Source organism: Gallinula chloropus (genome assembly GCF_964237585.1).
Source record: "Gallinula chloropus genome assembly, chromosome: 1".
NCBI classification, from domain to species: Eukaryota; Metazoa; Chordata; class Aves; order Gruiformes; family Rallidae; genus Gallinula; species Gallinula chloropus.
The window spans coordinates 50,092,842-50,381,199 of NC_140085.1; the positions used below are offsets into that span (position 1 = coordinate 50,092,842).

Here is a 288,358-nt window from a genome sequence, read left to right on the forward strand (position 1 = left end):
ACGAAGCATGCTTCACACGTGGCTGCTCCATTGGCATGGTCCAGCAGAGAAGTTGCCAGCCACTCCCAGCCCTTCTGTTGAGGACACTTTCATCCAAACTCATGTCCTCCATTTGTACTATTGGAAGAGGATGAGGATTTAGGGAGTCCTTGTGTCTTTTACAACCCAGCTCCACCTTTGAGTGTAACTTAAATTCAGAACTCTCCCTGGTTTATTGTTTATTATGTCAAGAAGAAATATTTCTACCTCCTTACACAAACCCATCACAACCACTTGTCACAACCACTTTTCCAAGCTGAAGTGTGGCTCTCAGCTGCCCGTTGCTGATCAGAAGCAACAATAAAGTGTTAAATTATCATAAGGACTTTTCCAGGGATGTTATGCAAAAGCAGGAATAAACTTTTTCATATGTAAACTCCAAGCTCTGCATATACATCCAGCCTGTTTATCATATTTAATAGGATGTCACAACCAGACTGATAGATGCCATTTATTACCAACAGCAAGTTTAGATAGATAGGATGGTTACCACTTCTGAGATGACAGGGAGATGAATTTGGGGATCCTCATATTTTCCTATCTCCTACAAGCCTGACTTTAGGAGTTGACTCTGAAGACAATCAATGGATCTTTTATAGGCAACTGGAAATGCTTTGGTTTGAAAACCAGATGCTTTCACATTGCTGGAATGAAACATTGTGATATTTCAGTGGGACATTTTCACTTGAGTTGTTTGTCACTATTCTGAAAACAGCTTTTCAAAATATCTAAAAGATGATAAGAGGATAGCAATTAAATTTCCTGGACTGAAAGCAGGCACTCAAAGGTTGGGTTTTCTAGGAAGCACCTTTCAAACCATGCACAGGTGTAAGTGATGCAGCTAACTCAAGGCATGGAAGACAAAATATGTGTAGCCCAGCTGTCTCAAGTAGTTGAGAGAAGAAAAACTTCCAGTCATCCACACTGGGAAATTATGTATTTGCTTTTCACAAGGTAGAGACAGCTGCATTGTTTGCTACAGGAAAAAAGAAAAAGGAAAAAAAATATATTTACAGACTTTAGGTGAAATAATGTACTTTAATTCAAGAAATTTGGAAGAGCTGACTTACTTTTTAAATAGCATTCTCTGTTGCCTGAAAGATTTTGCTGCAGAGCAGCACAGAAGTAAATGCAGTCTGTCTCCAGCCCCTGAAAGCTAAAGTGGCAGTGCTGACATACGAAATAGTGAATAATACAATGAAAGTAGTCTGCTCTTCTTCTAATATGAGCTTGGAAATGTCGGTGCTGGTACTCTTCAGAGTAATAACATTGTGCATTATTAAAGACAAGATCTCAACAGCTGCTTAATGTTAATATAAGACCCCTGAACATATTCTGAGAGGCTCCATGTCAGTCCAATATAGGCACTGCAATTTTAACTTACAGTATAATCACCACCTTCCCTTATGCTTTGAGAGTTTGTTTCCTGTTTTGTCAGGCAATCATTAATCTCTTCTTCTTCTTTTTTTTTTTAAAATGAGTGTTCAGAAATAACTCCTAAAAGCTCCCTACAGCTCTCCACATCTTTATTTGAAGAAAAAGAAAGTTATTTTAGAGTCAGCTGAATCTCTGTCCCTTTCCAGGGCTTTTGGCATTCATACCCCTAGTCTTCACTCTCTTCCTTGAGTACAGTTCTGCTGATCCCGTTTTCCAGGGCTGAAAAATACTGGCAACAGCTGTGAGTAGATCCATGAAGAGCCTCATGCAGGATCTGAGTTCATATTCTAGCTGTTCATACACTGTGTGCTAGCATATGTTTATAAGCAACTATAAATTGTGTACAGATGTGTGCTGGAATTCCAGTGTGTAGACAAGATAACAACACTGAATAACATCTAGTATGCTTTGTAATTATACATAATGAATGTGCCGTCATAGAAGAGGGTCCATGTGTGTGGCAGGTTTTATCCACTGACTTTGGAAGCAAGGATTAAGAATTAGCATGTGAGTTTTTAAATGAGATTAATAATACAAGTTATGCAAACCAAAGAAAGAAGACTGATAGCTGGGGAGCAGCTCCTATAAGGGGAGTCTGTTTAAATGAACACATGAGCCAAGACTTGAAAAAGATTTGTTTAGAACAAGTTTTTAAAGTCTAAAGGCAAAACATTTATATATATATAAGCAAAAAGAGAAAGAATGCAAACATTGTCCTAGTTGGGAAAGCAAAGTGCCAACAAGCAGCAAATAGAGGTAGCAGGGAGCAGGGGGTGAAAGGCCTCTTCAAAGACCAGGAAGAGCAGGGTGAAGAGGATGAGTATCCTTAAAGTAGTACCTTGTAAATAATCTCTGCTGTCCTCTTGTGCAAAACTGATGATTTTCATTGAGTGAAGATCAGTACAATGTTCTCTGTAGAGCAGAGTATGAAGAATAAATGCTGTGAATATTGGCTGCCTTCATTTTCTGCTGTGTGAAGAGGGCAGCTCTGCATTGCCCACGTAGTGGCCCTGCAGCTTCTGTGGCTTCAACAGAACAGCAGCACTGCTTCTCTTCTGACTAGTGGCAAACACCAAGCAGATAAAGAGAGCCTGCCTGAAAGAAGCAACACTTTTCTATAAGCTGTGTGAACAAAGCAGTAGAGGGGAAAGCAAGGAAAAGGCCCAAACACACTCTCAAAATGCGAGCATAGGCTCGCTAGCAGCTGGCAGAAGATCAGATGTCAGTGGCGCCTCTCACTCTGAGCCCTCAGGAGAGGGCTCTCAGCATGTGTTTTAAGTTAATCTAAATCAAGGTTGCTCTGGTTCCACCATCCTGCCCATTTCCAGCTTTTTAGGCCCTTCTCTGCGAGGAGTGCAGCCACTCATTTGATTGCATAGTTCAGTGTTTCAGGGAGCTGGAAAAACTGATAACTTACCATGAAATAAAATAATTAGCTTTCAGCCAGGTCAATTCCCTGAACAGGATCCGCATGAAGTCAGAGAGATGCCAGGGCTAATGCAAGAGAGGAGATGGAGGCGTGCAGCCTTGGTCCACGGGGAAAACGCAGGTTACAGTTATCTAGTCCTAGATTGCCTTAAGTTGCCGTGGAAGCACACCACGATGCCTCTCAGCAGGTATCACAAGCTGCTTTGCCACCCCATAGATACACGTTTGCCCCTTTTCCATAATAGAGAGAGAGAGACCTTTTTCTATAAACTAAGATGTTTTGTGTTTCCTCTTCCCCGGGTTGCCATCCCGATCGAAAGAGGACTTGTAGGCTTAATGAGAGTGCTCTCCAATACAGTAGCAGCAAATCATTAGTGAACAGCATCAGCTCTGACAGAGTTACAGCTTTCAAGATTCCTCCTGCATTTGAAGGTGATACGCTACTTCAAAGATGAGAAAATATATTAATAAGAGGGGGAAAAAAAATCCATTACAGTTTGATTGTGTCTCGCATTTTTGTTGCTGAGCTTCCCTTCTGGTACAGATCTTCTGCTTGTATTACACATTCCAGTGCACTCCTGCATACACATAGCATATTTGCATCATTTGGCAGAGAGCATGCAAACCCAAATGCCGATCAGCCTTTCCAGACTGTGCCAGAAAGGGTCTGTTAGCAGGAAACACATGCAGTAAAATCACATCATACTAAATCAGCAACATTTTCGTAACCCTGAAGCACAGAATCTTATTATTTATTGACTGCTTATTCTTGACTCTTTGGACTCCTTGTATCTCCCGAGGCTGATTAGCTACATATCTGATGGTTGTTTTCTCCTCTCTTAACATTCTTGCCTTAATCTCTGCAGGTCATTTTGCTTGACCCACTTTGTCCAAACTTGTGATACTGCTCAGTAGCCTCAGAGTCTACCTTACAACACTGATACAGCTTAACGCTGGCTGGTCTCCAGCCTTTCTCTGACGCAAACAAAAAGCTGAACGCTCCCATCCCTTATCTGGGAGGGACAGCTGCAGCTGTACTTCCCAGCTCAAATTTAACTGTGTATTTCTGAAAGATTAAGTGTTATATACAAATTCAAAGTGAATCTTTTGGAAAAAAAAATATTCTATGGAAAGCATGTAAAAGCACAGAACTAACACTAGGATGGGCTCTGGCTCAACAAGCCCAGGTAACCCTGGCTTGTCTGGCTACAGGCTGTACCTGTCAATGAGCAACACAGTTTTCTGCTTTTTTATTGTCCCACTGCCTTATTTTTTTGAGTTGGATGCTACACTATTTCTTTGAGACTTTGAGACTATAAGGCAGACTATATTTGATCGCTTTATGTAGCAATGTTTCCTGAATCTCTGGAAGAACTGGTCTGAATGACTTGATATTATGCTATATAATGGCCGTAGGAGGGAGCAAACCCTGCTGCCACTTTAGTTTCTAGGCTGGGATAAACTACAGCAGAGGAAGAGAACTCAGTGACAAGTTATAATGGGAGGAGTGTTTTTAAGGGACGGTCCTTCAACTGAGTGTCTTAAAATTCACCTTAGTAGAGTGCAGTTTGGATGGGGAATTGAGGAAATCAGCAGTAGTGTGCAGGAACTCACAAATAGCCTGTCACCAGCTCTCAGCCCAGAGTCATTATGGCAGACCTGCTATCAAGTACCCCCTATACAGGGTAATTTTGTCAAGAAAGTAAAATATGAAGGCAGAGTGTATACATACAGAATAATCCTGGCCTCAATGACAATAAAATCAGCTATTATTACTGGTTCTGGCCATTTTAATATTTTTTTGATAAAAATAAGATAAGAGAAGCCCACTCCATCCCAAAGGACATGTGCTGCTACACCAAAGCATGACTAACTATACTGTTAGGACTTCAGCTGTAAGACTTACCATGCTCCACTGCATTCCCAATTGGCATTCTCCACTTAACAGATAAGGAATTAGTTTGGTGATTAAATTATTTCCATCAAATGCTACCCTCTTTCAGCTATGCTGGTTGTCCTTTTGTTGTTTTATTGACCTCCATTTTCCAGGCCATTGCATTTCCAAACAGCAGTCTTCAGAACCATTATCCCATTAAAGAAACAATTAGTTGGCAGATTTTAACATATCTGGGGCCTTACTTGTATCTGGTTGCATTTCTTCATCTGCCAGTTTGTTTCAGGAGGTTTTACATGCCCTTGCTGCCATTTTAATTGTTTGCTCTGGTTTATTAGAAGTACTGCAGTAGCTGCAGGTAGTAGACCACATTGTGTTGATAATGTGATCATTCAGCTCCGGAGCTCCCCAGATTTCAGAGGCTGTGAGAGCCTCTTGGAAACTTTTGCTATGGGAGGTGATTGTCTTTCCAAAGAAAATGTGAGCTGAAACTGCAAAAAGGTGACATAAGCTCTATGGTTGAACTTTTAGGGGTTGGTCGTGTCTCTGTAAGCACTGTGGCATCATGTCCCCACTGCAGCAGGGGGACAGTGTCGCCTTGTGCAAAAAATGAGGCAGGAGCATCATGACTTTGCTTTTCTCCTTTGTGACACCCATTGGCCAGCATCTGCCTTTGTAACCAAGAAACCACAGAAACTTTAATTAGGATTCATCCCTACACCGTGCATGTGATCTTTTTGTCTCCTTCCGTTTCAATATTGAACCAAGTTGCAGAGACGAAATCTGGCCCCGTGGTATTACTCAAGGTGAACAGCTGAAGGATTCAGATAGTCACTCTCTGAATGAGCTTGCAGAGGCTAAGTAGCTAGATTAGGAGAGTACAGGTGGGAAAGCGATAAATCCCGCAATCAGAGGCATTTACAACCAGCTATGAGACTCTGCTTTGTGCTGTTTGTTGCTTTAGGCTGGGATTTTTAAATCCCAGTCTTTGTTGTTTTCCCAGCTTTGTTTGCTCAAGGCAAAGTGATTGTCGAATACCTCACACAGAGGCCCCTAATTCTGACTGGGACATCCGGTAATATACAGCTTAAACAAGACGCAGAACCAGGATGCAGCATCATCTCACTCTGGCCTTGCTGCCGCTGTTATTTCACTGATTTTACCATATGGTGGGTGTTTTCAGGACATTCTTTTCCCATACAGAGTTCCAGTCCGTATGCCAAAGCACAGCACGAGGTACACTAAAGGCCACATTTTGCCAGCTTAGCTCCCTTGCAGTTGTGTCCTCTCAGACCTGGCCAGTCCCCAAACAGCAACAGGAATGATGCTGCATTTTTCCGGGATCTGAAAACAGCATCATGGCAGGTGAAACACTTCTGACTGGCGCTGAGACTGAAGGCAAGCAAGCAATTTCTGAAGGCTGGCTGGCAATGTAAGCTTCCCTCTAGGGCGTAAGGCTTTTGGACCCTGTTGGGTTTTTTTTACCATAACTTATGTTATAGCTGGAGACTCGGTTGCTAAAGTCTTCTTTTGTATGCTCAGAGCACAGGGTTACTGCTCAGGAGCCGAGCGCTGAGAGCGCGGCTCCAGGCTCCTTGCAATTGTAGGATAGATGCGCCCTCCCGTGTACCAGCTCCGAAGTGTTTTCACAGACGTGGCATTTGGAGACCAGGGGCACCCCTCCGGAGATTGGTTTATTTTGACTAAATTTGATCGAAAAGCAACGCTGCAAAAATTCTCTTTCGATCATCCAGAATTTATCGATACGAATTTTATTCTGGAAGAAATGGAGAAGCTTAAGACTTGACAAACATGTAAGCAACAAAAAACGGTGGGGCTGGCTCCCCCCTCCCCTCCCCTGGCTTTTCTGCTCATGCAGTGAACCTGTGTCAGAAGGAATGGGTTAGTTCGCTCCCCAGGAATGTTTGCTACCCCAAAGGCTGGTCTGATCAGGTTTTGTACATCCACCTTTCACAAAAGCAGCAAAATTCCTGTCAAATAGAGCAGGGTAAAGAAAGAAATGTTTCAAGGCAACGCTCATTTGGCATAAACTTCTTTGATGGAGCGTAGCACCAGATGTACATTTCGATTCTGGGGAACCCCTGGTTTATCCAGAACTGCTTTAGACGTATTTTGGTTTCAACATCATCATCCCTGCACGAACCCCCCACAAAGCATTGAATCAAAAAACCTGGCCATTGGTTTCTATGTCCAACAGTGTAAATGGTGGCATTTTTCAAATGTCCGTTTTCCTCCCTGGAATATGAGAGCACACCAGTGGGTTACACAGCTGTAACATGGGAGTTCCTGAGTGACCAAGGGAGTGGCTTTGTTGACAAGGAAAAGAGGCAGGAAATAATTCTAGTTCAGAAGAGAGAAGAGTTATGCTATTTATCCCTTTACATTTCCCCACAGAAATGGCAGGGAGCAGGAGGGGGAGGTATTCCTTTTGCCCATTTTCATGTTGCTGACCAGTCTGTCTCAGCTTTTAGCGGGGCTCTTCCCCAGAGTGACTGGGGAGCAGGATGTAGGTTAGAGGCTGTCAGCTGTCTCCCTATGGAAGCAACCTAAAGAGGTCAGCTCAGTAATGTAGACAGCAAGAAAGCTGCTTAAAATTGGTTATTGTGAGTAATACCTTTTCAGTTGAAAACATAGCGGCCTCAAAATATGCTTTCCTTCCCTCTTTTTTGCACTGCTCTCCAAGGGTGATACAAATGATGCTAGTATCTTTATTTGGCTAGAGATGTATTGGACTGCTTTCCTTTCCATGGATTATCCAGTCAGATTAATTTCTATCTTTTCTTCTTCTCCTTTTTTCTTCTTCTTTTTCTTCAAAAAAAAAAAAAAAAAAAAGAGTAGCATTTTTCTTTTTGGATGTTTTTCAGGCTATTTCTCTTCATCTCCTATTTTAGGATGGGAAATTCCCAATTTATTTTGTTACCATTGATCTATTTTGCCTAGTCACCATAAATTTCAATCTTCTTCCTCTGCTGCATTTATTCCATCAGTTGTCTTAACTGACAGTTTCTTTAATAGTCCTTGTTCACGTATGAGATTTTCATAGCTTTGAGCTACTTCATTCCTCTAGAGAGGAAATTAATTTGCACTTTAAACATAAGCAACACTTAGTCTCCATTCAGACACTGGCAGCTCTTACGCTGTGGGCTGCCTCAGATCTATCAGTATTATCTTTTTTTTTTCTTACCCCAATTTGTTTCTTTCCTTTAATAAAAAAGAATATCAGCACTGGAACCTGATTTCAGATGCTGAAATTACACTTCCTCTCACTCAGGCCAACCAAGAAAGAAACCTACCAATTACTTCTGAAGTTAAAATCACTCGCTTTTCAATCAGCCAGAAGCTGATTCTATAACACTTCCTCGTTCTGCAGCTCCTGTTAGCAAGCCTTAAAAGCCAGAAGGGGGAAAAAAAGGGCAAGAAAAAAGCTTATACAGAAGACTATGAAAGTGGAGATTGAAGCCTGTGCTATTACTAAATGTTCAAATATATTTACTGTGTACAACAGAAAGTTACCACGTGATATGACAGACTAGGAAGATGCTTTCACAGTTCTAACACTTCAGGTCCAAAATTTGATTTGACAAAAAAAAAAAAAAAAATAATCCAGAAGTATACACAAATGTTTCCCAGTGTTGGTTTTGTTGGTTTGTTTTTTTTTAACTGAGCTTAAAATGTAGCTGGTAGTTGTTTATTAGTCAAAAAGAGGTTGTCCAAGATACATATTCCCATACATTCTGGGCATCAAGATCTCTAAACTATGCTGTATGGAACCGAACTTCTCATTATCGGTGTATATTCCATTGTGATTTGATACCAGCTATATACCCTGGATGAGTTCCAATTACGGTGCCTGTTCCTTCTAACCATCATTTTCACTCTAACCATTTTCTGCAGCTGCCCTGCCTATTGGCAAGGAGTCTAACAGGGTCTACATGAAGAGCTCAGAGCACTTTAATGAACTGAAAGCAATAATTCAGAATGAGGAGATGCATCTTTGCAATATTCAGGCTCAATAAATCTTGATGTAGTTTTCCCTAGATCTACTTGATAATTTGAAACTGAGAGCACCACTGCTGTCTTACAGAAACTTTTTGCGTAAATACTTCACAAGAAAGTCGTATAAAATACAATCAGTATAGGCAAGTAGCAAGACAAAAGATTAATGTTGTTAATTTAGTTGAGGAACAATGATTTAAAGTCATCTAGTCGGGCTCTTTCATACAGAGATGGGTCTAGCTAACTACAGAGAGGACAACATGGGAGACTTGGCATTTCTGAAGCCTTAAGCTCCAAAGCTTGCCTTTTCTCCAGACATGGGAAAACAACACAATCCCATGCATAAAGACGAATGCAAGGCTTAAAAAAAAAAATCTTTCAAGAACCAGTTTAAGCTCTGGTATGCAAACACTGTGTGTCACCTCCTATCATATGCAAGTACATTTCAGGCAGCTGTTGATAAACGTAGGCAATCGCCTCCAATTTTTAATTTCCCAACACTGTTTCTTGATACCTGTATTCCTCAACAAATGGTTTGGTTTCCTCACAGTGAAGTTAATTTGTTTATCCCATGGATTGATAATATGCTACTGGTGGGTTACTAGCTTGGGAGGGGTGGGGACATTGTTTGTTGGATTGGTTTTTTTTTAAGAACACATTCAGTCAGGACACAATCTGGCCTTTTGGTTGATGATGTAGTTTCTGTGCTCCTAAACAATATATAGGTAGATGAAGCAAACACAGTTTCACAATAATTTGTGTTTTGGGAGTCTGACCAGACAAGCAGGACCTCCTTTGGTCATTTCTCAAGTTCTCAATTCCTGTCAGATACCACCACCCCAGGCACTCCTTGCCTGTAGTGGTTTGCCAAACGCACTGTCCATTCTGTGAGGTAGGAGCTTTATCTTCCTCATTGTCTGGAAAACAGATGACATAGTTTGGATATTACTTAAATAGGAAGACTAAGCCCTACCATTACTATTACTTTTTGGTTAGACAGAGCAGGAAATTGTGCCCTATACATTGCACTTAGCAGCCTGTAGTATTTATTTACGTAACAAGTAGCAGGGAGAAGATCCTAGTGCAAAGATCCCGTTTGAAAATGAAGCAATTTGTCAACACTTCTTTTTGCACTCATTTCAATTTGAACGCAAGGCTACTACATTTTATCTCTGGCTGTGCTGCAGGGCTACAGTTTATTCACAGCAGGAAAGACAACAAATATAAACAGCAAGCTAATGGGCTGAGCAGCTATCTAGCCGGAGCTAAAGCGCGACTAAGTAAGGCTGACGTTACGCCACAAGTAGCTGCAGCAAAAGCACGTCCTTCAGATCACAGCTTATTTGGGCCGGAGTTTGAACTTCAAGCATGCATTTTAGAAGTACATCTGAGAGAATTTATGGTGCTTTCTAATGTATGTACAGTGGAGTTTATGGTGCTTTCTAATGTATGTACAGTGGAGTTGCAAATTAAAATGGCTGGCAGCCACTTCAAAATATGACGACAACCATTCTGACATCCAGCTAGGGGCTTGTCCCCTGGGCTCCTTCAGTGCCAGTGCAGCGGCAGAGAAACTTTTCAGGTGCTGCTCACTTGGCACAGTTCAGAGTTACACTCAGGGGCATGTCCCCTGGAAGGATCTGCTCCTCCCCATCAACTGCAAAAGCAGTGTGTGCCCCGAGCAGATGTAGATCTCTGCATTTCTGGCATACTGTAGAACAACTTGCGTAAGTATGACTAAGTGACTACTTCACCAACACTCTAATCTTGCAGCCAGACGTCCCCTAGTCAAGCCAACTTTTTGTGCTTACTACTTTTCTCATGGAGTGCTTGTTGGATTTGGGTGTTCTCTGCTGGCTACAACTGCTTTTAGCTTGAATTGATCTGACAGCATCTTCAATATTACTGTCAGAGTATCTCCATAATGAATACAGCTTTCCACAAATGATCAGGTATCCTGGAGAAAGATGGACTTTTTCTTACTCTTCATTGGATAACAGAAATACTGTTAGCCAGCGTGACTGCAACTATCACAACTTTTACATCACAGAGGAGGACTGCACAGGCTGGCCCTCACCATTGAAACATTCATGCAAAGTCTCTGGAGAAGGCTTCTGTACTGAGAATGCAGAGGCAGCTTCACCTGAACGTGAGGATGTTTGCCTCACAGTACTTTGATGACAGTGATGGAAAGAAATCCACTAATTTTTCAAACTTACTTCAAATTTTCCACAGATGCAACCATGGTAAAATATCAGAGAAGAAATAAAACAACAAACCCTTTTCTTTACTGATGTGCCAACTTCATTCATTCCTGCATGCAAAAGCAGAGTTACTGATTTGCACAAGATAATCTGTTCTATAGGGTTGCAACAAATACTCGTTGATGCCTTCAGGTACATTTTTACTTGATCAGGTAGGTACAGGACTATATTTTTTTTCTTCCAGATGCATAGCCTATGGTTAACTACAGCCTGAAAGTGTTTCTACAAGCTCAGCTTTGAGCTGAAGTCGCTGACTTATATTTAGACCAAAAGTGGTGAACAATTGCCCAGTCTGTTAGGTTGCCTAAGTTGTTAAAATGACATTTTATGAGTGCAATAGCCATCTAGCTACTGGTAAACCTGTGCATCCTGTTACCTCCTGTGAACTGTCATGGCACCTATGTATTTTGTATTTCTGATGCTGCGAAGAGTGAACAGAATTGATCAAATGGGCTGGTAGCAGGAACTGTTCACTGGAAATCTGTTCTTTCTGGAGGAAGATGGAAATGCATGAAAATAACTAGCGTGTGTGTGTGCCAGAGTCTGCATTCTGAGTTTGAGGATGAAGTTGTCTGAGTACCCCAAGAGGTGCATTTTCTCATCTTTTCTGGAAATCAGACATTAATGGGAAGAAAATTCACCCATTCTCCCTATTTGTTTTTTCTTCTGTTGCTCAGGAATATGGAATGGTCATCTTCCCGTGACAACATGTAGGCATAAGTGGCTGGATAAGAAGTTTCTGGGATAAAGTGGATTTGGCCACAAAAGCCAGATGTCACAGAAATGAAATCTCAGTTGTGGAGGATTCACAACAGGAAAAGCAAAGCCAGCATGTACACTAAATCTTGATTTATCTAATGACAAAGTCAGTCCAACAGACATTGCAGTAGACTTCTGCTAGAAATTTCTGCCCTTCCTGGCTTACACATCTAAATTATTCCATATTAGGAGCAAAAGGAATACCTGTGCTGCAGTTGACTTTTAAGCTGGTGCCTGGAGTGTAAGTTTCTGAGGATCTCCATACATACTGGTGGCAAATTCAGACTTTATTTTTCTGTTGAGGAAGCTTGGTCACAAGCCTAAATGTGGAAGTCCAATTAAGACAAGAATGCTTTACTGACTCTTTTGGCCAAAACCCCACCAATGTTTCAGAGCACCTGTCTCTGAGAAGCTTTCTGTAAGATCACATCTCTCAGTCTCGTTTCTGGCAGGTATCTTGACTCAAATGTGGGATATGTACAGAAGACTTTGAAGTGTTAAAAGGTGCTTTGACATGGTGACATAGCAATTTAATTATTTACTCCAGTGCTGCCTCAGCTACACTAAGCTTAAGGAATTAGACGGGATGCAAGTTTTTAGCTTTACCTTATAAAAATGCAAATGATCTGGAATGAAATAGCTCAGGAACTTCATTCTCCATGATACAGTGATTAGAAGTACTTGTGCTGGAGTCCCTTCCCATGGCACAGCATCCTGCCTGAGTGATTGCTGGACTGGGAGCTTTTCCACCTTGCCACTTTTTCCCACCTACAAAGAATTTAAAGCACTACAAAGCACTTACCTTCTTCTCCACTCCGTTTTCAAGGAGGAAGCAACCTGAACTGTGGGTATGATTTCTGGAAAGTCCTTTCTGTTGCATTTCACATTTATATTTGTGGGGTATCTACCCAGGACATAAGATAGACACCCAGGACTGCTTTTGTACAAAAAAAAAAAATCAGCAAATAGTTTTCAGCTACGTTTTCCAGCACATTTATTGTGGGACCTCTGGACCTTTACTCCACCTTCTTGATCTCTTCTGCTTTCAAAAAGTAATTTGAAAAATCTCTCCTTGCTGATTTTCTGCAGGATCTTCAGAAGATTATAGCAGATGTAGAAACACAAATTTCATTCAAGGTGAGAAACCAGCATGATTACAATTCATCATCACTCAAGCACATAACAAAAAGATTGCCCATTGCATCCCTATGACTCTTTTTCCCTGAATGCTGAGTGGAGTTTTAAACAGAGAAGTTATTAACTTTGCCTTCCATTTAACCAGGCTTGTCTATTTTTCTCACCCCACTCACCTGGGTTATTGATGTCTCCTGGTAGCTTCCTTGATACAAGGGACTCAATTTTCCTCTATGTACAGGACATCTCTCCTTGCATGCTAATCTTCTTAAGTCATCTCTAAATATCCAGCTCTTAATGACAGTGTATTTCACGTCCCCAAAATGAAGCTTCCTCTCCTTCTTCACCTCCAGAGACATACCAAATTCTGTACCTCCTTTGTGTGCTTTGCCCTGACTTACTCCATGAACCACCCACCCCCAGGTTTAATTCTGCTGTGGTGTCAAATTTGTCTTCTGCTTTGTGCAGAAAATGCTCAGTACTTTGTAAGAACATGGTACAGATGGAGACATACGTAGCCTTTTGGAAGCTGTCTGTCGTGAACTCACACAGTGCATGAGATACCAGGGCAGGGAGCTGCAGAATGGCAACTGAGAACAGAGGTTTTGCTACTGCATTTGCTCTTGTGGTACAAAGTTTTGAGACCATAGAACGTGAACACACCAAAACGACCCTTTGAGGTAGTATGCAATGCCCTTGATGAAAACCAGAAAAAAAGCTTTCCACTCTATGGAGCACTTCATAAATACGCATTTATTTCCTCATCTTTCATCAGTTTTACAGTTTAACCAGTGCCTCAGTGTTAATATTTATCAGAAGCATACAGTGGAACTTCAGATACTTCCGTAGTTCTGAAGTTACAACAAATTCATGGGCCTTTCCATAACGAACTGAGCCAAAAAATAATGAAAGTAATTTCTTATAACATATTACAGAGTTACAGAAGATTTCAACTTACATTTCTATCCTACTCCATGTACTGTATTTACACCGTTAACTAATTTATTATTTACATTTTGCAAATACTGTAGTCATAAATCTTTTTATATTGTACATTCTTGTTTAAATTTTTATTACAGAAATTCTTTCACACGCATTTTAGAGACTACAATTTTAATATTTCACATGAGTTCTGGGAAATTACTGCCTGGTTTCATTAGTGATGTGTCAAGATGCCTCCTTCATAAGAAAATACATATTACAAAGGAATTTTATAATATTCAGAATCTTGAATTTTGAAAATAATAAGTACACGGGATGCAGTAATGATAATGCTATTTCCATTTCTGTGTAATAGTTTGGAATGGCCTTTTACCTGAGATGTAGAATTGCTAAATACAAGGTGGTGGTTGTTTGATTTTTTTAATAAAATGAAGTATTTTATGTAAATATTAAGGTATTGAAAATTTGGAATTTTACATAAATGTTGGCCTTCTATTTACTGAAAACTATTCCTTTCTGTATAGATATATAAATGCTATTTATATATCTATATCTTATTTTCCAGAAAAGTCTATATCTACATAAATATTGTTATTATATTAGGAAACTTCCCACTATCCTTAAAAAGCAATGTGCTCAAGTACAATATTCAACTTCTGACACAGACACAATAGTAAATGTGACCTCGAATGGTAATACTTTCTTCCAAGGGAAGTAAGAGGTACCTGTTGAATTTGGAAGACGTGGCAGACAACTTACGTGGACCCGATGAAGGAAGTTTTATATATCCAGTCCCATAAATGTTATGCGGGAGCATCTGACACAGCAGACAACTGTGGGTCAACTTTCCATGTTACATGTAACTACCTAAATAACATCTAAATAGAAAAATGTTAATTATAGAAAACCCTTACAACATTGTACACTTAATGCTGTGTGTCTTCTCTAGTTACAATAAAATGCATTTCTATTAACAAATGATTGTAGATACTAAGTTTAAAGCAAATGGTCATAAATTTCAGGTTTCTTTTATTCTGTTACTGGTAGATATTCTGTTAGGCACAATATGACATTCTTTGTAAACATAAAGGATAAATTTTGATACATTAGACCATGAATTAAAGAAATGGTATACAGACATTTAGGAAACACGGATCCACTACACACTCCAGGCACAAATGCAGCCATCTAGGAGGCCTGCTCTTGTATCCATCGCAACTAAAAGCCCCAGGGGACACCAGTGGAACAGAAATGCATCAGAGTCTCCAAACACTCCTGCTTCTGAATGAATTCGGTTTTTTTTCTTCCATGAAAGTTTTCAAATAATTTTAAAGTACAGATCTCATAATCACCTTGGTAAAAATGTACTTTATTCTATTTACCCTGAAACAATTATTACAAAGTCAATATCAAGAACTAAGGCCCCTAAAACAAATAATGTAACTAACACATCTAGAAAGCTTCGTCCAAAATATGTATCGACATATTTTTAAGAACTTGAAAATAATCTTCCAATAACAAGTCATAAGAGAAAACCTCTTTAAGATCTTTTATTACCCAAACTTAAAAGTGCACTACACTTTTCGTGCAACACTGTGCAACTCAAGAACTGAATTGAGCAATAACAAATCTGAGCTTTCGGTATATTGCTTATTGCAACTCTCACCCTTAATAACCTGTATATGTAGGGTAGGCACAAATTAATATCAGCTATTTACATCCAATAGAGCAAGATCAGAATTCTTATCAGAAAAAAGTTTCTTGAAAATAAATAGTGCACTTAAATTATGCAAGTTTTAAGAAATGGTTCAGTATCCCATAATTATGTGAAGAAACCTTAACTTCATTCTATAAAGTCATGAGCAATTTTTGTTCTGCTAGTGACATGGGTGACCTGACTAGTTACTGCTATTGTTATTGGGAACTATCTTCTCACTTCCTCTGAAGAATCAAAAAACCAGTATTAAATTATTTAACAAATAAGCTTTGGAAAGATATATTGATTTTCCTTTTCTAACATGCTAGAAATGGAGAATAAGGCAACAACTGAGACAAAAATATATCTTGCCTTGTAAACCAAGCTTCTTAGTACATTTCTTAAAAGTGAACTTTCATGCTGAAAAATTGAAAGGCCTTGAAACAAAAGCTTTAATTACTGGAACAAGACAATGTCTTCTACTTCATTCCATATTTTAAAAACACTCCAAATATGTAGAGAGGGATTTATTTCAGTGTTATAGACAAGTCTTCGGCTTTAAGTAACTCCTTCATATGGCTAAAAAGCTTCTACAGCACCCTGCAAATCTGAGTAACGTTTAGAAAAATGCCACCAATTTCCATTACAACCTTCTAGATTCTGATATTATTGAAGTATTCTAACCTAATTCAATGGAAAAACAACAGATGGTATGCGAATATCAGTGTCTTTTGAGTTATAAACCAAACCTCAAAATGCAGGCGTTGCTGTCTCATATGGTCTTTATGACTATGGAAAGTTCTTTTTTTTTTCCCCCACTCAAAGTAAGTAACTTTTACTGGCCAAAACTGGCTGATAAAATCATGGCAGGTGACACTGAAGTAATGACAAAATCACTCCATAAGTAGTTTTAAGTCAACATAAAATAGACAGCCTGCCATTCTTCTAATTAGATAAGGGGGAAAAAGAAGAAAATTATGTGATAGATTTCTGAACTCACTTTTTGTGCTGAGCAAAAAAGTTCACTTTTAAGTTCATTCAGTGCTCGATATCCTGCTTTGTCCATTTCTTTGGTATTCTGTTCTTATCCTGCAAATTCTAACAGAATTTTAATGGTCATCTTAATTCAAATGAAAAAGCAATGAGCTGAAAGCACAACCAGAACAACAGATGCCATAATACTGCAGAACACGTTGGTCGTAATGATTTCTGTCTCTTTATATTCATTTCTTGTAATGATTGGGGGCATCCGCAAATGCAAACTTCAGTCTGTAGGCCTCTGCAAGGAGCACACTAATTTCTTCATTTCCCCAGTGTACTGTGGGCAAATTCTGTAAAAATATCAGCAATTCCTAGATGGAGGGAAAAACAGTAAGTTAGTTTGGTTGGTTGGTTGGTTTTTAAATGCCACTGTAATAGCAATGAAGTTCTTATACAGTCATTACTTATAAGCAAGGACTCATGTAGTACCTCTCGGTGTCCCAAACAAACATGAGAGAGCATTAGATTCAGTGATTTTCTTGTAACTTTTACAGAAACACTTTCAGTTCAGACAACAGCAAGTGCTGGGGGAAAAAAAAAATAATTAAGAAGTGTGTGAAATCACTTGCTCTGGAAATACTATGCTTGAAAGAAAGCGACACAGCCCAGGTGTGTAAATTCTATGTACCTGCACTTGCCCTTGTAAGGATATACCACCGCTGCTCTCCTTGATCATGGATGGAGACCCCTTGCTGTACTCAGAGAAGCAAGAACTCACACCCATTCTGTCAGAACCATTCCACTAGACTGTTAAGAGGTAAATAGGGTTAGTGTGTCCACTTTATACCTGGTAACAGAGATGCAATGCTTACAAGTACCAGTCATTAGAAGTTACTAGAACTTTAATTCTGAGCTCTGTAAGTCCAAAATAGTGTAACACAAGACCCAGTCTTCTTTTAGATTTGCCAGATTTCCTACATTATTTTAGCAGACAGATGTATCTTACGTACTTGCAATTCCAACCAAGCTCTAGACGTTTTCACATATTGTTTTGCATATATCCTTTAAAAATTCCACATACATCTTCCACATTTAAGATCTTCAATCTAATTTAGTTTGTAACACCTATAGTCCAGACCATCTCAATATCCCTGTGCTAGGTATGAACAGGAGAAATAGCTACAGTTCCTCTTTAAGGAGCTATATGGTATTCATTTAATGTTCAGTACCTTAAATGTTTCTCTAACCTCTTTATAGGCAGGTAAAAGGCAGACATCTACAGATAAAGTAAAGTTACAGACCACGCTGCAGAAGTGCTAAAATTCTCTGCCCTAATTAGTCTTTTCACATGCAAAGATAAACAATATCTGACCCCTTCTGGTGCTGCTGCTTTCTAGCTATGCCTTTCATGTAGCACAGAAAACAACAGTTCAATATCTGTCAACATAAATTACACAGAAATACAGACAAAATTAATCAATAGAAGTAATTTGAATGGCAATTTGAATTTAATTTGAAAAGGTCCTAAAATACGGACTCCTGCTTTGGTAGGGCATATGCTTTATTGTAGCACATACTTATGCATTACTTGTGGCAACACGGTATCCTCAAATACGCCCAACCTCCTGTCAGCCAAAACCCAGGGTTGTAGCTCCATGATGAACTGTGAGGCACACCATCAAATCCTACTGACTGCACTTCAAACAGGATCCTTCAAACATGGTTACTTGAAAAATGTTTGGTTCCTATCCCATCCCTGAATGGTCAAAAGGGCATTTAGATCTATCTGCGTTGTTGTTGCCTACCCAAAGTATTGTTGTGCTCCAGGGCACAGAGTTACATGGTTCAAAATTATGGTTGGTTACAAAGCACGGGACCTCTGACAAGAACTTCCTAGTCCCTTCAGATGTTTTCTTCTTCCCTGATATTCTGGGGAGATGTTCCTCTCACTGATGCAAAGATAAGCTGTTTTTATACATGAAAGATTATAAATCAAATTACTATTTCAGTCAGTTGCAGTCAACTCCCACCTCAATTCTTAGCCCTGTTTTCCCATTCTTTTCTTGTTTCTTGTCCTGAAATATTATACGGATCAGTTTTTCCTCTCTCTTGTATAAAGTTTTGGTAAAATTCATTTCCAAGCAGCCTAAGCCCAGGAACAGAGGGAACAAAGAGCTCACTGGGACAGTGCCTGTATGCCCCATTTTGTTGATGGCACCAAAATTCAGCAATACCTGCAGCAGCACAAAGCTTCCAATCCCCAGCTGCAGGCTGAAAATCGCCAGCCAAGAGAGGACTCTTTGGAAGATCAACTACCATAAATTCTCTCCTGAGTTCATACAGCTGACAGTTTTATAAGGCTCAAAACTTGGTAAGCTAGGGCTTTTTTTTTTTAAATAAATGGTGGTATAAAAGGTCACAAATCCTCAAACATGATGCAAAAGTCACCCCAGGCCAAATATGAAGCTAATGCTTTAAACTTTCCAAAATGATCACTTAGTGATCCCCTCTCTCATGCTTTTAATTATTCTGATAAAAAAACATTCCTTAAATTTTAAGCTGCGGCAAAGCAGCAAAAGATACTTTTTTGGATGAGTTACATCATAACAAACTGAATATGGAATTTTATGATGGGAGCTATAATGCAATCTTAGGAATAAGCAGTTATTAAGCCTTCTTGTTTCTTCTAGGTGCTCTTTTTTTTTCAGAAAAAAATGTAGATTATTTGTGTGCATTTGTATATGTGCATGTATTTGTGAGCATGTGCATATGTATATTTTTTGCATGAATTTGTTTATTAAGATCTATTCTGAAGAGCAGGAATAAGTAAGCAGGGATGCAATTGAAACTGCAACAATGATCTTGCAGTAAATCTGAATCCTGCAATTATACGATCTTACTGTCCTTGTCCCTCCTTCTCCTTCGTCTACACTTGCTTTCATGAAAGGTGGCTGTAAGACCCTTAGTGAGGATTCTGTGATTTCAGGAAAAGGAGAAGAGCAAAAATGAACATGAAACGATTAGGGGAGTGGAGGGTGGGTGAGAGAGAAAATTATTTTGGCTTCATCTATTTCATGGTCTTGCTATGGTGGTTCTTTTGAGTCATACTATATATTTAATTACAACTAATAAGTAGTAATACAAGCGAGTTAGCATGAAAATGTCCCTGATGCACTTGAAAGAACACATTCTTGATAAATTGTTATACAACTGCCAAAATCCCACGGTTTGAGGGGGGGTTTGGTTGTTTGTTGGTTGTCTTTTTTTTTTTTTAAATTCCTATATACTTACTTGACAGTTACGTTGATAACTGTAATTAATAAATTAGCAGAGCAGAGTAGGTTGTGTGGAGCGATGATAAATGCCTCCCTCCATTAAAGTAGTTTCTCTCTTTTGCTAATATAACTTTCAAATTGATACAGAATTGTTCTTGAGAGAAAAAAAAAATCCTATCACACGTGATTCAAAACGTATATCTAAAAGAAAACACCAGACTGCCAGATAAATGCCTCAAAAATATGATTTCCAATGCCCCTCAGCTTTCTCTAACATCAAAATGGCAAAGTCTGTTCCTTGTAAACTACATCAAAACTGAATACTAATAAAACTTCACAAAACACATTTTAAATAATTATTATTAAAGTTATTAGCCTCTTCCTCCTCACTAAGAATGTAACTCAATGAAATATCAGCCCATTAATACAACCTTAAAAAAACCCAAACAAAACCCAGAAGCAAAAGCAAGCAAATTTTATCATCATGTTTGGAAATCTGGTTCGTTATTAAGTATACTACAGTCCCCCTTGATCAATACAGAAGGTTTTGACAGAAGATCTGGTAATAACACTAGTTATTTGGTAATGGCTATCTATAGTTGTTATGCTAAACATTAAAACCAATTATATGAAAAATAACATGTTGATAATTAATAAGACATAAAAATGTTATTCTAATGAGTAGACCTCGAAGGCCTCTTCTGTGATCACAGCAATTTATTTACTTTGAAAACTCAGACCAGACTTTGTTGTTTGTCTGAATTATTGACAAAGTTCAAGTGCAGGGTTTTTTTAACAGAAGAAACTTAACAGAACATAAAAACCAGTAATAGAATAGTGTTCTTATTTCTAGTTAATATAAAAATGGCAATAACTAAAGTTGAAATCAAACTTGAACATACTGAGTAAATTAATAGAGTTAGTTTTCAATGTCAAAACTGAGAAGTGGTCTATTAATTTAACAAATAAAGGCAGTCCTAAAATACAGTGTATTTCTTTGAGAGCTGTTAATCCTTCCTGCTGCTAACTGCAATGTAATTATGGTCTGAGTACTTCTGGTCTACCACAGCTCTATTTTGTACTTATAGGCAGAACCTGCAATCTTAGGATATTTTATGATCATGAACTTTTCGATACTACATTTTAGGAGTGCCTATAACTAAATGGAAGGTAAATTAACTTTATATATAATCTTTCATTATTTAATAAGGAATTGCTAACAGCTGTATTTTGAACAAGAGCTGTATCTATTACACATTATGCACAGATATAAAACACTGCAAAATTTATGCTGGCAATTTGATTAAACGGCTTCTTTATGAGAGTTATTTGTACTTTCAAAAGTTGCATTTCAGATTTTAGAACACAGCACTTACTTTTAAAGAACTAATGAAGTGCAATACCACTAAAATTTATTTAGAGGAATTATTGAGACAAGCTAAGGAGGAAACTAATTATTGCCAGACAAAAATCTTCATATTTTTTTGCAGATAATGGAAAACAAGAAATAAACCACATGCACACATTCAAAATGCTCTTACAATTTCACAGGAAACATGGAGCAAGAAATAGCCAGAACTGGACGATTCAAATGGGTTTTTTCCAACTAGGTGTAACCACTACACAGGTAAAATAAGTACTTAATGTAGGAACGATTTAATTCCTATCTCCCTTAGAATATTCTTTTTCACTTGCTAATATTTGGGATTGCCTAGTGTGAAAGGAAGGGGTGGTATGGATGGCTAGTACCAAACAGGCATCCCGTCTGTGGACTCGGTCCCTCCCTCCCCTGTGTTGCACAGTGAAGCAGACAGACAGACAAACAGACAGACAGACAGACAGACGTGCCAGACCTTCGGCCTGGCTGAGACCCTGTAGTAGCTGCAGTGGCCAGGCTGGTAACATGCTGTGTAGTGCCAACCTCTAATCCTCTTCCCAGATACTTAGGATGAAGGATACCTGGGGCTTTGGGACTCGGCCAAGCTCAGTCCACATCTTCCTCCTTACGCCTGCTATCAAAGCAGGAACAAATGCACTGGCTGGTAACATGAAAGCCCAGGTCCAGCACAGACCGCAGAGCCCAGCTGACCTTGTTCAGTTGCCTTAGAGCTACTTTTCCTTTCTCTCTGCCCCTTGCTGCTGACACACAGTGCACCAAATAAAGAGGCCTCCAGCTCTGAGACAAGTTCTCTCTTCTTTCTCAAGTACTGTTTTTCCTCTTTCAATGCACTCAGCAATATTCCCTACAATGCTGCCACTTCTTATTTCTCCAGCTGTCCTAACCTGCTACATGGAGTTGCAAATAATGAACTGTATTTCTGGAGTGCTGTGAATCTTATTAATTACCTATGTCTCGGAGTCAGAGAAAACATTTCTTTCCTATTGGGCACAGCTGGAATTGAGAAAACTAAGATTTCAAAATCTAGCATTAAAGAGATAGTAGGAATAGGTCATCTACTGCAGCTTAAGAACTATTTGCTGCAGATACAGGTTAAGAGGCATAAGTGGACCTGGATCCATCAGTGGTACAGCTGAAGACCCATGCTGTTTCCTGAGCATGGAGAGCCATATGCCACAGGGCATGTACAGTGCAGGCAGCGACAGCTGAAGTAGCACAAAACAGTCCAATTTGGATACTGGATGCAGTAACGCCCTCCTTGGTCTTGTGATTTCAAAGATTATGGGTCAACCTAAACTTTCATGAGCAGAAGATGGGAAAATGCTGGTTTACCTATTCTAAGTGGTAGGAGCATTTACACCTGCACTGGACACAGTCTGAAGGACTTGAAGAGAGATGTTCTTGGCAAGTTGTAAATTGGTGTCACTCAGGAACTCCCACCTTGTGTGAGTTCATATAGAATCACAGGGGTTGGAAGGGACCTCAAGAGACCATCGGGTCCAACCCCCATCCCGTCCCATGACAGTTTACAGGAAAAACACCACCCCCACCACGACTTACTGAAATAGTGAACATTCAGTGCTGCAAATTCAATGCTAAAGTTGATTTTTTTCTCATACACTTCATTACTGCACATGACCTAAACCGTGCAGCTGGAGTTTCTTGAAAGGGTTATTAATTCTTTCCAACAAATTACCTACTAAACAAAAATTACTATTTATCTTAATTTTGACCTTTCTCATACACCATGATGTCTTAACCATTAGACCATAGCATACTTGGAACAGTATGAAACTAACTACAGAAAAAAGGTTATTCAGAGTTCTAACTAGACTTGTTGCATCTCAAAATGGATTTTTTTTTTTAAATCTAAATAGGTTAAAGGTTAATTTCTCCTGCTATCAGCTTACATTCAGAAACTCAAGTACATACTGATTCTCAAGTATGTATTTTTTATTCTTTTATTCAAATATGTAATATATATATTCTTTGATTCAAACATACATTTTTTATTCTTCATTTCAACTGAACAATCTCCTGCTAATCTTCTGAAAATATATAGAACTATGCTATTCTTATAATTAATTTCATATTCTTAACAAGAACTTCACGGAAACACACCTTAACAATCTGAAAATGAAAGCTTATGAAAAGCTAATGGTCTTATCATTTCTCTTTCATGTTTTTCTTTTCATGACTACTGAAAAAGATTCCTGGACTCAGCATATTAAAACCACTAAAACAGCAATTAAAGTCCTGTTTCATCCAGTATGGATCTCTCACACAAGTCATTAGCAACCTTAATTGCTAATCATAGGATATGTGGTTCTAAAGAACCGAGTTAGAGAAGCTGTGCTCACTTAGCTGAAGAGAGGATTTATATCTTAATTTACCCTGGTATTAAAATGTCTGAATTAATATGGTAAAAAAGTACAGTAAAGGATCACATCTTAGCTGATGCTGTAAGTAGCCTTATGACCTTGTTCTCAAATGAAAACAAAAAACAAACACACAAGTAACCCTCATTCCTAAATCTTAAAACAGGAGACAAATGTACATAAGATCATCTTCTTAAGAAACCAAACTTACTGTCTACATGTTACTATCTACAAGGTTGCAAGGGTTTAGACTTAAAAACCAAAGCACGCCTTGCCACAGAACCTAAAAGATGTTCAACTCCATAAACATCTTATTTTTGTAATATCTCCTTATTCTGAACTGCTTCAAAATGTTCCAAAATTACATGCACGTGAAATAAAAGAGGGCAAGGTTCTGATACAGAGTATTCAATATCCAAGAAAGGGAAGGAAGTTCTCAACCACAAACTCACATTTACAAATGTAAGTTTACATATGTAAATTTGTATTTAAATCAGTCTTATTTTCCCTTGCTTTAAACTAGAGAAAATAGAATGTCCATTTAAAAAATCTCATATAAAAACTGAATATACCAGGAAGAAAACCAGGAAGATTTCTCAGTATTGTTAATGCCACAGCACAGAATAGAATAGTCCTGAACTACTCTGATTATACTTTTTGCAGTATTAGTTTATGAAATATTGCTATATTCCTGGTATTTAGAGATATGTATAATCCTTACGTGACATATAAATCATAGCAAGCAAATAAAAGCCCAAGTATATTACTTGCCACTAGCTCCATGCCAAGAGCAGCAAATTAAGGAAAACAGATGCAAATATCCAGAGTATAAAAAGTCATGAAGATCAGCAGTCATTCTATTAAAAACAAATCCAAACAAAAGCCCTCCAAACATAGAACCTGCTGTACCAATTCAGACTGCAGCAATTATGGCTGAATTTAATTTCTGAAATGAATTGCCAGTGAGTAAGTTCCTACATTCTACCACTTTTTTCAGTAGTCAAGCAAGATCAAAATATTTGTACAGCAGATTCCAACAGAAAATTTACAATTCTGCCTCTCCATAAAGTCCATATGCTACCCACACTTCTTGGTTTGGTTTCCCTGACCATAATTTGGCAAGGCATTTTAAGCGGAAGAGTTTGTAGAGCGCCAAATTTACACATATTCCCCTCTCTACAATGGCTTTGATTTCAACACTGTACTATGGGTAGCTAAAAGCTCAGCAAAAATGGAGAAAGAAATATGGTAAAATATAATGACCATGGGGACAAGCATGTATCAAAATTTTATATGCTTCAGAATTCAAGCAATTAGTATGTTTTGACAAAAAGGTATTCCACATTGTAAATCATTCTGAGTAAAAATCTCATCTTGTTTTAGAGAAAACATATATTAAGCATTGCTGATGCAAAATTGCCTGTATATATAACTTAAGTAGCACTGTCTGAGATACATAATTTTTATATGCCGTAACTATGTCACAATGCAGCAGCTACTTACATTGGGATTTTTCTGGGAGAAAAAAAAAATATTCCCAAACATAATTCAAATAGAATATTGTCTGTATCTGAGGGATACAGGACTGCAAGAGGCCATTTCCATTACGCTGTTCACTCGCCCACACCACATGAAGCCATAGATAGGCTTTCGTTCTGAATGATAAATAAATGCTTCCGAACCGCCATGCCAAAGCTCACAAAGCACCTGTGCACCTCTAAGGGACTTAAGGACACTGATGCAGAGAACCAGGGACTCGGAGGTGGAAGAGGAGAACTGAACCACCTTCATGAAGATATCGCATTTAAAGGAAAGGGCAAATAAAGAACCTGCCCAAAGTCCTATGTCGCTACATTGGCAGGGCATCAGATAACTGGAAATTTCCAAGTTAACCTGAGCAGCCTCACAAAAATCAATAACTACTTATCCAAAAGTCCCTTCAACTCTGAGGAGAATACCACTGTTCACATTAAGAAACTGTTTAAGCTTCCTTGGTGAGGAAAACCTGCAGGCACAAGACGAGCAATCTTCGATGCTGCACAGGATCTCTCAACAAACAAAACCAGCAACAGGCTCCCCCAAATCTCTATCCATACCTTGATGCCTTGAGAGAAAAATATACATGAAATTGCATTTCATATGTACCTCTTAAAAGAAATGATGCTTCAATCGGACAGAGGTTCCAGAAATGCTTTCATACACAATCAGACTGAACCGTTAATTCAAATGTACACAATAAAATTCAATTGTACACTATAAGCTAAAGAATAAAAATATTCTAAACCAGCATAAAGACTATGCAAGGAACATGACCTACAGCTGTGCTCAAGACATTTTTTTCAAACTGCTTGGGGACAATAAGAAATCCAAACCAGGACTAATCTTACTGTATCACACAATAACATAAATGAATCAAGCATTGTCAGAAAACATACACTGCTATTTACCTCCTAATATTTTACATAGAAAGTACTTCACTTTATCTAATGATTTATAAATAAAAGTGGAACAATGTATATCCTTTTGATTTTTCACCCAAATTATGGTATGCTTTAAATCTTTACCCCAATTACAAAGCAATACAAATGCATTCTAGAAGATAATCATACTCCCTCTCAAGCTTCATAGCTTATTTAACCTTGTGAAATATTCTTTTAATACTCCCTGCTAGGGCCAGTTCTTAATTTCCCAGTCTACTGTTGTTAAACATAATTCTGATGAGATTACAGAAAACCCTAACACAGGATTCTCATGGAGGTCCCAGAGAGATGTCATTTTTCAAAAGCATATAGACAAAGGATATATTACTGGGATTGTGGAAAATAGTAATTCTAAAAGGAGTACATGAAAGCCCTAGGGTGTATACAAATATCCTAAGGCCCCGGGACTCTAAGATAATTAAAATACTAACACGGTTCATTTATATAACATTTAATTGCTTTTCTTACATAGCACTATACTGATAAAAATAGAAACCTATAACTTCAGCTTTGGCCAAGAAGAATTTGAGATCAAATTTCTATGTAAGGTGATGAATGCCTCAACTTCCATGGAAAATACAAGTCTGAAAACCAACAGCTGAATGCAGGATTTATTCTTTGTTTATCAACAAAAGAACAGCCTCCAGACACAAACATGAACTGAATGTCTTTTCAGTAAAGTGGGTGACAATGGGCTGGGTGAATTTTTTCCCCGACTGCTGATTTTTAAGATTTCCAAGATTAAAGTCCTGAAAGCGCTTAGGCTGTGAGTATCTCTTCTTGGTGATTCTAGTCCACACACGTAAGGAAATAATTAAGTTTACACCACAAAACTTCACCAAGATTGGCACATTGAAAGCAGTGGCCCTCATCATAGCATCAATACCCAATAGAGTGGTTCGACAGAGGAGCAATCTGACAGTTGCAAAGCAGCTCCAGACTGGTCATCAAAGGTTAAGTCAGTCAAAATCCTAAATTTTCCACTATGTAAAGGCAAATCTTAATAAACCATGGAAAAAATATGGAGAAAGAAATACTGTTATCATAAAAATTACTTTAGCACATGACAGATACTAGCATTACATAAACTACTCCTTAGGAGCTGGACTTGAAAATCCTTATGGGTCCCTTCCAACTCAGGATATTCTATGATTCTATTAATAATATTTCACAGTATTTCTCCTAGGTGTAGCATTCTCACATATGTGCTTTTGTAAAAATTCAGATTACATTAAGAAGAGGTTTGTAGCCTTGTGGCCTTCAGAGATTCCGAGAAAAGCCTTTGAAAAAAAAAAAATCTATCTGAAAGGATTACCTAAAGACTTAAAACTACACAGAAACCAAATAGGTTTTAAGGAAAAATGATAGCTAAATTGATTTTCTTTGGAGAACTGGGCTTCTGACAATATTATTTAATTTATAAAACCATACCTTGTGAACAAAACACCATTTTGTTTAAATAAATGAACATGACCAAAAGGTGTTTATGGGTTTGGCCAAAACTGTAATAACAATGCACCACTGAAGCATTTTTCCACTAGAAATAAGTGGTATAATGTAAGTGTTTGATGGGCTGGTTTGCCCACAGTGACTACATGTCTCATCATAGGCAGATGAGAGGAGGAATTCCTGTATTTATCACAATACTCTCCTAGAAAGGAAACTCTAACACAGCTAGGAAGATGTAGTCTTTTTTCACAGAAGAGAATCTACACGAAATATTCCTTTCAGAGGTATTTTACTGGTGGTAATTTCAGTTCCCTTTAATAGGCCTGCCTGCAAGCTGGCAGCTCCATGCTATCCTCATCTGTTCTCAGCGACAGCAATCTTTAAAAAAAGAACATGGCACAGAATAACAGTTCACAGGGATTGCAGATAACCCTGTTAAACCTGTTGGTCTATGCAGATCAGCACCTGAAATCAAGGGCGCGCGTTCGAATCATGATGAAAAAAGATGAACCCAAAGCTGCTGTGAATCAATTCCCCAGGACTGGATGCAACCACTGCTATTCACTCAGCTAACAGCAAGCAAATCCTACTGTGCCAAAAACAAATTAGGATAGGCTACATGGGAGCTCTTACTATATTTCCTAAGGGATGTCTAATGCAAAAAACCACTACAGAGAGCAAACAAGTTGTTGCATGTAAAGACCTCGCTCTTTATGGCAGCTGAAAGAGCTAACTAGGAGGCTACGATGGAAATAGTAAATCTGCTATAATGGCATTTTCTGGAAGAATTTTAAATCCAGTTTGTTTACAAGTAGATGACAAAACAATAGGCATTTTAATTCTTGTTATTTTTATTGTCTTGCAGTTGCAGTGAGACAATTTCGTTGTAAGACAGCAAAATCTACATGCACCAGCATTTAGGAAGCCATAGGAGAGAACAGAAGATTGAAAGAAAGAAAATTAATCCTCTTCCATCTGCTTGTCTCAAAGAAAGGCATATGTCACTTCATCCTATTATTCAGCTCATACTCCAAAAGCTTTTAGTTTCTCTTTGTTCTCTTATCAGCAGTTTTGATTGAGTTTGGTAGTCAAGTGTACAGGCTCCTGTGATTTTAGTCTTCTCCAGGGTTACACACTGATAAGGCCAATAATTGACATTGTTATGCTGCAGTTTCTGCTGAAGAAATAAACATGGAAAGAAAACAGTTTTCTTTGTAGAGAGATGTCTCCAGTGACAGCTGTGAATTACTAACTAAATGGAAGCCCTGCCAGTGCATTTAGTTTAGCAGGTCACTTAAATTGCTCAGGAAGAACAAGAGTTTTTTCTTTGTTCGTGAAAATCTTTTTTATATTGAAATGGAGAAAACATAGAGATCCCTTTGTTGTATTTACTGAAAATAAATAAAAACATTGATTGGTGAGAGAAAAATACCTTCTAGTAATCAAAAGTGCTTTTTTCTGGAAACTTACAGGCTAATAAAATCAGATTTTCATCGTGTGGAAGATTTGATTTACAACGTGGATGGTAACAGAATCTCTGCAGAATACAAACCATAAAGGCAGGCTCACAGGAAATCTTCCCAGCCTATACACACCCTGCACTAAACCCTTCCCTTCCTTTAGCAGGAGTCAGACCAAACGTAACACTTCACAACACATGCAGATGAGAGGAGACCCCAGTTTTGCAAGGTGTTCCTTCCGGCCTACAAAAACACATCCTGGGACCTCTATGTGCTTTGGTCTCAGCATCCTTAAAGCTGTAAAGCTCTGACCAGAAAGCATACATATATTTCCTGTCACTTCATACAAGCCTCCAAAATAAAAATGGGGAAAATGTACTGGCAGAACAAAATGAATTTATTTCTAGAGTTCAATTGTGTTATTCAACATGGTGACAAAAATTAAAATATAATAATGAAAAAGCAGTGATTTCTCAACTACTGTTGAAACCTTCTAAAACAAAACTGCTTTTTCTCTGCAACTAGGCTTTACAGAGATCCACAGTTTTAGACTTCTGTTTTACAATGGCAGTATGGCTCTAACACTGTGTGCACCTTAGAACAGACAACTAAGAATTACTAGATATGAAAATGTTTAAGAGGAAATTTTGTGAATGCAAAAACATATTTTAGAACTGACAACTGCCGTTTCAAAATTGTACTCCAAGGCCAATTCATTGTCTGATTGTTTCAACAACTGTCAGAACCTCAGATGTTTTCTGTATCTACACACAACAGCAACCACATACATCAGTTGGAGCACTATTTGTCTGATATACAACAGAAATTTTGGGCTGATTCCTACAGTCATAGATATTAAAGCCAGAAAAGATCATTACTTATCTTGGTCTGACCTCTTGTGTAGATAACAGGAACTAAACCTAAATCTGTTTTTCTTTCAGGAAAAATTACTTGAAATCCATAAGAGCTGAAGAAATTAATCACTTATTTGTTAATGCCTTAGGATTCCTTGCTATCGTATTTCTCACACATTAATCAATTCACCTATTGGTTTTCTTTTTGACAAACAAAATATTTTGAGCACTTCAGTCATCCTCTCTAGCCCTTTCTGTGTCTTTGTTTTCAGACATCAGAACTGGATACAGTGTTACAAAAAAACCAAATCAAAACAAAACATCCCAGAAATCAAAGGGCAAAAAAAAAGGTCTTACGTTCATTAATTTAAGGATCCAATTACTCTCATGTGCTACCACATCATTCTGGGAGTTCATGTTGAGATAGCTGTCAGCAATGCCCCCTAGGATCTCTTCAGAAGCCATGCATCCCAGGACTCAGTCTCTCACTCGAGACATGATGACCTATTCTACTTATCCTGTATTTGCAAAAAAATTTCATTTGACACTATCAAAAATACAGCTTGCCTGAAGAGGTCAGCTGAGTCAGTGATTCAAGATTGGTTTATGAAACTGATCTGTTCTTCTCACTTTGTCAGAATGTCATCCACAGACTTTAATTATCTGCTGTCTTATTAGTGGAAATGTTGAATAGCATCATGCTAATTACTGACTTCCACAGAAGCTCACTAGAAGTGATCCTCTGATATGACATAATAGTATGTTTTTGTTGGCACCGTGAAATGCAATTTAAAAGTAAAAAAACCCCAAACAAACAACAAAACAAACCCAAACCCCCCCACAGTATGAAATCATTACCTTGTGCATTCACATCTATCAACCAAATATCACTAAAGAATAAAATCTAGTTTCACTGTCTTGTCTGTTACCTAACTGAGGTTCACTTTTCAGGGATAAAGACAGATATGAAGCTGTTAGCAATGACAGGGGAAAAAAGTTTCATATGTTCTTCTTAACTGATAGTATGAAAATTGGATATGTAACTAGATAAATAATAGTTATTAGAAAAATGCTAGGTAAAGCTGATAGTACTTAACACTTATAATTAAACCAATATCTTTATTATCTTCATGAACATAACTGTACTATTGCCTTCCCACAGAGTCTTCTGAGGTAGATAAGAATTATCACACATACAGGAAGACCATATATATATTACAAGCCTGCCACTGAAATCCACAAAAGAAAAGAGTGATAAAGCTATTTTTGTAGACAATAACATTCTTCCTGTTAGCTGGACACAATGTGATGACTAGAAAACTGCAATGTCTTTACATTATTATCCACTGATAACTTAGAGCTTCCCTATTAGTGCCGGAGTGTGTCCAGAGAAGGGCAACAAGGCTGGTGAGGGCACTGGAAGACAAATATTATGAGGAGAGGCTGAGGGAACTGGGACCTTTTAGTCTGGGGAAGAGAAGGCTCAGGGGAGACCTTACTGCTCTCTACAACTACCTGACAGGAGACTATAGAGAAGTAAGGGCTGACTTCTTCCTAGTAACAAATGATGGGACAATGGCCTCAAGTTGTACCAGGGGAGATTTAGATTAAATGTTAGGAACAATTTCTTCACAGAGAGGGTTGCTAGGCATAGGAATAGGCTGCCCAGGGATGTGGTAAAGCCGCCATCTCTGGAGGTATTTAAAAAGTGGGTAGACGTGGTGCTTAGGGACCATATTTAGTGGTGGATCTGGCAGGTTGGGTTGATGGTTGGATTTGATCTGAAAGGTCCCTACCAACTAAGGCAATTCTATGATTCCTGAGAATTAGGAAAAGGCTTTGGAAAGCACTCTCAAGTGTACAATGCCTACCCGTGAAGAAAACAAACCCATCACTAAGAAGAGTTCTGATAAGCTGTACGTGGTGAATACATTAAGAAAAAGCAAAAGAATTCAAAAGCTTCATGGAAGCAAAGTATTTATATACACACAAGATAATCTAAATAGCTAAAAATCTTTCTGAAAAGTAAAGAAAACATAAATAAAGTTAATCAAATGTCAAATTCTTTCATCACAGTTTCACGTTCATGACCTACGCAGTATCTTCTATTGGTAAGTGATCATGCTGCCACAAGGGAAATGATAACACGCTCAGCAAGACTGAAATAGGACGAGACAGAATCCTTGCAGCCCCAGCGAACCATGAAGTCAGTCTACTTATGATGACTGGAACCACTCCAACCCTAATGCTACCTCATTTACTTTTTAACATTCTGTTGAGATAGCGAAGTTGCAGCACAGATTTGGAAAGCTGCAACAGTCCACTGCTGATTCATGCTGTTAAATCATGCTGTTATTACATTATATTTATGCTGCTATCACACTACTTTATGATGGGAGACTTCATTATGGTCTGAGCCAGAGCAGATGATGAACTACATGTCAAGAATAAACAACACTTGCTTGCCTGCATTAAAATACATAAAGTCTATACTTCAGGTGAAATTAATTTTAGTGATAAAGAAGCATTACAAGTTTCAGATACAGTCACACAGAACTCTATTTCAGTAATTACACAAACAGACAGGCATGTTTTGCCAAATGAAAGGTTTAGCTGTTAATCACATGGGGACAGCAGATAGGTTGAAACAGTAGGAGAGTCCTTTTCCTTTGATCCAAAGAGACTATCTTTAGCGGTGTCCTTTCTGTCTTAAGGAATGCCCTGGTTTGGATATTTTGTGGTGCTTCTTATGATGCACCTGCAGCAACTTGATTTAGCAACTCTAAAACAATGACTTTCAAAAGATTCCTAAGAACCTGAACAGTAGGAGAAGATAATCAATTGTTCCCTTCTAAAATTTCACCTTCTGGGCTACTGACAAATTTTACCTGAAAAGCCAAAACTTCAAAGCCTCTAGACTTTAATACCCAATCTGATGTCAAACAGGTGGCTCAGAACATTTCTAAAGAAAACAGTCATAGATGTCATCTATGTAAGATATAGATAATAGATCATCTAACTTGAAATACTAAAATAAATTGTTAAAAGTATAAACCATTTTGAAACTGGTAAATCTTAACATTCTGTTTAGATAGTGAAGTTGACTTCTAGAAAGCACCAAAATCCCTACCTTCCATGCTTTTAATTCAGAGTTAAAGAAAGAAGACATTAAATCTCATCACAGCATCAGGTACATCTTACCTATCTGCAGTTCAGACACGTAACGACATCAACTTCTAGCTAGATTTTATGTAAAACAGACTGTGACATGCATCCTTTAGGTATATATATGTGAAATTAATGCAAGCAGTGTAAATATTTTTTTTCCTTCCCCATAATTTTATCATTTCAGTTAATGGATGGGGCAGTTAGCTAGCAGGAAACTCTCTGACATTCACAATGTGAATGAATTTTAATAACCAACAGCAGATTAAAGCATATCCAATGAAAGCAAGCCCAAACATTCTGAATTGACTTTTCAAAAAAACTTTACAACCTTAGGTTTCATGGATATAAGCTAGTTAAGAGACAGAAGATGCACTGTGTTCAGTGAAGGATCTTACTAACATCTTTGGAGTCCCTTACACTCTTAAGTAGGTTTTTAATGGAGTAAGTGATATCAGCAATGAGAAAGCACAGAATTCAACTGAGTTCTTAGATACTTTGAGTCAGAGAGATGAACTTTTTACCTTCTTCTGTGAAAGTAAGGATTGCCTATAAAAATCATCTGACTAAAAAGGTATCAATAATATATGTAATCACCTTTCAGAACAGGACTGAAATTTGAGAGATTTAAAGATATTGTGAATTAGAATAAGGGCTCAGATCTCACTTTCCAGTCAGTCTTTATTCCAATCACTAAACAATACTGTGCACTGATCACCTAAAAAAACCTTCTATCCAAAAATTTATATTTTAATTTCTAATTTTGATCAAGTCTTCAAATAAATTCAGTAATTTTATTACAGAGTTGTATTGGATTTGTGTGGCAACGTTCTCATAAGCAGAGAGAGCTACAAGAATAACTTGTGTGAGAAGCTGCTAGAAGCTTCCTGGATGTTCAACAGAGCCAATGCCAGCCAGCTTCAAGACAGACCCAATGCTGGCCAAGGCTAAGACCATCAGCCACGATAGTGGTGACTCTGGGAGAACAGAGTTAAGAAGGGGGAGAAAAAACCTGTGCAACTGTAGCCAGAGAAGAGTGAGAGTATATGAGAAGAACAACTATGCAGACACCAAGGTCAGTGAAGGAGAGGAAGGAGGTGCTATAGGCACTGGGGCAGTGTTAGTCCTGCAGCCCATGGGTAAGATGAAGGGCTGTCCACCTGCAGCCCATGGAGGTTGACGGTGGAGCAGATACCCACCTGCAGCCCATGCAGCACACCACGCCAGAGCAGGTGGATGCATGCAAACCCCATGGAAAGTTCATGCCAGATCAAGGTCCTGTCAGGACACATAGAGAGAGGAGCCCACACTGAGCAGGTCTCCTGACAGGCAGGATTTGTGACTCCATGAGGAGTCTGAAGGTCTGCACCCAGTGGAAGGGACTCACACTGGAGAATTCAATTGAGGACTGTCTTCTGTGACAGGGACCCCATGCAAGAGCACAGAAAGGGTGAGTTTTTCTCTCCCTGAGGAGGAAGGAACAGCAGAGACAACATATGATGAACTGACTGTCCCATTCCCCGTCCCTGTGTGATACTGGGAAGAAGGGAGAGAAAATCACAAGTAAAGTTTTGCTCCGTAAAAAGGGAGGGATGGGGAGAAGGATATTTTAAGATTTGATTTTATTTCTCATTGCCTTATTCTGATTTTGATTGGTAAGATTAATTTCTCTAAGTTGAGTCTCATTTGTCTGTGATGGTAACTGGCCAATGATCTCTTTCTGTTCTTATGTAGAACCATGAGCCTTTCATTATGGTTTCCCTTCCCTGTCCATCTGGGGAGAGGAGTGATAGAGCAGCTCTGGTGGGTACCTGGTCTCCAGACAGGGTCAACCCACCACCAGACTATAATTCTGGGCACTGAATTTCTTTTGCTTAAAGAACTCTAGTTCCATTGCTCTGAAATAAAATGGGATATTTTCCAATCTGTTTAAATTTGTGATACCTATTGAAAGACTTGACATATTTTTCGATCATGTGATTTTCCCTTAAATTAAATTTATATTTATTCTATGTCTACTTCTCTCCCTATTAAATCTGCAGAAATGGACATTGTGTAATAAATGTTGAAACACCTTCCAATTTCATGTATCCAGCATTAGTCCTTTTCTCTTGGTCAACTTTCTCAATTCTGTTGGTATTCATCCCATAACTTTTAGCTGAATTAGTTTCAGTATAATTTGTTGACACACTGACAGTCTGGCATTGCTCTTCTTACAGTAAATGCCCTCTATTATGTAGATAATTTTATCCTAAGGCTCAAATTGTTAAGGCAGGCAACTTCACTGAAGACAAAATATGATAATTCTGCAATTAAGAAAAACTCAATGTTTACTCTGAGAAAGAAATGATTAAACTGTTCAAGATATAGCACGATTCTACTATAGCAAAAATTAAATCTGGACTGACAAGAACAGCCAAAGAAATGTGCAAGAATCAAAAATGCCCTCCAGTTCCAAGAAGAGTAGCGTTCTGTTAAACAGGTCATAATTCAAACGTCATGGAAAGTTACACTTTATGTGCTGTTTCAATACATAAATCACAGATGGAAAGTATAGAGATGAATACATTAAAAATGTATTCATTTTTGTTTTCTTTTTAACCAAAAAGATAGCATAGACAGCCTTTTCTGCTTCAGATGTTTTTCATTGGGTTTTGTTGCTGTTGTTTGAGGGTTTTTGAACATGAAGGGAGGCTCAATACCTTTGAAGTTTTGCCTGTTCTAATTTCCGATTGCAATTCCATTTTTTGCTGGCAGAAAGTCTCATTTGGTTTTGGTGCCCACTTAAGATCAGCTAAGAGCAGCATATCCAGAATGAAACAGCACTTTTTAAAAAACAAGGATGACACCAGAATATAGATGTGAAAACCTCAGTTCAGCTTTTTCATCTCATTTTCTGCCAGGATCTTATTATGCAGTATTAACAATGATATGCGTTAGTCTCGACTATAAAATGGAAAGAGTAAAACCTTCACATCTTGTTAAAATGCTTTGCAAATTATACTTGAATTGCTCTGCATATTTGCAAAACATTTTTGGTTTTGAAGCCTATTTATTGAACTTACATTTTATTGATTCCTAATGTGCCCAAGTGAATATGCTTTGAAAAGAAGTATGATTGTATTTATGTAACAGCAGCATGCCTCTGGATCCCTGAGGTCCTACTCAAAATATTCAAAAAGACTATGCCCTTTCTCTCTCCATGTACAATTTAACTCTTTAACAGTAGCATTTACTGAAACCAGTGAGTTGAATTTGTCAAATAACTCAAATGAAGTCAAAATGGAATAATTACTGTGATTCACTTGAAGCCATCCAAAGACCCAGAGGATTATCAAGGAACTACTTCATGGATAAGTGAATGAAAATCAGTCCTTATTCTTGCATCTTTTCCAAAGGCTTATTAAATAAACGATACTTTTCATACCCATTTTATCTTATGTATATAACTTTCATCTCACTCTTTTTTTTCTAGAATAAGTGGAATGGAATTCAATTTCAATTATGACATACAATGTGATTTTTAGATGCAATCATAACTACTTAACCATTCTAGCTTCTCACTCAAATGTAATTATAAAATTGTGCCAGAACTATAATTTTAAAAGTTTAGCAAAAGTTATTTAAGCAAACTCATTGAAACAATGACTAGACTTGTTAGAGACCATCAAAAGCCTGCTGTCCCTACCTATTAGATATATTGGGGGGGAGGATCACCACCCCTGTGTTATCCTGATAATCCAGAGAAACATAAAATACAGATAGGTGCCATAAGCTGTAACAATACATCTGTATTTCTGTTTAAAAACCCACAACCCACAAACCTCACATTAGAAACAGCAGTGTAAAATTATTTTCTGATCTCAAACAGCTGGATGACAATAAATTACTTGTGTGTCTATTCCACCGTTGTAAAATAACTAGTACGTCATTTCATCATACATTTTGTAATCACTTCTGAGACTAGTACTGAGAAGTATAATTCAGCATAGAATAAAATTAGATATAGTGACTAAACCAGAAACTTATAGAGCTTCCCACTATTAAATGCTAATAAAGCAACTGGAGACATCACTTTATTTGATTGCCATAGGTCCAGTGTGTGACACTTGTGTTATTTCTACTTTGTAGTTACTCCAACAACTACAGCTCAAAATCCAGCATCAACTAAGCATTTAGTCCTTTCCAGATTTTCAGAATATATAAAATTAGGAAAGAAAGGCCAAGTACTACACTTCAGGAAAATGTTGTTATCCAGCATTACATAGCTTATGCACGAATGCTTTTAGGAACTCATCAGAATACATGGAGCTGAAAACTAGTTTCTACAACACTGTTCATAAAGAAACCTTCTTTAAAACAACGATTACACTACATTCAGTCCAGGTCAGTCTCATTTACTCTGAAAGTTGCATTTGCTATTTATTTTTGTTGCTACATCTGAGGCTATTTATTGGGTGTCAGTTCATTCTACAAGGACAACCTTCAACAAAAACAATCAAGCAAAGGACACAAAGCCATATTAAACATTTTCGTGCAATTAAAACAACAATATTCATGAATACAATAGAGGAAAAAAGCACTCCATCTAGCACAAATTTCTCTAAGCAATTTCCATTAAAAATTGAGAATTAATTCCCGGGGCAAATAGGAAAAGCTGACCAATGGCACAGTAAGGTTAATGGGATCAATCTAATCACATTCAAAATATGCAATTTTCAGGGAGTATAATGAAATAAAGATTTTGGTAAACTGCAGAACTATGCAGATATGTAACAATAGGTAGTCAGCTTTACAAGATTAAAGTGTTACAATCTTACGGTACCCAGTGTCTGAGAAAGAAAATACTACTATGCTATTTTTACTGGAATGGTCTCAAGTTCTACTTGGGATAACTTTTCATATCCTCTGTTTCTTATAATCTTTTCTATTTCCTTGTTCAGGAAGCTCTGATTCTGAAAATACTATTATATAGTTAGAGACCAAGTGATATGTTGAAAATCTTTTTTAGCTTGTTCTCCTAACCAGTCACTATAGAAAATGGGTAGCACAGGATAGGTTTAAATTAATAAATTACATTAAATCAATTATTGGCAAGAGTATGCAGAACACATAGTATCATTTTTACAGAATGACTATAAATAAAATTAATATGCATTCTAGGGTTCACTCAGTTACAGTAAAAGGGTACAATTAATTACTAAATGTGTTAAATTATCATATTCAAAACTAGAAACTAGGCATCTCATTTGTACATTTGAAAATCATCTTCCTATAACTACCACATGAATGTGTTTTCCACCAAAACTGTACTTTATTCAAAGTTGTAATACTAATTCCCTTCCAGTGCAATAATAATAATAATAATAAAATAGATCTAGACAGAAGCGGGGAAGGTTCTTGTGGTCAAGTAACTCATTCCCAAAGAAGAATGAATGCATGCTAAAGAAACACTTAACTTTTGTTTCCCACAAAAACATCCAGAATTTAAAAGTATCTTTCAAGAAGTATGAACTGTATAAAAATCATGCTCTACAATTTTTCTTCATGCAACAGCAAGTTTTGCAGGTGGAATGGGGTTTGATAAAAGCAAGTGTAGAGTCTTGCACCTGGGAAGGAATAACCGCTTGTATCAGTACTGGCTGGGGGATGACCTGCTGGAGAAGAGCTCTGTGGAGAAGGACCTGGGGGTCCTGGTTGATGACGGGTTGGCCATGAGCCAGCAGTGTGCACTGGTGGCTAAGAGAGCCAATGGGATCCTGGGGTGCATCAGGAGGTGTGTGGCCAGTGGGTCGAAGGAGGTGATCCTCCCCCTCTACTCTGCCCTGGTCAGGCCCCACCTGGAGTACTGTGTTCAGTTCTGGGCTCCCTGCTATAAAAAAGACAGGGACCTCCTGGAGAGAGTCCAGAGAAGGGCTACGAAGATGATTAAGGGCCTGGAGCATCTCCCCTATGAGGAAAGGCTGAGTGAACTGGTGCTGTTCACCCTTCAGAAAAGAAGGCTGAGAGGGGATCTGATCAATGTTTATAAATATCTCAAGTGTGGGACACAGGGGGAAATGTCCAGCCTCTTTTCAGTGGTCTGTGGGGACAGGACAAGGGACAATGGCCTCAAATTGGAGCACAGGAAGTTCCACACCAATATGCAGAAGAACTTTTTCACAGTGAGGGTGACAGAGCCCTGGGACAGGCTGCCCAGAGGGGTTGTGGAGTCTCCTTCTCTGGAGATATTCAAGACCCGTCTGGACACCTACTTGTGTGATCTGTCCTAGGGAACCTGCTTTGGCAGGGGGGGTTGGACCCGATGATCTCTCGAGGTCCCTTCCAACTGCTACAATTCTGTGATTCTGTAATTATATTTAGTATCTCTTTCCCTCTATTCAGCAGTCTCCACTGGATTTGCTTCTGGATGCTTAAGGGCTTCCCTTGCTTCTCCTTACTGATGTCTCTAGCAACAGTATTAGGGCTTGCAAGGAAGTCTTCAAGTATCTTCAATATTCAGACAGGTAAATGAATATACTTAACAGATGCATTCTAATTTATGTCAATGCCATGATCCTTCCTAATTAATAGGAATGAGTGAAATAAATATTTGCAGAGGGTGGGGTGAGATCAGAAGTGACTGATTCACACTCACGTCTTTCTACTGGCTACAAATGTAATTTAAAGTGACTTTATTTCTAATTTAGACTTGGCTCACAGGATTGGCTTTATTTCATTAAACTTTAAGCCTAACTACATAATACAACTTGTTTTCAATCTAACTGGTCCCTGTAACATAAATCATATCTACATTTAATATTTGTACTGAATTATGCACCTGGGTAACATCTTTCTAATGTCACTTAAAAGATTAACATTTAAAAAAATAAGGAAGACCAATATTAGGTAATGTTGCATACAACTGATTTAGCAAATACAAAAGAGTGCTAATTTTGTCATACAGTCGCTTTGTTCTTTTTGAAGAACACAGAAAAACATTAGAGCTACAACTCGCTCATACTGATATATTGTACTACAACCTCAGCTGTCAAATATGCTAAATCTGTTGTCAAAGACTTTGTTCTGCATGAAAGAAGGGGTAGAATGAATCTCTGTGTATTGTACATGAAATCCAAGCATGAAACTGCACTTTCGGTGCTCACATTCGTACTTTTTAATTTGATGAATCATCTAAAATTGCAACATATTCCCTGACCCTGATAAAAGCAAACTATTCAAATGGTAACTTAATTTGGAACTAACTGCAGAAAAACCTTGCACTGGCTAAATGCAGTTATTCAAATGGCATGAACATTGACATGGACAAGGTCACTGGCAATCATAGGAAAAACATTCACTGTGCTGTTCTTAACTCTTACACAATTCTTCTAAAAACAATCACTGCAGCTTTTATGGTGACGTACCCTTTCAGATGTTCTAAACTAATGTGCTGGGGAAGAAGGCACTTATTACATCCCAGTGGATTGATTTTCAGATCTGTCAAACTCCTGAGTAATAAATGACATCGTAAAAGCCATGTGCCTTGAAATTACTTCAATAGATTAGGGTAAAAATGAAAATAAACTTATTAACACTCATAATAAAGACTACCATTACAAATCCCTATAAAACATGAAGAAAAATAAGAAAATGTATTTATTCTACTTATATCAATATAAAAACCTGAAGACCCTTGTCCTGTTTTTCATCAGTAAGGTTTCACTTTTCTATTTTGCATGGTGCATTCCTAATAAGTCCTATGGAAGTATTATGCCAGCCCTAAAGAGCTGCTAGTCTCCTTCACCAGGGATTTTGAAAATTTCTTTCTGCTTTATCAATCTTATTTCAGTATAAATGATTTAAAAAAAACCCCAACTATATTCTTTAGAGTAGAAGATGAGTCTGTTAAAAACTAGCCAGATCTCCCACTGTAAGTTGTGGCTGCAGTAATTAGATATTTATCTCTTTCCATAAGTAGCTAAAATCTACTACCCAAGGACTTCTATTTTTGCTCAATTGCTTTTGAGAGAGCAAGGCTTAGTTTTCACTGACTCCTGTGATTTACCTGACAATATTAGAGTAGTTCATAGCACAGAGTAACTTCTGAGTTTCAGCAGCAAATACATTTTTTTTTTCCCAAGCTACTTTCGATTCAGTATCATGGCCCTATAACTTGCAATTTTACTCCATACAACCATTCCAAATAATTTGAGAAGTAACTATAATTTCTGGGAGAGGGAGCTAGATATAGAGAGGACAACAGAAGCAGATTTCAAATTCAGACACAAACCCCAAAACTGATCTTTATTGCTGCAGATAAGCTAAATGTTATTTTTTTAAGAGTCAGATATGAGTTATGCATTACTGCTATGAACTCTTGCCCTATAAACTCAAGCAAAAGAATGAAAAAAGAGGTGAATATAGGTATAAAATATATGTATTGCTAGTTGAATAAAATATAAATCAAAAGTGGGGTTTGTTTTTTTTGTTTGTGAGGTTTTTAATGATATCTATTGTCAGCTTTGCACATTTAAAGCCAAGCTTTTGAGGAAAAACAATGTATAAAATAGGAAAAATAAGCCGGCAGTCTCATCAGAAGAAAAAGGATACAGAAAGCCACGCTGAAGCTTCATGGATAAGAAAAAGTAGTGTTAGGAGTTTCATTTCATTGTTCATGATCTTTAAACCCTTTTTAATGTACTATATAAACTGTTCAGAATCTTTCAGTAACTTTCTAGACAGAAGTCATGTCCTCCTCCTGGTAGAAGGCAAACATCTCTAGTTTAAGTTAAAAGAAGGAGAATGTGGAGTCTATTATTTATATTTCAGATTAATATTAAAGTTTGGAGATATAATTTCTATGTGGCCATACTTGTATTTCTAAGACAGTATGAAAGATCTCTGCATTTAATTTACAATATATTTGCACGTGGAGATCAAGTCAAAATATTCATGACAATCAAAAGATTCAGCAGCTTTTGACTACGTTGAGTAGACTTGCTAACAGAGCAGTTTAAATACTCTACCAGCTGAATTTGGGACCAATGGACACCTGATGATTCTTCCCCTACAAGACTGTATTTAGCTTTTACCACTCACCTCATTCTCAGCTGAATAAGCTCTGTGCATTCATAGAATCATAGAATCATAGAAAGCATTGAAAAATAACATCAGGAATTTTAGTACTGTAAGTTCGCTCTTCTGAATATAAATGATTTAACAGCACTAACTCCCAGTCGTCTACTACTGGCACTCAGAGATTAAGGAGCAACAGCTTTAGATTGCTAGCTATGATGTTCAAAGTCTAAACCAGCAGAGCTTCCAGTTTCTTGCAACACATGACAATATACTGAATGTCTTCCAAATGCACTCACAGCAGGGAATAAAAATCACAGCAATGTTAGCAGTCGGACTCTTTAAAGTCAAACAGATTTCCAGGTTCACAGTCTTTAACTCTTTACAGGTTTTGGTATGTTCACAGAAAAGACCTTGTTAGCTTTTGTATGTAGAAGAGTGAGGGCGCAGGATCCAGAACCACAACAACATCTAATCGTAGAACTTAGAGAAGGGTAAACACTCCTCTGCTCAGAAAGCTAATCAGTTCAGAAACATTACTCTTCTTTTTTTTTTTCTTTAATTGAGAAGCATTTATTTTTACTGCAGTAGCAATAGAAACTAAATTTCTAGCACAGTACACACAGAGAAACTAAATTATATTAATTAGTTATGCCACATAGCATAAGAAGTGAGAAGTCCTGTATTTTAATGCAGAAAAAAGAACTATTTAAGAACTTGCATCATAAACAAGAACACAAAAGATTCATGAATCCTGCATTACTGTAGTTGAGTATCAATAGATAGTATAAATTCATGTTTCTGATACACATCATGTTTCTATAGCACATATTTACTAGGAAGGATATTCATATCAAACGTTTTAAAACCTGTTACTCATGCCAACTGCGGTGTGAATTGAATTTGCCTTCAAAGCATCTTGTTACTCAGTCACCTCTGTAACCATCTACTAATCCCATTTTTAGGGTGCAAAGTTATATTGTTTAACTTATGTAACTGTAGCAAATGCTGTACAGAATTAGATATGTCTTTAAAACTTTCTTTTTAACCTACTTCAATAGAAAATTCAGTTCACATGAAAAGTGAAATAAAAGATAAACTCAATAAATTTAACAGTGTAAAATCTCATAAATGCAAGTTACAGACTCCTTTTTCATTGCATGTAATACTGCAGTGAAGAAATCTGGCACACAAGGCCAAGAAGGAGACAACATGCTGATCACCTACACGTTGTTTGAGAACATATCTAGGAAACAAGTATTTCCAGTTACACTATTTCAGACTTTCATGTTGGATATTAATTTCATTTAATGTAGGTATCAAATCCTCTGCAAGAAAGATAAATGGCTTTTTTTTTTCTTTTTTTAAATTTTACATTAAGCCTTTAGTGATACAAGCCAGCAACCTTTAGATGCCAAGGGTTTGCTCGTAAGAACAGAGTGTTATTCCTGTATTTCTGGGAATAACTTGATGTTTCGGGAACTCCAGAATCCAATAGGTAGAAAACAGACCACAGGTATAAACAAATGTGAGGAGGACTACTGAACCATCAAGCTCACATGCTAACTGAGACTTCCAAAACCAGTAGTGCATTCTTACCATAAATCAGAAGATACTAACCTGGACATTTTCTACACTTACGTGAAAGAAGGGGGCAAAATATTCAAGTGACCTGAGATTCAAGAACAGGGGTGAGTAGTAGCAACACTTCTAACCCTGCACTGATTGTAATTAAATGATTATTCAAAAGGGAAGGAAAGGCAAAGGTAACCAAAGGCATTTAGAGTGCAAACTTCACCACTAAGCTGAAGATGCACTTCAAAGTTACCCTGTGTCTGATTTTCATTCAAATGCAGGACATGTGAAATACTTCACTATCCTCTGAAACAGGGATCCATCTTAAAGCCAACACGCACAGAACCTAAGATTTAATCTAAGAATAAACCTGACAACAACTTCATAAAGCACAAACATTTACATAAGTAATAACAATAGCTTCAATTTCCTTAAAATTTTATTGATCATACAATATAGGAAGATGGTGGTTCACATTAACATCTTGACTGAGGTTAGCTTGTATTACTTCACCATAATGAAAAGTTTGAAAAAAAAATCACGACCACCTATCTAAATTTTAATAGGACAGACAATTGTGCACACACTCATTGTGGTCATTAGCCAGTAAGGCTTGCTCCCTAGTATTTATATAAAATAATGACTCGAGTACATAAATCAGAAGAAAAGAAAGTCACTGCCACGAGGATTTTACAGCTCAAGTATAAAAGAAGAGACAGGAAATTCATAGAAAAGTATAAAGAAGCAGCACAAAACTAGTCAATATGACTGGAAGTGCTATTAACAGTCTCAAGTCTACCTGTCAAATCTATTCCAGGTTTTACAGAAAAACAGAACTTACGTAAGGATTTAGAGGAAAGTAACTTGGGATCTGCATTAGGCACTCCATTTAAGACAGACAGACAACCTGGGAGATAGCACAGATACTTTCTTGCAAGCTCAGGTGCGTGATGAGGATGTCATCACTGGCTGATAAACTGGCAGACAGCATCTCAACACTGAATATGAGATGACATGTAAGGTGTCGGTACTAGTCTATTAAAGGCCTTGAAAGCGAAAGCATCTAAGTTTTCCTTGGTGCTATAAAGGAAAGGGAGCTAAAGGAGATGCAAAGCAAGAAAAAATGATGGACTGAAAAATGATCTTTGCAGCTTCTTTGCAGTCTGGGTGAATATAAATGAAGCAAAAATACATTTGTCAAAGCCAGAGAAAAGGACAATGCAGTAATAAAGATGTGGGTTGATGACAGCATGGGTGAAAAATTCTGTTAGACAGACAGAAAAGCCCATATCTTAGAATCATGAAGACGACAAAAATCTGCAAGACAGATTCCTTACCACAATGTACTGAATATATTCTTATAGCTCAGCTATGTCAACAAAATGATAACTTACTTAAACTGAAAATTTGGACTAAATCTAATACCTAACAGTCAAACAAGTATAAGTCCAACGCTTTTATTAGCTTATATTCAGTTTGACAGCTGCATCTAGTCACTGAAGTCCTGTTTCCTTACAAATCGTTCAGATATCCTGTACATGACAGCATTAAACTTAACAGCCATATTTTAAATTAATATTTTTAATTCTAAATATACTTAAAATCATGTTTTAATATTTTATCACAACATCAGCAGCCATTCACATCTCAGGTATTCAGGAGAATTTTGGAATTATGGCTGTAATTAGGAAAATTAATAAGTCAAAGTCTAAGACATGCTGATAAATAAAAAGCTCTTCGTTACTGGCATCTTTAATTACTTAAGCATAGATAGTAGAAATTTAATTTCAGATTTTGCATTCACATTTCTCACATTGAAAAAAAATCAATATTAAACTTAACACTGTTTTCTTTTTTTAATCTGATTCTAGTGTGGAACCAGTGAATTAATACAGAACATTTATACCATCACAGAAATATCATAAACCAAGAATGACCCATTCAATCCTATGAGACATCACATCAGTAAAAAAAGAAAATCTGAGCCAGGATTAAAAAGTTCTTCCATGTACCATCTGCCCATTGCATCCTCTGTTCCCTCGCGTGTGAAGTTAAAAGCATGAATTAGAGCAGTGGAGCTACCCTAACTAGCTTTCTGCACCTGGATTTATGCAGCACCCTATGTAGGTAAGGTGGATTCTCTAGACTGGGAACCATGAGAGAGAATGTTACTGTAACTAAACACGATCAATCTTCTCAGCAGTATTAACCTTTGTACTATATGTGCACGTGAAATGTTTAAAATTACTGTCCTAAAACAGCAGTTTTACTGCTATCAAAAGGTGACCCTCGGAAATTTCAAAGTTGTGTGTAAAAATTTTTGGCCTCATTATACAGCACTGCATCACATTGCTCATTACATTGCCCAGCATATTTCAAAATGGGATCAAGATTTACTGGAAAGGTTACTGAGTGAGCAGGACAGCATGTTACCAACTACAAACTCTTAGCAAAAAGAAAAAAAGGTCGACATTTTACCCCTCCTCAACTTTCTAAAATATTTTTTTTTTCTCTTGGGACACTACAGATTGAAATAGTCCTCCTTCAGTCACATTGTACTCTATTTTACAGTAGTCAGACAAGAATAATTGCTAAGGACATGGACACGTGACATGGAATTATCTGTGGAAGGTCAAATACTCTCGATTTACATATAAAGCATCATCCTCCTCACCTGTCTACTGCTAAAATTTATGCTAAGCTGTGAATCTCATGTTTCTGAGGAGGTCTACATTGATATCAAACTGGTGGCAGTAAGAACAATAACTTGTTCAAACACAACTTCAATCATGGCTCAATTATCCTCTTATAGTGAGAAAACTATTCTGTTAATTTCTTTCAAACGTGAAAAATATGGGACTAGCAGGAACACAGTTTTATATGCTTCTGTTACAAGTTTACATCTATGTGATTATTTACATACATATATATAGTATATACATTATTATTTGAACATCTGGAGACCTGAATTGGTTTCTTCTATTTCCCTCATCAAGATTTATTTTATTTGATGTAAAAATACTTAAATCTACAAATGTAAACCAAACATCAAGCAGTTTTTAGGTTTTATCACACAGTCCAGCCAGCCTGAGTCCTTTCATTACAAAAATCTTTCTCTGCTACACAATACAGAAAAAACCCAAACCAAGGGCCACACACACGCTATCTCTACTAAGGAACTATTATCACACACAGCTGAATATCTGGTATACAATCCAGTTAGTTTGTTCATATGAGGAAGAGTAAACACCACATACTTCTACTCACTGCTTAGGCTGCAACAAGACATACTTAAGAGAATAGAAATAAAGATCTTAAGAGCTAAAGTTATATCATTGTTCAGTCTGCAACATTACTAACAATATACCTCATCAAATAAGTAAAGAAGTATTGCAAAACTGAGTCCTGTAAAACTGAAGTTTCAAAACCCGCTTATTGTCTCAAATGGCATATCACCACTTCTGGGGAAATTATTCTGCCTTATAATTCCTGAAAGAAGTCAAACAGACATGTGAAAGAAAAGCGTGGGTATTCACAGCTAGTACAAAAGAACCAGACACTCCAATTAGGGGAGACTTGACTTATCGGTGTCACGTGCGTAGAAACAAATGCAATGTGCACTCCATGCAAGGGAAATGACTGGATGTATGTTTGAGGGTTCTTTCTTGATATAGGCTACAGAACACAAAATTTCAGTACAAAATATACTATGGCCATAATTGCTCAATAATGAGAATTCAACACAATAAAGAGTACTCCAACAACACACTGAACTTCCCAAATTTCCAAGGTATTTTAAAGGCCTATTACTTGAGCTACTGCTTTGAATACTAGGCAATGGTCTACAGTTATTATTAACAAAATAGACTTCATTCTTACCCGTGGGAGAGAAGTATTATTTGGAGAATTGATAACACTTTAGTTTAGTCATTTTAAAAGGTCACATTACACAATAGAGAAGGGCAAGCCTTTTAGTGATAACATATGATAGTGATAAAACTATCATTAGTCTACAGAGCCTCAAAATTACTAATAGCATTTCTATATGGTAAGCAACCTCAAGCAGTCTGATAAATGTGTTCCAGTGTGTTCCTGATTTATATACTTTATAGCCTAGCTAGTTGAGGCAATTAAACCATAAAGAAATACCTTAATTATTCATCTGAATATATGTAAAAACAAAAAACCAAATCTTCATAGTACCATATACATTGGGATTATTATTTACTTTAAACATAGTTGTAGTACATATGGTAGAGTAGAACATTTTTATGAGCTTGAGTGTGGGAAAACAACAGGAAAAAATTAGCAGGGAAGATTAACAGTGAACAGTTTTAGTTGAGAGGGACGGCTTCCAAAATTAAAGTTATTTTTGACAAAATACCATAAATTGAGAAAATCTGACAGCGTTAGCAGGTAGTATAAATTAAAGTTGTTATGTTGTGCCCTTAGGTATTTATTTATTGGAAAGATAGGCAACAACAGATAAGTTATCTGGATAAATCTTTTTATGAAGAAAGATGAAATAGATTGAAATGATACACAAAGTTACACAATGGTTCATTTGTACAGGGCAAGAGAGTTCAGTCAGCTGCAGAGAAAATAAGCTGGTAACGGGCCATTTCCCCAGGGCAGGCGATGGTGTGGGCTTTGCTGCATGGTTTGTTTACAGGCAGCCTGTAAACAGGACTTTAATGCCTTTCAGGCACTGCATGTGTATCATAGGGAAAAATTCAATATAAAATTTTCCTATGAAAGTGAACTGTCACCAGTTCAAAAACATAACTGAACTTCTACAAGGGTATGCAAATGATTCTCCTATTTACCATATTCAAATCCCATTCCAAACAGCTCCCTGATATGCTCTTTGCTGGAAAAATCTAAGGTTTTGAAATGCAGGGACCTGAAGTAAATACTCTGACAGACCTTTTACTTCCCACTGAAGCTCAGGCTCCTTATTTTAAAAGGCTGCTTGCCTAGCTTTTTTGAAAGAATGAACATCACCTTGTTATGAGTGTGCTGTTATATTATACAGATGAGAAATTATAAGTAACTCCAGTGATGCATATAAGATGAAAAAAAATCCAGTTACCTTTTCAGAAAATCTCTTTGTGAAATACCAAGGCTTTATTTGTAACAGCATCTCCAGAGATCATCTACTCAAAGTCTGCCTCAGTTAAAACAGTTGGTTTTTTTTTTTTTTCCCTCTCAGGGTGGACAGAGAAAATACATCTCCTACTGCTTATAGTCCATCACTTCACAACTAACAGTCTTGGAGCAACACTAACAGCCAGTCAGACACTGTCAGTCATGCTGCAACTGCAACTATTTTGTCATGAATTCATCTACAAGTAACACTAGGAAGCTAAATTTAATAAATACCACCCTGTGCTTGAAAAATTTCCTCTTCACTTACCTGAAAATCTTTCTCTTCCAGGATCTCTTTCCTCCACTTGACAAGGAAGGCAGCACAGACGTACAAGTGGAAGTGAGAGAAACCCTCTGGCTCAGACTAGAAAAAATAAAAATATATCGTCATTTCAATACACAAATGATACTTTTGATCACCAGATACACCAGGTGTATTTTTATGGCATTCACTACTAACTACAAATGTCAGCTAAATGTCTCTTCATAACACAAACACAGATGCATTTCATCTATGCCAAATTCATTTGATACTAGTAGCTTTTGAAATGATTAATTCTGCTACAGGAAAATACCAAGCATTTAAAAAATATACACTTTGGTCCATGTTAGACTAAATTAGAAGTTTTTATGAAAGGAAAATATCTACTCCTCGTAACACAAAGTATTTACAACTCAGATTTGTATTCATATCTGCAGCTTTCTGTTCTAGTTCTAGTCAGCAGATTCAGTCACTTTGCAGGAGTCCCCCAAGAAATTAAGATTGTAAGTATACCTAAGAGCTTAGAAAAATTTGTGATCCTACTTTTAAAAGACTTCACTAAGTTTTCTTGTATTACCAAATTAATCTTAGATTTTATTTTCTATACCACTGAGAAAATAATGACGATATTTAATTATCAATGTGATGACTGTGAACTACTGCTACTTAAAATCTCATTAAAAGAACATTTTAAAATAATAATTAGAAAATAAGCTACATAATCTGAAAAATATAGGGATACTTATATCCTGATATTTAAATAATTTATAAGATCTAATGTAGAACCTTAAAAGTATAGCAAATCTTCTTCATATTCTCTCCTGGTCCTTTCAAAACTGCAGTTTACTCTTTAGAAATACACAGTGCTCTGCTCAAGTAACATGAACTGACAGATCATCCTGTACACCAAATTAGTAAGCCAAGAAAAGAAGTAACGCTGATTATTTGTAGGGAAGTGATAAGTTAAAAAATGTAGCTGGAACTGAAATTAGGAGTTAGTTAATTTTGGAACCAGAAAACAAAGATTCTGATTATACCATGATGTGGTATATTTCCTACTTGAGAAAAACACTGTTCTTAAATAACATGACTTGAATAACATTGTAAAATCCCGAGGCAGCCAAAGCATATGGTGATTTCAACTAGACTTCTCTCTAGAGTTTGTCTTAATCAGAAAAATCAAAGTAAAGTCCAATTTACAAAATTAACGTTAGACTTCTACTGAATCATGTACTCACTACTGTCCTTCTGAAAAAAAATCCATGTCTTTTACTTTAGTGTTGGCATTTCTCTTGGGATGGAAAGTTAACATATAAAAGCACAATATGGTATCTCAGGAAGACATACTTGCAAGCAAGGTGCTGCTACCCATTATCATATCAGATAATCTGGCAGTATATAAATAATCAGAAACAACTCTCACAAAATGCAGAAAGCCAATTCTAAGAAAACAATCCTCTTCCTATTTTACTGTATAAATAAATTCACAGAAAATGCAGGGTTTTTTTTAATTCACCCTTTGTTAATCTTTTATAACATTTTGATCTCTACAATGAAAAAAAATATTTTACAAAAATTGAGTATAGAAACAGTACTTGTGATAGATTTTTTCTCAGCACTGAACTGCAACTTAATGAGATTTTTTAAAAAATGTCCTTTGAATCAGTATCCTTTAAACATACATGAAAAATTTCTACTCTTTTGGACTACAGAACATAAACTCATAAAAGTGACATTTCTTCAAATTTGGAAGGCAACCAGTAGTAATGCCCAATGAAAATAGACTGCATTTAAGTACATCAACATGTTTTCCAGAAGTCCACTCCGAAGTATGTGCTGTCACCAGTGAAGACATTCTGATGCTCTGAGAACCCTCTCAGTTCACCATTACCTCGTGAACTATGACCTATGTTTAAATCTACTTCAAGAACTGGTAACTGAAGATCACGGCACCAGCCTGAGCATTTGCAGTCAAACAGAAAAGCAAGGAAGGGGAAAAATTATGGTTACAGGATGGAGGAAAAAAATAAAGCTGGATTGAGATTGTTTACCAGATAAAGAAAATACAGAAATACTGCTGAGGGTAGACTAAGAAAGGGGAAGACTATTTTTGCAGATGAAGTAGGAAGACTGAGTAGTCTGCAGTCTGGAAACTTTCATTTAAAACAATAACTATTCATCATGATATTTTATGCATTAGATTATTTGTAATCCTACCTGAAAATAATAAAGGTTTCTATTTCTTTAATTACATGACATGAGTGAGAACGAGAGAACTGAAAGGAACTTGGTTTGGTATTAACATATAGTAATGTTCCTTTCTTCTCCCTACTCCTCCAACGTTATATAAGGGAAGAAGGGCGCAGGATTAAAGAAATCTGTATGAAAGCAGCATTTTAACTTTCAAAGTAAATTTGTAGTAGCTTTTGGAGAAATTGTTTATTTTGCTCTCTCTTGCATTGACTCACAAAATAAAATCTCAGAGAAAATAGGTGATTGGAGCATTCTTTTTTCTGATAATAACCTAAGATTCTGATTTTAAGCCAAATAATTCTTTCTATTATCACATTGTAAAGAAAATTCTCCATAGCCAGAAAGTCAAAATAGGTGGCTTAAAAAACAATTAGAAGTAAAAAAAACCCACAGAACTGCAATGCTGGTCACTGAAAACATTTTTGAGGAATTACAGAAAAAATATCTGCAAAGATATGAGAATCCGCAACTTTTTATTGAAGATTTTTCTGTTCACCTGTTGTTCCCCCAATACAATTTTCTTCAGCTCTTTTAAATGAAACCAAATAGGTTTAAATATGCAATTCATTAGAGAAAAAATGCATATCCCCCTATAGATTTAAAAATTCATCATGCTTCAGAAATAAGTCTAGCCTACAAAGTATTTCCAATGGATAGTTTTAGACAGTTTTGGAAATTGGGTAAAACAGCTAATGCATAATTGCCTTTTCTAACACCTGCTACCTATTATACTTTTTCATTTGTAGCTTTTGAAGTTACAAACAGTTTGATCTCTAAATGTACAGAAATCCAGGCTACCAGCTAAAAGCTATTTAAAACCAAATATAAACAATGACCTTGATTTAAATATTTTAGCAAAAGATCTCAAGACAGATGTACAACCTTCCAGAAGACTTATTCTGAACATATTACAGACGGCTCAGAGCACATTATCTAAGAACCATCTGTCATTATCAATAAAAATCATTTAGATTGTTAACATCACAAATATCCCATTGCCCTGCAAATGCTGGATCTCCTCTGCAGCTGAAATGAAAGACATTCTTTATAATGCACTTCCCAAACTTCTTGAATTAGACAGTCACTGAAAGAATGCAAATTTTGTTGTATGACTAGACTGATTATCGTCTAGTCAACAATTAGTCTAAACCTGCCTCCCATACCTGGCTACTTCAGCATTTAGGGAGGGTAATACCTCATGGTATTATATTTGCTGATAGAGTAACTACAAACCGTGATTATTTTTTAAGTACTCAGAATGATTAAATCTATGAAACTGTGCCAGGGTTAGGTATTAAACCACCACATTTCACAAGCAAATAATGGCTCAGACACAGACTTCCAAACACTACATGATTACAGATGAATAAACCAACCTTAGGCAACTCAGTTTTTACTATATTACAATGAAGCAGATAATTCAGTTGTAAGTAATTTTTCCAAAATATATCCAAGCAATCTGTGGCAGAAAAAGAGAAAGAAGCCAGTGCAGTGGAATATGCTGGCTGCTCCTCCAAGATTTGCCTCTCCCATCACCCAGAAGCCTCGACTTCCTAGGTATAGATTCAATCCACTGTCAAAATTAAGACTCAGAGTCACAGTCTGAGAAGCAATACAGCACAAACACACCATGGAGAGGTCCATCAGAGTAACTATGCTGCTACCAGGAATGACCAACTGCAGATGACTAGAAGTACCTCCCCCGAATATTTCTCCAACTTTCAGTGATTTCATTATCAGAGATGTCCTTACACAAGATGTAGAATATGCCCATTTGTTAGCTGCTAATGCAGTTGTCATGTATCACTTCTTACTCACTTTCTTCAGTCCCTTCACCTTTCTTCCTCTTTCACAGACTATACATTTTTGGTCTACTGAGCCATTCCTCATATACTAGTCCCACCACTATTTCTCAGCCTTCTTAAGCATACTTTCTTGTAATTTCTGGTTTTGAAACATATTTCAAACCATACATAGCATGTAAAATGCTGAGAGAACATAACATATAGCTATTTGTTCTCCTTTCCATTCTCAGTAATTCCTGGCCTTTGATTTTCTTTCTTTTTCTTTCTTGATTGCTACTGAGCTGATATTTTTCTCTGGTACTTGAGTGTAGAAAGCTGACTTGAAACCCATAGTTGTACAGGTAAAGTTAGGATTATTCCAAACACACATGCACGATACAACTTTCTATTTGCACACATGGAATTTCACCTGTTATTTACTGCCTGGTTGCTTACAGCAACACGAAGTCCTACTTTGAATAACACAGCATTGGCAACAAACTTTGTTATTTCACTCCTGTATCTAATCACTTCAGCAGCAAACAGCTAACGCCTCATCACAAAGAAGTGCATGTGAATTCCTTTAATTTCAAAACCTGCCTGCTTATATCTACCATCTGTTTTCTATCTTTCAGACAGTTGTTATACATACAAGGGCACTCCCTTTAGTTCCACAGTGCTAACTGTTAGTGAAGAACCTTTCTTCACTGTTTTCAGCAATATCAATAGGCTACATCATGCTTGTATATGTATTCTTGGCTCTTAAACCTTTGAAAGGTATCAGTTATCACTACAAACATCAAAACAACATGCCTAAAATGTCATATTTACTCATGGTAAAATAATAAGATTAAGTATAGAAAACACTATATTCAAGTCATAGAATCACAGGATGGTTTGGAAATTATCTCAAAGATCATCAAGTTCCAATCCCCTGCCATAGGCAGGGACACCCTCCACTAAAGCAGGTTGCCCACTGCCCCATCCAACCTGGCCTTGAACACTGTCATCTCCAACCTCTCTGGGCAACCTGTTACAGTACCTCACCACCCCCACAGGGAAGAATTTTCTCCTAATAGGGAATCTAAATATGCCCTCCTCTAGTTTAAAGACTTTACTTCTTGTCCTATCACTCCATGCCCTTGTAAACAGTCCTTCTCTAGCTTTCCTGTAGGCTTCCTTCGGGGACTGGGAGGTTGCCATAAGGTCTCCCCAGAGTCATCCCTTCTCCAGCCTGAGTCACCTAAATCTTGTCTTTCTACAAGAGACTGTAATAGTTCAAGTATTGCAACGATTTTTCTTGTACAGAGCAGCCTACCTATAGATGTAGGATCATAACCTTCCACCTGCCTGCCTGCTAGTTTTACAGTCAGATACATAACAAAATTTAAATTATTGTGGTGTTAAAAATTTAGATTTCATCTTGATACATTAAGAAGTATTTTACAGCTATACAGAAAAATACATATTAAAATCATTTATTTTTGTTGAGTTAGCATATTTTGTATTATATTTTACCATTGTTTTTGTTTCATCATGACTAATTCCAAGAGGATGATCCTAAAAGCGGTAAGTGACGAAAAACACTTGTCTAAACTGAGCCTAATCCGATAATAAACACAGCAACAAAGTGGGATCATTGGTGCTTAAAAAAACCCACCCTCAAAACAAAAAAACAAACTTACAGGTAATGTCTGTAAGCAACTGTTTCAAATGTAAACATCCATCAATTAATATGAAAATGTATGGGCTCGTTTGATCTTTGCATTAAAAATAAATCTGATGCAAATACATTTCATAGCACTTTAAAATCTGTAATGGAAACTAATTTTTTCAGGTCATAAACTAGAAGTAAGAAAGCTAGAAGTATCTGGCTCAGCAAAAACACCATGCAAAAATTAGTATTTCAACCCTTAGTGCTCGCTGTAAATCCTTTACAGAAGAGCTATTAAAAAAACCAAAAAGCCTTTAGAACTGTGTTTACATTTCTTATTTCTTCTAGATATGATAAAAAAATATTTATCTTACAATCTTCTATTAGGTTTGGCAGATTTATGTTGAAAACTAGGTGAAGATCAGTTTTCATAACAATTTAGTAGTTGGTCTCTGCTCTAGTCAACCAGAACTTGGCAAGAGTTCCGAAAAGATGACTTGCAATATAAATTTCTGCTGCAAAATCCCACCACAAGGAACACAGCCCACTGCTGGATTTTTTTGGATCAATGATTTGCCCTGTTAGAATGTTCCATATGGCCTGCAAAATTCATTGTAAGACTATTAATCAGTGTCACATGTATATGGAGGCTATTGATAATTACTATTTACTTGATTAATCCAGTACCCCATTAATCATTAAGTTTTAAGAAGCATCTTTCATATAACTTTCCACATCAGTTTGCGGAGTTTAAATTACTATCTTCTCCACTTGTTAATATGTCCAATTCAAACAGAATAAAAAATAGGTAACTTGAAGTGTGGGATTGACTTTTTTGTCCTAGATTTTCCACAATTAAACTGTGGTGAAAAAGCCTGTTTCTCATTTGGTTAATTTAAAAAAATTATCATGAAGTTTTTTAAGAGCTCATTGTGATTAGGAAGACAAGTGGATTCTCATTCAATGAGGTATCTTCAAATCTAATACCGAAATGTGTTTTTCTTTTGTAGCTATTTATCTCCTCGTGGGTGGTGGCGTGTTACCTGGATATAGAGAAAAGGTGCTAGATGTCAGCAAGGGAATAGAGCTTCCTGTGAAACTCCCATTAGTCCCTTCTTGATAAATTGGGTATTTACAGAAGGAAGTGGAATAAGGCGGCTTTCTTTGAGAATGCCTTCAATACAAATGCAAGGTGACACTGAACGCTACACAAGGAGAACAATTACATCTTACAACACTTATTTCCAACATTACTTTGAAAAGAACCTAGATATACAAGGGAAAATTATGCATAGCGAAACTATCAGAAAGTTTATTCATTCTTTTCACTGTGATTTCCCATGTTAATAAGCCTCTTCTCACTTGCATTTCATCATTTCCATTCATTGCACCTTTGAATTTCTACATAGCACAAGTCAAACAACTTCCATTTTACCTACTAGCCATGGCTAGGCAAAACATGGCCAGAACAGGGACGTGGCAATGTAGGTATGAATTCTACCAGTGATAATTCAATGCCATTTCAGCTAACAACAAACAATGTAATGGTGAGGGATAAGATACAAACACCCAATCCAATATACATATTTATGGTTCCTCTAGTAAAAAACTCAAACAAACAAACTTTCATCAAGTTTTTCTTCTGTGTAAGTATTTAAGATCAAAAACTGCTAGCTTGTTTGGAGGTGAGAACAGCAGAGCCGGCAGGAAGAACTAATGGAAATACTCCAGGCTGGATTCAGTGCATTAACAAATAACAACCACATAAAATTGCAAGTCTTCATCAACAACCATGGATAATTTACACTGTTTAGGTTTTAGAAAGTATTTGATTACTTACAGCTATATTTTCCTTTGTTCACCACAGTTAATGTATTAAAGAAGTATTACAGTTAGAGCCATTAATATGGTACCTAATTATCTTACCAAGCCATGGCACAATGTAATTTCTTTGAGTAGAGAATTTCTATGTAATTAACATGGAGCATCACTCTGCCCTTTACTTCCTTTAACAGCAGGAAACACAATTATGCAATGTATTTTGTTTCTTGTGTAAGTATAAAGCTGAAGTATACACTTCCCTACACCCCTTAGATACAACTGTTTTCTTCAGGGCTTAGGCAGTCATATCATGCAAGCTTTAAGAGGATATGAGAAGTCGATACCAGCAACAGGCTTTTCAAAAATGTATACATGCTTGAGAAGTCCAACCCTCTGGCTATTTCCCAGGAAATTCATTTTGCATCTTTAATTTACTAAGATGCCCCCCACTGTGACTTAAACCCCGTCTTGCATGAAAGCAGTTACCAAAGTACTAAGTTGTTATCAAAAGGCTGAGGAGCAGTAAGATAAGGATAAAAAACAAAAGCGACAGACTAGTTGGCCTCCCCCATACTCGTGAAGTTGAAGAAAATACTGGCTAAAAGCTGCAGGCTGTCTCTTTTGTAAAAGATTATATGACAGGTTTGAGGAAAAACCTCTAAACAAAAAGGCAAGCACATTTGGGATACAGAAATTTAAATCTCATCTTTGGTTCATCTACATTCAATGACAGTCAAAACATTTATTGCAAAGTCTCCTTTTATTTTAAGCTAGGCTTAAAGTTGGACTTCAATTATTCAGACATGATTCTCCAGCTGGAAAGAAATGTGTTTTGAAGCTTCCTTCTAATTAAGACCTTATTCATTATATCTGAAATCACTAATTTAATTTGAACTTAAACATTTAAATTCTTTCTCAAGTAGTGACTTGACACCAATTAGTTGGCCAATAACGTGATGGAAAAAATCCAAAGCTGTGTAATACCAAAACCAAAACTGCTTTTATCCACAGAATTCTCCTCAAAGATATGATTTCCCTTACAAAGTACACTCAAAATCATTAGTAAAAATATGCAGCAACTGATTTAATACTCATTAACTTTGCTGTAAGGCAAAATATTTTTACATAACTCTTAACTTGCCTTAAGCAGACCACTAATTTGAAAAAAGGACAGAGACCATTGATTAAAGAGGAATATGGCAACTGTTCCACCTGTGAGCGGAGCTTCAGCAGATCACGTACATCAAAACCAAAAGATACTTCCTCAATAACCTACTTTTAAAGGCAAATGAACACAGATAAGCAGCATTACTAAACTAATTCCTTATTTCACCTTTTGAATTTCTAAACTATTTACCTCATGTATCATTTTAATTCTTTTTGCAGTTCATTCCCAGAGAACCTTAATGCTTGGAAATTAATTAATGGACACAATAGAAGAACAGTCAGTATTGTTTAACTACAATTTCAGCACTGGCCTCATTTACATGTATCCCTTTATTCTAAACAATGGGATAGCTGAATGTTTTTTATTAAATTGTTAGTTCATTAAAAAGAGCACAATGATATCCTATTCTGCAGATACTCATCGGTTATCACATTTTGCTGCAATACATAATCTATGTTCAAGAAAACCACTAGAGCTCTTAGGCCTCGGATTTCAAAGTATTTCAATTTCAAAGATTTCGAAGTATTGAAATAGTTGTATAATTGTTTGATTAATTTGCTTTAGCTTTATTATATTATTAGCTTTAATAAAAGTTATTAATTATTCAAAGCAGACCTGTAGAAAGTGTTAGCTTCACAGTTGAAAAAGATAACTTGAATAACTGTAAAAACACATATCACACATTTATACTGAAAGACAAAACCAACATCTAAGTAACGGTATAAAAAAATATAGCTACTTATCTCAACTTCTCAGCAAATAACAAGAATATGCTTACTGATACACAACCAACATGGAATTCAAAGACATCCTCTCATTGAGTTCATTTCAGACCATGTATGTCAGTTCCAGATATGGAAGCTTAGTGCTTTTTTGGACAACAACTGGTATTTTGGTTGCAATGAACACTTAAATAAAATATTAGTACTTATCCAAATAAAGCTTATTAAGTAATTCAATAAAGATATTAGGAAATTCATGGCTAGTGAACAGAATTTCTACAATCCTCAAATTCCCACATATGTAAAATTAAGGTATAATTACATCAATGTAATATGTAAATGTTTTGTGAAGATTTCTTATTAGACTCTACACATTAAATGACATTTAATCCAAAACCTGTATGATACCTGTCTGTATCTAGTGATACAGAAACTAAAGCAGGCAGCTGCTGAATGCAGCAGCATGTTCACTAATTAAAGAGAAGAAAAATCACATCATCTGAAACATTAAATAGCTACTATTTAGCTAAGTCCAGCACACAGGCTCTATAGTTGTGATTCTGCAAAACGGTAGACTTTACAAAAGGTGTGATGTCAAAAGCAATTGAAAAGCCAACAACATTAGTTATTCCAAGTATCTGAAAATGGCTAGTCCTTCAATATCACAGCTGGAAATGTTAATAATGCATGTATTTTAATTAAATTCATTAGATACTTGATAGCTATTACCAGGAGCTTGGTCTTGTCTGGGTAAGATAAGCTGCTTCTTACCTAAACAGTTAATACAAAAGACTCACCAAGCTGATGAAAAAACACACTCTTCACTTTTATTTCCATCTACCAACTGGTTAGTACAGAAATAGAATAACAGTGATGATAGGGTGCAGTTTTTCTGAACTCTGATCAGAAGGAGAAACTACATCCACTAAATATAATTGACTTTATTAGCTTCAACAAAAACACTTCCTGTGAATAACATGGCTGTTCTGAAGATGCAACATGTCTCAATGGATGCCACAGCCTGCTCAGTACTTTAAGTATCTCTCAGGACATTAAATCAAGGTAAGCTCTTTGACTTCAATCTTCTCAAAATACTGAAAATCAAAACCTGGAGGACAGCAGAACTATAAAGTCAAAGTCTGCACTAATAATCAGTCTTCACACCGTAACACTGATTGAAGACAGCAGCATGAAACAAAAGACTTCTATGGGAATGGCAACACTGGTGGAGTTGTCACACTGCTAACCACATCAGGGTTCTCTGGAGGTTAACTCTGATGCTACTACTCTTATCTCTGAGAATTGAAAGATTTGTCTTGATCCTGAAGAGCACCGAGTAATTACAAGGCAGTAATACTCTGATACTTTTTCTCCAGTTCAAGTGCATACACTAATCACCAATGCTCTCTCCTACGTATATAGATTGCAACTGCTTTGTAGAGAAATTCTTCTATGCAAATACTCTATAGCAGTATAAAAGAAGAAAAAAGGGTCAGAGAGGCAAATTTTAAGGTACCACCACCTGCGTGCAATGTTACTGGTAATACTAGAATTCATAAAGCAGTTCGTTGCTTTTGGGTTTTGTTTTTTTTTCTGGACAATTTTACCTCATCACAGATACAGCACAGCTGAGTATCTTGAAAAGCCCTTGCTCTACAACAGGTTCTTCCACACTGATAGCCTGAGGTGACCAGTATAGCTTTATGTTTTTCCCATTTGACATAACATCACCAGAATTTATACTTTAAAGTTATTCAAGCTCTCAGTAAACTTGATGCTTTGGTGAGCATCTCTTTTGGTGAGCATCTCTCTGCTAATTCATGTTGACATTTAAAGGTCTGAGTCTTCAGTACCAGTATCTTGAGACAGTACCAACAGACCACCAAGCGAGCAAGAGTACCCTAATCACTACCTCAGAACCTTAAGCAGCTCAAAATGGGAGGTCAGCTTTGATCCAAATAAAAGCTTTCTGCCTGAACTTTTCAGCTAAATGCAAAATCTGCAGCTGAAATTCACAGTTAGCCTCTGGTATAGTACTTCTGCAAATTCCTTAATCAAGCACTATTGACCAAATATTCTGAGAGCACAATACTGCTCCTACTGAAACAACCTGGGCACTATACACTCCATCAAATTCCTAAACAACACTCCAAATTTTCAAAAGCGTTTTACAATTTATTTTATTCAAGCCTTCAAAAGAGTGCCTACTGAGGTTATAAATGACTTTTACTGGATTTGTTTTTTACTATTATAGAAGAAAAAAAATTATACTTCCATATAATTTTCTTCAAATCTCTTTTATTAAGCTGTAACAAGCAGCAATAAGACAATCGTAAAAAAAATCATGCTGCCAGGCTTCAGGACGAATTTTATCACAATGAATGTGAAAAGAACAAATATTTAGCAAATAACAATTCAGCCTCTAGAAAATTACAACAGAAGCCAAACAAAATATTATCTACCAAAGTTGTGAACTAAAATAATAGATCTATCATCAAAACGTATTTTTACCGCGTCTGTTCCTCAGTTTTATAATATTTTTCAAATTAAACAGATTTTTCTCCACACGATTTTGGTTATAGCAATGACGACTGAAGACTCTGAACTTTTAAGCTTTAAAAACCTGACTAGAATATAACCTGAAATGTTGGGAAGAAGTACCATACAATCATAGAATGGTCTGGGTTGGAAGGGACCCCAAGGATCATAGAGTTCCAACCTCCCTGCCACAGGCAGGGCCACCAACTTCCAGGCCTGGATCTACACAAGGTTGCTCAGGGCCCCATCCAACCTGGCCGTGAACACCTTCAGTGATGGGGCATCCACCACCTCTCTGGGCAGCCTATTCCTCACCACTCTCTCTGTAAAAAACTTCCCCCTAATATCTAATCTAAACCTTTCCTCCTTTGGTTTTAATCCATTCCCCCTTGTCCTGCTACTATCTACCCTTGTAAAAAGTTGATTCCCCTATGTATGATTCCCCTAGGCTGTCAAGCTGTGTGCTCAAAAATAAATTTAAGTCAATACCAATGTTTTAATATTTCAGGTATCATTTAAGCTGCAAATACACATTCATTTGGTACCTTGCTACAAGATTTTTGACACAATTTACTCCTCCCCAGTTATTTTGTGTACATTGGTATTCCTCGATTCCCAAACAGCTAAATTAATATCAAAATGGTAGAAAGTGTAGGATATTTAAATTTAAACACCCTAAAAATTTACTTATTATTCTATACTTAACAAAAAAAAAAAAGGCATGCAGAGATTTCATGATGGCCAATACTGATCATCTAATGCCACTATTGGAAAACCGTTTTATGTACTCATCATTTTTCAGGGTAGAATCAAAAACTGACCAAAAATCTGTGCTATCACAGAATGACTCTGCAGAGGGATGAAGCTTACCAGTCTGTAGCTCATTCCAGTGAAAATGGAGGGAGTACAGTGTTACTAACTGGAAGAAATGTGCTATAACCAACCAGTGTGTATTGCAAAATGAGCTGCAAAGGAATCAGCTCACCCAAAGATCTAATGAAGGTTTACACACCAAAGGGACTCCCAGAGCCATGCAGAAACCTGTTTGTCTAGACAGAGAGATAGAAACAGTTAATAACAGATAATTAACTGATTCCAGAAGTACTGCAATTCTTGGGACTAGCAATGAGCTACTGAAGATGGATCCTGGACACCTTTCAAGAATCGGTATTTGCCACATAACTGTGAGGCACCAAGGACTCTATCATGGACATTTCTAGGACTGTTTATTTTTTCATGTTACCTCAATAACGCATGACTAGTCTTAGAAGCCTCTGCATCATTGGGGTCTTAAAATATAAACCAAATTAATACTTATTTCTGAAAAACGACAAGGTGCTGCTACAATGGAGACAGCCAGGAAGCAAAGGTGGTCACGCACTGCTCATTGAGAGCCTACAGGGATCTAAACTACAGACTTCTGTTTCTATTAAGGGTACAGGACCAGAGACAAAGAGAATTTAAAATAATAATAAAAAAGTCATAGCCCAGTTAGAATAAACAAAACGAATAATGCATGTCTAATGAAATGGGACTCAATACCACAGGGGAAGGGAATTTACAAGTCAGAAAACAAAAAACCTCTTTACCACATCCCTAATTTATGTAGTAGGTATTCAGAGATGGTATCGATAATCACATTTAAAACTTAAAAAAAAAAAAACCAACCCAAAATATACTGCAATCATACAAACATTTAGTCTGCACTTAAATAGTTGACTTGAAAAATGATAAAGTATCATGCAACAAAATATATTTCAAATTACGGAAATTCAACAAAATCAAAGGTTTTCATTATGAAAATGTTTCATTAAAAAGCAGGTGTTGAGTAATTTCTAAATAAAACAACAGCACATCACTCCCATAAAAGTATTTTTTTCCTGAAATATTAAAATGAAGTTAATACATACCCAAGAGACAACTTTTCTCTATCTGTAATCCAAGCTTTAAAAAAGTATCATTAATGAAAGTTGTTTATACCTTTCAGAAGGACAGATTGATTTGTTTTCCCACTAACACACTGCTTTTCCTCAGGTTTGATAAATTACTACAAACAAAGAAAGAATCTAGTTAGAAAGAAGAAAAACCTGTTTATTAACAAACAGGAAGACTTAAGGCCTCGATCATGAAAATGCTACTGTTAATTCTGTGGAAAGGTATTTGAGAACAATGTATAAAAACCTTTTTCAGCTATGTGAGAAATTACTGAAGGATAATCAGAAGATACAGGCTTTGTTTGGCTGATCTGTACTTAGTTTATACAAAACTATTCTCCATTTATGGTAAGAAAATAGAGTAGCAGACAGCTGACGTTATCTGGAAATTTTCATCCCTAACATTTTGCAAGGGAGAAAAAAAAAAGAATCTGCAGTTTTTAAATGAAAAAGCAAGAAAGCACAGACATTTCAATCGTAATCTCTGTTGCACAATCTACTAGACCATGTTTCCCCTCCAAAATAAACTATTTATATCTGCCTAGAATGAAAAAAACCCTGCTGTATAGCTTTTTCTATTTAGCTTATTCAAGGTATTATTACTATTTCCTAAGCCACCACATAAAACTTGCATTTTCAGTACTATTTACTGTGTTTCATAAAAGTTCCATTAGAAGCAAATTCAGAACAAATATAAGTTGGAGGCATCATTTCCATTTATTACTTTTCATAATACCTTTTTCATTCAGAGGTATTAACACAATCTACAGAATTATTACCATTGTTCTCAAAGACAGATAAAGGACAAAAAAACCCACCCAACACAGTACAGTGTCTAATTATTGTCTATCTATCAAAACCAATGGAAGATATATTAAAATCTATACCAAAACGTGTACAGTAATCATACGGATAGTTAGGACGATCCAATTTAAGACTATTGTGGAAGATTGTCAGTTTGATATAGAAGTTTTCAGTTTGTGCATGTTATGTTCCTTTTCAGGTATCAGGAGGCCAGGATAATGTCTTTGGAGGAAAAGTGAGGCCCCTCAAGAGCTTCCCTTCAAAGCAACTGAGGACACCTAAGAAGGAAAGTTCCAATGACCACTATAAAGATTGTAAGAAAAATTACAGCAAAGAACTGGGGGCTTGCACCAACCAAAGATGGAAAGACTGATGAGAGGATCAGGAAGCAAACAGATTTTGATGAAAGAAACCTTGTAGAGGCTTGAGAAGTCTCCAAAGAGCTTGCTAGGACTCAGAAAGTCATTAAGGGCACAGCTCCTGCAGTGGTTCGGGTTGGTTTGGATTTTAAGCATTCTTTTGAAATACATTCATGTGTTGAATTATGGCTTGCATTGTGGAGTTTCTCTCCATGGATCCACTCCTACAGCACTGCACTATTTGCCAATGCAGACACTCAAAGTCTGAAATTAAATCTGGAAGCAAAGCTGCCCTACAAAGATGCAATAGGTGTAGACTTGCCTACAAATTCCTTATACTTTTGTGCTCTCATAAACAGAAATAATTCTGTAACTAGTAAAGAAACTAATTATTCTAACTTCTACTTAAAAAAACAGCCTTTAAACAAATCACAAAGCCTTTCTGGAATGTTTTCAAGTCAAAGAGAAGGAGGAGCTCCATTAACCTATGTTCAAGCTCAGGCCAGCCGGAGGTATTACTGAGTATCCAGGGTCCTGTCAGAGGCAGTACAGGTAGTTAAGAACTATCCTCTTGCACGTGGTAGACTTCCTGCAAAGTTTTCTTATCTTCTATTCTCATCATCACTTATAAGCATACCAGAAAAAAACAAAGTCAGACTGGGAATTTGACGTAATGTTTCCCCATATACTCTCTCTTTGCAGGAAAAGACAATCAGACAGAATGTATTCTAGTTTCAAAAATGTTCAAACTAAACTGCAGAAGACTCTGCGATTTTCTCTCAGCCATCTGCCTTGTTTATAAGCAAAGAATGTTCAATATACCGCAATAAATTCCCAGCCTTCAATCTGTCTCCTGTCACAAGAAAAATAAGAACATTGCAGTGTAAAAGATGGGAAAAAACTGTGAATTTCCATTAATTCCTGAAGTGGCCAAACACCTTTTGACTCCAGACTAAAATAGAGTATCATGCCCAATTTTCTGTATTCAGATATTCAGAACTATAGAAATAATACAGACACAGCTCCAATTGCTACTTAAAAGCCAAAGATTTCTCAGAACTTGGTAAATATTTTTCGCATAAGTCAAATGGACACCACCATCTTCCCTCTAGAAATGGTGGGCATAGCTAATTCATAATTATTAACACACCTGCTCTTTCATTACTCACTGTAAGAAAGCACGGACATGCACAATTGCTAGTCCAACCTCCAGCAGTAATGGTATTCATCAGTAATCTTCTTGTGAGCCTTTACAATGGCCCTACTACTTGACTTCAATCAGCTGTAAAGCTCCTTTATTCTGTTATCACATCAGTGTGAGGGAATGAATGCCAAGGATTGAATGCCCTCCTAAAGGAGCGCAGTCATGCTGTTAGAATAGCAATGAGCTTCATCTGACACTGCTCAACACACACTTTCACACTCCCTCACTCTTGCAGAGGAATGCATGCATGACAAAAATAAATAGCTGTTGAGCAGGAACGCTAAGAAAGGTATCTACAGAATATTATACTAAATAAAGCATGTAACAGTTTAATAGCAGGAGTTAGAAGGTGATATAAAGGATGCAATTAATCGACATAACTGGCAGCAGTTGTGTTCTATTTGTCAGAAGAAAGGGATGGGTGGAATAATTAGTCTACTAGTGAGAAAGATAATCAGAATTTCAGTACAGAACATCTATACTTAATTCTCCTTAAGCTCTTTTTTATTTTTGCTGATGCAAGGGCCTAGGAATAGATTTATTCTTGCTCACTATAATAAAGGGAAAAAACCCAAGAGAAACAGATCCAAAAGTGGATGACTAAATATTTTAAGTAGAATCCTTTAATAGCTGATAGACAATAGTCAACCCGCACTGTTGACTATTGTCCACATTGCTTTACCCAAAGCAAGGGTTTTAAGCCAATATGAAATCTTTACTAGTATGCCCCCAGAATCTAGACTACTGTATCAACAAAGTTATCAGAAAACCCAGGCACGAAACCCAACTGTCATTCATAATTTAATACTGTTTTTTAGGACTGACTCAAACAGAGGGTTTTTCGCCTCTTTCCTTTTTTTTGTTTTGTTCTTGTAATTTCAAACACATCATCAGAACTCCACAAAGTGTAACTTTTTATCTCAAGTATACAGGTGGATTTTCAGTAATAAATATAAAATAAATGTTTTACAAAAAAATTATATTTCAACAGTTATAGTAAACTTCACTCTCTGACCAGTGGTTTTTGTCTAGAAAGGTTATTTCTATTAAATATATTTAAAAGTTTTAAATCAAAATGTATTTTCATGATACTGAAAAATACACACAACATTGTGAATATAAGATAGAGTGGCTGCAATGAGGAAATACATCAGAAAGTTTGGAAAACAAAAAGCAGCAACTATCCCAAGAAAACTTTTTTTTTTAAGGATGTTCTCTTTTAAATCAACATTAGGCTGCAAGTCCATTCATTTTGTAAATCTCATACTCCATAATCTCAAAACCGATGTGTTTATGATCCTATTTCCTTACATTCACTAAAACATTCTGATTTTTTCCACTTCAGTCAAAATTTTTATATTAAAAAATAACCTTCCTTGCGTGCGAGCCTATTTGAATTCCTTGCTATTCATTAAGGATGAAGAAAAAGGATGGTGCCATAGACTGTGAAATGCCTTTCTGTTATTTGACCAGAAGCAGATTACTTCAATAGTGTGTTACACTCCACAGTCTATCTTAGAGCAAACAGGAATACAGTGAATCCTCTCTGCTGTGAAGTATCTGTCAGCAGCAACTCCTGCTTGGAGAACCTTTGTGCCCCTACTCAGGATTAAGGCATTGAAGTGGCAAGTGAATGAGGCTTCTGACCATGGTTTTGAAAACACGAACTGACATCTCAGCATACTGGAGATACATTAAAATTTAATGAGTGACTCAATTGATGACAGATTCTTGAGGAGCTACAATGATCCAGTGATATAAACAGCAACTTTTCCAGTTGGAATGTTTTAAATATTGTCTCCTGTATCGCTCAGTCATACCGGATGCAGGATGGAGCTCTTCAAAACACCTTCCCCAGGAAAAGTACATAGCTAAAATTTCATCTTCAGTGGTGCTAGACTTTGGTATATATATTTTGGTGATGCTATTTCCCAATAATGTAAGCAGCAATCTCTCAGTCAAGGAAGAGAAGGCATTGATAGAAACTGGTAAATAAGTTTTTTGGTTGTTTGGGCTTTTTTTAGTATAGGCCAGCAACAAAAACTTACTGTAACTGGTATACTATATAGTTACGGTCTAACAAATAGTTATCAGCACATACAGGCAGTAAAACTGAATCTCATCACATGTGGAAAGGGGCCAGAAATGATTGATTCTAATGATGCCAGACAGCCATCCCTTGCCTCCTCTCACAACAGCGTGATACGGAACTGCCCACCTCGCTTAAGCTTAATTATATCTAATAAACAATAAAGCTAAATTAGAACAGGATCCTCCTCGCAGTCATGGGCAGAAGGAAGGAAATGAATGGCAGCTGAATTACCACCAGTCCAAACCTCCCACTGACAGGAGAACACGAGGGCACCCACAGATCATACTTGGATTCAGTAAATAACATCACTGAAAAGAACTAGGCTGCGTCAAAGGTAGACTGCAAGAAGACACATGCTTGATAAGCTAAAGACCTCTCAAGGTTGTTAACATGCTGTTTTTACACAATATAATGAACTTCTGGACATCAGTTAAACTATTAAAAACAAGTTTCCGCTTGTAGCTAACACCATGTGCTTTAGTAAAGGCTTCTTCAGGAAGCCTACTTCCACATGTGCTCATCATCATGCTTCCAAGAACTCTTTCTAAATATGAAGACTTGTGAATCAGGATTTATTTGCATTCATTAAACCAATGAAGCAGAATATGGGCAACATTAAAAAAAAAAATTAAAAAAAATTAAAAGTTACTGCATTGGTAGAAAATTTAATGAAGATTTAACTCCACGAAGTCTACTTTTCTACTGATACTAGCAGAATTTTTGTAAATTACACTAGGAAAAACCATTTATACCAACAAGTTGATAAATCTGAAAAAAACCCCTAAGGTGATAAAAGACATAGAAAAGCTTAAATCATACAAATAAAAGTCCATATACACCTAAAAGAAAACAGATACCCATTACATTTTAATACTGAAATGAGTAATTGTTAAATTCCTCATTAAAAAGTCCTTTGCGGAACCTGAAATTTACTACAGTAAAGGCACCTGGAACATTACTGTTACTTTGCATAATTTCCTGTTAATGACCTAGGACTTAGCAATATGATGGAAAACCTAATAATGCAGTATTGAGTTTATATAAAGGAACAAGCTGGGGTAAAAATAAATTCAGAACGGTCTTAAATGTCTCAAAAGGATGAAAGAATTTCCTTAGTTTCCCATAATTTCACAATCAATTCCTTAAGGGACCCAAGCATGTTAATACAAGCATTTTATTTAGAAATGTTAAATACAAGACAATTCATTTCTACTACAGTTTGTTCTCCCAGCTCCCTTCCTGCTCCCCTGCTGAAGGAGATGTTTTGTCCGCAATGGAGAGCCATCATTTTTAAATGTAAGAAATGTTTCTTTCCAAATATATGTGCTCCTGGCATGTAAACCCATATAGGACTGATATTAGTATTTGTGAAAAATAAAACGCTTCCGAGATCTATCTTGTGAGACTATGGAACTAAGTAAGGCACAAACGAAGAAAAACTGGATTGCTGAAAACAGTGGAGGTCAAATCAGATGTTTACCAGAGACCAGGAAAAGGAAGCATTAAAGACAAGAGCAGATGAACAAAAACCAGGCCTTGTCTCTGTGAGCAATAAAGGAAACCACCTTGAGTTAGAGCTTATTCACACACTGAGGTCAACCAATCAAAATTCCATTGAAAAATAAAGTTTTGATTAATATTAATTTACCTAATTATAGACTTTATTGGCTTAATTTTTAAAAAATTGTAATGATTTTCATATAATATAAATCAGATTTTATGAAAAATACTGGTATTGATTTTTTTTTCTTAACACTCCACTTTGATTATTTATTTGTCAGCAAATCGAGCAACCTGCTGGACCAGACTGAATGAGATCAACAGTTCTTCTTGCATTTGGACACGAAACAAGAAAATTAACTTTCCCTACTGGGTTACACTGACAAATGCTGGAATAAAATCCACATGATTTTATTTACTGAGGTACCAGTATAGGTTGGGGACTGGCCTGTTGGAGCACAGTGTAGGCGAGAGGGACCTGAGGTCCTGGTAGACAGCAGGATGACCATGAGGCAGCAGTGTGCCCTTGTGGCTAAGAAGGCCAAAGGTATCCTGGGGTGTATTAGAAAGAGTGTGGTTAGTAGGTCAAGAGAGGTTTTCCTCCCCTTCCACTCTGCCCCGGTGAGACTGCACTTGAAATATTGTGTCCCAGTTCTGGGCCTCTTAGTTCAAGGAGGACACAGAACTCCTTGAAAGAGCCCAGCACAGGACCACCGAGATGACTAAGGGAGTGGAATGCCTTCCTTATGAGGACAGGCTGAGGGAGCCAGGCCTCTTTAGCTTGGAGAAGGGGAGACTGAGGGGTGACCTTATTAATGTATATATATATATATGTAAAGGGTGGGAGTCAGGAAGATAGAGCCAGGCTCTTCTCAGTGATGGCCAGCAACAGGACAAGGGGCAACGGGTGCAAGCTGGAGCACAGAAGTTCCATGTGAACATAAGAAGGAACTTTTTCACTGTGAGGGTGATGGAGCACTGGCAGTGCCAGTGCTGCCCAGATGAGGCTGCCCAGAGAGGTTGTGGAGTCTCCTTGTCTGGAGACGTTCAAACCCTGCCTGGATGAATTCCTGTGCAATTTAGTCAAGGTGATCCTGCTCTGGCAGTGGGGTTGGACTAGATGATCTTTAAAGGTCCCTTCCAACTCCTAATATTCTGTGATTATGTGAGTCTCTGATAGGAAGAGCAGGAGAAAAAAAAAAAAAAAGAAAAAGAAAGGATGACACATTTCAAGTACTGGTTTTAAAGAAAAATAATATTTACATGGAAAATGCAGGTGTAGATATCAAAACAATGCTACGGATATTGTTACTGAACTATAGTTATTTCCAGTTGATAACCAAACTCTCTCTTAAAAAAACAAAACCAAAACAAACACCTTGGCTTTAGTCAGCAGGAATAAAACACCAGCCTCAAACTAAAATTAGAAATGAGCCTCTTACAATGAACCTGTGTTTTTAAGTGTGACTTAATTTGCAGGCTGAAAGAGCATCACACATAAGAAGATAATGTGGACTTTGTGTGAATCACTGCTAATCACCTATCCCCAAAAAGAAAAGTATCTTTGATTGAAATCTCTGTAAGTTCTGGAAAATATATACTTTATATCTTTATAAAGGATCAGCTATAAGTTTATGAACTATATTTTAGTTATCGCTGATGAGCAACTGGCAAGATACAGAATTTTTTCTGTTCATTCCGCACAGCTACATATCAGCTAGCAAGTTAAACCTTTCAGAATATTCTCATTTCTAAATCCTTTTCCTTTTGACTGTGATCCATGATTATTTTCTGCTGAGGAAAAGGCATAAAGGGCTTATAAGTTCAAATGCTTAATGGGTTTATGAAAAAGGATATTGTAAGAAGGATTGCTTTGACAGTTAGATTAGATTAACACAATCAATCAGTTTCAACAACATACACCATCCTTAGAAATACCAGTACTGAGACTTTCTTAGTGGATGCTACTGCATTTAAATTGAAAAGTACCAATGTCACAGCTTTCCAATGCAAATTTTCATGGAAAATTAATGGAAAGACACTGAACAAGGATGATGGCATTTTTAAACATATTCCTCTCACTAGAGAAATAAATTAGCAAAAATGAAGCATAAGTACCTGTAAGCTCGTTTGTGAAGATGCATTTATATTTTAAAAATGTACACAGAATTTGTAACTAGCTTTCATGTAGGGAAAATAACATGGTGATTTCTGTAATTGCTGAGATATACAAGAAAAAAAATACTAAGTAAAAAAATCGGAATATTTACAACATAGTTTAAAAATAAAGTATGCTCTATATTTTATAGCCACATAGCACGCTGTACACAAAAATATATAATGCTATAGTTCTGTCTAGGAGAATTATCCCAAAAATACATAATATGAAAGAACTGACCAAGCATGTCTGGAAATTCTTAACAGGTCTGATTCAAAGAGTTGCAGAAAAAGAAATGACCAATTATAGTTTTGCCTTCTCGAATTTGTTGTTCTGGCAGTCATAATCTCATCTAAATATTGCTTCACTCCTCCCTCCAAGTGAGATTTACTAAATTTTAGAAGACGTATAATATTTCATTCATTAATAAAAATAATGTGCAATCCAGTACAGCTATAGCGCAAACCTCAGAGCAAATCTCACCTTGGCATAATGGAGATCATGGTAAGAGGTTAGTAGCAGGATAGATATCTCCTATGGTTCTTAAATTGCAATAACAACAGGTCATTATTTTTGACTCTGCAGCATATAAAAGACAGGTCCTTCTTGTTTTCAACTCTATTGCCAACATAATGGTTCTACACTGTAAGAAAAATTGAAAATTTTCTATATGGACATTACTTTCCATAGTAATGATAAATACAAGGGACTAAGGTTCTGCTTTATGTTTGCACAAATATGATGAATTTTGTCTTGCATAATGATACCCAGAGATTCTGTCATGACCCAGCAATGACAGCAAAATTAGATAATTGGAACTCTTGTTAACCAAGCAGAAATAGTTTGAAATGACTATACAGAAAATGTGAGCAACTTTAAAATCCTTTCAGTAGAAGTTGAAGATGCACAAAGTAACATTAGATACAAAGAGTCATCTGATAGACTGCAGCAATCTCCATATAACAGAACAATGCACTACTGGCCTTGAGATAATGCCTACTTAATCCAGGCCTATATAAATAGGATGGACCAAACAGGGTTATCTGAAAGTGCCTGCATTTACATTAGCAAGTAACTGAGGGCAGCAGAAGATGATGAGAAGAGCAGTGGATCATATAGTAAATGCAGTTTGGATTTGCATCTCACTTCACACTCAATTTAATCTTGGATTTTACTTCATAATAGATTTAGCCTTGAGCTCTCAGATAGAACGTTCCCACCATTCACAAGGTTCCAAGACATGTAAGTCATTGTCTTGAGACACGTATATCCCTGTTAGGGAAAATTAGCTGTTGGGGCCTTTTTGGTGCGTAGTTTAATAAGAGATTACTTTTAAATCTCCACATAAAGGAATTAACATTAGAAATATTCCATGAACCAAACAAACAGTATAATAAAACAATGCACTATTGTGAGGACAAAATGGGAGTTTGCTTCAGAACTTCATTTTTATTCTAGATCAAAATACAGACTTGCATCTGCTGCATGTATATGCAGACTTGCATCTAAATTTTGCTTCCAAGAGAATTTGGGGGAAAAAAAAGCACCTAAAAACCAGAGAATCCAAACAACCTAGAAAGTGCCAGCATATTAGAATGGGAATTGAAGAATTCATGAGTTAACCTTAATTATATAAATTAGCATATGTATCTCACATGCCTGCAGGGATACAGCCTGTAAGCAACTACAAGCACAAAGCTGCAAAACTAGCAGCATGCCTATTAACACAAGATTGTTCAAAAAAGTTGGAAGTTCTCATTTCTATGGCTGCAAAAATGTCTTTTAAACAACAGCTTAATAGTTCTAGAGAGAGAAAACACCTTTAATTTCAAGGGGGAAAGAAAAAAAAATAAAAAATATGAAGGCTGCAATTAAAGGACTTGGAAACAAAGAGAGAAAGGTTGGTGATTTGTCAGTGCTGATTAAGATAGTGGAGAAATAAAAGCTAGCCAAGGTGAAATTAAAGCATTGTGAACCTCTGCAACTGGAATGAAAAGAAATCTCAGTAATCAACTAAATACAAGTGTACTCTACTACTTTGCTAAAGTGGGCTGAAGTATCCTTAATGTAATGATATTCAACCATTCAAGATAATAGTAGCTAAATTCAGTATATAGTACTGTACATGTTGAAGAAAAGGGTATTGTTTAACTTTACAAATTGCCAGTTTTGAAGGCACTTTAATTTCAAAAGAAAAAAAAAAGTATTATTTTCTCAACTCATTTCATAAGTTACCTTTAAATGAAGTTCCCAAAAGCATTTTTGGCACTGTCTATCAGCATATATGAATGACAAACTTGTGCCATTGGCAACACAATTCAACTTTTATCTGATTGCATGAACTCTAGACTCAGTATTTCTCAAACATCAGTTAGTATGAACTGAGAAAGCTATATAGAGAATGCTATTCTTTCTTACAATAAACTTTCAAATAAATAGAAACAAAGCCCTATTTTTCCCTCTCTACTGTGGAAAAACAGATTTCCAGCATTTAACCCAAGTACCTCCAGCTTGAATTGAAATCTCTCCTCCTTCAATTACCAGCACATTCATAGCTTTCAAAAACTGCAAGAGCAGATGTGGAGTTGCCACCTGTGAATGATGTGTTTCCCACAATGGCTATTGTCATTTCATTTGTAAAGTCTTTCCTTGTTTATAAAGTCATGACAGTTTCGCAGCAAAGCCATGATGCCCAAGTTGTGATTCTAACATTATACTTAGCCTTGAGTGAGTACCAGAAAGATATTTAGACTGATTTTTAGCTTCATTAAAATATATTACAACCCTATGGAACATTGTTGAAAACTGATTTCTTCATTGACTTCTTCACTGACTCCTGTGAAGAAGTTTGCTAACTGCTTTATTAAACACACACTGAAAATGGAGTAGGATGTAGCCAAGAACGATGAACATAGAAATGACTGTTCTTTCACAGACACAGCATCCTGGTTCTGTCCAGGCCAGAGTTAACCTCCCCAAGCAGCAAGCACAGGTGAGCTGAATTAGCTCTGGCTGTTTTCCACACCACCTGACATCACTCCCCCATAAGAGGGTCGATTTGGTGTAGCTCTGGAACAAGAGTCCCAACTCAGAGTTCAAACTCACAACCCTACAATTAAGAGACCCATTCTCTACAGCTACCCCAGCCTTTTGAGCCCCAAGTTGCTCTACAGCTACCCCAGCCTTCTGAGCCCCAAGTTGGCCTAGCCAGAACGAGGACACACAGCTTTTAAACAGGAGAATAGACTAGGCAAAATTAAAAAAAAACCCAAACTTGAGAGAGTACTATTAATTCATTAATGTAAAATGTGCAGCAATAACTGACTTGTATATTTAATCAAACCTAATATTTCACAAACTGTTTGAGATTTGAATAATCAGGACAACTTTCTGAACCAGTGTCAAACTGAAAATTCCTATGCTAAAATACTTGGTTGTTTTGAAATGAATCTTAAAAGATAAAGGCAGCAAATGTTTAGCAGAATAACACCCATTAGAGTCCAAATTTAATTCGAAAACCACTGCCCATAACTGATGCCACATTAGGCATCACTTTAGAACCTCTTCATATTCACCTACATACTGCAGCATAAGTAGAATTATTTCAATTACACACTAAAAAGTAGTAACTCCAATTAAGCAGAGAATAGCCCAAATTTAGCACAGATTTATATACACTTTGAAATAGTTGGAGTTTTTTGATCAGCAATTCCTGAACTACTGCTGGGGGAAAGAAAAAAAAAATCACCCCAAATTAGGATAACCACAAGAATACTTACTGAGAAAGTGGCAAGAAAATGAAGGAACTGAATGATGGAAGATCTGAGTAATGACAGAAGCAGCAAATTACATATTCTATCTGATTTAAAGAGATTCATTTTATTCATATTAGTCAAAAAGTTCAAAACAAGAATAAGAAATGGGACTTTTTGAAATCCTGTGAAGGGAAAGTAGAGTACAGATACTCTGGAAAATGTAACAAAAAAAATGTTGAACAAAAATATCCTACGCAGGATCTACTGAAAAGGCAAAATAAGAGAACCAAGAGCTTTTGGGAGGAAAAGAAGAATTCTTCCTATAAGTAATTGTCATCAGCTATCTAGGGAGAACTGTCATACAGAGGTCTGAAATGCACATCTTAACTAAGGGAGTTAGGTCAGAGAAAAACCCCGTAGATATGCAAAACATTAGCATAAGCTGACAGTGAAGTTGTAGGAAAGCCTCAGATCACCCATGAATAGGATGGAGAAAGAAAAGGAAAAAAGGACCAAGAACCCCTGTGAGACTGGAAGAAAGGGCAGAATAGCTCTCAAAACAGACAGTCAAGGGCATCGCAAGTGGCAGAGCAAAGCACAAGACTGTCATGTATCAGGAAAACAAGAAAGGCTAGCATATTAAGGAAGAAGTGATCATTACTAGGAGCTGAAGCACTGGAGAGACAAAAGAAGATAAGGTTCTTAATATTTCATGTAGTTCTAATGATGTTGTGCATTCCAGAAATGAACTGTAATTATACAGATTTCATAATCCCTCTAAAAGTATCCACGCTAGTATAAAGAAGCTATTTTTACTGGGTTTTACTGAATTTGTTGAATACCAGCTTCTTCTCTCTTTTTCTGCCAGCATGTTGTGTTTGAATTTTGGTATAGTGCCTTACTCAGTGGAAAAGAGTTAAAAATTATTTTGAAGGCACAACTGATTCTCTGTGCAGGCTGCTTAAGAAGGTTTTTTTTCCCTGAAATGGTTTGTTTCGAAGCGAATCAGGTTAATCTATGCACTCAGAATATTCTGCAGTCCATCGATGAATTTTGTTATATGCACTGGTTATGTCACATAGGGCAGGGAAGCTGCCCTATATTGTAAAGTGGTATCGACTATAGACTTCTGAATTTTAAGTCTATTTTATGCTAAACAGGAGTAATGGAATTCCAGTTTTAAAACACTAAGCTAAACAAATTGAACTGGTAGTGTAGTCTTAAAAGACCCCTATGAGAAGCTCATCAAGGAAGAGCTCTGTGGGAAGATGGAGCAGCCCTATCCTGCATTGCACGGTGCTGTGCAAGGTTCCTGTGGTGCTCCAGCTCCTTCCCCTGGAAACTGTGAATTCTGCACTGACTCTGCATCACCAGCACACCACCTACACGGCAGACTTCCTGCATCTGTGACACAAACAGAAAGCAATAGTGAGGTTTCCACTAACTTTCATGTTTAAAGAACATTAGGAGTATGAGATGAAAAACCCTGTATCGGTTAACTCAAAGTTTCAGATAAGAATGCTTGTAATGGATTGTTTCCACTATTCCTTTTCTCATTTCTTTTTTTTTTTTTTTACTTAAATAGTACCTAAAGGCAGAAAAGGGGACGCGTAGAAGCATAACTTACACCAAATCAATTTTACCTGAAAAGCCTGCAAAGATAGGGACAATTATTTTGCTGCATTGCATAAAACGATGCCTTACAATGGGTTTGAAGTTTGTTTTTTTCCAAAAGCATTGAAGGTCTAACACTAACAATCTATTTCTAAAGTAATGAAGGAAGTTTACTCTCCTAATCTCCTTATTTGAAGTCAAATCCATGTGGCTGTAAAAACCACACAGCTGAGAGCAACCAATAGTTTGTATCCTTCTTTCGTCATACATCAAAGGTACTTTTTATCAACAGTGAACCAGCTTGTCAAGAACAAATGCACTGGAGACAAACTTGGGGTTATCTATTACTACGGCCATTATTTGGCTTCTAGAATTTTCACTGTAAGTAGCTAAAATTAAGAAGTCTCTTCGGCTTTCACATATTAATTTTAAATTGCTTTATTGTCATCTATAAAATGAAACTTAAAAACTTAAAAATAATATGTTACACAAATAATACAAAAATTTCATGGAGATAATCCAGAAATAACTGAACCAAACCAGGTTACAACACTTAACAATAATGTATGTAGAGAATGACCTACTTTTCAGCAGCACTGATTGTACTTATTTTAAGCATCTGACTTATGTGAATTGGTGTGACTCAAACTATGAAAATAACAGAATTAAATAATTACATTTTGACAATGTCATATCTTGGGGAGCTACCATAGGAATCACAGAATGCTTTGAGTTGGAAGGCACGTTAATGATCACCTAGTTCCAACACCCTGCCAAGAGCAGATACCCCCTCCACAAGAGCCGGTTGCCCAAAGTCCCACTTCCATCAGACCTAAGTAAATTGAAAGAATAACTTTCAATCAACAGAAACTGCAGAGTGCAGTTTTGAGAGAACAGCCATACACTCAATAGCAGTTACACAGTAGTGAAAGGAGATTAAAATCTGAAATATTTAAATAAGTAAGCCTACTTTACTGTGCATCTGGTATAGCAATAAAGCACATTAATAAAGCAAAAGTGCACCAGGGTTTTTTTAGGAAGATTTTGAGTATTTCTTTCTTTGGCCATGTATATTTCTCCCTTTTTCCATGACATTTTATTAACAGCAGAGCAAAAGTGTCAGTTAATCTAGAAACTGTTGGCCTATTCATGTAAGTATCAGTAACAAAGGTGTTTCCTCACTGAGGAACCATTAACACTTCTTTTAAAGAAACAGGAAAATAAATTTGTAAGTGTAACCTAATTACGAGTTTAGGGAATACCTACACTAATTTATTTGCTTTGTAATGGGAAATCATTTAATGACACATTGAACTCAATAAAATGCATTGTATTTGTACAGTGCCTGGTAAAACTTCACATCTACACAGGAACCCTGCTCTGACAATTAGTAGTTGTGCCCATATTGTGAGGCCTATGGGCTAAACAGTCTTGCTCACATCTCCACGTGAAGGAGATAGATATGGCTATATGCCTCCCCATGCAAGTAGACTTCCTATAGAGGGGAAAAAAAATGAAATCCATGTATGAAGACATCTGTATGACAAACTTCAGCAGTTCCACAGCTGCTTTAGGACAATGTAAACACAAGCTGTCGAAAACGTAGTTTCACCCTGCTCACCGCCTTGCACATAGTTCTGTAATTTCATTTATGCAAACATAAAGGGTTATACAGGCATGTACAGAGTCAGATCATTAGGCTGATCTAGGTGTACTGTTACCCCACAGAGAAAAGTCCTATCAGCTTAAAGCAACAGTGAAACCACAACAAGGATGGACAGTCAAGTGTGACAGGAAACCTCTAACAGCTCATTTACCAGAAAGACATGACTCTTGGCCATTCTAGATGATTCAGCTCATTGTGCGACAGGAAAGCATGAGATCAGTGTAAGGAAAGTTGCAATATGGACAACAACGGATGTGGAAGCAAAGGCAGAAATATCTGTTAGCGGCTGCTTCATGCAGGTATCTCAAGTAGCAGATGTGGACACACATCTTCCTATCACTTGCAAGGAAGCTCCCTTTTGAAAATCAGGTGTTAAATTCTCAGTTTCTAACTTCCCAATCTGTAGAGACGTAACATATATGAAGGCAGCTACTAGTAATGCACACTCATTTAAATTATGCCAAAGATGAATCACAGAATCATTTCAGTTGGAAAGGACCTCCCGAGGTTATCTAAGATCATGCAGTCTAACCAGCCTGCTAAAACAAGATCATCTAGACTGGGTTGTCTATGTCCATGTCCAGATGGTTTCTGAATATTTCAAGGATGCAGACCCCACAAATCTCTCTAGGCACCCCATGCCAGTGTTTGATGTCTCTCACAGGACAAAAACATTTTCTTCTGTTTAGATGGAATTCCATGTGTTTCAATGTGTGCCCATTACCCCTTGCCCTGTCACTGGGCACTGCTGAAAAAAAGTCTGTCTCCCTTATCTTCATTTCACACTCTTTATCCCCAGATGTTAGACTCTGAATTTCCCCTTGTTGAACTTCATGAGATTCCTTCTCTGCCCAGTTCTCCAGGCTGCCAAAAGATGCGCTACTATCCCTACAAACACTCATCTGGTGTACGAGCAATTCCTCACAGTTTTCTATCATCTGCAGACTTTCGTGTTGCTCTTCACACCCCTTGCAAGATTCAACTGCAGGTCGCACTTGGCTTTCCTATTCCTATCCCTACATGACACTCACACTGATTAAAAAAAAATTAAAAATGAATTATTTAAAGAGCTGTACAGAACCATGTAAATCAGCAGCCTGTATTTTCCAAAACGCTTCACACTCCAAAATCCTGACTTTTCATACATATGAAAGTAGAAATCTTTCAGCCTTAGCTGTTATTTTGTTCACAAAAGACATTTTAAGCTCTCTCCCAATAAAAGTTAATTTTTTACACTTGGGAAAAGGAACAGAATAAAAGTAGATGACTGGAGTTCTGTGCTGCTATATATAAGTCAATGAATTTGAAATAAAATTTGCTTTACAAACATTAGATACAATCAGAGGAAACACTCTAATACACAGAAGACTAGGTTGAGCCACAGAATACTGTGCAATTAATATTTATATGCAGCTATTTTCAGAATATGAGTTTTATATATTTTTACAAATATAAACACAACTTAGAGACCAAGCGTTTGTATAGAAAATAGAGATACTAATTTTAAAATTACCTTTTATATTACAGAAAAGTATTGTGAAATTCTGATGTGTACAGGATCCCAAAAGATGCACAAAATTAAAAAGCAAATACGTGTAAGGCAATTTTCCTTTTTCTTCGTGTATAGCACTGTGATTCTCTTTCAGACTTTGGACCTTAAGAACAATATTAATTTTAATAAAGCCTTCCTCTAGAAACAGGAAAACAAACTATTTTCTAGACTGTGCCTAACATTCGATTATCACCCTATAGAGTCATTCATCAAGATCCTGATCAATAAAGCACTTTAGAGTACATGCTTAATTAACTAAATTCTTGAGTTGTTCTATTGAAGTCAATGAGATTACTCACATTCTTTAAGTTAAGCATAAGAGAAAGTACTTTATCTCATTCTCTCCACACTCAAAATCAACTCCATTTACCCACAGAAAAATCTCTTTCCATAGCACTGGAAGCTGCCTTAAAATTTGAACCTAGGAAAACCTAAAAGCTACCCTACACATATCATCAAGTTTTCAGGTTTTGTTTTGTCTGTACAAATACCTTCCTCAAAAAATAGCATGTCTACACATCTTTTTCCATCTTTTATTTTCTACATTTCATTCTTGCTGATGTCAGTGAAAGCTATCAAGGGAAAATGGACAAAAATTGGCAATAGGCAAAAATATTTGCAATCCACACATATAAAAAAACCCCGGTTAATCTAGTGGACAATAATTTCACATGATAAAAAAGTCTATTGTGAAAGAAATCTTAACTTTTTGTCGAGATTCAGAGCTTCTGTTTTGAGATTCTGATTTCCCCATGAAAATATATTTAAGTTACACAGGTAATGAATATCTAGTCAGCAAGCTCAGTGGAGCTTAAAAGATTCAGCTGACCAGCCACTCTAAGGAGGTCACTCCCCTGACTTATTCACTAAGTCTCCATTAGCTGTTACAGATCCCTACACAGCAGTACACAAACCAACAGCAAGATACCTGTATTTTTGCATGTATATCTCAGAACGATCACTGCCTTCACTCTTCACAAGCAGAAAGCCCAGAGACTAGGAACCATGGAGTTCCAGGTCCAACAGACCTCTAAAGGCAGAAAGACCCATGCAGTGGTGAGTAATATGCAAACCCAAGGGCATACATTTGTGCTAGATGCTAACTTCAATTTTTATTGGAAGGCATATTTAAGCATCTCATACGGGCAGCTACTCTCGGTTTTATATTTGCTAGTGCAAATACATATTTTTTGGAGCTCAGGTAAACACCCCTATACAGACATTTACTCCCCCAAAGTAATCCAATACTCATCTCTCAGGGTCCCCAACCTGCATTGCTGCATCAAAGAATTTAAAGCAGAGATACAGAAAGTGCCAAGATTGATTCTTCCTGCAAGGCCAAGTGAGAATCCAAAAGGAAGGACACGGCTAAGAGATGAGATGTATTAAATTATGTGGCTAAGATTCGAATTAGAAGATGTAAGGGACTGGCACAGGTATAAAGCTGATTTCTTTTTTTAATTTCATAGAAGGAAAAAGTTAACTTTATTTTCCTAAATCCTAGTTGAGGCAAAACACACAAGACAGGATGGGGGAAAGTGAGGATATACAACTGCAGATCAAAATTTGGGATCTCAATGTGGATACTGTTCTGTGTAAGACTGTGGAGCAGCTCAAAATCAGGAGCAGCTTAGTCTGCTTTCACTGGGAATTTGGGAACACTGTTTCTCAATAAGAAACTTCAAAACAAATAAGAACAACTAACAAACTTGGTCTGGATGATCAACAAAAGAGCACCAATCATATATACACATTATAATTCTACAAATAAGATTTGGTGTTCTTCTCTGGGAGAAAATCTAAGAGCTTACTTAAATGTGAATGAGTGTATTTTAAGGTCACATTGAAAAGCTGAATTATTGTTTAAGAAACTTGTTTTTTTCTTCATTGTACACATAATCCTCATGCACATTAACAGCTATACATAAAGTTATATACACAGTTCAAGACAAAGCAGTCCAGTTTTTTTTTTTTTTTTGACTAACATTCTTACCTTCCTTTCTTGGAGTTTTCTCTTATTTCAGATTGCGGTTAGCACAAGATAAACAATACAAGGTCACTGACTTCACTCTATACCACTGAAATATAATTGCCTGCCACAATAAAGTCCTAATGAGCACAACTCTTGTCAATGGGAGGTTGCCTTGGCAACAAAGTTATCCCAGAAGATAACTATCCATGTGGTAGAAGGTGATGACAGTCAGTTGCCTGACAAAGATTTTAAAAGTATAAGAACTTTACTTTTGCTCAAGTTGAAGGGAAGCTTTTACTTATTATGTCAGTCTACTGACACAAGGGAAAATACTGACTTGCTGATCTAGAAACTTCCAAACAATGCAGTTAGATTAAGGGCATTTTGTTTTAACAGGAACATGTTTAAGCTGCCAGTCTTGTAAGTAAAAGTGCTTCTCTAATGTCTTGACATCTTCCTATGGTCTCCAAGAACTAAATTTTATTTCAATCATACTTTTAGATTTACTTTTAAACAAAATAACATGAAAAGGTGTTCTTAAATTATAGTGGAGATAGGTAAGATCAAGGCTGGATTCAGTAGGTAGCAGAACAGTGAACTCCAGCTCTCAGGCAAGATGCTAAATTAAATTCTCCCAAGAAAACAAGAGGTGGCAGAATCACAGGGAGAGGCATGACCTGAATGTAGTCTCCAGAGGCTTTTTAATCCAGGAGCAGGTTTCTCTGACGGTATGTTGCAGGTGGACAAGAAAATATCTTACAGACATGATCCTACCATTGTGTTAGTAATTGGATACTAAATATTCAGATGTCCAGACACTTCTAACAAGGTCACCAAGCAAGACTCTGAAACTAAGTTGTCAAACAAGAGAGAAAATTATCATGAATTTAAAGGACAAAAAAAATCCCAAACAAATAGGATCTGTGTTGCTCACTAAATTACTAAGTGGCCTTGAAAAAGAACAGTTTGGTAGGGATGGAAAATTATTCAGAATAGCGGTTACTAGTAAAAAATAAAGCTGGCTGCTAAAAGTTGCAGAAAGCTGTCGTGTCACTGAATAATAAAATGGCAAATGAAATTCAGTCTGGATATACATACAGTGGGGAAAAACACTGCAAAGCACACATAGTTCATGTTGTCTGTGACATTAGCCACTAAGACAGAAAAGGTGGATTAACTACAAAGTTCCCTGAAAAAACTCATATTCGACAGAAGAAAAGGCATGGGTAATTATAAATACAGAAGTAAAGAAACAGATAACAACTTCATCTCACACTGCAAATCTATGGTGTGCTCATCTCTCAAAGATATTTCCATTTTGTATAACCGAGAAATAAAACTTACAGTAAAACTAAAAAGACTACAGAGAAGAAAGATAATCGCAAGAAGTGCACGAAGTGGCTTCCAGGAGTACAGATATTTTCAGCTGAGTGAAAATGAGTGATTGCATACAGAGGTAGACAACCATTCTGAAACAGGTGATGGGGAAGTGAATAAAGAATTTGACACAATTTCTCATAATCAAAGAAGTAAGTGGAAGTGAATTCAAAAGAATCTTCTGTTAAATCAAAGGAGGAGAATTTATTCTCACACTACATAAACTGCAAAAAATCACTGCCACAGGGCATTTCAAGCAGTGTATTTTAAAACAATTAGATAAATATTTAATAGTACTCAATGGGCATTTTTTAAAAATATGTGTGAGAGAGAGATGCAATAAAACTTCCTAAAAGCACAAGATGGGAGGGTATGTACCTTCCCTGCTCTTTTGCTTTCACTCTACGTGTTTATTGTTGTAGTCCACTTAACCTAATGTTGTTCAAGGGCCTTTATGGTCCAAACCATACTTTGTATTAAAAAGAAAGAATAAAAGACCAGGCCACAGTGAGAGGTCTTATGTGCCTGCTGAAGAAAAGGATGACAACAATTGTCTCCCTAACATCATGGGCTCAATAAGAAAGACATTTTTCTTTTTTGGGCAGTTCTATTGTTAGCCATGAAAAATTAAATGTGCTTTCAGTAGATGTATTTTGAGTCTGTCTCAGGTGGCTTAAGGCTTTGATTGAGACCAGAGTAGTAATGATGTCTTTCTTATATAGATTGTCTAGTGTCTGTTGTGAAATGCACTCCTGTTTCAACTTAATTGATTTTATTTAAATAAATACTGATCACAAGACAACTCTACTGAAAATCAGACTTAAATAATTCTCATGTTCAGTAAATCAAAATCTCTGATTGAGCCTATGTAAAAAATGGAAACGCAGGAAAAAACTGTAACTACATTTTTGAATATTTCATAAACCTCAGGGTCTGACAGAAAATAACAAAATTACATGTAACCTTTTTTTCCTTCTCTTTTTTGTTGTTGTTGTTGTTTTGTTTTGCTTGTTTTGGGTTTTTTTGTTTCCTGTGGGAGGTGACTTTTGGATCCTCAGCACTTCTGGAAAATCATGCCAATGTTATTTATTAAAATATAACAGTAGGTTACTACTTCTACATAAATTATACCAATGAAAAACCAGGACAAAGACATCTCTTACCATATTGGCCAATAAAGTATATGAAGTCCCACATGAGATACATGGCAATAAAAATGAACAGTAAGTCAGAGAGGCAAAATACACTTCAAGTCTTCTTCAAGAAAGGAAGGATATAAATGGCTGGTAAAGTACACGTGATAATATTTAGTCTAATGAAGACAGACTTACATTTATCAGAAATAGTGTGGCCAGCAGGTCCAGGGAAATGACTGTGCCCCTGTACTCAGCATTGGTGAGGCCGCACCTCAAGTACTGTGTCCACTTTTGGGCCCCTCAGTAGAAGAAAGACATTGAGGTCCTGGAGTGTGTCCAGAGGAGGGCAACCAGGCTGGTGAAGGGGCTGGAGAGCAAACCTTACGAGGGACAGCTGAGAGAGCTGGGGGTGTTTAGCCTTCAGAAGAGAAGGCTGTGGGGGGAACTTATCACCACCTACAACTACCTGAAAGGAGGTTGTAGAGTTGAGTGTTGGTCTCTTCATCCAAGCGATGGATGATAGGATGAGGGGGAATGGCCTCAAGGTGCACCAGGGCACGTTCAGATTAGACTTCACAAAAAAACTCTTCACTAAAAGGGTTACTGAGCACTGGAACAAGCTGCTCAGGGAGGTGGTTGAGTCACTGACTCTGGATATATTTAAGACGGGTAGACGAGGTTCTCAGGGATATGATTTAGTAGAGGACAGATATGGTTGGACTCGATGATCTCAAAGGTCTTTTCCAACCTAGTGATTCTGTGAGTTTTTGAAAAAAATGAAATCATGTTTATTTTGAGGAAAAAAGCATCAGTCTCCTGGAAGAAGAAGAAAGATTAAAATTTCAAGAAGGAAAAAATACATTTTCCTGTACCCATCTGCATGACTTCAGGCTCCAACAGCAAGGAGTGCTCTCCCTTGAAGCTTGTATGCCACCTGAGAAATGTACTATCCACCAAGAAAGAAAATCTTTTTAAGAAAAGATGGCAATTAAGCTGAAAATGGACAAGGGATCATTCTAATTTAATACTGGGGTTCAAATCACAGGTTTTCTCTCTCATCCTCTTGCCCTTGCACTTGCTGTGATACTCACCAGCCCCCTCACTGGGCTAAACTGAAGCAAAGAAACATGCTGCCAAGGAGTGGGAGGTAACAGGAATGAAGGGAAAAACCTACTTCAGCTCTAATACAGTAAATCAACTCACCCGTACTGTCAAATTCCACCAGTGTTATTATTTGCTTTTCCCCATACCTTTTGTAACTCTTTGCAACTCTTTTGCATTTTACATGGTAGTATTATACACTTTAATTTCCATTTATTTTCCATTGTAAACCTTAAGATATCGTGGTAACACTAAAGCTTTTCTCACATAAGAACCGGGTAAAGCTTGAAGTAGGACAGCAGGGCACTGTAAACAGTACCTATCTCACCTGCCTGGTCTGTGGTGTATCCAGTGAGCCTGAGTGTCTGACTCATTTCAGCTACATCAGCCTACTGGAGAGTTGGCAATACAGTAGTCTGCTAAGTGGTATGAAACAAAAAGGCTTCCTGGCAGGGGAAAATATTAGGCTGTACACTTCTGATCTAAACATTCACATGGCACTTGCCACCATGTATTTAAAATTTAAAACCAATATGTGTTCTTTTTCTTTTTCCTCCTGAACAAGTTTTTAGCTATGGAAATAGTGTCAGTGTTTCTTCAGTGAATTATGTACTACCACAGAATTACTTAGAAAAATTACTGCACAAAAGACAATTTACGTAAGTCAAAGTCAATTTACACATGGACAACTAAGCAGAAGGAATGCACTGTAACAAGAAATACATGCACTCCATTCTACATGAGAAGTTAATAAAATGCAGTATATACATGCCAATAAATCTCTTCTCCTATCTAAGACAGCAGTCAGAATAACACCACATATCTTGCATCAGAATGATGTGATGGCCTTATTAAAAACTTCCTTCCAGCTCCAAACTGTCCAGAAATCAAATGCGGATTTGGACTCAGTATTTAAGTGAGACGTAAAACTAAACACTCTTCTGCTCTAAATATTGGTATGAAACCACCGATGTTCAAGACCTGTATTAATGGGTGCCATCACTGTAATGGCATCGCTTCCTGACGCCCAACAGAGACGTATACAGCTACATAAACACCATGGAGCTTAAAAGTGCCTTAAGGACAACACACATTTTAAGAAATAAAATAAATCGAAAGAAAAACTTGATGCAAACTTCAATAAAATGGCTTAAACTGAACCAAGGATACTTTCTGAGGTTGTGATGGTAAACATTTAAAATATTTATCTGGAACAGTGAGACATTGAGCATGGAGATATTCCAATCACTTCTAATGCAATATGTTGACTATTTTAAGTCAGAGTTAGAAGCCAACAAAAGTTAGTTTCAAATACACAAAGCAATCTTCAAATTAGTGACAAGATGCCCCCCAGCAAGGAACAAATATAAGACTAACTTGCATTTCATGCATCTATAGAAATATGTTAAACACTTACATATCCTGAATAATTCAGTTATCGTGCTATCTCATTTTACCAAACTTTTATGCCAAAAAAGATGACAAAATGTAAGATAAAAAAAAAACCCAAGAGACATAAAAGGATAAAACCAAGGTCTTATGTTACACTGCTTTGGCTTGTGGAATCTTTCATATACGACGAAGTCTATGAACATTCATAGTAATCAGTTTTACAGATTTAAAATTTGATTGTCTTAGGCATAACTTAAAAAGCAATTTCTATTTTGAAATAATTTACAAGGTATTTACAGCATTTATCTTAGAAAAAAAAAAAAGAACAAAAATCACCAACAAAGTCCACAGCAAGTAAAAAATATATAAAGTGAGATAATTCACTCATTAAAATGCAATTCATATTAAAGACCAGACCAAACTAAATATTTATGGCTAAGAAGCTCTCACAACACATCCTTTGTAAGCAAGATGCATAATGCTATTAATTTTTCTACTTTACAAAGTTCCTCTACAGAAGACAGTGATGTATTTTAGTGGATTTCATAGATACAGTTACAGAATACCAGAATATTTGCTTCAATGAGGATTTAGAAACCTTTCAAAATGTCTCTTCCCCTCAACTTTCTAGCCTGAGCCCAAGTATTCTGGATTACATGTTCAATGATGTACTTGACAAAGCCTAACAAATTACTGGTGAATCATATATTAATCTTTGTTACTTTCCAGACCAAGGTACCAGTAGACATCATGTGTCCCATTCTATGCTCATTGAAGTCAACAGAGAAAATGCAACACATTTTGAGAGACAGAATGCAGGTGTAAAAAATCCAGAAAATAGTTATCTATCACAGACTCCCTACCACACTAGAGAATATATATAACAGCTGACTGTTATATATATAAATGTGTTGTCATTCCCTAAAATAACCCCGTTGCACTTCATGCGAAAATGGAGCCTGCTCTGAGAATGACCAGTTTGGAATTTAGGCTGGAGACACTATAGTATTTGTCTTTCTACTGCAAACAGAGGAAAATGGGAAGCTCAGTGACACAAGCTTTATTTCAGCTTTGATGGGGAGAAGAGAAAGAGAAAGGAGACAAAACAATTTTTCTGTGAAGACATCATCAGCAGAATCCTCTCTTTCAAGAAAGACCACTGTTCTGTAAAACTTGGGAAACGAGGGAGGTCATCTGCCATCAGCCTGGATTTCTACAGCAAAGGGGAATCGGAATGCACCCCTGGTGCAGATATTGAAGAATCTGACACTTCCACCAGTCTTCTCATTCCTGCCACATGAAGGTATCCCAGTGTCCCACCTATCCTGACCCTCCTCTGGTACCACTCCCATGCAGCTCCAGAACTATGTTACATGCTACAGCTAGAGCTGCATGTGAACACGGCCTTGCACACCGTGCCATCTCTTCCCAAGAGCTGTAAGGTAGACAGAGTCTGAGCAGAAGCCCTCACATGCAGGGTAGAGATGCCCGTAGTTCACACTGAGGGTAACATTACATTGCAACACAAATAGTCCACCCTCCCTCTGAACTTACACTGTAGTTAAAGGCATTTCTCTTTATAGCAGCTTGAGAATATTAGGGAGGAAAAGTCAGTAATGCTGAGTAGCCACTAAAATAGTAGAAGACATAGGTGTGGAAATCTAAAGAGAATCCACATGTTTTCTTACATTTCATTTTTAGGACACAGGAGGTAGCAAAAGCAAGGCTGGTAACAGCATCATCAGCCTTTCAATACTGTGAGCAAAGCAGTTAAATGTCTATTCAGGGCCCTACAATTACAAGTAGGATTCATCCTTCCATTTGTAAAGCTGAATTTCTTTCAAAAATAATATCTCTTATTAAACTTTTGTCTTTATTATTTTTACGTCTCTCAAATCCAACATCAAAGGTCCATCCATAGCTAGACCCTCTGAAAAACTCTGACACTCTGGCCTATAGAAGGCTTTACAGTTAAAAATATGATGCAGAAGATAAAAAATAACCGACAGAATTCCATCTCTACAGTGTTTTCCATTTGGAAAGCAGCACAGTTGATAACAGTTGTAAATGATTAAGTTGGAAATCACATGCAATGGTATGTCTTACAGACAAGTTATTTGTGTAAAAATCTAAATGTTATTGCTTAATTCTTCAGCAAAAACTTTCCATAAACTTTACCAGCTCTTGTAAGTTTATTATACACGCTGTTGATCTTACTGGCATCACAGAGAAGTGCTGGGATGGCTCCTATGACTGGAGCATTGGGATGGAAGGATGCAGGCTCTTCAGGAAGGGCAGGAATGGCTGAAAAGGAGGCGGTGTCGCCCTGTATGTCAATGACCAGCTGGAATGCGTGGAGCTCTGCTTAGAGGTGGATGAGGAGTCCACTGAGAGCTTGTGGGTCAGGATTAAAGGAAGGGCAGGGACGGGACATTTTAGTGGGGGTCTGCTACAGGCCACCTGACCAGGAAGACGAAGGAAAAATGTTGCCCCCCTCCAGAATGAAACAGGAGACCTGTTTACCCAGGATATTGAGAAAGACGAGTTACTCAATGACCGTTTTTCCTCGGATTTCACAATCAACTGCTGTAGACACACTGCCCAAGACACAGAAGACAAAGTCAGGGACTGGAAGAATGAAGAGCCACCCATTGAAGGAAATCAGGATTGAGTCCATCTAAGGAGCCTGAAGGTGCACAAGTCCATGGAATCCAATGAAATGTATCTGTGGGTCCTGACGGAACTGTCAGATGAATTTGCTAAGCCACCATCCATCAGTTCTGGCTTTAGCCCAGATAGAATTAATTTTCTTCCTAGAAGCTGGTTAGCACTGGTGGCTGGAGGGTGGCACAGCTCACGAACTATGTGAATATCGACTTCAGGTGAGCAATTGTGCTGTGCATGACTTAATTTGTATCATGCGGTTTATTTAATTATGTCCAGCTCCAGTACAAGAAAGAAATCAAGCTGTTGGAGTGAGTCCAGAGGAGGGCCACAGAAATGATCAGAGGGCTCTGCTACAAAGATAGGCTGAGACAGTTGAGCTTGCTTAGCCTGGAAATGAGAAAGCTCTGGGGAGACCTTATTGCAGCTTTCCAGTACCTAAAGGGGCCTGCACAGGAAAGCTGGAGGAGGACTGGTTCATGGAGTGAAAGGACAAGGGATAATGGGTTTAAGCTGAAGGAAGGTAGATTTAGGTTAGATATTAGGAAAAAAAATGTTCCCTACGAGGATGGTGAGGCCCTGGCACAGGTTGCCCAGAGAGGTTGGAGCTGACCCCTCCCTGCCAGTATTCAAGGCCAGGTTGGATGGGGCTTTGGGTAATCTGGTTTAGTGGAGTGTGTCCCTGCCCATGGTGATTGGAACTAGATGATCTTTGAGGTTCCTTCCAACCCAAACTATTCTATGAATTCTTATCAAGTTGCTAAAATCCATATTATTGGTTTATAAAACATTTGGTATAAGCACAAATGAAAACTGCTAAGTAACTTGTGGAATTGATTGAGGCTGTTTCAATAAAGTGTTAGTTATATAGGTGACTCTTTGTCCCTATTTGTTATAAATACACTATTCACCAAGAGTTGCACGTGCAACTGTCTGTAAATAACCTAGAAAACAGTACAGATGTGCTGCACCTGCCATGTCAAAACACAGAATTACTGAGCATGTTTAATATACAGAAATAATCCCATTTATGTAATACAGTAGTACTTCTGTAATACAGCAGAATTTGCTCAAATTCTGAATTAAATAATCAGAACAACTTATTATGGTTAAAGATTCAATTGAAGTGTAACTTGACATATGGACTATCAATGAGAAATGTACTTCCAGCATGGCAACACTTAGTTTGAGAAATAACCACACGCTTGGTCTTCAAAAGAAATTTCTCAACATAAATGTAGAATCATAGCTTACAGATGAGCTCAAAGTGAAGTTTTGGGAAAAAATGGCTATTCCTTGGACACATATGGGTGGTTAGCTGGATTAAGGAAGAGCTTTTATATAATTTTTGGACATTGATGAGACTAACCATCAAGTACCAAATGCAGTGCTACAGTTAACATGGTAAAAAACCCCTAACCTTTAGGAGTTAGAAGTGCTGCAACAATAGCAACAAAAATTATTCTCAGAAGTATCTTATGAAAAATAAATATTTTCTACTGGAAGAAAATGCCAGATAATAACATATTAGAATGAGTAACAGATGTTATAATGAGACAAAGGAGGTGGAAGGACCACAGATGGAAGCAATAGCCAAATTAAATTCAGAAATTTGTTGAAAATGAACAACCAAATAAAACCTGTGAGACTATCACCATGTAGGACAAATTAACTGTAGGAGAGATAAGGCATTCACTTCTTAACATTTTCTCATCAGATTTGGATACTGTTCTGCAAAACACTTTTCACTGAAATAACTTACTGGACTGACTAAATGAATAGGAAGCAATTCTTAACCCTCTGTTGAAAGTGTGGATAGATGGTCTAAGTGGACATCCTGGCATTAAAATTTCTGAAACTAAATTTTGCTACTTAACAAGCGGATGGGAAGACACTGATATCTAAAGATGCTATGTCTTACTCCCATATTTACTGAACTAATTAAAATGAAAATTCTTATGGATATTTATTTGTCAGCTTCAACAACCAAGTAGGTAAGAGTATATTGTTGAAATACGTAGTTAAAAATTGCAACCAGAAGCTACTGGAACATCAAGAGCAAAGAAAAGGTTAACTTTTTCTCTGATATCAATTCCTTCACTTGACAGTGAAGCAAGAAATAATTGAGTAACAATAATTACCTCAACCAGAGGTCAGTAAGGTAAGATATTTTGTCTGGACAAACAATAAAATAGAAGACACAACAGAAGGATGAATGCTGAGAAGCTAGTATTGGATTGAGTAGCTAAACAGACAGGCAGTAAGAGGACTGGAACTCAGAATCGAAGGAGGGTATTGATTAAGCACAATTCATTGTTTTGCTTTTTCTCTGAAGAGACAGAAGGGAGTATTGGCATTAACCCATGCTTTGAGTGAGTGTTCATTTTAGTACTAAAAATTGTCATGACATCAAGTGCTTGTTTTTGAACAGCAAGAAGACTGAAGACGTTAAATGCTTCTAAGTGGTAATGATCACTGAAAACATCTTCTTTTATGGTGATTCTCAAATAGCACTAAAACAAAAGACACAACACACACACACACACAAACATAACAGCATGTCTAAAACACACTATGGGGGTTTAAGAAAGTACTTACTTGGTACGTGTCCCATAACCTGATGGTACACCGTAAAGGGACTTCTCTCATCAGCAAGTTATTCATCCAACGGAAAGCAAATTGCAAGTATTTCACTTCATGCTGATCCAAGTGCCTATGAACTTGTTCTGAAGACAAAACAAACAAATTTTACTGCAACTTTTCTGAAGTTAAGTATCAAATACAATATTTGAGAAAATAAAATACTCCTTTGATCCTAAACAAATAAAATGTGGTATTACATGTAAGTTCTTACAACTGAATGAAAATTCCCAAAATAGAAACAACTAGTTAAACATCACATGGGATTTATTTTTCTGCCTCTGGATGGATTAAATAACTGATCCTAGTTGTACTACCTTAAGAAAAGATTAAGGTCAGAGCTTTACAATATACCACAAAAATATACAAAGTTCTAAAGTGAAAAGATTAGATACATATATCCTGACTGATTTCTTGTGCTACAAACTATTTGGGGCAAGACTGCAAGAAACAAGGTTTGTAAATAAAAAAATGGCTTCCAAAAATAAATTGCTGGTAATAAAAAGGCACCAACATTATACTGACAAGGCAAAGAAATAAAAGGAAAGTACATGAATATGTATTAATGTATAGGAAATACAGTGAGTGAATTTAAATTAACAAATAAATACAAATAAAACACAATCATTGATTTCTAAAGCCGTACTTGCACAAACTGCTAATTGTAGCCTGTTTACTGTTGAAAGCTGTGATAATAACTTTCATGGGTTATTGCTAGAGCTAATAAAACTAATCTACAGCATGGCTTTTATATATTTAGCAGAATTTCGCCCAAAAAGGATGACAGGCAATCTGTTAATACGTTTTAGCTAACAGGCTCACACATGACATTGGCATGGTATCAATGACAACTACTCCAGAAATGCTAATGTCTTAAGGAATCTTTCTTAAAGCTTATGAAGACTGTCTTTATACAAATACATTCTTGGAAGATTTTGCAACCCACATCATCCATGTTCACAGAGGTGTATTATCAGGTAAGACAATGAGTCGATCTTACAAATTTCACATTACCCAGCAAGATCACAGAATCACAGAATGGCAGGGATTGGAGAGGACCTCTGCAAATCCTTCAGTCCAACCCCTCTGCTAAAGCAGGATCACCTACAGCAGGCTGTACAGGATAACATCCAGGAGGGTTCTGAATATTTCCAGAAAAGACGAATCCACAAACACTCTGGGCAGCCTGTTCCAGTGCTCTGATACTCAGAGTGGAATTTTTCCTTATGTTGACATGCATCTTCCTGTGTTCCAGTTTGTGTCCATTGCCCCTTGTCCTGTTGCTGGGAACCACTGAAGAGTCTGATCCTTTCCTCTAGACATACACCCTTTAGATATTTATGAAATCCCCTCTCAGTCTTCTTCAGATTAAACAGACCCAGCTCTTTCAGCCCTTCCAAATGTAAGAGATGGTCCAGTCCCCTAACTGTGCTTATAGCCCTCCCCTGGACTCTGTCCAGTAGTTTTGCGCCTTTCTTGAACTAGGGAGCACAAAACTGAAAACACTACTCTCAATGTGTCCTGACTAAGTCAGAGGGGGGAGGATAAACTCCTTTGAACAAGACCTAAAGAGGCGTTGAAGTAGTAAATGAACAAGAACAAAAAATATCTCAAGGGTATGACAGCACAGGTACAGGAAACATTACCTAAAGATTAAGGTAGCAGAAGTAAATTATACTAATTATAATATAAAGTTATTCAAATATTTTTTTCTCAAGATGTATTTTGTGGGTATATGAAAGTGTCAGCCAAACTGAACCAGTTGTTTCAATACGGAAGCAAGAAGTAGCGATTCTTTACATTTTAAAAACGATCAACACTAAGCTGTTTTTTAAAAATAAGACCAGTCACAACACATTACACCAAAGGTCCACCTATCACAACCTCCCCTCTCCAGTAGTGCCCAAGAAAAAAAAAAAATGCCCATGGAAATATATAAAGTACTGGTATTCTCCATGGTACTTCTCAGCCTCTATCAATCGGGTTTAAAGCACTCTTCAGCAGACCTGGTATCTATATTCCTAAAGCCACATTCTTCTGTTATACGATTACAGAAAAATATATAAAACTGTTTATATGCACAACTTAAAACTATCTGTAACTTCTCCTAGGAACTTTTTAAGCCACAGCTATATATAAAGATGTGTGAATCTTTAAATGATTCATTTCTATGTATAACACTAACTAGGTAATTGGATACTTCTGCTATACAATAAATTGAACTGCTACTATGGGATGTGAAAAGGTAGAGAATGAGGGTGGAGAGGTAATGATCTCATGCTTTTATAAAGTGATCTCATCAAGTACTGGAAAATCCTTCTTCTTAGTCATTATGTGTGGAGGAAAAGTACTACAGCATTACCACTGTATATCGTGCATACATTTTGTCAATATTTCTAAAATTACATGAGAACTTTTTTGATAACACACTCAGCCTTCCTGTCTCAAGGCTCTGTGACTAATGTTCTTCCTTCCTCTACAAACCAAATACCCTTTTATGACCTTCACACTTTCCTTCCCAAGCTTTCTGCAAAAATCATCATCTGCTTCAGCTGGGAGAGAGACAACATCCAGTATCAAGGCTAGTTCTGAGCTCTGCATAAAGTGTATAACCTGTCCAAGTGCAATGAATATCTCTCCAGCACTCTAAACACAACAGCTACCTACCTGTCAGGCTTACTCTGCAGCTCTTCCTCAGCAGTACTGCTAATCTGAGTCACTCTTCATTATTTTTTAAAACAATAAACAAATAAGCTTTATAAAAGTTGTGGAATTCTGCAGAGTGAAGACATTTCTCCCTTTGTAAAAAAGCTGATGAAGCAAGTCCTCAGCTTGAAACATTAGTGGAAGAAGAGAGGTGTAGAAACCTATGTCCTGCAACCTTAGAGAAATAGGTGTAAAAAAAGAAAGGCAGTTTATATGTAGAAGTCCACATTTTGATGACAGTATAACCTTCAGAAGCCTCTGTATCTTCATTTTCCACAGAAAGGTCTTGCATGCCTCTAACTTCTAAACAGATGGAATGGAATGGCATGGCATAGTTCTTTAGAAGGGCTAATCTGCAACAATCCTCTAGTTCAACTGCCTGACCAACAAAGGGATGACCAGAAGTTAAAGCCTATTATTAATGGCATTGTTCAAATGCCTCTTAAACACCAACACACTATGGGCATCAACCATCTCTCAAGGAAACCTGTTTCAGTCTTTTACCAACCTCTTTGTAAAGCAATGCTTCCTAACATCCAGTCTAAACTGCCCCTGGCACAGCTTTGAACCACTCCCATGCATCCTATCACTGGATACCACAGAGAAGAGTTCAGCATCTCCTTTTCCACGTCTCCTCATCTAAGGCTGTAGAGAGCCATGAGGTTGCCCCTGAACCTCCTTTCCTCCAAACTAGACAAGCCCAGAGTCTTCAGCTGCTCATCACAAGACCTTCCTTCCAACTCTTTCACCAGCGTTGTTGCTATCCTCTGGATGTATTTAAGGACCTTCACTTCTTTCTTAAATTGTGGGTCTTGGAAGTGCACACAGCACTCAAGGTGAGTACCCACTAATGCTTAAACACAGCAGGATAATCACCTCTTTGGATTGGCTAGTTAGACTACGTTTGATGCACCCTGGAACGTGTTTTGTTCTCTCGGCTGCCAGAGCATACTGGTGACTCCCATTGAGCTTGCTGTCAACCAGCATCCCCAGACACTTTTCTGCAGAGCTGGTGTCCAGTTACCCCTTTTCCAATCTGCACTTGTGCCTGGCATTACTCCATCCCAAGTGAAAAATCTAGCATTTCAACTTGCTAAATTTTCAAATGTTAATTTCTCAGTGCTCCAGTCTAGCCTCTGCAAGGCTTCTCATCCCTCAAGGGAGTCAAGAGCACCCCCCAGTTTGGTAACATCAGCATACTTGCTAAAGGTGCATTCAACTCCTGCATCCGGATCATTGATAAATATATTGAATAGAACTGGCCCTAAATTGAGCTCTGAGGAGCACTGTTGTTGACTGGTCACCAGGCAGATGTAGCCTTGTTCACCAAAATCCTTTGAGCCCTACCCTCAATCTAGTTCTGTGCTCAGCACGCTGCTATTCAGTTAGTTATTCAGGACAAGTACAGAATTACTACCATGTCCCTGCTTTTGCTCTAGGCAAATTTAACTGTAACTTAAATATACTGAACTGAGATACTATGCTGTTTTGTTTTCGTATTTTTTTTTTAAACATCACATTTAGATACCTATACTGCAGACTACTATAATTAGATAATCCACTACATCAAGCAGGATGCAAAAAAAAGTGAGTTTTATTTCTAAGTGAAGTTACTAACTTGCAAACCCTCTTGTTCTTCACAGAGCAGAAACAAATTAAGTTTGGTTGCTCACAGTCATTGAAAATAAGTAATGAAGAACAATACATTGTGCCAGTTGTGATATTTCAACTACAGTTGTTAAGAGGCATAATGAATTTCTTGAAATTTGCTTTCCAGTCTAAACAAGTTGAAAAATAGACTATTACTCTGTGTATTACATACAATTGATGTGAGGCTGGAATAGAAGATGCATTGACCAAAAAAGTTGATTCTTCCTATTTTGTAAGTATTCGTGAGCAAAGGCTATTTTGCTGATAAAGGTAATTTGGATAGCCATAATCTAAATTTAAATTTTCCATTTCAATGAAAATAAGTACGTGTGTGCAATGAACAAGGAAGACATATAATTACTGTCAGCTTTCACACTTCAAATATAAAAAAAATACCTTTAACTGCAGCTTCTGATAGTAAAAATACTTCAGAGTTTCAAAAAGATAGTCCTTTTGTCAAAATTCAAAAGAAAGAAGAATTACATTTAATAAGTTTCCCAATACTTTCTATAAATCTATATATAAAGTTTTGGAGGAGCAAGCCTTCTGATTAAAGAATAAAATACATTATACAGATGCATTCCAAAGTAGAAAAATGCCAGAAATATGAATTTTGTACATAAAAAGCATTTATAACTATTTATAATTTCATGAAAGCACTTACTGGATATATCGGTATAAATGACTGCACTTTAAACAGAGGCTTCTTATGGAAAAAGGACATATAAAATATTGTTAATGTTCAATGTGAGCTTCACATGCTGTTTTACTAATTTCAGAATTCAAGTTGTATGTGACTAACAAATCACAAACTAAAGCCATGGATAAGGAAAGAAATAAGCAAATTAAAGCATGATTTATCTGTTGTCCTGACTGGGGGACAGTCATAATGAATGCCTTGGGATATTTATATATAAGCAAAAGAGGCGTGATCAAATAATAGTAACATTATTCATGAATTGCCAAGTAACAGTGGTACAGTATAGTGCTACAGTATCCATGTATTTCTTCAGAATATTGGCCATTTGGTGTTGACCTTTATTTAAAAATTTCTAAAACCCCAGCAATCTTTTCCGATGTTTGACCTAATTTCTGCACAATTAAAAATTATTTAAAGGTCATTTTTTACTCATATTTTATACCGTGGGCACTTCCTTTTTAGCTCAGTTTTATAAATTCTTTACACATATTTCACTGTAAATATAAAAAACACTAATTGTTAAAAATTATCTGAAAGGCAGTTAAGAATCTCTGATAAATAGGCCTTTCAGTTCTACAACAGGAAGAAAAATGTGTATTTCTCATGAAAAGCCACACAATTCTTCTTGAAGACTATACACTAGCTACAAGAGTAACTCCTTTGGTACCAATCCAAAGTGAAGAGTAAATAATGACCCAGAGACTTATTGGCACTGCCATTTACACGCAGAGTAATGCTTGTGCATTGCTCCTTGGCATATGTACGAAAACATGCTATAGATACATGCTAGCACTCCTGTTTTCCTATGGCAGTCTAGCAGGATTGTCTTCTTTTGGGACCATGCCAGTAAAGGAAAGCTTTATAGACCAATCATTCAGAAACTAAAGTAATGGAAGACAAGACAAAGAAAGCAAACAGCTCTGACACACTTCAGAAAACAATTTCCAAGGCTACTACAGATGAGAACCTCCACTGACTAATTTTCTCAATTTTTTTAATTAGTCACCTTATTATTTTTAAACACAACTGACACTGAAAAGAAGTAAACATCATAATCTATAAAGTTAGAGATGATAACATAGGCACCTATAAGGAAAACATGACAATGAGAAGAACCATTGTTTCAAAACTTAAAACCCTTTCATTTTGAAATACATTAAGTCTCTCGCAGAATTAACATAGGAGCTTGTCTGTCTTTTAATTCTCTAATGACTCTTTTTGCAGGCTCCCTGAATGAGAATATGAATCACATAATGATATGAAGTTTTTGAAAACAAGACAAAATATTTCTTTGGCAGGAAAATAAACTTATGGAGGAATCTAGTGGAGACAGACTACTGTGGATAACTAGGAATTACTTCAGAGATACTTTTTTGTCACTACTTTATTCATTTTTTTCCTTCAATTAACTCTTGCTATTAAATATAACCAAATTTCTTTTCAGACACCTTGTAAAAAGCTACTTAATACACCAGCATGATCCAAATTTCTCCTCCTGTTTTCTGTCCAACAGTAAAAACGATAAAATCCAGCAAGTTTTCAGACACAGAATTGGATAGGAATTTGATAGGATTTTTTCTTTCCCTTAGGAATCAGTTTTGGGGAAAAAAAAACCCAACCAAAACAGTTCCATTTAAAATCCAAACATCATTCATCCCATGTTCAGTCGACTGTAGTAAGAAATTACTGTTTATGACTTAAGTCACTCAATATGACCGTGAGCAGTAATAATGAGGCTTCATAATATAGGTTATAACAAGTCTATAAATCCTACTTTTTTTTTCCAATGTCCTGTGAAGAATAGTCAAAATATTACAACATTTGGTATTTCATTACCTCATTGCTGATCAGATTCCTTCTATACACTATCGTGCAAACATTTATCTTTTACTAGACATAACAGTTAAATTTTGCCACTGATTATTGAAAGGATTTTTTTTAAAATGAAATCAAGAAGTTTCATCTCAAATTAATTTACAGGGTATGTGCTTGCATGCCTGGAATTTTTCTGACCATTAGATTAAAATCTGTACACTGCCACAATTTGTGTGATGTTGAGCAGGCAACAAGATAATGGTCTATGGTAATTTAGTCCACTAAACACACAGCTAGTAGCTATGACTGAGAGATATGTTCTTCATACCCAAAACATAGAGCTAATATTGCAATACCAAAAAGCCCAAGACACCGATCCCAAAATGAAAGAAGAAAATAGGGAAGGAGGCAAGGAGGAGAAGACCTGGTTGCCCCCAGGAATCAATGGCAAGTAACACATCTGTGGTATCTACTGGAAAAACAGAGGGAACTATAAAGAAACATGATAGTAACCAAGGAAGATTCACTATTATAGCTAAAAGTTAAAAGCACATTCTGTGTTTCCAGGTGGAACTCAAACTTAATATTCAAAGTGCAACAAACAGTGAGAAACATCTGTGATGAGACATTTATACTCCCAGGTGGCAATAGATTGACTTGTGCAGCCTGTTCTTCTAAAAGCTATCTATGTGCCTTCATAACTGGGTTTATGTCTAAGACTTTTAAAATTCCTCATCATGTTAAACTTTTTTTTTTAATGATTTGCCAGGGAAACAGTACATTTTGGCTATTTAAAAGTTACAGTGTTTACAGAGGTCAGGAATTTACAAATGATTTTACAGGCAGTCTCAACTCTTGCTAAGACCTCTGAACTCTGTAAGAGCATGAAAATTTGATTTAAAAGATACATTAAATAATTATAATGCCCAGTGAGCAGCATTTAGGAGTGGATTAAAATATAATACAGTAATTACAACCATAAAATCAGATAAAAAATAAGTACTGGTGAGCTAAATAATATGGCTTTGTTAAAAAAAAAAAAAAGCTTTACAGCACAAATTAATTAAAGCAATATTACATGCTTACAAGATTTTTAATCACTGCAGCACCCAGCTGACATATAAAAATGGACCAACAGAGAAAGTCCTTATTAATGACTAATTTTCAGCAGCAGCCGTAAAGTTTAAATAAATTCTATTTCCATTTCCAATTCAAAAATGTTTCTGCATGGCTACAGAATATCAGTTTTTCCAGCTATTACACTTTTTACAGGTTTTTCCCAGATACTTCAACACAATCCTAGTTAAAAATTATCAGTGTAAGTAAAATGCTTTACAATATAATTAAGCATGAACATAATTTTGCACATGCAATTAAGTATTCTTCAGCCACACTTTAAAAAAATCATTAGTATGACTGAATACATAACAAGGATTGATCAAACGTCACCTGTTACTACAGTTTCACCATCAGTTCATTGTATGAACACCAAAGATTCAAATTAAAAACCAAATTAGTTAATCTATATCTGTCACGGTATATTGAACAGATCATTTGTTCTGTGAGTTCTTATTAAACATCAGTAAGTTGTTTAATAAGAAAGCGTATTATACTTGGTTGATACTATAATTTTTTTGAGATTCAAATTTTCCTAAACAAAAAAAGCAAACCAATCTTTCTCTGCAGCTTAGAAAGTTCAATCAGCACAGAAACCGAACATCTTATAAAAACTAAGGAAGCATCAAAACTACTCAGTAGTTATCTCTAAGCATTTTTGGGCTTAACTCATCATATGAAATTAAGTTCTGAACAGAAACATTAAACTTTTGTTTAATAATTCAGTTTTACAGGATTAGGCATCTGCATCTCTTGGGATAAGAACCTGTTGAGCACCAAACACCAACACAATGTTCAAAGGAGTAACTATAGGAATTACAAGTCTGAACATTTAAAACTTTAGCAGCCTAGAAAGCATACACAACTCTTAGCTCAGAGGTTATAAAGTGTAACTCCACCAGCACTCATTCTAATGAAGGATGTTTTAGAAACATCTCCAATTAAATAATAAACCGTAACATGATACATAAGTACTAAGTATTCTATCAACCAACCTTTTAGGCACACCTACAGCAAATATTTCAAAGCATTAGAAGTACACAGAATGGTGCAATTAAATAAGCTCTCGAACTGTGGATAAAAAACAATACATAAAAAAATGAAAAAATTTTATTGACTTTTTTAATGAAAAACTTGACCTGCACATACATACACAGAACATTTACATACACAAGAGACTCATATTTTAAGTATGTGCATAAATAATGAAGGCATATGTAAAGTATAAATTTAAAGCCAGGACATCAAAGTACTTTATTACAAGTCTTTACCTGTAGCATTATTTACAGAACTGCAGATAACTGACCAAGACATTTTTAGCTAAAGACAGGAATAAGTAACTAAAGTGTGATTAGTGGAGCCAAGATTAATTTCTTCAAAACAACAAACCAAAACATATTATCTTGTTTATCTTTAATTTGAAGTGAATGAAACAAGCACATTCACAATATGGCATCAACAAAAAAAATAAGACTTGTAAAATCCTTAATATAACATGGTTTTAAAAGGTGAAAGAACATTTTAACTGTACATAGCCATAAGTAAAAACACTTTCCCAAACAGTACTATGTAATAGAAAAAAATATTTAAAATGATTCAAACAACTATAACTTCTTACTAAAGAAATATTCCTGTCTCAATTTTTTTTACAGTAGCAAAATGGAAATAAAAATAAATCTTGCCCAAATTAAAGAACCATAGGCAACAATCCCTATAGCAACTCTCCAAAACAGATGGCCACAACATGCGCTTACAGTGGACAGAGCAGAAATACTGAAATATTAATGAACCTTTGAAAAATGTAGCTGAATTCTAAATGAACTTCACAGAATCACAGAATGGTAGGGATTGGAAGAGACCACTGGAGATCATATAGTCCAACCCCTCTGCTAAAGCAGGATCACATACGGCAGGTTCCACAAGATTGCATCCAGGCAGGTTTTGAATATCTTCAAAGAAGCAGACTGCACAACATATCTGGGCAGCCTGTTCCTGTGCTCTGGCACCCTCAGAGTAAAGTAAGTTTTTCCCCATATTCAGGTGGAATTTCCTGTGTTTCAATTTGGATCCACTGTCTGTTGTCATGCCACTGGGTACCACTAATAAGAGTCTGGCCCCATCTTCTTGAGATAAACCCTTTAGCTATTTCTGTGTTGATAGGATCCCCTCTCAGTCTACTCCAGGCTAAACAGACCCAGCCCTCTCAGCCTTTCCTCATGAGGGATGCTCCAGGCCCTCAACCATCCTCATGGCTGGACTCTCTCCAGGAGTTCCTTGTCTGTCGTTAACTGGAGAGCCCAGAAGTGGACAAAATATGGGCTTTTCCTCATGCGAAATTAAAAATGCAGCACTCTTTTTATGCTTTTTAGGTATTACTTCATTACTTCCATTTTCAAAAGAAGGGAGAAAAATATATATAAGCAACAGCAAGAGCTTTTTTTTAAAAAAATATTTTTTCTACATTTCTATTTTTCCATTTCTTCTTACAAAGATTCAAGGTCCAATTCCACAAGAAGATTGGTGATTACCAGTACAAGAATCCAAAACACTAATAACACAGACTTTATTACACTACAAGAGAACATAAGCACAGATCAGGGTGTGCAGAAAACAGATGCAAACACCAGGAGTTTTTCTATTAAAGATGTAAAATAAATCTTCCCAAACTTACCTTCACTGAAGATGCAGAATGTTTATACTAAGTTGAGTCATCAATATTACTTTTATAGTTCATTGTAATGCTAATGAGAAGCTATCAATTTTTTTTCCTAGGATTGCCTTCTTGCTAATTTAGAGGGTATGCAATAGAAATATTTTTTTACCAATGTTTATGGAAATCTAAGAGTATTTTTATCTACACATGCTCAGCCTTCACCAAATGGCCACCTCAAACTCTAATGTTATTACCAGACGTCTTTTGGTAAACTGAAGAAGCAGAGGATTTCCCAAGCATGAAACCAGTCAAATGCTAAACATCAGCAAATTATGGATGTTAAACATCTTGTAAATTATAGACACAACTACTGTATTAGTTTTGACATTCCTATACCACATTTCTTTGCCTTCAAGCCTAAATGAAGCAAACGTGGGGAACAGTATGCCACGAGACTGACCTTTTATAAATCATGAGAGATGTTTCATGATTTACTGCAGAACAGCTCTACTAACATTACAGAAAACAGAAAAGATAATTAGTTATAGCAGATTCCTTATATTATTGAGCTGTCTATTGATCCTCCCTCTCAATAATTTTTTTTTATAATTCCTAGAACAATCTGAATGATTATGCATGGAGATAAATGAAATTAAACAATGTGTTATCTTCAGATTCCATCTGGTCTATAACAGCATTCTATTAACAAACTAAAAAAATCCATTAAACACATGATTCATCAAAATTATTTTCTGGAGTTTAAGAAGACTAAGATTATGATTAAATTAACAGAGTAGCTTGGCTGTTTGAAGTCGACTGAAATGTTCTGCAGTGTATGCAGAAGAACATTTACCCTGAGAGTTGTGATCCTTAAGATGCTCTTCACCATGTGGTTACCCAGCATCAAGAAAATAATGTGACACAGCCAGGGGAATATTATTTTCTTCCACAATAACCTTAATTAGCACTTTAAGAAATATATATATTACATATAGATCATGAGATTTCTTTTAAAAGAAAAAGTTAATGAATTCATATCAACCATACATTTCACTTTAACTACAGTATAGTAGACACAATGTAGACATAAAAAGACAAAAGTAAAAAGAAATTGAGATGAGTAAAGAACAGTAACATATAATTTAATCAAACTACATTGTGTATCAATCAAAGTGCCAACCAGGTCAGGATACCTTACCCGAGGCATCCAAAAGTTTATGAGATGACAGGAGGACACATCCACCATTACCTATCTAACCAATAAAGCTCTATTTTAATCTTACATGTACTTTGCTGCATTCTTCTGGCAAAAGAAATAACTGAGTGGAAAGACTTATAAAGAAAAAGAAACACACCTAAAAATACTGAAAATGGAGGCCTGCAGCCCAGAAATTCCATTATATCCTGGCTGCATCAGTTGAGGCATGACATCAAAGGAGATAATTCTCCCCCATCTACTCTGCTCTTCTAAGACCCCACAGGGAGTATGGTGTTCAGCTCTAGGGCCCCCACCATAAGAAAGACTTGGACTTGCTACACTGAGTCCAGAGGAGGGCCACAAAGACGATGAGAGGGCTACAAAGGTAATTAGAGGGCTGGAGCACCTCTGCTATAAAGACAGGCTGAGACAGTTGGTCTTGTTCAGCCTGGAGAAGAGAAGGCTCCAGGAAGACTTTACTGCAGCCTTCCAGTACACAAAGGGGCCTAACAGGAAAGACAGAGGGGGCTGTTTACAAGGGCATGGAGTGACAGGAGAAGAGGTAATGGGTTTAAGCTGAAGAAGAGTAGATTTAGGTTAGATATTAAAAATAAATTCTTCCCTGAGGGTGGTGAGGCCCTGGCACAGGCTGCCCAGAGAAGCTCTGGCTGCCCCATCCCTGGCAGTGTTCAAGGCCAGGTTGGATGGGGTTTTGGGCAATCTGATCTAGTCGAAGGTGTCCCGCCCATAGCACCGGAGTTGGAACTAGATGATCTCTGAGGTCCCTTCCAACCTAAACCATTCTGTGATTCTCTGAATATTTCTATGCAATTTTATGCTTACATCAAAAGTCACACTTCAAGCATTATTTTTGAATTACTAAACACATTACTTTACAAATATTTTTAATATCAGTATATTTCTACCCTACATAGAAAAGCATCCTCTTATATTTTTCATGGACATTTACATTTAAAACAAAAAAAACAACAATAAATTTTACATACATTTGCACTGATATTGTAATAATACATAAATAGCATTCTCCTGCCCTTAATTTTTGATCATTAGAAACACTGTAACATCCTAAAAGGGCACAAAGAGCATTATCAAATATTCAGAATGTAAATATGTGCAGACCAACCCAAAATCTGCTATGGTAAGCACTGGCACAAAAACCCCTCACAGTATTTGTAATGAAAAGATGGAATTAATCTTTCCAGGAAGATAATCAAACATTAAGCTACACAAGAAATATTTTTCTATCCCATCGCTGACAGGCTAGTGTCGCAAATATATGCCTGGTTCGGCTTGGTAACATTTTGTTAATACTCTGTTCATTAATTTAACAAACTATCAAGAGAGTATGTTTAGAATGGGCAAGCATTATCTCTTGCATTTCATTTAATTAAACTCTGTTCTAGCAATATGACAGTCAGCATTTCATGAAGGGAATTATTTTAAGGATGAAGGTAAGAAAATATTTCAAAGTGCCCTGCTAAAACATGAAAGCATAATCTAAAATTACCCCTGCACACACTGTAATTTATCTATAATATTAAAGATGTTATTTCCAGAGTTCATAATTAATTGGATTCCACAGAGAAATTTTTCAGGCATTCCAGATAGCAAAAATGATGCACAAAGGCACAAAACATAGTGCCGAAGGGCAACCATAAACAACCACTGTGACTTGCCCGAATTACAACAATCATTGAGCTTAATGTGAAATGAATACTGGCTGCCTTTCTGTATGTGGTCATTACTCTGCTGCAAAGAAATTGCCATTGAATTTTGATTATATTGCCTTAATAAAAAGTAATGAAAGTGGCTCATGCTCTAGTGGCTTTCTTTTAAATGATACACGACAGTGATCTTGCAAAGGCCAGTGTGCCACAAACTGATTGAGTATGACACCTCATCTGAGGAAGGCGATGTTACCTCACCACTGTAGGTAACCGCAGTGATGTTGGCTTGACTTCTTGCTAACATTTCAACTAAAGGCTTTCAGTGAAACACCAGTCAGAAATTAGGTTAGCTTTTAAGACTTACCATCAATCCGACTAACAAGATCTTCTAACATTCTTACTTTCTTTTGAATTCCTGGCTGTGCAAAGGTGTAGTTATCCTGAAGAAAAAACAATATACAAAAATAAGTTGGGGGATAAGGGGAAGAAAAAACCCCGAGTTTATTTTCCTTCAATAACGTATCTCAATCCATGTATTTTTCTACGTTTTCTTAAGGTGTTTGTGTTTTGGTTTTACATTTCTTAGGTCTGTTTCTCCAGTTACCTGTAAATCATCACAGTGTATAGTCCTGCTTCAAGTCCCTAACAGCACAACTACCTTACAGCTACTGCCGCATCAATTGCTCTCTACTTGCTAATCTGGTGTGCCTGGAGCTACAACTTCCTGCAGAAGTCCAAGTAGCTTTAAGAGGCTGTCATCTTAAATACCAAGTTGTGCCACATCAGAGACTTTTTAAAGTGATTTTTTTTTCCTCACAAATTTACAGTTTTAGCACAAATAACGAAGGAAATATGAAAAATTAGACCCTAATCAGTGACAGGATGAGAACTTGATCTTTAGAAGTTCAGAATAATACCTTCCAGCAGCACAAGAAATTGCAAATCTATTTCAATGGAGTCATGACTGTTCTGAACCCAAGGTTACAGTTAATATCATGAATCAAAATCTAACACACAAGCTGTATAGCTAAAATGGCAAGGTATTTGCAAGTATTGGATTGAATGAATTAACTCTAACTGGATTTTTGCTTTTTGGATTGCAGCTGAACATTATAGACTATAGTTTAAAATAACAAGAAATACTATCTCCAATTCAATGCCAAAGAGATCAGTTGTTTCAAATGAAGTCATTAAATACACAGCAATGTTTCCGAATATTTGATTGACAATCCCTCCACTCAACTAATTTTCCTATGGTTTGCAATACACAGACATTCAAGAAAAGACAATTATCAAAGAAAGTTATGTAAAACTGTTTAAATGTTGCCACTACATCAACAAGAAATTGGGGTAAAGTATTCTTTTGCCTCAACTGCTATTGTTTCAATAATCATTTTATGAAAACCAACTCGAAAGCTGAACAGCTGCTCCAAATAACATCCAAAAAAATTTTAATTGATGATGAAATATAAATTTTTCTTGACTTGATTTCAAATTTTAACTTGGCCTTAAAGGGAGGAGTATCCATTCATATCTACTTTTAAAAAGGTCATACTGACTTTCTGACTCTATTTACACAGCAGGTTTTTTTACTATTTTGATTTTTTACTGAAATAAAATTGAAATTTAATATTCAAATTCTATAAAACTGCCATAAAATATGAAACCTGAAAGTTCACAAGGGAAAATTACAGAAAATTCTAAACTAAAACTTTAGTTGATTAGAGTACATCAGTCAACTGACAGCATTAAGAGCCTGTTATGTGGTTTTTTCACTTGTAACTGACCATAGTAGCAATTTTAAAAATGATAGCAAAGTTCGCTACTGGCCTAATAGTAGCACTTTCATAGAAAATTACTGACTGTACCCCATGGAAGTGACCCACACTGGGGCAGTTAGTGAAGAGCTGAAGCCCCACGGGGAGGATTCTCTGTGATTCTCTGACTCACACTGGAGAAGTTGTGGAGGACTTTCTCCTGTGGGTGGGACCCCATGATGGAGCAGAGGAAGGGGTGAGGAATCCACCCCCTACTGAGAAGGAGAACTGACCGAAAGCCCCAGCCCCCGATTCCCTGCCCCTCTCCATGCCATGATGAGGGGGGGGCGGGAAGAAGGGGGCGGGAAGAAGGGACCAAAATTGTGACTAAAGTAACATCGGCTAAGAAGAGAGATGGGGGGAGGTGCTTTAAGACCTGGTCACGCTTCTCATTACCCGACTCTGGTGTCACTGGGTGTGCAGTGCAGTGTAATAAATCAGAGACTTTTCTCTCCTTTATTCTGCGCTGATTCTGTTTTGCCCGGGATGCTAATTGCAGACTGATCTCTCCCTGTCCTTATCTCGACTGCTGAGCCTCTCAGTATCTATTTTCTCCTGTATCCATCTGCAAAGCGGAGTGATAGAGCAGCTTTGGTGGGCGTCTGGCCTCCAGACAGGGTCAAACCACCACAGTAGTATTTCTAGAAGCAGTATTGTCCTCAAAGTACAGCAATGTGGTACTCAATTATTTAATCTATAACAGATTCTCTGTATAGGTATCTTCATGTATTTAACGCTGAATGCCAACACAGAGGTAAAACACTGCTACTTCAATCATTACTTTCACCCCAGTAGTGTAACTCCCAACTGTGATCTATGAATCTGAAACTGTTTTCTTCTGAAATCATCATTTACTCCTTACACACCTGGAAATGCAAGCTCAAATTGCCATCTTGGATTTGAAAACAGATAACTTTGCTCTTGACTATATTTGATCTTTTGCTATTCATTTATTTTTCTGTTCATTATTTCAGCTGCAAATGAACACAGCTGGGAGTCTCTCTTCGACTTGTGCTGACTCATCTAACTGGCAAGGTCATTGCTGGCTCCTCCAGTCCTCTCTTCTAATTAAACTACACTGTACTTATTCCCACCTATGACACTTGCAATTGACTTTATGGAGTTTGTGAAACAGAGAAGGACTTTATAAACATGAAAAGTAGTCTGTTATCTGTGTCATGGCTTTGCCTCAGCCATGAGCTGAGCACCATGCAGCCTCTCTCTCTAAGGGGGAGGCAACTTGGGGAAGGGCAGGGAAAAGAAAACCAAAAGCAAACCTCATGGGTTGGGATAAGCACAGTTTACCGGGACAGCAAAGGAGGGAGAAATAACACTAACGGGACTTTACAGCAAAGTATACAAAACCGGTGACACACAAATGCAGTTTTTCACCAAACCACGTAACTCAGGCCGTACAGCTCAGAGCCATCCCAAAGCTAGACCATCCCCAAACTGTGCATCCTGTAGCCATGTGCACTCCACCCTGCACCAGCCCCCCTTTATGCTGAGCATGACATAATCAGTATGGAATAGCCTCTTTGGCTAGTTTGGGTCACCTGTCATGGCTGTGTCCCCTCTCAGCTTCCAGGGTGCCCCCCTCCACCCCTCCTCATTAGCAGGGCAATATGACCAACTGAAAAGCCCCTGACTGCTTGGCAACAACTAAAAACATCCCTGTGTTACGAGCACTGCTCCCATCCTGACTCCCAAATACAGCACTGCACCAGCTGCTAACAAGAAAATTAACTCTATCCTAGCTGAACCCAGGACATCTATTATTCTTACTTCTTTTGTGATCAGAGGTGGTGCTAGCAACACATTTAATGAAAAAAACATGTCAAACATGAAATTTATGAATTATTCCTCAGGGCAGTATAGAAGCACAGTGGTTAAGATTTTAATTTCTCTATCATACAATTTAAGTGGTGATAACAGCTTCAAAATTTGACTTGACTTCAGTCTTCTTCCGCCTCCCTGTCAAGTGGCACAGGGAAATGGTGATGATGGTCAGGTCACAAAACTTCATCTATGCTGCTCCCCATGGGCCATAGGTCCTGCAGACTGCAGTTCTTCTCAAGAACCTGCTCCAGAATGGTGTCTCCACAGACAGCAGCTTCCATCAAGGCATCTCCACCTGCTTTGGCTTGAGGTCCTCCATGGGCTGCAAGTGGATATCTGCTTCACCATCAACCTCCGTGGGCTGCAGGCAGACAGCCTGCTTCACCACGGTCTTCTCCACTGTCCACAGGGGGGATCTCTGCTCAGTGTGTGGAGAGCCTCCTTCTGCAATGGCATGGGTGTTTGCAGGGCTGTTTCTCTCACTCCTCTCTCACAGGTGCTGCACAGTGTTTTATACCCTTTCCTAAATATGTTAGCACAGATGCACCACCAGCATTGTTGAGAAGCTCAGCTTTGACCAGTGACAAGTACATCTTGGAGCTGGCTGGAGCTGGCTCTGTCCAAAAAGAGGCCTCTTCTCACAGAAGACACCCCTGCAGCTCCCATGTAATTCTAATACAAACCTTTCCATGTAATTGTAATACAAGTTATTTCCTAACTTTTTCAGAAAAAAAGAATTCCAGTATCTAACTCTCCTGCCTATTGCCTCTATATCCTGGGTCCTCACAGGAATGTTTCATTACTCATCAGCAATTTTTTGTTACATTTCCTGGTTTATATCTTGTGTAACTTTGACCATCAATATTAACCAAAAGACAAACTACAAAAAAAAGTCGTAAGGAACTGAGAACAGGATTGTCTGGTGTCAACAGATGTTCAGCAGTTATCATAAAACACAATTCTAATTACTGTTCTTAACACTTTCTAATAAGTATTCACTTCCTCTGACTTGGCTGGTCTTGTGTAGAGCCAGGAATTGGACTTGATGATCCTTATGGGTCCCTTCCAACTGAGGATACTCTATGATTCTATGATAGAGCAAACTATGCATGAATACAATAGAATCTATGATAAACATAAAGAATTTATGCATTAGCATGCAATTCCTTTACGTTCTGCTCAGATAGCTTCTGACATACTTTCAGTGAACTATGCTAACCTTCTTCACAGCTGAGTAGTTATAATACCTAGTTCAGATTCCGACACATAATTAGTTTCACCTTATAATACAGGAGGTTAAAGCTTTATAATGTCACAAGGGCTAAAAACTTGCCTCAGCCTGAAATCTTTCTGTTAGTAGTCTGTTCTTACTCTGTAGAAGCTAGTATAGCCAACTCACTGCTTGGCAACTACAACTACAACTAGATCTGGCAGGACTTCTTAAAAATATCATTTAAATAAAATATTTCAATTATCTTTTTCATTAAACATGAAAATATGTATGAGGTAACTCCTTGTATTTTTTAAGGTATGGGGACCTCTGAATTTAAGAAACTTGATTAGAAAGTGAAAATAAAGAAAAAAATGCACTGAACAGATTTAATGTGGACTGCTATTGCCCATACTCACAACAAAATCCCAGACAGATCAGTTTCTAAAAGAATGATGAACCATGGGGTATCGAATCCCACCTGTAGTGCTATATCTGTTCTGAATGCTGACAGTAAGATATAACTCTGAAAGGTGTTTACTTGCAAAAGTACGTCTTAAAGTAACATTTTTTCTGTGGATGCACTGAGAAAGTTATATTGAGTAAACTAAAGATGTCTTTCTCACAGTCTTAATATCCTCCCAATATTGGAATACCTACACCATACACTGCTAGCATCACTTATGTGTCTACCAGGAACAAAAATTCTCTAAGTAGATTCTAGTATTTTCAACCACCCAAATCAATGAGATTCTTCTTAGCCATTCTGATGAACATTGTAACAGATACGATGTTTCTAATCACCATATTCAGCCACAATACTGACCACTGTCTGTTCAAAATATTACTAACTTTGGATGGAGTGCTAAAAATAACACAGGTGCTTTAGAAGTGCATGTTAAATGTACTCCCAAAGCAACTGTTCAGTAAGTTCAACATACATCCATATTATTTTAATTTTATAGCTTTTTCAATATATGAGTACTCCTTAACAATCTGTAACAAATCTGAAAATCTTTCTTTGTGACTTCTTAAATTATTTCAATTACACATGGAAAAAGGAATGCAAGTACAATTTGTGAGTGCCATCTGGTGTAAAAGTACAAAGGTAAGCATATACAGATGGAATCAAATACATGCCATTATGTATTAATATAGTAACATATGTATTATTATTAATATATAATTTGTAAGCACAAGAAATATCTACATATATATCCTTGTTTGTATATAAATATATATATACTCACTTTATTACTTATACACACCAAATGAAAACACACTGTATTACTTCCTAAGGAATGAACAGAAAAAGTATTTTCAAGTTCCAAAATGCAACTTTTTTATCTACACATCAGAAGGTTTTACATTGCATTACTTTGACCTTCCACACTGATTTACGTAATTTTAAAATATATAGAAGGAATTTCAGAGTATTAAAAATTGTTTTCCAGGATCAGAAAATGAAACTCCTTTGCAACTCTCTAAGCTAAGTACCTTGGGGAAACAATGTCCTCTGAATGATACAGAACCTTACTGTGCTACTAAATATTTTGTATGTATGACCTTAGCTACAGTTATCTTTATCTGGAATACTTCCTATTTTGAAAATTCAAATTTTGCGGGCTTTAGCTAAGCAAAGTGCCCCTTCTTTTTCTTTAAATAGGTAACGACATGATAATTTGAAGAGAGGAAAAAAGCTGAAGAGGAAAGTAAAAAACAACTTTTTATGTCATTGTGGAAGCAGAAATAAAGGCAGTCAAACTGCAAAGAAAACACTGTCAACTACTTGACAATAAAATGACTTCAACCAAGCACAAATACAGGCAGAGCACTTCTCATCTTTTCAGTTGACAAAAGATGTTCACCAACAACATACTGATGAAAATATCAGAATCATTTAGAGAAGCAAAAGTTTTGACACAAAGTCTTCACGTGTTCGCTAGCTTTTAATTACTCTCATCAGAGTTTTCAAATATAAAGGAAAAATTAAGCAAGACGTGTATGTGTCATGGTTTCACCCTAGCCTCTCTCTCAGGGAGGCTGGGGGAGAAGAGGGAGATGGGAAAAGAAAACCAAAAGCAAACCTCATGGGTTGGGATAAGGACACTTTACTGGGACAGCAAAGGGAGGGAAAAATACATTAGCAGTACTTTACAGCAAAATATACAAAACTTGTGACACACACATGCAATTTCTCACCAAACCAGACAATTCAGGCCATACAGCTCAGAGCCATGCCAAAGCCAGACCATCCCCAAATTGCATCCTGTAGCTGTGCACTCCTTTCCCCACCAGCCCCCCCTTTATGCTGAACATGACATAATTGGTATAGAATAGCCCTTTGGACATTTTGGGTCACCTGTCCTGGCTGTGTCCCCTCCTGGGTGCCCCCCACCTTCCTCTTAGCAGGGCAGTGTGAAGTTGAAGACTCCTTGACTGCTTGGTGACAACTAAAGCATCAGTGTGTTACCAGCACTGCTCCCATCCTAACTCCCAAACACAGCACCACACCAGCTACTAGAAAAGTAACTCTATCCTAGCCGAAACCAGGATGATATGGCATACCTAAAGCTCTATTTTCTCTACTGATTTATATTTAAGAATTCCTATACATAATTTAGGTATGGTCAAGTGTATTACCTCATGAACAAAAGATGACTAATAAGAAAGCTTTCTGACATTATATATTTTTCTCACTGTTTCAGTGTCATGGTTTCATCTGGATAGACCTTTTCTAGTAACCAGTATAATGCTGTATTTTGAGTTTAGGATGAGAATAATGTTGATAACACCCCGATGTTTTTAGCTGTAATGTCTACACTAGGTCAAGGACTTTTCAGCTTCTCAGGGTCTACCTGAGAAGTTGGGTGAGGATGAAACCGCTTCTCAGCACAAGAAGCTGAGAGAGCTCAGCCAGGACAGCTAACCCAAGCTGGCTCAAGGGATATTCCATAACATATAACATCATGCTCTGGATACACCAGGGAAGCTAGCTGGGAAGTAGGATCATTGGTCAGAAACAGACTGATCATCAGGGGTTTTTTTCACAGGTGGTGAGCTGCTGCATTTGCATATCACTTGTTTTACATGTGTACATGTTGTTGTTATTATCTTTCTTTGTTATCCTATTAAACTATCTTTATCTCAACTAATGAGTGCTCTTTCCATTTTCCTTCCCGTCCCCTTGCGAGGGGAGGGATGGGTGAGCAGCAGCATGGTGGTCTGTTACCAGCTGGGGTTAAACCACAATAGTCAGAAAGGCATCTTCTCAATTTTAATTTTTAAACTCATTCCAGTAGTTCATTCATTTATTTGTGAATCTTTTGAGAAAATTCCTATGAAAAAAACCTTGGTTCAGCTTGCTCCCAAAATTACTCAAAAAGGTCAGTGAAGCATGGCAGTTGCATGATGATAGCCAACATGTACATTAGTTCTATCAGTGGTAGGCATGTTTTTTCCAAAATGTTTCCTGAAACTGGAAATCAAAATTCAATCTTAAACACAGTCCAAGAGAGAGATAGTGCACATGCACAAGAACACAGACACACAACACACAAGTGTCCTGGAGCATGTCATTTACACATATTGCATACCATGCTGCACAATCACCCCAAGATACCACTTTTAAAAGAAAAGATCTTTCAACCTTGTAATATTTAAGCTTGTCTTTCAAAAACTTAAAATTTCCTAAGCTGTAAGAAATAGGATTTACAAAGCGTTGCAGTATAAAATGTTCTACACATAAAATTGTATCTTATTTTTTCCTACATTACAGGATGGAAAAAGCAATATCTTATTAAAAAGTAGGTGCTGATTCTTGTGTTATAATAGTATCCATAGTCTCAGAATCTGACTAAATCTTCTATTGGGCGATGTAATGAAACCTCAGTTTTACACAACTCAAGGTACTATAAATTACAAAAACCGTTAAAGTAGCAATAAAAAAGTGCTCAGGGTATATTTTTGGATTATGGTAGGCCAGACAACAGTTCAAATCTGGATAAGAGCTAGAAATCTTAAATACAGCCACTTACAATCCCAAAAGCTGATGCTGTAAATTTTAGGTAGAAGATAAAATATTTTTATTCTGAAACATACCGATAGCACCATGTATATCATCAAAAACACAGAAAACAATGCCTTTCATATAAGTATTCAGAACCAATTACTACTAGATGTGTTCTCTACCTGAAAATTTACTCTCGGTGACAGGTTAGGAAACCATTATTGACTTCCGAAGAGACAAAGGCTCCTTAAAAGCTTCTGAAGACACTTGTCCCAAAGAAAAACTTCAGCCCTCAGGATAAACCCTACTGAAGCCCTCAATTTTCTATGACCTGAAGTCCCAATACAGACTTGCTGTTACAAACCTAAAATTGGCTACTGGTCCAAATAAAACAACCACCTTGTGTTTTCCCTTTTAAGAGCAGTCAGCAGCAAATGACTACAGCAGACGATACTAGGAAAAAATTCTTCACTGAAAGAGTGGTGAAGCATTGAAACAGGCAGCCCAGGAAGGTGGTGGAATTTCTGTCATTGGAGCTGTTTAAAAAAAAAAGGTAGGCAAGGCACTTCAGGAGATGGTTTAAAGGTTATCGTGGTGTAGGGCTGACAGTTGGACTTGATGATCTCGAAGGTCTTTTCTAACCTTGATGATTCTGTGCTTTTCTAAGTGCAAAATAAGCCTGCAGTGATATGCTCGCAGCATTCTTTCAGTTGCCAGTACTGAGACTTCCCCAACTCCAGGTGGTATCTCGGTAATTAAAGTTGTTTCAAGATTTTTCTTCAATCAAACTTCAAACTGTTCAGCTTCTAAAAGCCATGTAAAATGCTTTTCATCCTTTGATAAGCAGCCTCACAGCTTAGTTACTCAACCACTCTTTTTAAAGCCTATCACTCAGCAGCATAACAAGATACTATCTAAGTCTTGCATCAGAAGAGACAGAAAACAACTACTCCCTATCCACCTTCTTCATGCAGCTCATCATTTTAAAGACTTCTATTACCTTTCTCCACTTAGTTAAGTCATCCAAGCTGAAGAACATAATCCATCACCCAGATACTCTTCTAGACGGTTGATCACACTTATCTTGCTCCATTATTTTTTTTTTAACTTTCAATATATCATTTCAAAATGGGATGGACAGAAGGGATTAGAACAGCATACAGCATACCAAGCACAAGGGCATTTTAGGTTTTAAAAGAAGCAGAGCGATGTTTTCTCTTTCAATGACTAGTTACATGTACCTTCCACCTTGCGGTAACAAGGAATGCTTCTACCGTGGATGCTTGGCTTCTTCATGAACTTCCAGTAAAGGACTTTATCAGAATGCATTTTGGAAATGCAATTAAATCATATAGTTGTCCACCGATTCCCTCCAAAGGCTGCCAGATTTGTGCTGCTTTACAGGGGTTATAGAAAATATTAAATAATATTGGTTTTATCCTTTAGCTATTAATTCTTTTTATTTTTACACTATATAAATTTTGCTGATGTGTGTGTCTACGTCTGTGCTCTCCTGAATTGCCTTGAAATAATTTGCAAAATCTGATGTCATATCCACTCCATTCCTCTCATACCAAAGCAGTTTCAGCATTGATTTTCTTGTTTACCTATCACAAGAGACCCTCATAGGAGGCACTCACATATATATTTCAAACTAAGCAGAGTTAGGAACTGCTTCTGAAATTCTTACTACACATCCTGATGCACAGTACCCTATTGATGCATTCAATTTTCTCAAAGTAATGGGAATGGAAGTCCTCCAGTGACCAAGAAAACCACTAGAAATTTCCAAAAGATCTCTTGTGGACAGGTGCTAGTCTAATCTCAGCAGTTTTCATGCAAAACTTATTGTTGTGATATAGTCCTACCATACAGTTCAATGAGTATCACAAAAAACGAATTGCAATTCTTCTAAATCAATGTACAATTTATACTTTGCAAAGTAGACACTGATGGTATCTGACTCAAGCTCCTTGCTGATGACCATCTCAGTGTAGATCAGTTCGAAGAACTGTTTATACAAAAAATCTTAAATGTTGACTTTTTAATCTCAGGTTTTGGCACATCAAGAGTTTCAGGTTGTACTTTAAAACAATGTGTCTGAGGTCAAAACATTGACAACCACGATACGGTCCTCAGCTGCTCAGACTAAATCTACCCAGAGCCATATAAGGTGACCATAGCAGATATGCTTTTTGTACATTTTGAACAGACTGTAGCAGACATGCTTTAATTACTATCACAACAAAAGTAGAGGACCAACATAACAATTGTGCTAATTACATTTCAGCAGCCCCTAGTTACAACTACTGTACTGCCTGAATTTGTTTATTAAATGCCTAGCATTGGTCAATAAAATATTGGGGGGGGGGCGTTCTTCAGGTACTAATAAAGCCTTCAAAGAATTCTATGAAGACCAGCTTCAAATAAGACTTTGAAGATCTGAAGGACCTTTGGAAAAGGATAAGTCACAGAGGATGACAAATACTGAATGTGTTCTGCCCTCAAAAGTCTGCCCTTAACAGTATACATTTTTAACAGTGGTTTAATATGCATTCTGTGTAAGAAAATTCTCTTGAGTTGAAAAAGGTAAAGCCTGCTTACAGAAAAATTTCTAGACTCCTGTTCTACTTTGAGTCTTCTTTTTCTTCACTCTAAGTTTAAAACACCATAAAATAGTATTTGCTCCAACAGATGTCAGAAAAACAGAAAGAGACATCTGAGTATGAATACAGAAAGGATTCTGCATAGAAGCAGTTCATGTGGCCATGCATATGTTTCAGAAGATCCGAATCTCACATATGTCATGCAGAGTGAGTAACAGGAAATCATTTGGTTAGTGATTACTAAAAACGTTGAAGTTGTCTATTTTTCATGAAAAGAAAAAACATTCTAGAATCCTGAACAGGCATAAATGCCTGGCCTAATTGCTGAACCTATTTCTCACAAAATTTCCAAACTTTCCAATTAATACCTAGATATAAGAAACTGAATATTTGCATTTAAAATTGTTCATCATTTAGAAATAGCTTTATGGAAGCCACTGATAACGAGAAGTATAAGAGTAATCCCAAACTGTTGTTCATTCATCAGAACAGAAGTCTCCATTCACCAATAAACTCATGTTCAGCAAGACAGTAATCTGTTTATAATCATCAGCAGTCATCCCTACAATTACATCTTATCAATCACAAAGTTTTACAATACAACTTACACTTTAATTCTAAAATAAAAACCTCTTGTTTTTATAAGTGTTATAAAGCACACTTGTGATCAAGCAATCCATTGGTTTTCTTTGGAATAGTCATAGCCTCTAGAAAAAAACCCACCACGTTTTCTCATGCTCAAGATTCGACCTGGACAGGACACTAGCACAAAATGAACAGTCTGGACTTCTGGAAATAACGGCACAGTTATTACCATATAGAAGTTCTATCTCACAGATGGAGTTGCAGTGATAGGATTTGCAGAAACAGACACAGAGCATGAATATGCAGATCAAATTTTGAGAGATAATAATAACTACGGCTAGCATTTCTGGTAATTCCTCACAGGACCTCCACACTTCTAAATCCTGTATCTCCAACTGGCATTAGGATCTGTTTATATAGAAATTGGGGTATGGCTGCAGTACTGTTTTGCAGTATTGGCTATATGATATAAGTGGAGACTCTGAAGACTGTTTGGGAGACAGCTATATATCACATTTTCCATGAACACACCATATAAGCAGTGCTATGTTCAGGTGGGGAAAGAAGAGGGAAGGAGGAAGAGGGAAAGGAAGACTAATTTGTCCATTTAGCTAAGCTGAGCAGAAGTGCTAGGGGCTGATACATGCCCAGAAATCTGAGAGAAACTATCCCTGCTTTGCACAGGTAGACCCTGCAGTACCTGTGATACAGAAACTTGACCCAACCGTGCCTGAAAAGCACATGCGCAATAGCTGCATGGTTCACGTGACAGGAGGCAGGTAACAGACAAGAATAAACACTTATTGTACATATTCCTTATATCCATCTTGGCTAACACATGCATATTCTAAGACATAAGATCTGCAATTTATCATAACCCTGAAATGGCTACCCAAATAAGCTGCAGACATAATCAAGGAACATTTTGTTGCAGAAGTTTAATTAGTAAGTACAACGCAAGCTCTCTTTGACCTATTTTTTCCTCAAAAATAAAACTTTGAAAGGTCCTGAGAAGAATTTTCAGAAAGCTAGTGTCAGTTATTTCTGTATGTACTTCTCATTATTTGAGCTGCATATTCATGCTATTTATCTGTTCCAGACCTCTGAAAGGCTTTCCAAGCAGCATTCCAGCCATCTATCCATCCATATATCATTCAGACCTGAGGCACATTTTAGCAACAACTTTCCCTAACTCAGGAGCAACAAAAAACTTCGCAGGATTCCCTCTGCAGATCATAAATCTTGCCATTTAATCAGTCATAGAAATTGCTAATACATACATCAGTATACTGCAGTCCCTCAAAATTAATTATCTCCCTTTTATTCTAAGAATTCCCAGGCCTTGATACGTAACTATATTAATATCTTATTGCTATTTTTAATACATCTGGTTATATCACTATGCAAGGCATGTATTTCCCCTTTGGTTATTTTATTACCATCATACTTGACCATAAAATGAAGAGTTATACTCTATTTTATACATGACCATTACGTTTTCAGGTGGCACAGATCAGCATGAACTTTTTATTTGAATGTTAACAGGACTCTGTTGAGTAAAGTGTTACAAAGAATGATTTAGTAATAAAAAAAAAAGCTAGTTATGATGGATATATGGCAATGTCTATTTAAATAAATGGGAAAAGTACTTAACCTAAACTTCTCATTTTCCCACATGCACAGGTATTATTCCTACAGAAGAAAATGCAAAAAATACTTATCCTTCATCTAAAGTTTAGATGCAATCTAAACACAGCCAGCTTTATTATGAGCACAGTGCATGGACAGTGGGAACACCTAATCTTTTGAATGTTCAATTTGAAAGACAACACAGTTTTGGAAATTTATTATCTATAGAATAAACCTAAAATAGGAATGCACCAAAACACTGTTGTACAGATTATAAATGTGAAATAGTCAGCTAATGTGTTGAAAATAATCAAGAACAGTGCCCTTATTTTGACATGTTTTGCACATGGCCACACAGCCCCTCAGAAACAGGTTCTTTTAACTCATCATTAGAGCGTATTGCAAGGACACAGGTTGGAGACAAACTGGCTGGAAAGGAGCTCTATAGAAAAGGACCCAGAAGTCTCAACAGACAGCAAGCTCAGGATGAGCCGGTGGTATGCCCTGGCACCAAAGGCAGCCAGCAGCCTCCTGGACCACTAGATGAAGGGAATGTTTATAATAGATCTGTTTTAACGCACTCTGGTCAGATCCACTGTTATCTCAACCCTTTGTGTCCCAGGTTGGGCTCCAATACTGCCAGGAGGCAGCTAAGCACTACACAGGTAAAATTCATGGGTTGAAATGCAGACAATTCAACAGGACAAAAAAAGGAAGGGAAAATAATAACGATGAAAAAATGTACAAGTGATGCACAGCACAATCGCTCACCACCAAACGACTGATTCTCAGCCAGTTCCCAAGCAGTGGCCATCTCGACTGCTTTACCACAAGTTTATACACTCAGTCTGACATCACAGGGTATGGGATACCCCTTTGTTCAGCTTGAGTCAGCTATCCTGACCACATATCCTCACAGCTTCTTGTGCATCCCCAGGCTACTTGCTGGTAGGCCAGTATGAGAAGCTGAAGTAGTCCTTGACTGCTTTGCAAAAACTAAAAAAAACAGTGTGTTATCAACATTATTCTCATCCTAAACTGAAAATATTGCACTATATCAACTGCTAGGAAGAAAACTAACTATATCCCAGAAAAAAACCAGGACAACTGGTGGAGTTTTTTAATTGTATTGTCAGGCAGTTCAGGTCTGTGAATCTGCTCACAACAGGTCGCCCTCAGCAAGGGACAGACAGGAATTAGCATCCTGGAGCAGTCAGGAGCATAATGTTACTAAAATTTTATTCCAATCAGCTTATGCAATTTGGGGTAGAATTTAATCTTAAATTTAATGATTCTAGGTCCTACCTCGCTCTTTCCCACCTAATTCTTGCTGTCCACTAATGGATCTAGCAACATGTATCCAGAATGCAAGTCAGTTAGAATCATATAATCATACAATGGTTTAGGTCAGAAGGCATCTTTGAAGGTTATCTAGTCCAATGCTCTCTTGTGGGCAGGAACAACTTCCATTAGATCATTAAAGCCACATCAAACCTGACCTTGAACGCTTCCAGGGATAGGGCATCCACAACTTCTCTGGGGTCCCTCATCATAAAAAAAACCCTATATGCCTGATCTAAATCATTCCTCTCTCACTTTAAAACCGTTATACCTTGTCCTGTCACAACAGGCCCTAGTAAAAAGTCTCCATCCATTTTTCTTCCAAGCCCCCTTTAAATACTGAAGGGTCACAAAAAGTTGTCACCAAAGCCTTCCCTCTTCCAGGCTAAGCAACCCCAACTCTTTCAGCCTTTCCTTATAGAAGAGATGCTCCAACCTTCTGATCATATTCACAGTGGTCATGTGGACCTGCTCTAATAGCTCCATGTCTTTCTTGTACTGGGGACCCCATAGCTGGATGTGGTACCCAAGGTGGAGTCTCACAACAGTAAAATAGACAATTTCTCCTTCAACCACTTCTCTTTTGATGCAGCCCAGGACACAACTGGCTCCCTGGCCCACAAGTGCACATTGGTTGTTAATGTCCAATTTTTCATCCAGCAATATCTCCAAGTCCTTGTCTGCAGGGCTGATCTCAATCCATTCATGCCTCAGTCTGTACTGATATTGGGGATTGCCCTGACCCATGTGCAGGACCTTGCACTTGGTCTTGTTGAACTTCATAGGCCCACTCCTCAAGGCTGTCAAGTTCTCTCTGAATGACATCCCTTCAGTAAAAAAATATTTGTTCTTTAGGGTTTTTTTTATTCCCTTCCTTTCAATAAGCTAATTTCCTGTTGGGTTACTTCTTCCAGTCAACTCAGCCTGCAACTGCACGACCCCTCTATCTGACAAGTAAAGTAGTATCAACACAGAAGGGAACCAGAACAGAGGAAAAGAGCCCAAGCAAATCCTTTCACTGAACAGCACTCTGCAGGTGCATTGAATTAACTGTAATCATCAGTCACACCACTAGCATCATCTTTTAAGCCTCCTTTTGGTAGATGAGAGCATCCTTGAATAAATCCAAGTGATACCCATTGCATTTATATTATACCTTAAATTTTCATAAATGAAGTTTAATTCCATTACAATTAGTTTCAATATTTTGTTGATCAGTACTTGAAAAATTTTGTATGAAAAATAGAATTTTAAGGAGAAATTATGTAACCTCTGAACTTCCTTTTCTAGAAAAAAAGCCCCCAACAGAGCAGCAGGCCTCTGAGAGAACATGCTCCACAAATAGGTAAAACAGTTGAAGGGCTTGTGTTTCATTATTTGGTTTTCTTCAAGTAGATTTCAAGTTCTCACTTTTTTTTCTTTAAAAATTCTCACATATTTTTGATATGTAGTCAAATATTTTAAATTGCAGTAGTCCTGAGAGACTCAAATATGCAAAGCAGCATTCTTTTACAGAATCCGCATGACGAAAAGACTACGCTTTTCAATGACAAAACATTGAGCATTGACCTTTAGCCAGGAGAAATACACATAAAATGCCAAAGTTAAAGTCTTCTGTTAATTGACTCAATTTATAACAACTTTTTCAAAAACTGTTACAAGTTTAAATTCACAATATGCTTTAACCAATGAAACATTCATATTAAAACATAAGTCACTCGTAAGAATATCTCAAACCACTTTTTAAAATAGTAATTGTAAGAAATATATTCCAAAAAATACCATCAAAGTAAGGAATCTGGAAAATACTTAGTTTCATTAACTACAGCTTAATCATTTTTATGGTTATTCACATTTTATGATGATTTAATGATTGGAAGGTAGGCATTTTCCACACACCTAAATTCAATCTCTGGGGTCCTTGCTACTTTAGAAGTAGGAGAAACAACTCTCTAACTTTCAAGCACTTGTGAAAGGCATTTCAGAATAAATAAAGCTACACAGGACCTATCAAAATGATTGAATCGACTAAGTACAGTAGGAACATATCTATCACCTCATGTTATATTAGGAACGCATCAACCAAAATTTTTCTATCCCTGTAATAATTTCTGTTGTCATTAAATACTGAAATAATTTCAGAGAAAAGTTCCTCTACACTATACAAATAGCTTATCTGAAAGCAGAGAATAATCAGAAAGAGAAGGTATGAACTTAAAAAAAAAACAGCAATGTGCTAAATATTTGTAACCTTAATTTATTCTCTAATCAGCTCACTGAAAGCAGCAAATGAACCCTAACTTCCAACATCTGCCTACCCAGCATCACTAAAAATGATTCTTTATTACGAGTGCAAAATATAAATTGTCACCTTTCAGAAACTTTCATATTTCTAGCAAAGGTCACTTTTGGAATTCACAATGACTATTATTTTGGTTTTTATTCTGACTTTACAATATCAGATCATCTTTCTAGCAAGAATCAAAATGTTTCTCTCAAATGACACAGATCTGAAAAAGAAGACATTGTTGAATTTGATGCAACACAAAGCCTATAAATTTGATTCAGGTAACTTCTTTGTAATCTCCAAAGTCCAAAGTTTCTACTTTAGTGTGTATCAGCATTGCAGCATAAAGTGCTTTAATATGCTAAACATCAAATACAAATGCTTGGACTCCCATTTAATCTATGGTAGATCATATGGGTTCCTCACTCACCTAAATGCAAGGTATCTAGCAACTTATTTACTGTTTCTTGTAGATCCATCTAATCTTTATAAACTTACATGCCAAGGAATGCAAACATGTACACACAGATCCACCAGTCTATAACTTACTGCATTCAACAGAAAATTGTGTCCTGATTTATAACTTCTCAATGTAGAAAAAAAATAAAAATAAAAAAAATCAGACAACACTCAGTGAAATAGCCAAAGAATCAAGTTTCAAATGGATGTTTTCAAAATAGGAAGATAATTCCAGGAGATACTGAGATGAAAATTTTTTACAGGTTGTTCCATTAATGACTTAAAAAATTAACAAAAAAGGTAGCACCACTTCAGTGAGACCATTTTATATTTGAAGACTTGACCAAACATTATCCACGCTTGGTGATGGAGGTGCACAACATGCCTCTAGAATGCAAGATTTAAGTCCTGCTCTAGAACATTATACCACAATGAAACACTTTGACATTTTGATGGAAAAGCAGCCACATTTTTTGCTTTCCCCCCCTCTCTTAATACTATGCCAAACTTGCAGCAGATTTCTCCAACAGGAAAATCTACTTCCCCTCCGTTTTTTATAGATGTACTCTCTCTCAACAACCTTAAAGTACTTCAAAGCCATGACATTAATTGGTTCTCTCCACTACTTACAGACAGGAAAAATCAATTTACCTGAATACCATCAAGCAACTTGCTCATGCACCAATAACTGTCAGCTTCTATGTTCTGCAGCACTTCTTCAGGCAGACTGGAAACATCAAAATTTTCCACTTCTTCTTCTGTTTCAGGAAAAGAGAGAGAGAAAGAAAGACAAGTCAATGAAGTAGAAAGAATAAATAAAGCAAGGATGAGGAAAATAATTGAAAATAAAGACAACCACCATTATCTTCTAGTCAGAAACTTCAACACACATTTACTTTAACAGGAACTAAATGAATCATTTATTGCTCAACTGTGTCATCTAATGGCTTTAAATGTTAATGAATACTTAATTTCCTGCAGACTGTGAAAATCTCAAATCATGCCTGGTTAACCAGAATTAATATGTAATAAATTACTTCATTCTAAACATTTAACACCTGAAAGAGGATCATCAGCACTATGAGAGCCCTCAAGCTATGTATGAACAATCTTTGCAGAACACGTCTATGTTTGCATCATACACAGCAAAATGTTGCCAGTCTTGACAGAGGAAAAAGCCCTGAAAAGTACTTTTGAAAAAACTAGTGAAATTTATTTAGAAATCTGACTACAGCTCTTCAAGGAGGATTTGATTTTCCAGCAACCATTTGGAATCAGAAGGAACTCAGACAAAAGGAAAAAGGCAATTAACACTCTACCCCAAAAAATCTCAATACCGGAAAAGCACAGAAACCCAATGATGTCTAATTCACAGAAACTGAGTCTTCCTCTTGTCACAGCACAAGTGTATATTAGAAGAAACTCACATTTCACTGTGAACTGAATTTTTAACACTTAAGCTTGGTTGTTTTATTTTTAAACCATGGCATCTGAATTAATCCATTTTAAAAAGAACACAGAACACGCTGCCTTAACAGCTAACTCCCAAAGCTCCCATACGGCCCCAGAAGAGAGTTTAACATGAGCTGGGAAAGCTCTGGGTAAATAGCTTCCTTCTTGCAATAGCTCACAGTGCCTTACTGTGCCAAGATGAGAATCAAAGGAGCCCCTTTCCCAGCTCTGGTTGCTTCTCAAGGAAGGGGAGGTACAGAAGAGAGGTGTTTGACTATTTAAAGAGCAAATAAATTACCAAAGAAGGAATTTCCTCCATTATAAAATTCCAAGGTAATATAAAATAAATAGTAAGAGAAACCCAAGAACATGCAATGTCTCAAAAGTCCTCTATTATCCATCTTGTAGTTTTGCACTATGTCATCAAGGAAGCCTAAGTACATCTTTAGGCTGGCACATTTGATTAGGCTTAATCAAAGGCTTAAAGCACTTATTTGTTAATTGGTAATAACCATGAGCATTACACCTATTGTAGGGCAATTTTCACATACCGGTGATTTTGCCACTACTAGCAGACACTGGTAGCAAGGTTTTACCAAAGCATTCTTGTTTGCACTGGCAGCTATTGCAGGTGTGCATCACATAAGGGATCACCATTTTTGAACTGTGAAATAGTAATAGTAGGACAAGATCACACTAATAAAATATTAGTTAAAGAGACTTCATAAAATAAAAGCACGTGACTGTCTCACAGGTGGCAGGACAGTAACCAATGCACCAGTAGTCACTGACTAGTTATTAAAGGAACGACATTTTTGCATCGATGAACAGTTTTAAAACCCCAGTTTCTAAAAAAAAAACCACCAACAAAAAAAACCCAAAACAACAAACCAAAAACCCACCAAGATCAAACAAGTATCCAACATGTTTTAAATAACCTACATAAGAAGATCAGTTATAGCACTGCCTTGCAACACCATGAAGAAAGGGTAACAGACTGCAACAGCAGATTTTTGTAATAGCAGATCCTTCCACAAGGAGGAAGACACTTCTTGCCCAAAGTCAGTAGCATTTCTCCCAGCAGAAAGGAAGACAGATCCCCCAAAAATCAGTATCATATACTTCTCTCAGCAACAGTCAGCAAATTCTCACAACACTCTCTGGAAAATGTGAGTAACAATGGCAGTAACTGGGAGGTAACACCCCCCAACAGTGTTCTGTTCAGTTCCCATCACTTTCTCTAATAGGCTCCCCTCATTAAAGACAGCTTCTATAAGAAACTTGGATTAATTTCACTCATTAAATCCAATCCTTTCACAAAAAACACGTTAAGAGAAAAGCTTAGCATAATAGAAAAAACATTTTCACTGTAAAGATGCTTGAATTCAATGGAGATAAGAAAGGATTTAATGCAAACTGACCAACGTCAAGAAAAGACCCAAGAAATCTAGCAACGAAGAAACCTCACTCAGATTAGACAAACAGCTAAGGTGATACACATTTTACAAAACTAATCCAAATCAAAATGCCAGCTCCAATCCTTAAAAAGAAGGTAACAGTCAGGTCTCCCAAAGTCCAGAAAAAGTATCAAACCGTTATTAATGTCAACATGTCCTTTACTAAGTCCACTAGCAGAAAAATTACTAACGAGTACTCATAAGACATACTCACAGATAGACAGAAAATTATTAGACATTAACATCGACCAAAAAGGTCATTTTAAGGTGACAAGTTTTATATGAACCTGAGAAAAATCAATATTAAGTATTTACCTAGCTACCTCCAACCTGATGTGTCTTGAGATTTTTAAAGCAAACAAGAAAAACCCACAGTTTTCAGCAGAGAAGCCCTTTTTAACAGTTCAGAAATTTAAATTAGGAATAACCATTCCTATTAATTTAGAAGACAAAGACTTTTCCAAGCAAAATAAAATGAACTACATATCCCCTACAGCAGGAACAATTATTTTGGTATATCCTATACATGTTAACTTGTAGAGGTGCAGTACGGTTATACAGGGCCACAACGGGGGGGGGGGGGGGGGGGGAAGTTAGGTAATATTTTAAATTTTCATTTTATTATTTTAAACAGTGAAAAAAGGAGTAACCCATTACTCACTCTGCCTCACAATGTCTACAGAAAAAAAAAAAAAACAAAAAGTGAACCAGAGTTCCTCATATTTCTATAAAACACAAACATAAGTTGATCTTCATTCCCCTTGAAAGCAGCAGTCTTCAGGCCCTCCTTCACTAAACACTTGCTGAAAGAATGAGATTATGACTACTTAGCTAGTGTGTTCCTTTGCAAATTTCCTGCCTTTGAGCACCTTTTCTTTTCATGATATTGCTATCACATTTCTGAACAAAAAGGAAGTTATAAACCACAGCACAACACAATAACTTCTACAGGTGGGCATGGGAAAAGATGACAAATGAAAAAAGACTTTTTATCTTCTCTTTCTCATCTTTCTTATCTTACCTCTTTTTTGCCCTTCTCTTTCAAAATCTACCATTTCACTGTGTATTCTCATACCAGGATTCAAGCAACAAAAAAGCCAAAAATACACCTAACCATCAAAGGTAGGTGTTTTCACCTCCCTTTACAGCCAACACAGAAAAGCAAGTAGTGATGTGGTATTAGCTGTCATTAGCTGTCTTGTTGTGAAGTAGAAACCTAAAATAAATCAGATGAATCATACACAAAGAAAATCCTGTTTCTCAATACCACCTATAACTTGAACTTAAAAGTAATGCCTCAGAATGCAGACCTCTACACTCTGGAAGTCTAAACATAGCTGAAACTTAACTTTAAACTCATAACAAAAGACTTCCACCCTGTGACCGAGCTACCTGCAACAAGTGAAAATGACAGCCTTGAAGAAAACAGCTACAGTTTGATAAATATGGCTGAAGCAACCTGGGACAGCAGACACCCCAGCATTAGATTCTTATTGTTCTAGTATGGAAGACTATCAAATTAGGGAGAGAAATTTTTAATTTTTCCCCAGAGAATAGAAGAAACATCTTCTAATTGTTCCAACTACTTTTCATCACAGGTATGTTCACCAACACAAAAGGGCTGTCAGGGCAGGTACTTCTGACAGGACATGAACTTACATCACATCTAATGTCTTTCATTTCAGCTGGGATAGAGTTAATTTTCTTCCTAGCTGCTGGTGTAGTGCTGTGTTTTGGATTTGAGATGAGAATCATGTTGATAACACAACTGGTGTTTTAGTTGTTGCTAGGCAATGTTTACACCAAGTCAAGGACTTTTCAGCTTCTTTTACTGCCAGCCAGGAGGCTGTGAGTGCACAAGCAGCTGGGAGGAGGCACACACAGTACAGGTGACCCCAACTGACCAAAGGGGTATTCCATACCACATAACATCATGCTCAGTACATATAAACTTGGGGGAAGGTGGCCAGATTTGGCACCAATCAGTTGGTGGGCAACTGCTTTTCATTTGCATCATTTTTCTTCCTTGAGTTTTATTTTTCTCTCTCTTTCTGGTCGTCTTCCTTTTCATTGCAATTTGTTACTATTATTATTTTATTTCAATTATGAAGCTGTCCTTATCTCAACCCACCAGTTTTGTCTTCTTTTATTCTTCTGATTCTCTCCCCCATCCCAGTAGAGGAGCGAGCCAGTGGCTGTGTGGCACTTAGCTGCGGTTAAACCATGACAATTCACTGTTTTAAGTAGAATTCTCATTATTCCACGGGGGGGGGGGGGGGGGGGGGGGAAGAAGAAGAAGAATAAATGGAAATGAAAAGGCAACTATTAATAAGTTCTTTCTGGTCTAATTTGGGTGGTCCTATAAATCAAAAGATGTAGGCAGTATTTAAGAACTATCCAAACAAAAGGATCCCTAGTCCCAAAATACAATGTCACAGAGCCACGAGCTGAATGATTACAGGATTTTTAGGAAGAACCCATCTAGCTTTCTTGTTGATTCAATGATAATGTAACAATGCTGAATAGATTGATATAGATGTAGCTTAAGAGATAATTCATTAGTATAGCTTTAATATAAGGCTTCGAGGCTTCACTGTACTCTCCCCCCCCTCTAGAATAGCCATCCAAAACCATTATGCTTTTTCTCTGGCATATACTGACTGATCTCTAGCATTTTCATAAGCCTCAAACATGAAATAAATATTCAGGATTCTTATGTAAGTTACTTCCACTATACTTTAATTTTCATTGTGCATCTTATGCACCACTACATCATTTCTTCTACTGTCACAGAGTAAAGGTTTTAAATAAAAAAATACCAATTAAATGTGTAAAGACAACTCAATTTTATTTCAATATTCGCTAGCAGTATTTAACCTTATGTAAAACTGTCTCAAGCTTTACCTTGAAAATCTACAACCAAATATTTCAAAAAGTAAATCTAATTACTTAGAGGATATATTAAAATACACTTTTCATTAGATGAGCTAAGTAGTAGATTTTTCCATATGTTATATTAACTGGTACTTTTTCATTTAAATGTAGTGCACGCTGAACAAAGAGCTATGCTGTAGAAGCCATCCAGACAATAAATCTAATAAAGACAACACAGCATCACAAAAGCCACCAAACAAGCAAATGCTCAGTGATGTGAAATGGTTTCTGCTTCACCAATTCACCTTAACATGCCAAACTTCACTGAGAAAGTTCAAAACAGAACCTGAGTATTTGAATGACCCTTTTCCATACTCCAGCTGAAATAAAAAAAAAAAGGCCATCCATTTTCGTGACAAGCTCCAATTAAGGAACATTTGACTGGCAGAATAATATGTAGAATAACAGTTTACATATTTAACATTTATTCAATTATTTGTGTAGGCATATTGTGCCAAGTGCTGCTTTTTCTACACAGTTTTAAGGGTAAAAGCAATCAAATTGCATGCTTGTCCCTTTTTTTTTTTGTCTTTTATTTGTATGAAGAAATACACTAGAGATATTTAGAAAAGAAAGAGAAGGAATTTCAGGACAAACAACAGAAGAAACAAAAATAACCATCTCAAAAGTTACATGAGAGATTATTTCAATTTAAGAATTGTGTTTGAAAACAGAATTACAAATTCTGATTTTAGATAGCTTTACATTTATTTTGAATGACTAAGACCATTAATAAATTATGAACTCTTTACATACACCCATTATACAGAACAATAATATAAACATTAGAATGGTTAATTCTCTGAACATTTTAAAATTATTCTTTTTGCAGCACTCATTTGTGTAAATTTATTTTCCATTTAATGCATTAAAATTAGTACCATATACTTAAAGTCCAAATTACATAGCTCTTGCAGAGGTACAAGGAAATCATTCCAACTCTACATGCACAGGTCTGTATAAAGTTTACTTACCTTAGCTGTATTTTCAGACAGACCTAACCTAAAAGTTGCCAGCTAAGTATACAACCTACAAAAACTATACACACACGATTGCATTCAGAGGTGCATAGTAATATTTCCACATCTAGAAGATCTTACACATTTCACGTAAAACTTGGTTTTCAAAAAGCTTTATGAAACAGTTATTCAGTCACTGCACTAAGGCAATGTTTTTCTAAGGAGATCAGGACATAATAGACCATTTAAATGTAAATTCTTTCAGTAACAATTATCTAATTAAATATGTACATAACCACATCAGTTCCTCTCACTGAAAAAAATCCTAATTATATATTTATCTGATAGAAATAGCTTTTGAGCTGTTACGGATTAATCACCAGAGTGAAAACCTTCCCTTTCTTTCTGATACTGCAGTCACAAAGGTAAAATTGAAAAGAAAGAAGAAAATTTAAAAAGAATTCAATCATCCCATCAATCCAGGCTTAAGTAAAGGTGATCTTACGGCATTTCAAATACTCCCCTACTAGCCATGTTCTCACACACACGTTGACCTGACTATTCAAACACTGTTGGTAATCATGCACTTGTCAGTTGATATACCATAATTTCCTTTAAGGCTCAACAATAAGCAAGATACATATATTTATACATCAGCATAAAAATTATGGTTTTAAACAACAATCATTTTACTTTATTAGCATCAATTCTCTAAATTTTACAGCACCTGAGGAATGTTATAATCTCCCTTCACCTGGAGAACAATGTAAATCATGAAGTCCAAAATCATTTTAAGTATGATTATCTTGACCTAAGCTTTATCCTCATCAAAATTAATGTATGACCCTGCAAGTACTCTCAATTTGTTGTATCACCAAAGAATAAATGCTTCACATACTTATTCTCTAATTGCAGGTTCTGCATAACAATAATCAGTAAATCACTGAGAGACTTCTTTTAGTGGGCCTACATGTTTGCCAGCAAGATGCTTCTACTCAGGCTTTTTCTAGATTAGACTTTAATAGCAAATTTTTTTCCCCACACCAAGTAGTCCAGAACTTTCCCTTAATTCCTGGTCATAAGTCACTGCACATATCAACACAGAAAAAAGCCCGTTTTTAGGAATTATAAGTTTATTTGAAAAACAGGGAAATTCTCAACTCACATTGCCAATTAAACAGAAGACATGGGTTCCTTTTGTGCTACAGACTGAGATTACTGCTCAACAATTCAGACAAGATATATTTACTACCTCAAGAAATCTGACACCAAAACACGGTACGAAAGAACGAAGTAAACTAGTAGCACCAACAGGTCTTTAACCCACAGAATATGCATAATGCCAAATGCAAGACTGGAAACCTCTTACATAAGTGAGAAATCTGGCCAGTTTACACTTAGAAAAAAAAAAGTACAAGCCACATCTGTAAGTATGACATTATTGTGAAACTGGAGTGTTCAGAGCTTGTAAGATGACAGCTCTTCTTAAAAATGTATTTTAACAACAATGAAGAACACAGCATTCAGCACAAATTCTTCTCAGAGTAATCACTTCAGTAAGTGTGCTGCTGTCAACCAAAACAGATTGCCACAGAGAAGTGGAGCATGCGATACCAAATTACGGGACTAGTAATTAGCATCCACTATGCACGATGAGCACAGGATGCTGATGAGCATTTTCTTAGAATGCCTGATAAGGGACTTTCCTGAGAAATCCAAAAGGTGCTTGGAGAATCGGAAAGGAAAGATTAAAGGGCGAACATGGCTCCCAAACCACATTTTTTAATTATCTAGTTTGTGCTTATCATTTAATTTTTTTAAGCATCGAGCCTGTGTGTGTGCAATCACACAAACCTGCATCACACAAAACGGCAAGAATGAGATAAACCACAGCGTGGTCAAACAAATCTCAAGCAAGATCCAGGAACACAGGACTTGCCTGGGTTAAAATATGGGATTAATTACAGGGCTATTTTAGAGACACGGTGCTAGAGTGACTATTTTTTTTAAATGGTAGAGCCTTCAAAAAGAATCTATAAATTAATGTAGATTTTAAACAGAATTATTTATTGGACAGGGAGGAAAAAAGTCAACTTCATTAAAAGCCAAAACATATTTCGAAGATTAAAAAAGTATATGCATGCAAGGGTGAATTCTAAAACTACTGAAAATTAATACGACTCACACCTGAAACTATAAAAAACCTGATTACTTAATATTAAAAAGTAAATAGAACTTATTTGACCAATCCCATAAAGAGTAACATGTTTAATACACTACCAAAATAACTTTAATCAGACTAAATGTTCAATTTTAACTTGCATAAATATAGAAGTAATGAAGGTTATTCACGGAATTTTATGTAAATATTAAAAAATGTATAAAATTGAGAAGTTTAATGTTTTCTCTGATCACAGACTGAAAACACTGCCACTGTCAAGTAAGCTCAGCAACCATTTACATATGACAATAACTCTATTTAAGCACAAATTCAACACCTCCTTAAAATTTTTATTTTTTTTTAACCTATTACTGTCATTGAACTGAACAACAAAATCCTTTCTTAAAGAAAAATGGATGTCAGGGGGAACAGCTGTTGTTCGGTGACATCATACACACAAGCCTGTGATTGTGGCAGTTCGCTGCAAATCCAAACTATGTGAGATTGGTCAAATTTCTTATTCAAAATGACATACCTCCTTATTTTGCAATCTCCAATGTCATTCACAGCTAATAAGAAAGAAATGCCCCTTACAAACTTCTTGCTTTATCTACAACACAAGTATCACCCATTATTTGCACTTTTTAGCACAAAGTGCATATACTGAATAGCTGCACTGGCAACACTACTTCTTATATTGCTTAATTGATGAGTGGATCCTGATCATATTTCATAAATTCCTTGATTTAAAATTTCCCAATTAAACATCTGTGGAAAAAAAACCACAAGACTTGCTTTGTTCGCAAGATTCAATCATACTTTACATACTGCATAGGTATTTATCATTATTGGTAAAGAAATAATCATACACAACATACAAAGCAGAGGAAAAAACACTGCTCAAAAATAGGAGTATGGTTTGTTTTTCTTCCCTTATGCTACTGTTAAGAAAGGTAATTTCTTTAACTTGCAATTGGACTTAAAGTTAACTTTTATCTCATAATTAACTAAAAATAGAACATGCATATCCATGCAGAAATGTCTTTGATGACAATACAGTAAGTCAGCTGTTGTGTTTTTTTAAAAGTGTCAGGATTTATTACAACTAATGTGTTATAAAAGCATTAACTCTGATAACTCTGTTCTAGTTAAAGGTGCCCCTGCTTGCTGCAGGGGAGTTGGATTAGGTGACCTTTAAAGGTCCCTTCCAAGGTACACATTCCATGATTCTGATAAATATTTTCTGTTTCTACAAGTAAGACACATATGGAAGAAAAATCGTTTAAAAAAAAAACCACTTGCTCACTTTTTCCTTTTTTTGGGTATTGTTTTTCAGTACTTAATTTTACATTTCTGCATTATAATTTCTTTTCCACAGCTTTAAGTAGAAATTAAAAATTGCAGATTTTCAAAATTAGAAACAAGCAAAAAATCCCCAGCTGACAGAGAGGCCCAATTGCTTTATGATTGCTATGATTAAAAAAGGTTTACAATTAAACTACAAGCAAAGCCTACACAAATTAAAAAGTTTCAGCATACAAACTGTATTTGAATTGTTTTGGAATCTGTAACTAACCATATATCTTAATTGAAAATAGGACAAAAAAGATGTTTATAAGTACATTAAAGCACTGATCCACCTAATTCAAAAAGCTTCTCTTAGATCGAGATACTACTGATCTATACAATAGTATTTGGATGTTAACACTCCTGACATTTGTATAGCATGTTATAGTTGCTTAAGTAACTCTCTTCTAGTTTCTCCTGCAAGTTACTTCATAATAAACACACAAAAGTTGTGATATTCAGATGCCAAAAGCCATTAAAGTAATTTCCCAGTCTGTTGGAAAACACGCTTGAGAAGATTTAGATCTGAAAGCGTAACCACCTCTGTGCTGCTTCACTATAGAAAGATGAACATTAATTATAACTGTACAGAAACCATGGGGGAAGAGTAAAACGAATGCATAAGCCAGAACTAAAATATGCGGCTCCCTCCGAATACACGTCTCTCCCATAGTTACATTAATCGTAATTAACATTCTCCCTCTTCATGATTCTTTCATTTTTACACCTGCAGAACTCTTTTGGTTTCCCTTCAATTTCATTTTACTGCTTCTACCATTATTCAAGATCTTGTTTTCCATTTATTCCCATGATGCAACATTTCCAGTTTGTAATTTCAAATAAAATACCTTTCACTAAGCTCTCATGACTTCCTCACAGTGCAAGTCTTAGTCTCTTAATTGCCTTCAAAAATGAGACAGCATAAACCACAAAAGGTAGTTCAAAGTTAACAGAAAGTTATTAAAGTAACATTCGTATTAGCAAATTCTTTTAATTTTTAAATTCTGGGAGCGTACATTAACCATCATGAACTAGCACATTCTCTGTAGACAGATGCATTTAAAGACTTAGAAATACACGTACAGACGAAAAAGAAACTTTAAAAATAAGATAATTAAAATCCACATGATTAATCATATTTCTATCCATAAATACATCATCCTATGCACTGAAATAGGAGTTCAGTTAACAGACATTCTGTTATATGCCCGGGAAATAAAGATCCTTTTTCATCCAGTGCTCTTCAGCAGACCTCATAGGAGAAAAAAAAACAAAACCCGAAGAACTAGAAGTAAATACTTAAACACCAGACTTTTTGTATTCAACGGATAAACCTGAGAGGTAGCCGAAAACCTCAATTACTTAAAATCAATAGAAAAGACTAGTTCTGATTTATTCTGAATAGTAATAACAAAAGTTTTGAGCTTGTTTTTTATTATGAAAATGTAACTTAATAAATAGTACAGTTAGATACATAACTGTAGGCCAGAAGAAAACCCATATTGAGCCTCCAAAATATCTGAGGCACTTGAAGTAGAACACAAGCAAAATCATGTATCTCCATATATAGAACAGTATAGAATCACAGACTGGTTTTGGTTGGAAGGGACCTCAAAAAACATCTAGTTCCAACTCCCTGCCATGGACAGGGACACACTCCACTAAATCAGGTTGCCCAAAGCCCCATCCAACCTGGCCTTGAACACTACCAGGGAGGGGGCAGCCGCAGCTTCTCTGGGCAACCTGTGCCAGGGCATCACCACCCCCACAGTGAACGCTTTAGGAAAAAAAATATTAAAAAAAAGAAAAGAAATCACAATACCCAAACCCCAAAACAAAACCAATAACAAAAAAATCCCATAGTCAATGGAGCAACTGTTATGACCTCCCAAGGCTTTCTTGGAGAGAATGGAGGTGCCTGGTAGTACATAAACAATATGTAATAAACTTTTAGGAAGAGCAAACAGCAGAGACAACCTGAGTTCTAAGAATAAATTCTGCTCACCAGTCAGCAGAAACAGGCATTAAACTAGTAAAAATAAGCTACCTCAGCATTTTTATAATTTGTGCATTTAATCACAATATAAAATCAAATTAATGAAACTTGAAGGTCTTGAAGAGTTCCTCTAGTAAAACACAGAAGGTAGCATGCTGAGCAGTTTGAACTGGATGAATCTCTCAATGACCTGAAACTGTACAGCCAGAAAAAAAAAAAGCATAATCAGTAATAAAAGCAAAGTAAGGTTGTGGGATGAAGATTGTACCTTGTCACATTAACTGATTCAGTATGGAGAACACAACTTTAGACCAAAATGCTACTTTAATGGTCTCTAAAGAGATATTGCCATGTTACAGAAATACAAATCTTACTGTGTCAGAAACCTTTGATTTACTCCATTTGAGCCTAGAAATTTCTTGTTAATTTAGAGATATGTTCCACACATCTCACAGAAAAAATATTAAAATATTTCTTTTGATTCTCTCCATAAGACAAGGTCTGGAAAAGTTCTTCTCAGGAAACATCCAAGCAAAGAATCCACTCAGCTACCTGGCTATGGGGTGATATTGCACAGGTTCCCTTCACATCTCTATCAGACTTTCTGATGCTTTGATAGGCTTCCTGGCACCAATACGATTGAAGAAATTTTTATTAGTCACTTTCAAGTCCCTACTTGGCTGTTCATCTAAAACGCAAAACCATGACAGTCATCTAAAAGGAGATTTAACTTCCCGGGATTATAAACCTCTTTCCTTTTTTCATATTTTGATTCTGCTTTTCACAACATTCTTCAAAACACAGCTTTACTACAAATCATAAGCGGAGGCCGGGCAATACATTCTAACATACTGATCACTATTCTCAACATAATCTTCTTTCATATGACACAGAAGCATGCAGACAAAGATTTAAAAACAAAACAATGTCAACCCAAAATCTCAACCCCCCACTAGCAGCTTTCTACACTAACAGATAACAGGAAGCTGTAAATTTAAGGCACTATAATCCATTTTTCTGTCCTAACAGTAATAAGAAATTGTTTACCAGAATAAGATATTATGTTAGTAAGATTAAGGTAATCGTATATCTACAACACAAACGATTCCAACAAGTTTATATGAAATGGCAATTGCCAATTTTTGTTACTATCTTATGCCAGCAAGGAAAAAGATCAAAAAATTACATTTAATTTTCTATTTAACAAGAAAGCTAGTCATATATAGCAGCATTTTTAAGATAAAAACAATTAATTCAGAGGCACCTGGGAGTAATTACTACCCATCGTCAGAAATTATTAAGCCTGATAAAATCTCTGTCCAACACTTACTATAATCTTTGAGACAGTAGGACTTTGCTGCTTCAATAGTTGGTTTTACAGCTTTTCTCCATGGCAGATCTTTCTTAATCCCTTTAGACTTTTTTTTTTTGAAGGCATGTCAGCCAAAGACAGATCAAAATAAAGCAACTCTTGCTTACTACACTTTCAATGAAAATATTGCAGTATGTTAATTAGATATATCACTGGTTTAAAATACTTATTTAGCTGGGTTAAAGAGACAGTTTGGGGACTACACACACCAACTTAATATGTAGATGCCACTCAAAAGAGCATTTTCTAACATAAGTCTGAATGACTCAGATGTTTTCCTCTAAACACATAAAAAGTTCTTTTCTTTTATTCAAAGTCCTACAAAAATGATGCTAACATTTAAAAAAAAGAAGATGGGATGCTTCTATTTTTAAAATACATGTTCTTTCCCTCTCTTCTCCAAAAGAAGGGGAAAAGCACCTTTTCCTATAAACACATTTTTCCTGTGAAGGTATATTCATGTGAAATAATTTACCTTTTAAAATATGAAATATCTGAGTAACATATAACACAATCTTAGACAAAATTGAAGGTGGTGGATTTGTACTAACTTTTCTTTTCCTCCTATTTAACAATATGATTTAACAAAAGTTAGGAGTAGCTTTTAAACCAGGTTAAAGGATCTTTCTTTTTACATATCTATTTATAAAAAATTGATCAAAGTACATCAGACAAATGAGGTAAAATACACCAAAGAACTGTTCTTAGACAAATATTAGAGTTTCGTTTAGGACATGAAATTAGTATAAGCGCAAAGAAATACTTTTCAAAGTAAAAAGAAAAACATTTTATGTGTCTCATAAAATAGAAGCTCACAAGAAAAAGTTTAAAACAAAGCATAATCTTAAAATATGTTATAAAATATAATTTGGCCACAAATGGATGTTGAGTATGTAACAGTTCAGAACTAAAAAACTCAGAGGAAGCATTATCTGAAAACTCTCTGAATAGTCAAAAAATACCATGAATATCTAGACAGTAGCAATTGAGTGATTGTATCAAGATCTAGTAAAGTCTTCTTTACTCATTTAAAAGAGAAAGCAAATTGTTTCAAATTAGATGCAAAAGGTGACAGATAAAGAAACTTCATAAAATTCCAGTAGATGAATACATCTGTGCCAGCTTTTCTTTCTCTTTTGTTATCCAAACTTGAATCTACATTGAGAACTGTAGTTTGAAAGACTAAATGCTACAGAGATGTTAATTTCATAATAAAACTGATTATTACTTTATTTTTCATCAGGTCATGAACTTTTGGGATTTTTCTTTCTGTATATTTTAAAACTTAAAACACACTCAGTGTTTTGGTTTCATGACCTGAGTTCTGGCAGTCAGGGTAACTCTACTAACACAGATAATCACACATATGGTCTGTTTTACTGTATCACTCTGTTAATAACTCCCCTCCACAAAGGCTTCCTTCATATATATTTGACATACTGAGAGCTTTTTCCATTCAATATTAACAGCCAAGAATATGTATTTTAGTTATGCAGATTACCCTTTCTTTGAAGACAACTTAATCTTTCAAAAGTTTAAAAGGCCAATATACCTTTAAATTTCAGGGTTTGGGTTTTTTTCTTTTGTTTTTCTTTTTGTAACAGAAACTTATAAGACACAACGAGCAATTAATACCATTAGTCAAAATATTAATTTCCTCTCAGAGAGAGAACTAAAAATAACAGGCAATTAAGCAGTTGGATATACTTAGTAGGATAATCTTAATGTCTCTTTTTCACTTCTGACAGTAATTGTTAACTGCAGCCAGAGAAATTTAACTTTAATTAGTCTTATTCCATTTCAAATAGATTGGAACCTTCTTCAAAAGTGTCCATGAAAAAGTGTTAGTTAAAATATTATTTTTTCCCTGACAGTGAAGCTGAGGGTACATCCTATCTCCTCAACTAACACATCCATATGAGTTAAATATCCAGCACTATTACTACTGTATACCCCTAATCAAACTAAAGATATTTTATTACAGCCCATGCTTTATTCAAACTTGAAATATGCGACATTTCATACGAATAAGATTTTGGATTTTCTAATTTATGTGGTTAACCAAATAGATTTTCAAGAACTTAATTTTGTGCCTACAGAAGTAATGAAGTTCACTAGTTACTTCCTACAGCCCATCAACACGATATGACATCTAACACTTCGGTTATAAAGATCTATGGAAATACTCAGAATTAAGATTATAGAAAATATGAGACAAGGAACATTAAAAATAATTCTACTTATAATAAGGAAAGAATGGTACCAAAGCTTAAGCTTTGCTGCCTTCCAAGGGAATTTTCAGGTGCACAAAAAAAGAAATTGATAATTATTTCTGTTGGCTTTGTTTAGTTTTGTTTTTTGGGGGGTTTTTTAAGTAGACTTGAAGTTGTAGCTGGCAACTAGAAAACTGACATTCACAATGCTTGGTTATCGTAATTGCCAGTAGAAGCCTGTTCAGTCAGTTTCAAATCTTTCTCCAAGAAGTCTACTGGATGCAACAACGCATCCAACCTTTCAGATGAACTGTTATAGTTCGCTTTGAAATCTGACAGTGTATTGAAGAGAGCAAAAGCAAAATTTTAAAAGATTTAGAGGAGTGATTTTGTAAAACAGTACAGTCTATTATACTCAATCACAGTCATTCAAGACAGTACCAGAAGTAATAACACTAGAAAAGTAGGTTGCCATACCCTATGCCTGTCCATTGTGACTTTTTATGAGTACCCTCTAACTTTAGTGAAAAAATAAGTAGAATTCATGAAGACTTATCAATAGCATGCAATTTAATAATAAAGCAGTTTAAGAGCTGCCATTACACCTGGCATTAAACAGAGATCTTTCTTCTCCTTTGTTCCCAAACATGCTCCCATCCCCTCTGAATCTGACAGACCTATAAAATGAAGCTTCTAAATAAAGTAAAACAGGTCAAATCCTAAGAAACAAACAAGATAAAACACAATTTAGCTTCACAAAGTCTATAACTGAATGGTAGGAAACACTTTCTTAGGACTCTTTCAGCATCTATCATTTCCAGCTGCTTCCCCACTACAGTCCAAATCCATGCTGCCACACAGCACAGAAGATTGGCAGAAAAGTACCAAATTCTCAGTCCTGTGGATGGGCACAACACACAAAACTTACTTGTGGGCTTTCTTCACCTTTTCTATGGTGCAAAGCAGGAATCATCATCATATAAAAACAAATACAAATGCTGTTTAGCTTATCATAGTCCTCCCTCTCTTCAGCCATTCTACACCACTTTCAAAATACTTTCACTGGAACATGAACTAGCACGTGAAATGGATTAAAGCGGGGCAAGATGCTCCTAGAAACTGAAAAATTGAATGGCAGTTATCTCAAAGCAAGCTAAACTAATGCTCAACAGTTTTTGTGTGTCATAATAGTTACATCTCTGTATGAGTGCATAGACTAAGAGTTAGATGTTGTTTGATAGCAGACAGTGCTTCAAAGAGAGCTGACAGGTAAGCCAAAAGTTTCAGATCACTGAGCAGCTCATGTATGTTGCAGATCTTTTACAGAGGAATGCCAATGCAGTCTTCTGGACTTATGTAGAAGATTAAGCTGGGTTTTAAGTATTTTCAAGACTTCAAGATTCAAAAGAGCATTACATAAGCATCTTCATTCTTGCCCACCCAAATCACACCGATAACAATATTCCATCCAATTATCAAAGAATATTTCAGATAATACTATTCATGTTTATGAGAATTTCAGTCAGCTTCAGTGATGCCCTGACTGTTACAATAAAAAGTAATGGAAATTATTAAGAAGCAGCACTGTAATATACATTTGTACGTGGAAACTGCATTACTGGTGATTTGCATTAAGGAGAGAAAATTTAATGTGATCAAATGGAACTTGTGGCATTGAATTTTCATATGTCAGAAGAGAGATTTTAATTATTTTGAATTGGTTTTCATGTAAGTTTTGCAATGGTTTGTTAAAAAAAAAAGAGGAAATGTTTTCTTAATACTTTTCCAACTTACGAGAAAATGTTAAAATGTCAGTTATGCTTCCTGTCAGGGTTTTTATGCAAATTTAATTTGTAAAAGTTTCATAAGTCATTTCAAACAAATGTGCAAATAAAACCATTTTAATACAGTATTATTCAAACCAATATGGTTTAAATAAACAACAAAAAGCATTAAAGCAAGAGACATTTGTTATAAAGTGTCATGCCAACATCATCAGAAAAGTTCAAAAGCAGGCATTTGCAAATAAAATATTTTAGTCTCTCAAACTAAAGAAATCCACAATATTCCTGAGTATTCTGTCCTAGGAGGTTTTCCAGTATTTCTTCCCTGGTAAACCAGAAAAAAGCAAGGTGATTCTGGCAGTCTCCAGCCACTTGAAGGGCCAGTGAGAGGGAGAAGCATTCAGTTAGTCCAGTTACAGTTCCTTGTTCAAATTACATTTTATCAAAACAATTTGTTATTTCTAAGTAGAGTAACTATAAATAATTACATCTTTTCCACCGTTATCTCCTCCAAACCCCAATGCATGAGCTCTATTTATAATTCTCTATGGACTACTGAATGGGTAGAACTGAGTAAGAACAGTCTAGGTGTTCAAATAACAGGAGTAATTCCCTCAGATTAATTCATATACTGCAGCAATCAAGACTTCAGCTTGGTCTTGTAAAGGAAACTGCACATTGAACAAAATGTTGCCTTCTAAGTTAAGCATGAGAAAAATCTTCTAGCAGCTCACTGCAGTCAGTGGGTTAATAATCTTTGGTCTCTGGCTTATTGCCTCATGATTTAGAAGTTCAGTTTTATGTGCATTCTAAACAGGTTGACTTATTGCATAAAAATTAAAATTCTGTTTCCTGGTAAATAAATCTCTGCTAAATTGATTTTTTTTCATATTTTATAAACAAACACTGAGTAATTACCTCAGGAACACCCATGATACAATGCCCTAAAACACTACTCTAATTATACTATGAAAATAATGATTTTAGATACATCATTTAATAAAATATGGAAAAAACAAAATGAATAGTTTTATATTTAATTATTCATAACAGATATGCTGAAAAGGAACAAAAGAGGCAATAACAAGTATGCAATCTCATTTTAAGGACAGGAAGAATTCCTGTGACATGAGCGGGAACAGCAAAAAAGTTAAGCGATCTGTAGACAGATGATGGCTTTTCCAGGACCAAAGAACCTTTACATTCTCATAGTAACACCACTCTGGGACTACATGCCAACCCAATTCCATTAGGATTTGGACCTGCATGGTAGTATTAATTTAAGAAACATTAGGTAAAAGTTACATTTAATACCTTCTAGAAAAGGATTCAAGATCACAAGAAAAATACTTACAAGCGTAAGACCCATCTTTCCAACATTTTCAGTTCATGAGTTCTTTAAAGCATCCTCAAAATGCCTCAAGCTCCTCTATCACAAGAAGATTTGAGACAACGTCTCAAATGGCTCACATCACCATTCCAGTCTTCTGCGGCTCATTCTTCTTGCCATTGTTTATCCAACAATAGCATTTGTTTTCTGCCCTTGACTTCCTACAAACTCCCAAGTTTCTCTTGATCCACAACACTGCTGTGGATCTCAAAGTTATTCACACAAACATTCCACTTAGCAGTGGCCTAACATGCACCCTTATTATAATGGTGTTTCTCTTGTGCATTCATCCCTCTGGATGGTGAGTAAACCCAGGCCTAGAGATTCACAGAAGGCCCAGTGAATTACTGAAATGCAAGCTGTAGTGAAATGTAGCTAACTCCATGAGCAAGAAACCACGAGCAACTGTGCAGCACAAATACTTGGAAGGAATATAGGTCAGAAGGACTCAGAGCAACAGAAAGGTGTACAGAGAGAGTGCAACATGTGTGGCAACTGGGAACAGGATTTGCAGCCCAGTGCAAAATTTCCTTGTCCACATTAAGTCAATGAACAGTAACATGGGATATCCTTATCTCATTAAAAAAACACTTCTGGCATTGTATCCACATAGATGAGATTCACTTCGACACAAACTAATACACCACAAAGACACAGAGCCTTCAGAAACACTGCCCTAACAGCAATTAGCATTTGTACTGACAACATATAACACTGCTATATCATGTAGGAGATTAGAAGTAAGCTCAAAATAGTTGTCCCATAACACTAGTGTTTGAATTTCCAAAGAAGCTGCTACACTATGACAGAATAAGCTCAGATCTGTAGCATTTTCGGGGGACAGCAGGGGAGGAAGTACTTTAAGTGACATACACAACGACGTGGCAGGAAAAACCTAAGCTTTCAATTCTTTCTCCTCCTAATTTAGAGCAGAAGTCCTAATCTAAATCTACTATATCCCAGCAGGGGCTGCTACCTACCCCCTCCAAGGTATTCTTTAATTGTGGTTATGTGTCTCGTGGCTTGGAGTTTTAGCTTGCTAAAAATGTTAAGAGTATTCTGCTTTTATCACAGAGTGGGGGACTAATGAGATATTACCAAATTACACTTCCATCATACTTACACTGCTGGAAAGGTTGAAAGAATGTTCTCAGTATTTAACTGCTCGATTCTTACCTTTAGTTACTTGACCCATACTAAACATGTGAATCTATGTGCTAAAATTAAGTACCTCAATCCATTCTAAACATCGACATAACTATGACTTCAATCCTTATAAAAAGACACAAATACCATTTTTTGTATCCAGATTTGAGTAATAAAAAAATATGTGACCAGGCAAGAAAATTATCACTTCCATATATGTCATCTGTATCTTCAAAAATTCTTTAATAACACTTTTCGAAATGGTTTTTGGATATCTCTAGCAGAGCAGAAAGACTCACATCACTATAATAAGACACAGATGTTACACAAGATTAAAGATTAAGGGTGCTTCCATTTGCATAAAGCTAAAATAACCATGGCTTTCCTACTCCCTAAATATTAAACATAAGTGCAACTGTGTGTAAAAATTATAGGATATATTGTCAGAAGATCTAATCATCACAGGCTTACTATTAATACCATTGCTAATAGTAATTTATCATTAATATTTAATAACCCTTTAGGATCTCTTTTTTAATTACCGAGGAGCCTAAAACAAAAGGCTTTCCTTTTTTACAATGGCACGAATTAGAGTGACTCAGAACTGCCACAAAGATACTGAAAAAAATACCAAAAGAAGTAGTTAAAAAAGCAATAAAGGAATTAAAGGTACAACCCAACAGTCACTCAAAGTCAGAGCAAGAACTCAAACATAAATAAATAACAATATTAATAGGTAAGAATAATATAAATAAGTAGAATATAGAATAAGAAAAACCTATGATACTATTACTACACTAAATATTAAATACACTAAAATCTTAAACATTTTTACTAGGAAATTTCCACAATTCTGAATTTATTTCTATGTAAATCATTAAAGCACAATTCACAGTCAAACTTTTGAATCCTTCTATAATTTTCCTATAAAACCTAAGGATTTTATGATTCCATGATTTAGTGGTGGTTGGCAGGTTTGGGTGATGGTTGGACTTAATCTAAAAGATCACCTCCTTTTATGTCCCCATTTCAAGTTTAAGTAAAATGCACACACATTCATTCTAAATGGAACACAGCGATCTGTTTAACTTTAACGTATTAGAAAGACTGCAGTTAAAAAGCCATATAAAGAGAAATCTTAGAAAGTTTGTGTATGCCAATGGGGGAAATAACTGCTGGTAGCACTTAGCTAGGACCACTACTACACCGTTCAGTATTTTTCTTACTAGATATTCGCTTTTAAATGATATTTTAGAAAAAAAATTCTTGAGTTTCATATATTTTCAGTGACAAAATGTTGTCACTTTTTGAGTTTTGTCTTTCTTCGCTGGACACGTACTGGAATAGTGATGCTCCCCAATACTGATATACTGACAAATTGGTAAATACATTAACAATCACCTGGGTCTCCAACTATAAATTGGTGGTAAAGACAAATTTATTTACCATATTAATTAAACGGTCTATTTAACATGGAATATCAACGCTCTAATCACATCTCATTTGAACTTCTTATTTCAATTAACAACCCTAAAGTCTACTGGAGACCCCACTGTTCTAGGATCATTAGGAACATTTTCATTATCTGTCAAATGAGGGAGTAAAAGGCAGAAACTGGAAGTACTCTCAGGAGTAAGACTCTACCCTACTTAAGAGATGATTAGGGAGAAAACAGCAGTAGCTCTCATTAGTTGCTTAGCAATTAAATGCCCCCATATGAAAAAAGAAACAAAGCAACAGAGGTGTTGCCATGCAAATGAATCAATGGATAGTATATCATCCACTCAAGGATAATCTGTCCTTCATTAAATCTAATCAATCCGGATTAAGACACCAATGGCTATCTTGCATAAAGATGGTAGGAAGAATCCACTGAAGTAGTCAGGCAAGGTGTTGCTCAAATCCACATGTATGCATTCCACATATTCAAAGCATGTGTGTATGACAAATAGAATTACAAGGAAAACAATTTTAATACAAACTAGATAAACATTGTCATTTTTACTGTTTAACCTTACCTTGTATATCCATACTTACAACCAAATTCTTAACAAGTTACGAGTATGGCTAATTATCGATAATGTTTATAAGGACTTAAATACTGATCTATGAATTTAACATATGAACGACGTTCCAGTAAGAGATGAACATTTAACCAATGTCAGAGTTGGCCAACTCAGTCTGCAAAATGTATACTCATATACAAGGCCAAACACTCAACAGAAATACAGCTGTTTAAACTACTGTTGTTAGTAGCATTGTGAGGCCTAGAAGATCAGAGCTCGTAACTTAAGTGATTTGATTATTGCTGACACCATTTTAAGATCCGAATTCCAGACTGCCATTCTTTCAGTTTAATAGGTTCCTTCTATTTTGATTTCACTGCCAGTCATTTAAAATGTTTCCTTGTTTCATGTTTTTTTTCTTGTTTTGGAATTTTTTTTTGCTGTTGTCTGGTTTGTTATTTTGTTGGTTTTAAACACTTGCTCCTTTCACACACACAATTTAAAGATTTCTCAAACTGTGAATTAGACAGACAAAAAGAGAATAAAACCAGCTCTGAGTAAAAAAAAAGCATCAGGAGTGGTAAATACTTCTTAACTAGAAACCAAGATAAAAGCAAATGCTATATTCTGCTTCTTTCCCCTCCTTTCAGATCTGAAAAACAAGAACAGTGTTTGCAATTTGTACAGAGGGGTTGGTTTGGTTGGGGTTTTTTTTTCCGGCAGGGGGTAGGTTGCTTGGAATAAAAACCTGAAAGATTTGTCAACTCCACTGACTACTTAGACAAAGCCTAATTGCTTCCCAGTATACATTTAAAGAGAACTATACAGATGTATAATTATAAAAAAAGTATTATAAAATTCATGTATCAAATAATGCTTTCATTATTTAGTCCAAGTAATTATTCAGATTAAAATTAAGATGCTGTTCCAAAACTAGTACCAATTCACAGATCGGTACTAAGACAAATCTTACCTATATATTCACAAACGAAGACTACAAAAAAAGGAGTAACAAGATCATTGATGCCCTGAACATATCCACTGGCTGGATGACGTATTGCCCAGATAAACAAGATTCGTTCAAAGATCTGAAAGAGAGTTAAAGAAACTATCAGAGAATTTATAGTGTGATGAGCACGTTTTAAATAAAACACCTGGAAACTATCCAAGGACAAATTTTATATCACAGAGTTACCAGTATAAAAACACGCATACACAAGAATAAATTACTCTGGTATTCATAATTAACTTTCAGTAGTGAGCTGCTCAGTTCTTCAAAAGGAAGCATTTTCAGGGGATTAGCACATGTTAAAACCAACCTAGTATATATTTCACTTACAGTAGTTCCAACAAAGTAGCACTTATTCACTGGAGCTTTTCCAGGAATATAAAATTCCTCTTTCCTCAAGAGACAGAAATATTAAATAATATTCCCATTTTTTTTTTACTGCTCTGAAAGAAGTATTTCATCAATAGTGTATCCAACTTACTCCTAAATAACATAAGTATTTCATATATCTTAGATAATTTTTTTTTATAATATTCCCCTAAAAAGATTCAAAATAATAAAGTTAATACTGCAGTGTGGGGTTTTAGACTTCAGAAGCATGTAGATTGCTTAATAAAAAAAAAAAATCAAAAAAAACCAAATCAGGAAATGTAGAAAAAAGGTAACTGCCCGTCATACCACATAACCTTGACCTCTCAACTCTGCAAACTATACCTTGCTGAGGATCTATGAAAGCTCCTAAGGCCACAACATATCTGATCATGGAAAGGATAGCATGAGAAAAGTATGGAGCAGGAAAACCACAGAATCATCTCTGACACAATTTAAATCTGTGACAAACTGTATTTCCTCTCATTTATTAGCTTCTGAATGTGCTACGTATCTTTAAAATGCTGCAAATAAGCAGCAGAGTGAAAGCAGCAATGAGCTTTGACCTGATTACAGGCACTCCATCAGGTATAATCTTCTGAAGCAAAAATACGTTTGCTCTTTCCCTGCAAAGGCTGCCCAAAAAGCCAGAATGCAGAGACAGGTAATTGGAGCAGAGAAAGGACAGCTCAAGCCAAAGAATCATAGAATTAGGTTGCTCTTAAGATCAGCCCTAATACTAATATCAATAATCAATACTAATAAAGCAGTAATTTGTAAGGACCCCAAGGAAACTGCATGGTTTGCTGCAACCCTGGAAGCTCAGGCTTCAAGTAAGCCCATAGAAAACCTGCCCTGAAGAGACAAAATAGGGAGAAAGAGTTTAGTTTATGAAGTCTTCATTGCTTTTATTCAACCTTGCTTTAAGTTTTTACTAAATAGTCCACTATTCTAACTCCATTTTAAATAAAATCTTATTCTTCAGTTTAAAAGCCCTTTTGCAGTCGTTTTCAAGTAAGGAAAGGTCTGAGGTATATATGCCTCAGATCCAGGTGCTTGTGAGTCCCATTATAAGCATCCACATGAGCTACCTGAAGCTGAAACAGATTTGTACTTTTTGCTTTGAAAACAAATCCCAAATATCAACATCTACCCTCTCCCACAAGCTTTCTTTTTAAAATGAACTTTCCTTAATCTCCAGATTTTATTTTTCCCTGGCATGCTGCAAGTCCACAGCACAAGGGAGACCATCAACAACAAGAAGTATGAAAACCTTTCGTGGGCACTAAAACAAAAGCCTTAATGCAGCTCACGTCTGATCCGTTACAGCTACAATTAATATTTTGGTTTTGCTCAGTGTGACCTCAGTTTTGGGGCAAAGATTATGCAGAAAGGGAGGTATTCATTTAGCAAGTTCTCTACAAAAGCCTCCTGCTTTCATTAGCCAAGATGCTTATTCCATTAGCTGTAAATTCTTCTTGGTTCTAGTTCCATCACCTCGTGATTTAATATGCACTGAGTATTAACCCGAAAAAAGCACCCACCTCTGCCCATCAAACAATAGCCAGTGGGGTTTCCTTGTTTATCAGCAACTGTATAAAGACCTTAAATTCTGCCATTTACTGCTTGTTTTTACATATTCCATAATTATGCCTTTATGAAATTACAGGGGTTTCTGTCATACTTCTACTATTATTGAAAAACTGCACATCTGTGTAGGTTAGTCAGCTCACAGCCACCTTTCCTGCTTCTGTTGGCACTTTCAGTTTCAGTAACATTAGGGTTTTTTACTATTATCAACGTTACCACTCTGTGTTTCACTTCAAATAAAGTCTAAATGTACTACAAATAACTTTCTTGAAGTCACCTGTATCTGACAGTTGCTTTCAAAAATGTATTTTAACAGCAATTGCTGAATGTAGAATAATGTGATGTACTATACTAAACAAAAAACTGTGGGTGCAAAAAGGGTTAGAAAATACACAGCATGCACACCAAGAAACAAGCAAAAAGAAAGAAACAAAACAAACGAAAAATCAGTAATTCAGTTAAGTAACAATTACCAAAATACTGACTGGAAGAACTATAAAACCTGTACCACCAACCTTTCCCTTCCTCAGAACCTGATAACATACATACTTTGCTCTGCAAATGGAGATGCCTGTGGATCTCAAAGCATTTTTAAAATCAAGTTATGAAAACTCTGATTTAGGGTGGGGTTGTGGTTTTTGTTTGAGGGTGGGGGGGGTTAAATATTATTGAGCAGAAAAGATCACTCAGCAATTGGCACACCAGATTTAATAGGCCCAAAGACATCTAATCAGAAATTCAACAAACACACACTGAAATAGCGTTTTCCATTTCCTACCAATTTTCATAAAGTTTCATTTACTGTTCTGAATTGAAAAAAAATGAGCATTGAATACCTGAAAGGTAGACTGATTTAAGTTTCTATACAGCACTCATCACTGCGCTCAAATAGGACTCATTAAAAAGGTCACTTTCCCAAAAGGTTTCCGCCTTGATTTCCAAACCAGCAAAAGAAACGGGAATTACTTTTCTACTATAAACCACTACCTCTCATGAGATGTCATTACCCATCAATTATTCTCCTTTGAATTTAACTTTCATTCATGATAACAGCAAGAACTATATTCATACACATAAAGAGAAGAATCCATTAGCTTAAATGTAGATTTTTAATTTCTTGTGGGTTTTGCCACCTCAGAGGAACTCCAAAACCCACAAAGCTTTAATCCTGAAAGCTTTCCAGAGTTTGCATTTTGTTTATCCAAGTAGCAAAAAAAAAAAAAATATATAGATGGGGGAAATTTTTCCACTCTTTTTAAATTGTGTTATTTGTTTGAAACTACTTCTCCCATGTAATACAAGCTTACACAGGAAACACACAGTCATGTGCTACTCATTGGATAATAATGATAAAGTTGATAATAAATTACAGACTACTCCACACAAACTCATCAGCCACTTAAAATCATCAGTCTTTAAAATAAACTTGACTAACTCCTTTCTTCTCCTCTTTGAGGAACACTGTTTATTTATTCCCAGTACTTTAAGTCTTTACAACAACATAACCTTCCCCTTCCATAACACAGACACACACACTAAACTGATTGTAAAAGGAACATATAATCATGAGTTATTCTCACACTTCAGACTCAAACAATTTTTTTCTAAAATGAAGCACTTTATTAGAGAAATTCCAACTTCAGATAAGAAATTAAAACAATTTTATTAATTCTAATGATAAGCCCTTTGGGAACAGACCACTAATATGAACAAAAAACATAAAATAGTAATACTTGTAAATTGAAGTCAGAAGACACTGTGAGGTGCATGTGTGTGTTGTATTACTGGTCTTTTGTCAACGCTAACTTTTTCAGCTCTGTCACCTACAATCTCTTCACCTCATTCTAAATAACATTCTATCCAGTAACAGCATCATTATTCAAAATCTCTACAGCATCAGAAATCAGATATCCTGATATCTACAATAACAGTCTTGCATATTATGACACCTTTTGAAACCTGCCTTTGACCCATCCTCCAACTCCTTTCTCTTCATAGCTGTTGCCATTTCACCTTGAGACAGGGGAAGTGACTGTTTTTCACCTGGACCCAACAACATCTTTCCCCTCTCTAGCAGGAAGTCAGCACTAGGAACAACATACTGAGCCCCTGGCAATAGGAAGAGATCCCTAGGAGGATAAGGGATCAGGCTGTGCTAGCATAGGGCTCCAAATCCCAGAAAGGGGGAGGAAGAAATAAGAGACAGGATGGTATGGCCCCTCCAGCATCATTTGCGCTAGTCTTTCCAAGGTGACATCAAGCAAGTTGGTCTTGCCTCTCCTGGATCAGACAAGAAGCAAAAGCAAAGACTTGCACAAGCCCACGATCCATGAAGCCCACACATCTCACCAGATCAGTGGAGCTCTAAAAACACGTAACACGTGATGACCCACAACTCTGTAAATTTCAGAACACAGACAGATCAGCAAAAATTAAATCAGGTCTCTATCACTCCTTTTTAACTTGAATGCTTCCCAGATTTCCCCTTATTCCACTGACCGCTGCTGTCCACCCTTTTCACTACCCACCCATTTCACATTGTTACATTTCTTTACCTCAAGATCCTTCACTCCCAACTAACAGACCTTTGGTTTACCCTTTTTTTAACCAGCTGTCACATCTTTCTCCTCCAAGCTTTCTAGCATTTTTCCATCTATTTCATTACTACTCACTAAGGAAGAAAAAAAGGCATTGAAGTAAGAAAGACGGATGGATGGGATACAGGCAAGGATTATTTGTGTAGGGGTGTGGGATCTTAACAGGAAAGAAAAAACAATCTAGCTGTATGATGCTTTGATTCCGTTAATGAGAGGTACGTCCACCTACTTCAGGCAGCTCAGTTACACTCGTTATGTGGTTCAAATTACTTAACATTCAAACTACAAAAACTTAAGTATGACCAGCAGGTTGGGATCTTAGGCTTTATGTAACAGACTGAATTAATTTAAGGAGTAATTCTGTCACTTGCAAGAGTAATCAGTTTCCAGAAAGTGTGGATTTAAAATATGTGTATTTCAAGGCATTGTTTAAGATGCACATATACAATGAAGTATTTGAAAAACATAGCTTTAGACAAGTTTAACAAATAACTAGAAATGTTTTTAAATGCTGATTTTATGTGAAAAAATATTTTTAATAAATATTTTTAATAAATATTTTTTCATAAAGTATCTTCTATGAAAAATATATCAGTAAAATCACATTAAATAACTGTGCTACCGGGACAATGGTATCTGCTGATAGACAATTGAAAGTGGAAAGTATCTAAATAATTTAATGTGGTTAATGATTCCACAAAATTAATCATAATTGCATTCCAGACCAAACTTTACTGAATAATACTTGCTACTGTAATTCTATTGACATACTGGATTTTACTTAGCAAGAAGATACTTAGAGACAGCATGTCTTTTTATTTTAACTTCTCCCAAGCAATGGTGTTTTATTCTGTGACCATCTACTAACTGTGAAGTTGACTTGTTAGCAATTTCACCCAATCAGCCTATTTTCAGATTAATTATAATTCAGCTATCAAAAAAAAAATCTCCTTTCAACTGTGACTGCATGTAAAAAATACTGCACTAATATCTTTTTCACATTAACATACTTTCCAAATTCAATGAAGCTATCCAGTAACTAATTATTTTCAATGTATTATTATTGGTTCTTTCTCCAATACACTAAATATTTAACAAAAACACACATTTTAGATTTTGGAAAACCTTGACCATCTCTTCTTTATTTATCAATATAAGATTATTCTAACAATTTTTGCTGTATTACAGGAAAAGCAGGTATCCATGGTAAATATGGATATACAAATTATTACCAAGTTTGCATGTACCCTAAAGAAATGATTAACCACCTCTTAAGAGCAACCATAAAAATATCTTCTCTCATGTATAATTAAACAAAAGACAAAAGACAAAACTAGTCCAAGACCCCAGAAGTTTGTATTTCTACCTAACAATCTAAATAAGACTTTAACATTTTCTCCAAAGACTCTCTTAGTATCATATCTATTAAGCTACTTGACTTCTCATCCAATTAATTTGGTTAAAAGAAAGGACCTTCAATTTATTCTACAGAAGATGTTTACCTGGAATTTCTGTTTTAAACTTCTTTTTACAGTTGCTCAGCTAATTAGAAATTAATACACTATCTAGAACCCATTTTGAAGAACTGTTTTGTACTTTGCAATCTTCCTATAAAAGCAAGACTATACATAGATTCTTAGACCAGAGAAGTTAAACAGCTGCTAATTTCTCCTTCCCTAAAACAAAGGTCACCGGGGGCAAGGGGGCTGGGGGGAAAACCAAACACATAATTTCAGGATATGTTCACCCAAACTAAGAGCTATAAAACCACGATCACTGTACAGCTGAACCACCATAATATTCCAATGATCTCCATCAAAACCTTAAGAACAGTTTAATCACACAATACAAGGGAGTAAAAAACACCCCACCACTTTATGCTGAACAGAAATACATATTTAGAAAGATTTAAGAGAATATCATTGTTCAATATACTGTTCAAGTATTTCTTTCCCTTTTATCTGAGCCACCTTCTTTCTGTACCCATTTTTTCCATAATATTCATCTTCGATTTCATTTACTGGCTCATTTCTAGCTACACCACTGACACAGATCTTGTTTCCTTTCTTGTCCATTTCTTTCCTAGAAAAGCCCAATTTAAACATCACAGTGCAGCAAACAGACAAAAAGCAGTATTTGTACATCACTTTCTTTCAAAGAACTCTAATAGCCTATTTCTTCAACCTAATTTCTCGAACACATATGGAGGAGCATTTGCATTAAGCAAATAACTGCAAGAGTGGGGAAAAAAATGAAAGCTAGTTCTGCAGTTAACTTACCGTAAAATCTAATGAACTATCAGGTAATATTCGTATCTATAACAATACTAATAGGACCTACATTTGAAGGAAGTACATTTGAAGGTCTGATTAGAAACACCAGAAAGTAGAATAAAGCAGGATCAAAAGAAATAATTTAAAAAGCATGATTCACACCACCTACATTATTTATGACCTGTGTATTTCACCAAAAAAAGGTCCCTATGGGATTCAAATGCCTAACAGTATAGATCAATTCGATTAACATATTTAACATTAATTGATGGATAGCTACTACGACAGTAAAATTATTTAAATAGTATACTCGACATATAAAACCTACAAAGAAGCAAAATCAAATAAGGAACACAAACCAGTTGTGCTACAAATTCACAAAAACTCAATTTCCCAAGTGGAAGGCTACAGTAAGAACTTCCAGAACTTGAACGATTTTGACAAATACATAGAACCATGGGAACTATGCTCTCGATTACTTCAAAACCAGGTTATTAACAAAATATATAAAAAGCAAAAAAAAAGGAAAAAACAACTCAGAGGAACAAGACCAATGAAAAAACCGACAGATTTGATGCAGGAGATTAATGAGATGCCTTTTCTTTTACTACTCATATTTACATGCTCATTCTAGCCTATACTTATTTTTTGGACCTTTCTAAGCTAGTTCTGAACTCAAAATAGTATGTGTTTTCACATTAATTGATGAACACCATTGTGAGATAATATTCATTAATAAAATTATTTCTAAAAGAGGATTGTTCAGATATCATTCTTACCTCTGTTACTTTGGGTTGAAGTCTTAAAACTTCAGGACTCATGCGTGGGATATCTATATGGATCTAATTAGACAGAAAAGAATAGTGTAAAATGAACCAACAGTACACTTTTTAAACAATACCATAGCTCAAGCAATCCTATCGCTTTGTAGTATTAGTTATATATGGAGTAACATGGATTTCTTATTTCAAAACATACAGCCAAATCTCTAAATCCCTGTTATTCTATGAATGAGGCAAACAAAAAAACATGTACTTGGCTTTCACATTTCAGGATCCTTATGACTAATCTATAATAAAAATGTGATATATCAGAAATACTCATTACCTCAGGATAATTATGAGTAAATGCATGCTACTACTCTGTCAAGTCATGATATTGACACTATCATAGATACTTCTTGCTACTAAGGATCAGGCTTGAAGCTGAAAAAGATCTCAGCTTCTTCTGTCCTAAGGAAGTAGGACTGCTTAATCTATACTTAGTGACACAGTCTAGCTATTTTAATACAAAACTTGAAGTTATCTGCTTATCTGATGGGCAAGGAATTTTGACACACCCATGTTTAGTGCACATCATATACAATTTCAACTTCCTAAGCAGAAGTAGGGAGCCAGTAACAGCCATTGTTATGCCTTCCCTGTACCATCCTCACTCATTTCAAAGATGATCTGAGCAGGAGATGAAAGATTTGAAAATGCCACTGGTTTTAAATAGAAAACTGTGGCAGCGTCACACAGCATGACTAGAAGTGGCATTAAAAGAAATCCACTATTTTAAATTTCATACCATAATATTTAATATTCTTGCTTCTGACATGTAGGAAAACAACTGATTAAAGAGCTATCCGTAAGATTAAAGAAATAAAACCAGAAGCAAACTCCAAACCCAAATTAGGTTCTCTAGCATACATCCTGTAGGTAGAAGTCACTTCAGTAGTTGTCCTACCTGTCTATAGGTATCTTGGTGATTTTCATCATTTCTGGAATCATAGTATTGTTCAACAAATGCAAAATACTCTTTGCGTTTTCTTTTTAAAGTGCTTTCTCTTCGGTCCACATTTGCAGGAAGATAGCCCTGAAAAAAAACAAAACAAACCCCACAAAAACGAACCACAGTGAAATAGAAAGGATATTACTCTTTGCCTTACAAAAAAACCCACCACCAGCACTTGATTACATATGACAGGAAAGTTAATAAACTGATGTAGTGCCATGCAGTACTACATGGATCCTAATGATCCTTTAGTAAATCAGCTTTCTAATCATACCAACTGATATAAAAGTTCAGATACAAACATCTTAATGGAATGAAAAAGCTAACTTTACTAAGAAAACAGTTTCAGCTTTTTCCACCTTAAAAATTATTTTCTCATCAAGAATTCTAAAATTATGATTACCTTTTCAAGAGGAAAGCTCAAATAAATAAGTTTAGGTAAATACAATGCTATACAAGATTATTAATTTATGCAGTCCTATATGACCATTATTGAAGCAATTTATTTAAATTTTTAAACAAAATGCCCATAATCTCAGTTGCCTTCAAGTAGGAATGATAGACATTCGCAAATGTACTTACATTATAGCTAAACTCTTAAATTAATACAAGGTTTAAAAACATTATAGCTACTTTATTTCACTTTTTCAGATGAGAAGAAGATAATTTCAAATTTTCAGTTAACTTCAACAGGTTCGTAAATGTTCCATAACAGAAAAGGGCTCAACAGCACCAGTTACTGGTCTCTCAGATGTAACACCACTAGCTATACCTTTCCTTCATTGTTTCCCAAGAGTTGTTTCCCAATATTTATAAATACTGGGAAAATACAAATATTATAGATATTACCTTATTTTCCATAAGGAATGGACCCGCTAAGGAAGTCATGTATCAGACATGCAAGATTATACATTGTTGCATTAAATACAAAACATATCTGAACAGTTCTTCACTGAACTCATTCATATATGTGTGTGTGTGTATTTATATCTGAACACACCAATCTTTAAAAAAAAAAAAAAAAACCAAGAAAAAAAAACCCCATCAAAATAAATCCATTCTCATTTTCTTCTTTTGTCCAGCTTGATCCCCATTTCTGGCATCTCAGCTTGCATTCCATTTTAATAAGCAGCTCAGGTTACTATTTAAACATTTTACAAAAAGTAGACCTACAGAAAAACTTATTCATGTAATTGGCTAACAAAAAGTTTCTTGAAGTAGGTAATGCTTTCTTGTAAGCAGCTCAACTTCAAATGATCAGGACCAATACATCATAGCACTGCAAGAAGAAAGCTAGTTCATACTTTACATATGTAGCAGTCCTGAAAAACTACTTTGTATAAGAATCATTCTACAGACACGTGACTTTGAGAGGGAACTGGACAGCCATGACAATACATATTTCTAAAAAAATCTAATAATCTTATTATTCACTAGTGAAATCAAATTAAAATATATCTTGCCAATATTAAAAATGCTCTCCTTCCATAATATCAGCTATCACCATACTAATGGCAATTAGTGAAACAGAAGAATCAAATATACACCGGATTTAAGCTTCCTTAAAAAATGTAATCCTCGTAAACATCAAAAAATCCTACACTAGATGTACAGCATATATTTGCACCTACACAATGAGCCACAGCCACTGCAAGCACTGTCTTCAACTAAACAACTTTAAGTCCTAAACACTGTAAGCAAAATAGAAGGGGTAAACCTAACATGCTAAAATGAGTAATTATCCAATAAAATTAAACACTAAGTATATAGGTTTTATTATTTCCCTGCAACAATTCAAATTCATAACCCATTTTTATAACTTCTGTTTTGCTCAGCTTTTACGGAAAAATGAAAAAATACAAAAAATATTTAAACTTTTTTTTTATTTCTCTACATTAAAACTATTTAAAATGCTTTTCCCATATATTTTAATTTCTTAGTTTAAGTTGACAACAGAGTAAGTACACACTGTATCACACTGCAGATACCTCAAGAGGTACTTGGCAAAGCCATCTTTTATGATGTACTGACTTACGTCTGGTTCCAGATACTTTAAATTGCACCAGCTTAACTTTTGCCTCAAGACTCAGTCTGACATTTAATATCCTGTCCCAGTGTTTTGTATGAAGTTAAATATTGAATTCTGCCTCCCATTTATTCTCAAGAGTTGGTGGGTTGTTTTTTTCCTGTAGGATATCTTAGTTCCATTAGAAAAGAATTCATTTGTGAGATCAAATGTGATTGTTCAAAGGATACCAATATTTTCTCAGCAAGTCTTTTTCCCGTTATTCAGTTTCAAAGACTGAAGTAATCTTTCAATTGGACATGTCTTGTTTCCTGTTCACTTTACAAATTAGGTTTTATTTTTAAAAGTTGGAAAGGCTTGAACATATCATCAGGGAATAAATTGGTGGAGACCTTAATCCGTTTATTCATTAGATTCCTCCAAAGGCTTTTTGCAACCATATCTTCAGTTTTGCTATATAAGAGAGAAGTGAGCCTGAAGAGTTCTTTGTTTAGGTATAGCATACCTAACCTCTTTCCTGTGTTTTGAAAATAAATAATGTAATTTTTTGTATTTGCTGTTACCAGCAGAGGTGAATAACATCAACAGCCCCTGAGCATTATATTGACTCCACATCCTTTCCACTTAAACTGCACTTGTCACACACGTTAACATCATTAGCCTTCTGAGTATGTAATAAATCTCAACTGTTCAATTTTTTAGTCATATTCAAAAAATTCCATCTTCAGTGCTGACTTTACAAACAAGACAATCACCTTCTGCCTCAGATACTACTAATTCTGCTCAGTTCTCAACATAGGTCCTACTCTGGGCTTTTTTAGTAGGACTTCTGAATAATTAAAAACAAAACACAAAAACCAACCACATTGAGCCTTAATTTAGCTCTCGATTATGCTTCGGATGCTTTGTTTCTCTGAGGTTTTTTTGTTTTGCAATTGTTCTTTAACCAAAACAGTTCTGCTTTCGTTCATTTATTTCCCCAATAGCTCCCACTGCACCTTACTGCACAGAGGATTGTCACATTACCCCCTCTTACCTGGGATGTACGTTAGCAGTAGGCAACGTGTTTAAACAACTAATGTGACTTTAAAATTAATTACCATTAGAAAAAAGCATCATGAAGTTTGACTGAAAATACTCAGAGCACTTTTTCTTCCCCACTTTAGAAAGAAGATGAAACAAGCTGCTGCCTTACAGTAAAGTAAGGATTACTAAATTATTCACTTCTGGGTTTCCAAAACGTGTTAACAGACGACCACTTAGTAGATAAGAAATCATGGTATGAATTACAAAAAAAAAAAAAAAAAAAGCTGAGATTTTCTTATCACCAAATAACATTATTTTGAACAAAAAAATACTCCACACAAAAATAGCCCCACTCTGAAGTCTCTTACACAAAACAAACAAACAAAAAAACTATTAAGTTTTATACTAAAACCAACCTGAAGACAGTTTATTTACAGAGGACAAAGATAAGAATTAAGCTGGAATGGATCCTGAACTGAAGTGGTTAAAACAACAGAACAAGGGAACTCTTCACTAACAAAGATTTTTCTAGATTGGGAATCTCAGGAATACACAACTAAAAATTAACTCATGGAATGAAGCCGCAGCTCACAGAAAGTCCATGCTTTTTCTTGCAGGTAGAAAGTGGCTGCAGTTAATTTTCCATAATTCCAATTCTCTAAACCTCAGTATCAGTCCTCAGATTCAGAAATTAAACTACCCTTATGCTTTAACTTACTGAGTTTCAAAATCAGTTTTCAGTTAGCCATTGGCCTTTGTATTTTTACTTGGAGTGTTTTAAAACAGGCATCCTAAACTTCAAGAGAAAGGAGCGGGGAGGGGGGGAAAGAAAAAGTTCTTTTCATTACCAAAGTCTCAGACAATAACTTGGGAAACAGAACTAAAATAAATTGTACACTGCATGTTTAATTTCAATTACAGCAGGATATTTGAATATCCACCATTAAGAAGCTGCATCTGCATTTAGCATTAGAAGGAACTAAGTTGCAAATTTAGTAGAACTCATCAGCAAGAGAGACTCTTTCAGTCACTGGAAATCAGTCTCAATCTGAAGTAAATACTTCGCATTCCCTGCTGAATTATTCTATAAAAAGCAAAGCTATTTAAGTCTACTCTCTGAAAAATTCAATAGTGTTAAACTGTTGTGTGTATAACTCAGAATTTTAAGCAGTTTTTAAATGCATGAAGATTTGCTGATAAAGTGTCTTTCACAGCCTCTGGAGAATAGACAGCACGAGATTTTTGCTTCTTTTTAATACAAACATCCTCACAAGCTCTTCTCCCAACCACAGGCAGGCAAACGACAGCTAAAATGCACAACCATTTGTCATCGCAAGTATTATAGCTGAAAAGATTGACATGAAAGATACTCCTATGAGGAATACATTGTATTTCTGCAGAACCTTTTTAAATATACAGCAAACAGAGACCAAAGAAACCCCATTCTGTAACACCAAACCCAGTGAATTCCAGATTCCCACAAGCTTGTGTCTGATACTCTTCTAAAACACCTCCATGCACTGTTACTTGGTATTTCAGCCAACCTACTCCCAAACCTCCGCCACTGCAAAATCCTCTGAACACCAAAGTACAGAGAGCTCAGCCGGCCAAAAATTCACACTACAAAAAAAGCAATTAGCTCCTTAATTAGCTTGTCTTCCTGAACTGCCTTACAGGACTGACATCAGGAGAGCCAACGCCACAACTGATCACACCAGTTCAGATTTGCTCGTCTTAACCAACTATAGGAAAATCGGGCAAAAAAGCCTGTAAGATCCTATCACAGCTTTTCCTCAGTACAGTGTTAATCCTTTCTTGTAGTTAATGTAACATGAAGTCAGAATGAAGCCTTTCATAGGACATCAACAGGCTTCGTTTCCTCCACTGTGTGCCTATTTTCAAGAAAACTGTAAGAATGTACTTGTCTGAACTCTCCACAGTTCCATCAAAACTGGTTGAAAGAGGCCACTGTTATCACATAAGCCTTTCTTTCATAGAAAGCCAGGCTGAAAAATAAAGATATACAGCTGACATGATTTACTACTGCTGCTCATTCCCCTCCTTTCAGTTTGACAAATTAATCTTGAAACTGAGTAAAAGAACAGAACTTTCATTACGATTCAGCAACAATACACAATGTTTTCAAGTATCACTGATGGATTACAACTCAAGCAAAATTATTTGCAATGCTTGAGAAAAAACCCTATTACTACTAAATGCAAAGGAAGAAGAAAAAAAACCACAACTTACTGAAAGAAGCTTCCATGCAATCGGACGAATATGTTTGGGAATGCCAGACCAACTCAATTTCCGTAATTCTTCTATTAAAAGAGAAATATTTCATGAGAAGTAAGGACATGGTTATCAATTAATATAAACAGATATATTCAAATCAGCACAAAGTTGTTTCCAACAATCATCACATGTTCTTATAACATCCAATGAAGTCAGGATTATATGCCAAGTCTAACAAATTAATAAAATACTGGATAATACCTACACGCTGATATATTCAGTCTTATTTTAGAATATGCTTATACAGGCCCCAGTTAAAACTGAGATTCACAATTGCAGAAAGAGAATGATATTTTACATCTGACTGCTGGAATTTAATGCCATATCCTCACTCTCCATGCTGTCCTTTCTCTTGAAAGCTGCCTGTCAGATACCATATCCAGCTAAACCAATTTGTGCTGACTGTGAAAACTGTTAATCATTTTTAAAAAACTATCAAAAAGTCATGGAAAATGTAAAGACAAAAATATGCTTAACAGTGTCCCTAAGAAACAGTATATTTATGAGATACCTAGCTGTATAGATTTCTTTCTGAGAAGAAAATATGGGTTAAAAGTGTACAAATTTAAATTATCAACCTGTTAGAGTACTCAGAACAACATTCTACATTTTACTTAGTATATACTTACTCCAATTATATATATTTTATATGTGTATATATATGTATATACATATTAATTAACTACATATATTCCATCAAATTGGGTCTTTTCTATCACATGCATACTATTTCCAAATCCTACACCTCAACAATGACTTTAGAAACTTTCTATCTACCTACAAGAAGGAAAAAAAAACACAGAACTAATTAGAATAAGAAATTTCTGAATGGATACCACAACTGACTGTGGGCATCTTATAGATGTATATTCTCTTTATTTTTTGTTAAGACAAGGATTCCTATTAGCAACATCTGTCTTCACCATCCCACCCTCATCTTCCTTCAACTACTCTTGAAAGTAATGAGATTCTACACCAAGAGATGGAAATTCCATATTAGGTTTGGTATGTTATTGGAGAGCAAATTATTTCGAAATATTTACAACTACTTTTGACTAGGAATGAAAACACAGCCCAGTGAAACCAGTACAATATTTTTTTTAAATATCATATATTCCAAGAAGCAGCGACCTGATTTAAAAACATGTACTGATCCTAACTTGTAAATGCAAAAATTTCTTTAATGGCAATTAAAGTTGCTCAAAGAAGGATCAACTAAAGCAACCAAAAAGGTCTAGTAACCTGGAGTTTGCAGTAAGAAGTTACCCAATCACTAAGGCTATTTTTATTTTAGAAATATGCTTGTAAAAATGATACTTACAAAATCTATTTTGTCTTAAAATGAGATGACAGCATTAATATGAAGTTAAATAAATCACAGGGTGGGGGTGGGGAGGAATCCAGCTAGATTAATTCAAACTTCCGTCTATTTTTCTTACAGAAAATAAATATAGAGAAAAAATAGCAGAAGGCAGTTTAGTCCTCTACTAAACCATATCCCTGACAACCTCATCTGCCCATCTTTTAAATACATCCAGGGTTAGTGACTCAACCACCTCCCTGGGCAGCCTGTTCTAATGTCCGATATACCCTTTTGGTGAAGATTTTTTTCCTGATGTCTAATCTGAACCTGCCCTGGCTTGAGTTCCTTCCCCCTCATCCTATCACCTGTTGCTTAGGTGAAGAGACCAACACCCACCTCTCTACAACCTCCTTTCAGGTAATTATAGGTGGTGATAAGGTCCCCCCCTCAGCCTTCTCCAGGCTCAACAACCCCTGCTCCCTCAGCTGCTCCTCGTAAGGTTTGCTTTACAGCCCCTTCACCAGCCTGGTTTTCCTTCTCTGGACACATTCCAAGACTTCAATGTCTTTCTTGTCGTGAGGACCCCAAAACTGAAGACAGTATTTGAGGTGCAGCCTCACCAACACTTTAATTGATCTTCTCTTTCCACCACCCTCCTACCTCCTTTTCTCAAGCTCAAATCAGCAAGCCACTCCAATTACTTCTTCCCTTTGTGATCCCAGTTTTGCTACAGCTATACCAAAATTTGATATTTCTGAAATGATTACCAAAGCACTGTTGGTCTTGTAACACCACACTTTCCAAAGCGGCCCCAGAGCTCCCCTCCATGCAATGGCACATTTCTCACACAATTCCCCCTTCACTACCTGCGAAATCCAGGCATCCCATAGGGTGCTATTTGTAACTTCTGTCAGCTTCACACGCTGTTGTTTGTTATGTTCAGCAATTTCTCATGTTGCCTCCAGTAGCTCCCTGCACCCCAGGGAGTTAGCACTGCCTCTGAACAGGGCGGCTGGCAGCTTAGATATTTGCCTGCAGCCCCCCCGCATCTGCAACAAGTTTCAATTTCACCCATGATTCAATGTCCTAAATCCCCAAGCTACCCACCACTAAATCATAGGTAATAGTATCACTGGTTATGTTCCTCTAAAAGCCATAAAAGGCAAGAACTGGTCAGAACAAGTAGAGGCAAAGTAAGCATATAACATGAACACCACTAGAAAAATGGCATTTACTATAGTTTACAAATAAATTTTTAAAAAGGAGAGAGAATATCTGCCTTAACTGAACACATCTACAAATCATATATCTATTTCTCCTCTACCCTGGAACATGGATTATAATAAAACTCCAGTGTTGAAACAGTAACAACAAAGGCGCCAGGTCTCCAAAAGCAAGTGATTTCCAACTGTGCACCATACTGCACAAGGACTATTGCAGCCCAATGTATGAACAAGTCTGCTTTACTGAGGACCTGTTCTGTTTGTGTTGCTGGTACTCTATCTGAAAGGAAACAGATCTACACTTTAGTTTATTACCTCCTTACACAATCATGCTGCGAAAGCCTCAAGTTTTGGCTACTGATATCAACAAGCACACCATTAACAAATGATGTAATAAGTATATATAGAAAATAGAAAATAAGTTGCAACTCAAAACCTACTTTTATTACTTTCAAGTAACATCCACTGCTCATTCTCAACTTTATATCCCATTGAACTCTAACCTTTCACCTCACTGGTTCTGTTGGTTAGGGGGTTTTTTTCTCCTCCATTAACTTGAGCCAATTTGGAATCTATGCACAAACATGGGTATCAACCTCTAAAAACAACCCATATAAAGAGGGGAAAGAAAAAAGAAAAAAACAAAAAAAAAAAAAGGAAAAGCTTAAAAGATTAAAAGATACAAAACTACTGCCAGAATCAGAAACATAGAGTATATGATTATATCAGTGGCAAATAATCCAGGACAAAAAAATCCACTGATTTTTAAGTAACTGACTTAGGGCCAAATATAGGAACTATGATAATCAAATGGAATGCAGCTTAATCTAGTAATACTTTATATCCTGAGATGCAGCTGAGTTTTCCTTCTACATTCAGGACCAAAGACAGTTTTGACAAAGAGAATTTAAATTACAGCATTATTTCAAATGAAACCTCTGCTTCTAGGCTAAATATAAACAACTCTGAACTAAGGAGTCATTCTTCGAAAATTAAAGAGAAAGGATGAATAATGCTTTATTTCATCAAGTTTCAAGAGGAATCAGTTTCCATTCCTGATGTTGTTCTGCAATAAACATACATTTCCTCTAATTAGGAATAGCTTAAGCTGTTTTGTAATTCCAAACAATAATGTACATATCCTGTGGGACTGGGTTTCAAAGGACTGCTCTTTCTAGAAGAAAACCTCAGCACTGGACATGGAAGTAAAAAGGTACACAAAGAAGAAAATATCTTTGTTTTACAGCATAACACTTAGTTAAAACAGGTCCTCCTGACTAATTCTCCATAACGTAGGATTTGCGAGTGAATACCTCCCTACATTCTTGAATGCTGAACACAAATTAAGTAGTTAGTTATGTTCCTCTGCCACAGCCTTATCTGCTCCGGGTGCTCTTTTTACATCTATATTGTCTGCTGGGCCTACAGAATCTTTGGCAATGCCCCTTGTTCTGATATATTTGATCAAAAGTATGAAAGACTAGTTTTTATACCTTTTACAAGCTGCTTCTCTCTTTTAACAGTGCTTCCACACATTTAGCCCAAGATTTAGATTCTGTTCTAGTCTCTTTGACACAGAACTTTACCTTTTGGATTGTATTTAAAAACCTCCTACTGTATTAAATAACCTTCTCTACTCTGTTGTCATGTCATACAGGATCCTTCTGAACTTTCTCAAGGCTTTTGTTTCTGCTTTTGCTTCCATAAGCAAAATTACAGTAATTACTTTCAGCATGGAAACTGTTAGATGATTGCACATCTGAGAGCTAAGTCAATTCCATCACAATGCATTAGCCCTGAGTATGTCATCATTCCCTTGATGCACCAACACTGACTCCAGAATTCCACGACCCCAGACTACTCCAAAGATCATATAAAATTCTGTTCCTAACTTCTCACTACAGTGAGCTCAACTAGCACTTTGCCAGTGACAAAGAGCACACGTTACAATTTAAAGAGACCATGCAAGAAGTCTTATCAGGCTTAGCTTTCATGATTATCACTCCAAAAGCACACAGTCTGATCCTTGCACACAGCTACTGTTAAAGCATCAACCCATGTTATGCTTTCCTCTGATGGTTCAACACCAAAACAAGAGGAAAGAAAACCAAGAACCCTACCCTTCCCAAGAACAACTACGGAAGTGGAAAAAAGAGTCACTCCTAGAAGACTTAGTCTAAATTTACTACAGCATAGAATAAAAAAAAAGTTTCTGATGACAAGCAAAGCAAAAGCAAATTAAAACATAAAGTACCATTTCAGTTATATTTAAAAGATTGTCAGTGAAGATGTTCTAATAGTACTATTAAATACATTAATTACAACTTCATTTTATTTGAAATAAAAGCGAAACTTTTACAGCAGTGTATCTACAACTGTTTTCAAGATGGCTTTATTCTTATAAATCACCCACCACATCACTTCATAAAAATCAAATGATAACATGTCAATGAAATACTTGCATTCGAGTTCTCAGGTTTCTTTAAGACACAGGAATCTTAATTAGAAAAAGGAGCTGAGGCATTAAATAACTCTGATGTTTTTATTTCAAAATTAAAATACTAATTTCTAGTCAGTAAATTGCGACAGTATCTCTATTTTTTTTAATCCAATATTCATTACCTTTTCTTGTAAACACCTGGTTCTTTTATTCCCACATTTCCTACTGAAAATTAAACTTTCCAGCAAAAAGAGCTAAGTGTATTCATATTCTATAGTACCTGGTAAAATAAAATACATTTAAGGCTGAATTTTCTCCATAGAACACGTGAGAAAAATTGTTTGATTTTGGTGTTTGTTTGTTTTTTTTTAAGTTCCATATTACATACATGTAATACATAGCATGCTTAAAGGAGACATTAATTTCTTCAGAATTTAAGAGTGCTACAAAAACATAATGCCTGAGATCAGAAGCATAGCTTAAGAGCAAATAAATCCACAACGATGTTGTGCAAAGGAAAAAAAAATAATTACACCTCTAAAAACAGCATCTTCCTTAAAAAAACAGAAGCAAGTGAGACACTTGAGAAAGCACTCTTAGAAAACAGGTAAGATATGCCTCTCTTACAGACAGCCTTGATATGATAAAAATCAGGACAATATGTCAGCTCATACAACATCCAATACAGAATCCTTCCTGGCATCCAAAAGAGAATTATTTTTAATAATTAAAGAAAAGGATGAATACAAAGTCCACTTTACTTAGTATTACTTCTGAGGGCAACATTGCTAGAGCACCTACCCAAATGCAACTACCGTTGGGAAAAACAAGAATTTTTGTCAACTACTGATGCCCTCTACAATGACTTCTACAACCAATTACAGAGCAACAGGAACTGCTAACATTTTACACCAAAAAGGGCTGAATCATTTTTTCAACACCACTCATCTGAACTTCATAGCTTCGTTATCCCGTTTCCATACCCCTGAACAATAGTTCTGAAGAAAAGGCTTGTACTATTAGAGTGCTGGTGCCTTTTTCTTTACTTGGGTTTTGGTTGGTTGGGGTTTTTTTAATATTCACAGCATTTCTATACCCACAATGCCATGGAAATGACTTTTTTGCCCCAATCAGTCCTTGACTATTAGAGTATTGTTAATGTTGGGTTTAGTAATACCAAACAGGAAAGAATGAAATTAGGGGCAAGGAAAGAACAGATTTAAAGCTATTACATTTCTGTTGTATACAATACAAATATACCACACAGTAAATTTATTCATTTTTATTACATATATCATAGCAGTATAGAAGTAAAAGCATAAAGGTTTCAAACTTGGAAGTTGTTGTCTTGTAAAAACCTATTTGACTATATACGTCTATCCCATAGTTTGCAATACTAAGTCAAGGCTTTAGAAGAAAGCCATCCTCAACCAAGACTTTGAGAGTGTCAAGGAAATGTACCTGCACTTAAAGTTAAAACTTGTCCTCTATTTAATATCTAATTAACCATTAAACTATTTGTCATTGGTTGAAATGTTACATTCTCCCTAGTCAAAGTATAATTTCAATTTATTCTCATTATACTAACTCTTTCCCCTTGTAGATTTCCCAAGGAATTAGATGTCCTAGTTATGAGCTAGAGAACATGCTCCCCTGCACAGGTTTTATACAAAGGAGTTTTAATGCCACCTACAAATCAGACACACAATTTCAGTCAAGATAGTACTGCAGAACTATCCTTGCTTCAACATAATTAGCATTTTCTTATAATTCCAAAACAATTATTTTGAAAAGGGTGCTTTACAATTGCTCATTATCACAGGCATGAGCACTTACTAAAAATGCAAGCACAAAATTAAGTTTAACCTACTGGTTCAGAGCTGAAATCAGCCAGATCCAAGAGCAGTATTTGCAAAGCAGTGTCTATAAACCCTGTCCCAGATCGAAATGATACATTCTGAAGCAACACTTTGAATCCCAATTGCTACTTTCAGTTGTCTTATTATTTTACATAATTCTGCAACCAATATGTATTAAAATATATACAAATCCCCATAGATTTTAGACAAAAAATATCTCCATTTGATAGCATTAGCCAAATGTCATTTCTGCTTAGGAAACACCATTTATTTTTTTGCAGAAACATTGTTGGGTTTGGATATCTTATTATGAAAGAATAATGTGGTATGTAAATGCTTCAAATTGATACAATTCATTTAATTTTGGGGAAAAAAATTACCTGGTTTATTACAATACAGTCTAATACAAGTTTCTTGTGTCTCAACAAGAAAAAGCTTAAAGCAATTATTCTAAAGGAATCTTAGGATGGTAGCCTTTTGCTGAAATAGATTTAAAGTTTCTTCACATTTTGTAAATATTTCATAGGGCATTCCACAAAGAAAACATGCACTAGTTTACCAGCTTTCTAACCCCACCGGCTATTACTAGAGCTATCACACATTACACCTATAACACACAGGGGGAAACAACCAAGTCTACAAGTGTTTTACATGGAATTACATGCTCATTGCTGTATCACTTACAAAGAAATAAAAAATATGTCAAGAAATATTAAAGGAGTTCAAAATTTCTCTGTATGCATTATTCATTTTTGATACAGCTGTTATTTCATTGAGATCACTGTAAATGTCCACATGAAGTGATAGCCTGCATGAACAACTCCAAGATAGATATGATAAACTAGATTTACATGTTTGATGCTGCTATAACAAAAATTCCTTGGATAATTTAACTATGCAAAGCTGGAAAATTCTTTCAAGAGAGTAGATTCATGGAACTGCAGCTCCCCCAACAGTATGTTACAATACAGGCAGTACATATAGAAAATAGCTTTAATAGAGGGCTTGTTATTACTATGGCAACCACTGCAACTGGTTTCCAAAATGAATAATAGCTCTGTTAGGCACTTCATTATTTTATTTTTTTTCCAAGCAAACACTGCCCCTAATCTTCTCAACAGAACAAAGAGTTACTCTGAATGCATGCAGAAAGCAGAAAATAAAGTCCAATCCGATGCTGTAAATACAGGGCAAGACCCTTTTTGGGACCCTTGCTGGGAAAGAGGAGGAGAGTACACCTCGTTTGCTATTGCACTTAGGAAGCTGGAGAAGCAGAAGGAGGTGAGGTTGGTGTTAAAAGGTTCCATACAGCAAGTGAACAGAAGACTAGGAGAACTACAACAAAAGGGAGACTAATAGAACCACTGAGAGAGAACTGCAACAAGTGAGGCCAACAATGTAAATTATTAAAATAATTGATAACAACTCTGCTAGCCAAAGATTTTAAATAGCATTATAGTCCTTCATAGCTCTCCTGCAACATTCAATTTCTGTGCTTCATCAACTGTTTTTATTTTTCCCTTAAAGCCAAACAAACAGTCTAACAAGCTTTCCAAGTAGAACTAAGGTATCTTTCTATACAGAAATAAAGAAAATAGGAAATACCACTTAGAAGACCAGTTAATGAAAGAAGACTGTTTCCCCACTTATTCAGAAATAACACAGTACTTATTTGGATGGCATTTTGCAGGCTATTGACCAATCACAAGAAAAACTCAGGTTTTGAGTGAACAGCCAAGTAACAATTCTTTACTTTTGGACAATGTCAGCTGTGTTCCATCCCCCCACACATTATTTTTTCAAAAATATTCATAAGAATTTGGAACAAATAACCAACGTATAAATTTAATTAGAATATTAAAGCTTCATGTTATTAAGAAAAGACTCCTACAAAACAGATTTTTTTTTTAAAAAAAAGCCCACTATTGCAATATATACATTTAAAAATGCAATCAGACACTGGTCTTTCATAGTGAAACTGTGGTACAAGAAAGGCACAAGTAAAATAATCAGGATTAATAGATACATGTCTAGATTACTGAGCCACAAAATTAATGCAATTATTCACAACAGCTAATTCTAGAGATCTTCCCTTATATAAAAAAAACCCCAACAACAAAACCAGTAAGTCTACCTGCAACGTATGTTTATTTACAGCATAAGAAAAGCAAAGACTTCCTTTCCTTTTATCATTTCTCTTGATATCTCTGGCTTCACGGGAAAGCTGCTGATAAACTCCATGATGTACAGAACAAAGAGGACCCTGATCAGGCAAAGAATTTCACATGGAATCCACCTAACAAGCTACAGTTCTGGATCACCTCCTCCATATGCATTCAATGTTGAACTTGGGCAAGTCAAAGAAAAAAAGCAGGCAATCCTGCAAAATTAATGAATTGACTTGGTCATCCAAAATAGTTTACAGATTGCTTTTCAACTACCAAATTTGGGTCTTTCAGTTCATGTTAACATAGCAAATTCTGTGTCACTTTCAAGCATCTGACACTTCAGTATTTCCTGCCTCTACAGAAACCTAATGTCTGCTGATCAATTGGAAGTGAGAAGGCTACCAGGACTGTAACGCATTCCTCCAATACGTTTCATGGATTTGGAAAGACAAGGCTGAATTTCAGTTTGTAGTCAAGCACTAAGGGAAATGAACCTATCTCACAGTTCACAAAAAATGAAAAACTGCTAATATGTACAATAAAAAATCCTTTTGCTCTTAATTGTCAGCATTAGCCAAGGACTAACACCTAGCTGTCAAAGAACCGCATCTATACCTAAACTAAGCATAACGTTTCCATTATAATCATTGGAATAAAGACTCATAATTGTAACAGTAAGAGACACAATTTTATTAAACATTCAGGATAAGATTTAAAAGCTTGTCCTTAATTTCCCACCTCTATTACATCAACTTCCTGTAAAAGGCTAGCCCATAAACTCTAATACACGTGGTTTTCTTTTAACTGTGAACATGGGTTGCATCTGCAGAGTAGATGTCCATTATAGTGAACATATGTGAGGGAAAATCAAACTAATAATCAGCATCAGAAAGGCAACACAACATCAACGTACACAATGAAATATGCTCCATTGTGAACATCTTCCCAGGCAGTAACTACTGTATATATATTTTAGCTCCAGACTTCCTTCTAAATATAAAATCAAGACTTAAAACTTCAGAAACCACTTCTCATTAAGATTTCTTCTATGCACTTGTCAAACAAACCACTACAATGGTTCCACTTGTAATTCACGGTGGCCTTTTCCAGCTTGACATAGCAAACATAACTATCTTAACAAGCATTAGGTTTTCATATTGAAAAAGCAGTACACATAGTAAAACATGTCCAATCTCATAGCCTTCTATGATCTCATCACCAGCTGGATGGATGGAGGGAGAGCAGTGGATGTCATCTACCTTGACTTTAGCAAGGCTTTTGACACTGTCTCCCACAACATTCTGATAGAAAAACTCAGAGAACAAGGAATAGATAAGTGGACAGTGAGGTGGGTTGAGAACTGGCTGTCGAACCGGGCTCAGAGGGTTGTGATCAGTGGAGTAGAATCTGAATGGAGGCCTGTGACTAGCTGTGTTCCCCAGGGCTCGGTGTTGGGTCCAGTCCTGTTTAATGTCTTCATTGACGACCTTGAGGAGGAAATAGCATCCACCCTCAGCAAGTACGCCGATGATACAAAGCTGGGAGGATTGGCTGACACGCAGGAACACTGCGCTGCCATCCAGAGAGACCTGGACAGGCTGGAGAGCTGGGCAGGGAGAAACCTAATGAAATTCAACAAGAGCAAGTGTAATGTCTTGCACCTGGGGAGGAATAACCCACTGTTATCAGTACAGGCTGGGAGATGACCTGCTGGAGAAGAGCTCTGTGGAGAAGGATCTGGGGGTCCTGGTAGATGACAGGTTGGCCATGAGCCAGCAGTGTGCACTGGTGGCTAAGAGAGCCAATGGGATCTTGGGGTGCATCCAGAGGAGTATCGCCAGCAGGTCAAAGGAGGTGATCCTCCCCCTCTACTCTGCCCTAGTCAGGCCCCACCTAGAGTATTGTGTCCAGTTCTGGGCTCCCTGCTATAAAAAAGACAGGGACCTCCTCGAGAGAGTCCAGAGAAGGGCTACGAAGATGATTAGGGGCCTGGAACATCTCCCATATGAGGACAGGCTGAGTGAACTGGGACTGTTTAGTCTCGAGAAAAGACGACTTAGGGAGGACCTAATTAGTTTTTATAAATATCTCAGGGGATGCAGGGGGAACTGGCCAGGCCCTTTTCAGTGGTCTGTGGGGACAGGACTAGGCGCAATGGCTGTCAACTGGAGCATAGGAAATTCCGCACCAACATGTAGAAGAACTTTTTCACAGTGAGGGTGACAGAGCCCTGGGACAGGCTGCCCAGGGAGGTGGTGGAGTCTCCTTCACTGGAGATAGTCAAGTCTCGTCTGGATGCCTATCTGAGTGATATGAGCTAGAGAGCTGCTTTGGCAGGGGGGTTGGACCCAATGATCTCTCGAGGTCCCTTCCAACCCCTACGATTCTGTGATTGTATCTGATTATTTTTCTAAAGGGATTCTTAAGTTACATCTTGCTATCATGAAAATAACAATTCTCTGTCTTCTCAGCATTTTCTAAATCTGAACTATTAAGTTATGATTTCAAAGCATGCTTCTTTAGAGTTATGTTTAAAGATGATGCACTTTATTGCAAAACAATTTCCATTTATACTGCATTTTAAAAAAATCAGATTATACTTCAAGTCACATGTGAAGAATGGTATCCTGCAAAGGAGACAGATTTAACAGACTGCAGTGATGTTTCAGAAAGTATTCGCAAGATCAGGGAATCTTATAAAAATTTCATACTATAATTTAGGTCCTGGCTCTTTTCAGCATCAAAAGAAGCTGAAATCAGAAGGACAAAGTATCAACCCATTTTCTGAATGTGACAGTTAATTCCTACAATAAAGCAAAGCATTTGCAGAAATATTAATATTCCAATTTCTCAACAGACACACAAATTCAAGTTTTTGCAAATGAAGTAACTAACTGTGAATAAATTTTCTGGGTTTTTTTAACAGTGGAAGACATGGTGGCAAGAAAACATGCAGGATGAATTATACCTCCTTGAGTTTTGCTAAACTGGCTTCCAAACTAATCATGATCTTCAAAAGCTTCAGGGCCTATAGAAAGTTCAAAGTTCTCTATAGCCTTGTTGGTGACATTCTTCATAAATTCTTTCCCTGCTGTGTCTCTGCACAATGCTGTAGGAAGCAGGCAAGGCTGCTCCCCCGGAGAGGCCACGACTACCACTGAACTTCTCACTCAAGTGTCTTTTACTATGATAAGGCAGATTACACACATTGTCTCCGTGTGTTCAGCTTTCACAATGCTATCAGCAAAGAAAGGGAAACAGAATATTGAAGAACAATAAATTAACTGCAACAATACTTCATCGTATAGTACCTTTTTATCCTCCACACTCAGGAGTGAAATATCCCTCTGAATTACATTGTTCACCATATAGCTCAGGCTGAAAAATTATTTTTGAACAGCTGATCAAAAATTAATACAACAAAGGGTATGTGACCTCCTATAAACTCTGGCAAACTTTATTCAACAAAAAACCCTCCAAATTTAAATTTTGCAATTTGAAGTAGAATGCTAATTTATTTTTTTTCCCCTTCCAATGATCAATTAGTGGAAACTGCCATGGCAATTTTGTGTCCATACAGGAATTTGAAGGATAATTGGGGGATTTTTCCTTTTTTTAAATGGTAATCCCTTAGCATCAGCTGTATGATCCCACTGTAATGCTCCACATTCAGACCCATGTGGAAACAGAATTAGCACAGAACTACCCATCTTGCTGAAAGGAACATACTGCCAAGAGTACAACATGGGAGTTTTAAAGATTGTACTATGAGCACATTTCTTTTTGAGCAATGTTCAGATCAACAGTTTTAACCTAGAATGCTCTCTGTGGACTTCAGGACAAAAAGAAACAGTTTTACTCTATGTCATGCTGCTGCAATTGCTATTAACAACAGCAAGAACTCTCAATTTACAGGCAAGTATTTCCTGAAAGAAGTCCAGAAGCTCGGAAACAGGGCTCTTCTGTGTAGTCCACAATGTCCCATATCCATTCATTGAGTCATACTTGAATACCAAAACTCCTGTACACAAAGATTTAGTGTACAGGCTCCTTTTTCAGAGCTGAGAAAAGGTGAAGATCGTATTGTTTGTTAACAGGATTTGCAGCTCTTCAAGCTTAGGGGGTTTTTTGGTTTGACTTTTTTTTTCCCCAGTAAAAGATTAATTAAATGATAGGTGGTATTTGGAAGTCCAAACAGGAATCTTTGCTCAAGTCAAAATTAACAAATCCTGTCTAAAAAAATACAAATCTACATTTTTTTTTTCTACTCAAAGGTATTGATTTCAACTACAGTTCTTCTGTAAGGCCTTTGCTACATTCTTGCCACTAAATTGTAGATATAGGGGTTTGATGGATGGACTGTTAGATGTATAAGGAAATACATAGATGGCCACTTCCAAAGCGCTACAGTCAATGCCTCAGTTCTGGGTGGAAACCAGTAACCAGTGATGTCCCTCAGGTCTCTGTACTGAGACCAGTACTGATTAGCATCTTCAGCAATAGCACAGATGGAGGGATTGAGTGCACCCTCAGCAGGTTTGCTGATGGCACCAAGCTGAGCAGTGCAATTAATTCACTAGAGGAAAGGAATGGCATCCAAAGGAACCTCAACAGGCTTGAGGAATGGGTCCAGGCAAACTGTGATGGTGGGACACCCCCCGCTCCCTTGAGCCATTCAGTATTAGGTGCAATCTCTCTCCCTTTTCCTGGGCCACATGCCAGACCAGGATGAGTTAGGTGCAGATTGTGTAAAACAACAGACCAGACTATTAGGACACCCCCTTAACCTACTCAGCTCTTGCTTCCCCTATTGCTTGGGAATGGTAACAACGATCAATCACATCCTGACAACGTGGCACATCTGTACTTGGGTCAAGACCCAAAAGGGAGAGGCATCAGAAAAGCTCTGAGTCTGCACAACTATAATACAAGAATATTCTGCCATCTGAGCTGGGCCAAAATGGAAAAGTACCTGACATAAGTCAATTATCTCAGATCTTATAAGTAGCAATTCTAAGTGAGACCCTTTGAACTCTCTTGGATGGCAGAGGACTGTGACCAGCATCTCCCCTGAGCTGAGACCCCTCTCAGGCACAAAATTCTCGAGAACCACCTGCCAATGGAAGACTAGGGTAAGGTCAGCCTTCTTCAGTCTCAACTATTGCTCACTGAGGAATGCCAATGCATTGTGTTCACTCTAAACTTGAAGAGGGAAATTTTAACTATGAACTGTCGGTCTTACAAGTGCCTGTGCCACTTCTTGAGGAATGCTAACGCATAGTGAGCTTTTACTCTAAGCCTGAAAAGAGAAATCTAAACTATGCACCAGCTTCCTTCATCCACCTTTCTACTTCTGTAAGTTACACATATTTGCCTTTACAAGTGTGGGTGGCATCACTGGGCCCTAATATTCCTGTTCGTTGTTCTGTATTTATCTCATATGTCATGTATATACATATATCTATCTACCCACCTATACAGCTTAATTTAAGATACCTTACAGTAAATTAGGGTGAATCTTGTCATCTTCAAATATGTACTTAAGTTACTATTTAATCAATATAAATATATTTTTACTGAATTACCTGTAAGTCTTCAACAGTAATCAATCACTAAGCGCTGCTACAACTTAACCTTTGATTTACCCTATACTATTAATAAATTCTGACTCAAACCATTCTATGATACTAATTGTTGACAATTCACTTCTAAGAAACTATTTCTTGTCTGAGTAGTTTGCATCAAGTAACTATAATCAAACCATAAATATTTAATACACCTGAAAGAATACCAGAACCGTATAACAACATCATGCAATTCAGTAGCAATTTCTCTTGGGACCAGATAAAGCTTACAATCCAAATGCATTAATCTCTATAGTGCCAGTCAAATGATATCTGATACTGTATGTTATATACTTTATGTATATTATAGTGTCTGCATTAAATTGTAGTCACGTTGGATACTGAAAAATTTATTTTTGCTTTTCTATTACCATATATTTTCTTGTCCAGCTGAACAAAAAATCGATTTACACAATCCTTGGTATTACTGGGAAAGCAAAAGAAAGTAAACTATAAAGCCTCTCACTACAATGAAAAACTGTTTAAAAGTCAAGGCACCTAAAATTTTACAACTATGTGTATGACACACACAAATGAGATTGATGAAGATACCTATTAGCGTTTTTCAGATCAAAAGGAAGAAGATAAGACTACCAGTTTTAAATATTATAAGGCAGATGTGTGCAGTTTCTCTATCTGCTCCAATGTATTCTAAAGTAAAAATGAAGTTAATTGGTTTGCCCTAGTTAGACTAGAATATTACATGGAGTAAAAAAAAATGAACTAATGCTCATTTTAAAGGAATATGGACTCTTTAAATATGATTAAAGTGATTGCTCCCCATTTCCCACTAGCCATGGGCATAAAAATTAAAATAACTGAAAAAGTGTAAAGATACAAATGATTCAAACTGAAAGTGTCCTAATAAAAAGGGTTTAATTCTGGTTTGTGTGGATAATCTTGTAGGTACAGTGGCAGGAAAAGAGTTAGAAATCCGTGTTACAATGACCCTGTACCATAACCAGTCTCCAATCACAGAATTCTTCTAACCTCCCATCATTTATTTTTGACAGATAATTTTAAGAAAAGTTTTCTAGCTATATGACCAGCATTAGCTTTTTAACTTTTGAAAACTAATTTTTCTTTTTTGTAATTAGAAAATAAAACTAATTCAATTTCTTAAAAAAAAAACCCAAACCCTAGAATTCTATTATACTGCAGAGTCAACCAGCTATTCTCACGAGAATATGACATCACTGTTATTTCTATAATAGTATTTCCTAGGTACTTTTTCCTTTGAAAATGTAGATTTAGAAAAAAAAAATAAAATACCTCACAACATTATCCGTTTTTCATGAGTTACAGTTCCAAACAAGTAAATAATTTTAACTTGTATTTTGAATACTAGGAAATAAGATAGGGGTATAAAGGAGGAATTGAAAAAATCCACACAAAAAAGAAACACAAGACACAGAAAACCTTAGATCAAAAAAGGTATGGAAGCTAGAGGAAAAACTATAAGAAAAGAGTTTATTAAAAAAAACCCTACAACTAAAAACTGGTCCAATACAGAGAAAAGTAGTTTAAAATGTCAACGCTTAGGTAATTCAACGACTATTACGTTGATCAAATATCTTTACAAAAGGAGAAAAATACACAAACTATGCAAAATCCTCTCAAAATTGTTTCATGAACCCATTATCACCTAGTTAATAAATTAATACCTTTAAATTGCAATATCCCACTAAAGCAGTAATCAGGATAAATCTGACTATAACGTGAAAACATGAGAACCAAACCATGAAAAATAGGAAGATAATAATCCTGAAAAAAATGCTATTGATATAAGGAATCATTACAGACACTTAGCACAGATTTTTTTCAGAAGTTTTTTAATTTTTGAAAAAAAACCAAACCAACCCATATTCTAAATCTTACTGACCTTTTTTACTAGCCAAAAAGGCAAGCATGTTTTGCAGATAACAATCTAAGTGGAGCAGAACAGGAATCAGGGAGGACACTTTTCAGTGATAATCGTTTGAAAAGAAACTATTAAAAGGAAAGCTGGAAAAGCGTTTTGCAAAGGAAAGCTATTTGCAAGGGCATGCAGTGACAGGACAAGGGGTAACGGGTTGAAGATATAAGAGGGTAGATTTAGATTAGGTATTAGGAAGAAAATATTCCCTGTGAGGGTGGTGCGGCACCGGCACAGGTTGCCCAGAGAAGCTGTGGCTGCCCCCTTCCTGGCAGCGTTCAAGGCCAGGTTGGATGGGGCTTTGGGCAGCCTGGGCTAGTGGAAGCTGTCCTGTCCCAGCCCATGGCAAGGGGGGTTTGGAAGTGGGTGATCTTTGAGGTCCCTTCCAACCCAAACAAGTCTGTGATTGTAAGATAGATATAACTAATGTTATGTCACATGGAGACATGTTGGTCTCTTTATATTACATATCAACAAACTGGAAGAAGAATAAGCATTAACACGATCAACTACAGGTAATTTAAAACTGCAGGTGGCAATAAAATTCTAAATTATATGGATGGAATAGAAGCATGAAGATAAATCACTATGCAGTTCAGCACAGATAAATTAATGAGGCTGGGAACAAAATTAATCAAGTTAATTTCAATTAATGCATTTTGTAAAGTTATTGAAACTTCAATAACATCAGTTTGACAAACAGTTTTAAAGGACTTAACAGATTGCTGTTAGAGATGACTAAATCTATGAACCATAAATAAAAGAAATATAATTGTTGTAAGGACAAACAGGGAAATCCTACTTTTCAAGTTTCTGCAATACTACAGATGACCGCTGTGGTGGGGAAAGAGAGACATATTTCTAATCAGTTTTCTTTCTAGATTTCATTTCTAGAGAATCACCCTAAAACTCTCTTATCACAGTACACGGAGGCAATCAGCTATTGTTATGGGATAATTTGAGATTATACTATTCATAATTTCTGTAAAATTACAGGATTAAATCTTGCCATCAGATTAATTAAAGGTTCACCTTTTATTTATACACTCTGGATGACTTCACAACATTGTTCTATAGGAAAGGACTAACTAAGAGACAGCACCCTGCTCAGCAGCTTGTGGGGCTCTCTGCAAAGGCTATCTTTTGGGAGAATTTTGTTAGGATGAGTAAGAGGTAAGTTTTTTTTAAAGTGCAAAGAAACAGTATGAAGGTGACTACAGAATACAGCAATACAGGCAAATTAAGACAGAAGTGCTTTCCCATTTTCACGCATACTTTACAGGACTGCTATTATTTTTACCAGCATAGTATGCTACTTCAGTATGTTATTACATTCCACTTGGAATAAATTTTGATTACGTAGAAAGAAATGTCACTTTCACATGTAGAAAAACTTTGTGTTCTAGGAAGTTAGCTATTTTTACTTCAAAAAATTGGATAGACATGTGCTATGTTGCATAACAGCAGCACTGAAATGTTATGAAGAGAACACAGTATAGCAAGCTTATTGTTGGTGGTTGGTTGATGTGTAAAAAAAATGTTCTGACATCCAGTTACATACTTATCAGCTATATACGTGCAAAAAAAAGCAAATCAGTTCATTTGAATGTAAAGAGGGAGTTAGGAGTTAGGAAGTGCTTTAATAAGCTATTCTTTAAATTGATATTACAAAATCCACATCATACATCTGACACGGTGAGGTTACTTGTTAGTTGTTATAAATCTGCCAGATTTTATCAGCATAGTTTGCTGACATTGTGTTTGCACAGTAAACAGCTACCTGAACTACTGTACAGGTCTGCTTGAAAACACAAAACTACAAATTTAACAGTTAAACTTAAATTGAAAACCAGACAGACATAGCAGTACTGTCCCTCTTAAATATGTAAACAGTGACCTGCTGGTGGAAAGAGAATTTTCTTCTCCCAGACACTCTCCCTATGCTGGTTTGTTAAACTCCCATCATCTCCCCTCCTCTTAAAGCAACCAATTATTTGCAAAAACTTCTGCAAGCCCAGAGCCAATCTTCATTCACTACCCAAGGTCCATTACAAGGAACGACAAGGCCTGAAATGAAGTAAATCTACATCAAATTGACTGCAAGGAAAGCATAAGCACGGGTTGATTGTACAAAACAGCTAGTGTAAAATGCTCTCTCTAAATAACCTGGCAGGCAGTACCAGGAGTGGGCGGCTATGCAGACACATAGTCTGCAGCTGTCTACTAATCACAGCTGTGCTGCTACCCCGTCCCACCCTGCTTCCTGAATTGGCACCCAGAATACCTCAAAAGGATCTAACTGATGGGAGGCAAAACTCAAGTCCCTCTCCAATCAAAACTGCTTCTTACAACAGGCTCCTACCAGCACACTTTTCTTGCTGTAACATGGTTCAGCTTGTTTAGCTTTTGTAATTTTAACTTTATGAGGTTATCTCCCCATTCTTTGCATTACACTACTACTTGAAGGCATATTGTCAAGGCTTTTGACTACTTCTCTCCTGCAGCACAAATCATATAGCTAGAAGTAACATTTCTATAGGAACCAGGATTTTCTTCATATAGCTAACTACTCTTGACATTCAATTCACATTACGCTTTCCCCATTTATATTAGAGGTAATAACAGCACAGCAATAGTCAAATAAAAAGTGCCAAATGGAAATAAGGCATATTATTTGCATCTGTTTATCATGCAAACAACAAACATGCCTGCAGGATAGAGAAGCAAAGTGTGTTAGGAGGGCTTAAGGGAAGACTCAGAACAACTGCAAGGGCAATTATAAATTACAAGAGTGTGTTGATTAGTTCAGCTCTACAAGACATTAAAAATGAGTTAAGGGTACTTTTGATCCATGCAAATAACTCTTTTTTATTAATAAGAGCCTAAGTAACCTAAAAGAATTGATTCTTTTATAATCTTAGAATCCTGGTGTTTATTTCTTCCATTCCTACTTTGTGTTCTCAGACTGTGCCTTGGTCTAGTAACTATTTGTGTATGTAAGCATCTGCTGAATAAAGCAGTACACACAAACTCTGAGAATGGCTGTCAGGTATTTATGTATTATTTACCAGCGGATTCATATCCCAATTGCAGACTATACCTGGCTTCTTGTTTTGCTTGGTGTAGAATTTGATGGGGTCAGTAGAACCTACTTATCTTCACAATTTCACAACTCATGTATGGACCCAACCCAGCTCCAAAATCTATTAATGGACTGCTATGGCTAAAAGAACCTTCGCTTCCAAATTTATACACATAATCAATATTTGAGAGTGTTCTTGTGAAAGAACACACTCTTTCCCAACCTCTACTTGACATACAAGACTAACATAGCATTTTACACTGCTTTTTCAGGATAATCATGACTCAAGTGTGACTGAAACGATTTCAAGGTCATTTGTATTACTTTGTGCATTACATAGTTTCAATTTCACAGACTAACTTGTTTTTATATTGCTTTGAAAGGACTTGTCACATAGTATCTCTCAACAATATGCTAAACTGTATCAAGAAAAGTCAACAGAAATACTTTACTTTTGCTACTAGCACTTCCCAGCAAAACCAACACTACATGCAAAAATGAACAAAAGTATTTGGTAAAATGTCTCCAAGACAGCTACCCACCAATTCAATTAATTAGAACAATCAAAACACAACTACCTGTGGACAAAGAGCCACACAAGAAAAATGAGCCAGCTGCAACAGAGTAGCTACTTGTCCCTTGATTGCTCACTACAAACCTTAGCTTGGAGCCTGTCACCTACCTCCACCATAGTGCATTTCAAAAACAACCACCATCCCACCACACACAAACCACAAGTTTCCAAGGTTACTACTGTCATCATAAATCAGGAATCCTTCTTAAACATAGTCTTCATTGTAGCATGAAACTAAATCAATTCTCTCCAAAAAATGCACACACAGATGCCCATACCAGATTCTGATGAACTATAAGAAGGATCATATGCATACATACATGTTTGTATATGCATACACACACATTCCTTGATATATACATCTAATGTAGTCCAAGCACCACTTTCACATATGATGTACTACTAATAGCTTCGTGATCAAGCACTTGAATGCTGTTAACCAGAAGTTTGTTCCTTTCACTAAGAAAAATCTCTGTTGGTTTGGGGTTGTTTGGGTTTTTTTTTACAAATTTATTAGGAAATACTACTGTATATATCCCAGATAAAAAAGTCAAAATATTTTTATCCAAAAAATCAAAACTTGACTTAAAATTTTAATTCACACAACTTCAAATTCTGGACTCATTACATTTACCACAACAAAAGAACAAGCTTCCTACAGAAACAGAAACGGAATTATTTAGTGATATCTACAAGAAAGAACACAGAGTTTGTTATCTAAAGAGCAACATTCAGATGTCATATTCCTGCATATATTTATGTGTGAGATTAGGGAAAAAAATAAACTCAATTAGTTTAAATAACAAACTCTGACAACACTCAGGGTGACAACACTCCCTAGTAAGAGTGGAAATTCTTTCACTCCCTTCCAAAGTATTTTATTTTAATCCCTAAATTTATTTCACTAGAAAAGATTCCCTTCTAATTAGACAGCAAAAGTGAAATGGGTAGGTTTAAATTAAACTTTGTCTTCCCTCTGACTTTGTAATCTCATGTAACAAAGTTTCCCACGATTGCACTATTCTTCAGTGTTATACAAGTCTTCATGTTAGTCACAATCACATCGCTCAAAACATCTGTTAGACCAAAGGCAGAAAAAGTGGCATCTGATTATCATTTTCAAGCTTATATAAAATACGTCAGTGGTTTTAACACATCAGAGTTTATTCACAGTTGCATTTTATAAGAGCGTCCTATAACTCATTTAAGTCTAAGTCTCATCTCGTTAGTACTGTTTCCATAGTTCTCCTTTGCTCAAACCTGTCTGACAGTAAGACACAGCCCAGAAAGGCGGGGAGAAGGGGAAGCTGCAGCTTGGACAATATGACACTGACGAAGTCTTGTGACAACTACAGGGCAGGAAAGTGTCAATTCAAGAACTGCAAACACACAGTTTCTACTTCCTTCCATAAGAGTTTCCAAAAGATATGTTCCAGAATGGTCTAACTCAAAGTCATTTTTGTTTATCAATTATTTTGACATAAACTCCCACTTCTAAGTGACCAGACAAGTTCTCCAAATGCAGTGTACTATTTCTACATCCTCCAGACTCTTTACTTGGGATACAAAGCCACTGATTCTGCGATACCCTCTCAACACTAGTATTTACTATTCAGCTTTTAAACCCCAGTGCACAAAGAGAACAGTCAAGTTATCTGACAATACATTTGTTCTCACATTAACATGTTGTCAGCATTTGCAGATGAGACACAGAACTACAGTATCAGTCTGTGAACATGAAGAATGCTCACTGAGTAGACAAGCAGTAACGCTTCCACACCTCATCGTTTCTCACGTTCATATTTCTAAGTGTGAGAATCATTCTTATACTGCATGCTGTTCCATTATTAGACATTAACACTAAATACAGTGAATTGTACTTTATTTTTTCCTACTAGACTAATCTCTGGAGAAAAAAAAACAAATGTGAGACAGTAAAGAACAAGAATCCATCTAACACCCTGTGCATTAGTAGGACACATGCAAATTGTATATTACAAGCATGAATACTACAAGCATTCAATTACATTCTGTCTTTCTTTTGCAAGATCAGTTCTAAATGCTGAAAGGATTAGATCCTAACCACCAGGCAGAACACTACATTTAACAAAAAAAAATTATACTTTAAAGAATAGTGTAGATATAATTCATAGTTCCTATGAGCAATACTCACCAAGATCTGTATTAGGGCCAGCAAGTAACTGCTTAAATTTGTCTAATCGGGATGCTTCTCTTTCAGTTAATGCAGGAGTAACTGAGGTATTATAGTCTGCCACTCCACTCACCAAGGGAGGTGTGGAAGTTTGTGGAAGGGACTGTGATCTCTGCATGGAAGAATTTTCACTAGCATTATCTGAAGGGGAAAAGAAGTACAGCAGTTAGCCTCAGCTAACGAGAAGGCTACTAATTACTTGAATCTGATTTTCAAATTTAAATTAGAACTGTGTTTTCGATAAATGAAAATTCAGGTATAGCACAAGTTTGGACTTCAAATGCCTTGGATTTAACAAGAGGAGCATTCGTCTTCCAAGTAGTATTCCACAATTAACACATATCAACCAGAGATCATTTAGATTTCTAAAATCCCCATGCTGTTTGTATCCCCCTCATTAAGGAAAAAAAAAAAAAGATAGAGAAAAGGACTGGGAAATTATTGTAACTGGTTACTTCAAAGTTTATACATAAAAACATGATTACATGAAGATGAACTTCCCAGTCCACAATCAGTTTTCTCCAGCTTTTCAGTATACTTGATACAGTAGTATTTTAAATACAATTTTTCACAACAGTAGGAATACTATTAATTGCACGGATCTTGGTGCAGTTAACTATTTAAATACATTCAATACTGTGACTTTCTTCCAAAACTGAGCATGCATTAAGGCTAAAAACATTTATTTTATAAATGTTTTTATAAAATTTATACATTAAACAAGTTCAATTATTCTTCTTTCATCCTTGTATTTCTCACACACATGCTGTATCTCTCTCAAATCAATACTGATTAATAATATTTTCCTATGTCATTAAGAAAAGGTTGGAAAAGGGCTAATGTTCTAAAAGGGGAAATATTATAGCTCCCCTCATTTGATTTTCACAATCTTTTTCATTTTTTAACATACCCGATGAACTTGATGCATGACCTTCACTGACTGATTTAACAAGCCTATTATCACCACATGCAATTGAAGTCAGCTCCGCAGATTCTACTTGTTTTTCTTCCTGTAGATGTTCTTCCTGAAATTTATGCTGTTCTTGTAGCTTGCTGTGATTCTGAATTACTTTGTGAGCTGTTTCCATGACCACTTCAGTATTTAAGTTTTCAGCAGCTATTGCTAAGAGTTCATCATCATCATCCCCAAGATCCCAAGCATCACTTGTGTTACTTTCAAATTCTTGGAAGGTGCTGACTTTCTTTAGTTTCACTGGAGTCGTAGGTGGCTTTGAACCTGGTTTTATCAAGCTGTTCAAAAACAAATAAACGATGTTTAGAGAAGTAGTAATGGAGTAAGCAAAATGCTATGGATCGAGCCAAACAGAAAGTGCATGCTTAACGTGATATATGGAGTAAATATTTTTTCCCCTCTACTCATCTTATTGCTACATCCACTCATGATAACATATAGCTAATTATGTCTGAGAATAAAGGCAGGTAAAAACCTAAACTCTTCTTGGCTTTGAGTAGAACAAAAAGAAATCATCCTTCCCTTGTCTTAGGAGAAAAAAAAAAAAAAGTGCCAATCAGACAAATTAAGAAGCCCAGCCCCAAAGTCAAATAAAAATAAAGCTACTGGAATAAGATAGACAGGACATACTGGTCTCTCTTGCTTCATGAGCATGTAGAGATTTATTTCAGACCTTTCAATGCAATTAATCACTACATAACAACACAAGAGCGGTAATCAAGTCATCAGGTCTACTCCCAAGTCATCATAAGCAATCACGTAATACAATCACAGCCGTAAACAAATCAAGTCTCACCTTAAAACTCATTAGATCTATCATTTCTCCTCATTCAGGCCCTCCAGCACAGATTGCCTTCAGAACTTTGCTCTTTTCATAGGCAGAGATATTTCCTCTAGTTACTAGTCTTAAGTGTACCCTGATCAGCTCCTAACCTTTTGTCCCTCTGTCAATACACTGTGTAAGAGGTGAACAAAGTATGCCTCCCTAGGTTGGCACTTGTTCTCACAGAAATACAGAGCAATCACATCTCTCTTCAGATTTCAGCTTAAATTGACATTAAGTTGAGAGAGGTTCCCAGACTGCTTCCACAAAAAAAAAGTTACTGCCATTAACTTAATTGCCCTTTCTGACCATCCCTGTCTTTCTGCCTATGCTGGTTTAACTTTTTTTCTGGTAAGACAAGGCAGCCAGAACTGTAAATCAAAAGAAACTCTCACACACAGCCCTCGTACAACATCAGCAATGTTTGTCATGTGTTACAAAGAGTATCTGTCCTAATAGGCACAACAACGCTAACACTTTCACCCAACTTGTCATCATTGTCGAAACCAGCAAGGTCTTTCTCTCCTTCTGTCATCATTTCAAGCAGTAAGTTTCTTGGGTTTGTTACTGGGTCTCTCCTTATTCCACATTTCCAACCAAGCCACCCTATCCCTTTTTCATCAGTCCTCAAGGTCACAACTGCCTTCAACTCTCTCATCTGAAAATTAACTAGCACATGTTTACTTCTTGTGCAGTTTCAAACCAGCCCTTGAAAAATAAAAAAAAATACACTACAAGTATGATCTTCTTCCAAGCCAATACTTTTCTTTCTAACACTATTTTTCTGTCTCTACTGCTTTAGGCTGTTCATTTAATTGGTCAGGCAATTTTCCCAAAACTCTCACATACACCGATGTTTTTAACAACATATCTGGTTTCAAATAAGCTCTGAAACCTACCAAACCAGAAACAACTTTGTCCTTGACAAAGCTTAACAAACTGTCTTTCCAAAAGAAATAAAGGGGGAAAAAAAAAAAGAAAAAATAAAAGAGACAAAGCAAACTATAAAAAGCAGAAGCTGTCAGAATGCAGCATTTAGCTAAACACTTCAGCCATAAGGAGATTCACTTGCATTTGTAGTGGATTATTAGCACAAAAATTACTTGGTTACTAATCATACACTCATTAAGGTTGGAAAACACCTCCAAGACCATCTAGTCCAACCATCCCACTACCACCTATATTAGGGGCATGGTTTAATAAGTACCTCATATAACCTTTCCTTAAACACTCTGAGGGACAGTGACTCCACCACCAACCTGGGCAACCCGTTCCAATGCCCAACCACTCTTTCTGATGTTTAACATAATGCTGCCACTTTCATGCACTGTTCTGATATCCAATAATTGACATCTAAGGCAATACACTCTTAAATCTCTGTAAAATCTATTCTGCCTACTGTCCTCTCACTCACAAGCAAAATGCCACCTTTGCCTCAGAATGATCCACACCACAACCTGACTCTTTTCTCTTACAGATAGATAAATAAAGGTCAAGAGGAAGACATGACAGGAAAGCCACTTACATCTGAGTTGCAAACTTCACCTGCTAACTTAAGGTAAAGTTTGCAACTTCAAGTTTGCAACAATATAATTGCCAATTGATAAGTCATTGCAAGCAGACAATAATAAAAGCTGGCAAGCTATGTTCGTTAGGAACTGAACAGCTGATTTGTTGCCACCAATAGGGTAAGCACCCAGAAGTCACAAAGGAGAATTTAAAACAGAGAAGTTAAGTTTATCACAAAAATTGAAGGAGGAAGATTCACAATCAGCTATATAGCCAACAGGGAAGAAAAGGAGGAGAGAAGATGGAGGAGATCCAAATTACCTGGAATATTTAAATATTAAGTTCACTTACGTTCCATGCAACAATGGATCAAAAGGTGGATGCTGAGCTCCATATACATGTTGAATACTAAAGAAAAAGAGAGAGTTATTACAAAAACAATAAAGCATTTGGGGTTTATTGTGTACTACATAAATACTCAAAAATAAACAGAATTTAAATTAAATGATCCAACAGTTCTCCATTTTTAATAATCCCATGTACTATTAAAAATTTAAATATATGCTAAAAAGTAACTTAACAAAAATCATAGATTTCCCAAACAGGAGCTCTTTTTGAGTCTTCATGAACTTCCACTGACTTACTTTTCTGACCAGGAAATAAAACAAGGAAAAAAAAAAATCTAACTGCTGTCTGCACTACTTCAAAATGATGTATCAGAAAAGATAAATAATTTACCTCTTTGTTCTGGGTTTGCGTGGCAAGGTGGGTTTTTTGGGGAGTGAAGGGAACTGCAGGGGTGGCTTCTGCAAGAAGCAGCTAGGAGCCTTCCCTAAGCTCCACAGAGTAAACACCAGTTGGGCTCAAGACTGGACCTGCTGCTGACCAAGGCCAAGCCCATCAGCGACAGTCAAAGCACCTCTGAGAGTCACATTTAGGAGGAAAAAACTTCAAGCAGATGCTTTTTTCACCCCCACAGAAGGGAGTGAGAAGATGTAAGGAACTGTACAGGCGCAAAGGCCAGTGAAGAAGGGGAGGAGGGGGCACTCCAGGCACCAGAGAGATTCCCCTGCAGCACATGGATGATGACGGGGAGCAGAGATCCTACCTGCAGTCCATGGAGACCCCACACTGGAGCAGGTGGAGACACACAAAAGACTCTGACTCAGCGGGAAGCCCACACTACAGCAAACTCCTGGCAAGACCTGCAGCCCATGGAGAGAGGGGCTTATGCTGGAACAGGATTGCTGGGGGGACTTGTGACCTCAAGGGGGACAAGGCTGGAGCAGCCTGATCCTGAAGGTCTGCACCACATGGAAGCCACACTGGGGCAGTTCATGAAGAACTGGAGCCCCATGAGAAAGGGCTCACTTTGGAGAAGTTTATGGAGGCCTGTGTCCTGTGAGAGGGACCCTGTGCTGGGGTAGGGGAAGAGCGTGATGACACATTCCCCCAAGAAGAAACAAGCAGCAGAGTCAACCTGTGATGAACTGACCGAAACCCCCCATCCCCATCTCCCCATGACACCTGGGTCAGAGGAAGGGACAGAAATCATTAAAGTTGAGCCCAGGAAGAAGGGGAGGTGTTTTAAGATTTGGTTTTATTTCTCTTTACCCTACTGTTTTCACTGGCTAATAAATTAGATGTACTCTATTCCATGTTGAGTCTGTTTTGCCCATGATGTTAACTGCTGGATGATCTCTTCCTGCCCTTATCTTGACCTGGAAGCCTGTTATTATATATTTTCTCCCTGCATAGCTGAGGAGGGGCAAAATAGAGCAGCTTTGGTGGGCATTTGGCATGCAGCCAGGGTCACCCTACCACAAAAAAACCCAAAACAAACAAAAAAAAAAAATCTTAAGCATTTGCAAAGATTGAATCATCTATGTAACCTGTCGCCCAAAACCCACCCAGACAATTCTTAGAACTCACTGAAATACAAGGCTGATTAAATTTAATGAAAAATGCAAAAGGTGGCAAGCTAGAGACTAAAAGCCACAGGAGTATTAAAAACAAATTGAAATTTATTGAAATAAATAAGCTTCCAAAGACAGATTTATTCACTGCAATCTCTAACATTCCAAAATGGCCTGTTACTGTGGGAATAAAACTCTACAAACTTTAGTTCATTTCCTCCCAGCTTTCATCTATTATTTTTTTTTCAGAAGAACACACCACAGAAGGCACGTCAAGATTCAGACGTGGCTCCATTATGGAAATTATTACTACAAAATACTCTGATTGCATAAGGAGCAAATCATATGAAACATTGACATCTAACTAAACCTGTACTGAAAGCCACATGAAGGGAGACAAACATGCCCTCCTGATAAATAAGAACTTTTCTCCAGACCATAAACAAATTCAACCGTATTAAACCTTATTATCAAGCCAAAAAGACTGGAGTTGTACCAAATTTTAAGAGAGGTTTAGAATTATACTACAGAGGCAGTATTAAGAGTAGTGAAATTAGTCCTAGAGATGACTGAGAGTGGTGGTTTATAAACTCTATCCATTTTAAGTGATTCCATGCAAATCAAAAAGTTAGTCTACTAAAAGTCTTTCGACACAACTCTATGCCATACAGCCCACGGTCAAGTCCCTGTGCTCTCCTGGTCTACCCTCACATTACAGTAAGGTGTAACTTTCCGTTTTGGCATACACACAGAATCTGATGTTTTCTTTCAGGTACTCTGAATGACCATGTTGGGAATCCACCCAGATATAAAGCAACAAGAATCCTCTCCAAATCATACACAAAAAAAGTATGTTCTCCAGCATCCTCCTTTTTCAATATGCCTGCAGTTGCCTGCAAATTAGCTAACTGCAAACATTTATAAATGCTGTGTAACCAAGGAAGGTCAAAAGTGTTTTACCCACAAAGGACTCAATAAACTTACAAAATAAGAAGCTCAGAGAGACAAAAATAGTTGGACTGAAAGAGTTTATAACTAGATAAATAAAATTACTACCAGTTAGTACTTAGGGGCAAATGAGAACGGAAGAAGTTAAACGATGAGCAGGATAATTTTGCTGAATTCAGGTAAGTCATATTAAGTACCGAGTTACTGTTATCTGACAACTAAGAACACACATAATTCTTCCAAAAACAACATAAGAAACTGAACTGCCTTTAGGACAAGTTTAGGGATGGGAGCAGAGAGTATTACTGTTAAATAATCATCTGAACTTGTGTTCCCAGTCTTAATTCGTGGTCAAAAGAGTTGATGAGACTTTGGGGACAAAATCATTGGAAAATTTTGAATGAAAGAATGTGCCTGTAGCTGTTATCAGTGATATGACTGGGTCTGCTGTTCACGCTTCAGAAAAAAGTTGTGAAATTGGTGATCTTATGAAACATGAAGCAGAAACTACAACACAGCTCCATTCCCACACAGTGCAGTTTCCTACTGACCATTTCCAAATACCGCAACTTGAACCAAGTAACAACAGTTTGTAACTTGACAAGAGCTACAAATACCTTCTCCCATTCAAAACTTTCCAGGGAACACATCCCCAGGGTCACATCGACTCATCTGACTGTGGCACCGTGCTGAGAACGCACGTTCAGACAGTTACTTAACAACTTCTCCTCACACAAGTCAGAACTAATGCTTATTGGCACCACCAGCGATCTTCAGTCATGTAACTGGAGGCGCCCGGCACGGCGAGACTCCGGTTACCCGAGGTAACGAGAGAACCGAGGGAGGGAGGAAGGGAGGGAGGGAGAGGCCCTGCGCCAACCGCCCAGCTCGAGCAGTGACCGGCCGGACCCGCTCCCCGCGGCGGGCACAGGACCGCCTGGGATCCGCTGAACTGGGGGGCAGGAACAGGGCGTTGGGAGTGACAACACGACGGGACGGGCCTGGCAGCGGCGGGGCCGGGCAGAACCGCTCCCCTCGGCCCAGCACCACCGAGCTGGAAGCTCACCCCGCCGCCCCGCGCTCCAGCTGGCGGCGGGACGGGCCCATGGCCGCCGCGGAGAGCCTCCTCCCGCCGGCCCCGACCTTCCTCTCACCTGCCCGGCACCTTTGCGCTGCTCCGCTTCCAGAACTGCTTCCTGCCCCCGTCGTTTGCCATGGCGGCCGTCACCTCATCCCCCTCCGCGCGGCGCGCAGCCCCGACCCGCTCCTTCAAGCTTCACTCCCCCCCATTCCCTTCCCCAGGAACGGTACTGAGCGCCGCCATCTTGGGACCAGGAAACAACCTTGCTTCTCATTCGCCTGCCTAAGCGGCCCAGAGCTTGCAGCCAACCTGAAGTGAGCGTGCTGCCGGGTGGGTCAGGCTGGGCCAATCGCAGCGAGGAAGCGTTGGCTGGCGGCTGGAGAGGGAGTTTGGGGCGGGTCGAGCTGCCACGGCAGCTTTTCCCGCGTCCTCTCTTCTCGTCATGGTAGGGCTGCGTCCGGTCTGGCTTGCCTGGCCAGGCCGTACCTGGGCAGAGAGGCGGTGAGAAAGTAGCTGCCAGCGGTGGCGCTTGGGCAGCCGGCGCCGGGAGCCTTGGCCGGGCCCTGTCGCCGCTGTGTAAGCCCAGGCGGGGCCGCCTCCCCCTCCCCGGCCTTGTGGTGTGCTAAGGAGCCAGCCTGTAACGGCACAGAGACCCGCCTTGGTTCCTGCCTGTGCTTAACTAAAGTATTCCTATAAAGGCCGTTTTGCTTCATGGTAGTACCAGGTACGATGTTTTCAGGCTTTAACTATTTTTCTAACCATAAAGAGTAATTTGAAGTGCTTTTTTAGGAGGAGATGCAGAACTTCCCGTGTGAATGGAAGATGTTAATTGCAGATAAGAGGACGGATGCTAATGACGTTAGATTTAACACTGTTTATAACAAAGCACATCAGATTGTTTACATTTTTTTTCCACAAATTATTTACCTAGTTATCTGGAGAGAGAGAGTCTTTAGTGGCTTTAAAATTCTCCTCAAGATGGGTTCATCCAATCATTGTATCCACTTCATCTGTTTGCCTTGAGATGATATAAGGTGGAGGGTCTTTGTATGTATCTTCAGAATTCTCAGCAATTCTGACCCAAGGATACATCACTTCTGCAAACAAAGTAGGTATGGGTTTATGTTACTCTTTGGAGTATGACTCCTGAGAAAACCATGCTGATTTACAGAGGCTTTTGCTGTGTCTTAATGCAAGACTAATTTAATATGTCCAAGATTGTTCAGAAGACATTCTGCATACTTAACTCAAAAACTGCCATGTAGTACAAAACCTAACCTGCAACACAGCATTTGTTCTTTAGTATGTATTTCATGTATAAGTTATTTATATTAACCTTTCTGTCTGCTTTGGGATTTACTTTATCAGTTACCTTCGAAGAACTGACACAGAGCTTGCTAGGTTACAGCCCATGAGTGAAAGTTCTATGTCCCAGTGATTTCAGTGCTAGTTGTAGATAAGTATGAATCATAGAATCTCATTCAACCACTTCCCTGGACAGCCTGCTCCAGCTTCTCATAAGACTTGATCTCTAGACCCTTCACCAGCTTTGTTGCCTCAATGTCTTTCTTGTAGCCAGGGGCCCAAACCTAGACACAGCACTTGTGGTGCAGCCTCATACAGCTCATACCAGCAGTATGGGGATGTGATCACTGCCCTAGTCCTACTGGCCACACTGTGTCTGATACGAGCCAGGATGCCATTGTCCTTCTTGGCCACCTGGGCACACTGCTGGCTTGTATTCAGCCAGCTGTTGACCAGCACCTCCAGGTCCATTTCCAACAGGCAGCTTCCCAGCCACTTTTGCCAAGCCTGTAATGTTGCACGGGCTTGTTGTGACTCAAGTGCAGGACCTGGCACTTGGCCTTGTTAAACCTCATACAATTGGCCTGGGCCCATCAATCCAGCCTGTCCAGATCCCTCTATACACCCTTCCTGCCCTCCAGCAGATCAGCATTCCTGCCCAACTTGGTGTCTTCTGCAGACTTACTGAGGGTGGGCTCAATCCCTTCATCCAGATCATTGATGAAGATATTGAAGAGAACTGACGCCAGTCCCAAGCCCTGGGGAATACAACTTGTGACCAGCCACCAACTGGATTTATGCACCTCAACTCCATGCACCACGATGTTTTGGGCCTGCCCATCCTGGTATTTTTTTACCCAGAGAAGTGTGTGCCCACCCAAGCCATGAGCAGCCAGTTTCTCCAGGAGAATGCTGTGAGAAACAGTGCCAAAGGCTTTACTAAAGTTCAGGTACACAACATTGGCAGCCTCTTTGTCATCAACTAAAGGGGTCACCTTGTCCTAGAAAGAGATCAGTTTGGTCAAGCAGGACCTGCCTTCCATAAATCCATGCTGATTGGACCTGATTGCCTGGTTGTCCTGTACATGTGTGATGGCACTCAAGATGATCTGCTCCATAACATTCCCCACCCCTGAGTTCAGACTGACAGGCCTGTAGTTCCCTGGATCCTTGTTCCAGCGATTCTTGTGCATGGGCGTCGCATTGGCTAACCTCCAGTCAACTGGGACCTCACTGGTTAGCCAGGAGTGATGATAAATGATGGAATGTGGCTTGATGAGCACTTCTACCAGCTCCTTCAGTTCTCTTGGATGGATCTCGTCCAGCCCTATGGACTCATGTGTCTAAATGGTGTAGCAGGTCACTAACCATTTCCCCTTGGATTATGGGGACTTCATTCTGCTCCCCATCCCTATCTTCCAGCTCAGGTGACTCAGTACCCAGAGAACAACTGGTCTTACTACTAAAGACTGAGGTGAAGAAGCCATTACGTACCTCAGCCTTTTCCTGATTCTTTGTCACTGCATTTCCCCTCACATCCAACACAGGATGCAGTTTCTCCTCAGCTCTCCTTTTCTTGCTAATGGAGTTACAGAAACATCTTTTTGCTGTCTTTTACAGCAGTAGCCAGATAAAGTTCTAGTTGGGCTTTGGCCCTTCTAATTTTCTCCCTGCATAGCCTATAATGACATCATTTTTGTCCCTCTTGAGTTGCCTGACCCTTCTTCCAAAGGCTCTCCTTTTCTTCCTGAGTTCCAACCAAAGCTCTCCTGGAGCCAGGCTGATCTTACCCTCCAGTTTCACTTTTGGCCCATGGGGATGGCCTGCTCCCACACCTTTCAGATTTCCCTCTTGAAGAGTGTCTAGCCTTCCTGGATTCCTTTGCCCTTCAGAACTGCTTCACAAGGGCATCTGTCAACCAGTCTCCCAAACAGCACAGAGTCTACTCAAAGTCCAAGGTGGCTGTTGTGCTGACACCCCTCTGTACTCCTTCAAGAATCAAAACCTCTCTCATTTCATGATCGCTGTGCCCAAGGTGACCTCCAACCTTCATACCACCCCAGCAGCAGGTCCAGCAGGGTGCCTTCCCTATCTGGCTCACTCACCAGCTGTGTCAGGAAGTACCTTGCACACACTCCAGGAACCTTCTGGACTGTTTACGTCTTATGGGTAGTACCTTCACTACTCGTGTCCTTTAAATGGGATCCCTTTTACAGAGTCTGGATGTTTTTGTGATGCATTCTGACCTCGAGTATCAGCAGTTTGAATAGAATACACAAGAAACATAATATAAACTCCATCTGTTAGCTAAAGTGAAAACGAAACCTGCAAAGTCATGAGTGGCACTTTGGTCTCAGTTAGATGAAGTTATACTCGAGATGTTGCGGTTGGAATGCAGAAGTGAGGTACTTCCTGTTGTGACAGTCAAAAATGTGATAAATACATGAAAGATACATTATATCACTAGCATTAATATAGATGTTGTAATTATGTTCTTTTTACTTGTCCATTGCTGATATTTGTCAAAAGGAATCTTAATCATCTTCAGCCTAAATAGCTGAAGCCATCGGTCATCCTTACAGAAGATGATCTGAATCCTGAAGCAACTTTTGTGAGTGTGGTGCAACCATGTGGAATGTCTGGTTCATTTTGGTTACAGAGGTTTTATTTAATTATATAATAAACTCAGTACAAAGTTAACTGCATTATTTAGTTTTCATTATATTCAATATAATTGTTGTTGTGCTTAAGTTTCTATTGTGGTGCAGAATTTTGTACTGGAAGCAAATAACTCTTGCATTGATTTTTTTTTTTTTTTTTTGGGTGAATAAGTCTGACCTGCTAATAGGGCTGCATGTGTATCAAGAGTTGAAAGTACAGAGTCACAGAACCCCTGTCAGTGTTACTGTGGGGAGTGGCTGCCAGGTTAGACCCTTGGACTGAATTCACCCAGAGCTGAACTGGGCTATCTCTGTTGTTTATTTTCAAGAAGGCAGGGACATTATTTTCATTCCATTTCCATTCACCTTTATACAGTTTTCCTTATTCTGTGTTTTAATTTATCCCTGACACAAACCTCTATTGCCAGTGTTCTGGAAGTGGAAGGAATTTGGAATGAGGAACCTTTCAAGACTCCATCAAGTAACTGAGGTCCAATTCTTTATATCCATCATTTACGGTGATCCACTCACAAAGAGGGTGTCCTTGAGAAGGACTTATAAAATGGTATTAATAGCCTGTCATAAGAAAGCAAGTTTACAGCTATACAGTACTTGCAGAGGGAGAAGGTGGTGTAAACATGCATTTTAGCAGTGTTCCTGTTTAAGTTTTTTGGTTACAGAAATGTAACGTGGGGTGCTGAGGGCGTATGAAGACTCAGCTGTCAACCTCTTCATTGTGTTTGAGAAGATCTGCCCGTGTTCATTCAGGTGTTATCATTCAAGGAGCATAACACCACTGCCCACTGCTGTCACCGCTGGCCTGCAGCCAATTCGCATAGTCTTCAAACACTCCCAGGAATCTCAGTAACACTGGGGACATCAGTTAATCTTGAGTTGTGCTTAGCTGCAGTTACACAGCCTCAAACATCCAAACTTGCGATTTCAAAGTCCATGCAGCTGTGTTAGCTGCTGGGATTGTAGTATAAACTTGCAGTATTAGTTCAGTTACCACTTGCTTGGGAATTTTTGTTACTTCAGAGCAAGAAGAAACATTCAAAGGCCTGGTCCAGTATTTGTTTTGCTTCATGCAAAGTTGTGTGCAAGAATATATAGTTAGGAAGAGGCTTGTTGCCAGCATGGGCAAATACTGTACTGAGCTAAAGAGAGGTCTGTGGGCTCTGGGCTTTTATTTTTCTTTTTCCATCGATTTTAATTTTCTTGGGTATTTTTCAAAATTGAGTCACTACATTCGGTTGGTAAATGTTATTGAGGATGCCTGGGAAGTTTCTGTATGTTCTGAAATGTAGAAGTGTAGCCATGGTCTTGGATGATGAAAATTAGTAGTGCTGTAGCTTGCACTAGCAATATTTTGAATGAAATACACACTGAAATGTTTATTTAGTGTTGTAGCTGGTGAGCTACACATGCCTGTGTTTCAGCAGACATTCAGTTGCACCAAATTATGGTTTGATGCTGAAAAAAGTTAACTAAGCTGACAACAGCACTCGCCTGCTACCTTAGCTACACTCACACCAGGAGGATTTACTGCTGAAGTTGTGTAAGCCAGTGAGTGTGCTTATCCTTACATTGCTGTGTCAGCAACACACTGCAATGTCGATGCAACAGTGAGGTGTGGTTTCAACTGACTTACTCTGCAAGCTAACAAGACCACATTTCTCTACATGCATATTTTTTTTGTTTGCTTCAATCAATAAGGAGAAAACCCCAACCAATTCAAACAAGCTGCTTTTGTGTTGAAGCATTGGTTTCTGCACATGTTTTCACTGCTTTAACAGACTGGTAGAAGTGCTTCTGCCACACAGGGCTTTCTACTGTGGCTAATCACTGTTTTGATTTGGTCTATGCACATGCCTTTCTATTGAGCCATTGTATCCATCTACTTTATTGTAGATATAATGGAAGAAGCAGTTCTTTAAAATAAAATGAGCAAAGGGAGTGAAGTTTCCAAGCAAGCAATCCCAAATCTGGCATTCTATGCAAAAAGAAAAGGGTATTAAAGACATAGAGTGCCACTTGTGCTCAGGAAGACAACATTCTCAGAAGGCAGAGAAGCTGGATTGAAAGAGGTTAGAAATGGTCTGTCATATCCCAGTCACACAACAGCTCTTTCAGTGCAGTGCAATTCTTCTCCACAAAGCTCAAGGGTTAAAAATGGGGGAAGGAATCAGCACGGGAGCATAATGGCCAGGAGGAGGCACCACTGCAGACAGTCAGCACAGCATTTGGTAACTTTTTATCTGTAAATGGCTTTCCCTGTTGCACATGAATTAAACTGTTGTTGACATATGGATGGACTTGCCAAAGCACACTTAGACTGGTAGCGCATGTCTGTGGAATTGTGCACACTCACACTCTGTATTCAGTCACAGTGAAAAAAGACTGTGAAACGGAAAACAGCATAAATAAATACGTGCTGTCTCTGAGTAAATGTGTTTGTCTCTTGTTTCTCCTTCTAGAAGGAGGGTAGCTTTCAAAAGCTGTCATTCACTAAAGTATTACTAACAGTGCTCATGTTTACATCTCATGCATTTTTAGGTGAAAGTTTTTAGTTTTATTTTTATCTGTCTCACAGCATCAACTGATAATCTGACACCGTCTGTTGGGCATAACCTGGAACAGCACTTTGTTTCTAAGGAGCACTTGCTCACTGGAAGCCCAGTGGATGAAACTGCTGTTTCCTGAAGTCTGATGCAATATGCACCGGAGGCTGAAATGACACAGAGGTGGAATCTTGGGTTGAAGGCTGAGAAGTTGGCAAAAGCAACAAGTCCTCTTTCCAACATATTTCTAGTTCCTTGAAATGCCACTTTATTATGTCTCCATACATGCATTACATAGAAACATGGCATTGCAGTATGACAGTACTTCAAACACGGAAAAATAAATCAATGCATATTTGACTCTAAGCCATGATGGGTTTCTTTTGTTCATTGCTGATATAAATTTCTTTAAATTTCATAATTCAAATGAGTTTCTAAACTTCAAATTTAACTTGTGCCCGGAACAAGGTGAAAAGCTAAATCATTGCGGCATTGGTTGGTATTTTCCCAAGGCTAAAAGATCTTCCTGAGTTACTGGGAGAGCTTTAGATGTGCCAGAAACCCTGCGTAGTACTGTGGCTTGATGAGGAAGTAGGCAATACCAGTTCTCAAAAATCAGTAAGAGTAGGTAATTCCATGGAACAGATACAGTACCAGTCTGTGGTTATGACTTTCCAAAGTTGTAACAAATAGCAAAACTGTCTACTACTGCTTTAATCTAAAAACTGGAGATGAAAGAAGAGAATGTAGAGGATGTGCCTCTGGAGTTTTTCTTCTGAATTTACAAATGGGCTTGCTTTTATATATATATATATATATATATACAAAATCAGATTTGGACATGTAATATGCAAGGAAGGCTCTCAGGTCCCTTAGGTTTCTTTTTAGACCAGGTACACTCATCTCACTAACTGGCCTCACTTTTTTTCTTCTTTTTAAGTTTGTATTACTCATCTTTTTGATAAAGTATCTGAAACAAGGTGTCTTGTAACTCTAAGAAGGAATTGAACAGCAAACTTTACCTCTAAGTTTTGCTCATTTTGGTTCTAATGGACAACTTTCAGGTTATCATAATATCATAGAATGCATTGGGTTGGAAAGGACCGTTGAAAGTCATCTAGTCCACCCCCCTTTGGGACAACTTTAACTAGATCAGGTTCCTCAGATCTTCATCAAGCCTGACCTTGAATGTTACCAGGGATGGGGCCTCCACCACCTCTCTGAGCAACCTGTTCCAGTGTTTCATCACCCTTGTAGCAAAGAACTTCTTCCTAATGTCTAATCTAAACCTACCCTCCTTCAGCTTAAAGCCATTACTCCTTTTTCTATCACTACATGCCCTTGTACACAACCCCTCTCCATCTTTCCTGTATGCCCCTCCAGGTGCTGGAAAGCTGCAGCAAGGTGTCCCCAGAGCCTTCTCTTCTCCAGGCTGAACAAGCCCATGTTTCTCAGCCTGTGTTCACAGGACAAGTGCTCCAGCCCTTTAATCATCTTCATAAATGCACCAGGTATGGAGAAAAGTATTTCTCAGCATTATTTATTTTTTTGTTATAGTGCTGCTGTAACTGTTGATACTGTGGTTTATAATAGCTCTGATGAATTTATACGTAGATCTTTGAGACTTCTTCAGTATTGGAAACAATAAAGGTCTATAAAAGGCACATTCCCGTTAGTTCATTCCCTGTCCAGTCTGTGTTTCTCCTCCTTTTTGATCCATTTTTCTAAACAAAGTTTAATAGCAGATGTATTCCGCATGGAGATATTGGATTTAGCATGCCAGTGGCATTAATCATGTCCTTGGCCCCTGCCAGTTTTTGTCAAAATAAAGTTCTTTAAAAGTGAACATTTAAGTCCTCCCATGTATGTAAGAAGAATGGAGTCATGATGCTACACAGAAATTTGGATGGATTGTCTTCAGCAAATATTATCAAATGTTGAACTCATCAAGCTCTGTTTTAACTGATATCTACAGTTTATCCTGAGAGCATAAATCTTTTCTCTGAAAATCTTAATGAGTGACTGCTGCAGGGTTTGGTGGGTTTGGGTTTTTTTCTTTTTTTTTCTCTAGTCTTTGACCACCCAGCTCCATCACCAGTGCTTTTTGAAATACCTTTTGCAGTTTCTCCTTGGATCACTATATGTTAAGTCTACCACTGACCTCTCTTTTCATGCCTCAAAACCACCATTAGTGCCTTTTTCATGTCATTGTGTCTGTGGAGGATTAGCTTTTGTTGGTGTTTCTTGAATATAGCAAAGTTTTTACCGTGCTATTCAACCCCATTTCTCTCTAAATTAATTTCTCTTTGATCCAAATGTATATCAGAAGGTAATTAAGTTTCACTGTTTGCTCTTTAATCCTTTTTTGAGTTCCTCTGCATAGCAGCTGAAATGTACACTTAAAGTGAGAACAGCCTTCTTCCCTTCTATTTTTAGTGTTCCACATATTTTCAGTATTGAAATCCTATTAATGCAATTTCTGTAGAAAAGGATTAGTGGTAGAGTGATTTCAGGTAGCATAAGGTGAATGACAAATACAAGACAGATTATAAATTCACACTGCCTTGCAGTGTGTTGCATAGATATAAATTCCAAAAATATCTTCAGTACAATGCTTTATAGTTTTAATTAGTGGGTCGTATCAAAAATAAGTTTTCTTAAAGAGTAATGGAATATGCTATTTCAGAGGTATACCTATATCAGGTCTCATTAGCTGTTCTTTATTTGTTTTCTGCATTGCTATTTTTGTGGTTTGTGTGTGCTCTTGTTTGAATCAAGCAGATGTATACACAAGTGAGGAGCATAATGAAGATATTGCAGTTTGAGTTCTAGTAACAGGGTCCTTCCAAAATGACTTTCAGCAGAAAAGAGTTACTGGGTGCTCCTGCAGTAATGCTGTTGGCTGAGCCACCCATGTCACTAGTGAGAGTGCTGGGAAGGTGTGTGATTTAGCAGTGGAGGGGTGAGAGATATAGGTTGAGATATAGGAAAAATTATATTGCAAAGAAAATGGGAGTAACTTCAGATATTTGGGTGAAAAGATATGATAAAGGTAACAAGGTGTTTTATATGTTTGCTTTTAATTGTCGCTGCTCCTTATCCACGAGATCTACTCTGTTAGTGGATTGGATTTATGAAGTATTTATTAGCTGAAGATGATAAACATTTTCCTAAATTTAAGAATTTTGGTGTAATTGGAAAAGAAAACCAGAACCTGCATAGTTTTGTTCTTTTTAGATCCTGTCACTGTTGAGAAAAGGTTAGGAAGAGTACAAGTTTTTCAGCTAATGGGAAAAAAAGAAAACTCGGGCTAAAAAGTGAGACTCAAGTATTTCGCTGTTCATATCACTTTATTGTATAATACAGCATGGAGCATCATCTTGTAAAGTAATAAAAGAAAGAACAGCTTAGCTTCTAAACCTTGAAATGAAAATTTGCAATTTCTCTTGAATGGTCTTGACAGTTGTTTCAGGATTGGCAATCTTAGTGCAAGAAATGAACTAAGAAAACTGACGTAAACCCACCAGAGTCCCTGGGTTTTGAAGAGGAAATGATAAGGCAATCACAGGCAGCTCCTCGGAAGTTAAGCCCATTTTAAATAGAAAGAGCTCAAAGGATTAATCTCTTCTACCGAAATGCTGAAGTATAGTGGTAATAATTCTAGTATGCATGGTCATTAAAATAAGATTTCACAAGTAGCCAGAGGAAATAAATACGTTATGCATCATTTTTCAAAAATCTCTCTAGCTCCGAAAAATCAGCCATGGGCTGCAGAACAGGAACAATATTGAAATACTAATGAAGCCTGAAAACTTTTGTGTTTTTTTCTTTTTCAGCTTTGTTTTGTGAGATGAAGATTTGTACAAGGAGATAGTATTTTATGATAGCCTGGCTATCATAGCCAGGGCAAGAATGGGTAGGTTTCTACCAGACAAACCTTTGCTTTTTTTTTTTTTTTTTTTTTTTTTTTACACCAAAAAACCCCAACCAATAATGTATTTGTTACTGAAAAAAACAAAGTTTGTAAGTACTGTGTAATAAAAAAATTAAAACTTTAGTTTATGTCGTACTTTATTCTTGCTCCCACATTAATGATAATACTAGAATTATCATACCATCTTTATTGCCCCATTTAAATGTATTTGTATGTGGTACCCTTCTGTTTGTATCAGTTCTCAGGAACTCTAGCCAGTATTCTTACTAATGCTCTAAAAATTCAAAATCACAGGTGCCATGCATTTCTAGGTGGCAAAATTAAGAGTTCCAAATAATGATAATGGCAATCACTGCTAAAGAACATACCAGAGTCATAGCATAATTTAATGGTTGGAAATTAATACTAGAAGTTACGGGGAAATACTATCTAAACAGTGATGGTAAGTCATTGCATCATTGGGTAGAAGATGTAGGAACTTATCCATAAATTTAGTTCTGTAAATCACAACAGAATGTGTTGCTGAAATATGTGCTGCACTTCAGCTACAACTCATTGGGTTGGATTGAGGTTTTTACTGTGTGAGAAATCTACGTTCTTTGTGCAGAAAGTAGGTGATCATAACAGTCCCCTGCGCTGTACAACTTATGAATTGCTCTCAAAGCTATTCCCTTCTGATTTTTTTCTTATTATTCATTTCTCTTTTGGCTTGTATTACTTAATACAAGAGAGAAACAGTTACATTACATGGTTTTAGAGATAGCATGTGTATATATATGAATGCACATTAGATACAGATGCTTGGCCTTACCTAGAAATCACATTAAAATATGGTTTTGTTGGAGTGTGGCCAGTAATAGTGGCGGTGGGTTTTTTGGTTTTGTTTTGGGTTGTTGTTTTTTTTTGTGAGAAGAGGAAATTTAATGGAACAAATTTATCTAAATCTGTGTCTGAAAAATGAGCTTTCCTGCGTATGTGTAGGTGAAGGAAGAGAGCCACCTCTGCATAGCATTTAGTCCAGCTACAATCTAAACTGCTGTCTGGAAACATACTCTGTGTCTCTTCACTGAGAAGTCTGCCTCCTTCTGTAACATGCCTCATGAGGGGGGAGGTGTCTGAATTTGTCCCTTTTCCCAAGGAAAAACTAACTTGGGGAATTTCTTCATACCTCTTAAATAATTAGCCAGTTGAAGTGTGAACATATGGGAGCAGTGAAGGAATAAATCACCACAGCAGCAGCAGCTATGTGAGTTCTTTATAGTGTTCCAATTTCCTGTCTGTTACATACTGCACAACTGAAGAAAATGTCCGCTTTATCTCACTGCTGAGAGTTGGCAGTATGGGCAAAACCAGTACAATTAATGAGAAAATTATTATGGTATGCAAATAGCAGTCAGTTCTAATCTAGTGCTTAGAAATGATGGATCTAGGATAAAACTGCCTTCAGTAGACTTTGGGTTGAGCATTTTACATAGCACCTTTGTTGTTCAGTAACCTTTCCATTTCTAATGGAGCTTAAGAAATCTTCTGTTCAGTTTTATAAGATGTGTTGAAGCCTGAAGCTTACTTGTTTTCACTTATCTGAAAATGTGAAAGAAGCATTTATATTAATAAATCCTTGTTTGCATTCAGGTTCTCCTTTCTTGAAGGCAAAGGACTATTCATCAGCACTCTGCATCTTGTTGCTCTTTTCAGTGTGCTCAAGTATGTCTGGAGAGGGGCTGAGGTGCCCTTGGCTCCACTGGAAACATTATGTCATCATCTCAACAAGATGTTGTAATGCCAGGAAAGGATCAATACTTTGATGAGGAGCTGCTGGCTCAAAACCACAGTACTGTTTGATAAAGGACTACTTGGAACACTTTGCAAAGCATTTCCCATGGCATGAAGCTCCAGGGACTTGATTTGTCTCTCTGCCTAGGAAACTGAGTTGATTCATCTGTAAATACATGTCTGCCAACCTCAGATAACAAGAAAAATTGCACCTTCTGCCCACGTTAGGCTTCAGCCTTCACAAAGGTACACTCTTTGTGAAGGAAGTACTTAGTGTATCAACAATTAATTCAGTGGGGAAGGGAGGAAACACTTTTAGCCTTTTCCCTGCTGCTAACACCAGCCATGTCTAACATTTAGTCTGTATGAGCCCTGGGAGCACTGTGTTGCACAGGATGTAAGGGGCTGGAAGCCCCACAGGAACTTGATGGCAGAAGTGTATTGTGCTGCAGTCTTTTCATCCACCCTCAGCCAGCTTCTCTGCCAGGTTGCAGTGCCAGAGCCGTCAACCCTGTCCCCCACAGGATCTCTGGCTGAGACAAACCAGGACAGCCACATGCCGCTGGGTCAGTGTGTTGTGAAAGGCAGGACAGATAGAGCTAAAGGGCTCTCTGTTGAAAACAAGCTCAGCTCTCAGCTGAGAAACAAGTCTCAGAAGAGATTAGGGTTGTTCAGGGTGCTAAACCAACATTGCTTTGGATAATATCACTAGTATAAAGCGATCAAGGATTATGCAACTGGTGAGTGAAATGGATCTGAAAAAAATGGGCTGGCCAAACTATTCAGACTGTTTGTATCCTCTTTACACAGTCAGAGATAGCTTTAGCAGAAAGGCTGTATGGAAGTCCTGTAGCTCTGTATGAACGGCCTGTTATCTGAGGGGAAAACCCTGCCTTCATAGATATTACAGCTTCGTGTAAGGCTGTTGGCTCAAGTCCTAAGCAACACAATTTGAGAATCTTTATGCCCAAAGACAATTACTTCTGAAGGTTGGGTTTTTTTTCTTTTTTTCATTGAAGAGGAAAATAATGTCTCAAATAATCTTAAGAAATAAGGAAGAAGATAAAGGGAGGAGTCAGCATCTTTTCACAATACGTACATGTAAATATATTTTGGTACATTAATTTTCTGTTTATAATCTAGTTGATAAAAACTCTGTACCTAGTGCAGTTTTGAACATTTTTTAATAGAAGCTGCTGATTTGTGTTATCATAGATTTTCAGATTGGTTTGGGTTGGAAAGGACCTCAAAGATCATCCAATTCCAAAACCCCTGCTGCTATGGCTGGGACACCCTCCAGTACATCAGGTTGCCCAAAGCCCCATCCAACCTGGCCTTGAAAACTGCTAGGGAGGGGGCAGTCACAGCTTCTCTAGGCAATCTGTAACAGTGCCTTACCACCCTCACAGGGAATAATTTCTTTCTAATATCTAATCTATATCTACCTTCCTTCAGCTTAAAGCCATTACCCTTTATCTTACCACTGCACACTCTTGCAAACAGTCTCTCACCATCTTTCCTGTAGGCCCCTTCAGATACTGGAAAGCTGCAAGTAAGGTGTCCCCAGAGCCTTCTCTTCTCCAGGCTGAAAAAGCCCAACTTTCTCAGCCCTCTGGTCATCTGTGTGGCCCTCCTCTGGACTTGCTCCAACAGCTTCATGTGCTTCTTGTATGATGCATCCCAGAGCTGGACACTCTACTCCAGTTGGAGTCTGCCAGAGCAAAGAGGGAGAATCACCTCCATTAACCTTCTGGTCACAATTTTTTTGATGCAGCCCAGGACACAGTTTGCATGTATACATTGCTGACATGTCAAACTTTTCATCAGTCAACACCACCAAGTCCTATTCCTCAGGGCTCCTCTCAATTGCTTCTCTGCCCAGCCTGTAGTTGTGCTTGGGATTGCACCAAACACTGTGAAGGATCTTGCATTTGTCCTTGTTGAACTTCATGCAGTTCGCACAGACCCACCTCTCAAGCCTGTCAAGGTCCCTTTGGAAGGCATCCCTTCCCTCCAGCATGTCAACTGCAGCACACAACTGAGTGTCATTGGCAAACTTTCAGAAGATACACTCTATGCCACTGTTCCTGTCACCAACAAAGATGTTAAACAATGCCAGTCCCGGTACCGACCCCTGCGGATCACCTCTCATCACTGGTCTCAATTTGAACATTGAGCCGTTGACCACAACTCTTTGAGTGCGACTCTCAAGACAGCTCCTTATCCACCACGTGGTCCATCCTTCAAATCCATGTCTCGTCAGTTTAGAAACAAAGATGTTGTTCAGGGGTGTCAAATGCTTTGTGTAAGTTCAGGTAGATGACATGTGTCACTCGTCCCTTATCCATCAGTGCTGTAACCCCATCATAGAATGCACAAAATTTGTTAGGTAGGATTTGCCCTTAATGAAGTCATGTTGGCTGACACCAGTCACATCCATATTTTCCATGTGCCTGAACATAGTTCCAGGAGGATCTATACCATGAGCTTGCCGGGCACAGAGGTGAGACTGACTGGTCTATAGTTACCCAGTTGTCTTTTTTACCCTTTTTAAAAATGAAGGTTATGTTTCCCCTTTTTATTCTGGTAAACAAGTATTTACCATGATAGAAGGGAAGTTTAATAATGTCAAATAATTTCTATTACCCTTGTTCCTGTCTAATTTGTTTTAAAATGCTCCCTGTTTTTTTCCTTCTGTCTTGGGTGCTGTATTTGTGAAGAATTAATGTTCATAATTTAGTTGTTCTGTGCCACTATCAAAATGTTGATTATAAAATATGGATTGTAAGAGCTTCAGAATTACTGACAAAACATTGCTTCATCTTATTTTCTTCAAGCTTAAACAATGCAGAACTTGCTTTTCATATGGAAACAATGGAATTCTTGACATGTGGAAGTCAGGAGCAGGATGAATACTTTTTTCATCTTAAAAGAATTGCTCAGTATTTATTTGCTATTTTGTTTCTTTCAACAGTGAAGCCGTAAGATCTTTTCCTCTGGCATAAGAAACAGGCAAACAACTTTGTCAGTGCTGTTTGAAAAGCCCTTCATAGCATCCCTCAGCTCCCACGAACTTCAGTGGGGTTGTTCATCTCTTTCATACCAAGGAAAAAGGATCAATATCCAAGAGATCTTTTGTAGGCCTAGGAGTCCTGAAGAAATCAGCCATCAATACGCTTCTCTGGTTCTCTGAATCTTTATTCTTCCAAGTAGATTTTTTTTTTCTGTCACCACCTGCTTATTGAACCTGCATTGCTATAGATTTCTCCCTGGTAGGTAGGCCTCAGTACACACATGTACAATGCCTGAGAGAAGCTGAACCTAGGTGGTAAGGCTTCGTGCTGCTCTGAGAAACACCACTGATTTTTATGAACACTCCAGATACAGATACTGTGCATTCTAAGGACTGTAACCTTGAAAAATGGCTTTTTTTTCCTTTCAAAATGTTCTGAGAACTTTTATATCAGCCCCCCCCCCCCCCCCCCAAAAAAAAAAGAACAGTCTTGCATGCTTTTGAGAGAGCAAGCGGCTTTGTGATTAATCTTTTGCTGTTGCAGTTAATCTACTTCATTTGTTCTCTGTTATGCAATAAAATTAACTCATTGTAGCATCACTGTGTAAGTGGCTCTCACTGTCATTTCCTCCAGGTCGATGCTTTTTCTCACCTAAACAGGCAAAACAAAAAAATTCCTCTTGCTCTCATATAAAAGCAACATCAGAGCCCACTGTCTCAGTTTGAGTTTTATGTTGACCAAGTACTGGGTTTCAATGTACAATTTTTCCTTTTGGTACAAAGATGATAGCACAGAAGTGTCTTCCCATCTGGAGAGGAGGAGACAAAGAGTTCCTTCCTTGTCACCAGCACTTCCGTCCAGTATATTGCAATAAATCGAGTTTTGCAGTTACTGATAATTCCTCTCCAAGAAATAACAAGCAGTTTCCTCTGAGGTGACTGTTAATACCTCATTATGAGATTATAAGAGGTCTCCCTGTAGTCTGCCAGCAAAACAGCTGTTGGAAATAGATGAGTTGGTACTGCTTAGTGGTTAATGTTTTGGTAATCCCATTCTTGAAGATCAAGTCAATTATAATTTGCAGCATTTCCAGGTGTCAGTCAACTGAAGACCAAAGACTTCTGTCATGACCTTTGAGCCTGGCATTTTTCATGCCAGCATGATCACTGGGCTGCTAATGTGAATCTGCATTTTTGGAACATCCTTACTTTGATAGCATCAGTAGTGTACTAGGAGGTAAAGTCTGTTTATTACACTAACTACAACATTGACAGCGTTAAGATTATCACTGAAAATGTTAATATAGGAAAGGAGAAAAAATAATCTTTGATGAAGTTTGAGAAGCACATCTAACACTATTTTGCACTCCAAAGGATTGCCCTTATATATAGATGGATGATTGGAGGAGAGATTGCTACTTGAGACAGGTAAAAAATTCTATATGATTGTTTTGTCTATATTTAAGGGGTTTTTTTGGTCAATTCACCTCTTCCCTATACATGGTTTCCAGAGATTTAGCCGAAGAATATTGAATTTAAAAAGGATTCTTCCTAATGCCAGTGCTATGATAGCTGTGCCCATCCAAACCCATACGAAAGCTGCTTGAGCCGCAGTGGTGAGACCTGTGCCAAATATATTCAGCTGCTTACTTTCAAGCTAAGCAGTGCTGCAGGGATCTTGGCATATGGCCCCCACTATTTGGAATCTGAGGAAATTCCCACTGGGCCTTAGACCAAACACTTTCTTGCAGCCATTTGGTGGGCTTTTACTACTGCAGTGTTTTAAAGGGCTGATGGTTAGTTGTCTCTCAGTGCTCAGGAATCCAGCTGAGCTGCTTCACAGCATGCTGTTCAGCTTGCCTTGGTTGCAAACACAATTCAGCCACTCCCAGCTGTGTTCTGCCCACTCACAGCAATGATTAATTTCTTCCCAAGACATCAATAGAAAAGTCATCTGCACTGAGCGATGTGCAATGCTTCTGTTCTTTGCTACATTTTTTAAATATCAAGGCTTTTCCACATCAGATTTTTCAGGAATATCATCTCCTACATTCCCAGTTTTATTCTAGTGGCCCTACAGAAGTGGGCTGAAAACAAATATGTAACTGAAAAAATTATTTTTAATGTAAGAAAGAGGTGGGTTATAATCTCTTTAACCAGCACATACTACATAATGATTAATACAGAATTAATACATATTAATAAAAAATATTTATAAAGTCCAAGTAAAAAAAAGCTTTCCTTATTATTAATTTTTCACCAGTTTGGTGTTTCTAATATGTGTTTATTCTAAAGCAGGCTCAAGGCATTATAGGAGTTAACATGTAATAATGCCAGTAAAGGGTAGAAAAGTTAATTGTAGACTGCAAAGTTGGTAGGTTCAGCACTTTCACACATTCTCAAAATAATTATGGATGCCAAAGGTAACATCCCCGTGACTTCTCACGGCAACCAAACTGCTGCAGTTCACATTAGTGCCCAACCATGTAGAGAGGTCAACTGCATTGCAGCCCAAGAAATTAAGTATAATCCTTAAAAAACATTCATGTTAAATGGCCTAGAATATTGTAATAAAGAAGGCTTCTGTAATTGAAACATGTTCCAACAAGCCATGAAACTATGCTTAAAGTTGCATCATTTTGCATCCAAGAGAAAAATCTTACAATCTGTTGAACATCCAGTGATTTGATGAAAGCTTTCAGCCACTCAGAAATGAGCTGGATTTTGAAGCGCGAGGGAAGGACCAGGCTGTCTGAGAGCTTCCCTCAGGCACTGTAAAGGTCAATGGAATTCCAAGCTAACCATTTCCCTGAAACAAATAGTAGCAAATAAGATTGCATTTTAGGGACTGCATTTTTTGTGCTATTTTGTGCCTTTGTGCTCGGTGGTGCCCTAAAACAATCATCAGCATTTACTCCTGAACTATTCCGAGCTACAAAAACTTATGTGGGATTTGATCATTCACAAGTAACCTGTTCTAACAAGATACTTAGTTTGCAGGCTGACTTTCTGCTTCTACTATTAGCTTTCAAATATTGATGACTCCAAGGAAAACAAAAGATTATGTACTGAAAAGGAAATTACATTATACCTTCCAAATTGATTGGTAGAAAGAAACTTTAAATTTGATGTGCTTATGCAGTGTAGCTACTGCATCAGCATGAAAATAGCTTCTTCACCAAATTAATGTGACACAGCACTTCTGTGTTTACCATGCTCCTGTATGAGTCAGAGATTTTGAATAGAAAATGCATCCATCCATGGATTTCTACTCATGAAAAACTGCCCTGAGAGGATTCCATGTAACTCGTCCTAATTAAATAATGTAATCCCTTTTTTGTTTTAGTCAGATTGGTTGAATGTTTATTGAGTCTTTATTAACAGTGTCCCATCAGCACTGGGCAATAGCTGTGGTTTGGATAGACTATGCATAAGTGATCAAGGAATTCCAATACAGTGAGCTAGAACACATGAAAAGGAGGATGGATGGCAAGATAATACTTCAAAGTTATCCAGAAGCACATTTAACTGAACACCCCATGCCAGCTAATACTTCTGGATTCCTAAATTAAAAAAGAAGAGGTTAAAATGGCTTGCAGGTATTAGTGTATTAACACCTACATCCTCATGGCATCAACATCTCTGAGACCAGGATTATCACTGAATTACATAATACTTTGGCTTGGAAGGGACTTCAGAGATCATCTAGTTCCAACCCCCTGCCATGGGCAGGGACACCCTCCACTACACCTGATTGCCCAAAGCCCCATACAACCTAGCCTTGAACACTTCCAAGGAGGGGGCAGCCACCATTTCTCTGGACAACCTGGTTGAACAAACCCAACCCTCCCAGCCTGTCTTCATCGGAGATAGGCTGCTCTGAATATTTTTGTGGCCCTCTTCTGGACTCGCTCCAACAGCTCCATGCCCTTCTTGTACTGGGTATCCCAGAACTGGACACACTACTCCAGGTAGGGTATCAGAAGAGGGGGCGAATCACCTCCCTGGACCTCCTGGTCATGATCCTTTTGATGCAGCCTAGGATATGGTTGCCTTTCTGGGCATTGCCAACTCATGTTGATCATCAACAATCAACAACACCAAGTCCTTCTCCTCAGGGCTGCTTTCAATCCTTTCTCTGCCCAGCCTGCAGCTGTGCTTGGGATTGCACTAATCCACATGCAGGACCTTGTACTTGGCCTTGTTGGACTTCATGAGGTTTGCACAGGCCCACCTCTCAAGCCTGTCTGGGTCCCTCTGGATGACATCCCTTCCCTCCAGGCTGTCAGCCAAACCACACAGTTTGGTGTCATCAGCAAACTTGCTGAAGATACACTGTATGCCACTGTCCCTGTCACTAGCAAAGATGTTAAACAGTGCAGGTCCCAGTACCAAACCCTGAGGAATGCCACTAATGACTAGTGCCAGCTTGAATACTGAGCTGTTGACTGCAAATCTTTCAGTGCAGACATCCATCAAGTCTCCTTCTCTAGAGATATTCAAAACCTGCCTGGATGTGTTGCTGTTTAACCTGCTGTAGGTGATCCTGCTTTAGCAGAGGGGTTGGATTATACGATCTCCAGAGGTCCCTTGCAATGCCTAACATTCTGTGATTCTATAATCCAGCCAAATTCTTATCCACCTAGTGGTCCCTCCATCAAATCCATGTCTCTCCAATTTAGAGACAAGAATGTCATGTGGAACAGTGTCAAATGCTCTGTACAAGTCCAGACAGGTGGCAACAGTTACTCTTCCTTTATCTACCAATGCTGTAACCCTGTCATAGATTGTCACCAGATTTGTCAGGCATGATTTGCCCTTTGTGAAGCCATGTTGGCTGTCAGCAATCACCTCATTATATTCCATGTGTCTGATCATAGTTCCTAGGAGGAACTGCTTAATCATCTTGCTGGGCACAAAGCTGAGACTGACCAGCCTCCAGTCCCCTGGGTATTTTTTTTCCCCTTTTTGAAATTGAGGGTTATGTTTCCCCTTTTCCAGTCAGTGAAAACCTCATTGGACTTTCACAGCTTCTTGAATATGACAGAGAGTCTCTTATCCACTTCATCTGCCAGCTCTGTCAGGACCCGTGGAGGCATCTCATCTGGTTCCACGGACTTGTGCATCCATCAAGTTCCTTAGATATTCTCGAACCTGGTATTCCTCTACAGTGGATGGTTATTCATTATTTCAGTCCCTGACTTTGCCTTCTGCAACTTGGGTGGTGTGACTAGAGCCCTTGCTGATGAAGACTGAGATAATGAATTCATTTGGTACATCATCCTTCTCCATAACTCAAGTATCCAGGTCTCCTGTTTCCTTCTGGAGGGGGGACACATGTTCCCTTGTGTTCCTTTTATCACTAACATACCTATAGAAATTTTTCATGTTGCCCGTGGTATCCCTGGTCAGATTTCTTTAAGAGCACTAGTTTTCCTTGTCTCCTCCTTTCCAGATGGGAAGACACTTCTGAGCTATTGGCTTTGTTCCAAGAGGAAAAATTGTACAATGAAATCCAATACTTGGTCAACAGAAAACTGAAAACAAGACAGGGCTTTAGCTTCCTTGTGTTCCTCTTATCAGTGGCATATTAAATATAAACTTTTATTGTTGCCCTTGATGTCCCTGGCCAGTTTCAATTCTATCAGGGCTTTAGCTTTCCTAACCTGAACCCTGGCTGCTCAGACAGTTTCTCTGTATTTCCTCTAAGCTACTTGCCCTTGCTTCAATTCTCTGGCAGCTCCTTTTTGTGATTGAGCTTGTCCAGGAGCTCCTTGTTCACCCATGCAGGCCTCCATGTGATTTTGCCTGACTTCTTTTCTGTTGGGATGCATCGCTCCTGAGCTTGGAGGAGGTGATTCTTGAATGCTAACCAGCCTTCTTGGGTCCCTCTTCCCTCTGGGTCTTTGTCCTGTGGTACTCTGCTAAGCAGACTTCTTGAAGAGGTCTCCTGCAGTCCCTGGTAGTGAGTTTGCTGTGCACCCTCCTCACTGCCCTGAGGATCTTGAACTCCACTCCACATTTCATGGTCACTGCAGCCAAGGCTGTCCTTGAGCTTCATATTCCTCACTGGCCCTCCTTGTTGGTGAGAACAAGGTCTATCAGAATGGTGACATGATTCTGGTTTCGAAGACCTGCCATTTCACTAGCTGTTCTTTGTGTCTTTAATAAAAAATAGATATGAAAGGAGTCGGAGATTCTATAGTGTTTATATAAGGTGCTGCAGAAGATCATGTGTCAAAGCAGAGAAATCATCAGTATCTGTTGTGTTCCTGGTAAATTGCAGAAGAATCAATCAAGATCAGTTACACAGCCAAATTCTGATGCTGTAGTAGGTTTCTATTTAGATTCCATCCCAGCTGGATGAAAACATGATTTACTGAGGCTTGAAAATAGTTTCACCATTGCGAAACTGTAAGAACCAGGATGTTTTAATTTGGTGGTTAACAAAACATTCCAACATTAACTACTGTCTCTTGAAGGGACTGAGGTATCTGCTTACGCTCATTGTGGGTTAACCAGCACTGTGCTTGGAACACGCTTGGGGTTTTGAATACTTGTACTGTAACAGTAACTTGAAACACAGTCATGAAACTATGAAAGGTCAGGTAGTGACTGTCAGCTTTGAGTTCCTGTAGCCCCTTGGATACAGAGGGGTTTGCCCATGGAGATTTGGAGCCTGGAAATTTCTCATGTGATATACAAAGGCAAAGAAATGCAGGAAAAGGGATTTTTTTTTTTTATTTTTTTCTTTTTTTTTAAGATAGAATGTTTTCTAAACCATGGAAGCTCTTTCACCAAGCCATGACGCTGGTAAAACTGTAAAAGTGTTCTTGCTAGTGGCCTGGTCCAAATCTAAGCTTTGAATGCACAGTGTAACACAGTCTACATTAGCAATTTAGTTCAGAGCTATAGTGCAGTTCTAAAGCAAATACCTTGATGGCCTCCATTTACTGTGTTCTGAGGACAACTGTAAAACCCAGGAAAGAGCTTCAGTTTGCAAGGAAATAAAATCAGAAACATTGTCAAGAAGTGCTACAGCACTCTTCAGCAATAATAGTTTTCTGATTTACTTGTGGCCTCTTATCACTGAAAGGTCTTCCATTTTATGACTATCACTTTTTCCTGAGCATTGAACCACCTACATAGTGGAGATATTTGACCCAGAAACTAGCAAGTATCTAAATCAGGGTGAGCCTCCTGAGCCTCCTATAATGGAGATGTAAAGAGCCTTAGCACCACTCACTTTGATTTGCTAATTGCACTTCTAGTAGGGGACAAAATGTGTCTAAATGGTTAGAAGTTCCCTTGTCTAAGACATTACTCCCATGATTTCGGTGAGGTCTGCCTGCTAGAGGGTGTCACACATGAGAAGTAACATTCCATTGCCCAGACCTAGGCATTCAGTGCTATTCTAGATCACAGAATTGTAGGGGTTAGAAGGGACCTCCAGAGATCATGGAGTCCAACCCTCCTGCCAAAGCAGGTTCCGTAGGACAGGTCACACAGGTTGGTGTCCAGAGGGGTCTTGAATATCTCCAGAGAAGGAGACTCCACAACCCCCTGGGCAGCCTGTCCCAGGGCTCTGTCACCCTCACTGTGAAAAAGTTCTTCCGCATCTTGGTGCTGAACGTCCTGTGCTCCAACTTGAGGCCATTGCCCCTTGTCCTGTCCCCACAGAGCACTGGAAAGGGGCTGGCCATTTCCCCCTGTGTCCCACACTTAAGTTAGTTAAGTAGTTGTAGGGTATCTACCCTAGCTACCAGATGCTGCCTCAGAGCATGTGAGTCTTTTCTGAGACCCTGTATCATATCTGCCAGCCCCAGCCAGATGTCTTAGTGACTCAAAGGCCTCTCAGTTGGCATTAGGCCCTTTAGTTTAGGCAGCTGGATTCAGCATCCAGGTGTGTCCTGAACAAAAATATCTGAAAAATACCCCAGAGTTTTGAACAATGAACTCCACCAGTCACTTCAGGTTAGAAATACAACAGTTTCCATGGCTTGGATCCAAACATGGGATTTTGGTATCTGTCCAGGAAGTGGGACAGGGATAGGCAGTGATTGTAAGGCCTTTCATTTTAAGTCTGCTTTACCCACAGGTGTTTATGCCTTTCTGAGCAGTAAACTACTTTTTCATACATTTGAAATGAATTTTAGGAAACAGCACTCTCATTAGGCTGTATCTCACTTTCTGTCATTAATTACTCTCATGTATCATACTCTCTGTACAGCTGAATAGATAACCAGAGAGAGGAACACGGGAAGAAGAAGCTTTCAAGAGTCTTAGGATTAGCAAATTCAGTTTCAAAGGTAAAGAAATCTAGCTGCATTATACTGGCATTACTCTGCAGTGTAAAGCAGAGTGAGGTGTTAACCTCATGATTGCCCACTCAGTTTGGAGGTTCAGGTAAGTGTTTTTTCACCTGCCTGTACATTCATACCTGCACACAGATCCATGTGCGTTGTAGCCATGATGTCTTCAGAGAGTGAGAGGAATTAATCTATTTCTGGAGGCTTATTTTGTTCTTACTCATGTTGTTTTTTATCCAATAGTCTTATCATTGGTTCAGTTCCATAGAAACAGTTTGTATGTTTTAAGCCAAGCTACATTACTGTCAACCTTGCTATGAGTGTTTCTCTGGTCAGCTGCATGCAACATTGCTTATCTTCTGCAACAGCATGCTGTGAGAACAGAGTTTTGTGCTGGTAAAAAAGGGAAGATGTAGGTCTTTACTCTTCCTGCTCTTAGAGCATTTGTAGCTGGGCACTGCCCAGCTTCTGGTAAGGCTATAGTTGCGTTTCTGTTTTTCACTGGGACAGTCCATGTCAGACTTCTCTATTTCCCTCTCCCCACTTCATGTTCTATCCCACAGTGTGTTTCAAAACGCATCCTTCCAAAACCAGAGAAATTTGTGATGTTGAGATTACCAAGCATATGGTATAGTGAGTCATTCACACATGCTTGCTCAGTAGCCAGTGGTTGCTGGCTGTGAAAGCCCCACATAGTGCTGCATTAGCTTTTGTCCTAAGAATTCTAATCATGGTCTCATCATTTGATAAAAAAGCAAGAGGAATTAAATGTTTTAGAGGTCTGCTTTAAACTGAGTATCTCTTTCAACTTAAATACGACTTCTCTGGTTTCTATTAGAGTTGCTGTTCTGGCCCTTCACAAGTTTATTTTATGCCCATCCTACTGTGACAGAGGAGAAAGTTTCTCACAGCTAAATCTAGGATGAATGTGTGATTAGGTCAAGTTTCATTACTGCATTTCTTTTTCTAACCAAGGCAAAAAAATCTGCTATTAAGTGTCATCTCTTGTCCTGTTAAGTTCATTTTACAGAGACAACCATAAAAGTGATTTGTTTGAATGGTTCCTTTGCACTCAGGTTCTTTTTTGAAACACTGATTACTCCTAATTGCCATTTCTGAGTCCCAGTGATGTTAAATTACGTCTTTCAGAGTCATGATTTTTGCAAAACTATTCACATTAAGCTGTCTGGAGATAGTTTTGAGGCAATTGATTTTTCAAAGCATTGCAGTGGTTTGATTCATAGTTCTGACTAAATGAGCTGGTTGACCAAAACCCTGTGCAATCTTTTAAAAATGTGTCACTTTGATCAAAATCTACTATTTCTATAAATTGTGTTTAGAATGACATGTAGACTAGGCAGCACTAAATATGTACCCAATGAAATGGTGTGCTCCAAATTAGTCAGTTATTTCCACCTGGTAAGACAAACAGAATACAAATGTTTATCAAGTTACTTCTCAGCTTTTGAATTTTCTTTTCAGTATATTCTGAACTATCTCCAGGATGACTGTCATCCCTTTGAACCATCACAAAATCAGCAAAGTTCCATGAATGCATTTATTTGCTAGAATTAAATATTTAACTTCATTTATGAACAGATCCTGTTTGTTCACCATTGCCCTCTTTTTTTGGGTAGCTGTGACTGATTTTATATTCTGTTCTTAGCCTTACATTTAATTTTTATACCAGAAAATCAAAAAGAGAGGACATCAAGTCAATATGTGTGCTGAGATGTCAAAAGGCATCATACAGAAATAGCTCTGCTTTCTGGATTTTATGCAAACTATTGGCATGTATTTGCATTCTAGTATCACTGATTCAGACAACTTCATACCAGCTGTCAGCATCTCTGACAGTAGTCAGCTGAAAAACAGTCAAAGTGAAAATGACTCTATTCAGATAAACTGCTTTAATCTGTCTTTCGTCTGATTATTCACAGTCTCAGTCCTTGAAAGAGACATTCACCTGCATTTCTAAGCACTTACTTTAGGTTTATATTGTATTTTAAAAATATTGTACTAACCACAGTACGTAACATTGTTAATTAAATCACATTAGTTAATTCAGCCAGTTTCAAAGAGACAATTCACTGGCAGTTAAAGACAAAAAAACCCACTCCTCCTTCTACCTTAAATCCACAAATGCAACTTTAGGAGACTCTACAACCAGGATCTTTGTATTTTCAAATGTAGATGTTATTAAAATACTAATTTGTGCACCCGTGAACTTTTCATTATACAATGCATTAATAACAAGACTGATCTTATCAGACCAAAGACTAATGTTTTATATTGCAAGAACAAAATTAATTCAGAAAATAGAAGAGGATATGAAATAATAACTTATAAAAGGTTTTCTTAATCTTATCCGTCTTTGGACTCAAGCACAACTACAGGCTGGGTGGAGAACAGATTGAGGGCAGCCTTGAAGAGAACTGGTATGTGTTGGTAGATGTAAAACTTAATATGAGCAGGCAGTGCACAACTGCAGCCCAGAAAGGCAACTGTGGCCTGGGCTGAATCAAAAAAAAAAGTGACCAGCTGATCAAGGGAGGGGATTCTCCCCCTCTGCTCCACTCATGAGAACCCACCTGCATCCAGCTCTGCAGTCCCCATTACAAGAAAGACCTGGAGCTGTTGGAGCAAGTCTAGAGGAGGGTCATGAAGATGATCAGAGGGCTGGAGCTATGAAGACAGGCTGAGAGAATTGGCCGTGTTCTGCCCAGAGAAGAGAAGGCTCTGGGGACACCTTATTGCACCTTTCCAGTATCTGAAGGGCCCTACAGGACTTTACCAGGGACTGTATTGGTGGGACAGGGTAGGATAGATTTAGATTGGACATAAAGAAGACATTTTTTACACATTTACAGTGGTGACACCCTGGCCCAGGTTGCCCAGAGAAGCTGTGGCTGCCCCCTCCCTGGCAGTGTTCAAGGCCAGGTTGGATGGGGCTTTGGGCAGCCTGGTTCAGTGGAGGGTGCCCCTACCCATGGCAGGGGGGTTGGAACTAGATGATCTTTGACCAACGCAAAACATTCTATCATTCTGTGATAAAGGTATTGTGTAGTTTTGCGTTTTTCTGCTGAAATTGAAATGCTGGCATAGTTTAAATGAAAACTATGAAACTATAAGCATCTATAAATATAAACTTGAGCATTAATCATTTTTTCAACATGAACTTTCCAGAAAGTCAAGTCTGTTATCTAATGCTACTTAACTTCAAATGGACAATATTTACAAGAAAGAGTTTAATGCATCAATTTATGTTTTTCTTTCAGTTTATATACTTTTAGTCATATACTTTCCCTTCTGAGCAGCCCTGTTCCTCATGTAGGAACTCCACTATCCTGTAAATAGTGTCTATATCTTGGTACTCCTCTTGGTCTTGTAAGGCGATGGACCTCAAGATTCATCTTTACGTGCAAATATCCATAGTCTTGGAGAGGTACTGAAAGTAGGATGAGCTTATGAATATCTTGTCTAAAGTAGGTGTATTCCAAGAAAACTGGTGTGAAATTTTGTGTTTTAGAGTACATTTTATGGGTCATAATTTCACAAGGACAAAAAATGATTCAAGTGTTGAAGAACAATGCGGGGGGAGCAGAAGGACTTTTTGGTAACTGGTGATTAGGCATTTCACTAGCTTCTGAGTGAGCTCAATCTACATGCAATCATGGACATGATTACCTTTTTAGAGCTAAGAAAAAATTAAAATTATTTAAAATAATATTATACATTAGGTTTATGTTTCATCTGACTCAGTGTGTGTCAGCTAGAGTTTTAACCCTGGCAGCTCTGCAGAGTCAACAGAGACGCTTCCATGGTTGTGTGCTAGGTACTTTGCCTGCTTTTAGGTACTAGATTAATTAGTGCAACTAAGCATGCCCTAGGTAATAGTTGGTCTGCAACGTCACAATAAATAATGAGGCTGTGCTTCTCATATGTGCTTATTTGCTTGTGTTACTAATCTGATTATTTGTATTTTATTACTTCCTGTGTTGTTACTCTGGAACTAAAGGAAGTAAATCGTATTTTTCAGTGTAATGGTTTCTATACTGAGATTGTTTCATTTTCAAATTATTTTATTAGTTGATTACTTTAAGTCTTATAAACATACTCTCCAGATTTCCCCCTTCTGTTTCAGAGAAACTTGCTTCTGGTTTGGTTTGCATTCTCTTTGGAAAGGGACTGTTTCTACTTCCTCTATAGCATGCTTGATTTATTTCTTTTCCCTGTGCTTTCCTATTCCTTTACCTGCAGTGTTGATTAGTAGTTTTACAGTGTGTTCTTTTAAAAGTAGCATAAAAATATGTCTCTCCATATAAAATGGAACAATACTCTCACTTTATGCTTTAGTTTATGAAGGCCACCCTGTATGGCGTAAGCTAGAACAGCCCTGACATGGATTAGAGCCCTATCTGCTGAAGAAGAGCATTTAGAGAAGCACCCTGGGAATAAGAGGTCCAGTTAAAATGGGTCAACTTGGAGATCTAAAAATGGGTTAGGAGAAAAAATGTTGCTTTGGTGATGGTATGAAACTTTATGATAACAATACTTCCATTCTGGAGGTCTTTAATTGCTCAGATCAGAGCCCACACTTGAAATCTGTCAGTAGTGTCACGCTGGTGGCACACACGTGCCCTGTAGTTGTGTAAAAAGCCATCCAGGCAGAGTTGTAAACCATCAAAAAATCTGACTGATCTTCTACTTGGTGATTGTAAGAGTTGGTATGTACAATGGAAGTTACTACTGAACATGACACATAGTTTTATAATAGTTTGATACCTGAACTATGAAAAATGGTCTGCCTGCCCAGTTACCATCTCCCGGAACTCTTCTTGAGAACTGGTCCAGATACGTGGCATTACATGAAGCAGCTGGGGGTGCTCCAGGCAAGGTTGGCGTGGGCCTGGCCAAGAGCATTTGTTCTGCAGCGTTGAGGGACTGGAAGTATCAGCATAGCTTGCAGAGAAAAGCATCCTCATTTATTAGAACATCTGAGGTAGTTGAGGGGTGGAGAGAAGAGAGAAACTCTTGGATGATACCAGCATTTTTCCATTTCTGTCTCTTCAGTTATCCCTGCCTACAAGCACTCTGGCAAAAGACCTACTCTACCTATTCAAGCATATCAGAGAAGAGCAAATATTTCTTACACAACCCCCTTAACACACCTTATGCCACACAAGGCCATCAAGAAGATGCCTAATCTCAGATTCCTGTATTGGTCTCTTAAAGAAAGAAGGAAGCTCAGTGGTTCCTGGCCTTTTCAATTAATTACAACAATTTCTCAACTTAAGACCAAAGTTGCAAACTGCCAGAGAACATTATCATTCTGTCAGACAGGAAACTTTTAATTTTACTGTTTCTTAAAAGGATGCAGTTGGATGAGAGGGAGGAGGTGTCTCAGAGCTCCTCAGGGACTCCAGCTGACACTCAATTAAAATAGGAACAAGGATCTAGACAAAAAAATATAAATCTCTGTATATCTGTAGGTGGGAGCCACAGCTATATAACAGCTTGAAACAAATCATATTTAGTATTTTTCATAGCAATAGGCAGTTTATGCAGAGAATATGGAGGTAGGTTGGAGCTTTGGAAGAAAAGAAGGATTCTATAAACTTCTATTGTTCAGGAACAGTATGCAACATTTCCCTGCACAAGAAAACAAAGTATCTTCTGGATCCATTCCCACACCCTCCAGTATGTCAACAACTTTCTCTCAATTACGTTTTGGCTCAAGAGAATAAAGGGCTGCAATCATCCTTTTTGACAAGCCTTTAAAACTGCTTTTTTCCAGATCATTTCCAATAATAACTGTAATTTAAACTTTTATGATAAAAGCATAGAAGTGCTTTAAAATAGTTCAGGTATTTTTCTGGAGAAGGTGATGTCATTCTTTCCATCAGCAGCAAGAATTTTCCACTCACGCTTTAGGCTTTGTTTGCTGATAAGTAGAAAAGGAATTACATTATTATCCAGTATTTTGATATTTTAAATGGATTATTTTCCTCTGTTCTATTACCTTTGTTAGTTACTTTCCATTTTCCAAAAGTATTTCAATTGCCAAATTTGGCCTTTGAGTGTATTTATACTCTTCTAATGGGACTTGCGTGTGTGTACTTGAGCACAGAATTTGATTCATGTGTAAGTACTTTGATTTGCCCTGTGATGCAATGAGATAAAATTTTTTGATAATCAAAGCAGCAGCTGTCTAAAAACTTCCTTGAGGCATTTTCTCTGTGGAAGAAAAAAAAAAAAATTGTAGTCATCAATAGGGAGCAAAAAATATGCAAAGCATAAAGTTTCTATAGATTTTTATTCCAGTTTTAAAGTCCTGCCATGGGCAGGGACAGGACACCCTCCATTACACCAGATTGCTCAAAGCCTGATCCAACCTGGCCTTGAACACTGCCAGGGAGGGAGCAGCCACAGTTTCTCTGTGGGCAACCTGTGCCAGGGTCTCACCGCTCTCATTGTAAAAAATGTCTTCCTTAAGACTAGTCTAAATCTACCCTCTTTTAGCTTAAAACCATTACCCCTTGTCCTATTGCTATAGGCCCTGCTAAAAAGTCTGTCCCCATTCTTATACCCATTCTTCAGTATCCTCAGGTACTGGAAGGCTACAATAAAGTCTCCCCAGACCCTTCTTTTCTCCAGGCTGAACAAGGCCAGCTCTCTCAGCTTGTCCTCATAGGATCGGTGCTCCAGCCATCTGATCATCTTTGTGACCTCCTCTGGACTCGCTTCAACTGCTCCATGCCCTTTTTGTACTGGGTATCCTGGAACTGGACACACTACTCCAGGTAGGGTCTCAGGAGAGTGGAGTAGGGAGGGAGAAACATCCCCCTTGACCTCCTGGTCACAATTCTTTTAATGCAGCCCAGCATTGCTGGGTCATGTTCAGTTGTTTATAAACCTACAAGTCCTTCACCTCAGAGGTGCTCTCAATTCTTCATCCCCCAGCCTGTACTGAGACTGGTGATTGCCCTGACCCATGTGCATGACCTTGTACCTGGCAGTGTTGAACCCTATGAATTTCTCATGGTCCCACTCCTCCAGCCCATCAGAGTTCCTCTGTACACCATCCTTGCCCTCAAGAGTACCAACTGCACTGTTTGGCTTGGTGTCATTTGAGATGACTGACCTACTACAAAGTAAGTCAGACACTGGGGAGAGAAAGTTGGCTTTAAAAGTTTTGTTGTTTGCATGGCAGATAATAAATGGGTCATAGAGATAAACCTTGTAAATTGTGTTACCTTCCTGCATTTGCCATTGTATTTGTTACGCAACATATTATTGTTCCTAGGTTTTAACTACAGTTGCAACCCATCCTGTGGCCTCTGTGGATCTGTGAACAAAGTGAGGTGTTTTACAGCCATGTCATTTCTCAGGGTGGAGCCCTGTGATTAGCTGTCTTTAGCACCAAGATTTTAGGCTATAAATCTTCAGTTTATTGGCTTTGCTCACCTGCAGTTCTGTCCCCTCAGTGGCAATAAAGGCATATGTAGTAAGCAGTAAACCAATAATTGACATGTGTCTGCTTTAGCCTACCAAGTCAGTCACCCTTTAGAAATTCTTTCTCTGTTAGAGTGAGGGAAGAAAATGATGAAGTGCTAAAGCTGACTGAAAAAAAGACCATGTCGGCTCAAATGTGACCTTTACTTTATAGGGACAAAAGCATGTGTTGGTATTCAAGGGACAACCAGAGAGTGCCAGAGCAGGCCAAAGACAGCACTGGTATGAATTCCTGCAAGACATTCTTGTAGAAGCATGGAGGATCCTGAATTACTGTCCAAAACACTGTTATGCTCAAATGGTGTGTAAGGAAGAAATAAACAGCTTCTCCTTATCTAAACAAATGAAACACAGATGGGGAATGCCATTCCCAGTAGTGGTGCTAGTACACCTTTGTAGGCTTCTAACAGAGTCATACACAGAGTCACAGAAGGACGGGGGTTGGAAGGGACCTCAAAAGATCATCTAGTCCAACCCCCAACAGACCAGAGAATATTTTATCAGTTGAAGGCTTTAGCCTTAGCCAAGCCAAAAAGAGTAGTCACATTAATATGAATAAAAGGAAATAATCCTAGGCAAGAACAGTATAAAGAGTGAACCTTTTACTTTTTCAGCTGGCATGGATCACAGAGTAAGAATATTGATTCAGGTAACTGTAGGCTGTAATAGCTTAGAACTAATTTGCCCAGCAGAGAAATGATAAATAAGGGCCTCTGTGCAGTATTTTTAAGAATACAGTTTTATATTCATGGTCTGTTAGCTCCTTGAGCATGTCTGAGGGGGTCAACTGTGAAAGCCCCTGTTGCATTGTGAGTATCAGCACTGGGATGTGGTTTCTGCAGCTGTTCTGGCTTGCAGAAGTGGTTACAGATAATGCAAATGTGTTAGATATGGCACAGTCCAAAACAAGAAAGAACGTTCCTGGCCCAGGCATCTTACCATGCAAGTGTAAGAGGGTTTGTAACAGACAAGGCAGCTGGCGAAACACAGAGAACCAGTGAGATGTTAATGACTGTTCAGCAGTGGATTGGGCAAACCTATGTTCACAACAGACTTTTGCAACAAACTAACTACTTTAAACATCAGCATAAAGAACTTTAGGGATATTTATGAAGTGGAGGGTTTGGAAATGTAGAGGGCAATACAACTCACAGAAACAGTGTTCCTTGAAATCGGGCACGTGGCATATCTAGGTATTCCCATCAATGAAGGTGGCAACATGATGTTTTCAGAGGCCAGAGGAAAGGATGTTGCAATGATCGACACAGGCGACAAGTATTCATGGCACAGGAAGACTACAGCAAACACGTAGCTGGGATAACAGTGCCCACCTAGCTCGTTTGTTTTCTGAAAATGAAATGTGAGCACGCTGCAAGGTTCAGAGCAGAGCTCCAGCGTAGAAGGTTTTTAGCCCAACGCTGGCTCTGAGCAAAACCCGCTGGAGTGTCCCTGTCACCCTCACGAAGCACACAGCTGGCCCCAGGCTGGGCTCACATAAGAACAGACCAGTGACATTTTTCTGTAGCCACTGTGGGAAACATTTAGAACCAGGTTTAGAGTGAGGACAGATCACCTGCATCTGTATTTTGGGAAGGATGCTGAAAAGTTCAGTAACAACATGGAGAACCTGAAAGGCAGCAGTTAAGAGTTTAATCTCAGTGAATTACTGTTACCATCGTTAAGGCAAAACCAATATTCTTTATTTTTTAATGGAAAAGCAGGCTAGGTTAGGTCAAGAGGTTTGTGGTCCTAGATGCTGTGGTGGATGTACCCATTACATTTCAGTGTCTGGGTACGGTCACTGCCATGGGCGCTCTGTCCTCCAGCAAGAAGCACGAAAACGATGCGCACAGGGTACGGTGCAAACGCGGGGTTCTCCGCGCGGAGCCGCGCCCGCGGGGCTGCATCCCCCGCGCCGCCGGTGCCCGGGCCGCCGCCGCGGGTCGCGGAGCACATGGCTCTGGACACAAAGCGACTGGAGGGGGGCGGGCGGGCGGGCCTACTGCCTCCCTTGCAGCCCGGAGCCCCGGGCAGCCTGCCCGATGGGAGAGGGGGGGCGGCAAGGGTGGTCGCCGCCGGGCCCTGCTGCCCCGAGCCGCCCGGGTCGCGTCGCGCCCCGCCCCGCGGAGACGGGTGCTGTGCCGGGGAGCCGCAGGCCCCGCCCCGGCGGCGATGGCGTAGTTGCTGACGCCGCGGCCCGCCCCGCCTGGGGGACAGGCTGGTTCGCAGCGGGCGAGGGGCGCCGTTAGCTGCCGGGCTCGCCCCGCGGTGCGTCCCCCCCGCTCTGCTGGGCCATGCGGTAGCGGGCTGCGGCGGGCCCGGGCTCTCGGCGGCCATGGAGCAGCTCCCGGGCGGCCGGCGGCCCCGGTTGGTTTCCTCGCTGGTGCTGGGGCACCGCTCCTGGGAGGTGACCTTAGACGAGGAGCGGGGGCGGCTGTCCTGGCGCGACCCCCACCCGCTGCGCCGCAGCGGCGGCGGTGAGTGGAGCGGCGAGGTGGGCCGGCTGCGGCGGGCAGGCGTTAGCGCACCTGCCGCGGCCTTTCGGCGGGCCGGGGGCCGCCTGAGGGGCCGCCTCTCCTCGGCGGCGGGGGAAGGGCGTTCGCTGCGGCCGTGGCGGCGTGGGGCAGCGCGCAGGGCGGCTTCGGGCACGGGTGTCCGCGGGGGCGGCCTGCGGCGACGTGCGGCTCGGGCCGGCTCGGGATCGCTGAGCGTTCGGTGTTCTGCCGGCGCTGAGTATTTCCTGTACTCGGGCGCCGTTTCGCCCCGCGAAGGAAGAGAGGCTGCCGGCGTCCGCGAACGCCTCTGGGGTTCGGAGTCCGCTGATTTAATCGCCTCCCCAGCGCCGGGCTACCAGGCGGGGAGAACAGAGCCGTGGCCGGAGTGTCACCGGCACGCAGCCGGCGGTGCTGAGCGTGTCGGCCGGGTACCCCCCTTGTGCGTCCTGAAACAAAGCAGAGAGCTGCCCGGGGAGAGCGGCGGGACCGCATGAGAGTGCAGCAAGCTCCGGGCTGGACAACTCGAGCATCTGTTCTGAGCGCCTGCCTTTGGTAACAAAGGGAGCCAACCTGTCCCTGCAGCCGGACGGGGAAAGCACAGATTTGCTGAGCTGAACCCCGCTCTTGCACTGCTAGTAGGTAGCAGCATGGAATTTGTAACGCTGTATTTAAATTCACCGTATCAGGACAGAATTGACTTGCAGAATTTTAAAACTGGGTGGATGGGGTGTGTGTTTGTTGGTTCCTTTTTTAGGGGGAGGGAGTGTTTTTTTTGTGGCTGCTTTTTGTTGTTCTATGAGTTAATTATGATTAAAAGTCACTTTTTCTGGTGATGCAGTGTTCCAGGCAACCGTGGTGTTCCTTAGCTCTTTCTAAAAGTCTCCACAGAAACTTCCAAGGAAAAGTTGAACTCTTGTGAGTTACAGTTTTGGAAGTATTTGATGTAGGATAATAGTTTGTAACGGGGTAACAAAGTTGGCTATAGTTACCCTCTAGTGTGATTAGAATAATGCCTACTTAAAACACTATGAAGTGGGAGAGGATACTAGTGAAAATACCTGACCAAGTTTCCTAACTTCTGAAAAAGTCTGTACACCCAGCATGTCAAGCTTCCTTCTACAGTTTGGGTGGTATTTGATCAGATTCTCTGACCTTGGTGGTTTTATACACTAATTATTCCCATTGTTGATACAGCCCTGTTAGCATGGTATGTGAACATCTGAAAATATGTAATGACCATCTTTTCACATCAGCTGCTTTAGAGTGAAGAGCTGCTGTCACTCACTTTAGAGGCTGGAGGAACTGAAACAGACAAAAACTAGTAATGGCAAGGTTGACTAGAAGTTTATCTGAGAAATAGAATGTACATCTGAATGTAAATTTCTATAGTCCCCGCCAAGTTCATAAACTTAAATAAGTTAAATCATTTTTCCCTTCTTACCATGAACCTTTCTTAAATGTTTTCCTAATTTTATCATATCTTACTGACCTGAGGCCTTTTGAAAAATCATGAGGGGGGAAAGGGAGAAGAAAGACTTTTAAAGTCTTGTAAGAGTTTGATGTTGTAGCTTTCACTAAAAATTGGTCAGGTTTTAACTGCATCTCTTCTCTTACTCCTGGTAACATAAAATCAGAGTTTGTTTTCCTTCCCTTGCTGTTGTGTGAATACAACTTGGCATAAGCCAGGTTTCATCAGCTGAAAAAAGTACTTGAAATTCCTGAACAAACTTCAGATGTGCAGCTAAATGAACTTAAGACTTTGAAGACAAAGTAGTTCTTTAATACTGCCTGGATTAATATAGTGGTGTGAAAAATAAGCTCTCTTCTCTAAACTAATTTTCTTTCCTTTTGAAAAGTATCATGATTATATTTAAAATACAAAGTTTCAAAGGTTTTTGTGACCGTTGTCCCTACTAGATAAATTAACCCCTGCTTTGGGAGGAATTTTGTTGCAGTGTATAAAATTCTTCTAAAATGCTTTTCCAAAGTTACCTCTGGACTGATCTGTGGGCTAGAGCAAGTAGGAGAGGAACTTCGTTCTACTATGTGGTTATTTCCTTTAGACCATGCAAGAGTTATACAAAATCACAGTAGCTCTTTTATTCACACTCTTCTTCAGTTTACAGCCACTTTCTTGACAGCTTCTGAAGTTGTAACTTTTCTCAACTTATTCCTGGTGGGCCAAACCAAGTATGAACCTGTCCTGAAGCCAGTTCCAAAGTGGATGTCAAAATGCTGGGTATGATGGAAGAAGAGGGGGATGTACTGAACGAGACTCATTTTGAGGCAGTTTCTCAAGTAGTGCCCAGTTGGAGATTCCATAGGAGGCAAGTCTGGTTACTGAGTGTGGCTGCTACTGCTGTAATGTACCGATTGCAAAATTTAGGGTAAGGTGACGAGGAAAAGGGCAGGTGGGAGCAGAAAAAGAAATGCTGAAGTGTCCTGGAAGCACAGGTACAATTTATGTAGTGAGCAATACAATAGATGATGATTAATTCATGTGTTTCCTGCACTTATGCTTTGATGCCATCATAGTTTTATGTTATTGCTGCCCTATTGTCCTTAAGATCTTTTAAGACCTGGGATGGCTCATCGTGTTCTCTGCAATTGTTTTGGAAAATGGGCAGCATACATGACAGAATGTAAGCAATCTTTAAAATATGGAAGATGGCTAGTTAGAAGCATATAATTTCAGAGGAGTTGCTTGACCAAGATTAGTATCTTTCTACCATTTAGCCTTTGGCTGCATGACTACTGTGCATTATGCCTAAATACAGACTTAATTATGCAGTAGAAAAGTGCTATATGTTTTGTTTGATAGGTAGCTATTACAGTGAAACAGTTGTCTTTAAACTGAAAAAGCTCAGTGAGGGCTGCTTATTTTCTGAGTATTTATTACTGTCTTGGATTTAGCTACAGAAGTACAAATGGTTTTGTATGTATTTTGTCATGATTTTCAGACTTTGGCAGGCAAGGAGCTACAGCTATAGTTGTGTATACTGTAGAAGTGTTGAAATATCTATCACTCCCTATTGTGTCTGAATTCAGGAACAGAGAGGAAATAATTAAGACTTTGCCCAGTTGTCCAGGAAAATACAGTTTTATGGAATATGGATAGATTCTTGTGTTTTCTCCTCTTTGTACAATAATATTAGTGTATATGTGTGTATATATAAACCCCATTTTGTCAAAGCACATTTTGTAAATAAAGAATTATTAATTCAGGAAAATGATTTTTAATGCTGTCATTGAGAACAGTAACAAAACCATAAAATGTTTATTCAGGTCTTGGAATGTTTTTAAAACCATAAATCCTAAACACTATCTACTTTCCTTTCTACTGTTAGACCTTGTTTAACAGCATCATAGGTTCAAGGTTTGTCCTCATTTCCTATTCTTTGGTTTGAATTTAGAGGGAAAAGTTTTATCTGAAACTTCTTGTGCTTCTCTGTTACTTTAAGCCATGCACCTTTTTGCCTGGACATGCCTCGATCTTCAAATATTCTGAAGAATGTTATTTTTCAACTTTGTATTGCTTCACCATGAGATGTAGTTGATCTGGAAAGGTGGACAGATCAGTTGTTTTACTGTTTTCTCATGCTGATGGCACAGTCAGTTCTTTCTCAAGTAAGACATGTTAAAACTATGTGCCAAATTTCATAGCAGATTACATACTGTGAATGTGTACTTACAGGTATTTCAGAAGCATTAGCTAAGATTCTGTTGGTGCCTAGTACTAAGGGATTATAAGCACAGAGTGAGATTATTCTGTTCTTTTAAATTGTGAAGTACAAGCATGAAGGGGGTGATCAGAATATGCACCAGACTGTATGTCTTCACTTACTGTGTGCGTGTTCTTTTACCCTTATTTCTTTCTTTAGAGTTATCCCTTGATGTGTCTTTTCCAGTTTTACCCCCCAAAATGATCACTTGAGGAAACCTCAGTCCTAGTGTTTACAAGACTGGTGCCCTTCCCATCCTGTGGATGCTACAGAATGCTGAGTTTGCTAAGTGTGGTACTGAGGCAGCAGAGGTGGGCTGGCTCGGAAGCACCCTCTGTCCAGCACCGGCGGTGTGTTGGCACATCCTTAGTCAGCATCCACTGACCTTCCCACATCTTTGGCAGTTCTGCTGACTACATTGAACTGGTAGGATGTGGGGAGTAATACTTTTAGAAGGCATTCTGTGACTTCTGGAGGATATGTTTTCAAATGTAGATATGTACTACACTAATAAATACGTGTTTATCAGCATACACCTACTCGATGGTTTGTTTTGTTCTCTTTTTCCCCTTGAGGTGAAGTGCATCTTATTTCTTGATTCACCATTGAAATATTCATAGATGATTTGAAAAGATTTCATTTGGAAATATTTTTTTTTTAAAAATCAGTGAGAAAACATTAAAAAGTACTATTTAAACATTCAAATTCATCCAAGTTCAAACTTCTGTGATTTGACTTAAATTCATATATGTGATGTGAAATAGCTCTGTGTCTGAGCATAGTAGAAACTGATCTTTTGTCTCTTGGTTTATCAAGTACTGGAAGATTTACTTTTAAATAAACAACAAAAAAAAACAGTTTCCTTATGTGTAGCTGTATATTGTGAGATCATGGTGAGGCTGTGGCCTTCAGATGTTTCTGTGACACTTCCACAGTTCTGAATTAAATTCTTTAGTCATCATGCTTCTTTCCACTTGTCACCACCCCCCTGTATGTGAATACTCTTTTTCTGCTCTATATACCTATCCATCATCTACTCTTACTTTGGTCTTTATGACACACAGCTTTCTGATAAATGTAATCCAGCATGCCTTCTGATAGGAAGCATTCTTGTTTTCTTCCTTTTAGGTGAAGGCAAAACTTAAGGCAAGATAACTTACTGTTCACATGGTCTGTAACAGTAAATCGGTTTTCAGAGTGACTGGAAAAAATACTGCACCTCAACTTTTGAGTTGTTAATTTGTACTCTTCTGATATAATAAAAAAGTTAATTCTGAGTGCTGCTGCATCCATGGGCCTGGGCTGTATTTGAAGAATAAACCAAACGCTGTGATCAGCAATACTTTTGTGCATTTTGCAGGTCTCTGTTGCTTTGAGCTAACACATTTCTGAGGGAGGAATTTGGTCTGTAGGATACATAGCTGGCAGTGATGAACGAATCTTGACTGGGGTTCATAGTGAGTTTGCTTGTAAACTTGGGAGGTGTTTTGTGAGAGTGGCAGGCAACGATATGCACCAAAAAGCCCGTCGTAACACAGGGAAACACACTTCATCTTGCCTTGGATGGGGTTGTTTTTTCCTCCCCCTTGCTTAATGTGGGGAAAAGTGGTATGTATCTAACAGTATTTTGCAGATTGGTTAGTTTGCACATTCAGAAAGGTGTCTGTTAAGACTGTAAGAGCACTGTGACCCAAAATGAGTGGTGACTAGCACAACCAATGTGCTGGGAAGAGTGTCGCTTGTACTTCATGTGTTTTGTTTGCTTTTGTAATTACCTTTTTTTGCCATGCCCCTTCATCCAGCAGCTCTGGATGACCAGGCTGTGGGGGTTGGGCTTGTTCAGCCTTGAGAAGAGAAGGCTTTGGGAAGACCTAACTGTGGCCTACTGGTACTTAGCGGTGTCTCCAGGAAAGTGGGAGAGGGACTATTCACCAGGGAGTGTAGTGATAGAGCCATTACCCCTTGGTAATGGCTTCAAGCTCAAAGGGGGTAGGTTTAGATTAGACATTAGGAAGAAATTATTTACTGTGAGGGTGGTGAGGCACTACAACAGGTTGCCCAGAGAGATGGTGGAAACCCCATCCCTGGCAGTGTTCAAGGCCAGGGTAGATAGGGCTTTGGGCAACCTGGTCTAGTGAGGGTGTCCCTGTCCATGGCAGGGAGGTTGGAAATAGATGATCTTTGAGGTCCCTTCCAACCCAAAGTATTCTATGATTCTAACTCAATGTTTTTGGTGTGTTATACATGATAGACATTGAACAAGGTGAGCCATGAAAACGTAAGCTTAAGAAAATGGATATGCAGTTCAGTATTTTTAAACTCAAAATTCAGTCTCTCGAATCTAGATTGTGTACATTGCAAAAGTCAGTATTTTGCCAGAAATTTTGTCTACGAACTGCTATATACCTCTCTGCTGAATATATCCTACCAAGCCAAATAAAACTTCGTTTGGTGTGTTCTGAGACCACAGTTTAACTTTTTTTATTAAAGTTTCTCTAGTAATACTGGTGTAAGTACCATTTATTTAATTTTTTTGTAAAGTAGCAGTAAGAAACTAAGGTGAAGGCCTTTATGAGTGAACACAGCTATTCACAGAATTCACAGAATTGTACGTGTTGGAAAGGACCTCAAGAGATCATCGGGTCCAACCCCCCTGCCAAAGCAGGTTCCCTAGGCCAGGTCACACAGGGAGGCATCCAGACGGGTCTTGAATATCTCCAGAGAAGGAGACCCCACACCCCCCTGGGCAGCCTGTCCCAGGGCTCTGTCACCCTCACTGTGAAAAAGTTATTACACATACTGGTGTGGAACTTCCAGTTCCGCTCCAACTTGAGGCCATTGCCCCTTGTCCTGTCCCACAGACCACTGAAAAGGGACTGTCCATTTCCCCGTGTCACACACTTCAGATATTTATAAACATTAATAATATCCCCTCTCAGTCTTTTCTCAAGGCTGAATAGTCCCAGCTCACTCCACCTTTCCTCACAGGTGAGAGGCTCCAGGCCTTTAATCATCTTTGTAGCCCTCCGCTGGACTCTTTCCAGGAGATGCCTGTCTCTTTTGTACTGCTAAAGCAATGAAAGAAATGGCTCCTTACACATGATAATAGGGTAAAAGCTAGAAAAGTATTTGGAGAAAAGTAGTCCTTTAATTAGTCCTTAATTAGTACGTATGTGAACCTGGTTAACCTTTCAAAAGAGGGCAGGATAGTCCTTCCTTTTGTTTTTATGGGACAGGTTTTGGTAATTAAATGGCAGACGAGGGCATTGGGTTTATAGGCTCAATATTGTGCTGCTTGTATTGAAGGTCTCTGGTTTCTTAACATTGGAATCTCCTCCCTCTGTGGAAAAAGGGGAATGGTGGAATTAAGTAGCTGATTTACTTGGGATTTCACCTAACCATGTACTGGATCTTGCACCTGTCCCTGCTGAATTTCATGCAGTTTGCACAGACCAACCTCTCCAGCCTGTCAAGAACCTGACATCCCTTCTCTCAACCAAACCACACAGCTTGGTGTCACTGGCAAGCTTGCTAAGGGTGCACTCTACACCACTGCCCCTGTCACCAACAAAGAGGTTACACAGTGCTGGTCCCAGTTCTGAGCCCCATGGAATGCCACTTGTGACTAGTCTCAGTTTGAACATTGAACCTTAACCACAACTCTGAGGGCAACTGTCTATCCAATTCCTTATCCACTGAGTGGGCCATCTGTCAAATCCATGTCTCTACAGTTTAAAGACAATGTCATGTGGAAAAGTGCCAAATTCTTTGCAGAAGTTCCAGGTAGATGACATATCTTGTTCTTCTCTAATCCACCAATGCTGTAATCGTACCATAGAAGGCCAATAAATTTGGTCGGCATGATTTACCCTTTGTGAAGCCATGTTGACTGTCACCAGTCACCTTTTGTGCCTGAGCAGTTTCCAGGAGGTTGTGTTTTTTGCCCGAGTTCCTTTCTGTTGGGATGCATTGCTCCTGAGCTTGGAGGAGGTGATCCTTGAATACTAACCAGCTTTCTTGGATCCCTCTTCCCTCCAGGGCTTTGTCTTGTGGTACTCTGCTAAGCAGGTCTTTGAAGAGGCCAAAGTCTGCTCTCCTGCAGTCCCTGGTAGTGAGTTTGCTGTGCCTCCTCCTTGCTTTCCCGGGGATCTTGAACTCCACCATTTCATGGTCACTGCAGCCAAGGCTGCCCTTGAGCTTCACATTCCTCACTGGCCCTCCTTGTTGGTGAGAACAAGGTCCAGCATAGCACCTCTCCTCATTGGCTTGTCTGGCACTTGGAGGAGAAGGATATCATTCAGGAACTTTCTGGATTGATTATGCCCTGCTCTGTTTTTCCTTGCTTGTATCAGGAATAATATGGCCAGCAGAACTAGGGAAGCTATTGTGCCCCTTTATTCAGCACTGATGCAGCCACAGCTCAAGTACTGTATTCAGTTTTGGCCCACTCATTACAAGGACATTCTGGTACTGGAGAAGGTCCAGAGGATGACAACAAAGTTGGTAAAGAGTTTGGACCACAAGTTATGAGGAGTGGCTGAGGGAACTGGGATTGTTTAGCCTGGAGAAGAGGAGGCTGAGGGGAAACCTAAATGGTCTCTACAACTACCTGAAAGGAGGTGGTTGTGAATTGAAGGTTGGTCTCTTCTCCCATGTAACTAGCAATATGAGAGGAAGTGGTCTCAGTCTGTGTCAGGGGAGGTTTAGATAGGAGATTAGGGAAAAAATCTTTACTGGAAGAGTGTTCAGGTATTGGAACAGGCTGCCCAGAGAGGCAGCAAAGTCACCATCCCTGGAAGCGTTCAAAAAATGTGTAGACATGGCACTCCAGGACATGGTTTAGTTGACATGGTGGTATTGAACTGACAGTTGGACTTGATGATCTTAGAGGCCTTTTCCAACCTTACGGATTCTACGATTCCTCCAACCAGAGTTTGTGAGTGTGAAGCTGCTCCTATCTGGCTATACACAGTGTAATTTGCTTTGTCTCCCCAGTCAGGTGGCCTGTAGCAGACCCCCACTATAATGTCCCCTGTCTCTGCCCTTCCTTTAGTCCTGACCCACAGGTTCTCAGTGGACTCCTCATCCATCTCTAAGCAGAGCTCCATGCATTCTAGCTGGCCATTGACATAGAGGGCAACACCCCTTCCTTGTCTGCCATTCCTGTCCTTTCTAAAGAGCCTGCATCCTTCCATCCCAATGCTCCAGTCATATGAGCCATCCCACCACTTCTCTGTGATACAAATAATGTTTATTCCCCCTGCTACATGTGTTTACATAGAGGCAAGTATTAAAACACCTGTAAAGGGGAAAAAAACCTTGTGTGCAATGTAGATATAAGAGTAGGTAACAACTTTGTTGACTAAAACGAACAGGACAAGTTAAAAATAAAATTGAACTAGTGGCAAAACTATTGTAGTCACTCTTGTGAAGAGCTCAGGGAATTTTTTTTTGCTTACTCTGCGTTCCTCACCACCACCATCATGATGGTTCTCCACAATAATGAGGAAGATGAAATACAGGATAAAATGCAGTAACAATATTAGTCTTTGTGTTTTAGGTGTTCAATATATCTTTACATCTCCATATCTCTATATGGATGAGAAACAAGTATATTGTAATAATACAATGATAAGTATAATAATATCTTATGTAATTAAATGGGTTTTGTGTGAGTATTTTTATACACATGAAATGTTAAACTGGAAAAGCATGCATTTCCAGTTTAACATTTTTTTGAGATAAGACAAAAGCAGGGAAATTTGAAATCAATAATGAAAATGAGACAAAAAGCCTCAATTTGACAGGGGTGTAGACAACACAGAAGGTGTTGAGGGACTATAAGAGAAAACAGACTGAGGGTGGAAGAAATTCTTTCATAGTGTAAGAGCATATGGCTTTTAAGTCAAAAAAAAAAAAACCCAATAGGCTTGAAGTTGATACAAGGAAATATATTTAACAGTACATAAAAATAACATCTAGAATTTGCTGCTTAGGAAATTCTGAAGTTTAAAAGCTTAATAGGATTTAAAGTCTTAAAAATTCATATGAATGCCCTTCTTTCATAAGCCACCTACTTACTCGAGAATAACAAATGACCTCTGTAGTCGCTCTGCACTAGATTTACTTGCACATGCTTTGGGATTGCTTGTGCTGTTCACCGTCCACTAGCTGGACTAAGTGTCATTGAAGGGGCAATTTTGTGTCTCTGAAATCAATGTTGCTGAACTTGGCTTCATGCAAAAATGGTTTTGTATTCAGAATACCTAATTTTCTGAGAAATCACAGACGTTTCAAATACTCGGGGTAGTTCAGGGGCGGTTATGGATTATGTGCTTTGACTAAAGGCAGCAGGAAATTGAAAGCGTTGAGCAAACTTCTTTTGGGTGTGATTATCGAGCAGCTACTCGAATTGTATGTCTGTATCATGTTTAGAAATAATCATTCTGGTGCAGTTTTATGATGTTAACATGTAAGATCTTGTGTTTGTACAGAGAACTGTTTTGTACCAATCGCTGAGATCATTGCTGTAGAAGAAACTGAACTTAACAAGAAACAACGTAATATTGGCAGATGGCAAAAAATGGCAAGGCCACATGCTTTCACAGGTAAGGCAAACATAGCCTCAGGCTGCTTGTGTTAATTCCTTGTTTGGAGGTATTTTATTATTAAAATGGAAATTATGTGTTTAAAAAAAAAATCAACAAAAAAACCAACCTCTCCCCGCCCTCAAAAAAGCCCCAACCAAAAACCTCATAGGAACAAATCCCCACCAAAAATCTGCAAATTTACATTTAAAGATCCTTATTTTGGAAAACAAAACCCTTTCTTTTTTGAACACTTTCAACTATTGTCTTGCTACTGAATGACTCTGCAGGAGGACACTTGCTTTTTACTGCTTGACAAGAAAAATTGAGAGAGAAGCTGGAAAAATGAGTCCTAAATATTTGGTTCAGATTAGTTTTGTTTTGTGTGGTGGTTGTTGTTTTGGGTTGGTTTGTTGTTTTTTTTTAGTTCTCCCTAACAATCAGGAAGTGTGCTTATAAAGGATATTTGTGTTTATTGAGTGCATTCCTAAGGTAAAGTGCCAGGAATACGTTTTTATTTCTTTTGGGGAAAGATGGGTGACCTTTGTGCTGTAAAGCTAGGGCAAACGTGATTGCTCCCATGCCAGAATTTTATGTTGTGGAGTGCTTTCTTCAGGTTTAGTCCTTCAGTAGCAATGTTTGGTGAGACTGTAGATGGAAAGGTAAGGGTGCTTCATGTCTCACCAGCCTGGTTCTTAATGCACAAGAAAACTCAAAATCTTTTTTCTCAAATGTCACTTTATAAAATTAAATTTACTCTGTCACTTGCATAGGAGCTAATGTGAGGGTTTGCCTTATCCTCTTAAGCTCATGGCATTTAATGCTATATAGATATTGCAGGCTTTAATATGGATTTAAAAATATATAAAAGTGAACTTTTGTGTAAGGATGTCAATAATCAGTTTATGGAAAAGGGATTGTATTTGCTTTAAACTAAGTTTATGTTTGGGTATCTGCTATAAGGTAATGAGCTAAAGGAAGTGTTTTCATTCATGTTTTCACCTTGACTTTTTACAGAGACCTAGTTCACACTGACTGAATGCTTCTGTCACTTGCTAAAGTGTGTAGTGAGGATTAATCACCACTTTTGTCCACAGATAGATATTTTGGGGATCTCTCTGAAATGTATCTGTCATTTCACAGCACTGTCTCATTGTGTCACTTAATTTACTTTTTATCTCTCTCTTTTTTTTCACATGTTAATAGTGTATTATGTGAAGAAATCCCGAAATCACCGCTGGCGGTGCAGCGATGTGACCTTTTGCTGTCTGGATGAGCACTTGTGTAATCAGTGGACAGGGGCACTGAAAGAATTACTTGAAAAGCAGAGTAAGTTTGACTAAAATGCTAACATTTGCAGCATCATTTTGCAGGAATGTATGTCAATATTATTTTAATTTTTTGTTTGTTTAACTCTCTAAGAGCAGCTTATATTCAAATGCTGAGGGAGTTGAGTGTGGAAGTGTCTCATTCTTATCACTACTTTTGTATCTTGCGTATTTGCTAAGTTGTACTGACTGTTCTACTCTAATCAGTCAGGACTATTGATAGGTGTCTTATAATTTTGCCCAGATATAAATTATTTTCACAAAATAAGGATACATTAGAATCTTAGCAGAGGCTTTAAATGACCATAGCTTTGAAGAAAATAAAGGGCAGATGTAAGCTGAGAGATTTGAGGTACTCTAGAGTCTGAGAACAAAGTTTATAGCAATGTAAGATTTATGGGTGGCTTTTTGTGAATCTGTCTCACCTCTCTTGTCTCTCTCATCAACAATGTGCCTTACGTAATAGGAGTTCCCATTAATAATTTCTAGGATTCCTGGACACATACTTACTTGGAAACCTAAAAGTAGTTTTGCAGAAGTTATTCCTGAAGGGAGATACCTTGAGAGAGAAGCCACGGAGCAGCAGGAGCAGAGCCTACTCCATGACAGAAGGGAGGTCAAGGATGACCATAGCACAGGCAGTGCCCTCACCAACCAGGATGCAGTCTCACTGTATCTGTGCAGGGACAGGGATAACAGCAGATTCCATTCATAGCCTATATGAGCTAAAGTAGTTGGGTCCATCCAAGGAGGCCAGACAGGAGCACAAGGAGATGGAAGTGGAGGCAGGACTGTAGGTAAGCAACCTACAGCGCGTGTAGGCCTGAGGTCCATCTGTGACACAGAGCTGGAGAAAGCACTGGGTACAAGTATACCTATTGGCAAGTAGTTAAGGCTCACAGAATAAAAAAAAAGTATGTAACAAAAAATCTTCAGAAGAGATATCTTACTAATGTTTTTGTTTTGTGTATGTTACATGAGGTGTCTGGCTTAAAATACAGTATTTTAAAAATATTGTTTAAAATGTTAAAATAATTTTATTAATTTTAATAATTTAATAATTTAAAATAAAAATTAATTTAAAAAAATTTGAATGGGCTTTGTGCATGCATTCACTGCACCTGTGGCAGATGTTGCCCAGGGAAGCCATCTCTGCACACAGGAGTTCATTCCATTGTGAACAGACTGTTTCAGAAAGGGTACCAGGTTCTCAGGGGGTGTGAATGGTGCTTTGCATCTGTGGCAGCTTTAAATGGTTCAAACAGTCTAGCTTGGCTGGGTGTGTTATGCAAGCGTGCTGATCTGACAGCTCTGTTTATTTCTTTTTCCTTTTAAAATAATCATTTAGAGTACCATCTGAAGAAGTGTGAATGTTACAACAGTTTGTTGTGTCCTATACAAAAAGAAAGGCTCTCTAGGTGCAGCAAGTGTTACCATTCCGTTTATCTATTAGTACAGATATATAATAGTTGTTCTCATTGCCACCACCCATGTAAATCTGTAACTACTTGAACAAGCTTGAGATAATAATATCAAAAGTGTTTTCTATGGGGAAGGGGTTACAAGCACTTGCTGTGCAGCCTGTAGTTCTGTGAAGTGTTCTGATTGTGTCTTTATCACAGACAGGAAACGTGTTTTACGTATGTTACCACAGCAGCAATGTTGTTTAAATAAATTAATGTAAAAGTAATTCTGTGTATGCTTCACTCCCAAGTTTCTTTCCTATTGCTGTCCTTGGTTTGTCTTTTGTCTTGTGTGCCTGTGATACTAATGTCGTCATGTGGGAAAGCACTGCAAGAATAATATGCATAAGAACGTGAGATATGGAGTCAGATGAAATTTCACCTGCTGTCTTATTACCCATTTGTTCAGTCCTGTCAGTATCCTCAGTGTCATAAAGAGGATAGATGGAAGCTGGGGTTTATAGCTCTTCGATAATGATTTGCGGAGTTATGAGAGTTAATAAAAAGTTATAAAAGGCTTGCATGCTGTGTTCACTTTGATGTTTACAGTTTGGGTTCTGTATTGCTTGTTGAATTTTTGTTTTGTTTCCAAAAACCGTGTACTGTATTTTTCCTTACTGCAGAGTCTAGGCCAAAGCAGCTGCTTGTGTATATTAATCCCTATGGAGGAAAACGACAAGGGAAGAGGATTTATGAACAGAAAGTTGCTCCACTCTTCAGTCTGGCTTCTATCTCCACTGACGTTGTTGGTGAGTAATGAATTTTATAATTTTTAAGAAATGCAATATGAACTCTTTAAAATATATCTGAGTAGTTTAAATTCTCTGTTACTTACCTTTTCTTACTAGGGAAATTAAGTGAAACTCAGTGGTAGAGAGGGAATTACAGGATAGGTAGACCTTATATCAATTTTCTGCTTACGAAATCAAAGCTTATGCAACTCCTGAGCTATTTGAGCTCTTAATTTACAAGATTCTGTCTTTCTCTTCTTTTTCAGTTCTACTGGTAAAACCAATTGTTCATTTGCATATTTTTTTTAGTGAAAGATTTTTCTGTATTTACCGCAGTTCATGTGGCTCAATTTTTTCTGTGGCATATAATCTTTTGAAACCAATCTTATGGGCAGACTGTTTTATGGTCACGTTGGTAATAGAATCACATTTATTAATAAATTAATAATTACACTTTTGTAGTTGTATATTATATACCATTTTATAATAGTAATTTTCATTGTGTTTATTTCTTCATAGTAACTGAACATGCTAATCATGCTAAGGACAATTTATTTGAAGTTAATATTAATAAATATGATGGGTAAGTATAACATCACTTGCTTTTTTTATTATTTTTATTTTTATTTTGAAGCAGATGTGTTCTGTAATGTGTCTGTTCTTGTCTCTAATATAAAATAGTAGCCTTCATTGCTGATGCATTTGTTGTACCAGCTGAAGGTTCTGGGACATGTTCCTTTCCGCAGATCTGTGTGTAAGAGTATCAAAGGAAAACTAAACTTTTGCAGTAAACTTGTTCAACACAGAATAAATTCAAGTGGAATCTAACAAGGTTTGCATGAGATTTGTGTTCAGAAGATGAATGCAAGATTAGTTCTGCTCATCCAGAAGTTGAGCGTTCTGGGATACCTTGAAAGCTACCCTGAAATGTTTTGTGGCATAAGGGATCTTGACACATGGATGAGTCTAGAATGCTATTGTCATCAGTAGCATTCAGCCTGGGTGTAATGAGCTATTTAGAAATGTTTCAGGTGGTTCTTCTTGCTGTGTAGGACTGTTCAAATAACAGCTATATCATTTGGCTTTATCTGTGTTTGTTCTGTTGTGGAATTACTATTTTAAAAGAAGAGCTAGCTGAATGGTGAAATCGCATTCTATTATTAAATCTGTAGAGGCAGAGAGTATTCATGAATGAGCCAGTTACTCCAGTTTCCAGTTCATGACATGAAACAGGTTTCACGACTGGAAAATAATGAATATGTATGCAGAACTTGTGCAAATAAAACCTCATAACTACAGCATTTAAAATAGTATCTTCTTGTGCTTGTAGACAAGTACATTTAAACGGGCAACTTGCAGAAATAAAACATTTTCTGTCTTTTCACAGTATTAGGGGAGCAGGTCTATGTGCATTGTATAAACTGAGGGCGGGCATGATGTTGACAAATTGTGATAGTGAAACAACATTCGTAAGCTGAAATGTGATTGTGACTCCAATTGCTATAAAATGAGTTGACTTGAAATAAGCAGTTTTGATTATACAGGGATTTTTCTTAATTTTGCTGAAGTGCAAGGAAAGAAAACTGAGATTGTGGAAAAAGTAGTTAGTTAAGATTTTTCCTTTTCATTTAAGTGATTTGAAATAGATAACACCAACAGTGAGATTTTGATATGGAGCAAAATAGGGAGGCAATTGAACCTATGTCCACTTCTAGCAAATTGGTTTTTACAAGTGGCACTAACCAATTGTAGTGGTGTGTGAGGTGGGTTTTGGCAGATTGAAATAGTCTCTTATGGTATAAAGTTGTTTTGTTTGCTTGATTGTTTTTTTTCTTGGGGGGGGGGGGGGTAGCGTGCTTCTCTCTAACATGACTGAGATAAACAGTTGGTCAGAGAACTGTATCTTTTTAGAATCTTGTGATTCTTCTATTCCCAGGCTTGGCCATAATTGCAGTTACCTTGAGAACTGCAACCTGTCTTTCTAAGCCTGATTTTTGTCCATCATGTACAAGTCTGTTTCTGTGGTGAACAGATGTTAGGGAGTTCTTGTATTAAAGCTATTTTTTAAATAAAAGATCCTGTGTATTTTTTTGTTTTGTTTCTTAAATGATAGAACTGCATAAATGCAAGATTTCTTTGGGTTTGGTTGACATCTCACATACTAGAAAAACTTCTTTGGATTCTAATTCTTCTAATTGTTATTCACCTGTCCTCTTAGATTGGTTAAGGACACAGATGGCTTTCGGGGCTGCATGGGTACATTGTTGCGTCATGTTGAGCTACTCACATACCAACACCCCCAGGTCATCCTCCTCAAGGCTGCTCTCATTCCCTTCTTCACTCAGCCTGTATTTGAGCTTGGGATAGCCCCAACCCATGTGCAAGACCTTGCACTTGGCCTTGGTGAACTTCGTGCAGTTCACACACACCTGTCAAGGCTCCTCTGGATGGCATCCCTTACCTCCAATGTGTCAACTATGCCATCCAGCTTAGGGTCATCAGCAAACTTAGGGGTTACATTTCCCATTTTCCAATCAGTGGGAACTTCACTGGACTGCCATGGCTAATCAAACATGATGGATAGTGGTGTAGCCACTTCATCTCCTAGTTCCTTCAGGACCTGTGGATGCATCTCATCAGGTTCCATAGACTTGTGTATCGATCAGGTTCCTTAGGTGTTCTCAAACCTGATCTTCTACAGCAGGCAGTTCCTATTCTTTCAGTCCCTGACTTTACCTTCTGTGACTGGGGTAGTGAGACTAGAGCCCCTGCTGATGAAGGCAATAAATTAATTTGGTACATTATCCTTCTCCATATCCTGGGGAACAAGATCTTCTGTGTTCCTTTTATCACTAACATACCTACAGAAGTTTTTCTTGTTGCCCATGAATCTGCCCCCTGGCCAGATTTCTTTCAGGGCTTTAGCTTTCCTAACCTGAGCCCTGGCTGCTCAGACAGTTTCTCTGTATTTCCTCTAAGCTGCTTGCCCTTGCTTCCATCCTCTGTCGGCTTCCATTTTGTGACTGAGCTTGTCCAGGAGCTCCTTGTTCACCCATGCAGGCCTCCATGTGGTTTTGCCTGACTTCCTTTCTGTTGGGATGCATTGCTCCTGAGCTTGGAGGAGGTGATCCTTGAATACTAACCAGCTTTCTTGGATCCCCCTTCCTTCTGGGGCTTTGTCTCATGGTACTCTACCAAGCAGGTCCTTGAAGAGGCCAAAGTCTGCACTCCTGCAGTCCTTGGCAGTGAGTTTGCTGTGCCCCCTCCTTGCTGCCCTGAGGATCCTGAAGTCCAACATTTCATGGTCTCTGCAGCCAAGGCTGTCCTTGAGCTTCACGTTCCTCATTGGCCCTCCTTGTTGGTGAGAACAAGATCCAGTATGGCACCTCTTCTCATTGGGTCCGCCTGGGTGGAGGCATCATGCACCACTGGGTACAGACTGCCCAGCTGGACCTGCAGTCTTAAGCTCTCACAGGTGCCCTCCATTGTGCCTCGAAGGTCAAGGGCACCCAACCTACTTGACCCATCGTTGAATGGTGCCCTGTTGATGAGTCATGTGTGCTTCAGGTCTCCCACTCAGCCAGTAGCATGCCTTCCCTGAGTGCCCTGCCTTGCCACACCATGGCAGATGCACCACACCCTGTTTCCCTGCTCTGGTCACATTGTTCCTGTTTGCTCATGCTCACTGGGCTGCCTTGTGTTGGTGTGGGGTGAGAGCTGTGGCTCTGGGCAGTGCCCAGACAGTGTCAGTACTTCCCATGAAAGCTGCAGCTCCTGGTGGATCTTCCTGCTCCCCTGATGCTTCCCAGCCTCAGGAAACCCCTGTGCACCAAGGGACATTCCTTCGCTGTAGGCCAGGCCAGCTCTGGAGCAGTTCCCCTTGATGTCTGATTTGCTTCTCCTGAAGTCCTTTAGTATACATAGCTTAGTGTTATCATCTGTTTAAAAAAATCAAATGCTAGTCCATAAGAACAGTAGCCCCAAATGTAGGAATTGCTTTAAGATCATCTCTTCTACAGTAGTTCTTCACTAGGAGCCTTCACATGTTTGACTTGCGCACTGGTCATCTGATGTTGGCAATGAATTCAGTCATGCTGATGCTGTGTGGAACTTACTTATTTGTCAGCATTTAGCTTTGATAAGTATAGGTATTCATATCATTGTCATCTCCGAGCCTGATACAGTATTTATTATAAATAGAACACTAGTGAGACAACACTGACCTTGAACTGAAGTGGAAATTTTTGTCTACTTAACCTCTTTCTTAGAGCCTGCAGAGAATGGTGAGACAGGCTACAGTTAAGAAATAATGTAGTTAATTTATAAGAAGAGAAAATAATTAAAAAAATAAAAACTAAACATCCTTTTCTTCCTTCTATTTTCATGGGTCTTGACTTGGACAGCGTATATTTTTTAAGACTATGCTCCCCATTCATTTAAAACTGACTGTGCTTTTCCAAGCTTTCCTTCTGCTGAAAATATAAGTAAATTTAAGTCAGTGGTACTTAATTAGAAAAAACTAATTTGTCTTATGAAATAAGTGCTTGTTCTGCAATCTCTGTTACTATGTGGAAAAGTACGTATCAGTTTATGCATTGGAACTGATTGCTGTAGGTAACAGTAAACATTCCTAACCAGATATTCTGGGGACTACATGGTTAACTTTGTCATGTGTTCCTTTAGAGTGTATCTGACTGAATTTTCCAGTTAAAGAATTGTTACACTTTTAGAGTTCAGAGTGTGCATTTGATTACCATGCATGAAATATATCCTGCTGTAAAATAGTCTTTTACTTCCTAGTATTTGCTTGGTTGTGGACTCTGCTGAGCTTTAACATATTGAGGATCTGTGTAGCTGCTGCACCAGCTCTGACCTGAATTAAGTTTGCAAAACAAAGTTTTGCTTCTGGTAACACTCAGAACTCTGTGTTTCAGTATGAATGGCTATGTAGATACACTTCTGTCTGTCTGATGGGCTCTCCGCATGTTCAAAAGAGCATGCAAGCATGCACTTCTTCTGGTTTTGATTTTCATACAAAATATATCCCTATTGAATTCATAGTGTAAAATATACATCTGCCTGAAGCTACAAATGTTAACTTACCTTTCCCTTTTTAGTAAAGGTACCCTACGTCCATTATGCTTACATAGAAGGTTGTGTGTACAGTCCTGTTTGGTGTTTTCCTGTATAGTGAATTTCCACTGATACTTGTCTGTCTGCATAAAGCAAGAGGGGATAAAGATTTTGGCTTTTTTTTTTTTTTTTTAGGTTGCATTCCAGCATTGTTTCTAATGTTACAGACATGTCTAGGTGCATTTGCAATTATGTAGCTTGAATTTTTTTTTTCCTGCTTTTTGTTAATTGCTGAGTTGACTGTGGGCTCCTATAGTCTGTAAACATGGGGGAGAATGGGACAGCTGTTTTTAATGTGCCCAGTGCATGCCCTAAGTAGAACACTTGCAGTGTCGTTTATTGACTGTTAGTGTGCATTCTAATTTGTGTTTCCTGGCAGTGTTGTTTGTGTTGGTGGGGACGGCATGTTCAGTGAAGTGATGCATGGTCTCATTGGAAGAATGCAGAAGGACTCTGGCATAGACCAAAATAATCCCAAAGCACCGTTAGCCCAGTGCAATATAAGGATTGGCATAATTCCTGCTGGTAAGAAAGGGTTAACTTTCAGTTTACTTTATTAATTTATTCTTGAAATTTCTTCTTATTCATGATGTCTTGAAATTAGGCCTAAGTGTAAGATAGGAGCAATGATATTCCATAGAGACACCTATATAAAGCTGTTTGTATCCTGGTATAATTATTCATCACATGATCTTATTTGGGAAGGGTACTTTGTAAAGGAAATCAAATCTTAATGTGCAACTTTAGAGTTTAATAATTTTTTTAGGCTTATTTTGTGTTAATATAAAACATTGACAGTAACACCTTTGTCCATCTGAACACATTAATGAGTGAAACTTACTGAACAGAGACCTACCTGATGAATGTTTTTTCCAGTTCCAAATGCTCCACAAATTAAAATTGCAGCAAAAACTTCCCACTGGTCTTGCAAACTCCAAACAGATGCTAAATTCCTTTTTTTTTTCCCCTTTTTTTTTCATCCAGTTATCATCACAGAAAGCATAGGGCAACTACAGCTGAGAAACAGGCCTCAGGCTCCAGACCAAGCTTCAGTTTCTGCCCCTATGTAGAGGTTCTCTACCTTCACAGTTCTCAACGTTAACCATTTTTTTGAGGCAATCCTGACTTCTCTCATTGTGAGGAGTTTGTGAGAACTTGTTCTTGGAATTCAGGTCTTTGGTAATAAACTTAACTTGTTCTTGTTGTTTAAATTGACCATAGGCACTATTTGGCCCATTCTTGCTGTTAAATCTAGTTTCCCAGGTGTTAACCTCACCCTGCCCAGTGGGTACCCAAGATTCCTTCAGGTGTGGCCTTTCAAGATGACACTCTCACCCAGGGCTGGATTCAGTGTTGCAACTCTTTAATAGCATCTGCAATTTTGAGGAGTCTCTGGGAAGTTGTGTCTTTCCCAGCTGTTCTCTTTTCCTTGTCAGATGCTTGAGATTTGAGTTAAAGAAGTGGGATTTGAAATAAATGTTATAAGCTTATAAAGTCTGTGGTTTAGTTCTAGTCAGAAGGAAATTTAGCACAAGTTATAAAAATACACCAAATGAAATAATGTACCCTCAAGTTTTAGATGACTGATTTTATGCTGCTTATATCTTTGTGAAGAATGTATCCAAACCCAAAAGGCCTGAATTGTTGCTTGGAAGAAGCTTAACCCTTTCTGCTTGCAGTACAAATAAGGGTTAGACATCTAAAAGTCGCAATGTGAATATCCCCGTGTGGTTTCTCATTCCTGTTGTTAGCTAGCACATTAAGGGTTCTATATAACAGAATTACTGTATTTAAATATATTCTGATTTTATCTGTTTAAGCTTGGCATTGAAATCAGTTTGTGCAATAAACTTAATAGAATTTGAAGTGCTCTAACCTTCATTTATTTTGGCAAATTTCTTGGACTAAAGATTTTTGCTTATATTGTTGGTTTCAGAAGCTTTTGCCTACTGGTCATGTCAGTGACCATAAGAAGATACAATTAAAAATAAAAACCAAAACCCAAAACAGAACCTCAATATTAAGAGCTATTTTGTGATCCTTAGGAAATAGCATGTTTTAATTGCAAGATTAACCTTGCTTTTTGAGGAGTTTCTTAATGCATTTTTCCAACTGCAACCAAAAAGTATGATCTTCACTGATATTTTTATATTTATAACATGTATAAAGTCACTTTCTTCTCTTATATTTTAGTGGGTTGGTTTGTTGTGTTTTGTCCATGGTAGCTGTTTGCTATGTGGACGTATAGTGCATGCTCTATTCCTTGAACTAACATGAGGTACAGCCTTGTAATCAATGCTATAACTTAAATAATTTTTCATAGTCATTCCCATCCATCAGATTGTTTAGAAAGTTGTATAAAGCAGCTGGTCTTGAAGTTCTAATAATTAAGTTTTGGGAAGTACTGAGGGTAATACATATGATGTTCTTCTTGTCTATCATACAGTGTTTAAAGTGATTTGTAAGTGAAAATATGGGGACTGCTTGTTTACTGAAAGAGTTAAATCATTGAACAAATATTAACCCTTTCTTGATATATATGTAGCCATCACAGAGACCTTAAACTGTGTATGAAATAGCCAAACCCATGTACTGCAGGGTGGCCAGGAAGGCAGCAAAGAGGATATTTTACCAGCGCTCAACAAAACAGTCTCTGTTCATCTCTGCTTGATGTAAAGGAGTTCTGACCATCTGTTGACCCAACAGATCCTTCAGTTCTCATACTAGTGCAAGGACGCTGTCCCAAAATAAATGACATCCTTAAAAAACCTTTAAAATTAATAACAAAGCTAAACTGACAGTCCTGAAATACTGTTAAGTCAAACAGAATAATGAAATTTAAATCACGCATCTAGAAACACTTCAAGCATGATGCTCTTTTCGGTTCTTTAAAATCAACATATTACTTAAAATCCTCAGAACTCAATAATGGATATTGAAAACAAACTTTACCCAGAATTTAGATTAAGTGCTAAAGCTCTGTGTACCTCCTGATACATGGAGACAGTTCACTCAGTAAGGGCAGAGCCTGGGGTAAGGTGACACTGAATCAGTGTTTCTTGCCTTTCTCTCATTTAGTTCCTAATGCCTAGCTATGTTAACATAAACATGGCAGGTGGTGGTTTGTGGCTGTCATTAAATGTTGTCTGTATTCAAACTAACACTCAATTCAGCTGACTTAATCTTTGCTCAGAAACTGTCAATTTAATTGTACAAAGGTTTGAAACTACAAATGAAAGAGGTTTAATGCTAAAACGCTCTCATCTATATGACCAATTAGAGTAATTAACTTTGTTTCATTGGCAGAATCTCATTCTGCAGGCTCTTTTTTTTCTTTTTCTTGTAAGTCTCAGTTTTGATTTTCTGGAGCAAGGCCTGCTGGCCCCCTTGTGTGACTGTTTCCAGACAGCCTCATTCCTTAATGTGTCTTCTGGTTAAAAAAATATCACTTATGCTTTATGGTGCATTATTATGAAATAACTTACATTTTTATTGGCCCGAATAAAGACTTTTACTCAAATGGCAAGTTTAACTTCTGAGTTTCTTAATAGAAATTGCAGTCATTCTTCAAACCTGCCAGTGTGAGCTGGCTGATGTGTAAACAAACTGGCTGTTGAGAGTACTCAGAGGTTGTAGCCACGCGACGCAGCTTTACACGGCAGCGTAGTAACTGCAAGTCACAACTACAAAAACTTCTGTGTAGTTATTACTTCCTCCAGAGAACTTAGAGCAGAAAATTGTTTCTGCTCTGGCATGTGGCACTGAGGTTTCATCCACATGTTTTAGCATTAAAATTATGGCCTCTGGAGAAAGCCAAAGTAATTTGTTGTTCTTACTAAACCTGGCATAGAACAGGAGAACAAAGCTGTCAACTACTGTTGGAGGACTCTTTAGTAAAAGAGACTAGATTAGATTAAATACGCTTGTGATCTCAGCAGGTGAAAAAAAAAAAATCCTACTTCACTCTGTACTGTGGCATAAAATTAATACATTCATTCTTCCAAAAACCAGGTCTGCCAGCTTGTCCTGGGATAGGGGAAAAGTCTTCCAAGCTCTAGGGAAGATTGAGAGAAGTGATAGATACAAAGTGTTAATTGCTACAGTGATTTAGATTTCTAGTGTATCTGGATCCTTCTCACTTTTGTTGTGGTCAAGGTATGCACTCTGTAATGCCTAGGGTGGGAGCATGCAGTGTGGTTCTAATCAGCATGTTGATATGTAGCTGTAGAAGTTAAGAATGCTAAATACAACACAGTCTTCTTTGTGTGAGGGTAGTACTGAAAAATGGTGGAGGATTCATTTGCAAACCTAAAAACCAAATGCATGTAAAATCATGAAGCATGACTGGACTGTTACACTGCTGTCATCTAGGCTGTAAAATTTCTCTTTGAAAACGTGCTAAAGAATAGCATAAAAAGCTGTTTAATTCTTTTTTCAAGTGACTCCAAGTGATGTGTCCATGGCCTTCTCTGTTGCAACGTTTGTAATATTTAATGATCTTTGCAGTTTAGTTAGCATCTCATTTCAAGGTTCAGTATGTCCAGTTTTAAATTTGAATTTTTTTGTTCCTCCTTCAGCCTTTTAAATCCATTATATTTCTGGAAATTAGAATCTTGCAGCTAACTAGTGCATTTAATATGGTGGTGCTGCTATAAAGACAACTAAGTCAAGATTACTTTCCCCATGAAGTTAATGTCATCTCTTGCATTGTATTAATCTATTTTTGTTGTACTGTGGTCCCAAACTTCTGCTGAAGTAACTACAAAAAAATGCCAGACCAAAGTCCTTGTGCACTATTCCTTTTTAAGCTAGTCTGTCATCCTGCAGCTGTTAAACTTGATTTCTTGGTTTCTGGAGGCAGAAAGGAAGGTGTATAAAACATTGAGTAGGAACACTGCTTTATGGGCAGGCCCTTCATCGCCCCCAGTAACAGCAGTGCCTCTGCTTTTGAATGTGTCAGATCCATGCCATTTGAAAATCACTCCCAGAAAAGTCACCATCTAGATTTTTTTTAAAATACTAAATGATGCTTGACCAAGAGTATGTAGTTAGTCTGCCTTTGGCATGACTTGCCTGATATTTCATTTGTGAGGTGACTGCATGGGTTGTGACATCACAAAACTACTCCAAATATACGGGACCCCCACTGAAGAAGTCATTCTACCTGTTTGCCATACTAATTTGTCTGAGGATTCTGTGAGTGCTGTGGGAGCAGCTGCCTCTGCTAAGGGAGCAACACTTACGAGCACTAAGAGTATTTCTACTTCTTTATTAAATTCACTCTGTTCTATAGGATCAACATCTAGTTGACTGTTCCTTCTGTAATCTGCTTAGTTTGGTACTTCAGGTTCTTTGGAATTAATTTTGTTTTCCACAAAAAAGAAAGACTTATAGCCCACAGCACGTATGTGTTTTGGTTTAAGGAAACTTAATTGTGAGTTAGTAGTCTCGTAATTTTTCAGACTAATGCTAGCACTTTGGGGTGTTGTGGCTGGGGTTTTTGTGTTTGGTTTTGTGGGTTTTTTTGGTGGGATGGTTTGGGGGTTTTTTTGTTTGTTTGTTTCTGGGGTATTTTCTCCCACAGAATCATGCCACACGAACAACCAGTAAATCATCTGGTTTGACTTGTGGCTTTGGTGGTTCTGTGATGAAATTAACAGTGGTAATTGGTGTTGGTGTCATTTTAAGTAACTTGCTACTTAGGGTGAGTTTCAGTTTGAAATTGATACTCAAATTTTCATGCTTACATTTAGGTGTCTACAGGTGAGATGAGCATCTAAATTCATGTTACAGCCAGGTGGCATCTGGTCAGTTCTGTCAGTTAGAGCCTGTAGATCTTGTGTTGCATCTGCCTGTCTTGTGAAGATGTCTTGTTTCCTAAGGCCCTTCACATGAGCCCTGTCTGTGAGCACCTTGACTTAAGGTCAAACTGCCAGGAGCATTCCTGACAAGCTCTCCTTGACCAGAATGGAAGCTTTGACACCATCTACAGTATTACGTGTACACATGTAGCTACTTCTAGGTGTCTTAAACTGAAACTTAACCATTCCCTTGCATGCCAATTTTCTCCTCTAGCACAACAATGCAAATATTAGTTTCCACACTGAAGATCTTTCTTTTTTAATTAGTTAAGGCTCAGTTAAACAGTCCAACTACCTTGTTAAAATTTGCATGTAGTTCTGTGCAGCCCGTAAAAACCTCTTTTATTTTCCTTCACTCAGGCCATTACTGTTAAAAATCCCCAAAGACAGACTGGCAGAGGATATATATATTTTTTTTTCTGTTGGTCTAACCAGAACAAACAACATCCACCAGCTACTATTAGTCATGTCACACTCTACAAAAGCTACTTGCCCAAATTGAGTGCTCTGACAATAATAATCTATTAATCAAGGGATATTAGTCAAGTTATATCTATGTTCTAATTATGCTTCCTATATCAGATTTTTACTGATGAAATAAGCCAGATTTTGGGGGGGTTTGCATGTGCATCTACTCGGAGTGCTGTTTCAATAGTAGTAGAACCATTTAATGGTGTAGAATTCCTCTTTGTGGAATATAATCTTTAGTTATCATGAACATTTTTGTTCCCTTTAATCTAGTACCATTAGGGTCATGCTTTGTGTGATGGTATGACCAGTTATATTCTCTTGGAATGTATGTAGGGAACAGTATTGATTTTGTTGCTCCATACTATTGGCTCTAAGAGGAAAAACAGTATTTCACTGTTTTTATTTAGTAATCCACTGGCATATCTGAGAAAGAGGAATGATTTGACAGTCAGTAAACACTGTTGGTGTCTTCCCCAGACTCCCATTCCCATTTTAGAATTCCAGAATTAATTTCAGACTTCAGATCTAATTTTAGTCCTCCCTTGCTAGTTTACAAATAGAAATGAAAATAAGTTCTATAAATTTGCCCAGCAGATAAATCAGCTTTTAATTGACTAAAGAAGAGTATAGGGAGATAAGCCCCTGGTGTTAAAATATAGCTTGCATGAATCTCTTCTTCTCCCAAGACTACTTGGAAGCTCTGTTTACACCAAGACAAATGTGACTCAGGTAATTCCAGCAGCAGAATGCAAACAGATCTTGAAGAAATGAGAAAGGCTGGATGAAACATTAGGCTGTACATTCAGCAGTGTAGGTTCAGGTCAGATTTTGTAGTGGGGGTTTTTTTGTTTCTTTTCTGCTTAACTGAAATTCATGAGTGTTGGAGGCAAAATGAAACTGAAAAGAAGTGGCAGTAAAGCGTAGCTTCAGTATCTAAATTCCACTTACTGTGTTCAGCTGTAGGCCTCCAAGTGTGGTATGGCAACACCATCTGTGTACCTTGTCTGTTATGATAACAGGCAGCCCAGAGTTGTGGAGTGTCCTTCTCTGAAGACAGCCTGAAAAAAACCTATCCTGGAAAAACCCACCTAGACACAATCCTGTGCAGCCTGCTCTAGGTGATCCTGCTTCAGCAGGACTTTGTTAATCTTCAGAGGTCCCTGCTGCTCCTGCTGTTCTGTGAATCTGTGATACTGAGAGAAATGGGAGTCCCATTCCCTGTGCAAGTGTATACACTTGCAATGGCACACTTGTACCATCTTGAACCTCAACCATGTAAAGAGACATCTCTTTAGTTTCACTGTTTCTTTTGTTCTGCAGTTCTGTTATATTTCTATTCTCTTTAATTGGCTCCAGGAGCTGCTTCTCGTTCCCTGTTGGCAGCCTTTTGCATAGTGTTTACATGAGAGAAGCTTCTCCCGTGCCGTACACTGGTGGGGGAAGCGGTGTCCCATTTCCTAAGAAGTGAATTGGAGGGGAAAAGATTTTCTTTGCTCCTTTTGATAACTGTATGTGCCCTGACTATTTTCAAAGTGAGAAAGAACCAAAAGTGGATTTTAAGAACTGATTGCTCATTCCTCCATTTTTAGTTTTCTATTTCAATTTGATTAGGCCTCAGAAATGAATTCCTCTGTATCTGAGCTGCTCTACATCTAGTGTATCAGTAGCAAATCTGAGAACATGTATGTGGACAAAGTAAGTTTTTGTTTTCAGATATCTAGTCTTGGCTTTAAAGGAATTCAATTTCAGGGAATGGATGGGAGAAATTACAAGATAAATTTGGAATTAGATGCTGTAACAAAAATACTTTCGTATATCTGGCCCTGAATTTCAAGTCCCTACTGCAGAGTAGGATCCAGAACCCTTTATAAGGCTCTAATAGGGGGGGTTTTTTGGGGACTGGAGAGAATTGCCTGTCTCCAAACAGTGCCTAAAATACTGGGTGGACATATGCTGAGTAAGGAGTGGTCTGAAGGTAGTTAGTAACAAAGGTGGAACCTAAAGCTTCTCAGCTTTCTTGTAGGTATTTTGCTCAAGACTGCAAAGGCACATCTCTATTCACTTTGCTCCCCTACTTATAAACTAACTCATGAAAGCAAGTATTTACTAGTTTTCAAATAATAAAACTAGGCAGAAGCTTCTGGTTGAAGATGCAGCTGGAGAAAGATGTTGACAGTTTAGAGTTTAGATCACTCCCCCAGAAAACAGAAGATGGGTCAACTTCTTTTCATTAGATTTCAATGACTAAAAAACATTAAGCAAAGGAGAATCTGGCATATGCCTGCCTTCCCCTCCATCCTTAATTGATGTAAAAGCTGTAATGTAATAATGAAATTTTTCGTATGAATTATTTCCATTCACTAACTGCTATATGTTTATTGCTTATATAGTGAAAATCTTTGTACTGAGATAATTCTACTGATTGGGGTTAAAGAAATGTTGTTACCATTTAAAACCTAATATTTGCATTTACTTTATTCTATAAAATAGAAAGGGAGAGGCCAGAGGACTAAAATGCTTTTATTTAGAGGATCATGCCAATAATACTTGCTTTAAAAATATATGAACTAATCTCTAGGGTTTTATTTTCCCAGGATCAACAGATTGCATATGCTACTCAACCGTTGGCATTTCAGATCCAGTAACATCAGCTCTTCATATTATTGTCGGTGAGTGGTCACAGTTTGCTTTTTTGTTATTAAAATTATTGAAATAGCCAAAAATAGTAATCCCATTTATTTATTTCTATATGTTTATGAAATATAATTTTAACATAATGACTGATTTGAAATACGAGGGGGTTTTCTAAGTTTTAAGTCTCTGATTTTGAACTATAGAAGGTTAAAAATTAATTGCTCTTTCTACTCTTAATTCAGTTTTCAAGTTATCGTAATGTTTTGAAAGTTTGTATCTTGTGCTTATGTTTTCATGTGTTTTGGGATGCTTTTGAAAATAACAGTAAAAGACAAAAAGCCATGTAAGTTGTTGGGCTGTCTCTCTCTTAAAGAAAGTCTGGCAAGCGCATGTACACTTGAATGGTAGTATTTTGTACTAGTTGCCTGTGCAATTTAATACTTCCAGGCTAAGTTAAAAGTATGGCTTCTGCTTGACTGGAATTAACTGATAATTCCCCATTTTTACCATCTGTAAGTCGTATATTTGAGGAGGAAATAGGGAGGGAGACAAGCTACCCTTCAATAAATGCTTTTTGATATGTTGTCATCAGTAGGGATGCTGACATTGCCACTTTGAGAAGTCCTCTGGTAATGGAGTCCCTGAACTGTATGGGGCCTGAAGGATTCGGCTTGGCATGTTCAGTGCCTTGTGATTTGTGACACCCGTCCTGTTTTACTGCATACTGAATAATCAGTCACCTGGTTCTTAATACTGAATTTGAAAAATTGTTCAGGATAAACTTCACTTACAACAATCCAACTGATGATTATTTCATTATCAGCTGGTTTTGAGTGCTTAACAGTTGCAGTTTTAGGAGCTGGTGTTGCAAATGTTCACGCACCTGCTTCTCTGTTTCTAATCAATGGTTAAATCTGTTCAGCCTTAATAGAAACTTACACTTCTGATCTTCATAGGTGACTGTCAGCCTCTGGATGTCTCCTCTGTACACCATAACAACACGTTTTTGAAGTACTGTGTGTCATTGCTGGGTTACGGGTTTTACGGAGATATATTAAAAGATAGTGAAAAGAAGCGGTGGATGGGTCCGATCAGATACGACTACTCAGGTAACGTCTGTAATTATTACAGTTATTAGAAATTGCCTTAAAAGTAGCATGGTCAGTGGGTCAAAGGAGGTGATCCTCCCCCTCTGCTCTGCCCTGGTCAGGCCCCACCTGGAGTATTGTGTCCAGTTCTGGGCTCCCGGGTATAAAAAAAGACAGGGATCTCCTGGAGAGAGTTCAGCAGAGGGCCACAAAGATGATTAAGGGCCTGGAACATCTCCCCTATAAGGAAAGGCTGAATGAACAGGGGCTGTTCATCCTTGAGAAAAGAAGACTAAGGGGGGACCTTATTAATGTTTATAAATATCTTAAGAGTGGGACACAAGAGGACATATCCAGCCTCTTTTCAGTGGTCTGTGGAGACAGGACAAGGGGCAGTGGCCTCAAGTTGGAGCACAGGAAGTTCCGCACCAACACACAGAAGAACTTTTTCACAGTGAGGGTGACAGAGCCCCGGGACAGGCTGCCCAGGTTGTGGAGTCTCCTTCTCTGGGAATACTCAAGACCTGTCTGGATGCCTCCCTGGGGGTCCCTTCCAACCCCTACAATTCTGTGATGCTTTTGTCAGCATGTAAACATATTGGAGCAGTTGATGTGCTCTCTCCAAACCAAGCTTCTCTGAGGCTTTCAAACAGAAGAGGCAGGCTTAACCTGATTTTAAATTCCTTTTGGTACCAAGTACGTTGGATCACATTATGGAAAGCTCCATAACTTGGGGAATGGCATTAACAGTGTGCTCATTACAGCTGTGTTGAATTTAATTTTATGGTACAGTTAATAATTTAACTGAGAGTTAATTTTTAAAGTATTTTATGAGTTTTATAAAGAGCTAAAAAGTTTATGTCAAGCTATTAAAAATTATATTGGAAGCAACCCTAATAACCCTAATTCAAACTTATTTAATATGCTTTTTTATTAATAAAACTGTTAGCCCTGTTCTGTGTTGTTAATAGAGATGTGTTGCTTTATGTCACCTAGTGATAGCTGCCTAAAAAGTACTATCTCTTCTCTGCCAAACACTTCTACTTTCTTTTCATTCATTCCGAGATAGAAAGGCACTCCTGAGTTTGATGTTTGGCTGATGGAATGAATTATTACATTTGCCCTTCCAGCACTGATTAAAGAGATGAGTGATTTGTCCTAGTTAGCTAATATTTGGACAAATTCTGTGCTCCTGGAAGTATTTTTGCCTTCTTTAATTTGTTTTGTATCTGGTAAAGAAGATACAAAAGCAGAATTTAAGTAGTGTCAGCTAAGTTTAAGAATCAGCAGTGAGATACACCTAAAATTTTTAGTTGTCTCTTGAAGATGTCTATCAAAGTAATGGCACTATTGGCAGATGTTAATAAGTAGGGGAGGGGCAGTACTTCCTTGTCCTTTACAGTCTAAAACATTATAACATTATAACTTCTAGAGACCAACTATTGTTTTGCAGTCTGTAGAGAAGGAAAGAGAGGAAAAATCAAGGAATGTATGCAGATGTGTTCCCCATGTAGATTTGTAATAACTTAATGCAGCTTAACACTTCTATGCAGGCTTCAAGACTTTTCTTACTCATCATTACTATGAAGGAACAATTTCTTTTCAACCAGCAAAACACACACTGGGATCTCCACGAGATAAAGATAGCTGCAGAATGGGGTAAGCTAATGGTTATTTCTGGATATTTGGCATGAACTATTTGAAAAGGCCTGTACATAAATAGAAGTCTGTCACACCTCTGGGCTTGGCAAAAATCATGAGGCAGAACTTGCTGGAAACTCTGTTTAGGCACATGGAGAGTACAGAGGTGATTGGTGACAACCAGCATGTTTTCACAAAGGACAAATCATGCCTGACAAATTTGGTGGCCTTCTGTGATATGGTTACAGCACTGACGGATAAGGGAAGAATGACAGACATCATCTACCTGGACTTGGCCAAAGCATTTGTCAGTGTCCTACATGACATCCTTGTCTCTAAATTGGAGAGACATGGATTTGATGGATGGTCCACTCAGTGCATAAGGAACTGGCTGGACGGTTGCACTCAAAAGAGTTGTGGTCGATGGTACAATGTCCAAATTGAGACCAGTGACGAGTGACATTCCTCAGGGGTTAGTACTGGAACTGACACTGTTTTAACATTTTGTCTGAAAAACAGACAGTGCATTTGAATATATCCTCACCAAGTTAGCTGACAACACCAAGCTGTGTGATGCAGTCACCATGCTGGAATGCAGGAATGCCATTCAGAGGCCCCTTGACAGGCTTGAGAGGTGGGCACATGTGAACTGCGTAAAGTCCAACAAGGCCAAGTACAAGGTTCTGCACGTGTGTTGGTGCAATCCTGAGCACAACTGCAGGCTGGGTGGAGAACTGATTGAGAGCAGCCCTGAGGAGAAGGACTTGGGTGTGTTGACCGTTGAAAAGCTCAACGTGACCCAGCAATGTGTGCTTGCAGCCCAGAAAGCCAACTGTATCCTGTACTGCCTCAAAATAATCATGACCAGCAGGTGAAAGGAGGTGATTTTGACTCTCTGCTCTGGTGAGATGCCATCTGAAGTACTGTGTCCAGCTCTGGGGTCCCTGGTACAAGAAAGATACTGAGTTGTTGGACCATATCAAGTGGAGGGCCACAAAGGTGATCAGAGAGATGGAGCACCTCTCCTGTGATGACTGTCTGAGAGTGTTGAGTTTGTTTAGCCTGGAGCAGAGAAGGCTCTGGGGAGACCTTATTGCAGCCTTCCAGTACTTTAAGGGGCCTACAGGCAAGACGGAGAGGGACTGTTTACAAGCAGTGATAGGACAAGGGATAATAGGCTTAAACTAAAAGAGGACAAATTTAGGTTAGAATTTAGGAAGAAATTCTTCCCTGTGAGGGTGGTGAGGTCCTAGCACAGGTTGCCCGGAGAAGCTGTGGCTACCCCTTCCCTAGAAGTGTTCAAGGCCAAGCTGGATGGGGCATTGGGCAACCTGGGTCTAATGGAGGGTTCCCCTGCCCATGGTCGTGGTGATTGGAACTAGATGGTCTTTGAGACACCTTTGAACCCAAATCAGTCTGTGATTCTACAAGAAGTCACAGAAATATTTTTATCATCAAAACACTAACTCTGAGACAAGGTTTTTAAGAGTTTATTGACTCATTAAAGGGAATGCCTCATCCATCCAGTCCGTAAACAGAAATGTAGTAAGATTTGGTTTGTTGGTGTCCTCCTCCAATTTTAAATGACGTAAAGTATAACAGGACCATAAGATACTGAGGGTTCTATGCTGTCTTAATGCAAATAATCGAAAGGTTCAGATTCAGACATTCTCAGATGTTCTCTTTGTAATTGGATCTCACAATTTTAGCAGTTGTTTTAGTGTCATGGAGTTGGACTTGATGATCCTTATGAGTCTCTTCCAACTCAGTATGATTCTATGACAAGTTGGCATGGCTTGTCCTAAGGGTAAGTCCTTTCAGGGCCAACCTATTTAGTCTTTTTTTTTTTTTTTAATAGACTATGACTATGCTGTACAAATTCTGTGTGGTAGTTTTCACTTGTTTGTCCAATCAGAGGGCCTGTGTTAATCTCCCCAGTGTTCCTTACTTTCTTCTGCTTGAAGTTATGCACTAGTATTTCTTCTCTTCTTTATATATGAAGCTATCAGAGATATAATAGTTGTCACGGCAGCAGGCAGCATACCAGGGTACAGAGGAGCCAGAAACTACATGAAATTTATTGAGACTGCTGTGACATGCTACAGATCACAGTTTCCAGCATTAGTTGGAGCAACTATTCTGATCCATGAGGTGCCTTGATGCAGGGGAAGCTCCAGAAGAAGAAAGCTGTCATCCAGGTCTCTGTCAGGGAGTAAAGAGCACTTGGTGCCTCATGAGGGATTTTGTACATCCTGATAATTGCTGGAAGGGTGATAGGGCTGGGCACAAGCAATTTAGGAGAACCCTGGAGCATGGTGATGACAGTGATTCAGGTGAGTGACAAGTTGACTAGGAGAAATGCTCTGCTGGTCTTGTTACAGAAAAGAAAAGTTGGGGCTGTGACAGGTGAGGGCAATCTTGGTAGTTGTGACTGTGAGATTATAGAGTTTGAAATCCCAAGAGAAGTAAGCAAGACAAAAAGTAGAATTGCAACCATGAACTTGAGGAGAGCAGATTTGGGTTTATTCAAGAATCTTGACAAGATCCCTTGGGATGCTGACCTGCAGGACAAATTGGCCCAGGAGACTTTGTACTTACCCAGAGCACAAGAACTGTTCATTCTGATACGTGGAAACTTGAGTAAGCAGGACAGAAAAACAACACAGATGAGCAAAGATCTGAGAAGTAAACAGAAGGTGAAAGTGGGACAGATGACTTGAGGAACAACACAGAGACATTGCCTAAATGTGCAGGCATGGAGCTGAAAAGCCAAAATTCAAGTGGAGTTGAAATCAGCAAGACATGTGAAGGGTGTTGCTTCATACAAAGGCATTATGTAAGCATAACAATCAAAGCAAAAGGAACTGCGGGCCTGCTGCTTAGTTGTATGGGAGACCTAGTGATAAATTGTATGGAAAAGGCTGGGAAGTGCCTCCTTTCACTGCAATTTTCACTGATGTGGTCTGCTGCCAGGGCTTACAGGTCCCCAAGCCCATGGATAAGAGGGAAACAGTGGCTATTGAATATCTTGACTTCAGCAAGGTGTTTGGTACTATTTCCTGTAGTATTCTTAAATTGATGTGGTGTGGAATAGGTAAGTGGGTAGATGGCTAGACTATCTAGAAAGGTTGTGTGCCCCAGGGATCAATACTGGGACCAATACTGTGCAACATCTTTATTAATGACTGGGGTGGTGACAGTGCACTCTCAGAAGTTTTATGGATGGTACTACATTGTGAGGAGGAGTTTACACATTGACACTCAGGGCTGCTGTTCAGAAGCATCTTGCTGGGCTTAAGAAATGGCTGATAGGAACCTCCTGAAGTTCTGAAGAGGCAAATACTGTGTACCTGGAGTGGAATAGTCCCAGGCAACAGCACTGACTGCCTGGCTGGAAGGCAGCTCTGCCAAAAAGAATTTTGGGATACTGGTGGACAAGAGCTGTACCTGAGTCTGCAGTGTGCCCTTGCAGCAAGGAAGGCCCAACTGTATAGTGGGCTTTCTAAGCAAAAGAGAAGCCAACAGGTCAAGAGAAGTGATTCTTCCCCTATACTCAGCACTTGTGAGGTGAAGAACTGGCTCCAGTGTGTCAATGCCTTCTAATACTTGGCTGACATAACAGTGAAACAGGTCTTCTGGACTCTACCCTGGCAGATACTCAAAACTCAACTGAACAAGGAACTAAACATCCTGATCCTGCAAGACCAGCTTTGAGCAGAGGTTTGAACCACATCAGAGGTCCCTTCCAACCTCTGTGATCTTATGGCTCTGTGATGCTGTTATTTCTGATGTTCAGTGATCTTCAGCACTGCAGTACCTGGGTCATGCCACATCAGGGTTGTCAGTGCCGTGCTGCATCTTGTCATGGGGGAAGGTCTTGTAATGACTGGGTAAAAATAAAAAGTACAACTGTCTAACAGGTTTGCTTTCAGGGGCTGAATGGTATTTTTGTTTTCAGATGTTACATTTGCAAGAAAAGTGAGGAGCAGCTGGCAGAACAGCACAAGGAATGTGGATTGAAAGGCGAAGGTAATTGTCATAAAAAGTAGGCTGGTGTAGTATCAGACAAAATAACTTTTTCAGAATATATCACATCAAGTGTGTGTGCTGGTTGGATTGGTTTTGTTTGTTGTTTTGGTTTTTTTTAAATGTGGATTACTAAATAATCTATTATTTCTTTAAGTTTAAGGAAAGTACATGTAAATATGTGAAAAATACATTAGGTGTCTCCTCTACCCAGAGCTCAGAAAATTCTGATAAAATTATACTAATTACTTATATATTACAATGTGTTGGGGTTCTTTTCTTTAGGAAATACAGATTCTGTGAGCTAAGATTCTGTGTTCTTTTTGTGAGGACTTAGCTGATAAATTGTGAGATAGTGTAGGAGGAAACAGCTTATTAAGAAAAATTTTAGAATAGATCAGAATTAAAAAATTGTGCGTATTAGCACCAAAGTCACTCTGTATAAAGCTGTTTATTTAATAAAATGAATTGAATTTAGACAACTAATAACTGATCTAGAGAACTGAAGTATTCCTGTGCAGTACCCCACCAATATTCAGTATAAATGATAAATGAGATTTCTCTAGTTATGCTACACTTATTCTAGGTGGCTGAGTTTTGACTCTGGTCTCTGTTGTCTTGGATAAACCCCTCTTAAACAGCAGGCAGCCTTCCCACCACCGCTTGCTTCTACTTTTGCTCTCCTTTTTTCATTTGCTTGTGGGGTAGGGTGTTTGGGTTTTTTATTATTTTTTATTTTCTTGTGTTTAAGACTATTTTTTTAAAGCTGCCATTTTGTTAGTTTTGATCCAGCAAAGAAGCAAAGGCAGACAAACTATTACAGTAACATATAGAAGCATTCTACCTTAAGTAATTTGAGGCTTATTTAGTACAGTGAGCATACTTCAAAAGTTAACAAATATCTAGACACACTGTAGACTAAATTATTGATGCTCCTCAGTTAAACAACAAATGGATTCGTCAGGAAAGGTTGCTGTTTTCATTTTGTTGTTTGTGTGTCCGAAAATACCTGGTTTTCTCATAAATAAGTACTTGCATAGTTCTGGACACAGAAGATGTTTCCAGTCCCAGTGGTTTATGTTCTGTTAAGCTACCTTCATCTCAGAGTAGGGCCCCATCATTTGCCTGCAGCCTGAACAAAGTCATTGTGCACTTTGACATTTAAGTCTTTCTCATCTCTCTTTAAGGTACACATTTTGAATCTGATTTAAATGATTTCTTTCTGTAATGTCCTGTTTGAAAGCAACATAAAAAGATTGGCAGTGAAGCAAGCAATACTAAAACCACTCTGGCAAATGATGTGAAAATTTTGAATTTAAGAGCTGCATTTTTTTCTTGTTATTACTGATTTGGTGATAGAGAGGCTAGTCTAGATGGAAAAAGTTTTTTGTTCCCTTTAAGTCTTTTGTCATGTTCCTGTCCTGCTCTGTTTTTCCTGTAATTCTGATTTTCTTGGTTCTTTTACTAAAGAGTGGATAGTAATTCCAATGAATAAAACTTCAAGGAGGTAAGAAAAGTTCAAAGGGCAAAGAACAACTGTAGAATACTTTCCAATTTTTTTCTCCTTTTCTGATGTATAAAGCTGGGAAGAGGCCAATTCAGAATGAATGCATCAGACTTCAGGTCCAAAATTACCTAGACAATTGTAATAATGATTCTCTAGAGTAAATGTGAAGTTCCTAAAACTAAGACAGTGCAGGATATCAGAATTTTAGGACATGAAATGACAGAATGTCATCTATCGTCCCATCAAAGAAACAACTTGAAAATAAGCACCCTGAGTCAATTCTTCCCTTTTTACCATTTTTTAGATATAAATTGTTGCATTGAGGCAGAAGAGTGATACTGATTAAGAGCTGAAATACTAAGCCATTGTCTTTGCATCATTGTTTATTTACAATTAACATGTTGAAGAGCAAGAATTAAGTTTTTTTAAAGTTACAAGCCCCCTGAACTTTCAAACTTGCACAAGGGTAAAACTTGCTTGTCCTTCCCTTGCCTAAGGTTTTGTGGGTTTACCCATATAGCATTGATCCTGAATTTAGCGTGCCTTATGTCAAAAGTGCTGTGTGGTTTTAGTAGATAATCAGTCTGTGAAAGAAGAAAGGAACTTTTTCGGTTGTTACATGGAAAATATATTTTAATGCAGTTTATTTTAGATATGTATTGACAGTGCATGAATATACCTAGTTAAAACTTGTAAGTTGCTAACAATGAGGATTGCTTTTCAGCGTTCTTGTGAATAGATGAAATAATAACCTGTCTCTGTGCCTTTATTGATGCGTTTCAGAAGAGGAAGAAGAATGGAAGATTATTAAAGGGAAATTTCTAGCCATCAATGCAGTAAATATGAGCTGTGCCTGTTCACGAAGTCCAAGAGGTCTTTCACCAGCTGCTCATTTGGCTGATGGTTCAGCTGACCTCATTCTAGTTCGTAAATGCTCCAGATTTGATTTTCTACGATACCTTGTCAGACATACAAACCAAGATGATCAGGTGTGTATTCCCTTTGGCATTACATTCTCCAGAGTCAGTCTGAATTGTAAACATCAATATTCTTATATAAGAAAAAGAAATCAACAAAGCAGGTTTTGTTTGGGGGGGGGGGTTGTACATTTTGAGTGGCGCAATCTCAGCATGTGTACCCTTTAATAATAAATAACTTCAGCTAAGTCAAGTCTTTGGCCATGAATTCTAACAAAATTCAACTTTTATAATTGAATTCTGTTTCATAACATTTTCCAAACATTTGCTGTTTGGACAATATTTAAAGGGATTTTATCACAACTGTGCCTCCATGTATTTGTCATGAAAAACTGCTCACAGCAGAAGATGTAGTAAAGAATAATAAATCCTTTTTTTGTAAACCATGTGAAAATGTGATTTAGAAGTTACCAGAGCTGAAGTTTGAATTTTAAACCTCGGGCTTTTAGCAGAATTTTAATACATATATTTGATGAGGTTATGAGCTTTACGCATTCAGCTTCAAAATTATTCCTTGCATATGTTTTGGCTGTCAGGATAAACTACAAGGAAAGATTCATCACTGCTCTGGATTGCAGTGTCTGTTGAAACAAGCTATGGCTGTGAATACACACATTTAATACTTGTCACAACCTGATAATATTAACATGTCCTGGAAATGTATCTAAACAAAGGATTAATGTCATATCTAGTTATGAAAGCAATAATAAATTCACTTGTTTAAGATGCTATTCTTCCTCCTCTCTAAAAGAATTTATATTAATTCTCTTCCCTCCTTTTCCTCATTACCTTTTCCTGGGACGTTGTGTTTGTGTCTGTATTCCTCCTTCATGCTCTTCTCCATCCCCTCTCCTTCCCTTCATTCCTTCCCACTCGCTCTCACTGTTCCCTTGGTATTTTTGATTATTTGATGCTTTCCCTGGCTGCCTTTCAAACTGGCTTCGACATTTATCAAGAGACTACAGTCTGCTTAGACTAGACACATGAGACCATTCATGGGTGACTCTGTGCAGCCATGGGTACCAGTTTTTGCAACTAGCACTCTCTGTGAGACAGGGCTTCCAAGTGTTTGACAACTTCACAGTTTATTTATGGTTAAACGTTGATGGAACTTAAGACCTAGGAGGTCCCTTCAACCTTGATGCTTTTTGCGATTGGCACTGCGACTATTCCCCTTTCAGTGCTTCCCCACTGTTTCTCTCCGGGTTATGTTGGTTTTGTGGTGTAAATTAAATGCAAGGTTGTGCATGTGTCCTTGCTCCAGGTGGTGCCTACCCTCGTGGTGGGAAACCCAGCTTGAAAACTTAAGAAAATGGGGGGAAAAAGGAAGTAAGAGGTGAATGTGCATGAATACAGACTAGTTTCTTGGTAAACTGGGTTTTTATTCACTTTTGCTTCCCTGTCACCCAACTCCCATAGATGCACACAGACATGCTCCATTGCCTTTGCTAAGTGACATGTGTGTATTAATTACAGCTTGCGAAATATTTAAGTCTATATCAGTTAAGCTGCTTTCAGAGCAGGTCAAGGCACCCTCTAATTGGATCGTTCCTTTAATTTACAAAGCCTTTATTAAAGCATTTGTACAACGTTGTAATGTAAATCTGCAACCTGTGTTAACAACAGCAATCTCGTAATTGTCATACTTTTCCTAGCTGAATTAACTAGTTAAGATTATCTTTGTTTTGTTGGAGTGTAATAATACTGCCCTCTATTCTTATTTCCATGCACACCCAGCTCTGTGACTTATCACACTGCTGTGGAATTCTTACCTTCAGGGCATCCTTCCGAATGCAGAAGCAGAAGGCTTTCATAAAAGCCCACGTGTCTTAAGCACTGTAGTTGAACAGGTCCTGAGGATGCTACAAAGATTCAGTCCAAACCTCTTTGACTTTGATTTTGTGTTATCATGGTTTCAATAGGGTTTTTAAAATGGTTTTTATAACCATTTACTCATAATCTCAGAACCTGTGACCTGATTATCTATAAAACTGCAGTATTGCAGCTACTTGAAGAGGACCACTGAAAAGGTTTCCATTTTGGCTTGATTGTTTCTGACTTGTGCAGGGTTTTTTAAAACAAAAATCACTCTGTGCCTCAGGTAAGCTTCTCTAGAAAATCTGAGAGGATGGGCTTTCTTGAATACAAAACGCTGCACGCTGAGTTGCTTTACATATCAAATGAATTTAATCGCAATTGTTTATTTGTTTGGCTTTTTCCCCCTTTTTAGTTTGACTTCTCATTTGTAAACGTGTATCGGGTGAAGAGTTTTCAGTTTACATCAAAACTTTCAGAAGACAACGAGAGCAGCGTCACAGACATAGGAAAGAAACGTTTTGGCCACTTCTGCAGAGATCATCCAGCCTGTTGCTGTAATAGTGCTAATAGCACCTGGAACTGTGATGGAGAAACTCTGGACAGTTCAGCCATTGAAGTGAGGTAAGCATCGATTTTTCTCTCCATACACCAGAAAACATTAGGCCTTTCAATTGGTTTTTAAGATGATCATAAAGACATCCCCAAAAGGTGCCTCTCCATGGCAAAATTGAGTCTTGTGATAATAAACATAATTTTTTTTGTTAGTTTTTTTGAGTCCTTTCCAGAGAATACTCCAACCTTGTGTATTCTAAATGATCCCTGACTGATACAGATGGATGGCTCTACCGTTTAAGTCCCGCTTACTGCATGAAGTGCTGAAGGTGAAGGTGTTAAGAGGATTCTTTTTAAATGAGTGCAGAACCTCCTTACACTAAGCACTAACTTCCCCTATTAATCTTCAGTAGGCTTCTTTGTCTTACAAAGATACTGAGTATTTCCCATAATTTGTGGGTTTTGGCACACAGCACAGAGTCTTATCTCCAGCCTGGGCATATGGAGAAAGAAGTGTGCAGTTGTGCAGATGATTAAATTAGAAGGGAATACATGTTTGTGAAATCTGAAGGACTTTTTTTCTCTCCTTTTTGTTTGTTGATTAGTTTTGTTTGTTTTTAAAACAATGGGAACAAAAAACACAATACAAAATATTTACATGCAAGGGTGTTCCATTTAAACATAATCACATAGTATACCAAAGTGATTTTTATAAATATTGTATAAGAGCAGCTCATCTAAGTGCCCTATCAAACTTTCTGTGTGGAAAATAGGAGTAGCAGGAGCGATGGCTACATGAAAACATGCAGTCTTCTTTGTAGGAGGGAAGATTGTATCAAAAATGAGAGTCTGGTTTCTGTACTCTGGAGCAAGGAACTTTGTCCAACTGCTTGAAGTTCATGGACTTCTAAAATTAAATACAGTCATCGTTTATTTCCTATTAATCAATTTCCATATTTTTCAGGGTTCACTGCCAGTTGATGAAGCTGTTTGCAAGGGGAATCGAGGAAAACTGTAAAGATGAAGCTGCCAACAGCCAGAGTAGCAGTGAACAATTTCTATAGACATTGCTCCTCCAGTGGAGAGAAGATATAATAAAGGCTCAAGGAAATTGAGTAAATATGCATTTTAGTCAAATTGACAAGTATTTTAAAATTTTAGATTTTTTTTTTTATGGCTTCAGTTTCATTTTAGACAGTGTATTGTGTCTTTTTTTTTTTAAAACATTGTACTCATTAAAATATATCTTGGAACAATGTAATCTAAGTTATGTTAGAAAAGGTAGGGCTGGCGTATATATATATGTATTCACGGTGACTGATGCCTTCTCTGTGCTCTTCTCATTTAGCAGTTGTGTTGAAATATCTAAATGTTAGAAAACATTGGACCTCACATTGTTATCAAACCAAGACATCAGGACAATATATTTTCAGTGTCTGAGAAGGTGTTTCTGCTGGGAGTCTTACGTAGTTGCATGTGGCTTAAATGCTGGACAACAGTGTTGTCATTCTCATATTTTTTTGTTTTGTTTTTTAGTAAAATCTTTCATTTTGTAATTCTGACTATACCTTGCAACTTATCAATGCAATTCAAACACACATTCCTGGCTTTAAGTAATAACAGTAAGAGTTTAGAAATACTTTGAAAATAAAAGCACATCTGTATACGGATCATACCTTATCCTATATATTCTATTTATATAAAGGCTTCCTTGCATGATGCTTTTTGGGATTATAAAGGGTTTTATGACTGTTTGATGATACCAAATACTACACACAGCAACTTGAAATGTCTTGCAAGGAGCTTGCTGGGATACTTATAATACCAGGAAAGCACAGGCAAAGGAAAATATAAATATCTTCCGAAACACCAGCAAGTTTTACATGTTTTTAAAGTATCTAAAATTAACATATGAAAAGCTTCCCTCTTCGTTAAAGAGTTATTTGGAGGTTCTACTACATACATTAAAATGTCTTTGCAAAATAAGATGCTGGAATTTTAAGTTGAAAAATAGGATTTGATGATTGGAAGTTTTTAAAGTAATGCTCATTTAACTGAATAGGAAACAAAAGAATTTGTTTTGCGCAGTCAGGGGAAGGAACTGGCATCTGATAAATAATGAATTCACTGTGCTGATTTCTTTATATAGCGAGAAACATTAGACTATCATGTATCACTGTGGACTGATTCAGTTGTGTGTGGATTTGCGTATTGTGACACACACATTCTCTGTGTGTGGGCTTGGGGCTAAATTTAACCTGGTTTGAGGATCAGAGGTTAGCCCCTGCCCTCTCCTGTCTTTTCTTAAGCATGTGATTCTCTCTAAAACTCGTTGCACCTGAGGATTTTTGGTTTTTTGGCTGAAGCAGCTAATGGTTTGCTATTCATGTATATTTATTGGTGCTTCTTTCATTCAGCTCGTGTTAGTTTTATGTCTCTTGTGTATTAGCTCTGCGTAAGCCATGATGATCGGTCAGTTTATTACTGAAGCACTTGAAAATTGTTATAAATGGCTGATTTTCCTTTTTCTATTTACATTATTTACATTCCAATTTTGTGTAAAAGGAAAATGGTGTGCTATATGTTTGCTACAAAGTGTTATTCATATTGCTTCGTATGATACAAAGCACTTGCAAATTATGTTTGCCTGAAGTACGCTCATCAACGTTTAGGATCTGTTTTTTGTTATATAGTATTTCAGGGAAATACTTGAATACTTTTCCAAAAGAACTGCTGTTTACTTTCCATATTAATGCAGTGAGTTTAACTGTTGATTGATCCAATGTTTTTTCAGACACCTGTAACATAAGTGATATGTATACTGTATTTTTAAAGCCATGTTTAATAAGTGAAATAGTACTTTTGACCTAAGAACCTCATTGAAAAGGAGATTATGCAGTTCTACAAATGGAAATATTTTTTTTAACTGTCACTTGTTTTAGAAGTTCTATAGTTACTTTGTTCTATCCATGAATTCTGTGAGAAAACCCAGACTTCAAGTTACTGTCATTCTTGTGCAGGTTACGATGGTGCACACACAGCTCACCAACTGATGAGGGCATTTATGAGGCATTATCCAGATCATACCCTCATAACTGAGGAGTAAATTCTAACCACCTCTTTCCATCAGTTTACTAGCAAGTTATGAGACCCTTACTTGAAAAATGGAGGCTAAATCTGGTTGTGAATGTATATTGAAATGCTCCAAACATTTTTTAATATCTGAAATCAAGCGCTTGGTGCTCCCAAAGAAAGCCACAACGGAAGGAAGGCTCCTTTCTGAGAAACAAGCCACCACAAAAGGAGGAGAAAAGATTGCTCTGTAGTATGGTAATGAAGGATGAAGTAAATAATAAAGGTGTTGCAACATAATCAAATGAAAAGGTCATCATAATAATAATGAAAAGGTAACAATAAATATTATTTATTAATAAATAAAAGGTCTTAGGTAATAGAAAAGCTGCATAGTTGCATTTGAATAATTCTATTTGTAGCATATTATATTAGCAGAGCACCGTGAGTTGTCCAGTTTATTTTTAAAAGAGCTGCATAAGTAATGTCTGAGTATTTTTTATTTCATGGGGTTTTTCTCTGAATGTAGTCACAATATGAAAATTATTTATAGGGGAACCAAGTTTGATTTTTTTTCTCTCTTTTTTTTTTTTTTCTCAATCTTGCTGGCTTCAAGATTAGAAAATGTGTTCTGGTTTATGACACCTAGGGCATTTCATTGGAAAGAATAAAATAAAATTACATCATACAGCAAATACAGTGGTTTTCTTCTTTTCAAAACTGGATTGGAAAAAAAATCTGCCTTTGGCAGAAATCTGGCAGTAGACAATGTGGGAAGATTAAATCAGGTGGAGAAGTAATTCATAAGCTTCCATTTGGGCTGACCACAGCTTTGTGGCAAAGTGTGAGTGTGAACAAGCACTGTGATAGAAAGAAGCTATTGGTGAAGTGGGGCTTGCACTAAAACTAGGCAACTCTGCCAAGGTAAACTAAAGATTGAAGGGGGGGAAAGAAACTTTGTCGTATGTATTTAGAGTTATTATGGAAAAATCTAAATACAAATTTGAAAGAAAACTACTGTTCTAAGAAGCGTGAAGTCTGTATTATACTATAAATAGTATCTAGTAAATATATGTGTGTTTTTTAGAATTTCCTTGCAATAATTATTTCACATGCATTACATATTCTAATAAGTAAACTATGTTCACTGCAGGTGAACAGTGGGCACAGAAGAGAACACACTTTTCATCACGACCTCTGCTTTTGAAGTGTATTTGGTTTATGTGGCAGGGTTTTTGATAGCTGGGGGTGCTGTGGATATTTCCCTGCAGCCAGTGGAGAAGACCATGGTGAGGCAGGGTGTCCCTCTGCAGCCCATGGAGGTTGATGGTGGAGCAGATACCCACCTACAGCCCATGGAGGACCCAGGTGGATGTGCTCTGAAGGAAGTTGCAGCTTGAGACACCATGGAACAAATTTCCTGGCAGGGGCTACAGCTGTGGAAAGGAGCATATGCAGGAGCAGGCTTTCTGTCAGGAAAGGGGGCCTATTGGGAGATCCAAGTGGGAGAAGTTCATGAAGGAGCAGGAGAGATGGAAATGTTATGACCTGATCACAACCCCCATTTCCCATCCCCTTGCGCTGCTTAAGGTGGAGGGGGGGGGCGTGCTGAAGAGTCAGGAGTGAAGTCAGGCCTGCAAAAAAGTTGAGGAAGAGAAGAGGGGACAAGGTTGATTTAGTTTTGTTTTCATTACTGATTATCTTACTCTTATTAATTGGCAACAAATTAAGTTGTTCTTTGTTGAGTCTGTTTTGCCCCTGAGTGCAATTACCAAGTGATCTCCCTGTCCTTATCTCAGCCCATGAGCTTTTTCATCATACTTTCTCACGCTGTCCTGCTGAGGAGGGACCGAGGGACAGAGCGGCTGGGTGGGCACCTGACCGGCAGCCAAGGTCAGCCCAACACATGCAGTTACACACCAGCTCTGTGTTTGTGGGAATGTCTCGTGGCATAAATGGGAAGATGGTACCCAGAACTGGAAATTTCTCCCAACACCTGTCTCTCAATCCAAGGATTATTTCCCTAGAACTCCTGCCCTAATCCCTGTGCAGTAAATGAGCAATGGGAATTCATAATTTTTATTCTCATTAGTCACATTGTTCTTATTTCACATTTTCAGCAGAGTAGTTCAGTGCTTTTAATAGATTATAACTGGTGTTTCAGTTGCAGTAAATGAATTCTGCCCATAATGAAGTGACAGTCTCCCCAGACTTCTCTTACCCGGGCGTGTACGTGATGTACATCTTGCAAAGCCAAATGCGTGTTCTTAATTAATGTGTGACTAGTACCATTAATTAGAAGAGGGTGGGGCATTCATTCTGCAATCAGTCATGCCTTTCAAATCCCCTGCAATGAGAGAATTAACAATTATTTTTTTATTCCATTTCCTACGGCTTAGGAATGATTCCTAATATGTAGCTACCAAAATTGCCAACAAGAGGTTTTCTTCAAAGGATGTTTGCTCTTATTAGGCTCTTACATGTCTGAAAGGGTGACTTGCTGTTGTGTTGGTAGCTGTGTCACCTAAAGTGTAGTTTTGTGCCTTATTTCATAAGAACTCCCTAGCAAGAAATAAAAGAAATAGGGGTTTTTTTCTCTTTTTTTTTTCTTCATGTAAAGAAGACAAATAGTGTAGAACAGGGAAAATAGGGAAAAATAATTACTCATAAAGGAAAAATACTGAAAGAATAACAGAAGCGATGCAAATTAAAAAATCCATGGAGACTAAATTCTGGAAAAGATGAAAGTGAACAACTGCAATATGTTTAAAAGAAAAAAACTTAAAAAATAGGATAACAAAATACAGATTTTTTTTTTTTGCTGGAAAGCATTGCCCGGACACATATACTTTAACTGCACAGCACAAAGCTAATGCTAAAGGTTTGAGTAGATTGCTAGAATGTTGACTACTTACAACTGGTAGAGAGAATAAAGGCTTTATCACTGCTATCAAGGCATATTTCTAAAAAAAAACGTTGGTTTGTGCTCCATATCTCTGCTCACAAACTTTCCCAAAAAAGCATCATCGCTGCAAGAGGTGTGAAAGGGGACCTGTGTAAGCAGCTTCCTGCAGCGCCCTGAAATCACTGGTCAAGATAATCTGCCAGGTATTTATTTTTCGGCTTAATATTTAGCAGCTGTGTTTTAGGGAAGGGGAGATTGGGTAGCAAGAAGAAATGCTGGGTTAGTACTTCCGTGCTGTGGAGGTTCAGCTGGTGGGATAACAGAATCACGGAACCACAAGGTTAGAAAAGACCCTTAAGATCATCAAGTCCAACCATTCCTGTCCTAAACTAAACCATATCCCTGAGTACCTCATCTACCCTTTTCTTAAACCCATCCAGGGAAGGTGACTTTACCCCTCCCTGGGCAGCCTGTTACAGGCCCTGGCGACTCTTTCAGTAGAAAAATTTGTTCTAATATCTAATCTGAACCTGCCCTGGCACAGCTTCATGCCATTTCCCCTTGTCCTGTCTCCTGTCACCTGGCCGAAGAGACCATCGCCCACATCTCTACAACCTCCTTTCAAGTAGTTTTAGGTGGTGATAAGGTCTCCCCTCAGCCTCCTCTTCTCCAGACTTCAGCTGCTCCTCATAGGATTTGCCCTCCAGCCCCTTTACCAACCTGGTTGCCCTTCTCTGGACTGGTTCACCCCAGCTAAGGATCTGCATCACAGACCTCGTAACATCAGGGAAAGTTCCTGCAGAAGAAGATGGTGCACAGAAATATCGCTGCCATTCCCAGCTGGTGCTTGTTTAACCTGCCCTTTGGAGCTGTATGTGAGGTATGTCATGCAAGCAGTTTAGCCATCGAACAGGTCACTTAAAGATTTGTTTACAGTTGGAAAACTTTGGTTACTCAACTTGATCCCCCTTGCTGTATTTAAGTATACTTGTTCTCTCCTCACGGGGGTGCAGAGAACAGATCCTCCCACTTTGGGGAAATTCCCTACCCACGCTGTTGTGTTCACTCAGCCTTCTGCTCCTTGCCGAGCCGGTATTAGTATTCAGACAGAGAAGGAAAAGCTGCAATATTTGAGCAAATATCGATATCAAGAGAAACTGCTTGAAGCTGATTTCTGTTTACCACTGAAGAAGGGACTTCGTGGAAAGAGAGCTGGTATTGACAGGGTTGCTCTGAAAAAAGAGTATCTGCATACAGTCTTCAGTCAAATCAGATACTGTTAGTACCTACATATCACATCCTCACATAATGCTGGCTAATGCTCTGACAGATTCGTCTAGAGGAGGTATCTCCACTCTGCAATACCTATTCAGGTAGATAACTACTTGGAGGGTTATGGTGTTGCAAGATCCTGCCTTGCCCTTAGTCCAAGAAGAAATGACCAGATAAATAAGTAGCTCTCAGGTAGCCAGAGCTTCCCAGTTGTATTTTGTCTCATAATGATGGAAATTTTTCTAGAGAAAACAGGCAAAACCTGGCCACCCTGGCTTTGCCACAGTAGAAGTTTTCCAGTAAAGGCTTTCAGAAAAATCCCCAGCACATTGGTAGCAGGATCAGGAAAGAGTAAACATGGGCGTGTTCTCTCATGGGGATGGGTGATTGTGGTGTTTGTTCCCTTTCTGTGCACAGCCAAAGGTTTGAGCCAACAGAAGTAGCTGTATTTTTTTCCTACGTGAAAGAGTTTACAGACAGACTCCAGTGGAGGAAGGTGAAGCAGGGAGAAAGCACAAGCAGGCTTTGTGCTCGGAGGAGCCCGTCCCAAGGCCGTTACAGTGGGAACAGCAGGTTTCTTCATTGGAGCTGAAAGAGAGGAAAGAGGTGAGTGAGGAAAGGGTGTTGATTCTCTCTGTCTCTTGCAGAACCTGACAATGCATCTTAAATTACACGTGCAAGAGCAGTGAGAGACTACTGCTACTTGTACTCATTTCTGCCAGGGTTTCTGATTTCTACCTTCCAATAAAGGCTACTGATCGGCCAGAACTCCTTTCTCCTCTTGGCATGGGAATGGGCTAAGGAAATCCATACCACGGCCTTTCAAAAGCACCAATAGCTGTATTTGAATTGCCTTCAGTCCCAGAATACAGCATGTGTCTGTCAGTGGGGACAACCAGGGCTTCCTGCGGAGTGCCAAATGCCTCCCTGTGCTCTTAGGGCAAGACAGTGGTGAAAGGAACTAGTGCTACTGTGGTTTTAATCTTTCTCCTAAAGCCACTTGAGTGGGAGTGCATCTCAGCTGTAAAGGCTGAGAAACACACATGAGGTCACAATGACCCCTGCAGTGCCCTTTCTACTGACATCAACTGATGTCTTAGCGTGCACCAGCGGGTTGTGGGCCATGTGAAAGTGCAGTCAGAAAACATCCATTAGGAAACAAGGTTGCCATTGTGTTTGAGCTAAGACCATGGTCATTTTAGCAGAAAAGGAGATGTTGTCGGTGATTCTGTAGTAGGTGTCTCTCATACACGTTGAAATGTGTGCTGGGAAACCCTGGTATGCATCAGGAGAGAGATGTGGATACCTTTCATGGCTGTGCAGCCAACACTGAGAGCAGTAGTGATCTGTAGCTGTTCAAGAGCACTGATGTGGAGTACGCCTCACAAAGGACCTTAGGTTAGGATGTGTGTCTCACTGATGGCCCTGACACAGGTTTTGCTGTCTCCACAATGCAATTGTGACACTGTGAGCAACAGCCAACAGAGAGCAGACAAATCAGGTTATGCAAACGAGGAGATGACAGAAATCATATTAAAGATGACTATAATGGATTTGCTGACTGTGAACTGCTATGCAACAGTGTTGTAGGGACTAAGTCTACCCAGGGATTGTCTCACTCTACCCTGCAATGGTGTGGCCCCACCTTGAGTACTGTGTGCAGTTTTGGGTGCCTCGGTATAAGAAGGACATCAAACTGTTACAGGCTGTCTAGACAAGGGCTACCAAGGCAGCGAAAGGCCTTGAGGGCAAGACTTATGAGGAGCAACTGAGTTAATGTGCCTTGTTCATCTTGGAGAAGAGGATGAGAGTGACCTCATTACAGTCTGCAGCTTCCTCAAGGGGGGCAGTGGAGGGGAAGATGCTGATCAAGGGGGTCAGTGGAGGGGAAGGTGCTGATCTCCTCTTTCTGGTGACCAGTGATGGGACATGAGGAAAGGGAATGAAGCTGCATTGGGGAAGTCATTGAAAGGGTGGTTGGTCATTGGAATAGGCTCCCCAGGAAAGTGTTAACAGCACCAAGGTTGTCAGAGTTCAAGGAGCATGTAAAGGGTGCTCTTAGTCATATGGTTTAATTTTAGGTAATCCTGCAAGAAGCAGGGAGTTGGACTTGATGATCCTGTGGGTCTGTTCTAACTGCATAGAATTATTTGGGTTGGAAAAGATCTTTAAGATCACTGAATCCAACCATTAACCTAGCACTGCTAAATTCACCACTAAACTGTGTCCCTAAAGACCACATCTGCATGTCTCTTAAAATACTTGCAGGGATGGTGACTCAACCACTTCCCTGGGTGGCCTGTTCCAGTGCTTGATAACCCTTTAAGTGAATATATTTTTCCTGGTATCCAATCTTGAGATATACTATGATTCTATGAGCTCACTAAAGACAATGCTCACTCACTCAGTTGAGGCTGAGGGCCTAGAAACACGTGCACCGTCACTCCAGATTTTGTGGTAGCTATTGGCCAAAGGTCTAAAAATTGATCTCTTGTAGGTAGTTAAACTAAGCCAGGAAGGTGGAAAGTTTCTGGTGCATCAGAAACCAGATCTCTAGTACATAGCAAGCCTGATCTCATGAGTGGTGACCTCCAGCCATTCTCCCTTTTTTAGAAAATCTCTAAGGCAGTATGACTGCTGAGATGTCCTACCTAAAGCTGTCTGCAACCTCCTGTTTCCTCTTTTGCCCTTCTCTCCTCTCACGAGTACCAGCCTGTTACAACCTACTGATGGGCAAGGAGAATATCAATGCTGAGGGTTTACCACATCACAACCTTTTATACAGGGACAATAGGGGTCTATGTGGTGCAGAAGAGTTAACATAGAGGAGAAGAGTCTTGTCCTTTGAGTTTGTGTCACATGTCCAGTGACGTGGGCATGAAGCAGCCGTCAGGAGTGACGGAAGAGCTGCTCTCCTGGTGCTGCCCCAGTGTTGTGGTGTACTTGTGACTGAGTATTTGGGCATAATTTGACATGACAAAGAATAATTGTGACAAAGGTGTATTTTCAAGGCCTCTTCTTGTGGGTCTGCTGGAGGACACGCTCAAGTCGACATAAAAATCTCAGGCACATTCTTGGATGTAGCCTGAGACGCGCAAATAACATCGGATATTTTTGTTGTAGCCTCATTTTCCTCCGCTCAGGCACCTGTCAAGTTCTCGCTTTTCAGTCTTGGCTGACAGTGGGGACACAGTGGTGTCAGTACAGAGAAGGCTCTCGAGCTAAACATCTGCAAGTGGCACAAGGTTTCCCATGTAGCTTAACTGCTTTGTGCTGGTAGAGCAACGTCAAGAGCAAAAAGGCTCCGCGTATGTTCAGCCTAAAGAATAATGCTTGAAAGTGATACACCCAGAGAAAATTGCATGCATGTGAGGATTGCCTTTGGGCAGCAGCAGATTGTTTCACATACAAATACAACAGGATGGGGAGGGCAGAGATAACTGCCTACTGCTCTCTGATGTGCACACTGACTGAGTCTCCCAACCCGCAGTCTACAGTTACACTATTGGAAATATGGCCACTAACTTTCAATAAGGAAAGAAATATAGCTTTGTTTTGGCTTTGGAGTCTTTGTATCACAAATCAATGCCTATAATCTGGGAAAAGAGAAGATTATTTTTCAGTAAAACATCAAACAATGCCTTCACGTGCAGTTATATGCATGTCACTTGTTTTCTTCACACCCTAGGCTGCAATGGAGCGTTCTGAAGTTTAAATCATTTTATGATAATAAACTCTCTGGTACACTGTTTAATAATTCTACATGTTAATGTAAATAATTTTTTATCTACTTTACTGCAGTAGCTGCTAGTCGGTGTTTTAAGCCTGACTTGGTCCTGCAGCTCCCTCTACTGAAAAATATTTCTCTTGAAAATAACTCTGCGTTCCTGAATACAGCGTTTATTTTTAAGGTAGTCCAGCAAATCCATTTCCTATGCTTCCCTACAGATGAGCTCTGCAGTAACATGCTTTGGTTCAAATTATGTTTTACTTCATGCTGGTAATTTCTACTTTTAATTTCCTTTACAGGATTACATGTGATCAAACAGTGATAGATGCTGCACAGTTGGGTTTTTGTCCCCAAACAGCTGAACAATTTGAACAAGGTCTTCATTAAAAAAGGATGGAAACGCAGGTCAAATAGGGGAAAAGCGTAATTGCAGATTTAGTGCCTGGGACCCTCGGATTCTTGCCAGCTTTCTCAGTTTGGGAGGATTTGCCTGTGCTGCAAGTGTGTGGGGCACACAAGTAAAGGTGGCTTAAATATTCGTTTCCATCTGGTCTCAGGTAGTTCTAGTTCTCAGTGAATGAGAGTTCACTGTGCTCTACCCTAAGCAAGAATAGAAGAATGTAATAAATTAAGGAAATAGCTTCCATATCTGTTAAACTGGCAGCCTGCAAGGACAGACCATGTCATGTATCGTTTTCCATCAGTGCTATGGGGTGTGTGAGAGGCTGGGGAGAATTTGCCTAGATCTGGTGTTGCTTTTCCTCCCCCTGCCGGTTTCTGGCTCTTGGGCTCACCCCCACCTGCACCTTCTGTGGCCAAAGCATCTTTCTGAGTGCTCCTCTTCTCCAGCATTTCCCCTTGTTCATCCATCGTGCCCCAGCACCTGCCCTCAGCATGGCCAGTTTTCCTCCTCCTCCTCCTCCTCCCTTCCTCACTGCTATCCTGACCTCTGACTACTCCTGTTGCTTCCTTTTGCTGGCTCCTTCTGGACTCTAGGTGTGGTACCTGTAGTACTGGCCCCATGAGATTTCTTCCTATTCCTTTGATCTCCTTTGCTCCACCTTTGTTAGTCCCTGGGTCTGGCTGCCCGTTACGCCAACACAGGGGCTATCAAGCTCTTCTCCATGTTATTTCGCTTCTGGAACTTTTCTGCTTGGGTTTTGGGATGAAGACTTACCTCTGAAACAAGGGATTCACTTATATATCTCTGAGAAGAGGTGTTTGGCAACTAGTCCTGGGGCTCCCAAGTGTTTTATGTTAAGGTTTACACAAGCCATACTAATCAGCTTTGAGTTTGTGGCTTTGTGAGTGTTCTTCTGCCTGAGTGTTTGAAGATTCTCCAGAACTCCTTTTATTCAAGGGGAAATATTGATGTATAATAAATGAATGACAATAACAATAGGAAATCATTATTCACTACGTGGAATTAAATTACAAATAAGTGTGTATTCTCCAAGGAAGCATTTAAAAGTCAAGCATCACTGACATGAGGCTCTGTAATGTCACCATCGCAGTAATGTGCTACCATATTCATACTTCTTTTCTGTCTAAAAGGCTGGGTTAAAAAAAGCACATCGCTGTGAACAGTGAGCTTTTCTTACTTACTTCTACATTAAAAGGAATCTCCAAGGAAACAGAAGTACTGTGTGGCGCTGCTAAGATGTTTGTTCCCTCTCTTAACCTTCCAACAGCCATCTTTATTGAAAGCCTTAAAAAAAAATAATGATTTCTTTAGCATGTACAAGTGTGGACAATATAAATGTCAATATTTATGCTCTACATATTTCCTCCTGTATAGCAGAGCAATGATATATATGTAAAAGCAATTTTGCAGAAAATAGGATAGAGTGATTTCAGTGCAAATGTTCCTAGCATTTATTGCTACGAGCTGGCTTGTTTACAATGGGATCCATAATCCCCACAACACTTGATTGAAGTGCATCCTAATGTTTGTAACTGGATTTCATCAGAAACCATAAGCTGTAAAAAGGAAAATGGCTGTTCCTACGGCCAAGAGGGCTGTGTAGTCTGTGCCACGTGCGGATGTCTTTTAAATTCATGAGTATTAGGATCCCTGGGGCCTGCGGTGGGAAATGATGAGAGAACACAACTCTGTCTAAAAGGTGGCAGGAGAAGTAGCAATCCCTCTGCCCTGGGGCAGCAGTAGGGGAATGATACACAGCACAGCGCAAACTGAAGCCAGACCTCTGCGTGTTTGTGTATCCTGGGTCATATTGAAGGCTCAGCCAGTGGCACATTGGTTACAAAATCCAAACTGACTGCACTTCGGAGCCTTTGGCATGTCGCTCTTCAGCAGCCTTGTGTGAAGGTTTTGAAAGTCAGCCGCTGTCCAGCAGAGCCTTTGGAGGTAAGCACTGTGCAGAGGACCAGAGGGTCTCCTCTTCTTCTGAAGGCCAAAGGGACAAGACATGGGTGGCAGGTCAGCTACAGTCTCAACTGATGGAAACCAGCTGCTTTGATTTTTAATAGAGCCACTGTTTACCACAGCTGAAGATCCGTTGCTCTGCTTAGACAATATACGTACTTAATCCAAGCATCAGGAAGTAATTCACCAAAACAGGGTTTGCATCCATGGCCCGACCTCTGGAATAGTTTTCTGCCAGCTCTAACAAAGGAGCAACTTTTTTATTCTACATCAGTATACTCTGAAATAGGAATGTTCTAATAGAAATATTAGGCTCATTTCCAGGTGGGTCTCGAGTAAGGCAAATTTGCATTTTCTATTGAATACACAAGCACATCTAAACAGAGCGGAGGAGAAGATAGTCTATTGACATTATGTAAAGGCGGTATATCGGTTTAAAGGGTTCTGTTTGCCTAGAAGAGTGTGAAGGAGACTATTTAATTACCTGTCTAAGGTTGACAAAGATAAACACCCTGTTATTATTCTATGTATTTGCTTGTAACTCAATTAAGGATGTGTACTTTAATTGTATCACCAATATGAAGAAATAAGTGTTAAGGTGTTTGAAAGCTAGAGGAAATTAGATGTCCCTCAAGAAACATGAAAGGTCAGGGAGTAGAGAAAGCAAGGAAGCATAAAATTATGGCATTGGTATTCAACTAAGATCAGAAGTGAAGGGCTGTGTTATCTGAATTCCCAATTGTAAGGTTGAATTGAGGAGTTAACAGAAGAAGTGCGGACTTACAAAGCAGAGCGACACAGCACGGCAGCAGGAACTAAATCAAACGCGTCTAGCTATTCTGTCAGTGGTGAAGGAGAGCTTATGTTCTCAAGTTATTTCAGTTACATTGAATCATCCCTGGCATATCTACAATATTTGCTGTCTTCTGTGTACAGCGCTCTTGAATGATAACATTTAATGCATGGCACTAAGTGATCAGCCTATTTCATTCCTCTGCTTCCCCATATTAATTTTGCCATTAAAAATACAGAAACAACAATGGAGATGAGTTGGTTTTGTGATATTTTTATTTTTTTTTAAATTTAAGATTAATGTGGAGGGCTGTCTGATCATCTCCTTACACGTCCCTTTCAATGTGCTGTATCTTTTAGCATGGAATATGACTGCATATATCATATAAGACAAATTGCTCAGCCCCATCTTCACCGGATATACATTAGCCTTAGTGCTTTGCATAGCAAACACAGAGGAACAGGATGTATCTCCCCATGAGAGCTGCGCTCTCCATACCCCTGCCCCTCAGACAGTGGCTGTTCCTTCCAGCACCGGCACGGTGAGGGGATCACAGCCCACCAGCACCAAAGGCAGGAGACAAGGAGTGTTGCAACAGTGAAGCACAGCCGTATATTGCCCCTGTTGTACAGCCCCACAAGAGAACAGCCGGTGCCAGTACACCCAGAGCTGCCCTTTTAGGAGCAGGTGCAGAACAGTAAGTCACTGGGTGGCTTCCACTGTTTTGCACTATTTCTCCCTCTTTCTGTGGAATTGAGCATTCTCATGGGTGCAGGTCTGAGAAGGGCAGAAAGCAGGCAGGGGACATCACTTGGCCACGTCAGGTGGGAGGTGGCACTTCACTCTGGGATGCTAAACCAGCAGAGAATTGAGGGAAAGGATCTTCCTTGCTTCTCCCTTGCCATTACAATATCTCCATCTAATCTTCCTTTTGACACAGCTGACAATATAAACATGTTCTTTGCAACCCCTGGAGACCTCCCCAGCTGCAATTTATCACTGAAATAGTTTGGTTAAATTTAATTTTGCTCCTTATAATTTTTTTTCTTAAATTACCTCAGCACTTTCAGAGGAAACTTTTTTTATAATCAATCTGACAGCTGATTGTTTTGAGGATTTGTTTTTGGTTTTTTTTTTCTACAGCATCTGACAGAGCTGACACCACTGTTCTTATCATAAATATCTGCCACATTAGTTTAAAGCTGTGATTAAAGCTGCTCCGCATTCTGCTGGCAAGGCAGCTGGACCTGCACGAATTACGATAATAACCACAGAAGCTCCTTCCTGAGAAGAGTGCTGTTTCTGTAGCCGTGTCAGACAAGTGCTGCCTTTTAAGAATGATTGCTCAGCTCTAAATGACATTTTTGGCTTTCCTTTAGAAAAGTAAGTTATTTATTTTCCTGTGATTTTAACTAAAGAACACTATCATCCCTAGAGAACAATTTTGGTTTTCAGCACCGGAGCAATTACTTTCAGCTGTATGAAGCATCTGATGTTTAAAAGTCTGGTGGTTTCATGGGTTTGAAAAACGTCTCCTCTTAAGGACTCCTAAACTTGTTTTTCTGTGGCTCTCACCAGCCCCACAATCTCAGTAGATAGCTGCATATCACCTGGCCAACACTCTCTTGTCATTTGCCATTTGAGATGGTTATACTCAAAGTTGAAGCAGGAGATGAGTGTATATGGTTATGATGCCACCATTAAGACAGCAGAACTTTGTCTGGAAAACCTGTACTCATAAAGGACAATGATCACAAAGCCACAGAACAGCCTACCTTGGAAGGTACCTTGGAAGACCATCTGGTCCAACATTTTGTGGGAAGGGGAACTGTCCTGATTCTGGCCAGGCCAGAGTCAACCTCCCCAAGCAGCCAGCCCAGGTGAGCTGAGTTAGCCCAGGCTATTCTCCACACCACCTGACACCACTTCCACATAAAAGGGACTGGTCAGGGGGGAGCATTTCTGGGTGCCTGCAGGGCAGTTTTAGTGTGGCTGGGGTGTCTACTGGTCGGTTGGTCAGTCGGTCAGTCAGTCATCATGTCGTGCAGCACCCTGTAATTGTTAGGTTGGTAAAGTACTCTGTGTTATCACTGGGTGTGAGTGTAATTGGCTGTTATTATTCCACTTGCACAGTGATTTTGTCAGCAAACTGTCCTTATTCCAACCCACAGAGGCTCTGTCTGTTTCTCCTCTGGGAGTGAGTGAGCTAAACCACCACATGAGCCTAGGTGATATTATCTAGCATCCTGTCCAATTGCAATGATGGGGATTCTAACATGTCCTTGGGAAAGTTGTTCTAATGAATGATTGCTCTCACTGTAAGAATTTTCTTTCTTACATTGAAATGAAACCTCTGCTGGCATAACTTGTACCTGTTGTTCCTTGTGGTCTCCTTGTGGAGAAAGAGGTGTCCTTTTTTTAGGCCTACCTGATGAGAGCCACACTGAGCTTTCTCCTCTCTAGGAAGAAAAAAACTAACTTCCTTCAGTTGTTCCTCAAACAGCAGGTTCTAGAGTACTTTGATCATCTTCATTGCTCTCTGTGGAACCTTCTTCAGTCTGTCCCCATCTTTCTTGAATTGTGGGGATCTGCAGTGGATGAAGGTATGACCTAGCAAGAGTTGGGGACAGTCACAGAGCCCACAGGAGGGCAGCAGGTGGAGAAACTACAAATTAAGCAGGAACTGAAGAGCTTCTGCCTTGCACAGGGGCAAAATACCACCGACTGACAGCAGCTTGTTTACTTCTCTCAGAGTAAACATCTGCCTCTGACAAATTTTTACCAGCCAACTTCTCTGCACTTGGGTAGGCTGCCAGGGGACCACCATGCTGGCAGGACTCTGGCATGTCTGGGACAAGCCCCATGCTTGGGACAGTGGATAATGGCACCAGGTCCCCTCCCAGCAGTTGGCACAGAGCACAAGCTTTAGTGTTGCATTGCCCAGAGCAAGGACATAAGCAACGAGACCTTTGGTGTCCATGCTCTCTGTGGCCATGACCACTGTATAAGTAGAAGCTATATAGGGCTAGTCCCTGATGCTGGTACAAGGAAAGCAGGACCACAGAGCTGAAGGCAAGATGCCCTGCCAGCAGCCGAGCAGGCACCTGTGCTGACAGTGGATTACTGACATGAATCAGGGTCATATCAACAAAGGATACACTGAGGGAAAGTCTTAAAAGCACAGCTCGTAAGAACGAAACGTATATATCCAGATCAATCTATAATTCATACTTACCAGAGGCATTTTGACACACAATTCTTGCCACACTGAATAATGAATATGTTCTTTGTGCTAGCGGTATGTAATGTACATGAAACATATCATTCACAAAATTATATTAAATGCATGAGACCGTGCTATTGCCATCTTATCATGCTGACACCTGGGGAGGAAAAAAAAAAACACTAAACCAAACTGAAACCTAAAAACAGAATGGTGAACAATGAGAAACAAACAAAAAAAGACAATACTTGTAATCTGGGTCATTCTTGGGTTCTTACATGTTTTCAGACCAAACATGTGGTCACCAGCTAAAATCAACATTCTTGGCTTGTATTCTGTTGCAAACCAATTTGTTGCCATGTTGTCCCATCCTTTATTCCACTTCAGTGTCAGCTTCCCAGTGCTACAGAGCCCGGTCTCAGGCTAAGATGGTTCACCCAGGTGGAGTCCAAAGCACTGGAGCCCACAGCTCTTGTCATAGAGGCTGCTTTGCTTGAGTCTTGTGCTCAGCTACAATCTCCATTGTCCTGGTCTGTTAGATCACTTGGATTAGAAAGCATTGGAGAAGGAAATAGCAATAAATGTGAGGAAAATAAAATCAGTTAGGTTGGTGTAAATAAGATGGATGCATGTTCTTCTGACAGGGATTCATTGTGTTGGGGAGAGCACTGAGGCTGTGGAGCAGAGTGACAGTGTATGGTCTATGTGGAGCTGGCCGGGAAAGGGTGGTGAGCAGGGGTGGAGGGTTACCTAAGGACAACCAAGACAGGATGCAGATCCTGAATGAAAGCTGTCATACTTGGCCTGGTGGATTTATCACTAGTTACCACTCAGAGGATCTAAAGGAACAGGGTTGGGCCTGGCAGGAGACTGTCTGGTTGCTAAATCCTCTGACTTTCATCTTCAGTCCAGCTTTCAGGTCTCGTGGACAAGGCCTGCATCAAAAACCTCAGGCCAAGCAGGGCATGTGCATTATGCAGTGTCTTTGCAATGGCCTTTAGACAGGCTGTCAGCAGAATTACTGTCACCACAATCTCTCCTGAGATGTCTGTGAAACCTACTGTAAGTATTCTGGCCGCTGGCTTTTTTCCGTGCGTGCCCAGGCTGATGACTACTATCACTTAGCGAGTGGTCTCTGAGGAAATTTGTGAACGTGCTCTGCAAGTATATCAAGCAATTAATTTCTCAACTTACCTACTAATCTGAGGCCAAAATTAGACCATGAGCTCCTTCTCGTACCATTAACCTGAGGTGGAGGGATGGAAAGGACTCGTGAGCCAACCCCATGGTGCTGTTTCTATCCTTAGACACCACGACAGCAATAGGCAGCTGCTGTGAGCAGTGGTAATACACACACCTACTTACACAAAATTCCTGCTGATGCCTCCTGTCCTTCTGTGGCAGCCAGTCCCAGCCTGCTGTCACTGAGACAGTCTGAGCCACAGCCATGATTTCTTTTTCTTCACCTCCATTAGCTTCTTTCACATGTGTGTGCTCTCTGTCCTTGGCTCCTCACCTGCTCCAAGCTCTTTGACATGGCTCCCTCTCCTTCCTCTGGGAATATGGGCTTGCGTTGGGGTGTGTGTCTGAGCACAGGGCAACACAAGATGACGTTCTCTCATGAATTCTGGCCTGGAGGTATCCACAGGCTGTGCAGGTTACTCAGTTGTGTGACTATAAGTCTGAATGCACAGGAGCTTCTGCCAAAAGGGGCAGAAGATGCGGTGCGGTCTTTAATAGCATAATATTTCATGGCATGGAATGGGTGGGGGAAGGCTTGCTAGAGATGCGACTGGGTTGGGATATGAAGATCCCATGTGACTCTGATGCATCTGGGGGTGCTTCTGAGGAGGACTTTTGCCTCTCTGGGCTCTTCCATATTTCCTCCATAACCTCCTAATATCCTCCACATTTTCCTCCTGCTTTTGTCCCTGCCTTACTCCAGCAAAGTTAAAGCACAGTGTTCACGTTTCCATCTCTGTCCAGCAGTAACCTGAAAACATGGAAATTACAACACAAAAGAAGGACACAATCCTGGTAACCCAAGCTAGAATGTGTGCAGTGGGGACTCTTCCTCTCCAGAGACTGGTGCCAGAGTAGTGCTTGTGGCTGGGGAAGGCAGCTTGCCAGGCAGCCTCATCCTCAGTCATGCTTTCCAACCAGCAGACATAACTGTCACGGCTCCCAGGTCTATGGCCAGCCCGTTTCCCATCCATTGGCTCTCTTAGCCACCAGGGCACACACATCTTGCAATCATCTCTCAGATGCGAGGGTGCTAGCTAAACTATGAGCCTAAATGGTGCTGAGCTGCCTGAAATGAGTGCCTAGGCATCTGGGGTGTTATTAGCAATCCAGGGGAATTAACTCTGTGGTCTGGGGCAATTTTGTCGTAACTAAATGCAGACTTGTATCCAGAGGGAGAAGTTTACTCTACTTTGGGAGCCTAAACTAGGGCAGAAGAAACTCAGCTACTAGGTCTATGTACAACTAGTAATACTCTCAATACATGTAGACCATTTTTCTCTTTGTCTATTGTTCCAGAACTGACATTCTTTATTATTGTATTAAATTTCTTAATTACTATAAGAAAGCAATTCGTGTACAAAGTAGATTCCCTGTGATACTGATTCACGGCCAGTATGGCTTGATGAAACAGCTGTGAAAGCTCACCCATAGCACAAAGAGCAGTGTGGGGCTGAATGATAGGACTCAGAGGTGCTGTCTGCCCCAGCTGTACCATAAGAAGGTACCAGCATCAGCCTGGCACGTACCTAGCCTGGGGCCACAGTCTGCCTTTAGAAGAAACACAGCAGAATTATATTCTCTCAAAAAATATTACAAATATCACAGGCTCTTATTGATTCTGAGAGTTCTTATAAATCGGGCAAATAGTTCTATTTCCAATACAGTCTATGATGTCTTGAGGGGACTGGACCATTTAAAGGCAAAAGGGTCAGTATTTTACTCCTTGTTTAAGGGTTTATTATGTCATTTCAGTGTTTATTATGTCATTTCATAAACTTTCACTGCTTTGTTCCTGTTCTTAAAAAACATTTCATGTGGGTGTTTTGACCTCACAAACCAGATTTCAGCAATACTCCCCGCAGTTCCATGGGGTGGTGGGGTGGAGGGCTGCTCTTTTCTGTGAGTTTTAGGAGCATTTATTTCTTGAGTACAGTTTATGTCTGACTAATGTATATTTTCTCCACAGCCAGCTCTTTCAGAGCATCTTTTTAATTTGTTCCCCTTCCTCAAAGCCTGTGCTCCCAGGTTTCTAGTTAGGTTTTCTGTCTCCCACCGGATGTTCAGGCCAGTTCCTAAAGCAAAGACAAGAGCTTCACAGGAGATAGATAGGCTGCTGTGAACACACAAGTGTCCAGCTGTGGGCTCTGTGGTGTAAGGACCACCATTGAAATTAGTGAAGAAAACAGGAAAATTAATCTTATAAATGTTTTTAAGTATCTTGAGTGGGAGACTGAGGGAAATGGCCAGCCTTTTTTCAGTGGTCTGTGGGGACAGGACAAGAGGCAATGGCTTCAAGTTGGAGCACAGGAAGTTCCGCACCAATATGTGGAAGAACTTTTTCACAGTGAGGGTGACAGAGCCCTGGGACAGGCTGCCCAGGGGAGTTGTGGAGTCTCCTTCTCTGGAGATATTCAAGACCTGTCTGGATACCACCCTGTGTGACCTGTCCTAGGGAACCTGCTCTGGCAGGGGGTTGGACCTGATGATCTCTTGAGGTCCCTTCTAACCCCTACGATTCTGTGATTCTGTGATTCTTTTTGTTTGTTTCTTACAAATACTTTCAAGTGACAGGTCATGGAACAAAGCAATAGCTATTAAAAGTCACCCTATTGTAATAACAAGGCAAGAAATAGTTATAATTAATTAAAACTAACAAACGAAAAATTTGAATATAGGAGTCATCTAAACCAACAGCTGAGACACTGTTTGCAGCAGCTGGATGCAGCATGTTGCTCCTCTCCCAGCGTGAGATGTTCAGAGGGTGCCGGGGTGTGGATGGCAAGTGCCCCTCTGTGCTGCTCTCTGGGAGGTGGAAATTAAATATGTTGTCAGACACAATTAAAACCAGCAAATGTTTATCCTTCTTAATTAGATTGTAGAGCACTTATCGCCAACCTCCGCCAATGCTTGCTGTTGAAAGCAAATTGTTCTGAAAGCATTTTTAATGTAATTTTTTTTGCAACTTGCTGGATTCCTTACCTCTTCTATAGTGGGGCTGATGGCTTGAGACAGACCAAAAGACTCCAGGAAGGCTCAACTGGAGTATAAAAACCAACAGGAGTAGTTCGAAGAGAGCTATAGCTTTGAGCTGGCTTGGACCCACCCACACATTCCTTCTCAGCAACTGGAGACATCCCCCATCATGACATCCCCCCCATCATGACAGAGACCATATTATAGGGACTGGCGATGGGAATCACACTGTGATTGAACTGTGCGTGGCAATTGCTGTACTTTGCTAAATGGAATTTACATCTGCATTGTGTGTTCAGTACGTTTTGTATCCTTCTACTAAATCACATCTAACACCTTCAAATAAGTAATTTTGGCATTAAGTATTACCCCACACACACATGGTATATCCAAAGGAAATTGGTCAGAGAGACTCCAACACTGCTGTTCAATAACACAACTATTTTGTAATTATGTTGTTCATAAGTTTGCATGGCTGTGACTTTTGTCAGATAGTTTCTCATCAGAGAAACTTCCTTAAGTAAATGCTAGCAGCAATGACAACTGGCAACTCTAATTACACTTGACAGAGTACAAGACAGTCTTTTTTTCTTCCTACCAGATGCTTCCACTGCTGCAGGCTCCCTCATCTACTAATTCCTGCCCCCGGTAGAACTTATTAAGACACGCACCTGTCATTTGGGACATCACAAATATCTGGCAAGACGTGTAAAGTGTAGCAGCGTGCAGCAGAAGTGCCAGCGTAAACAGCCTCTCTCTGTCACAGAAGACTACCTTCAGAAGTGAGAAGTTGCATGGGGCAGATGCCTGTCACTAAGGTGAACTGATGATTCTACAGCAAAGACAGTCAGGGGGTCACATCTGAAAAAGCTATCGGGGTGCATCCCTGCCCAAGTGCCTTAGGGATGATGTGCTCCTCTGATCTTCACAGGGTCACTTCTGCACCTTAACTGCCCATGTGGTCTTGATTAAGTAGCAGATGCAGACAGGATGATCTGACAACTGGTCTGGTACATCACCGCAAAGTAGGCTGGCTGGGTGTTTCTATTCCAGATAAATCACAAGACAACAATCTGTCTGCATGCACAGATATATTTTGCCATCTTCCTTTGGTGTATGAGTTTTTGGTTTAATACCACGCTAGTTTGCCTCCAGTGCGTAGAAGGAACTGACCTGATTTTTGCTGCTGGGAACAGGGAAGGCAGAGCAATAAAGATGTTCTGTGGGGGAGAGGAAACAAACCATTATTTCAAAGATCCTGGAACAATATTCTTGATGTGGAGCAAGATCATAAGAACCAGAAATGGCTGTACACTAGTAAGGACGTTAGCAAGACATGGGCAAGTTAAAATGTCACATTATTAGGAAAACCCCAAGCAATACCTCATCAGCTGACTGATTCATCCATGGTTCTGACTGTCATACACCATTGTGAAGTATTTTCCACTTGTCCCGACTCCTGTCTACTGCTAGAGCTTACTAATGAATTCTGGAAAGCATTGAGACATGCAGATCTTTAGGGCAATTTTGTCCAGATTTATGTGAGTTTGTGTGAGCACAAATCCACCGTGATTTAAATGGGGTACATGGGCTGGTGCCAATGAAGAGGCAACATTTCCTTAGCTTCATTCCTTCTTCCTAATAAAACATACTCAAAAGGCAAACAAATTGAAATTAATTTCAGAGCATTATGGGATGTTATTTGTTCCACTTTGGACAGAATGAGAGTTTGGGAAGTCTGGAAAAGCAGCTCAGAAATTTTGTACTTTCTGATAAAACAACATCGGTGCATCTTCTCTTATTTGTTTGCTGCAGGCAAAAATCAGGACATTCCTCCTCAGTTTTGTTCCCATGGTTGTGAGAATTAAGTCAGTGCATGAGCTTGTTACAGATAAACAGCCAACCAAAGAGAAAACAAATTTTAAATAACCTACTTAGAAAGTTCTGGAGAGGTTTTGATTGTCTAGAAGCTCTACTTTTCATATCTTCCCATCTAAAGAGCCAACAGCTTTCATGATTACTAGTCCAGATATTTTGAGCCCAGAAGTAGCCTTAACATTTCAAAAATAGGGTTTATATGCTTAAAAATAATTCATACTTTAATGGTCAGATATCTCAAGGCCTTCTAGACCTGGGAGACTGGGAATTTTTCCTTCCATTGGCATAAAGGTTTCCATTTCTAGTCATACCCAACACAGTATATATGGGGCATTAAAACTGACATGTCTAGGCAAAGAAAATTTGTCACTGTAGTAGCACTGATTCTTACCTTTCCAATAGCTCACACAGGTGTCATTTTAGAAGAAACTCCATGTCTGAAATGAAAAAGAGGAAACATTAGCTATAGGGAGCTGCTCCTATTTGGGCACTATTGAAATAAATCCTAGGTGACCGGGTTTGAGAAGCAGCTAAAGTCGTGAAAGGTGTATGATAAATTAAAATATAACATGCCACTGTAAGTTAACACCCAATCTCAAAATGCACCACTACATATCATTAGTCAGAAGGATGTGTGTGAACTCTGTTGATTGAGTCTCAAAGGACTGGGAGAGGCAGCAAACACAAACTCAACAGAGGACAATTATGGACAGGTTCATCTAAAGCAGTTGAGCAGGAAGTCCTCTTACGTCAGGTCTGACATTCCCAGGGCTCACTCCGTCTGTGATGCTGAACTCACAGGGTGCAGAACCAGGCCTGTGATGGTGCTCAGTCTGTCCCCTCAGCACAGCAGTCCCAGCATACTCAGCAAAAAGTACAGGCTGGATTCCTACAAACACCTACTTTCTTCCTCCAGCTACTTTGCTAATTTTTGCTAATAGCCTCAGTGGTCAGGCAGGGTTTGAATAACTGTTAATTAGTCATTAGAGCAGTGCTGAAAGGGTTTCACTGGGTCAGGACTTCATGAGGCTGGGCAACAGAATCCCTGCCCCAAATCACACCCAAGAGAGCTCAGTTGCTGTATTGATTATCTGTTTACCCTGACAATACGTGCTTCCACTGTGGAGCGGAGGAAGAAAATACACATGGGCTTTCCTACTCATTGGCTGTGCAGATTCCCAGTGACGGTCAGGGTGAAATAGGTCAAATTATGTTCCTGTGATAGCTTTTTTCTGAGTGCTAAATGCATACAGAATGCACCTAGACTTTTAACTTTGGGTAATGAGATTGCTAAGTTGTTATGATATTAAATAAGTAAACATCTAGGATGTGAGCATGTAATATTGAATAGTCATTCCTCCAGACTTTTTTCACATGTAAATACAGCCCAGGCCTTTGTGCCTCTGCTTTATCTATGCGAACATACTGTGTTTAATGATAATGTACTCCCTAAGTTGTTCTCCCACTGGTTTACATTTCCTATAGCTAGTTTTTCAAATACATAATGGCACTGTAGAGCTTAGGCAATTATTTCCAATGTCTGGGCATATTTATCAAGCGGAATCAAGTATCGATCATCTGTAGAGAAGGTCTCAGCATTCCTTCACATTTTCTGTCTGGCCAAGTAGAGGGGAAGTTCATTCTTACAAGTGAATTGAAAGCTGGGGTGAGGGGGGCATGAAGGTTGT

The 288,358-nt window shown here is 38.2% G+C and overlaps 2 protein-coding genes across 2 annotated transcripts; one reads left to right on the top strand and one right to left on the bottom strand.

Moving 5' to 3' along the window:
* Nucleotides 1–16,513: 16,513 nt before the first annotated feature.
* On the bottom strand, nt 16,514–190,242 carry TBC1D22A (TBC1 domain family member 22A). Its single transcript, XM_084278381.1, has 13 exons — nt 190,163–190,242; nt 186,496–186,552; nt 183,750–184,090; nt 182,801–182,980; nt 160,395–160,465; nt 155,045–155,173; nt 154,096–154,158; nt 146,452–146,566; nt 123,913–124,019; nt 105,844–105,919; nt 91,912–92,039; nt 49,100–49,195; nt 16,514–16,962 (listed from the first exon to the last, which is right to left on the bottom strand). Exons 1-13 carry the CDS (start codon nt 190,222–190,224, stop codon nt 16,834–16,836), a joined length of 1,554 nt encoding a protein of 517 aa, XP_084134507.1. The 5' UTR covers nt 190,225–190,242; the 3' UTR covers nt 16,514–16,833.
* A 33,252-nt stretch (nt 190,243–223,494) lies between these two features.
* Nucleotides 223,495–264,257, top strand: CERK (ceramide kinase; the record flags this gene model as incomplete). Its single annotated transcript, XM_084265124.1, has 13 exons — nt 223,495–223,636; nt 233,871–233,984; nt 235,170–235,292; nt 237,378–237,503; nt 238,005–238,068; nt 242,998–243,143; nt 251,545–251,619; nt 252,541–252,693; nt 254,226–254,331; nt 258,272–258,342; nt 260,630–260,835; nt 263,054–263,262; nt 264,158–264,257. 13 exons carry the CDS (start codon nt 223,495–223,497, stop codon nt 264,255–264,257), a joined length of 1,635 nt encoding a protein of 544 aa, XP_084121250.1.
* Nucleotides 264,258–288,358: the final 24,101 nt, after the last annotated feature.

What these genes read in the sequence shown, in the direction of transcription:
- TBC1D22A (XM_084278381.1), bottom strand. Translation starts at nt 190,224, where the DNA reads ATGGCAAACGACGGGGGCAGGAAGCAGTTCTGGAAGCGGAGCAGCGCA. An exon ending in TTGCATGGAAGCTTCTTTCA is followed by an intron (nt 155,174 to 160,394) that starts GTAAGTTGTGGT and finishes GTTTTTTTTCAG; the next exon opens with GGCTATCTTCCTGCAAATGT. An exon ending in TTCAACCCAAAGTAACAGAG is followed by an intron (nt 146,567 to 154,095) that starts GTAAGAATGATA and finishes ACTCTCTTTCAG; the next exon opens with ATCTTTGAACGAATCTTGTT.